The sequence below is a fragment of the Mus musculus genome, chromosome 16, assembly GCF_000001635.26.
Source record: "Mus musculus strain C57BL/6J chromosome 16, GRCm38.p6 C57BL/6J".
NCBI classification, from domain to species: domain Eukaryota; kingdom Metazoa; phylum Chordata; class Mammalia; order Rodentia; family Muridae; genus Mus; species Mus musculus.
Genome location: NC_000082.6, coordinates 21,814,703 through 22,056,610, shown reverse-complemented (window position 1 = coordinate 22,056,610; position 241,908 = coordinate 21,814,703). Strand labels below are relative to the sequence as shown.

The 241,908-nt window shown below is 44.3% G+C and overlaps 4 protein-coding genes, 1 long non-coding RNA gene and 3 pseudogenes across 23 annotated transcripts; 4 read left to right on the top strand and 4 right to left on the bottom strand.

Annotated features, from left to right (window-relative positions):
• Positions 1 to 2,257: 2,257 nt before the first annotated feature.
• On the bottom strand, positions 2,258 to 2,924 carry Ndufa11b (NADH:ubiquinone oxidoreductase subunit A11B; annotated as a pseudogene). The gene is made up of 2 exons (NR_163734.1): positions 2,682 to 2,924; positions 2,258 to 2,278 (listed from the first exon to the last, which is right to left on the bottom strand). The product of NR_163734.1 is annotated as an NADH:ubiquinone oxidoreductase subunit A11B (transcript).
• Positions 2,925 to 7,341: 4,417 nt separating this feature from the next.
• On the bottom strand, positions 7,342 to 47,179 carry Senp2 (SUMO/sentrin specific peptidase 2). Of its 8 annotated transcripts, none has more exons than NR_027488.1 (17): positions 46,869 to 47,127; positions 44,992 to 45,117; positions 42,354 to 42,487; positions 40,346 to 40,412; positions 38,184 to 38,274; positions 32,803 to 32,971; positions 29,872 to 29,972; positions 28,548 to 28,642; positions 28,019 to 28,070; positions 24,447 to 24,507; positions 19,965 to 20,141; positions 17,943 to 18,074; positions 15,968 to 16,171; positions 15,210 to 15,289; positions 13,557 to 13,641; positions 12,303 to 12,398; positions 7,342 to 9,978 (listed from the first exon to the last, which is right to left on the bottom strand). NR_027488.1 is itself a non-coding variant. In NM_029457.3 (17 exons), the coding sequence occupies exons 1-17, from the start codon at positions 46,967 to 46,969 to the stop codon at positions 9,916 to 9,918; spliced, it is 1,767 nt and encodes a 588-aa protein (NP_083733.1). In that variant the 5' UTR covers positions 46,970 to 47,127; the 3' UTR covers positions 7,342 to 9,915. The 8 variants fall into 8 exon arrangements, 6 of the variants coding, with proteins under 6 accessions (NP_083733.1, NP_001344353.1, XP_006522751.1 ...); NM_029457.3 differs by having other exon boundaries at positions 45,059 to 45,117; XM_006522688.3 differs by having other exon boundaries at positions 7,368 to 9,978; positions 17,943 to 18,089; positions 45,059 to 45,117; positions 46,869 to 47,179.
• A 13,773-nt stretch (positions 47,180 to 60,952) lies between these two features.
• Positions 60,953 to 102,794, top strand: Liph (lipase, member H). Of its 5 annotated transcripts, none has more exons than NM_001289582.1 (10): positions 61,069 to 61,290; positions 72,343 to 72,710; positions 75,167 to 75,275; positions 80,277 to 80,378; positions 82,470 to 82,553; positions 88,459 to 88,626; positions 90,562 to 90,657; positions 94,355 to 94,466; positions 97,657 to 97,830; positions 100,434 to 102,794. In NM_001289582.1, exons 1-10 carry the CDS (start codon positions 61,242 to 61,244, stop codon positions 100,519 to 100,521), a joined length of 1,350 nt encoding a protein of 449 aa, NP_001276511.1. In that variant the 5' UTR covers positions 61,069 to 61,241; the 3' UTR covers positions 100,522 to 102,794. The 5 variants fall into 5 exon arrangements, with proteins under 5 accessions (XP_017172471.1, NP_001276511.1, NP_001077363.1 ...); NM_001083894.1 differs by having other exon boundaries at positions 82,464 to 82,553; NM_001289581.1 differs by having other exon boundaries at positions 72,343 to 72,769; positions 82,464 to 82,553.
• A 6,264-nt stretch (positions 102,795 to 109,058) lies between these two features.
• Tmem41a (transmembrane protein 41a) lies at positions 109,059 to 122,284 on the top strand. Of its 2 annotated transcripts, NM_025693.4 has the most exons (5): positions 109,059 to 109,243; positions 110,457 to 110,610; positions 118,517 to 118,678; positions 119,492 to 119,630; positions 121,566 to 122,284. In NM_025693.4, the coding sequence occupies exons 1-5, from the start codon at positions 109,125 to 109,127 to the stop codon at positions 121,784 to 121,786; spliced, it is 795 nt and encodes a 264-aa protein (NP_079969.1). In that variant the 5' UTR covers positions 109,059 to 109,124; the 3' UTR covers positions 121,787 to 122,284. The 2 variants fall into 2 exon arrangements, 1 of the variants encoding a protein (NP_079969.1); NR_037773.1 differs by lacking the exon at positions 110,457 to 110,610.
• Positions 122,285 to 123,171: 887 nt separating this feature from the next.
• Map3k13 (mitogen-activated protein kinase kinase kinase 13) lies at positions 123,172 to 232,555 on the bottom strand. 6 transcript variants are annotated; one of them, XM_006522584.3, is made up of 15 exons: positions 179,422 to 183,431; positions 177,041 to 177,242; positions 164,171 to 164,727; positions 157,939 to 158,122; positions 152,674 to 152,865; positions 151,335 to 151,493; positions 150,692 to 150,850; positions 150,058 to 150,166; positions 147,837 to 147,946; positions 145,489 to 145,605; positions 142,322 to 142,459; positions 134,275 to 135,046; positions 131,126 to 131,193; positions 130,141 to 130,438; positions 123,172 to 128,664 (listed from the first exon to the last, which is right to left on the bottom strand). In XM_006522584.3, exons 3-15 carry the CDS (start codon positions 164,640 to 164,642, stop codon positions 128,563 to 128,565), a joined length of 2,880 nt encoding a protein of 959 aa, XP_006522647.1. In that variant the 5' UTR covers positions 164,643 to 164,727; positions 177,041 to 177,242; positions 179,422 to 183,431; the 3' UTR covers positions 123,172 to 128,562. The 6 variants fall into 6 exon arrangements, with proteins under 6 accessions (XP_006522647.1, XP_006522646.1, XP_006522645.1 ...); XM_006522583.4 differs by lacking the exons at positions 177,041 to 177,242; positions 179,422 to 183,431 and adding an exon at positions 230,539 to 232,555; XM_006522582.4 differs by lacking the exons at positions 177,041 to 177,242; positions 179,422 to 183,431 and adding an exon at positions 210,391 to 210,756.
• Gm6467 (predicted gene 6467) lies at positions 159,436 to 160,159 on the bottom strand (annotated as a pseudogene).
• On the top strand, positions 210,746 to 214,500 carry Gm26744. The gene is made up of 2 exons (XR_875951.3): positions 210,746 to 210,987; positions 211,583 to 214,500. It is a non-coding gene; the product is annotated as a predicted gene, 26744 (long non-coding RNA).
• Gm5962 lies at positions 215,034 to 215,590 on the top strand (annotated as a pseudogene).
• Positions 232,556 to 241,908: the final 9,353 nt, after the last annotated feature.

The window sequence follows — 241,908 nt, the reverse complement described above, 5'->3', positions numbered from 1 at the left end:
CTGAGCCATCTCTCCAGCCCCTGGGGCCTGATTTCTGAAGTGCATAGTGTCTTCAGCAATAGGTACTTACCTTCTAGTCCTGGGGAGTAACCAAGGGCAACCACGTTAGGCTGTGTTTGTTTTAGGAGTCTCTTAGCCCTGGACAACCACTTAAATGAGGGCTTCTGCACTTGATCTCTTGGAGGGAATACAATTGGTGGAGAAAGGTTCATTAAAATGTATATGTATGTTTACATTTCTCATATTATGGGGGTTTTTGTTTGTTTGTTTTGAGACAAGGTTCTTCGTGTAGTCCTGGCTGTCCTGGAACTCACTTTGTAGACCAGGCTAGCCTCGAACTCAGAAATCCGCCTGCCTCTGCCTCCCAAGTGCTGGGATTAAAGGCGTGCGCCACCACCACCTGGCTATGTTTTTAAAAAAATAGTTAATAGTGCAATTCCTTGTAGCTTTATTTAGATGTCCTTACTGTTTTTTGTCTATTTGTCTTGAGGGGGGTGTTTTTTGTTGTTTCAAGACAGGATTTCTTTCTATCACTCTGCCTGTCCTGCAAACTTGCTCTATAAACCAGCCTGGCCTCAAACTCAGAGATCCATGTGCCTCTGCCTCCTGAATCCTGAGTTAAGGATGTGCACTGTCATCGCCAACCCCACCCCCTAGCTAGATGACCTTACCTACCTACCCCTCCTTCCCCACCTACCCCTCCTTCTGTATTTACCCCCTCATCAGTCTCTAAAGAACCTGACTTTTCCATTCCCCCATCAGAGCATTTGTATCCTGCTATCCCCTTTCCCCTCCTCCCATCTGCATTATCTCCCTCCCCCTCCCAAAGGAGGTCCCTTTTCTTGCCTGCATCACGTCACTCCCCGGTTCCCAGCTTCCATCTGTTTTTATCCCCTTCCCAATCCCTAAGAAACCACACACACACACACTTCCCTGATCAAATTACTGGTATTAATTCCCTCCCTGTCTTGGCAATGACTCTGCTCTGCTTTCCTATAGAAGCTGTCCTTACATCTGAAGATTTGGGGCTGGGAGCCTCCAACAAGAGGGAGCACATGGTGTTTGTCTTTCTGGGTTTTACTTCCATCCAGGTGCCTGCAAAGTTCATGATGTCGCTTGTCTTTACAGCTGATCAGTATTCCTAGTGCATATGTACTGCATTTCCATAATCTCTTCATCAGTTGGAGGACTGTTTCCAAACAAAAAGCGGAAGGAAGGAAGGAAGGAAGGAAGGAAGGAAGGAAGGAAGGAAGGAAGGAAGGAAGGATATAATTACATCATTCCTCCTCCTCCTCCCTACAAACATTTGCATGTACTCCCCTTGCTGTTTTTTAAATTCATGGTTTCTTTTTAATAGTTTTGGTGGTGGTGGTGGTGGTGTGTGGTTTTAGTTTCATGAAGTCCCCCTTTGTCAATTATTGGCCTTAATTCTTGGACAAATAGAATCCTATTCAGGAAGTCCTTGCATCTGTATCCTGTAGAATACTGCTTGGGTTTTCTTCTAGTATTTCAAATGTGTTTGATTCATTTGAAGTTAGTTTTTCTGCAGGGTGATGATATGGGTCTATGTTGTGATAGCCCTAGGCTATTTGTAATTTGATGATAATTCCATTCTCCTGGGAGGGGCTGCAGTGAACTAGGAATGAATGAGTCTGCACTCCAGTGATTTACTGTAATCCTTCTTTCAACCTTAATTTGAAAAATAAAGGCTAGAACCCGGATTGGGCAGATAAAGGGAAACTGGAAGTTGAGTGAAGGAAAAGTGGGAGGGGGGGGTGCACTGTGGAGGTGGTGGAAGGAAAGCGAAGCAGAAGCTTGAGGCCTGGAGAAACCGCAAGTTACAAGGGGTCTCATAAATGGGGAAGATGGTAGTGTAGTGGTAGATCTGCCCAATCTAGGCGCACAGCTCATACTCAAATTGAGTAGTGTTTTCATTGCCAAGGCATATTTGGGTTGGAGAATTACCACAACAGGTCTAATTTCATTCTTCTGCATGTGGCCATCCAGTTCCCCAGGACCATTTGTTGAAGGTGCTGTCTTTCCTCCAGGTTGTTGTCTGAGTCTTAGTCAAATATCAAGTGGCTGAAGTTACATATGCTTATGTCTGAGTCTTCATGTCATGGTTGTGCCAACACCATATTGGTTTTGTTACTCTGTCTCTGTAATGTTTCTTATGATCTGGAATTGTAATCCGTCCAGCATCGTTCTCTTTGCTCAGGATTGTTCTGTCTGTCTGGGGTCTTTTGTGGATCCATACGAGGACAACTTTTTTCTATTTCTGTGAAGAATGGGATGGGGATTTTGACTGGGTTTGCATTGAGTTTGTAAATGGCTTTTGGTAAAATGGTCATTTTCACAATGTTAACTCTACTAATCCATGAACATGGGGTATCTTTCCATTTTCTAGTGTCTCCATATCTTTCTTCAGAGGCTTGGAGCTTTTATGTAGCCATCTTTCCCTTCCCTTAGTTAGGGTTTCCATTGGTGTGAAGAGACACCATGACCAGGACAACTCTTTTAAGGACAACATTTCCTTGGGGCTGGCTTACAGTCCGTTATCTCATGGTGGGAAGCGCCACAGCATGCTGGCAGATGTGGTGCTGGGGTAGCTAAGAGTTCTACAACCACCCCCCCCCCCAGGGACATACAGTGTTAATTTGCCACAGGGGTTTGGTTCACACCTTGGGGGTAGGGAACAACTCCCAGCCTTCCAGCTTGCCGATCTTGAACAGGGCAGCTGCAGTGCCCATGTAGACACAGCCCATGGCTGCGGTCCCATAGCTGTGAGTGCGCACTCCCAATGTCAGGCCTCCTGCGCCGTTGCCAATGAAGTAGTTCAGGGGGTCATCTGGCTTCTCTCGGACCTGGGCACTGACACAGGTGGTAAGGCCAAACATCGCTCTGATAGCAGCTGCAGTGAGTGTGTACCGGCCGACTCTGGCCACTGCTTCCAGGGTGGAGTCTGTGGGGTTGAGTGTGACGCTGTAAGCGGAGCCGATTATGCCGCAAATGCCGCCTAAGGCAGTGGTGATGTAGGTCTTGCGATGACACTGGGTACCATCGGGGACCTCATTGTAGGATTCAAAGAACCGCTTCGCCATCGCCATGCCTAGCTGGGCTCGCTCGGCCGACCCTAGAGCATCTGAGCGAGCTCAAGGGTCAGTTCTACATCTTGAGCCGAAGGCAGCAAGTAGATTATATCACTTGGAGTGGCTGGAGCATCAAAGCCCACTCCCGCAATGACACATTTCCTCTAACAAGGCCACATCTACTCCAGCATAGCCATTCGTTCTTCCTAACTCTGTCATTACTATGGACCATATCTATTCAAACCACCACACTTGGTTAGATTTATTCCTAGATACTATATTTTCTTTTATGCTATTGTGGATGCTTCTGTATGCTTGATGTTGATACAGAAAATACCAATAAAAAAGCTATTGATTTGTGCAAGTTGGTTCTGCATGATTCTGTATCCTGTCACAGAGCTGCGTTTGTTTATTGTTCCCAGAAGTTTTCTGATAGGATTTTTGGAATGTATTGTCTGCAAATAGGGATAGTTTTACTTCTTTCCCTGTTTTTATTCCTTTAATTTCCTTTTCTTGACTTACTGCTCCAGCTAGTGTTTCCAGCAGTGTTGAAAAGGAGTGGGGACAGTAGCTGTCCCATCTCACTCCTGACTGTGGTGGGACTGCTTCAAGGTTTTCTCCATTTAGGATGGTGGCTGTGGATTACTTGTCTATGGCTTTGATTATATTGAAGTGTTCTCTCTAGCCTTATATTCTCTAGTATTTTATCATCAATGTTGGATTTCATCAAAGGCTTTCTCTGCATCTATTGTTAAGTCCATTTATGTGATTTATTGCACTCAGTGACTTAAATATGCCGAGCCATTGCTGCTTTTAGGGATACTTCCAACTTGGTAGATAATCTTTTTGATAAGAGTCTGTATTATGCTTGAAAGAATTATTTTTGAGTCCGTATCCATAGGGACATTGGCCTACAGTTTTATTTTTGCTGTCTTTACCTGGTTTAGGAGCACTCTCCTCCCCCACCCCATCCCCTTTGAATGGTTTAAGACGGATCTGCTTTGAATGTCTAGAATTCTGCTGTCAAATCTATCTGGTTCTGGCTTCTGTTCCTCCTCCTCATCATCTTTTTAATTTAAAAGATTTATTTAGTATATGTAAGTACACTGTTGCTGTGGGAGTCAGATCTCATTATGGATGGTTGTGAGCCACCATGTGGTTGCTGGGAATTGAACTCAGGACCTTTTGGAAGAGCAGTCAGTGCTCTTAACCTCTGAGCCATCTCTCCAGCTCTTCCTCCTCATCTTTTAAAAATAGCTGTTAGGCCTTTTATTACTATTTCAACCTCATTTCTTATGAGTTTGCCAACAGGTTTGTGTATTTGAGATTTAAATGCTATCAATTTTAAGTTTTATGTGGTCAAACAGTATACAAGGAGTTATGTCAATCTTTTTGAATTTGTGTCTTAGGATGTGGCCTATTTTCAGAAAAGCTTCCACATACTTTTGAGTAAAATGAGTGTTCTTTGGTGTTTGGATAGAACATTCTGTACTATCTGTTAAGTCCACTTGATGTAGGATGCCAATTAACTAGTATGTTTATTTTACTTTTTTTGTTGTTGTTCAGATGACCTGTCTACTGGCGAAAGTGGGCCTTTGAAATCATCTAGAATGAATGGGTTGATGTGGAAAGTTGGGGTATAGCGTGGGGTGGTACAGGCAGTGAGAAGGGTCTTGTGGATGGATGTGAATAGTGCAGGTCTTGGTGGAACTCTAGAGGCTGACTTCAGAAGTGAAGAGGTAGGACCTTGACTAGATCTGGCAGGTTGCAAAACAAACATAATAAAAATAAAATATTTGGGCTGCTAGGATGTACTCAGGTGAGACCCTGAAAGATGTGGGAGCGCTGGGTGTGGAGAGGGTGGTGGAGGTCTGGGTGTGGAGAAGGTGGTAGAGGTTGACAGAATATCTTATCTTCTATCAACATTTTATTTTCCTAAGTACTTATTATTGGTATTATTAAAGGAAATTATAAAAGGCATCAGGTACTTGAATCACACTTTATGAGTGCCATGTGTTTGACATGTGACATGTACATACTGTTTGGGGTGGCAGAGCTTTTCTTTATTTTCTTGAAGCACATGCTCCTAAAAATTCTATGTTGCTGTGGCAGTTTCCTGTAAAACAGTTCCACAGGAGTTTGAGATGCAGACTCAGTATCTACACTTAAGCCACGCCTGTAATCCGAGCACGAAGGAAGCTGAGGCAGGACAACTGTTGTAGACTTGAGGACAGTATCAACTTTACAGTGAGTTAGTTCCAGGCTAGCCTGGATTATAGAGACCTTTCTCAATACAAAATAAAAACAAAAGACACAATTTATTAACATAAAACCTTCATGTTCACGAGCCTACAAGGGATGGTGGAATGTGGTGCCCAGCTGCCAGAAAGCACAGATTGGAACCAAGCTATTTATATGTTGTAAAGTTATAATAAAGTGTTTCTTACTGTTTGTAAAACAACAAAAAAAAACAACCTTCATGTTGGCTATGCCTCTCCAGGCAGAAAAGACACACTCCACATATTCACTGAGCCAGATTCTGTTTTCTAAATTGGATGTGTGTGTTGGTATGCATACAGAGGTCAGAGAACAACTTTTAGAAGTTGGTGCTCTCTGTCCCCCTTCAAGTTCTGGTTTCCCATTGGGCCATCCTGTCAATCTCAGATTTCCTGTCTTATCACCTATGTAGACAAGTAACTGGACTTCTACTGGACACATTTAGGAAAGGCCAATGTATAAACCAGAGTGATTAATCCACAGATTTCCATCAAGTATCTGGAAGCTCTGGCCTATTTGCCTAGGTTTAGAAGGATCATCTTCAAACTGTTTGTGCCTCTTTCTCCCTCCTTCCCTGTCTTTAAACCCCCTGTCTTTCATTTTACTTTCAGGTCATTAAGACCAGTGTTTTCAACTATGGCTGAGGGTTTAGTTCAGTGATGGAATACTTGCCCAAAATACCAAAGTCCCTGGATTGGAACCTCTGCACTGAGAAATGAAACAGATGATTTAGAGCTGGACAGACCTCTATTGACTCAAGGCCAGTCTCACCTTTTTATTTTTAATTACATATGTACATGGTTTTGTACATGAGAGTGCAGGTGCCCAAGAAGGCCAGAAGAGAGAGCTGGCACTAGAAGTGCTCTTAACCACTGAGTCACCTCTCCAGCTGACCCACTCTTGTGTATTTGTCCTGAGTGTCTATATATCATGTGGGTGTGTCCAGAGTCCAAAAGACAGCATCGCATTGGGTTCCCTGTGAACTGCAGTGTGGATGCTGGGATTCAAACTTATGGACCTCAATAAAAACAGAAAGTGCTTTTAACTGCTGAGCCATCTCTCCAGCCTGAAAAAGCAAACGTTTATTTCACAAAATAATGATATATATCCATGTTGTGTATTGGGCATAGGATAAAATATATTAATGAGTTCCAATTTAAAAATCTAAAAACTACTTAAGAGGTTAATTTATTGGTAAGTAGATAAAATTAGTATTCCAACACACCCCAAATAATTTGTGTATATTAAAACAGTTAAGAGCTAGAGAAATTACCCAAGGAGCTAAAGGGAACTGCAACCCTATAGGTGGAAAAACAATATGAACTAACCAGTACCCGGGAGCTCTTGTCTTTAGCTGCATATGTATCAAAAGATGGCCTAGTCGGCCATCACTGCAAAAAGAGGCCCAATGGACTTGCAAACTTTATATGCCCCAGTACAGGGGAACGACAGGGCCAAAAAGGGGGAGTGGGTGGGTAGGGGGTTGGGGGGGTGGGTAGGGGGTTGGGGGGGTGGGTATGGGGGACCTTTGGGATAGCATTGAAAATGTAAACGAGGAAAATACCTAATTAAAAAAAAAAACAGTTAAGTCAGCAAGCCAGATGTATCTCCAACTTACAAATAAGTTCTAAAAACTTACTTGACAGAGATTTTCTCAAAATTAGTTCACAAGGCCATTTAAATAATGTGGGTTGACTATGGCACTTTAAATTGTGTATTTGGGGTTTACTGTATCCCGGGAAGACTCCCTATACCCACACAAGATCCGAGCATCACGTACATCCCCTTGGTGAAGGTGAATACCCAGCATCCCCCGGCAGCCCCCAGGTGTTCAGGACTTCAAAGAGAGGGAGCAGGGGTTCTAACAGCCTTCATCGGCCTGGACAGACCATGTAATCTTCAGGGATGGCCATCAGATGGCTTTCTCCCGACCCAGCTCCAACACAAGGCAAAGCACAAGCATAAAGCACTCGGCTGCAGAAAGAGATGTCACCAGCAGTGTGTATTTCTTAAACTTTTACTCATTTTTAGAGACTATGGGCTAAACAGAACAATGCAACATTTCTTTCAGGTTCCAAAATTGAAATTTCACAAAAACATTACCGGCTTTAATTTTGCCGACTCACTAGTTACACCAAGTGCTGTTTCTCACTTATCTGTATTCTTCTCATAAGCTCAATGTAACAGTTCTGTTACCCGTGCGCACACAGGTGACAGAGAGCTGGGGCTTCTGGTACCTTAGCTTGGATTCAGACACTCAGGTAAAGCAGTGCCACCATAGCTTAACATTCTGTACTTTTGCATTTTCCATCTTCTATAAGAACTTACTGTGTGTGCACAGGAATGTGGTGGATGCGCTTATGAGCAGACATGGGAGAGGGAAGTTGTTCTCCATCACTCTTCCTGCTCCTCCCAGGAAGGATCTACCGACCCTGCCTCTCCCCACTGGGAACTGGGATTACAGATGTGAGCAGGGATCCAGCTTGTTACAGACACACCTGGCTGAGACTAAAAGTCAATCCTGGCCTCACCACCCAACCATCTGTCTCTCCAGGTTCCTGTTCTAAGCACACCCGGGTGGCGAGCTTGAGGACACCTTCAAATGCCACATTAGCTATAGCATCACTCACCTGGGGAGAGAAAGTCGCCATCCAAGCAGGACTGAGCCAACAGAAACAAACCTATCCAAGGCCCTTAAAATTCCTTTAATTTTTTTTTACTTATTACTAATTTGGTCCATCTGTTGGTTTGTGCAAGTATGGAGGTCTGAGGACAATTTTGGGGAGTCAGTTTTCGCCCTCCAGTGTGGGCACTGGGGATCAAACTCTGGTCAGGTAGCTATTTTGTTTGATAGGCCGGGATCATAAATTCTCAGGTAGAATTCTAGCACCCAGGTTTTAGTAGTGTAGACAGGATCAACTTCTGGGCTCTTTTGGTTAGACCAGCTGCCTGATCCCGGCATCACTGGCACAGTGCTTGGGGGGGGGGGGGGTCTAGGCTAAATAAAGGAAGGGGTCCCTGTGTAGTCTGCCTTGAGGAGGTTACAACACCGTTTACCCCTGAATTGTTAGACCACATGCTCGCTTTCAGGTTTAGGCCACCTGGTCTCGGGTTGGCTCAGCCATTTCAGTCCCCATCACAGGCCCAGCTTCCATAACGAAGGTCATTTCAAGTCTCAGAGCAAACAGGTTTCAACAGCTACAACCTCTGATCAGCTGCCCAGGCGTCCCAAGAGCAGACGTGTACGTTTGTATCTAACATGTGTGCAGCTTTTCTAATTTTATCTCTCTCTTTCTCTCTCTTTTTGTACCAGAACAACTTTGGAAGGTTGAGGCAGAGAAAAGAGGAAAAATTATCAGAATATACTCTAGGTTCTGCCAGTCTTTTATTACGTCATAAAAGCAACACTAGGCACTAGATCTTGCAAAATGTGCTCTGACCAACTTTCTGAAATTGACAATGCATAACCACACCTGTAAGATTTTTAATGAACAAAAAAGTTAAATACAAACTTTCATATGCAAAATAGATGCCTGTAAACCTGGCAACCTCAGAGCCAAGTACTAATCTCTCTCCAAAGGCTCAGTGGGGCTGGAGTGGGGCATGCTGATGAGCCAAGAACTTAATTTCAGCTTTATATATATATATATTAAAAAAAAAAAAAACTCTGAGGAAAAATAGGCTTCCATTGAGGAGCATCTTCAGAGCAGACAGCTCAGGCCAGCCCTTCCCTGGTGAGGCTCACACACTCACTCACCAGACCTACGACTTAACATGGATGCTCACAGTTACTTTGAATCCAGTTTCAAGAGGAAGCCAAGCTACTTCGGTTCTAGAAAAGAAAGTCTCTAAGATGCGCACGCCCCGTTCTGAGGATGCACAGATCGAGTTCCTTGGCCACATTTCCACGAACTGTGCCCGTGTCATAGCATCAGACTCTCTAAAAGGCAGCCAGATCCTACAACAGAGCATCGTCATTTCTTCTGGCATTTTCAAGCCTTAAAAGAGAGAACCTTAACTGTATGTCGGCAGTTCGCACTCCAGCATTAGAGAAGCTAGCGAACACCTCCTTCCTCCCCCTGCTGATATCTCTCTGCAGCAGGAAGTGGCAGTTTGATTAACATTCTTTTCAGAAATAAATAGTCCAAATTATTTATAGCTAATTATAAAAGAGCAGTGGGAAAAGGGCACTGCCCAATGAGAGAGTGAATTCGTGTGAACACACAGAACAATTCATATAACAGATCCTGCATTTCCCACATTCATATGGAAATAACGCTTTAAAACAAAACACATTAATTAGCATTTGTTCTTGTATGGGGTGAATAGTCCAGGGCTCTGAGCAGGCACAGCCTTAGAAACAGGGTTTCAAGCAGCCCCTCCACACCTCTAGTCAGGGCCATTGTGGAGAGGCCTTCATGCACTCTTGAGAGCTCAGTACCTGTGAGAGAAGAGAAATGATCGGGGACTTTTTAACCCACAATGCATGAGGTATATGGAAACATCCATCAAAGAACCACCAGCAGCTAGAAGACCAGGCGGGGCATTGTCACAGCAACTGCTGGTGAAGGATCTCCCACACCATCTTCTTCCGGAAGAGAGGCATCTGGTGCTGAAAGGAACGACAGTGTTATACACTCTTGTGTGCAGCACGACAGCCTTTAGGTGTCATAAATACAACAATGCACATGTCCTCTACATAAGCTTCACCGTTTTACATCATGCACATGATTCTTTTTTTTTTTTTTTTTAAGATTTATTATTATATCTAAGTACACTGTAGCTGTCTTCAGATGCACCAGAAGAGGGCATCAGATCTCATTACAGATGGTTGTGAGCCACCATGTAGTTGCTGGGATTTGAATTCAGGACCTTTGGAAGAGCAGTCAGTGCTCTTAACCACTGAGCCATCTCTCCAGCCCCCATGCACATGATTCTAAAGCACAGTGGGATTTATTTCTAGTCAAGGCGGCCTTCTTGAATTCCTATCTTCTTGACTACATACATCTCTGGGGCTGGGATTAAAGGCATGTGTCTCTGTGTTTGACAAAGGTTTTTTGTATATTTTGTTTGTTTGAGAAGGAAGGATATTGCAAAACAGCTTAAGCTGACTGTGGCCACAAGCTTCTAGTTCCCCATCCTCCGCAGTTCTGGGATGACAAGTGTCACACACCTAGTCTATATGCGTATATAAGGACATTAATTACTCTACAGGTGCATATGCCCTTACATGCTAAGGAAAACCAAAGCTGGAGACAGAGTCACATACTATAGAACAAGAGCATACAACATGCACCAAAACAGAAATGTCCACACAGTGGCACAACAGGAAACTTCTCTAAATTCTAAATTAACATCATTTAAAAAACAATTTGTTTTTATATTAAAAAGTGACCTTAAAGCAGGAAACTATGGCTCAGTAGTAGAGGTCTTTCTTGCCTAGTATTTATGAGGCCCTGTTTTCAATTTAAGTGACTTTTAAAGGTGAAAACCAAACAAATCTACAATCTTATTTCCGTTCTACCACTATTTTGTTCCAAAAGCTGCTTATTCCCATGAAATCTCATCAATTCCTTGCTATTTATATTAGCTGGCCATGGCGGTATACACCTATAATCCCAACACTTTAGAAAGCAGCTAAGATATGAAGATCGTGAGTCTGAGGCTAGTCTGGCTCCACAGTATCCCCGCATCAGAAAAAATAGAACAGAAACAAAATAAAACCAGAGTCTAGGGTAGGAAAGCGAGAGAGACTCAGTGCTTTCACGGAGAATCACTGGCATGTTTTCAGAGCAACAAAACGCAAAGCACCCAAAAGTATTTGTAACTCAGACACCCATCCCCACGTTTGATAAAATTGAAGTTCCAGCTGGGAGGTGGGGGTCTGCACCTTTAATTCCAGTACTGGGAAGGCAGAGGCAGGCAGATCTCTGAGTATGAGGACAGCCTTGGCTACCCAGAGAAATCTTGTCTCACACACACAAAAAAATTCAAAATTGAGGTTCGCATATTTGCCCTATTCATGGTACATTGCTATAAATAAGTGGCTCTATATAATAAATTACTGAGTTTTTGGAGGATATATATGGCAAAAATCTTTAAAAAAAAACACATTAATTTTTTTTTTTTGAGACAGTCTCACTATGTAGTACTAGTTGGCCCGGCACTCACTACGCAAACCAGGCTGGCCTGAAGCTCACAGACCCTCCTCCAGTCTCTGCCTCTCTAGTGTTGGGATTAGAGATATGCACCACCATGCCCAGTAAAACACAACATTTATTCCTAGTGAAAGAGCGGAGACTCCTCAGTAGTGAGTTCTTTGAGACTGGGAAGATATGAACTCGGCAGGGAGTCCAACTGACTTCATGTTCCTCCAAAGCATTTAGTTCTACTGTTCAACAAGCAGCTTGTCTGACAATCAGGAACTATCAAATGAAGGTCTATGATTGAGGAATAATTTTAATTGGGGTCAACTGTGGCTGGACAAAGAGCGAGCCCACCATCAAACAGCAATGTAAACATTTCTTCTGATGTGCCTGTGTCTCCTCTCAAGTACACCACCTTGCAGAAAGGAAAGCCCATTCCTTCCCGCTTCCATCTTATACTCGGGTGAGTCCTGTGAGGACAGGCCCAGCTTCCTTCCCCCTGCTGTCATCTATCCTCACACGCCTCTCTCTAGCTAAAAGTAACAGTAACACACAGGAACCAGTTACAAATGAAGTTGAAGGACAAGCAAGTTATCCCCCTGGTCTTTCAAGAGCAGGGCAGTCCTGAGAATACACGCTGCAACAGAGCACGCAGGACACTGCTTCTGACAACTGGGGGCCTTACCCACGGTTCTCAGCAACAGTACTGTTCATTTGAAGAGCCTGAAATGTGCCAGGCACTGCCAAAGCATAGTACCAACTAAGTGCACAAGCAGCAGCCTGGACTCACCTGAGTGAATGTGATAGGTTTGTCCCTAGAAATATAATCTGCATATTTACAAGTAAACATTCCACAGTCACTCCCATTCAACTGCTGAGGAATCTCCTAAAACCAAACAAACAGAAAAGAGGTAAAATATCATTACACAGACATCATTAATCTCTTTCTAAACAGACTGTGAAAGCAGCATGATAAAGGTCGATAAGTCTGCTGTTGCACAAACACAGACACACATACAAGCACAATCCCTCTTATTCTCTGTGGTAGAAAACCCTAACCACGGGTACAGTGCATGAGACTCCACAGAAACATTCATAGAAGAAAGAAGAAGTGAGAACTCTACTAAAAGGCAAAACAAAGCCCAGCACACACGGCGAGAGCTGAGATAAGAGGACCCACATTTGGTTTATTACAAGAACACTAGTGACTCTTCATGATGGACTCCTACAGTGGGAGCAGGGCTGTCTCTGACTCTGGTAGCTTTTGGGACCCTTCCCCATTACTGGGCTATTTTGTCTAGCCTCAGTAGGAAGAGATGCTCTTACTGCAACTTGGTGTGCCAAGGCTGGCTGATACCCAGGGGCGGAGCCCCGTTCTAAAGAGAAAGGGAGGACAGGTGGGTAGAGTGGGTCAGGGGAAGGGAAGGTTGGAAGGAAGGACTGGAGGAGAGAAGGGAGGGGAAACTGAAGTTTGGATGTAAAATAAACTAATTAAAAAAAAATACTGTTGACATTTCAAAAGTACTATCGACTTTCAAAGGGGATGAAGAGAGGGTCAATCAGATCAATGTGGAACACAGGAATCTACTTCAATCCTGCAGAGCTCACATACTCTTAACAACCAGGACAAGTGCCCGCTGCTGAGGGTCCCTACGGTTTCAAGTGAGAAGAGAAAACCATCTCAGAGGTTGTAATCAACTAAGACCGTGCCATGAGGGTTAGTCCTGTCTGAGGCAGAACCACAGCTGGGAACATTAGAAAATAAACCTGTATGGACTAAGCTGTGTGCCCAGCCTGCATCGCCCCAGGCAGACATAAGGGATACATGAGAAGGAGAATAGCGGAAGGCTTACTCCACTGCTGAATCTCACACTGGATGGCAACAGAGTCCCTTCGATTCCCAAATGCAGTTACAACTGGGGAAGGATAGGTAGCATGCCCACCACACACATGTATACACTGGGGTCTCACACACCACACAGCACACTTTAGGAAAGGAAGGAAGGAAGAAAGAGAAAGGTGTCCAGGCCTGAGCCTCACTTACATGTGGCTTCATGCTGTAGTGGGTCCACTCTAAGAGGTTGAGATCTGTATTTCTTTTGGTCTTGCTTTCATCCTGTAAATACTGACTAAAGAAAACAAGAACAAAGAATGAATGTATCAATGAAGTCCCAAGAGAACACTCACTGTGATTAAAAAGAACTTTGTGATATTTAGCAGGGATGTCATTCTCAAATCTGGATCTATTTGTTTTTTTAGAAATGTAACTTTTATTTTTTAGGTTTCCCTCTCATGCTAGTAAAAAATTTACATGTTCAAAGATATCATACTTACTTTAAAAGAAAATAAAAAGCGAATCCTTTACAACAGACACTGGAAGTTTCTAGTTCTCTATACCTACAATTAAAGAGTTCACCACTAATACCAGGCTTTTCAAGCTACTCTAGAAGAAGAAAGAAAAGGAAGAAACACTTCCAAGTCAAAGGCCGATAAAGACATGGGGTGGGGATGAGGGAGATTAACTAACTTCCCTGATAAATTTAAACACAGACAAAATACTTGCAAACTGAAGTCAAGGGCTGGTGAGGTGGCTCAGCAGGTATGAGCACTGACTGCTCTTCCGAAGGTCCTGAGTTCAAATCCCAGCAACCACATGGTGGCTCACAACCACCCGTAATGAGATCTGACGCCCTCTTCTGGTGCGTCCGAAGACAGCTATGGTGTACTTACGTAGAATAATAAGTAAATTTAAAAAAATATTTAAAAAAAAACAACAACAAAAAACCTGAAGTCAAGAACACATCAAAAAGAGCATGCACAGTGACTAAGCTGTCGGTGCAACTTGACCAGAGATGCAAGAAAGGTTCAATATGTGTAACTCAATGAATGTTCTAAATGATCTAAATGGACTCAAGGACAGAAACCCCATGGACATCTTTACAGATGTAGAAAAAACAATGATAAAACACATTACTTCATGTTAAAGGTTCTAAAGAAGCTTGGGTTAGGGGGAAAATCATTATTTGCTTGTTTTTCAAGAAAAATTTAATTCTCCATTATAAGAACAAGTAAACTCTTAGTAAAGAATTTAGTTATCTTCTGACTATTAATTTTTTTTTTTTCTGTTTTTTCAAGACAGGGTTTCTCTGTGTAGCCCTGGCTGTCCTGGAACTCACTCTGTAGACCAGGCTGGCCTCGAACTCAGAAATCTGCCTGCCTCTGCCTCCCAAGTGCTGGGATATTGGGATTAAAGGCGTGCGCCACCACCGCTCAGCTCACCTTCATGCTTTGGATAAAGCAGTCCACACAGGTTGGTGCTATAATGCCTGTGGTTGTAGACACTAACCTAGATATATACTTCACAACAGTGAGGACTACTATATTTGGAATATTTGCCTGAACAAACCACACACTTTAATGTCCCTGAGTTCTATGAAATGAGTCCCACTATTAGAAAACGTGGGCATGAGTTGGCATCAGGATTACGGGCCAAGACTCCTTGGCTAATAATTTTTCAGGATACCCAGAATACCAATTCCAAAGAAATCTAATTTCAACCACAATTCTAGAGGCTGTGCCTTATCCTGAAAGACCTGAGGACTTGCTTTCCATGATCCATAAACACAATTCCATAAATACAAGAGATTATCCAATTGAGGAATAACAGAACACAGTGAGATTTTCAGACTTTACTTACAGAAGAATCTCACAGATCCTGTGGCCTTTTTGTCCCATAGAATCCAGATATTTAAGACACTTTTTTCTTAGGTCCATCACCTATAATGGGAAAAGGCGAAATCCTTAGACAGACATCTGTTTTTGCTGTTTGATTTTACTGAGACAAGGTCTATGTAGCCTAGCCTGGCCTTGAATTCCAGCTCTTCCTCTCTGCCTCCTGAGAACTCTGATCAGAGGCATTCACTACCATACTATGCCAGAAACGCTGTGAGCAGCAAGATTTTTATTTCTAAAAGTAAAAGCATCTCTAAATGTTTAATACATGTAGCAATACATAAAACAGACTTAGAGTGATGTGAGATTAATAGAACATGCTCTAACTTCTATACAAAGGTCTAGAAATTTGTCAACAAATATTAGCAATCCTTCTAGTATTGAATCCACCTCCTCCTGCACTTTTCCAGACAAAGATGAAAGCTCTTCCTCAAAGTGTGCCTTGTAGCTTTTGAAGCTGAGCACAGCAACACTTCGAGAAAGGACTGTGGAGCTGCCTGCCACTCACTGAAAGTGAGAGCAGCCTTCATTGTGAGGGAAACCATCTACATTAGGGTACAATTAGCAGTAGAATCCCTACTTAATATATATAAGGTTAGGGATTGATCCCCAAGATAAGCAAAGAGCTAAGGACAGAGGAAAAGGGGAAGAGAAGAGGGAAGGAGAAAGGAAGAAAAGGAGGAGTCTACACCCAAACTCCAACGATGAATCCTCTCAACTCACCACCAGGCTCCAATGTACCTTCCGATGAATAGGTACCAGAACAAGTTCTTGTTCGAAGAGATTTACCCCTTTGGTCCATCTTTTCACTGCTTGGTAACCTCCAGACTTTAGCTTAGGATAGAAGAATGTACTGAATGCATGAAGTGCTGGATAACCTTGCTTTTTACTCCTTTCCACTAAAAGATTCATATAAAAATTAATGACCTGTAAAATATCAAAAGATTATAATGTGGAGCATGACAAATACATTACAAAATTAAATTCCTATGAGAGTCAGAGTGAGATGCTTAGGCAAGGAGCAGTGCACGCAAGAAGTTAGCAACAACTGCTCAGTACAAAAGAGCAAGGCACAGAAGGATGAAGGGCCATGGCCTGAGCCCCTCAGCAGCCTGCTTGTCTAGTACATGTGAGGCCCTGGACTCAATCACCTCCCTAAAAAAAAAACCCAGCAAGTCATGTGACTGAAAGTTTGAGGCACATAAATAGCATTTCTATGTAATAATGAAAGGGCATATGCAAGTGTTATGCATAAAAATGAATTCTTAACTATAGGACTACATCCAAAATACACCTCAATTTGGACATACTTCCCAGGAGGAGAAATGTCAAAATACTTATGGAACTTTTGAGCAATAATTTCTTCAAAAATTTTCAAATATAAAGTGTTTTTCAAAAGCTTTATAATAAGCATATTTATATTTACAAATGATAGTATTTCCATGTAATTAGGCTTGTGACATAGGGAGATGGAGCAAATGGGAGAAAATTCAAGGACAGAACAGTTGGTTGAAGAGCCAAATGAAAAAGTAGTAGTAACTAAGCCAGCTTTTGCAGAATATGTATGATTCAGATAACAAATGGAGCGACTGTTTATAGTTATCACTTGCTATGCCTTAAACACACACATCAATCAAGAACTCTAAGATTTCTTTTTAATTACATGTATCTATTGGGTATATGCACATGAGTACAGGTTTGAGTGGAGGCATTAGATCCTCTGGAGATGAAGTCCCAAGCTGGGAAGCAAGCAAGGATCCTGTGAAGAGCAAGCACTCTTACTGCAGCGGCATCTTTTGTCCTTGCTCTAAGATCCTTCTAAAGGATCTACTACTCAGCATGACAGCAGTAGGCAATGACTCTCATGAGCACCTTAACCCCCACGGACGAGGCTAGCACTAAGAGAAGCAGAAGGACAGAGTTACACGGTCCCCTTTCCTTCCCATGTGAAGGCTCAGCACCACTTCTCAGCACCACTGTACCAACAGGAGACAGGGAAGCTACAGGCACTGATATCGGGCTCTGTAGTCATCACAACTGCAGGTAATGCATTTTGGGGGTCGGTGTGTGTGTGTGGTGTGTGTGTCTCACTACGTAGCCCTGGCTGGCCTGAATTCAGTATGTACTATGAACAGAGATCTGCCTGCCTTTGCTTCCTGAGTTCGCCTGGTATTTTTAAAGCATGTGCCACTACAGCCACCACATTGCACTTTTAATGATATGCTTTTGCTTTAGAAATTACTAGTAGGGGATGAACAATTCACAGGGACAGTGCTTGCACAAGGTCTTCAGGTCAATTTCTGGTATGGAAGAATAACAAAACAAACGAACACCACCTGGGCTGGTGGGAAAGCCTATGACCTGTTGTTACTCAGGAGGATAAGGTGAGTGAGGCAGGACGATCACAACAGAGGTCAGGGCCCGCCTGAGCTACGTAAGATAGGCCAGCCTGGACAAGTTAGTGGAAACTTTTCTCAAAATAAAAAGCTAGAAGAAAAAAAGAAAAAAAGAGGGTGAGGATACAGCTCAGAGCAGAGAGAGCACCTGCTTGTTGAACGTGGGAGACCCTTGGTCCAATCCCCAGCACTAAAAGAAAGGGCAACAAAACAGAAATTGAAGCTGCTTCCCCCCCAGGCTGAGCTCACTGACCACAGACACTAAGCAGACCGACAGGCAGAGCAGGAGAGGAAGGACTGACCTCATCGTTGAGCCAATGATAGTTCTTTAAGGTCTGGATGTCTCCGCGGGTGATTCGCAACTTGAAAGCGCTGCTCAAAATCTCATCTGGTGGGCCGTGGCCCAGGGCATTACTGATTTCCTTTTCCATGTCCTGAATTAGACGATGCTACATTAGCATAGAACCACCATCAGGCATGAAAGACTCAGACTGCAAAAAAACCTTTCATCTCAGCAACACCTGATAATCTTTGAGAAAAACCACTATTCAAACTGCAGTGAAAAACGTTCACATTTACAACTGTAAAACAGTTTTAATAAGTTGATGATGGTAGCTCGTGCCTCTAATCCCAGCACTCGGGAACCAGAGGCAGACGGATCTCTTGAGTTCAAGGCCAGCCTGGTCTACAAAGCGAGTTCCAGAATAACCAGAGCTACACAAGAAACTCTGTCTCAAAAAAGTAAAATGAGAACAAAACCAAAACCAAAACCAGTCTTTCTGTTTTTTGGGTTTTTTGTTTTCTTTTCTTTATTTCTTTCTTTCTTTCTTTTCTTTTTTTTTTTTTTTTTTTTGAGACAGGGTTTCTCTGTGTAGCCCTGGCTGTCCTGGAACTCACTCTGTAGATCAGGCTGGCCTAGAAATCCACCTGCCTCCGCCTCCCAAGTGCTGGGATTAAAGGCATGCGCCACCACCGCCCAGCCAAACCAGTCTTAAATAATGGCTATCTCCTTGAATTATTTTAATGATTTATGCAGCTAAATGCATATTTAGCTTATGAACCAAATCAAAATTATTTCCATTATTGTTTTTCTCCTTTACACAAAATTTTGTTATCTTATGGCTTCATCTCTCTACCTGACATGGTTAGCTTTTATGTTCATCTTGACAGGACCTAGAATCAATCACAAGAGAAAAGAATTACAACTAGGGATTATCTGCATCTGCTTGCCCTGTGGGTATGCCTGTGGAGTCTGTCTTAATGAAGCTAACTGCGGCAAACTGCTGTGGGGGGACCCAGCATAGCCTGAGTATGAGCAAGTAAGTGGCTATGCATCCATGCATGGATGTGACATGCCCAGCTGGAACATACAAACTCACACCTGGAAATGGGACCTGCAGTAAGCTCTTTCCCCTAAGACACTTTGTGACAGGTTATATTATCATGGCAGTAAAAAATGAAGCTACAAGAACTTCATGTGCAGTGACTGTAAGCATTAGAGACATCCATGCTAAGTGAGACCCCTCCACACACACCAGGATAACAGGGTTCTTGATTCAGTATGAAAAGTCCCTTTTAAACTAGGAATTTTAACTACGATGAGGCTCATGGCAAGAGGATTGTCATGAATGCCAGACCATCCTGGGCTAAGTAACCACCTAGACCCAGTTTCAGAAACAGAAACAGAAAAGGGAAAAAAGAAATCAAAATTAACCAACCAACCAACCACCAAAAACCCCACCCACACCAATTCTAGTTGATCCACCCCCACATGAGTGATCAATATAGATAAATGAGCAGACCTGGAGGCTTTGTTTTGTGTGTGTGTGTGGTTTTTGGGGGGGGGGGTGCTGGCGGGTTGGTTTTTTCAAGACAGGGTTTCTCTGTATAGCCCTGGCTGTCCTGTAACTCTCTTTGTAGACCAGGCTGGCCTCGAACCCAGAAATCCGCCTGCCTCTGCCTCCCGAGTGCTGGGATTAAAGGCGTGCACCACCACTGCCCGGCTTGTTTTGTGTTTTTTTTTTTTTTAAAGATTTATTTATTATTTTATGTAAGTACACTGTAGCTGTCTTCAGACACACCAGAAGAGGGAGTCAGATCTTGTTACGGATGGTTGTGAGCCACCATGTGGTTGCTGGGATTTGAACTCTGGACCTTCGGAAGAGCAGTCGGGTGCTCTTACCCACTGAGCCATCTCACCAGCCCCTGTTTTGTGTTTTTTAAACTTCATATATTCCTTATCTGGAGAAATTTCTCAAAGCAAAGCTGCACTTCAGTTTAGAGTCTGAATGCCATCTAACTCTGACCCACACACAGAACTATACCTCTGTAAATTCAAAGAGGTCTTCCGTTCTTCTGTCCTTCTCTTTGCTCGGGAAGTTCTTTTCCTTTATCTCAAGCACTGATATTTTCCTTCTGAGTAAGCCATTGCTTCCACTTCCTAGACGAAGTCGGGCAGACACTTCTTCTGACAGATCAGGCTCCATTTGGTGTCCTCTTGTCTGACCAAAAAAGTTCCAACATTGACAATGCTTGATTTTGTACACATAATGCAACAGTGCATACAGAAGAGAAAACACTGTACAAGTTATGGAAGAAACTATTTTCTAGTTTTAACTCCACTATGGAACTCCACATTGGGTAGTGAATACGTGCATAAAGATATACTGGATAGTGACAGGTAAGACCCCACGTGATGCCCCACGGCTTCCATCCCAAGGAGCTCCTCTACTGCACAGCCCACTGACATGCAGATTTAGGGTCTAGTCAGCTTTGGTGTGTGATGTTTTTTAACAAGGTTTATGAAATTTTTTAAAAAATGTAAAAGTCTATCATTGCCGTGAAGAGAGACAATGACTATGAGATTTAGCAGCTGTCCTGATGGTGAAACAGACCTGCCCGCCCGCCCTGGTAAAGGTGAACATAAGCTTCAGAGTCAAACATAGACCCACAGGGCAGATCAGTTACAAACAGAAACACCATTCCTCTGGAACTAGGAAGGGAAACATTTTCAGTTCCTATCCTGTGGGAAGCCGCCCTCACATTTGCCATTATAAGATGGCGCTGACAGCTGTGTTCTAAGTAGTAAACATAATCTGCACACGTGCAGGGGCAGTTTTCCCGCCACGTGTTCTGCCTTTCCCGTGATGACAACTGGGCCGATGGGCTGCAGCCAATCAGGGAGTAATACGTCCTAGGCGGAGGATAATTCTCCTTAAAAGGGACGGGGTTTTGCCATTCTTTCTCTTGCTTTCTTGTTCTTTTTCTCTCTCTTGCTCTCTCTCTCTCTTGCACTCTTGCACTCTTGCTCTCTTGCTCTCTTACTCCTGAAGATGTAAGCAATAAAGTTTTGCCGCAGAAGATTCTGGTTTGCTGTGTTCTTCCTGGCCGGTCGTGAATGCGTGTAAGAGTTGGTGCTGAGACCCGGGACGAGAAGACCTGGGACGAGAAAACCCGGGACGAGAAGACCCAGGATGAGAAGACCTGGGACGAGAAAACCTGGGACGGTTACCATCACCGGCGCAAGGAAGATCCCTCATTCCGGAACCAGAACTGCGGGTCATGGTAATGAAGTGTTCCCGCAAAACAGACTGTTGAGAAGGATTCAACTGCGTGAATTCAGAACTCTTCAGCTGGGGAACAGGGTACCCGTAAGTATAGCTTTACAAGGTACGTCTGGTCTTGAACTTTCTAACGAAATTCAAGACAGTCTATCAGAAGTAAAGTGGGAAATAGCTTTACAAGGTACGTCTGGCCTTGAACTTTCTAACGAAATTCAAGACAGTCTATCAGAAGTAAAGTGGGAAATAGCTTTACAAGGTATGTTTGGCCTTGAACTTTCTCTAGTGTTAGGAGCCTTTTTGTTCCTTTTCACATGTTATCAAGCGGTTAAGGCAGGGCTGAAAATTCTGGATGAAATTCAGGGCAATCTATCAGAAGTAAAGCGGGGAGAGAGAGTAGGAGCAAAGAGGAAATATGGTACACAAAATAAGTATACAGGCCTTTCCACGGGTCTTGAACCCGAGGAAAAGTTTAGGTCAGGTAAGAATACCTGGGGAGAGATTAGAAGGAAGGAAAAGAAAAAAGATCAATTAGCGGAGGTCTCTAGGAGAAGGAGCCTATACTCATCACTAGATGAGCTCAAGGAGCCAGTTCTTAGTAGTTCTGAATCAGATGAAAAGGCTATTAGGGCCTGGAAGGCGCTCTCCCAAGCAGGTGAAGCCACTGGACAACTAACAAAGATCGTCCAGGGACCTCAGGAGTCCTTCTCAGATTTTGTGGCCAGAATGACAGAGGCAGCAGAGCATATTTTTGGAGATTCAGAGCAAGCCGCACCTCTGGTAGAATAGCTTATTTATGAGCAAGCCACGCAGGAATGCAGAGCGGCCATAGCCCCAAGAAAGAACAAAGGTTTACAAGACTGGCTCAGGATTTGTCGGGAGCTTGGGGGACCCCTCATTGTGCGTTACTTCCATTCAGAATGAGAAATTTACTAGGGCAGCTAATTTGTCAAAAAGTCTTTCTCAGTATATGTTACAGAATTGGACGGCTGAATTTGAACAGACCCTTCGGGAATTGAGACTTGCCATCATTCAGGTCAACTCCACGCGCTTGGACCTGTCCCTGACCAAAGGATTACCCAATTGGATCTCCTCAGCATTTTCCTTCTTTAAAGAATGGGTGGGATTGATATTATTTGGAGATACACTTTGCTGTGGATTAGTGTTGCTTCTCTGGTTGGTCTGTAAGCTTAAGGCCCAAACTAGGAGAGACAAGGTGGTTATTGCCCAGGCACTTGCAGCTCTAGAACATGGTGCTTCCCCTGATATATCTATGCTTAAGCAATAGGTCGCTGGCCATTCAGCTCTTGCACCCCACGAGGCTAGTCTCATTGCACGGGATAGAGTGAGTGTGCTTCAGCAGCCCGAGAGAGTTGCACGGCTAAGCACTGCAGTAGAAGGGCTCTGCGGCATATATGAGCCTATTCTAGGGAGACATGTCATTTTTCAAGAAGGTTCAGTGTCCTAGTTCCCTTCCCCCAGGAAAAACGACACGGGAGCAGGTCAGGGTTGCTCTGGGTAAAAGCCTGTGAGCCTAAGAGCTAATCCTGTACATGGCTCCTTTACCTGCACACTGGGGATTTGACCTCTATCTCCACTCTCATTAATATGGGTGGCCTATTGCTCTTATTAAAAGAAAAGGGGGATCTGTGGGAAGCCGCCCTCACATTTGCCATTATAAGATGGCGCTGACAGCTGTGTTCTAAGTAGTAAACATAATCTGCACACGTGCAGGGGCAGTTTTCCCGCCACGTGTTCTGCCTTTCCCGTGATGACAACTGGGCCGATGGGCTGCAGCCAATCAGGGAGTAATACGTCCTAGGCGGAGGATAATTCTCCTTAAAAGGGACGGGGTTTTGCCATTCTTTCTCTTGCTTTCTTGTTCTTTTTCTCTCTCTTGCTCTCTCTCTTGCACTCTTGCACTCTTGCACTCTTGCTCTCTTACTCCTGAAGATGTAAGCAATAAAGTTTTGCCGCAGAAGATTCTGGTTTGCTGTGTTCTTCCTGGCCGGTCGTGAATGCGTGTAAGACTATCCCATTCTAAAATGTAGATAAAACATGTTTGTAAAGTTCAGAAAGGTACAAGGTATGGGCTACAGAGCATCACACAGAGGAATCTACTTCTTATTCAAAGTCATCCTGTGGTAGTTAAAGCTGCTTTTATTTATTTATTCCTTTTCTGTGTAAGGGTTGGAGTCTAAGACCTTTACCATGCTAGACAAACACTCTACCACTGACCTACAGTCTACTCCTCTAGTTCATGTTTATACCATAGAAAACAAAGTACTGTAGGAAATGCACTAAACAGGAAGTTGTCACCAATGGCCACTGATTAAGTAGTGAAAGCCTCTACAAGGACTGGAGATTAGGACCAGGAATGGAGCACTTGCCCACAGATACAAAGTTGACACCTTATAAGTTTGTTAGGAAATGTATTTAGAAACAGAACTTTTAGAGTAGAGCTAGAGAGTCTCAAGACACCAGTGAGCTTTCTTCATTCTTTCTGACTGCCTGGTAGTTCCCATTCACTCCTTCATTTTACAGAAAGACTAGCTCACACTTTGCTGTCTAGACTGGCTTAACTGTCTAGATTTGGTCCTCCCTGAGTGCTAAGATTATAAGCATTCTGTTTTGACTAATGGCTGATAAATGATAGTTAAACAAAAAAGAGTGCATCTGGAATCACAGGAAACAGAGAACATTAGATAAGGGGATGTTTTAGGACCACTTCTGTAACTCTATGCAAATAAAATGTAAGTAACACAAAGCTTCAGTTGCATTTATTAAGAAATACATTTCTGTGTGGGTGTGGTGGTGCATCCCTGTAATCCCAGCAGAGGGTTCATTAATCAGGAGGCAGGTGGATCTCTACAAGTTTGAGGCCAGTCTGGTCTATATAGCAAGGCTGCAGAGTAAGACCACATGGGGTGGGGACTGAGATAGATTGACATTGATTTCTGCCAGATAGTAAATGTTTAACAAAATAACTTTGTTATTAAAAACCTGAACATGCCTACAGAGATACTGAAACACTGATTCTAATACTTACATTAAAAGTAGACTGGGTAGTGGTGGAATACACCTTTAGTCTCAGTACTTGGGAGGTAGATGTCTACGAATTCAAGGCCAGCCTGGTCTACAGAGCTAGTTCTAGGACAGCCAGGGCTACTTCCTTGTTTCTGGTGGCATCAAAATGTCAGTCCAGTGACAAGGCAGATCTAACATTTACCAAGGGATTCTACTTACACCTTCCTTTTCAAATCGGAGTCCCACCACCTTCTCTGTATCAGCTTTCCCTTTTGAATACCTGGAGAGGAAACCATTACAGATTTACAGAGTTCTGCTGTTTAAATGACACATGTTAGTTCCACAAGTAACATTGAAACTGGTGATAATAGTGCACATCTGTAATCCCAGAACCAGGGAAGTGGAGGCAGGAAGACCAGTAGCTCAAGGCAACATAATGAGTTTGAGGCTAGCTAAATGAGACTGTCTCAAACCTTTTTTTTTTTTTTTTTTTAATTTAAAATTAGGATTTATTAGTGTCTAAACAAAACCAGTGCTGGCACTGCCCTGTCTCTGCTTCCTGGTCTGCCATAAACAGACCGTGTCATTCTAATGCTTTCCTCAGCACTACATACAGACTGACTTCTCTAAAACCCTTCCTCCCTTAGGTCATTTGTGTCAGGCATTTTAGCAGCAATGGAAGAAAACTAACATGAAAAATAAATGCTAGAAAAGTGGGGTTGCTGTTGTGACCAACCTCTCTGTGGCTCTTACAATGTTGGAACTAATCTGAAGAAGAATATGGGAAAAAATGCAGATCTAGGTTAAAGAGAGACATTCTAGAATGCTGTAATGGGGTCTTCTGACAGAAGACCAGAATGTGAGGGAGAAATACAGACACTAGACAGGACTTGGTAGGTTCAGAAAGGGCAATGATACTACTAGGTAAAAGTGGCTCCATTTTCTCTGCATCCACGACCCTTTCCTGAGGGTAATTTAAGAGGCTGGCACTCAGGAAGAGGTAGTCTATGCCTGTAAACTCTGCATTCAGTGGGCAGAGGATCATGAGTTGCAGTCAGCCTTACATAGTAAGACCCTGTCTTAATCAGGGTTTGACTGCTGTGAACAGACACCATGACCAAGGCAAGTCTTATAAAGGACAACATTTAATTGGGGCTGGCTTACAGGTTCAGTCCAGTATCATTAAGGCAAGAGCACTGCATCATCCAGGCAGGCATGGTGCAGGCAAAGCTGAGAGCTCTATATCTTCATCTGAAGGCTGCTAGTGGAAGACTGACTTCCAGGCAGCTAGGGTGAGGGTCTTAAGTCCATGCCTACAGTGACACACCTACTCCAACCAGGTCACACTTTCTAATAGTGCCACTCTCTGGGCCAAGCATATACAAGCCATCACAGATCCTGCCTCAAAAGACCGGAAAAAGGGAGCTGAGGAGGTATATGAGTTGGCAAAATACTGAGTTTGGTTCAGTATCCATGTAAAATCTGTGTGCAAGGGCTCATGTGTACAATGTGGGCTGAGGCTTGCTAGGCAGCCAGTTTAGCCAAATCCATTAAAATCAATTCCAGTTCAATGAGAGACTGTGCCTCTCTACTGTCTCTACCTTTGACTTCTACATGCATGTATACATATACACTGCCTGCCCATTCCTTTAAAAATAAAAAGAGGTGGGCAAGCAGTAACAAACTAAGGAATTTGAAAGGTAGTTTAGCTAAGTGTACAGAAAAACTTGGAAGGAAAATGTAGAGCAAAGGGATTTGAAACCAACACACTGGGTTGGTGAGGTGGCTCAGCAAGTAAGAGTACTGACTGTTCTTCTGAAGGTCCTGAGTTCAAATCCTAGCAACCACATGATGGCTCACAACCACCCATAATGAGATCTGACTTCTGGCGAGTCTGAAGACAACTACAGTGTACTTACATATAATAATAAATAAATCTTTGAGCCGAAGTGAATGGGGCTGACCGGAGTGAGCAGAGGCTCTAAAATTCAATTCCCAACAACCACATGAAGGCTCACAACCATGTGTACAGTTAAAATGTACTCATATACATAAAAATAAATAAATCAAGAAGAAAGAAAGAAAGAAAGGAAGGAAGGAAGGAAGGAAGGAAGGAAGGAAGGAAGGAAGGAAGGAAGAAAAACTGACACACTGACAAGGTGATGCAATTATTAAAAACAACTAGCACTGCTAGGGCTCACCCCAGCACCCCTGACCGGAAGAAACCCTTAGATATTCTTCCTAGAGTAAGGAACTGGCCATGGGCTTTAGAGCATAAAACTCCCAACTCATTACTACCCTATTGTTTCCTGCAATCTTACACTTATCTATCTGAGGGGCAGCAAATGACCTGTGACACACATGTATCCATCAGAGGGCAGCCTAAAGAAGCTGGTGTTCTCCACTATGTGATCTTTGGGAATCACACTTGGGACTTCAGATTTGGTGGCAAGCATTGGAGCCATCTTGCCAGCCCCGGATGTTCATTTTAAAGACAGCCTTGAGAACAAAGGCACCCTCCTCACAGAGAGCCGCCTATGGGTCAGCCACCTAAACACTCAAGAGGACACAGCTGCTTTCGTCAAGCTGGTCAGAGACCTCAGTTTTGTCCACGTGGTACTGTTTTTGCAAGCATACAGTATGTAGGAGTTATAGGATCATTGAGGAGTTTACCTGATTTCCAAGAGCCTGGAGACTAGGCAATGTGTAACAGGATTAGCCTCCCTGTGGGGAGGTTTGGGAGGGCAACAGTAAAGCCTCAGTGTCAATGCAGACTCTGGTGTGTTGGAGGAAAGCCATGCGTAACACACACAACTCATGACTGTCCACAGAACCGCAAATGCAAGGCCCAGGGTAACCAAGCTCATAACCTGCCACCTCCTATCCTAAGACTTTACACATGTTGTCCCTGCTGAGCTGTGATCTTGCTTTGGTCTCACTACTCCTTTCTCATTGCCCCATTAGTTACTTTGAGGATGTACTATTTACCCTGTGCCACAGTATAAACAGAAGTACATCATTTGCATTTATATGGGCTCTCAGCTAATTGTTGCCTGAAGTCTTACACGAGCCTTTTTGAAGAATACTTGCTACTCTGCAAAGTTCCCACATCCACACGGTGGCTCCCAACCTTTTGTAGCTCTAGTTCCAATTCTAGGGCATCTGGAGCCTCTCTGGACTCTGCTGCCATCAAGCACACAAGCGCTAGTAGCTTCATTCACAACCTCTTCACCCATGTGGTTTCCTTAACAAAGGCAGAACCGGGCGGTGGTGGCGCACGCCTTTAATCCCAGCACTTGGGAGGCAGAGACAGGCGGATTTCTGAGTTTGAGGCCAGCCTGGTCTACAGAGTGAGGCCCTCAGCTGCTGTGGCCTCTGAGGACAGCCAGGGCTATACAGAGAAACCCTGTCTCAAACAAAACAAAACAAACACAGTCAGATGGACCATATCTGGACTCTTGGCCACAGCTGGCAAGTCTGCTATAAAGTAATAACCACCCAGAACCCCAAGGACAGCAGGACAGCCTTCATTCATCATTCCTATGCTCAAGACAGTGGCCACTGGAGACCCATGCTCTTAAGAAGCACCTACTTGCCCACAAGCCCTTATAACTGAGGGATGAGAGACATCTGGGAAGGGCCCAACTTAAGAACTATTCGCTTATTCCTGAGTGCTGACTAGCTACCATACCGAGGAGACTCACAGTTCCTCATGGTTATTTGTAAATGTAATTTGCAAAGTGAGAAAACTTAATTCTAAATGAAATCTTAGAATTAAATGAGCCATGTACCTCTTTTCACTTCTCATTGAACAGAGAGGTCCTCTTGTTTCAACAACTCTATCTGTGGGGATGGAAAGAAAAGATCCTTTACTAACCAATCACAGGCTGGCATTTCAATCCACAGATTGCAAGGACCAGCACATTTGTCTGCATCGATGCTAATGTGAGTTAAAAAGCACTGGGGGCCTCACAAAGAAGCACCTAAAGTACATGTAACTTTTTCTTCCTTAAATCCTGAGCACAACTGATACCAGTTCATTCCATAAGCTAAAGTCATTCAGTGAACAGTTATTGGAGAAATATAAGGAAGTAAATCAATTTTAATCTCACAAAATACAATACTATACAGGCATTTCAACAATCAACTTAATCTCAAAACAGTTTTCTTTTTTAAAATAAAACTTCAGGTACTAGATAAGTGCTAGCCAATGTCTTGAAGCCTGACAATATTTTATGGCCTGGTATACCATATTTCAGTAGCGTGCTCTCACATAAACTATGGGCAGTGTCTTAAGAAAGAGCTAAATGTGGAACTCACACTGTTTTGGAACAAAATGGGTTGTTCTGACGCCATGATTCTGCTCCTCCACCCAGCCTTTGGTCTTTAATGTGTCCATCTGAATTCTCTGAGAACTTAGAAAGACAACAGTGAGGAAGATAAGATCACATACAAGGGGAGACAGACCTTAGAGTACAAGTATTCCCATCCCAACCCATAGCAGGAGAACAACAAAACCTACGATACGTAACGGCTAAAGTTAAAATTCCCAGATAACAATTCATTCTTTCTGCATTCAATAAGCTAGACAATGCTGTGACTCAACTTGCTAGTTCCATACTTATGAGACTCTGCGTCTTTGCAATCACGTGCTAAGTTACAAGATGAGCTGACACTCTGGACCTGCACATTCCTGCCCACCTCTCCAGATCAGACATCACTTCCTCTCCACCCTCACTTATCTGCAATGTCAGAAGCAAAGTCCTTATGACTAGTTGACTTTAATCTTGTTTCTAAGCAGAAGATGCTAAAGTGCAATCACCAGATGCCTCAGAGATTGTGTGTGTGTGTGTGTGTGTGTGTGTGTGTGTGTGTGTGTGTGTGTGTGTGTGTGTAAGGCAAGGAAAATGAAATACAAAGACTGTGACAGGGTAAAGAAGGAAGCAAAAAAGGGAAGGAAAAGCTGGGCAGCAGGAAGGAACCAGGACAAAGGCAGGCAGGCAGACAGACAGACAGACGTTGTGGGAAGTATTTGTGTTGACAAGTCTGGGAGGGGATTTCCTTTTGCTACATGAGTAAGAGTTCATGTGAGTTAGATGTGGTATCAAATGAATATAATCCCAGCAAGTGGGAAGTGGAGGTAGAGAACTATAAATTCCAAGCTAGCCTATGCTAGATAGTGAGATCTTGTCTTGAAAAACAACAAAACAAAACAAAACAAAAAATCAAAACAAACAAATAAACAAACCCAGCCAGGCAGTGGTGGTGTACACCTTCAATCCCAGCAGAATTCAGGAAGCAGACGCAGGCAGATCACTGTGAGTTTGAGGCCAGCCTGGTCTACAGAGTGAGTTCCAGGACAGTCAAGACTACACACAGAGAAACTCTTTCTCAAAATACAAAAAACAAACAAACAAAAAAAAAAAAAAAAAGAAAGAAAGAAAAAAGAATTCATGTGGGCAAAGGACTGTAAAACTAACAGAAAATCCCATTCTGTAGCCACTGTGTAATATCAGACGTTGTCTAAGCACTGTGTACAGTGTCAGACAAACTACACCGCAGTTCTCTTCACACCATCACCGCTCTAAAACCAAAAAAATGGATCTGTACTAAGGAAAAAGTCTCACAAAGCAATTTCTCTTACCTGTGGTGTGAAACCGTGGGAGGGAACGTGCTTCCATGAGCACCTTCTTTAAGTCGCTCCAATAACTTTCGATACTTTTCTCTTTCATCCTTTTGGACACCCTGAATATAAAGTACGCGAGGTGAGTAGTAGCACAGAAACTTAGCCTCAGATCTAAGTAGACACTAGCCGGGGAGAGGTAGCCACAGACAGACTTCACTTGGAGCACATTGCTCTTAGAGTTGCTTTAGTCAAATTCTAGTTTTATACTTCTTTAAAAATCCCAGGGCTGGGGAGATGGCTCAGTGGTTAAGAGCACTGACTGCTCTTCCAGAGGCCCTGAGTTCAAATCCCAGCAACCACATGGTGGCTCACAACCATCTGTAATGGGATCTGATGCCCTCTTCTGGTGTGTCTGAAGACAGCTACAGTGTGTTCATATAAATAAATAAATAAATAAATAAATAAATAAATAAATAATAATAATAATATAAATAATAATAAAAAAAATCCCAAATCCTGCCAGGCGTGGTAGCACACGCCTTTAATCCCAGCACTCGGGAGGCAGAGGCAGGCGGATTTCTGAGTTCGAGGCCAGCCTAGTCTACAAAATGAGTTCCAAGACAGCTAGGGGCTACATAGAGAAACCCTGTCTCAAAAAACAAAAGAGAAAAAGAAAAAAAACCAAATCCTGAGCTCTTTAGAGAACAACTACATGGAGCCCTCCCCTTTAGGCCGGCCACTTGCTTTCCACTCTGCTTCACTATTTACACTATCTGTTAGACCCAAAGTCCTCAATCTGTGGGTCGAGAACCCCTTTGGGAGTTGAATGACCCTTTCACAGGGGTCGCCCTAAGACCACTAGAGAACACAGATATTTACAATTCATTTCAGAAGCAAAATTACAGTTATGAAGTAGCAACAATGAAAATAATTTTATAGTTGGGGTCACCAGAGCATGAGAAACAGTATTAAAGAGTTGCAGCATTGGGAACGGTGAGAACCACTGTGTTAGATCGTGGAGGTATTTGCATCTTTGACAGAACTATGCTGAAGAAAACTGAGTTGAACAGAAAACATCAGCAGAAATAATCCACTTTATAGCAAGAAATTTGCGGCTCCTGACTTTCTAGTTGGAGTGGTCTCCCCGTGTGTATCCCCAGTGGCCTTGTAGCCACATTACTCTGCATGGGTTCAGTCCTGTGCTGTATGGTCACCCTTTAGCATCTCATCCAGCTCACCTCGCCTGGTCCTTCCTGACCAAGAAACTCTTGTGATTGCTCTCCTCCTCCTCCTCCTCAGTCTGCACTGCAGACTACTTTCTTCTGCCTGCCATAAATGCCCAGAGCTCCTCTCACACTACAGTCTTCCCTGAATCATCTTTTCAGCTCACTTGAATTAAATGACATCAAAATGTAGAGAATCCAGAAATGTGTGTCTCTAACACTGCCTTCTTCTCAAAATTCCCATCGCATATATCCAGAGATTACAGGAGAGGTCTTCTGGCACGTTTCATGGGCACTTTAAACAAAATCCAAAACTGACGTCAGCATCTCCCCCCTAAACACAAAGGGCATTTTGGTCAGTGACGTATTTATCCAGAGCTGCAATTTGGGCCTCAGGTTCTCCCTAAATGCTCTGTGATATTCTCAATTGGCAAACACATTTATAAGACTGACTACCCATTGTTCTACAATCTGCCTACACAGTCATTGAAGATCTCTTAAAGCACTAAAGTTTCTCTTCTTAAAACTCTCAGCCTCTGGCCCACTATTCCCTTGGCCTTTCTGCTGAATTATAAGTTATTTATGTAAAACTCATGAAGGCAGGGGCCAAATGTATTCGGGATTCAGATACTAAATTACTTAAAACTAGTGCAGTATCTGGGACAAATAGCTCACAAAACCAACTGTCAAATTAAAATAGCTGATGGTACTGGGGAATGCTAGAGACAGAAATGAATGAAGATCTCAAGAGAGAATGAAGCCCTGTCTCCTCGCCGCACTAAGCGCTCGGGAAGGTGAAGGGAAGCGTGGAGCAGCACTTACCACCTTTACTCAGTCACACTTATGAAGGTTTACACAAATCAGCCAGGCAAGGCGTGTGGTGCTCTGTGTAATCCTAGCACTCAGGAGGCAGAGGCGGGCACATTTCTGTGTGTTCAAGGCCAGCCTGGTCTACATACTAAGTTCTAGGACAGCCAGGGTTATGTAAAGAGAGCCTGTCTTCAAAACATATAATTAAAAAGTAATCTCTTCCTCCAGGATTCCTTCCTTCTTTGTCAGTGGACCTGGCATCTGACACTCAGCGTCTAGAGTAGCACGGTCTGCACAGCAACCGTAGGTACGGTGAGTCAAAGCAGGTGAGGAGGCCAGGCAGGGAAGGGATGCTGGGACACTTTTAATTGCTGTACCCTTTTGGTACATTTTGAATTTTATGTCATAGAACACAAATTATTACTTAAAAAATCATTAAAAACATTTCTTTAAGATTTCAGGCTAACAGGGTTCCCCAATAAAGGAGCTAGAGAAAGTACCAAGGAGCTGAAGGGGTTTGCAGCCCCATAGAAGGAACAACAATATGAACTAACCAGTACCACTGGAGTTCCCTGGGACTAAACCACCAATCAAAGAAAACACATGGTGGGACTTATGGCTCCAGCTGCATATGCAGCAGAGGATGGCCTAGTCTGTCATCAATGTGAAGAGAGGCCCTAGGTCCTATGAAGGTTCTATGCCCCAATATAGGGGAATGCCTGGGCCAGGAAGCAGGAGTGGGTGGGCTGCAGAGCAGGGGGAGGACGGGAGGGGATAGGGGCTTTTCGGAGGGGAAACTAGGAAAGGGAATATAAATGAAGAAAATATTTAATAAATAATAAAAAATATTTAATAAGAGAATAAAAAGAAAAATTAAAAATAAAGATAAAAAAGATACCAGGCTAAAAGGGCTTACCTCCTCCACGGTGCAGTGGGGACGCCTCACACCCTTGCCACCCTCTTCAGAAATCATCTCTGTCACACCTTGCTCCTGAGGCTTCCATGTTAAGGAACTCTCTGGATTGCTTTTGCTATGGCGACGACCACTTGGCCTTCTATTATAGCCTTCCGATTTCAGCGTAAAACTGGAGAATAAAAGAAAATGAAAGACTGGATCATGGACTTGAGATCCAAGCTGCTAGTCACCCAACTATTCTGCTGATCTGGTTTAAGACCACTCATTTCTAAACAGTCACCATTTGCAATGTTAGACATACAAGCATTTCACTATGGAATGTCTGTTCTGACTACTAGAGCTGTCATATGAAAGGTGTCCTCATAGCCAGGGTTCCGGCCCCAGCCCCAGATTAAGCCCCCACAGCATATTCCTCTCTCTTGAATTATATACTTGTCCTTTACTCGCTGGGCACCATGGAAATACCAGCTACATGCTAGCAATTCCTATGCTGGGACAGTGCAGTATGCCTACAGTCCTAGCTACTCAGATTTCACACTGAATTTTGTTGCATCTTTAACTTAAAAATAGAGTACAGGCCTGTGGTTTTGTAGAATGCATTTTCATTTCATAAACTACTTTCACAGGTAAGTTTAGATATAAGAGTGAGTGATGATGTCCACCTCAGTGCAATATGCTTGGAGGCTGCTCTCCTGTGCCACTGCCGGCACCAATTATCTATTTAGGTAGTCTCAAGTATCAGGTTGATTTCTCTGTAACAAGTCACTTTTCTCTCCTTTATAATTAAAAGCAATTTAGGGGGGGAAATTGTAATGCTAATATAAGTATTCTAGGCCTTATCAAATCCCCACTTTAGCTCAACCAAGGCTCACCCATGCACTCATTACTGTGACAGTCACTGTCTCGCATGCCTTCTGCACTCTTTTCTCAGCATTTCCTATGGAGATCTGCCTTTACACAGTATACACCCATGCCCCGATATTGGTGTTACAAGCTTTATTCATTTTGATGTTTAAATTGTCTCCTATTTGGCCACTAAATACCAATCAAGCTTTCCCCCAAGTTGGGCTGGAGTTTCACGAATCTTTCAGTTCTCCTTCATGCTCTGATACAAGATACTCTTGTGTCAATTACTACTTTCCCTCCTACCTCTACAATTTATCTTTCACCCAAATTCAGAGCACCCCAGTTTTAATTAGGCAGTCAGCCTCTCCCCTTCCCCCAAACTCCCCTTTTCTTTTTGAGACAGGGTCTCCCTATATAACGTTAGCTGGACTCCAACTGGCTATATACAGACCAGGTTGTCCTTGAACTTGACATTACCAACCTATGCCTCCCAAGTTCTGGAATTAAAGGTGTATACTACCACAGCAGACTTTCATTTTAAAATGTTTTAAATATGTATTTTATTATTTTATGTATAAGTGCTTTTGTCTATATGTACATCTGTGCAAGGTGTGCATGCAGTACCCATAGAGGCCAGAAGAGGGCATCAGAACTGTAGAACTCAAGTTACATCTGAGTGCTGGGAACTGAACAAGGCGGGGTTCTCTACAAGAGCAACAAGTGCTCTCAATCCCAGATCAACCCTAAGGCCACGCAGATTTCCATTTTAATCATAAGTAGTTAGCCAAGGATTGCTAGATTTACATTTGCATGTGTTCATGTTTGCATGTGTGTACTTGTGCATATAAAAGCAAGAGGCTAACACACATGCCTATCTACCATATGTCTGCTGCTGCTCTTCTCCTGATATTTGAGGCAGGGTCTCCCAGAGCCTGGGAGCTCATCAATTCAGCTAGACTGGCTGGCCAATGAGCTCAGACGTTTGCCTGTTTCTCCCACTGCCAGCACTGTGGGTTTCGGAAGTGTACGGCTGTGCTATAGCTTTTACCTGCGAGCTAGGAACCCAAACTTAGCCTGTACAGCAGCACTTTATTTATTTAACTATTTTTCCAGGCCCAGATGTTTTAATAAAGACACTAACTTAAAGGATAAGACTAAAATAAAGCAAGGCAGTAGACAGACTGAGAGAAAGCCCTGGGGGCTGGGGAACAGAAAAAGGAAGGTCAAAAAAATGTAAAAATAATAAACAGCTTTGAAGATATGAAAAGGCACTGAACATTTATAATTGGAACAAGATACTTATAGAATAAATTCATGCAGATTGGAGAGGATTCTTACAATTTAAAAACCATGAGAGAGCTTTAGAAAAAAAATATCAGGAGGTGAAAACAGAAAAATTGAGAGTTCAAAGCCAACTTGGAATACATAGTGAGTTCAGGACAATCTGATTTACATAATAAATTTCAGTCTGGTGTGAACTATGTGGTTGAGACCATAGGCTAATCTAAACAACATAACAAAAAAACCAAACAAAACCACAAACAATAACAACAAAAACAAATAAAACATAGCTTTTTGGGAGGGTGTTTTTGTTTTTCGAGTCAGGGTCTCTTTCTATAGCCCTGGTTGTCTTGGAACTCAGTATGTAGACCAGGCTGGCCTTGAACTCAGATCTGCCTACCTCTGCCTCCCAGTGCTGGGATTAAAGATCTCCACCACATGGTTTTTTTTTTTTTTTTTTTTTTTTTTTTTTTTTGAGACAGGGTTTCTCTGTGTAGCCCCGGCTGTCCTGGAACTCACTTTGTAGACCAGGCTGGCCTCAAACTCAGAAATCCACCTGCCTCTGCCTCCCGAGTGCTGGGACTAAAGGCGTGCACCACCACACCCAGCTTCTACCACAGGGTTTTAAGAGGAACAAGGCAATAGAAGAGACAAAAGACTATTGAGTTAGATGCCACGCAATAGGAACCCTAGAATGTAACACCACACAGAGGACAGCCGACAAGGGAGCTCAAAGGGCACAAGAGATCGATCCCATGCCTCATGACCTGGATTTGATCCCTGGACCCCGCATGATGCAGAGAACTGCCTCTCACAAACTGTCTGGAACTTTTACACATATATTTACTAAATGCATATAAAATTTAAGAGGAAAGAAAATTACTGAAAAATAATATTTAATAGAACTAACAGTTCGGTGTATAAGATTTATCAGGCTATATTTAAGATTTATGTACTTTTCTGCATTCATATGCACACACAGTTTGAAAGAAATGAGTGTTGATTCTTTTAAAAAATAGTTCTCGCCTGGCAGTGGTGGTGCATGCCTTTAATCCCAACACTTGGGAAGCAGAGGCAGGCGGATTTCTGAGTTCAAGGCCAGCCTGGTCTACAGAATGAGTTCCAGAACAGCCAGGGCTACACAGAGAAACCTTTTGTCAAAAAAACACAAAAACCAAAAAAAAAAAAAAAGGGGGGGGGGATAAATAAATAAATAAAAATAGTTTTCAAGGAGGCTGGAGAGATTGCTCAATTTAACACACTTGCTATTCTTTCTAAGTACCAGGATTCAGTTCCTAGCACCCACAAAGTGTTTAATAACTATCTGTGTAATTCCAGGGGTTCTAATACCCGCTTCTGGCCTCTGTGGGCAAAACACTCATACACAGAAATACAGATGAGCTTTTTACCTCATTCTAGGATGGTCATTATCTCACTTTTGACTTCTCCCTTTATCCAACTGTCATTTAATAGTGTGTTGTTTAGTTTCCATGTGTCTGGACACTTCCTGCTGTTTTTACTGTTGTTGATGACTAGTTTTATTCTTTTGTGGTCACATAGGATGCAGGATGTTATTTTAATCTTCCTACATTTGTATTGAGACTGGCTTTGTGTTCAAAAATGTGGTTAATTTTGGAGAAAATTATAAAAGCTGCTGAGAAGAAAGTGTATTCCCTAATTGGACGACTCATATTACCAAAGAAAATAGCCAGTACCAGGAATGGGCTACCTCTCTTTTGAGTTGGTGGCTAATGGAATCCTATAGACCAACCCCCTAAACATTACAGGCTATTGCCAATGCTTTTGGTTACCCTCCAGAACTTGACAGTAATCCCTATTCCTGAAAACCACCAAATACTTGAGTCACAGAACATAGAGAAATCTAAATGGTACTCAACAGAAAGCTTAGACCACATTGGCTGGCTTACATGCTGGAAGATGCTATGTATGCCACCAGAAGAAAAACACTCACCAAACTCCCCAGCCATGAGCCCAGCAAGCTGTAACGATGGTGCAACAATGGCACACATTTTATGGGAGCAACCAGCCAATTCTAATTAGATTTAAGGCCTGCTCCATGAGATGAAACCCACATGGACATTGTCAATAAGGCCAAGAACCTTATTAAGGCAAGATAAGTCACTGGGTTGGGAGGAGGGAATTCAATAGTACTATTCTGCTAAATGGACATAGCAATAAAATGACTCTTAATCATGGGTATAACCATAGACCAGTGCATCTCTCAATTCTCATTAGACAAGCTTCTCACGGTGGTGGTTATTAACACAGAAACCCACAATGGGCCAATGTACAGAGAATAAGTGACTTTGGAATACTCAGCCCTAAATGGGTTGTCTATATCACACTTTTCCCTTCAAGGTTCAGGGATCTACATAAGGGAGTGCAGAAAGACAGCAAGAACTGGAGGTGATAAGAGTGGTAAGAAAACACTCTTTTCCATATACAACAGGCAGATGTACCTATGAAATCACAATGAGACTGTGACAGCGTGCACGAAGGCTGTGTAAGCTAAAGCAAAACAAAAGCCTAGCATGGCAGTAGGGACAAAGTCCAGTCCCTAGCTGAGGAGTTATTGGTATCTGACCGCTTGTAGAAAAGAGAAAGTCAGTTTTCTTAAGTGGAGTGACACCAGGTATATCTATTATATCTATCAAGGCAGGTTCCATACAGGAGTAGCTAGCAACACAAACCAGACTCGATGAGGGACGAGAAGGAGAGACATGAAGAGGGTGAGAGAGACAGAGGGAAAAGGAGAGGAAGAGGAATGGAGGGAGAGAGGGGACAAGAAGTTCAGTGGGCAGGGAGGTGGGGGAGGACCTAGGAGAAGTTGGAGATGAACATGATCAAAGTACATTGTGTGAAATTCTCAAAGATAAATAAAAAACATAAGACAGGGGGTTGCAGAAATAGCTCAGTGATTAAAAGTACTGGCTGCTTTTCCAGAGGACCAGGGTTGGAGGTTCTTGTGGCCTCCTCAGGCACCAGCTACAAAAGTACTACACTGGTATCTAGGCAAAATACTCATATACATACAATTATTAAAAATAAAATATATTAAAATGATTTTCAAAACCAAGTCATACTGTGGACATGTAATATAACTGGAAAAGAAACCAGCTCAAGTCTAACTCGTCACATGCTACCAGCTAGTACCCTCAGATTATGTAACAGAACGCAGTGAAATCACCTAACAACAGTGAGTTTCACTTACAGAAGAGGACCATCTAACTTACCCAAAGGAGGGCAGGACTCTCCGTGGCTGATCGCGGGTCACTGTCACTCTGATCTTTGGATAGTCGCTTATTCCATTAGGAGATTTATTACCTTTAACAACATATGTATAATGAGGAGAAAAGATACCAGTCAGCAGCCTGAATGGGCCAGAAAGCTTACTTACATGTAGAACTAAAGCTCTATTTTTTAAAAGCATAGTAACCCAGCATGAATGTTATAAACAAATTAAAGGACAGTAATGGTGGGGCTAGTAGGGTAGTTCTGGGGTACAGTAATGGTGGGCTATAGGGTAGTTCTGGGGTACAGTAATGGTGGGGCTATAGGGTAGTTCTGGGGTACAGTAATGGTGGGGCTATAGGGTAGCTCTGGGGTACAGTAATGGTGGGGTTATAGGGTAGCTCTGGGGTACAGTAATGGTGGGGCTATAGGGTAGCTCTGGGGTACAGTAATGGTGGGGCTATAGGGTAGTTCTGGGGTACAGTACTGCCTAACATGCATGAGATCCCAAGTTCAATTTCACTACTACAAAACCACAATAGTAATCAAGTAACTGATATTAAAACAATATGTATAAGCCAAAATCTATTTACATAAACCTTAAAAAGACTTTTAAAAAAAGCCTATCACCATGTTTCTAGTCCTTTGGAATTATTTTAATTGCAGAGTGTAACGGTCTAAACTGATGTGTCTGGGCATCACGTGGGGATGGCATGGCTTTTGATGGCCAATCTTCAGTGCCAACTTGACTGAAGAGACTGCTGAGCTAAGTCTGGTATCCGGGAGGTTTCCACAGCAGACTAAATGAGGGATAAAGACCACCCTGACTGTGGACTGCAGCTTTGCACTACATAAGAGGAGGAGGGAAGGAGACAATATTTTCTCTTCTCTTGGCTTGCAAGTCTGTAATGAGGTAAACCTGTCTCTCCTCTGGCACAAGATTCCACTGCTCTGATTCCACTGTTCTGCTATTCTTCCCAAGAAACCACAGCCCAAGCCCTGGAAAACCATACGCTAAAGCAAACCTTTCTCCCAATCTGTCACCTCCGTTGTTTGTCACAACGGCAAAGAACTAATACACATGGTACACGTTCACTCGACTTTGCACTTCTGGGCTATACATGAGGAGCCTTAGCTAACAAGTTTGAGGAGTATGTCGATGAGCATCATTTCTTAGCTCCTTCTACTTCAGATCTCTGAACCTCGGCTGCTCTAACACTGACTTTCACTCCCTTCCTCCTCTCAAACTGCAAGTCAATCGCACGGCAGTCACTAAAACAGTTTCTCAGAACTCTGGCCTCTGCTGAGCTTTCCTCACAATAACATTTTATGCGGTACACACAATTACAAGTCCACTTTAGTGTCTAATATTGAAGTCTATACAGCCGTAGGAATCAGAAACTTAAGATTGCTCAACAAATACACGATGGACTCTGAAAGCACGAATAAGGTTTTCTGTTACTCATGACCATTAGTGTGCAGTGCTGGGCACACAGTAAGCTCTCAGGAATATATTTTTTAAGATTTATCTTTATTATTTTAAAATTATATGTGTATGCATATATGAGCCTGTGTGTGGATATGTGCATGTGTATACAGTACGCATAAAGTCCAGAAGAGGGCATCACATCCCCTGGAGCAGGAGTTAGAGGCAGTTGTGAACTGCCTCATGTGGGTGCTGGAATCCAAACAGGTCTCTGCAAGAGCAATAGACACTCTTAAACACCTAGCCATATGCCAGCCCTTTCTTGTTTTTTAATCAATAAGCCTTGATCTGAAGTCACGTTAAGAATCATGCTTATAAACAGGAAACACAGCAGTCAACTCAGACAAAAATTTTAAAGAAGAGCTCTGGGTTAAACATCCTTCCTGTAAAAACCTGATACTGATGCCGATGTTTCCAGCTTTGGATTTCAGAGTTTACCTCAGGGATGTTCAACTGCTGGGCTCCATACAGACATCCCCAAAAATCTGAAAAACTCTAAAGCCAAAGACATTTGCTGTCCTAGAAATTTAAGATAAAACTTGTATTTGTTTTTATGGATGGTAAAGAGATTATGCCCTTATTTAATCCTAATCCAAACTGGTGTTTTCCTTTCATATTCATAACACTTAGGGGACACAGCTCCAAGCACAGGCAAGCAAGAATCTCCTGACCACTCACCCAGTTTCAGCATGCTGCTGCAGGATCCAGAACTCATCAGCTCACAAGATGAAGAGTTCGAAAAGACCTAAAATAAAGCAGTCATTTCTAAAGTTGCAATTTAAAGACATTTCTAATACAAAAGCTTACTCGATTCATGATTATTTCAGCTAGCACACAGAAATAACGCCATCAAGATTTAAGAAGGGGCTGGGCGTGGTGGCGCACTTCTTTAATCCCAGCACTCGGGAGGCAGAGGCAGGTGGATTTCTGAGTTCGAGGCCAGTCTGGTCTACAAAGTGAGTTCCAGGACAGCCAGGGCTATACAGAGAAACCCTGTCTCCAAAAATCAAAAACAAACAAACAAAAAAAAAAGATTTAAGGAGGGGACAAAACAATGCTAAAGGTAATTACACATTTCCCATGAATACTTAGATAAGGGAAGTAAGAAACAAGTTTCCCTTTTCACTGGGGAAGCTGTGCAGAGCAGGCTGACCACACCCTCACTTCACTGTAGAGGATTGGTCTTGCCATCTATTGTAATGCTAAGTGTGGCCCCCAAGACCTGGAGTCTCTAAGTAGACCTGTGACTCAAGTTATTTCCGATTGATAAAGATGCCAACAGCCAATAGCTGGCCAGAAGAGACATAGGTGTGGTTAGGTTTCTTGGAGAAGCTGGAGGAGGGAGAGAAGCCACCATAGATAGGTTAGGTGAGCTATACAAAAGTGGCACTGAGGGCTGGCCAATTAAAGTAGGGGAGCCCAGATGAAACATAGTAATAACTCGGGGTTATCTATAGGAAAGTAGATTCTAACAGGATAGAGGGTAGATATCTACCCAGCTCTTGTGCTGTTTAAGGCTTATTATAAATATAAAGATTATGTGTGTCTTTTATCTGGGAACTAAATGGTCAAAGGCAGAGTAGAAACCCTGGGTCAGGATTAAATAATTTCTACAACATTCCACTCTGTTCTTCTGTTTTTAAGACAGTATTTGACTGTAGCCCAGGCTGGCCTGGAACTCACTATGTAGTCAGGCTAGTCTCAGTTTCATAATGGTTCTTCTCTACCGGCTAAGGATTACAGGCATTAGCCACTGCACCTGGCTTTGCTTTTCCTTCTTTTTAAGTGAAGGTGTCACTAGGCTGTCACAATGGTCTTGAATTTCTAAGGTCATCTATCTTAGCTCTCCTGCAGCTGCCTTCTGAACACTAGAATAATCACAAGAGCATACTACCAAGCTGAGTGAGCTAACACTGTTTAAACAACTACTGCACCCCCCCCCCCCAATATGCGTGTGTTGGTGCACGTCTGGAGATCGGAGGCCATCCAGCATCTTTCTACAGTGTGGGCCCTGGGGACTGAACTCAGTTCATCAGCCATAGCAGCAAGGTTCTTTACTCACTGAGCCATCTGGCTGGCTCTCAAATATGCTTTATAAATGTTTTTGAAGTATTTAAATTATTAACCTTTAATTTCTTGACCTTCATATCAAAGTTAATAAATGCATGATCATTTCTGGAAATAAATCAATCTATATGTTAATTTCCCAAAAGACTATGAGAATTTGTTAAGATTTTATTTTACTAACGTTTAGTTTTTTTAAAAACTAAGAACAAACATCACAGTGTGTAGGGCTGGAGCTATAACTCAGTAATAGACTCATTCTTAAGACACAGAAGACTCACACCAAGCACACCTTTAATCTCAGCACTCAGAAGGCAGAGGCAGGTGTATCTCTGTGAGTTCAAGGCCAGCCTGGTCTACAAAGTGAGCTCCAGGCCAGGCAGGACTATGTAAAGAGACCATGTCTCAAAAAAATGAACAAACAAACAAACAAGAACAATAACCCAAGCCACCAAAGCCACACAAAAAATCAGATATATAAGGCACGAGGTGCCGCCTCCATAATTAATAAATAAATAAATAAATAAATAAATAGAATTAAACAACAACAAAACCACAAATGAATGAAAAACCCCAAAAGGGCAAGAAAAAAGATCAGTACCCAAGTCCCAGCCCAACTGACCTCTCCAGAAGGGGCCACATTCCGTGTTCCATTACAAGCAGAAGACACCATGGGTTTTGTGGTCAGCTGGAACGGGAATCCAAATAAACTGGCAGCATTGTAGAGACTGTTCTTCACTTGGTGAATAAAGCAATCTAGAAAGTACCAACCAACTATAAACACCGAGCACTAAACTTTCAGAAAAAAAACCTATTTTGAAAAGAATCTTAGTTGTTTATAAAGTCTTATTTCCAAACACCAAGATTAAAATGTACTTATAAAAATGTTTTTGGGCCATCAAGATGTTAGTGCATGACAGTCTTGCTACTCAAGCCTGGCCACACTTCATATGGATCTTCAGGCCCATGTGAAGATGGAGAGAACGGACTCCACAGACAAGTCACAGTACAACTCCACTCACACATGTGCACCATACACACACTAATAATAAATTTTTTTTTTTTTTTGCTGATAAAAGTTATTCTGGTGTGTGAACTTGTGTTAGCCAAACTACCTGAGCTGCTAAAAAAGCATTCAACTACTATTGTGGTAAACCACAAATTGGTTCCCCAAGAAGCAATATGACTAGCAGCTTTTGAGGAGTGAGTTTTGTATAGAGTCCATACAGTGAGCCTTCCTTCACAGAGGCACCACCGGCATCAGTGAGCACTCACATTCACTCACTAGTTTGCCCATCAGTCCCAGGCAGGTAACAATGATTGCCTTAAACCACCATCCACAAAGCGCCAGATAAATCTTGACTGACTGAAGGGTAAAACACACAGCTCTTGAGCATCTGTGACAAGAAGACACCATCCCTCTACTGTCCCAGAGCACTGGACCATCTCAAACTCACTGCCTCCTCGTACCAGAGACTACAAAACAGAGAAATAAACAAATGTGTGGTGGGGGGATGGGGGTGGGGGTGGGGCAATGCCTCAGTGTTCCTCCTCTTCCTCACTCCCTGCACAGCTAGGTTACCTACAGTTTCTTTTGTATCCACTGATGAAGCTATTATTAAGACCTAGTGCCTGTGGCTTTAAGCAACAAGAGTTCCAATATAGATAAGGTAAATAAATACTCTCTAGAAAGGGGAGTGGCTCAAAACAGTGAGAAAATGTGTTGTTTACTCCATAGACCCAAGAAGACAAGAGGTGGTAACAGCAGCTACTAAAGTATTGGAATGTTTTATTTTTCCTACAAAGCTTGTTTAAAAAAAAAACAAACAGGATGTGTCCTAACACTGTGTTAAATTATCTCATGTACTCTTTTTCAGGGGGAGGTAATCCTGCTTCATCTAAGAGGCTAACACCTTGTATCCCTGAGACTCTGGCTGTCACCTATCGTGTCATGGGTCTGCTACGAGGAGGCCTCTTTCCTTCCCTTTATCTCTGCTTTTCCTTCTCCCCCTAAGCTGCCTGGAGTTTATCTACTGTAGAAGGCAGCAGTCAGGTGTACTTCCCTACAGATCTCCTTAAATTAGTGAAAAGTCAAGTTCAGCTCTTTACTGGGGTGTGATGGCTCCCACCTGTACTCTGAGAACTTGGGAGGCTGAGGAAAAAGGATTGAGGCCAATCTGGATTGCCTAGCCTCACACACAAATACATTACATTTAAAAGGCTTGAATTCTCTAAGTGAAACTAGCTACATTTCCGGTACTCAACTGACATCACTACAGGAGGATCAGCACTCTATAGATATTACTACAGTATTCTCTCTTATACCCAGCTTCATCTCCAATTTAGATTCCTTTATGCTATCTGCACTAAGGAAATCTAACTCTGTATTCAACAGAAATGACAGACTGGCGGTGATCCTTAGGACAGAAGATTTCCATACACAACCAGCTCAGGATCCTTCTCTATCTAATATCACCAAAGTTTTGTTCTGGGGCTGGGAAGCAAACTTTGAGTGTTCAGTGTATTAGACAATCATTAAGCTATAGTTCCATCCTCTTTTTACTTTACTTTGCAACAGGGTCTCATTAAATTGTTTAAACAGGCTTTGAACTTGTAACTCACCTGCATCAAAATCCTCAGTAGTTAAGCCACAGGCTGTTAGCCAGGCCCTGGGTATCACCAGCTGGTTTTGTCATGTCGTTTTATGTATCTTACTACATTCACATACAAACCATTATTTATTCATATTTATTTTTTAAAAATAGCTTGTTTTTTCCTTAGATAATTAAAAGATACTTGTAGAAAGGCCTAGTATTTTTTATTTTCTGTAATTGTGTAAAATCAAGACATAGTCAATAAGTATTTATTGGATTTAAATGAAATATCAACAAGTTTCCATAGTTAACCATCACATCTGGTATAGACCCAAATCCATGACTGCTGTTGAAATAAGGGACATACTATAGTATTCTACTATTCCTTGCTCTTTAATCTACTTTTATTCTTGTCTACCAGTCACATACAAGAAAGTAGATTTGTGATGACAAAGCATATGGGTTCACTCAGCCAGATGAATCAGATCAATCAGTTTGAACTGGCTTCCTCCTCAGGGGAAAAAAAAAATTACCTTTACTACAGAAGACCTTAGAACTATAAACACACATTCAACACACATATCTGAAAATAGTCACCTCTAGGAAAGACAATGGCATAGAGAAAGGGCAGGAAAGAGGAAACTTCTCATTGTCTGGACTTTTTACCTTTTGAGTTTTGTTCCATGCATGTATTTTTCCTACTAAAACAAATTAATTTTCAAAGATGTAGTACCTAATCTTGGCCTTTTGGCTGGGATCTCATCAGTGTCCACTGCAGTAGAAAACAGAGTGCTGCAAAGAAAGGAGAAGATGGATGTATATAGGCCATACGTGCATTTCTATAAATAAACTTACTCAGCTCTGGAGGTGTGACTCAGTTGTAGGGCATGTGTTTAGCATATAAAAGACCGTGGTCTCTTTACCTAACACCAAAACAAAAGCTCCGTACCACACAACCTTCCTTCTCTTGTGCCCCATGTAGTCGTAAAATGAGATGCAAGGTGCAAAGCAGAGTCCTATTTCTAGACCGTAGGAAAGACTCAACACTCCCTACTACATTATGATGTATAATCTGGCCAAATTAAACCAACACATCATTTGGTTTTGGGACACTGGCCCTAAAGACAGACTTTTTTTTTTTTTTTAATTTCAAGCAACAATATAAGCAGCCTTAAGAGATAAGGTAGTAGTTGGGAGTTGGCAATGGTGTTGCTTAAATGTCTCCCGACCCCTATACCCTGGGCTGGGGATTGAAGACAGGACAGGCACGACAGACAAGCACACCGCCCCTAAGGCACAGCTCTAGTTCCTAGAAAAAAGTATCTTTTAAGACACCAGCCCCCGAGCCGGGCATGGTGGCACACACCTTTAATCCCAGCACTCGGGAGGCAGAGGCAGGCCGATTTCTGAGTTCGAGGCCAGCCTGGTCTACAGAGTGAGTTCCAGGACAGCCAGGGCTGCACAGAGAAACCCTGTCTCAAAAAACAAAAGAACAAAACAAAACAAAATAACCCACGAGCCCCCGAATGTAGTAAAGAACAGAAAGCAGCTAGAAGTCAAGGCTGGCCAGGACACATCCACACTCAGGTTTGGGTCGGCATACTGCTGACTCCGAGGGACTATGAATGAAAATGTGAGGCGATCACCAGTCCCTGTTCGATAAATATGCAGTTTCATTGTGCACCAGATCCAGTTGGGGGAGAATAAACTATTCTTACATAAGCATCAGTTTGAGAACTTTATAACATCTTAACCGATTCTTATCTGAACCCCATGGAACTGTAGAAGCCATGGGACTACATGCTACAGTTTAGCGAACAACCAGTTTCACCAATGACCTACATTCCTGGAGTCATCTATGAATCATTTTGATCTACTTCCCCTAATCCAATCTTTTGTCCACTTCTCTTGACCTGGAAACAAAAATAATCACCATCATCATAATAATAAGTGAAGTAGACATAGCAGAGGAAGGAAAGGGAGGGAGAATGTAAGAGTGGGAGACAGGGGGGAGTATAGAAGTTGTAGAATATTTTGTTTTCTAGATAAACCCTTAAAAGGGAAGACACTGTAAAGTAAATAAAGGAGTAGATGCTAAGTACTAATATTTGTCATTTCCTTCTAATTTTAACCGAATCTTACAAGAGTGCGGTACGTAAATACTTTCTGCCTCTTACAAGGATGTTAAAGAACAGGACCATTCCCTTCCCCTGCAGCCCAACACACACACCCCGACAGTTGCTGTCGAACAAGACAACTGCTGTTCCTCGGTGCGAAGACAACAGCACTCGCAGTCAAACGACTACGGGCAAACTCCTAACCTAGTGACTCGCTCCTGCGCTGTCCGCCCGCGACGACACCGGGCGACAGGAGCCGTATCCGGCGAGCAGCACATCGCCGGCCTCCCGTTCCCCTTCCGCTCGCAGCTAGAGGGACGGACTCTCCCCAGGCCTCCGCGGTCCCGTAGTCGCCGGTTCCCACAGGCCCGCGGCGCCCAACGCCAGCGCGGGGGAGGGGACCCGACCGGCGCGCGGCCACCTTACCTGCTGGAGCGCCGCCTCTTGAGTAGGGCGCGGGCCCCGGGCGCGGGCCGCTCACACAAGCGAAGAATGGTGCCGAGAACCTTAGCCAGCCATCTGTACATTCCAGGCCTGAGCAGCAGCGGCGGCCGACACACCCCGAGACGCGAACCCCAGAGCTGTCGCCGCCGCCGCCGCCGCCGCCGCCGCCGTCGCCGCTGCCGCTGCCGCTGCCGCTGCCGCCTTCGCCGCTTCAGCCGTAGCCAGGATCAGGCGCGGACTTGTGACGCCATCAGAGGGCCCACAGATTTAACGTTCCCCGGGCTAGGGGAGGACTCTCTAGAAGCCGTTGACGTCACCTTCTTCCGCCCAACGGGAAAGCGGCCTCCGGAGTCTGAGCATGCGCAGTCTGGGCCTGCTCCTTGTAAGCCTAGCAACAGGAAGCGGGACGGGGAGAGCGGGCTCTTGCGCGGGTCTGACTGGCAGACCGAAGGGCGGGGCTTTCTCTTTGGCAGAGCCAGTCAGGAGTCGATCTCGGGACAAGGCCCACAGACCCAAACCACGTGTATCGATGCTGGGCCGGGAGAGCTACCCAAGCAACCCGACAGTGGAGGGTTCTGTAAAAGAATGCGCAGGGTGGAAAATAGGTCAGGTTAGTTAATGAGTATGTAAGGGTTTGCGCTTTATTTTGTATATACATTGGTCTAATACTTTACCCGGATTGCCGTCATGTTTACAGCAACCGGACACAGTGGGGAATTTTAGGAATGTCATAAAAACCAAAGGTATATAGCAATTAAACCATGTGCCTAAGAAAATGGAGCTAACCACTAGCATTTGAGCCAGTCTAACTATTAGGGCTCATTCCGCACGCATACGTGCAAGTTTACTGGGAGAGACATTTTCATAGATACTTATAAATTAGAATACAAGGTCACCTGCTTATGTGATAAATGATTGTAATGCGCAATGGAACTAGAGAAAGTTAAACCAGATGCTGGGGAGTGAGTAGGGCAGACGGACACGACTTCTTAGGAAAAGCTTCCGAGAAACAGGGACTGAATGATTCCTGTGGCCTTTTCTAATCAGCTTGTCTCTTCCCCTCAGCTGTCAGGTAGCAATCAATTCTCATTATCCTCTCTGGGAATGTATACACTTTTCTTTTCTTCTCTTCTCTTCTCTTCTCTTCTCTTCTCTTCTCTTCTCTTCTCTTCTTTCTTTCTTCCTTTTTGTTGTTTTGTTGTTGTTGTTGTTGTTGTTTTTTGAGACAGAGTTTCTCTGTATAGCCCTGACTGTCCTGGAACTCACTTTGTAGACCAGGCTGGCCTCGAACTCAGAAATCTGCCTGCCTCTGCCTCCCGAGTGCTGGGATTAAAGGAAAACCATTAGAAATAAATGTCTAAATAATATCTCCTATGGACTTAAGCATAATGTCTGGGAGTGCAGTCCCTTGAAGTATTAAAAACAGTCTCAAAGCCGGGCGGTGGTGGCACATGACTTTAATCCCAGCACTTGGGAGGCAGAGGCAGGCAGATTTCTGAGTTCAAGGGCCAGCCTGGTCTACAGACTGAGTTCCAGGACAGTCAGGGCTACACAGAGAAACCCTGTCTCAAAAAACAAAAACCCAAAAAACAAAAACAAAAACAGTCACTGCTGGGCATAGTGGCACATGCCTTTAATGCCGGCACTTGGGAGGTAGAGATAGGTGGATCTCTGTGAATTAGAGGCCAGCCTGGTCTACGCAATTAGTTCCAGAATAACCAGAACTAAGTAGAAAGACCTTCTCATAAACAAACAAAACAACAACAACAAAAACCAGGCTCTATCTTTCCTATTGGGTGTATAAGGCCATATGCTAATGAAAATTACCTGCCTAATGCACACACCGGGGCATTGAGGATCTACCTGGTCCTCAGATGTGAGCTCTCAACTACTGGTCCAGCACTATGCCTTCCTGCTGACATGCTCCCTGCTATGATGGTCATGAGAATTAGACAAGGAGAGGCAAGTGGTTAGAGCAGGTGAAGCAGAGGCAGCTGAATGGGTGGTAGTTGAACTGGTCAGCGCGCTGGCTCTCCCTTTTCACACCACAGGGTGAGGTCCCTCTCTAGCATTGCTCCAGCTAGCCCACCCAATGTTGTTATCTGCAGGAGGCAGGCTCATTTCTCCTCCTCTCCCCCAGGACAGCTCACCCAGACCCAAACCTCCAATGTGCCCAGCCAAGATTCGGAGTCTGCTCTCCAAGGTGCTGTAGCCTGTGAGGACCTGGCCAGCTCTCCCACTCATGTAGGGTGCCTTTGCCAATAGGGCCAGCTCCTTTGTGCTGCCCAGGCAAGCAAGATACAGGGCCCATTTGCCAAGGTGCTATAGTAGGGAGGGACAGGGCCACCCTCTCTCATGACCTCAGGGCCAGTTCTCTAGACTGCCACGGGTTTAGGGGGTGAGGGAGGGGAGGGCACCACTTTCATACCTAGGAATCTATAGTAAAGTTCTCTCCAAACTCACCTTTTGTGGTACGTGAACTTCACACTTGGAATTTATGAGATGGGAACCTGAAAGTCACTGGCCCATAGTGGTTGTGGTGATGATCATGTTTTAGGACCCAACCTCCCCAAGAAAGATCATGTTGTTTCCCAAGACACCCCAGTATCACTGTGCTAATCCCACAATAGCTAGGAAATAGAAACAACCTAGGTGTCCGTCACCTGAAAGTAGATAAGGGAAATGGGATACATATTCACAATGGAACATTGCTCATCTGTAAAGACAAACAAAATGAGGAAATTTTCAGGTAAATGGGGAGAGCTGGAAAAAATTATACTGAGTGAGGTCACGGAGGCACATAAGACAAATGCCAAATTTTTCTCATGTGGATCCAAGTTTCTAATCCTGTTTTGTATGTTTAACTTGAGTATGGTGGAAGACAGAAAACTAGAATGAGCTACTGGGGAGTGAAGAATTACGGAGAGAGAATAGTCAAGCATAGGTAAAAGATATATTTTAAAAATGTAGGTAAAAGAGGGGGGTGCTGCGGAGGGGGAGGGCAGAGATTCAAGCATGGAGGGGGTGGGAGCTGGATAAATGAAAGGTGGGCAGAAGGCTTCACTAAAGTGCAACCTAGGGTCTTCCAGCTCTAGAAAAACATTTCAACGAGGGACAACACAGGTGACATGAAAGGAAAGAGGAAATGCACCAGGGTTAAAGGCGGGGGGGGGGGGGTAGTTAGCCCAAACTCAGTGTACAGGAAAAACCCTATGAAAATCTATTAGTTTAAAAGCTATTTAAGTATAATTTTAGAAAGGAAGTTTGAACAGGGTTTTTTTTTTATTCACTTTACATTATGATCACTGTCCTCCCTCCCAATATCCCTCTACAGTCCCCCACCCCCTGAGAGGGTGGAGATCCCCCTGGATGTCCCCTGCAACCCTGGCACATCAAGTCTTTGCAGAACTAGGGGCTTCTCCTACTGGGGCCAGACAAGACAGCTGACTTAGGAGAATGGATTCCACAGACAGGTAACAGCTTTAGAGACGGCCCTCACTCCAGTTGTTCAAGACCCACATGAAGACCAAACTGCCCATCCCCTTCATATATGCGGGTTTAGTTTCAGCCAGTGTATGCTCTTTGGTTGGTGGTTCGGTCTCTGAGAGCCCCTAAGATTCAGGTTAGTTGACTCTGTTGGTCTTCTGGTGGAGTTCCTATCCCCTCTGGGGACCTCAATCCTTCCCCCAACTCTTCCATAAGAGTCTCCAAGCTCCATCCATTGTTTGGCTGTGGGTCTCTACAGCTGTCTGAGTCAGCTGCTGGGTGGAGCCTCTCAGAATACAGCCATGTTCCACTTGTATCTACAAGCATAACAGAGTATCATTAATAGTGTCAGGGATTGGTGCTTGCCCATTGTCTTAGTCAGGGTTTCTATTCCTGCACAAACATCATGACCAAGAAACAAGTTGGGGAGGAAAGGGTTTATTCGGCTTACACTTCCATACTGCTGTTCATCACTGAAGGAAGTCAGGACTAGAATTCAAGCAGGTCAAGAAGCAGGAGCTGATGTAGAGGCCATGGAGGGATGTTCTTTACTGGCTTGCTTCCCCTGGCTTGCTCAGCCTGCTCTCTTACAGAACCAAGATTACCAGCCCAGAGATGGTCCCACCCACAAGGGGCCTTTCCCCCTTGATCACTAATTGAGAAAATGCCTTATAGTTGGATCTCATGGAGGCATTTCCTCAACTGAAGCTCCTTTTTCTGTGATAACTCCACCTGTGTCAAGTTGACACAAAACTAGCCAGTACACACATGAAGTTGATCTCTAATTGGGCTGGTTATGGCTTGGCCATTCCCTTAGTCCCTGCTCCATCCCCTGCCCCTGAATTTCTTGGGAATCTTCCCTATCCCAGGTCTCTGACATCCTGGCGATGGAAACCACCTCCCCACACATCCCTGTCAGCTGCAGATTTCCATTTATTCTCATGGCCGTCTGTCCATCTCTCCTGTCCCTCCCCAAACTTGATCCTGAAACTTCCTCTTCCCCTCTGCCTCCCCCCCACCCCAGTACCCTTCCTCTGTCTGCCGCCTATGGCTGTTTTATTCCCCCTTCTAAGAGAGATTCAAGCTTCCTCACTTGGGCCTTCTTTCATGTTTAGCTTCTTTGAGTCTGTGGAATGTAGCATAGATATCTGTATGTTATGGCTAATATCCACTTATAAGTGATTATATACTTACTATACACGCCCTCTTGGGTTTGGGTTACCTGACTGAAGATGGTATTCTCAAATTCCATCCATTTGTCTGCAAAATTCATGATGTCTTTGTTTTTAATAGCTGATTAGTATTCGATTGTGTAGATGAACCACATTTTCTTTATCCATTCTTCAGTTGAGGGACATCTAGGTTGTTTTTAGTTTCTGGTTATTACAAATAAAGCTGCTATGAACATAGTGGAGCAAGTGTCCCTGTGGTATAGTGGGGCATCCTTTTGGGAATACACCCTGGAGTGGTATAGCTGGATCTTCTGGTAGAACCATTCCCAGTTGTCTAAGAAACTGCCAAATTGGTTTCCAAAGTGGTTGCACTCCCTCCAGCAATGGAGGAGTGTTCCCCTTGCTCCACACCCTTAACAGCATGGGCTTTCATTTGAATTTTTGATTTTACCTATTCTGGCCAGTGTAAGATGGGATCACAGAGTTGTTTTGATTTGCATTTCCCTGATGACTAAGGATGTTGAACATTTCTTTAAGTGCTTCTTGGCCATTTAAGATTCCTCTGTTGAGAATTCTCTGTTTAGCTCTGTCCCAGTTTTTTATTGGGTTATTTGGGTTGTTGGTATTTAACTTCTTGAGTTCTTTATAAATCTTTATAAATCTGTCAGATGTAGGGTTGGTGAAGATCCTTTCCCAATCTCTAGGCTGCTGATTGTAGCATTGGCATTGTCCTTTGCCTTACAGAAACTTTGCAGTTACATGAGGACCCATTTATTAATTGTTAATCTTAGTGCCTGATCCATTGGTGAACATTCAGGAACTTGTCTCCTGTACTAATGAGCTTAAGGGCTATTCACCACTTTCCCTTCTATTAGATTTAGTGTGTGTCCAGTTTTATCTTGATCTACTTGGGCTTGAGTTTTGTGCAGGGTGATAAATATGGATATATTTGCATTCTTCTACATGCAGACATCCAGTTAGACCAGCACCATTTGTTGAAGGTGCTTTCTTTTTTTCAATGTATGGTTTTTGGCTTCTTTGTCAAAAATCAAGCGTCCATAGGTGTATGGGTTTATTTCAGGGTCTTCAATTCAATTCCATTGATCGATCTGACAGTTCCTATACCAATACAATGCAGTTTTTATTACTATTGTTCTGTAGTACAGCTTAAGGTCAGGGATCGATCGTGATACCTCCAGAAGTTCTTTTATTGTTCAGGAATATTTTAGTTATTGTGGGGTTTTTTGTTTGTTTGTTTTTCCATATGAAGTTGAGAGTTGCTCTGTCAAGGTCTGTAAAGACTTTTGTTGGAATTTTGATGGGAATTGCATTGAATCTGTAAATTACTTTTGATAAGATGACCATTTCCACTATGTAATTCCTACCGATCCATGAGCATGGGGGATGTTTCTGTCTTCTGATATCTAGCTCAGTTTCTTTTTTTCAGCAACTTGAAGTTCTTGACATAGAGGTCTTTCACTTGCTTAGTTAGTCCCAGCTCTGTTATGATCTTGTATGCTGTGTGGCTTCAGAAGGACTACACCAGGCCAAACAGTTTCACATGATGTTTATTGGGAGAGAGGGGCAAGGTGGTGGCAGAAAGAGAAGTGGGAGAAAGAGAGAGAGAGAGAGAGAGAGAGAGAGAGAGAGAGAGAGAGAGAGAGAGAGATCAGAGGGCCCTTTTTTATATATGGGTGATGACGAAGCACAGGTAAAGGTAGGAGGTGAGCCAAGTGGATTCTGGGAATATGGTGGCTGTTGCCGCAGACCTATGTAATGTCACAGGTTTCAGAGGTCCCGATACCAATAAGCTCCAAGGACCAGAAAATATTTTCAAAAAAAAAAAAAATCATAGGAGAAAACCTTCCTAACCTAAAAAAAGAGATGCTTGTAGAAATACAAGAAGCTTATAGACCAGCAAAGGGTTTCTTCACCTTCTTCTGTTCCTGGTGCTCATAGGTTAGGTCTTTTCATGGTATCCCTGATTTTCTGGATGTTTTGTGTCAGGAAATTTTTATTTTATTTTATTTTGGTTTTTCAAGACAGGGTTTCTCTGTGTAGCCCTGGCTGTCCTGGAATTCACTCTGTAGACCAGACTGGCCTCAAACAAAGAAATCTGCCTGCTTCTGCCTCCCAAGTGCAGGGATTAAAGGTGTGCGCCACCACTGCCTGGCAGGAAATTTTTAGATTTAATGTTTTCTTTGACTGATGCATTAATTTATTCTATTGTCTCTTCTATGCTCGAGTCTCCCTTTTTATTATTATTATTATTATTATTATTATTATTATTATTATTTTGTTTTTTTGAGACAAGGTTTCTCTCTGTAGCCCTAGCTGTCCTGGAACTCTATAGACCAGGCTGGCCTCGAACTCAGAAATCCACCTGCCTCTGCCTCCCAAGTGCTGGAACTAGAGGCATGCACCACCCCGAGTCTCTCTTCCATCTCCTGTTTTCTGTTGGTGATGCATCTGCTGCTCCTGTTCTCTTTCCTAGGTTTCCCATCCCCAGAATTCCCCCAGTTTGTGTTTTCTTTATCACTTCTATTTCCACTTTCAGGTCTTGCATAGTTTTATTTATTTCCTTCACCTGTTTGTTTGTATTTTCCTTTATGTCTTTAAGGAATTTATTTGTTCCTCTTTAAAAGCCTGTTTGATTGTATTTTCCTGTATTTACTTAAGGGATTTATTCATTTCCTCTTTAAAAGCCTCGATCATCTTTATAAGATTGGATTTAAGGTCATTTTCTTGTGCTTTGCTTGTGTTAGGATATCCAAGGTTTGCTGTACTGGGGTAGCTGTGCCCTTCCCCCAGCCTTGAGCAGAGTAAATAGACCTTACGTGTTTGCCACAGTTGGTCTTCTGCTGACATAGGTGGAGTCTTCCACCTTGTTGCATCTGCAATCTCCTACAGGAGCAGACTGCCCACTGAGCTTGCTTTGCAGCATAATCCAGCTGAAACAAAGGGTGGGTCTGTGGGTTTTCCCTATATAAACGCAGAGCTGAATATTAAACTTTGAGCCTTGATCAGAAACCTTTGTCTTGGCTTCATCCTTCTCTTGCCCGCCCACCCTTTTTCATTTCTAGCCTCCCTTTCAGGTACACAGTTCATCCATGGCTGCTGGACAGCTACGGGGAGCTGTGCTTTGGAGGTGTCATGTTGCCCGAGCTTTTGTTGATTGTGTTCTTTTGAGGGCCTTTAACCTTCTGGATGGCTTTAGTTCCTGAATGTTACTGTTGTAGTAGGTACTGGGAGCGGGGCCAGGTGTGGCAGGCCTCTGATGGGGATTTATGGTTCTGACTCAGCAGGTCTGATGAAAGTGGGCTGAGAGGTAGCAGAATGGGGGTTTAGCCAGGATAGCAGGCTGCTCAGGGCAGCTGGGGGTGGGAGTTTGTTTGCACATATGTCTGTACATTCTGTGCATACAGTGCCTGCAGCACCCAGAGGAGGGCATTGGGTTCTCTGGATCTGGAGTCATAGATGGTTGTGAGCACTTTCAGCTTATGTGAACACCACATAAGCACTGGTAACCAAACCTGGGGCCTCTGAAAGAGCAGTCAGTGCTTCTAACCAGTGAGCCATCTCTTCAGCCCCCATATTTTTAAGGTTTATTTTACTTCTGAGATTATATGCATTTCTCTATGTCTGCTTGTGTGTTGTGTTTGTGCATGTGCATGTAGGTGCCAGCAGAGGCCAAGAGAGGGCGTCAGATTCCATGGAACTGCAGTTATAGATTGAAAGCCACCTGATGGCTACTGGGGCTTGAACCTCTCTCCTCTGGAAAGGCAAAACGTGCCCGTATCCTCTGAACCATCTCTCCAGCCTGCAGGCATGAGACACCATCCAGGCAGGGAATGTCTCTGGGACCTGGCGTGTTTGGGTGCTCATGTTCTAAATCATCACCTTAATATAGGACCTCACCCAGGCTCAGCACATGGTAATCACACAAAACAAATGCCAGAGGTCACACAGAGACCCAGATCATAATTCTGCACGTAGAATATGTTCTGGAATCATTGCTAAAACAGTGTCTGTTATCATTATGAAATTGGCATAAGCTCATGTACACCACAATAACAAAATATAAAAAAAAAGTTATTAAGTGGTTGGCTTTTCCATGAAATTTAGATGTTCTCAGAGTGGTTTGATTTAAAATATAGATCTGAAGGTAGATATGGCAGTGCACGCTTGGGATTCCAGATCTCAGAACCCTAAGACAAAATACTCGGTTCCCAAGTCAGTCTGGGCTACATAGCAACTCTATATCAAGAGTGTACACACACACACATACACACACACAGAGAGAGAGAGAGAGAGAGAGAGAGAGAAACACAAAGAGAAACAAAGACAGGGACACAGGGACAGAGACAGGGACAGAGACAGGGACAGAGAGAGATATACACACATACTCACACAGGAGAGAGACAGAGAGAGACACGCACACATACAGATACATGTACACACTTTGGTGGCTAGACAACATTGAAACCAAGGACACTGAAGAGAAGCTTTCTCTCAGAGAATATCCTGTGGACCAAGGCTGCGTGAGCCCAGATGGCTCCTAACCATTCCAAATGATGACCTAGTTGTTGGTCACAGACAGGGCTGACCTTCCACACTGTGGAGCTCTTCCACAGTGCTGCTTCTTACATTGACAGCACTGCACCCGCCTCAGGTATCCTTGGAGATTGTTGAATGACAATTCTAGATGCTACAAAACTAAAATAAATCTGGCTCTAATAAAAACATTTGTTAGGTCTAAAGGAAACTCCATTCCTCCAATTTCTGAAAGGCAGTCCTGGACTATAGTCGTATTTCTGGATTAAAAACCAGCCTTCCTCAGAAACTTGTGAAACTGGTTCTCAGTAGCTTAAAGGAGTCATTCCCCTATCTCCAGCAGAAGGGACATAAGACTCCACCATTCCTAACACATGCCTGTGGTGCCTCTCAGCATACCAATCTCCATGCTGGCCTCCAGGCTCTTTCAGCCCCAGGTTACCCACAGTAACCTGTATACACTTCAAAGCCTCCACACCCCAGCTAACATGTTCCCATTTTTCTTATAACCCTGGAGATTTTGCCCCTCTTGCTTCTCTCTGTTTTCCTGAGAAGATAGCTGTGGCAGTTTGGAATAAACTTTCCCCTTTTCCATACACAGAGCAGCCATTTTGGTTTCTTTACTCCTTGCATTCAATTTTGACATAACAATTCAAGATCCAAATGAGTCTAAAGTCCATGGTACCAAAAGAGAATTCATCAGATGCTGGCTGTTCCTCAGACCTTATTAAATTGTGTTTGTTTTAGAACTTTTAACAGGACAAAGCAGTTTGCTATTGCCTTGTTTGATTTTACATCCCTAGGTTTCTGTGTAACATTCCATGACTATTCAAGTCCAGGGTATGCCCTGCTTCCTTGTATTTGTTTTGTTTTTGAGGCTGTGTCTCTCTGTATAGCCTTGGCTAACTTCAAACTCCGGATCCTCATGCCTCAGGGGTTAAAGGTATGCACCATGACACTCAGCCAATTTTAATTACTACACTCTCATGCTTTCCTGTTTGTTTGTTTGTTTGTTTGTTTGGTTGGTTTGGTGTGGTTTTGTTTTTGTTGTTGTTGTTATTGTTGTTTTGTTTTGTTTTGTTTTGTTTTGTTTTGTTTTGTTTTGTTTGAGACAGGGGTTTTTAAGTGTAGCCCTGGTTGTCCTGGAACTCACTATGTAGATCAGGCTAGCCCCAAACTCAGAGATCTGCTTGCCTCTGCCTCTCAAGTTCTGGAAATAAAGATGTGTGCCACCACTGCCTGGCTGGAATCCATGCTTTCTAAACATATAATTTGATGCCATGAGAAAAACCATTAGTCCCCCAACCTCCAACGAAGTAAGATTCTTCACTCCCTGTGTTGTCTGGGCTGGGAATTCAGAGTGGTCCTGACCTCAAATTGTCCTCCTGTTGTAACCATCATGTCTAGAAACAATGTTTAGCTTTCTTTGTGGTTGATATTATGAGGCCTGCGGTGTGTGTGTGTGTGTGTGTGTGTGTGTGTGTGTGTGCGTGTGTAATTGTGTGATTGTGTTGTATGTGGGCACAAGTGTCCTCTGGGTCAGAGGAGGACATGCTCCTTGCCTTATTCCTTCAAGACAAAGTATCTCATGAAGTCTGCTACTTTTCTTCCTATTCATCCTATTCATCTACCTTTTCTTCCTATTTGCTCAGAAGTCTGCTCTCTTTTCTTCCTATTCATTTGTCTCTGTCCACAACTTTGGTTTTACAGGTGTGTGACTCTATGCACATCTGACTTTTAACATGGGGACTGGAGACTTGAACTCAGGCCCTCGTGTCTGCAGAACAAGTGCTCTTACCCACTAAGCCCAGAAAAATACTTTTAAAGCATTTTATTATTACTTTATTATTGTCATTGTTATTGCTATTATTATTATTATTTGCACCCATGCATGTGGAGGTCAAAGGACAACTTTTAGGAGTTCTCTTCTTCCACTGTGAGTTTCAGTCAGTTCATCTGCTTGTTAAGAAATGTGGGGAAGAGGAGGAGAAAAAAGAAGAAAGGAAGGGAGGGAGGGCAAGAGGGAAGAAAGGCATAGTTTGGGGAGTATAAATCTAACCTCTCTGTTGGATGAGTCGAGGAAACTGACTCATCTTTCTGAACTTGTATTCCAAGTGAGAGACAGCAGGTTGGCAAGAGCGTGTTACAGTGAGTCATACGGCTACTTGGCCGGGACACAGGTCACCTCTCCTGGCTGTCAAATAGAGAATAATCAAACTACCTTTCCCCAGTACCTTCACACCCGCATACCTGCCCTCCCAGTCCATGCACTAGAAGCTGGACTGCCCCTTTCCACCCTGCTGTCTGTGGTGAGTGGGGAGAAGAGGAAGCAGAACAAGTAAGCACACAGCACACTGTAGGCTGGAGAGGCAGCTGTGGTGATTCACACATAGAGAGAGTTCCAGCAATTGGGAGCCTGAGGCAGGAGTACAGGAAGTTCATTGCCTGCAAGTTCGACACCAGGTGAGGCTCTGAATGAAAAAACTACACTAAATAAAGATGGTGATGCTAAAAGGCTGGGCTGAGGACAATAGTGACATTTGTGAATTATCCCTTAATAGGGCCATAGGAATTGAGAGCTTCTTGATCAGCTGGTGGAGAAAAAGATGGGGGCTTCCTCAGAATTCCTTTAAATTAATGCTCTTTCAGTGACTGTAAGAGTTGACCCATTTTTGTAAGTTTTAAAAACACATTTTACTTTGAAATAATTATTGGTTGGCAAGACATTTCAAAAGCAGTAGAAGGTCCTTGTGTGTACACACCCAGTTTCCCATCAGCGCAACATCTTATGAAAGTAGTAACATTCTACCAAAACCAGAAAATAGTAGACATTGGTACAACCCAGAGACTCTGTCAGCACCACATGTGCACGTGTGTGTCTCTGTGTGTGTTTCTCTGTAATCTCACTGCATGGATTTGTATGGATACCACCCAATTAAAGTACAGAAGTATTCCTCCATTGAAGGATCCCTTGCAGGGCTGGGGAGGCAGGCAGCCTGGTGGTAGAGCACCTGCTTAGCCCAAGGTCCTGGATCCCATCTCCACCCACTAAACAGATAAGAGTCCTGTGCTGACTCACATCTACACTCCTCTTCTCCCCCACCTTTGGAGGGTTTTGTTTTCCTATTGCACAGTTGGTACTTGTTATTACACTGTCAATATTTCTTACTCCTCTAAAGGAGAAAGAATGGATTCCTCCATTGCTTCTCTGCTGCATTTAATGCTGGAATGAAAACTGAGCACCCAGCCATGAGGTTAGGGGAACTTCTGTGCTCTAACCATTAATAACATCTAGAAGACCACCCTGCAGAGTGACCCTTATTCCTGTAACTGAGGATCGGATAGTTTCGCCCCTAAAGTACATTGGCTAGGTCCAGATAAGCACTTTAGACTGATGGGAACTCAACAAATACTTATCAGGTGGGTACACTGACCCAGCAGGGAGCGGCACATTCCAGGGCAGGTTCATTAAAGAGACAGAACAACTCTCTGTCCTCCAGAGCCCTTGTTTTCAAAGGAGCAAGGCTTAGAGCAAGTGCAAAGCAGAAAAGCGGGTTGAGTTGGGTTTCCTGTTTACAGTTCCTTAATTCATTTCCCGACAGGACAGAAAAGCAAAGCCCACTACAGTTCTCAAAAGGTCTAGGAGGCCCTCATTCCTCAAGTTCCTCCTGAAGCCCCCTTCTCAGGTTTTCTTTGTTTTGTTTTGGTTTGGTTTTTCAAGACACCGGGTTTCTCTCTATAGCCCTGGCTGTCCTGGAACTCACTTTGTAGACCAGGCTGGCCTCCCACCACTGCCCGGCTCCCCTTCTCTGTTCTATAGCAAGTCTTCAGAGGGGTGGGGACAGTGTCAGCTGTGTGACCTGGAAGATAGTACCTGGAGTTAGCAAGAGGCAGGAGCAATTACTTTGGCAGCAGGCATAGTGTTGAAGACTTGAGCTCACATACCTCATTTAGTCTGCATAACCCCGTGAGTCAAGAGATCTTATCTTCATTTCATGATTGAGAAAGTTGAGACACACAGAACATAAATGTTTTATTTATTGAGGCCACATACCTCTGTCAAGAAGCACTTGACACAGGCACCTCGACAATGCTAAATGACTAATGGCTTATGCCTGATGTTTGAGTGAAAATGTGGGGTTTTTTTGTTGTTAGGTTTTGTCCTTACTATTTTTAAGGTTTTCAAATACCCAGAAACTTATGATTAGGGGAATTTTCACTACAAAGAGGGTTACATCACTTTGCAGTGTATCCTGTCATTAGTGACCTGCCTTTCCATCTAGGCTAGGTACACTCTTTACTGCCAAAGTACCCTCACCCACAATAACCTCACAGAGCAGAAGGATTGGTTACTTCTAGTGTAGGCCTTAGAAAGGTTGGAAAGATGTAGATGTGTTCTTCCCCTTTAAGACGACAACTGGATGGGTGAGATTGCACAGCGGGTAAAGGTGCTTGTCCCCAGGCCTGACCCCAAGACTATGCAACGGAAGGACAGGGACTGCAACCCACACTCACCTGCCACACTCAGTAAATAAAATGCAAAAATAAAAACTCAGTTATGAGGGAGACCAGGACTCTGGATGAGAAGTAAGCAAGCTAAGTACAACTCTGAAGCATAGAGAGATTCGTAAATTAGGCTGTATAGCTGAACTCAATGAAATGTTTTTAATAAAAGTCTAAAGACAGCTCTGTGGAGACCTTGGAGTTAACATGAACGTGGCTTTGTATACATAGTGGCGATAGGAGAATACTGACCCGGATTTGTCATCCGGGATTCATTCATAAAGGAAAAGGATTCCAAATGAGGTTGATTTCAACACACCAAGCCAAACAGCTAGGAAACCGCCCACGAAGAAGGAAACCTTTTACTCGGCATCCTTCAAATGCAAATGACACATTAACATATGCACCAATTGTGCAAGCAGAAAGTCCCAGACCTTTTATTGCAAAGAGGAGGAGCCAAAGATCCTGACAGGACTAACAGGGCCACAGAGCCTCCCTCGGGGACTTCCTGTTGTCACGGACTCACTCGCTTCGAGAAAGCCAGACTTCAGGGTGGGACGCGGGAACGCGGGAACGCCAGGCTCTGTGCGGAGTGCGACACGTCCTCGTGTTTGGGGCACATGATCTCTTGAGGTTCCCTATGCTGAGGCTATGTTTTTTCATCAGTTTCATGTGCTTGGTGAAATCAGGTAGGTCATTTAGCCAATGTCTTTAAGAAGTATTAGTGGACGTCAAAGTTCTATGTGAGCATATTTGAGGCCAGGAGCTATGGGTAAAATGAGCTTCCTTATGGTGATTTTTTTTTTTCCCTCTCAACCATAGATCAAACCCTTATCTCTTGAGTTAACTTGAAAAGGCTAAGGGTAGTATTAATTTTTTCTTAGTTAAATTGTGTCTTCTGACCTACATAAAATTAAATAACTTATTTTTTGAAACTGTAAAAATTTATTTTGTGATGTTTACGTAGAGAAGTCTCTCTCTCTCTCTCTCTCTCTCTCTCTCTCTCTCTTTCTCTCTCTCCCTCTTTTTTTGTTTTTTCGAGACAGGGTTTCTCTGTGTAGCCTTGGCTGTCCTGGAACTCACTCTGTAGACCAGGCTGGCCTCGAACTCATTTTCTCTTTTTTTGTTTTATATTTTTTTGCAATGGTAAATTTGTATACTTTCGTGTATTTATTTAGGTGTATTTAAACCACTGTTACAAAAATAATAATTTCATATAAATAAATTCCTTATAATAGTATGTGATATATTTATATCTTAAAAATTATTAATTGCCAGGCCATGGATGTAGTTCAGTCATAGAATATATGCCTAGTATGTATAACATTCTGGGTTCAATTTCTAATACAAGGAAAGATAATAAAATCAAAATGAAAATATGAATCTCCGTGTTGAGATAGCAAACCTGAAGGGAAATGTACTTCTCAGTCCTTCCTGGAACCCACTTCCGTCTCACACAAAGCTTGTGACTGTGAATTCTGACATAAGTTGTATTTGTTTAAGACAGGGTTTCTCTGTGTAGCCCTGGCTGCCCAGAACTTACAGTGTAAACCAGGCCAGTCTTGAACTCACTGGGGTAAAGGTGTTCACCACTACACCCAGCCTTGAAATAACTGTTTAAAGGGCAGGGGGCAGATATCAGACCTGCAGACCACTCATGCTCCACAGCTTCTAAAAATGGCACACGCTGTTTGCTCTACGGAAGTAACCTTAGGTGGAGGCAGCGCAGATGGTGCTAGGTCCTTTTAAACCTATGGCCTTAACACACTACTGAGTTATGTTCCCAACTGCAAGAATAACGCAAACAAACAAACAAACAAACAAACTGGAAACCTTAAATGCAGACTAGATATGGTAGAAATGTCTCTACTCCAGGACTGGGTAAGGTTTCAGATATCAAACTGTTTTCCATTACATTTGTTAACTTATTTCATATGTTTGGGCACACAAGCCACAGGGCACATGTGGAGGTCAGAGTGCAGCATGTAGGAGCTGGTTTTCTACTCCCACTGTGTGGTACTGGCTCCAACTCAGGCTGTCGGGCTGTCAGTTGCCTTGACCCACCGAGCCGTCTTGCTGGTTCCAGTATTAAACTGGTTGTTAAAGAAAGTGATCTTTGGTGCTGAGAAGATGGCTTAGGGGAAAAAGCGCTTGCCGGACAAGTATGAACCCACATAAATGCCTAAGGGGTATGAAGTCCCACACAGGAACTCTGCGGGCAGGGACAGAGGATCCCTAAGCCAGTGGACCAGTGGAATCAGAGAGCTCTAGGCTCCAATGAGAGACCCTGCCTCAGTTCATAAGCTGGGAGGTGATTGAAGAAGACACCTGCCAAACGCTGAGAGCCTCTGCATACATAAGCACAGTCGTACGTGTACACACACACACACACACACACACACACATATGTGAACATGCGTACACACAAACACACACACCACACACACATAGGAGTGCCAGGACGAGGGAAAGGAAAATAACTGTTCAAATAATTCTGAGGCCTTTTCAGAAATGCTCCAACATGTTTTAGAATTAATTCAAAAGGGGCTAGGGAGATGGCGAGTGGGTAAAAGAGATGGCAAGTGGGTAAAAGCGCCAATTGTATAAGCTTGGTGAACTGAGTTGGATCCTCCAAACCTCCGGAGAGGTGAAGGGAAACACTAGCTCCTCACGTATGAGCTGTGACATGCAAGGGCATGTGTGCACTCACACACAATGCTAAAGAAAATGTAAAAAATTTAAAAATAAAATAATGCAAAGGATAAGACGGTAGAAGTCAATTTTGTAAACTGATGTAAGTATGCTAATAGGTGAAGCTTAGACTCTAACTAGAAAATGTATAATAATTATATTAGGATTTACTTCCAGCCCACCTTGAATGCACTGTTTCAAGTCTTTGTATAATCCTATGGGTAAATAGTATTTTCCCAGCCCATCATTGAATCAACAGTTGCTAACTTTTTTTAAAAAGATTTATTTATTATATATAAGTACACTGTTGCTGTCTTTCAGACACCCCAGAAGAGAGTGTCAGATTTCATTACGGATGGTTGTGAGCCACCATGTGGTTGCTGGGATTTGAACTCAGGACCTCTGGAAGAGCAGTCAGTGCTCTCAACCACTGAGTCATCTTTCCAGCCCCCAGTTGCTAACTTTTTGACATCTGTGTGCCAAGGCTCTGGAAACCTCATAGGCATCACTTATAATTCTTAGAGCAATCCTGACAGTCTGGGCCTTAGGGTAAAGTGGGTGAGAATAACGTTCCCCAGAAAAACATCCGCTGGGCGGTGGTGTCGCACACCTTTAATCCCAGCACTTGGGAGGTAGAGGCAGGAGGATTTCTGAGTTCAAGGCCAACCTGGTCTACAAAGTGAGTTCCAGGACAGCCAGGGCTACCCATCCAAGGAGCAGAGGGACCAAAACTCAGATATCAAGATAAGTGATTTTTTAAAATTTTCTTTGAGATTTCATTTTAAGTGTTTTCCTGAATGTAGTATGTGTACCATGTGCATGCAGTGTTCATAGAGATCAGAAGAGGGCTTCTGATCTGAGACTGGATTAATGGTTACTTGTGAGCCACCATGTGGGTGCTGGGAGTCAAACCCAAGTCCTCAGGAAGAGTGGACAGTGACTTTAACCACTGAGCCATTCACCCACTGAGCCCTCTACCCTTCCAATAAGCAATATTTAAAAGTGTTGCAGGGGGCTGGTGAGATGGCTCAGTGGGTAAGAGCACCCGACTGCTCTTCCGAAGGTCCAGAGTTCAAATCCCAGCAACCACATGGTGGCTCACAACCATCTGTAACAAGATCTGATGCCTTCTTCTGGTGTGTCTGAAGACAGCTACAGTGTACTTACATGTAATAAATAAATCTTAAAAAAAAAAAAAAGTGTTGCAGGTAAATGCACAGTGAAGAAAACACCAACATTTTTCTTAAAAAAAGGGTACTTTTTTTTTTTTTTTCTATCACCTATACTGTGTGGTGAAAGCCATTTATCAGCAACCTGTTCCCTGGTGGCCCAGGCTGGCTCCACTTCCTTGTGTAGCAGTTTATGAGGGTTGGTGATGCTGTATAAACAGACTGAGTCACACAGAGCTTTATTCCGAGAGCCCTTCCCCTTCTTTTTCTTTATGGTGGAGTGTTGATGAACTGTTGTCAGTTGATTCAAAATACAAAAGTTGTGTGTGTGTGTGTGTGACACTTCTACCGTCTTATCCTTTGCATTATTTTATTTTTAATTTTTTTTTTACATTTTCTTTAGCATTGTGTGTGCGCACGCACATGTGCTGAATATTGAGCATATTGAATTAATTTCCTTATTGCTGTGTCAGAATACCAGCAGAAGCAACTGAAATGAGGAGGGCTTCTTTGGCAGGAGGTGTAAGAGGATGCAGTCCATCACATGAGAAAGCAGGGTGGCTTGGGGCTCTGATAGTGATGGAGCTGATGGTGTGACTGCTACACCCTAGCAGTCAGGAAACAGGACAGGGGCTGTGTCTTAGTCAGGGTTTCTATTCCTGCACAAACATCATGACCAAGAAACAAGTTGGGGAGGAAAGGGTTTATTCAGCTTACATTTCCACATTGCTGTTCATCACTGAAAGAAGTCAGGACTGGAACTCAAGCAGGTCAGGGAGCAGGAGCTGATGCAGAGGCCATGGAGGGATGTTCTTTACTGGCTTGCTCAGCCTGCTCTCTTATAGAACCAAGACTACCAGCCCAGAGATGGTCCCACCCACAAGAGGCCTTTCCCCCTTGATCACTAATTGAGAAAATGCCTTACAGTTGGATCTCATGGAGGCATTTCCTCAACTGAAACTCCTTTCTCTGTGATAACTCCAGCTGTGTCAAGTTGACACAAAACTAGCCAGTACAGGCTGGAAACATGTGCAGCCCAGAACACTTCAGACCTGGCCCTTAGAGACACTCCCTTTAGGTAGGACCCACTTCCCAAGTATTCTACAGCCTCTTAAAACAAGTGCCAACATTTGGGGACATATGTTCAAACACATGAACCTGTGGATGACATTTCAAATTCAAATAATGACATATGTGTAGGGACACATTTTTTGGCTTCAAATTGAACCTGTCTTTGTGTAGCACTGCCTAAGATTATCATTATCATTGTCCTTTCATAAATGCAAGATTGACAGTTAAGAGAGGTTAGAGAGTTGATTGTGCCAGCTTGGGTACCTAGGAAACAGAGCTAGTTCTCAAACCTAGATCGGACACTCAAACCCTTACTTTTCCCAAAACTATACTGTGTTTTTACTTAAGAATTTCTCTTTGAGCTGAAAGTCATGATGGTATAACTCTGTCAGGAGTGCATCCATGGTCAGTATGTAAGTAGACATGGCCAAGACTTTAAAAAAGTGTCTTGGTGAGTCTTGAGTTATGGCTCAGTTAAAAGTGCTTGCCAAGCATGCAAGAAACCTGGCCTTGATCTGCAGCACTGCAGAAACTTGATGTGGTATGCACACCTGCAATGCCAGCACATACAAAGTGGAGGCAGGAAGATCAGACGGTCAAGATCACCCTTGGCTACATAGTGAGTTCAAGGCCAGCCAGAGCTACATAGCCCTGATTTTCAACTTGAATCTGTTTCTTTTAATATAAGAAAGTCTTAATAAATAATTATGCCACCTTTGAATAAAATCCAGAGTCTTCCTCAAAGGGTGCTGCATGCAGAGCCCATTTCCTTATAATTTTCCAGGTGTCAGTAAGAAATGTTATTTCAGGGTAAGCAGTCTAAAGAGGACAGGCATAATTTCTCCTGTTTCAGTGAACTATGAGAGATGAGGTTAAACTTGAAAAACCAGTTTAATATACCTGTTGTCCTTTGAGTAACCTTGACTTCGTAAGAAATCACTTAAATAGTCCAAAAATTGTCTGCCTTTGGGAAGTATAAAATAGTTCATAACTTTAAATACACCAGCATAAAATAAAATATGGAAATTATGTGGGAAGCCATTGCCCACATTTATTTCTCACAATGTCTAGTGTTTGTATGTTCTCTAAAGTGCCGAGAATTTTGACACCAACAAAAAGCTCCAGTGCTAGGAACACATTTGATACAAGCACACAAACCTGACCTCAGTAGCTTAAGCTACTTTGTAACATGGTCCACACCCATCAGTAGCTTAAACTACTTTGTAACATGGTCCACACCCATCAGTAGCTTAAGCTACTTTGTAACATGGTCAAGACCCATTGTTGTCTTTTACAGATGTTTAGTTCTGGGAATCAAAGATGGAGCCCAGTGGTAGAGTGCTTGCCTGATATGCAAAGGGGCCTGAGCTGGGCCTTTTAAAAGTCAAAACTAATAAATGGGCTGGAGAGATGGCTCAGTGGTTAAAGAGCACTTGTTGTTCTTCCAGAGGTGTGAGATTTGGTTCCCATCACCCACATGGCAGCTCATTTTTATTTGTAACTCCAGTTCCAGGGAATCTGACACCCTCTTTGGGCCTCTATGAGTACTAAACCTGCACATGATACCCTCATAAAATGTTTTGCAAATAGGAAAAAAATTAATAAACAGTAAGTTTAGTTTTGAACTAGGCATGGTGTTACACTCCTCTAACTCCAGGACTAGAGGAGGCTGAGGCAGAAGTATCCTGAGTTTGAAGCCAGCCTGGATTGTATAATGCTACCTTGTCTCAAAAATCCAAACCAAGGGAACTAGTGAGATGGCTCAGTGGTTAAAAGCACTTGCTGCCAAGCCTGGTAACCAGAGTTCCACCATAGTGGGAGGAGAGAGCCAACTAATGTGCCTTCTTACCTCCACACAATGATACACATGTCCTGTGTGCCTCATTGGTGTAATTAAAAAATAATCAAACCAAACCAACCAACCAAACGAAGAAACCACAAACCCAAGAGCTCTATTGACAGGAGTACAGTTGATGGATCCAGGGAAGGAGGGAAGAGTGGGCAGGAAGACCTCCCAGCATGCTTTGGGGCTGGGCCCCGAGAGAGGAAGGGTTAGAAAGACTGGGTAGAGCAAACATCAGTCCCAACACAGTTCAGGGACTATTTCAGACAGATTGATGGTGAACCCCTAAGACCAAGTGACTTGTGAGTGGACAGCCTCCATGGGATAGAGGTGTGTCTTACTCACTGTTCTATTGCTGTGAAGACACCCCATGGCAAGGCAAGTCTTATAAAAGAAAGCATTGAAATGGGAGCTTGCTTACAGTTTCAGAGCTTAGTTCATTATCATGGCAAGAAGCATACAGGCAGTGTTGGAGCAATAGCTCAGAGCTTTATATCCTGATCCACAGGCAGCAGGCACAGAAAGGGGGGAAGGAGGGAGAGAAGGAGGGAGAGAGAGAGAGAAAGAGAGAGAGAGATTGGACCTGGCATGCATGAACTTTTGAAACCTTAAAACCCACCTCCAGTGACACATTTCCTCCAACAAGGTCACACTTCCTAAACCTTCCCAAATAGTTCACCAATTGGGGACTAAGCATGCAAATAGCCAGTTGGGACCATTTTCATTCTAATTCCACAGGATATGCTATTTCAGTGTAAATGAATTCCAAAATAATCCAGAAACGACAGGTATAATTTCTTCTGTTTCAGATAAGCTATGATAGATGGGGTTAAAGGGCAGGCAGCCTGCCAGGTGGCATGGTGACGTCCACTGAGCTTTCTACAGATTCCCCACCCCCACCCCCCTGTAGCAAGTTCTCATTATAGCCTTCAGCTCACTAGCTTCCTGTCCTCAAGGACCCAGGGGGAATATGTGGCTTCTAACCCATAGGTCTACAGTTCAGGGCTCCTAAGGTTAACAGACCTAGTAGTTAGGTAAAGAAACATCTGACTTCCCCAGGATGAGCTCATTCAGGGTTAATTCCAGCCACATTCCTCTCTTGCACACATCCGCAGCACGTGAAAAACAACACTACTTTCCAGGCCATCCGTGTAGGTCACACAGACTGGAACAAAAGGTAGCTTTAGCTGGGAGGTGGTGGTACACGCCTTTAATCCCAGCACTTGGGAGGCAGAGGCAGGCAGATTTCTGAGTTCAAGGCCAGCCTGGTCTACAGAGCGAGTTTCAGGACAGCCAGGACTACACAGAAAAACCCTGTGTTGAAAACAAACAAACAAACAAACAAACAAAACAAACAAAAACAAACAACAGCAAAAAAACCCAACAACAACCCTCCTTAGTTTTACAGATGGATAAGACCCAGAGAGCTTGGGACCCCATTCCACACCTCTGGGACTATCAGATGACAAATTAGATCATGAGCTATTGCTCTGGGATGGGTTTTCTAAGCTGACTGACACATTTTCAGGAAGAAGAAGTGAAGGGTGACATGGAAGTGTTGACCTACTACAGGACCATGCCTGACTATACCAGCATCGATGCAGGGCCCAGAACATTGTGTATGACTTTACTATTATTGTGATTCATGCCATGACCAAAAGTACCCAGATGTCTCTAGATAGTTAGGTTCTTAAGTTTCCATTGAGAGAAGTCAGAATAGGTGTGTCCCAAGGTTCCCTGCCTTTGGGGGACCTGTCGGAAGTTAATGTCCTTCCCCTTCTGTTCCATCCCTGTCCCCTTAACTTCTCCCTAGCATTAACATCACCCTAGGGGATGCTCCCCAGCTTGGTGTTGGGGCTGCGCTTCACTTTCTACAGAGCTGTTCTCCCTAAGTGAAGCCAAGTGTGGGATGGTGGCATACAGAGTGGCTTTCAAATATTTCTATTTAAAATAATGCAATTCTTGGGCTGGTGACATGGCTCAGTGGGTAAGAGCACTCGACTGCTCTTCCGAAGGTCCTAAGTTCAAATCCCAGCAACCACATGGTGGCTCACAACCATCCGTAACGAGATCTGACTCCCTCCTCTGGTGTGTCTGAAGACAGCTACAGTGCACTTACATATAATAAATAAATAGATCTTTTTTAAAATATTGCAATTCTTGATCGTTATGTTGTGTCTGGAAACTAGAATTGTCACCCGTATTTGCCATTTTTGCCTTTTCTCTCTCGGTGGCTGGAGTTGGATGCAGGGCCCTGTGCATGTGTGTTCCATCTCTGAGGAGCTCCCTAAAGCCTCTGTAATATTGCAAAGGTCCAAAGGTCCAAAACCAAGGGCCTCAAAACTCTTCATTTAACTCTTGCATCTTAACATACATCCACATATATTTTCCTTTTCTTTAAATTTGATTTTATATTTTTGTTGTATTCCTCAGTGTATGTGTGTTCACCATATGCATGCAGTAGCCAATAGAGGTGAGGAGAGGGTTTCAAATCTCCTGGAGCTAGTCACAGGTGGTTAATATAACACATGTGGGTGCTGGGAACTGAGCCTGTGTCCTCTGTAACAGTCTGTGAGTGCTTTTAACCACGGAGCCATCTCTCTAGCCTCCACATTTTTTTTTTAAATGTGCATGAATGTTGCTGTGTGTATATATGTATGTGTACTGTGTGTGGGTCTCCTGCCTATGGCAGAACCTTTAGAACTGGAGTTCCAGGCAGTTGTGAGCTGCCACTTGGGTGCCCTTAACCACCAAGCCGTCACTCCAGCTCTCACTTCTATCATCTTGCAACTTGAGCTTTTGTTTGTCTCCAACTCTCCTCCATTGCCCTTTGAACCGAAGCCTTGAGCAAGCATCTGCCTCCTTTTGCTCCTTATTCCTGTCTTCCCTTCCCTCCCCCTGCTCCTCCCCCTCCTCTCCTCTCCCCTTCCCATTCATTTCTTCCTCGTTCTTCTTTTTTTTCTACAAGGGATTGAACTCAGGGTCATTCACACTAGCCATGCTTTACCACTAAGCTGCATCTCCTGCCAGTTTGCTTTCCTTGCTTTTGCTGCTGATGCGGTGGCCTCCTCCTTCTCCTCTTCTTCCTCCTCTTCGTCCTTTTTTTTTTTTTTTGGTGTTTTTGTTTATTTATTTATTATATATAAGTACACTGTAGCTGTCCTCAGATACTCCAGATTTTTTGTTACGGATGGTTGTGAGCCACCATGTGGTTGCTGGGATTTGAACTCAGGACCTTCAGAAGAGCAGTCGGTGCTCTTAACCACTGAGCCATCTCGCCAGGCCCCCCCCCTTTTTTTTTTGAGACAGGGTTTTACTATGCAGCCCAGGCTGACCTTGAACTCACAGAGATCCACCTGCCTCTGCTTCCTGAATGCTGGGGTTAAAGGCATGTGCCATCACAATCCACCCAATTTTGCTTTTTGAGGTCAGATTGACAGCCCATCTCCTCCTCTGTCTATTACTGGTGGGTCTCTGCCTTGTCCTTTCCTTTTAAGTTTACTTGGAAATAACTGAAAAAGCTACAAGACTAGGAGAGCACACAGAGCAGAAGCAAACCTCTGTGCAGATTTACCCATTGGTTCCTTGGCCTTGAGCCTGTGCTCAACCAGTGCACCCACTCTGCAGCCCTAGACTGATTTATTCTTAACATTTTTGGCACACAGATTTCATCGTCAGTTAGCTGTTTATATTTTCTGAATCATTTGTTTGGCCCTTTACCTTTAAATGTTTAGTTATATTTAGTTAGATTTTCTAAGAATTGGTATTTTCCCTTTTATGACTCTCTTAGTCATTGTTCTGTTGCTGTGAAGAGACACCAGGACAGCAACTCCTATACAGGAAAGTGTTCAATTGGGGCTGGCTTACAGTTTCAGAGGTTTGTCCATTATCATCATGACGCGGAGCATGAGGGCAGGCATAGCAGGCATGGTGTTGGAGAAGTTGAGAGCTACATCCTGATCTGTAGGCAGAGAGATTGGGGGAGAAGTGTGTGTGTGTGTGTGTGTGTGGGGGGGAGGATCAGGCCAAGTGTGGGCCTTTGAAACAAGAAGACCTTCTTTCTACATTTGTGCTGTCCCTTCCGTGAGTCCTCCTTTCTTCCAAGACTGTTCTGCAGGGTGAAGGCTCGAAAGGAGAGCTTGAGGAGCCTAGAAGAAAAGGGGCTCAGCACCAGCTGATATGGTCTGCGTTTTCAGATGCTCAGGGCAGGGCAGACCACCCTCTGACCATCCTCCCAGGAGAGGGCTCTACACAGAGACCATGGAGACTCCTTTGCCGACTCTCTGGCTGTGTTCTGTCTCTCCAAGGATACACAGCCTAGAAATTACCATTCAAGGAGAATGGGGTCTCACAGGGTAGACACACCCATACCCAGTACCCAGAATAGATCCCTGAAAGATGATTTCAGTGTGCTGTAAGTGAGGCACTCACAGATTCTGAGGGAGCGGGCTAATGAGGATGTACTTAAGGCTGGGAGGGTTGTAGAAGCTCCATTGAGCTAACTTCTGCTTTTGAGCTTGAAGGAGTCTGGGGAAAGATGTCCAGACAAACCAGGAATCACTACTTAGAAATACTGGATTGGGCTGGTGAGATGGCTCAGCGGTTAAGAGCAAAATCCCAGCAACCATATGGTGGCTCACAACCATCCATAACAAGATCTGACGCCCTCTTCTGGAGTGACTTAAGACAGCTACAGTGTACTCACATATGTTAAAATAAAATAAATAAATCTTCTTTAAAAAAAAAATACTGGATTAAGTATGACTTTTTCACCATCACTGAACTAGCTCCAGGCTCTGGGGAGGCGCTGTGGGGGAGGCGCTGTGGGGAGGCGCTGTGGGGGAGGCGCTGTGGGGAGGCGCTGTGGGGAGGCGGTGTAAAGAGGACTGTAAGAGCATCAAGGAGGGGATCACAGCACTGTCTTGCTTAGGAGGCACTGCATGATGCCGTCTAATTCTCATTTCCAGACACGGATGAAACATGCCCGTCCTTCACCAGACTGAGCTTCCACAGCGCGGTGGTTGGTACAGGACTCTCCGTGAGACTGATGCTCTACACACAGAGAGACCAGACCTGTGCACAGATCATCAACTCCACAGCTCTGGGGAGCTTAAATGTGACCAAGAAAACCACTTTTATAATCCACGGTTTCCGGCCAACAGGCTCCCCTCCGGTTTGGATAGAGGAGCTGGTACAGAGTTTGATCAGTGTACAAGAGATGAATGTAGTGGTTGTTGATTGGAATCGAGGAGCGACAACTGTGATATACCCCCATGCGTCTAGCAAGACCAGACAAGTAGCTTCTATTTTGAAGGAATTTATTGACCAGATGTTGGTAAGAAAGACTTGTCTGAGATGACCTTGGTGGCTGGTTTGGAAGCTTAAAACCAAGAGGTATCACTTGGTTGGATGGGAGTGGGGAGGGGGTGGGGGGTGGCTACTTTTTAACATTTTGTAACCTTGTGCGAATCCGAATAAACCCAGGGAAGAGGGTGTGGCCCTGCAGGTTGTCCATCCCCACAGCAAAGGGGTATGGAGCAATGTTCTCGTTTTAAATGTTTTAGATCTTAAGTCCTGCATAATCTTCTGTAGCTAGTGACAAAAAGCCTTGTGAAAGGAGCATCATTTTGTTACTACCATGAGGGTGGGTGTCTTTGAGTAGGAGGGGCTCTGCTTAGAGTTGTTAGCTTAAACGCCTGGACCTCCTTCAACGTCTGTAGCTTGTTCAGCTAAAAGACCAAGCTATTAATGTCCAGATTATTGCCAACCACAGTGAAACGGGACAGTCAATGTTTTTAGAAAGCCTCCCAAGGCAGGACCTTAGCTTTTATTTAGAGACTGTTCTCAAGAGCTGTGCCCCACCGACTTTAACATAACAAAGATGTGACATGAGCCAGGGTGTGGTGGCACAAGTTTTTAATCACAGGGCTCAGGAGGCAGAAGCAGGCAGAAGCAGGCAGATCTCTGAGTTCAATACCAGTCTGGTCTACAGAGTGAAAGAACCTAGTGGGGAAACCCACACTCAATTCCCGAATTCTCGATTCAGCGCGCACCCAAGAATCACGAACAGATGACCATCTTGATGTAAAAGCATGAGGTAGTTTAATGACGGAGCTCCGGGCCAACATGTATCTCCCGCAGGAGACAGAGGTGTCGACCACATGGTGGAGCCAAAATGGCGGAGCTCCGGTTCGAAACGTATCTCACACAGGAGACAGTGGTTTCGACCCCGAGGCTTGGAAGCTAGGGACTTTTATAGAAAAGGGGTGGGGCTGGGGGAGGAATTGGCGCGGTTTTACATGATTGGTCCATTTAAACATCAACAGACTGTCAGAAGGGCGGGAGATAGGGAGGCACTAGGCCAGTCAGGACATGTAACGACAGGCCTGCCCAGGCATGTCCTGGCCTGTTCTGCTATGTTCTTAGCCCCAGGTTTCAAAGCTCACAAACAACTCTTTGGGCTATTTGACATAAATTACATGAATAACATGTCTCAAGTTTTATTTCCTTTCAAGAGCAAGTTCTAGAATAGCCAGGTCTACAACGAGAGGCTGTGTCTTAACCAAACCAAACCAATATCACATGAAGTAAGAGCAATTTCAAAGAGATCCCCATGTGGTGACCACTGTAGCTGGTGGTGACATGAGTTTTTTTGTGAGCTCCCCAGCAAGCAGGCTGACATTTGGTGGCTCAGAGAGAGCTGCCTGCAGCCTGTGGTCAGTGAGGTCTACCTTCCCTCACCTTTTCTTCCCTGGGACAGTGACTCCATTAGGAGCTCATCAAAGTGTTTTACCATCTCTTCCCCTATCTGGAAGCCGTAAACATGTCTCTGTTTGGCTTCCAGCAGGAAGTGTCAGGAGTGGAGACACTAAAAGACACAAATTTGGGGCTAGCAGGTTGGTTTGAATCCTGCTCTGTACCCTCCCCACTGGGTCAGATGACCTCAACTCTGGGCTTCAATGTCCTTATTTGTATATTAAAGGAGTTGTATTGACATTGCCGGAGGCTGCAACTTCCCCTCATTTTCTTCCATGGTGGGATTGATCCTAAGGCTTATAATATAGGAGGCAAGCTACCTCTCCAGCCCTCTTTCGACATTCAAATGAGACAGTAGGGGCTTAGGAGTTGACTCAGTTGATAAACACTTGGTGTACAAGCAAAAAGACCTGATTTCAACCCCCAGAACCTAATGAAAACTCTGGGCACAGCAGTAAACAGTGCATTCCTGTAATCCCTGACCCAGGAAAGCAGAGACAGTGGACTCCCTAGCGCTTGTTGGCTAGTCTAACCAAATCAGCTAACTCCAGGCTTGGTGAGAGACCCTGCCTCAAAAAAAATGAGGTGGAGAGGAATTGAGGGAGACATCTAACTTAAAAAGAAAGGTTTCTTTCTTCTTTTTTTAATGTATACGAGTATTTTGCCTGCATGTATATGTGTGCACCACGCATGTGTTGGTGCCTACAAAAGTTAGAAGGTGTCATTGGAGCCCCTGGAACTGAATTACATACAGTTGTGAGCTGCTAAGTGGTTGTGGAGAATCGGACCTGGCTCCTCTGCAAGAGCAACAAGTGTTCCTAGCCACTGAGCTATCCCTCCAGCCTGACACCTGACTCTTTGACCTCTGACCTCTACTAATAAATGTATAGATGTGCATGCATATCCACCCACACACAAGATAGCCCAAGTGAGAACAGATATAAAGCACTTGGGAAAATCCCTCCAAGTAAGCAGGAAATCTCAGCAAGTGTGGTCAATTTCTTGAACTCTTACAATTTATTAATGAACTTCTAGGTCAAAGGAGCTTCTCTGGACAACATTTACATGATTGGAGTAAGTCTAGGAGCCCACATAGCTGGATTTGTTGGCGAGTCGTATGAGGGGAAGCTGGGGAGAGTCACAGGTAAGGTTCCTGTCGGATATCAGGGGTCTCTCCTGGGCAGGTGCTCTCTGGAGAGCGCCACCACACAGGCAATATTGACCTCAGCCCACGTAGAACATTTTGCAAACTGTGTATGTCACAGAAAAGCTTGGTGGTGACCTTATTTTTCTTATGGTAACCCCCTTCCAATATCTCATGGGGATCTATCTGTGCCCAGAGCGCAACTCACCAGGCATGACTGTAAACTCATGGACGGAAAAGGAGACGGGAAATTCGTGGCTAAATATCAGCTTTCTAGCAAACATGATTGAAAAGACCGGATTTGAACGAGGCCAAACCCTAAAGAACAAAGACTCGTTCTGGATCTCTTGTCTAGAGCTGAGGAATTTTCCACAGCTCTTCCCAGGCCTGAGGGTGGGCTCCAGCTTTCAGGAGGTTATCATTCACCTTTCCCGGGATTCGTCTTCATGCACAGGCTTTTAAGTTTAGGGAGACTGTAAGACAGAAGTGTGTAGGAGGGGAGGAAATGTAAACGACTCCGAACCCATATGGGGGGGTGTGGTAACCTCTCACCCCAAATCCCTTTCCCTGCACCCAACTTGCTGGCATGGCTTCCCCGGGTTTGTCTTGGATTCTTTTTTCTTACTTTTCCCCAAAGCCAAGGCTACCTTAATTATCTAATTTCTCTACCTTTCTAGGAAACCAAAGTAGTTTTAAAAGTTCAGAATGTATTATTATCACTATATATTTTAAAAGCAGTGTCTATACGAGAGAGAGAGAGAGAGAGAGAGAGAGAGAGAGACAGACAGACAGACAGACAGACAGACACTCTCACTTAGAAGGACAGAGGCTTGGGTTTGCCCCACCCTGGAAATCCCTTTCTGATAGAGGGAACGGTATCTTTCTCATGCTGTGTGTATAAGTGACTGCTTATACAATTGCTGGTTTCTATGCTGATTTCCTTGGTAGTAACTAATGATGTCATTGCCAATTGGAGGTCACTGATCACAGAGCTAGGAAGAAATGGACCAGATGTACCCTTAAACCAAGAGTTTCATTCTACCCAAATGCTACGTTCTCCCCTGTGCCCTCCTGACCACGTGAACTGCAGCGTTCCTAGACTCTAATTACAGAAATTTCCCAAACCAGGCTTTCTGCTACTCTATCCCATGTGACCTACCCCCAGACCTGGACTCAACTTCCTGACCACAAATCAATTGTCTACCTCCGTGGATGCCCCCAGTTCTCTCCTCACCATCTCCGAGTCTCAAATTTAGTCCCAGCTGCGTTGGGAGAATTCTGAGTCTCAGTGTTCTTGCTTGGGTGTGCTCACTGGGTCACGGGGTGGAATGTGATCTGTCACATTCACTATTCTTTCTTTTTTTTCTTCCTTCTGAACCTTCCTTTTCAAAAGCCAATGCTTATTTTGCACCTACAGCCCATCTCAGTTCACACCGGCTTCATTTCAAGTGTCCAGTGGCTACAGGGACCTAACAGTTACTGTATTGTTTGTGATTGGACACAAGTCATTGTTATTTCCTGAGACCAGGGTAGGTCAGCTCAGCACCTGTTTGACCTTCACCCTGCTGTCTCTTTGTCAGTTTCCTCTCTTCTGCTTCTCTTCTCCAGGTATAGCTTTTGGTTTGACTTTTCATTAGCTTCCTCCCTCCCTCCCTCCCTCCCTCCCTCCCTCCCTCCCTCCCTCATTCCCTCCCTCCCTCCTTCCCTCCCTCCCTCCTTCCCTTCCTCCTTTCCTCCCTCCATTCCTTCATATGTTTGGTGCTGGGATGAATCCATAATCTTATGGATGCCAGGCCCAGACTCTGCCATGAGTTGCTTCCAAGATAAGGAGCCTAAATTTTCAACCGGAAGATGCAGGTAGTCTGACCATAGATAGCCCTTTGAGAAACAATGCAGTAGCTGTTAGGTCCCTGTAGCCACTGGACACTTGAAGCCAGTGCAGACTGAGATAGGCTGTTAGGTGCAACATAAGCACTGGCTTTTGAAGACGAAGGTTCAGAAAGAGGAAAAAAGAAAGAGAATCAAATCTCACATTTATTAGTGAATGTATTGGCACAACAATTTTTAGATATGCTGGTTAAACAAGATGAATTATTTTGTTTGTTTGTTTTGTTGTGTTGAAGCAGGGTTTTACTCTGTAGCCCAGGCTGACCTAGAAACTCACTAAACTCAGACTGGCCTTAAGTTTATGCCAATCCTCCTGCCTCAGACTCCTAAGTGCTGGGGCTACAAGTGTGATCTACCATACCTGGCTGGTTTTGTTTTGTTTATTTTTAATTTTTGAGTACTATTTTATCTTTTTATAATTAGACATTAAATAATTTTAATTAAAATATAGAATATTTTTATTTTTTAAATTTTTGTTCTATATGTTTTGTATGTGTATATATGTGTGGGGTGTGGCACACTAAGCATATGAAAGTTAGAGGACAATTTACAGGAGTCGGGTCTCTCCTTACACCCTGTAGGTCCTGGGATTGAACGCAGGGTGTCAGGCTTGGTGTCAGGAGCCTTTACCTACTAAGCCATCAATGATCCAGTTTTGTCTTGTTTTATCTTCTTGAGACAAGATGTAGCTCTGAAGCCCAGATTAGTTTTGAATTCACTTGTACCCTAAGCTGGCCTTGAATCTGAGATGTAGCCTCTTAAGTTCTCCCATGTCTGGTTTAAGCATATCATTTTTAAAACTAAATTATTTTTTTCTTTTTTTGGTTTCTTTGTGTAGCAGCCCTGGCTGTCCTAGAACACATTTTGTAAACCAGGCTGGCCTCAAACTCACAGAGATTCACCTTTCTCTGTTTTCCAAGTGCTGGGATTAAAGATATGCACCACCATACCTGGCTAAAATTTAAATTTTTTAATTTAATATTTTTTTCGTGGGAAACTGAACCCAGGACATCACTGCATGCAAGATAAGCACTCTGTGATCTGAGCTATATCTCCAGCCTTATATTAAAAAAAAAAAAAAAGATTTGTGTGTGTGTGTGTGTGTGTGTGTGTGTGTGCCACGTATGTGCAGGTGCCTGCCGAGGCCAGAAGACAGCAGTAGATCTTCAGGTTGTGTCCTGGCAATTAAACCCAGGTCCTCTGAAAGGACAGCATCTTGCTGAGGTATCTCTCCAGCCCCATAGTCTTCGTTCTTAAATCAATTCCCATTTGTTTTAAAAACATTTTAGGCTGGAAAATGTCTCAGCAGATAAAAGCACTTGTCATGCAAGTGTGAGGACCAGAGTTTGTCACCAGTGTGACTCAGCTGTGATCCCAGCATTGGGGTGGGAGAGAGAGAGAGAGGATTGTTAGAGCAAGCTGACACCCAGAGTCGACCTCTGGACTCCATATGCACACACATATGTGCCCATACATTTGCTAAGATGCATATGCACATCCATGCAACACACACACACACACACACACACACACACGTTAGGTGACTGCCAGAAACTTTTAACTGCAAATATGGATTCAGGTTCTGGACCACACTTTTCCCTCCATTTTATATGTGCTAGTATGTGGATATCTTCCACCACTCTCAGTGCTCTCCCTGGTCTAAATGTTTTATCTAGATCTACAGAAGGCTCTAAGCCAGAGCACCTACTATTTATATTTTTTGGCCCGAAAGTAGTTGGTGTTGTCTGATGAGAAGAGGGGGAAGGTTTCTGGGTAAATTCTTTCCAAGGCTGTGGAGTTTTTTCCTACTGTGTTGGGGCCTGTTGTATTGAGGCCACCTGTTGGTCTTGAGTGACTAGAAGTTACCTCACGCCCTCCCACACCAGTTTCAGTTGGAGAGGACAGAAGAAGAAAGCTGGGGGTGGAGGGACCAGGAAAAGAGAGATGTTTCAAGGAATCACAAGGACTCCGGGAGAGAAGAAAATAGGAAACAGAACCTCAGATGCTGTCTCTGGATTGTGCATGGAACACGGGAAGGGGAGCCGTCCTCAGAAAAGCATCCAGAGGGATTAGGGGAACAGCTGTGTGGGAGCACATGGTTTGCATGCACGAGGTCGGGGGTTTAACCTCCAGCACCTAAAGCAAGAAAAAAAAAAGAATTTAAACATATGATGATGTTCATAGGTTACTCCCAAAGAGGATACCCTTAACACACTCTTTGTACAGGGCTCTGGTAAGCGGGGACTTTGTCAGAGTTCATGTTGTGGTGTTTCACGACTGTGGAAATGAAGCCCCGTTCACCCTGACTAAGACCAAGAATCAGTTCAGGCATTATGGGATGCATTTGATTTGCCGATGATAGTGTGATATAGTGCTTTTCCAAACCTAGTCTCTCCAGAGAATCTCACAGCTTCCTGGTGAATTGAGAGACTGAGAGACCAGAGCAAATGGAGGGCTAGACTCTGGCCAGGATGGTTGAGACCCCCCTGGGCCTCAGGGGAAGTCACCTGTAGGATGGAATCTTACTGGCCAACATGACTTTGTGATCTTGTTCAAAGTTAGTAAGTGAATGAAAGCTGAGCCGAGTGGGGCTTCTGAAGTCCCTAGAATGGGGAAGATCAGAGAAGTGATGAATGCTGTTCATTAATCCTGACACACAGGAGACTGAAGCAGATGAAAATCCAATTAGAGGCTAGCCTGGGCTACATAGCTAATTCAGGCTGGTTTGAGTGATACTATGGAACTTTGTCAAGGACTGGGGATGTAGCTGGGTGTAGCTTCATGCAGAAGATAAGTTCCTGGGTTTAATTCCCAGCCCTACCGTTCTTTTCCTCTCTCTGAGGGCTTTGCCAGAGGAGCGTTTTCTAAGCTGACTCCCTGCTGCGGGGCTCTTTCCCCAACCGGGCCTCCTCCTGGAGCTGTTCTCAGGGTAACAGCCTCTGTCAGAGTAACACTGGTGGGAAAAAGCTACAGGCTGTGGACAGGAGTCCTGACTGCATGATGGGATGATGCTAGCGATTACTCACCCAAGCATGCCCTGCAGCCTCCCCGGAGGGATGCAAAGAGCAGTGACTCACGGCGTGGGACCGCCAAGCTACTCTGCTTTTCTTTTAGGTCTTGACCCTGCAGGCCCTTTATTCAACGGGAGACCTCCTGAGGAGAGATTAGACCCCAGCGACGCACTGTTCGTGGACGTCATCCACTCTGACACTGACGGTAATACTCCTGTCTTTGCGCGTTAGTGGCCCCAAGACATTCAGTCGCTGCCCCCACCTCACCCCCACACTGCCGCCGCTGCGGATCTGCTTTGTGACACTTAGTTTCCAGGGTAGTCGTCTCTTTCCTTGTTTCTCTGGGATGTGATTCAAAGCACCCCTGGCCTCCTCCTGGCTTTTGGTGGATCTCCCAGGCTCGCCTTTCGACGTGCTGGGTTCCTATCTGTCATTTGGTACATGTGGGGGTTTGGGGTGATGTTCATGGTCGGGTGTCAAGGCTGCATAGCAAGACTATGGCTGAGAAAATAAAAAGGATAAATGTCTGCTGTATCCAAATGTCTCAGGAGGAGCCAACTGGGAACTTGGGGAGGAGGGATGTGGCATCAGAGTGCTCATTTAACGGTGCTTCCTCTTTATAGAACAACTAGCTAACAAACTGAGGATCCAGGATGGAGGATGTAGCTCAATGGTAGTGTTTGTGTGGCATGCCCCAGTACCAGGAAACAAAGACCAACAAGTCAGCCTGAGGTCTGTGAGGTGGCTCAACCAGGAAGGGTGCTGGCTGCCACTGAACCTGACCACCTGAGTTTGGTCACTGGAATCCATCTGATGCAAGGAGGTTGTCCTCAGACCACCAAGTTCATGCTGGTACCTGTGTACAAAAACACACACGGACACTACACACATATTTTTAAAAATCACCTCTGACCCTGTATCATGGGCACACCTCTGTGACAAGTAGTGACTGTTTATCTCTGGGGGAAATGGCTTTTTGTGGACAGCTGCATCATTTCCGTGACATTTGAAAAATAGTTCCTTGCTTAAGAGCTGTTTTAAGGTGGACAGAATAAAACAACTTTTTTTTTTTTTTATTCTTGAGAAATGAATTTTGAAGGGAAGAATACAAGTGGCACAGTGAGGCAGATCCTCAGTTTTGTTCTGTCTAGTGATGCTGAGCCAAACCTGAAGTCTACCAGCCCCTGCCCTCCTCTAAGTTACTTCCACTAACTTCCCCATGGCTGTGTGGCAGACCTTATGAAAATGGAAGAGCGTGTAAGACACCCAGCTGACACACAGCATCTCAAAATAGGAAAACTATTATTATGATTGCTACAATATACTGCACATAACATATACATATATATGTAAACATTTACTTTTATTTTTCTGAGACTCTTGCTATGTATCCCAGCTGATTATAAGCTGTCTGTCAACCTTCTGGTCTTAGACCACAGCTGGTTCTATGGTAACCTTTTAATAGAGCATTTTCTAATTATTTGAGGGTTTATATGGCTAGAGAAAATACAGTGTTTGCATTTCTAGGTGCCCACTTTAAAAAAATATTTCCTTTTTAAATCTTACCACCCTAGATGCCACTCTGTTTGAGACAAGGTCTCTTTAGCCCAAGCTGGCTTCAAGCTCATTTGTGGCAGTCACCCTGCCTAAACCTCCTAAGTGCAGATAGTTTAGGTGTGAGCCACCACATCTGTCTTAGGTTCAAAATTTTTATTCTTTTATTTTTATGAATATGGGTGTTTTGCCTGCATGTATGTCTGTGTACCACGTGTGTGCCTGGTGGCCTGAGACTGGGGTTACAGGTGGTTGTGAGCCACCATGTGGGTGCTGGGAACCTAGCCGAGCTCTCAGCAAGAGTAGATAGTACTCTTAATCACGGAGCCATTTCTCCAGATGAGATCCAAACATTTTAAGATTTTACCAACTAAGTAAAAATTAATCATTTCATAGTTCACTGTGTGAAGATTTATCCAATGCAAGAAGAGCCTCCTGGCTTTTAGAGAGCTCTGACTAAATGTAAAGAAGAAACTGGTTGCCTTGTCAGCTCTGTAGTGGCCCCATGCCCAGAGCCACTTATCTCTGGACACAGGGGGATTCAGACTGTCACCATTTTTGTGCTCAGTCAGCCCTGGTGTACATGTGACTACAATTTTTGACAGCTTTGGGCAAGACATTTAAATAGAGTAGGGGCCATGATAACAACCACACCCCAACCCCTGCCTAACCCTGCAGGCAGGTGACATCAGGATGTGCACAGTCCCAAGCTCCAAGCGAGTGTGTTCTCTTTTAGCACTAGGCTACAAGGAAGCCCTAGGACACATAGACTTCTACCCGAATGGAGGACTAGATCAACCCGGTTGCCCCAAGACAATATTTGGAGGTAGGTGTCATCTCTTATCATTTGTAAGACAGTAGTTTGGAAAGGAATATTAAAATATCTGATAGCAGGATTTGGGGTGGTGGTGGAGGCAGGAGGATCAGGAGTTCAATCCCAGCCAAGAGGCTCTGTCACAAAAACAAAACAAAATAAAACAAAACAACAAACAAACAAGCAAAAAACAACCAATAAATTACCTGTTGTCAATGGGGCACTTTAAATAGAAAACAGTTTGAAAAAGTATACAATATTTTATAATATAATAGAGATATATGATATATTATATGTTTATAGCAAATTTTTATAAATTTGTATTATATTGTATAAATTTATTTATATTTAAAATATATTATAATTATATTATTATTAGATTATATATTATTAATATAAATTTAATTATATTTAAAGAACTTTTGTATAAAATATATTTGTATTTTATATATTTATATATAATGTATAATAAAATATAAATAAATAATTTTATGATTTTATATTTTAAAATATATTTTAAATGTTTTAAAATACATTTCAAATTAATATTTTAATATTTTAAAATAATATTTTGTAGAGCTGGAGAGATGCCTCTGAGGTTAAGAGCACTGACTGCTTTTCCAGAGGTCTTGAGTTCAATTCCTTTTTTTTTTGTTTTTTTTCGAGACAGGGTTTTTCTCTGTGTAGCCCTGACTGTTCTGGAACACACTCTTTAGACCAGGCTGGCCTAGAACTCAGAAATCTGCCTGCTTCAAGTGCTGGGATTAAAGGCATGTGCCACCACTGCCTGGCTTGAGTTCAATTCCTAGTAATCACATGGTGGCTCACAACCATCTATAATGAGATCTGATACCCTCTTCTGGTATGCAGGTGTACATGCAGACAGAACACTGTATATGTAATAGATAAATAAATAAATCTTTAAAAATTAGTATTTTATAATATAAAATAATATTTTATAACATAATAGGAATATAGATCACAAATAGGGAGTTGGAGGGCAACATAAAGGTGAGCCAGGAGACAGAATTATAATCCCACTCTCCCTAACTGCTCTAATTTATACCTCACTGCTGCTAGGAAAGGAAAATCATCTTGAAAAGCTCTAGAACAAGGGCGGTCCGTCTCAGGGCTTGAGAACAGCACAAGGACCTGAGCTCAGATGTCACCCACCTGAACAAGGTGTGCAGGGCAGAGACAGGAGCACCTGAACTCCCCGCGGCTGCCAGCCTAGGGCCATATTCAGTGAGAGACCCTGTCTCCTCAGTGGAATAGGTGAAGAATGGTAGAGCAGGACACCCATTGTCCTCTGACCTCCAGGAGCCTGTACACTTGAGTATGTGAACACTTCAAGGTGCACATACACTAACAGACTAACACATGCTTGTTATTGAGGTAATGTGCTGCACCCGGCATCCTAGGCTAGCTGGCTTGTGAGTTTCTTGGCAATCCCCCTGTCTCTGACCCTCAGCCTGCTGTAGGCTGCCTCACTGCCTCAGGCTTGTGAGGCAGGCTCTTTTCTTCCGCAAACCTCCTCACCAGATCTACCCCTTGATTTGGAGATAAGTCTCTCACCACTCTGGGGCTCTCTGCTTAGGTAGGCTGGCCAGTGAGTCCTGGAAATCTGCCTGGCTCTGCCTTTCAAGTGCCAGGATTATAAGTGCATGCCACCAAGCCTATTTTTAGGATGTTTTAATGGTATTTTAAATTATTATGATATTTAAATGTTTTCATTTTTTAAAAATTTTTTATCGTATGTGCATTGGTATTTCTGCCTGTGTACATTTCTGTGTGAGGATGTCAGATCCCTGGAACAAGCAGGTGTGACCTGCCCCTGTGGGTGCTGGGGATTGAATCCTGGCCCTTTGGAAGAGCAGCTAGTGCTCTTAATCACGGAGCCATCTCTCTAGCCCCCAAGCCTGGCTCTTTTTAAAAGTGGGCTCTGGGATCTCTGTCAGGTCCTCTTGCTTGCAGACAAGCACTTTGCCATCTGGGTTGTCCCCCGTCCCCTTTTCTCTCTCTCCAGTGAATGGATCACCCTTCCCCACAAAGACACATGCCCCATGGGGCATCTTTTCTGCTTCTACCTCCTCGAGCTTCACACTAATCCGCATCTCAGTCTCTGCACCCATGGTTTTGCTGGTGGGGAGGTTGAGTTCGAGAACTTTCTCTCAGCTCCGTCTTCCTCAAGGCTAGGCTACACTAAGCCTGGTTTCTGTGAAATTCTTCCCCTCTGTATTCTGAGACTCCAGCTGAGATGCTAACCTTTCAATGGCCACTAATCCCTGAGGATTCTCTGAGTGTAACTCTCCCCAGGCTGAGCCACAAGCATCCAGTTTTCTCCTCCTTTTAATATTTAATCTGCTTTTCTGGCTTCAGATTTCACTTTGGAAATGGGAAGAATTGCTGGAACCCAGCACATCTACCCTTGTCGCCACCTGCCGGGCCACATGTTTCTGAGGTCTCCAGTCTTAGCATACCTTTCTTCTCGCAGCTGCTGCCTGTTCATGCCCGCTTCAAGCCAATTCCAGAGAGGCCTCACAGGACTTAAAACCCAGACTCAGCCCTTTTCTTTTAAAAAAAAAAATCCCACAATAATCATCTTTATGTGTATGAGTGTGAGTCTGTGTGTCTGCAGGAGCAGGTGCCTGAGGAGACCAGAGGGGTCGCATCCCCTGGAGCTGCATCACAGGCAGTCCTCAGCTGCCTGTGTGGGTGCTGGGAACTGAACCTGGGTCTTCTGGAAGAGCAAGAGGTTGTTTTGTTTTGTTTTGTTTTGTTTTTGTTTTTGTTTTTTGTCACTGAGCCAGCTCTTCAGTCTTTTCCATCCACCTCGTTTCCTCGTTTCCACCCTTCTTTTGTTTCTCTCTTAGCCAAGGACTTGGTTCTGAGGCCTTGCTGCCCTGGTAACCCTGGTATTTATGGTATACCCCAGGCTGGTCTGAACTCATGTTGGGGTTAAAGGTATGTGCCACCACTGCCTGGCCAGCTTGACACTGTTTCAGAGAGCCCTTCATCTTGTGTCCACACTTGTCTGAGTTCCTGACAACCCTTCTCTCTTTGAAACTTTTCCTGTGTCTTTTGTCCTCTTGCAGCTCAGGTTGGGCTCCAACTCACTATGTAGCTGACCTTGACCTCCTGATCCTCCTGCCTCCACCTCCCGAGTGTTAGGATTACAGGTGTGTGCCACCATGCCCAAGCCTGGGGTCTGTTTTTCTTATCCTCTGTTTCCTTCTTCAGTGAACCACACAGAGGCTGCTCTAGTCTGTTGTCTTACCCAGAAGTCCCTTTTTACCATTGACAATGCATGAGCACTGCGGCCATGAGAAGAACCACTCTTTGGCCCTTGACCTTTGGAGTTGCTGGCATTATCAGTGCTGCCAGTGACAGATTTCAGAAGTTCCTCGCATAACTTCCATTTTAACCCTGAGTAGGAACAGGTTCTAGCACTCGGCAGAGTAGTGTAAATTGTGCTTTCTCACCGTCTACCAGATCCTAGTAGACGCACACTCCTGGTAGCCTTCTAGAATCTACAACAGTGAACAAAATAGGCCCAGTCCTCATTTACAAAGGAACTACAGTTATTCTAGAAAGAAGAGAAAAATAGATTTTTTTAATTTTTTAAAAATTTTATTTTATTTTTTTAAACTGCATGTATTGCTTAAAGATTTATTTATTTATTTATTTTATGTATATGAGTACACTGTAGCTGTCTTCAGACACACCCGAAGAGGGCATCAGATCCCATTACAGATGGTTGTGAGCCACTATGTGGTTGCTGGGAATTGAACTCAGGACCTCTGGAAGAGCAGTCAGTGCTCTTAACCGCTGAGCCATCTCTCCAGCCCTTAAGATTTTATTTGTGTGTGTGTGTGTGTGTGTGTGTGTTCCTCAGAGGGGGTCAGATCCCCCCCCCAGCTGGAGGTGCAGGCAGTTGTGAGTTGCCTGCCATGGGTGCCCCCCCCCGCCGCCCCCACAGCTGAAGGTGCAGGCAGTTGTGAGTTGCCTTGCCTGCCATGGGTGCCCCCCCTGCCGCCCCCCCCAGCTGGAGGTGCAGGCAGTTGTGAGTTGCCTTGCCTGCCATGGGTGCCCCCCCCCCCGCTGCCCCCCCCCCCCAGCTGGAGGTGCAGGCAGTTGTGAGTTGCCTGCCATGGGTGTTAGGAACTAAACTCAGGTCCTTGGCAAGGACAGCAAGAACAGTGAAGTGCTGTTAGCCATTGAGACGACTCTCCAGCCCTAGAAAGTAGCTCTTGATGAGAACTAATGTTGATATTTAATGGGGAATGGTCAGTTTTTTGGGGAGCTCACAAGCTGGCCAGATGTGTTAGTATACTCCTGGGATTCTTGCACTCAAGAGGCAGAGGCAGGAGGACTATGGGGTTGGGGCTAGTTTGGATAACACATTGAGATCCTGTCTTGAACAACCCAGGACTATGTATAGGGGTCGGGGGTTAGGTAACAGAATAGGTTTATCAGAGTGGATATGTTAATAATGGCTCTTTACATTGGCCTTTCAAATTTTGTTTCTGTTAACAATTTCCCAAATAATAAGGCAAATCCATGACCAAGGCCAATTTTGTTTCACTCTCCCTCTAAATAATAGATAAGGAAAAAAAGTAATAATGACTAATTTAGATTTCTATTACATTTTTTTTAAAAAAATGTATGTGTATGGTCATGTGTGCCCAGATGTTAGAAAATAGCCTGTAGAGCACAATTATCTTTTTCCACCATGTGGGACCCAGTGTTGGAATTCAAGCCATCAGCCTTGATGACAAGTGTCTTTGCCTGTTCAGTCATCTTGCCAGCCCTGAGTTGTTCTTTGGATAATGATTTTGATGGAAAATCACCTTTTGGTGACCTTTTGACTAGCACTGCCCATGAATTCAGTGGTCAACCTGAGTAGCGGACACAGTAGTTACTTAGTTTGTGAAGCAACCTTACCAATTAGACCAGGGCTTTGAAGTTCTTCAGATTCACAGGTGTGTTGAGAGCAAGGTGTGGTCCCAACTCCTGAGCCTCCTCTAAGTCAGCAATATTTGGGGTTGGTCCTGAATGTTGCTCAAACATTGGATGGTACTATAGGAATCTATGTGCATGGGTGGGAGTGACTTCCCCACGCATCCATGTGCCCATGTGTGTATGTGTAGAGGCCAGCGGATGGTTTCTTTGGTCATTTCCCCATGGTTTTTTGAGGTAGAGTCTCTTGTTGAACACAGAGCTCCCTGTCTAAGCTAGCCTGGCTGTCCAGCAAACCCCCGGGAGCCACTTGTCTCTGCATCTCCAGGCCAGGGTCACAGACCCATGGTGCTGGCTTTTACATGTGCGGTGATGATCCAAACCCGGGTGTTCACGCTTGTATGGAGCCATCTCTGCAGCCTTCCCTTTTAGTGATGCTGGAGACTGAATTTAGAGTCTTGTGCATACTAAGCAAGCACTGTCAGCCCTCCACACCTCCTTTTTAAAGTAAACGTGCTTGTGTGAGCATTTGTGCATGAGTGTCTGTGGAGGCTAAAATAGGACATTGGATCCCCTGGAGCTAGAGTTACAGGCAGTTGTGAGCTGCCAGCGTATGTGCTGAAACTGAACTGGGGTTATGGAAGAGCAGCAAGCACCCTGAAGCATCCTCTCCAGCCCCGCACCCCCAGCTTTGCCTTTGTTCTTACAGCCACCATTATATGATTTACTCTGCACCGTGCACGGGCCATAGTGAATCCGTCTGTGGTTCTTAGAGGATTAAGTGGAGCTGAGTACATGGAAGCTTGCAGGGAATTCTGTGCAGGGAATTCTGTGCAGGGAATTCTGTGCAGTGCGTGGCATTCAGGAGGTGTGGTCAAACGTGGTGGTGTTTGTATAAAATGTGAAATGTGCTTTTCTGGTAAACGCTGCAACTGCTCTTGGTTCCTTTATAATCAAGGTATAAAGTACTTCAAGTGTGACCACCAGATGTCCGTCTACCTGTACCTTGCATCCCTGCAAAATAACTGCTCCATCACGGCCTATCCCTGCGACTCCTATCGGGATTATAGGAATGGCAAGTGTGTCAGCTGTGGCGCTGGACAAATTGTGCCATGTCCCCGTGTAGGTAAGCCCACAAAGTTCCCATCTCTAATGTACACTTAATTTGTCTTCAGTTCCCAGAGTCATGTTTTGCTCTCTGAAAACTTGTCTCAAGTTGCCTTTACTAAAGTTTTACATAGCCAGGTTTATTTAGTTATTATTTGACATAAGGTCTTGCTCTTTAGCTTAGGTTGAGTTTACGTTGTAGCCCAGGTCAGCCATGACCTTGAACACAATCTCCAGAGTAGCAGGTATTATAAGTGTGTACTACATGCTAAACATCATAACCAACTTTTCCTTAGCCAATTTGTTCTCTGAAACCACTGTAGTCATGAATTACAGAGTGTATTAGGATAGGGCATTACAGCTTAGCAGGGATGATTGAGTCTGTGGCTAGCCTGGACCAAAGAGAGAAACCTTCTTTTTCAAAAACGTTAAAATACCAGGCACACACAAGCAAGTGCATACACACACACATACAAACACACATACACAAACACACCAAAGCCAAAACAAACTACAGTTACCATCCACCTAGTGTTAGAACAATCTACATGGGATTCCACTTGAAGGAGGAGGAGGAAAAGAAGAAGAAGAGGAAGAAGAGGAAGAGGAGGAAGAGGAAGAAAAAGGAAGGAGAAGGAGAAAGAAGGAGAAGGAGAAGGAAACACCTAATCTAGAGGGTCTGCAAGCCTACGTAGGCTTTGTAGCACCTGTTGCTGTTGGGACAGGAGCACCCACTCTGTGCACACACCTCTCTGCAAGGGGAAGTCCCCAGTGAGCCAGAGACCAGGCCCAGGGCTGAGCCTTGCACACTGATCCCTTTCATCAGGTTGTGTCTATGAATGTCTCCCCTCTACACTCCAGCTCCTGCATCCACACACAGGGCACTGTAGACACCACTGAGGTGTTTGCCATAGAAGTAGAGGAGATATTATAGGTGGTCAGGACTTCAGGATTGGTGGGCGATGAAGAGACATTTTCCTGACATACAGAAAGAGGCTTCACTGGGCAGCGTTCAGTCTTGTCTCCTTCAGGCATTGGTCTGGTGGAAGACATTCATCTGCTCAGAGACACGATTGCACATCCAGCCTGGGTCCCGTGCACTTAAATAGCTCCATTTTAATTCTTCAAGGAAACCCTGGGGCCAGTTAGACCCTGACAGGCCTATAACCCAGGCGTTTGCAGAGCAAGGCTGAGGCAGGTCCTGTCTCCAAAACTATATTAAAAAACAAAAAAACTCCACAATGGGTTCAAGGCCAGCCTGAGGAACTTAGCAAGACTTTGCATCAAAATAAAACATAAAACAGAAGGACTTTGGATATAGCTTAATAGTAGATTGCCTGCCTTGCATGCTTCAGACTCTGACATGATTTCCAGTAGGAAGAAGGGAGAGAGGAAGGGAGGAGAGGGAGAGGGAGAGGGAGAGGGAGGAGAGGGGAGAGAGAGAGAGAGAGAGAGAGAGAGAGAGAGAGAGAGAGAGAGAGAGAGAGAGAGAGAGCGCCATGTGCATTGTGTGAGGTGAAGAGTGCACGCATAAGACTCTGGGTCCTATTTTCTAAATAAGACTAACAAGACCCCATTGCTCTGCAGTAGCGATGCTGTTTTAAGTATGGGTCCCAATCTGGCTTAATGTTGAAAATGAAGGAAGGCATTGCTGGAATCTATCCACATGACCAGTGTGTGCTGCTCTGGTTCCCCGCCTAGCTACAAAGAATACAGTAAGGGGAGAAGTTATGGTAGGGTCATCCTGCACCCCAGTTCTTAGGATGGGGACAGCCAGCAAGAGGGACGAGCACAGACAGGATGTTCTCCATGGCCCTTCTTAGCCTCTAGGCACTGTGGTGGGGACTGGGATGGAGTCAGGGGGAGCTGTTGCAAACATAAGAAACTGTTTTTGCTTCCTCTGTGGCTTTCATGTCTGTAAAATGCAGGTTGGTATTTCTGGCTTGTTTTGTAGGCTACTATGCTGACAGCTGGAAAGAGTACTTATGGGACAGAGATCCTCCGATGACGAAGGCGTTCTTCGACACAGCTGAGACAAAGCCATACTGCAGTGAGTGGTAACTGTGTTGGGTGTGCTGTCTGACCCTGGCATTCTAGAGAGGACAGAGTCTCAGCTTTCTGGGTGCTTCCTGGAAAATGAGGATTGTGTAAGATAGAGCTATGGAGCTAAAAAGGCCCGAGAGCCACACAGCTTCTGTCTGTAACAGTTGTGTGACCTTGGTCAAGTTTCTTCTCCCTTCTGAGTGTCACAGCCCAGCTTGGTAAACGGAGCCAACCAATCACACCCACCGTCTAGGTTATTAGGACTGAAGTAAGGCTAAGCCAGAGTGCCAGCATCCCAGGACAGTCACTGTCATCACTGCCCTCCTCCAGGAAATTGTCTCTAAAGAGACATGAAGTTGGAGTCAGGGACAAACCAGTGCATTCTGTACATGAATCAGTTCTGACCTACGCTGGCTTTCTTGAGCCTGCTGTTCACAGGCCATTGCCTGTGAGCATTGCTCCCTCCCTCTTTCCCTTTCTCCTTCCCTCCTTTCTCTCTCTCTCCTTCCTTCTTTCTTTTCTTCCTCTCTTCCTTTCTTCTTCTTTCTTCCTTTTTTGACAATATGTTTAATTTATTTTAGCTGTCTTTCCTTGTATTCCCTCCTTCATCCCTCTCTCCCCTCCCCTTCTCCACTTGATTTTCCCGTTCCAGCCCTCTCCATCCATACCTATCTACTTTATTTCCCTTTCCTAATGAGATCTATCTGTTGCTTTGGTCTTTTTTTCTGTACCTATCCTCTGTGGCTCTATGGACTGAAGCTTGGTTATCATCACTTAACAACCAATATCCACGTATAAGTGAATACATGCCACAGTTGTTTTTCTGGATCTGGAATTTTGTTACTCAGCATGATTTCTTTCTAGTTCCATTTGCTTGCAAATTCCATGATGTTATTTTGCTTTATCAGACAAGTAATACTTCATTGTACAAAATGTACCACATTTTCTTTACCCATTCTTGTATTGAGAAACATGTAGGTTGTTTCAAATTTCTGACTATTATGTATAGAGGAGCAGTGTACACAGTTGAACAAGTGTCCTTGAGGTAGGGTGAAGTGTCCTTTGGGTATATGCCTTAGAGTGGTGTAGCTGGATCTTGGGGTAAACTGACTTCCGCCATGACTCAAATCATCGACCCCAGGGATGTGTTCTGGGTTCCCGAATGGAAGATACACACACACACACACACACACACACACACACACACACACACACAGCCTTTATATTTTAATATGCCTTAAACAGGGCCACTTCCAAATCTCCACGTGGGTAACACTCTCCCCTCCAATATTCCTGAATTATTATTTACAAAAACCTATATTCCATCTTGGCTGTCCTGGGCCCAGACCTGCAGCTCTCTCAGGCTGAGTTCCCCAGCACCTACATGACAGCTATATTCTCTGTCCTGCACACCTTAACGTGGTTTCTACTCCTTTCCCAGCACGGCAAGTATCTCTCTTCCTGTTCCTTCCTCCAGTAATCTTAAAGTCCTGCCTCTGTCTCCCTGCTCAGCCATTGGCCACTGGTAACTTTATTTACCAATCAAAACCAACTGGGGGCAGGGTTCCTCAGCATCTTACATAGGGACTAGGGACATCAGGATTCTCCTGCAATTTTGGGGACCAATTAACATAATACAAGCAGCATTAGACCTAATCCACAACATGTGTCAGTGAGTGCAGGCTGTTCTCCACTTTATCTTATATCAGGTTCAGTGTTTTATGTTGAGGTTTTTGATCCATTTGGAGTTAATTTTATGCAGGTTAGTACATATGGATTTATTTGCATTCTTCTACATGCAGAGATCGAGTTTGACCAGCACCATTTGTTGAAGATACTGTCTTTTTTCTCCAGTGTGTATTTCTGGCCTCTTTGTCAAATCCAGGTCTCCATAGGTGTATGTACTTACGTCCTGGTCTTCACTTCGATTCCTTTGACTGATGTGTGTCTGTATATGGTTTGTGCCGACACCATGCTGTTTTGTTATTATAGCTCTGTAGTAAAGCCTGAAATTAGGGATGGTGATACCTCCAGCAGTTCTTTTATTAATCAGATATTTGGATTTTAGGTATTCTGCTTTTTGTGCGTAGCCCTGGCTGTCCTGGAACTCAGTCTCTAGACCAGGCTGGCCTTGAACTCAGAGATCTGCCTGCCTCTGCCTCCCAAGTACTAGGAGTAAAGGTGTGTGCCACCATGTCTAGCTTTCATCCTCATCATGGGTGTGTGTGTGTGTGTGTGTGTGTTTCCATAGGAAGCTAAAAATTGTCCTATCAAGAACTTCAAAGAATTGAGTTGTAATTTTGATGAAGATTGCACTAAATCTGTAGATCCCAAGCATGGGAGATCTTCCAAGATCTTCTGATGTCTTCAATTTCCTTCCTCAGTGACTTGGCATTTTTAATCATACAGTTTTTCACTTGCTTGGTCAGCAGTTTCTGCTGAAGAGCTGGGGATGAGACGGGGTGGCAGGGAGTGGACTTGTAGGGATGGAGGGAGAGGCGAAGATCTGCAGTTAGTCCCCCTGCTTCCCTGGCTGTCCTGGCCTGAGGGATCCTGGGACATGCCTGCTGGAGCTGAGGGGAGGGAGGTCAGGAGGGGAAGATCTGTGTAGTCCCCTGGAGATGGGGGCAGGAGGGGAAGGGGAGCCCTCAGCAGCAGGTGTAGAGCTAGGGATGAGACTGCACGATTGGATTTGGAGCAGCTGAGGGCAAGGTGAAGAGCTGATGTTAGTCTACCTGTTTTTCTAACCAGAGTGGCCTGTGGGCTCCCAGGGAGTCAGCCTGTGAATATTTCAAACACCCCTAGATGTACAGTTATATAAAACTAATATAGAAATAAAATATTTACTAAAAATAAATCATAAAGAAAGTTGATTTAATATAATTATTTGGTATATATGTATAATTTTAGCATTTATTACGGACAAAAGCACATTTGTATTCTGATGAAATAGACGTGCCTTCTTATTCTATATAAGGAGCTAATGTTTGGCTAAACACCTGCTTGATACAGGGCATCACTGGTGTTTTGCAGAGCTGACCATCATTCTGATTTTATAATAATTAGTGAGTATGTTGCTTTGCATGAAAAAGCAGAGAAAACTGGCGGAAAGTGTATCAGAAATGTTTGGAAATTATGTTTTTATCCCAGGTTAGGACTCCTTTAATGGTTCCTTAAAAACTATTTTATTTTCTGGGCGGTGGTGGTGCACTCCTTTAATCCCAGCACTCAGGAGGCAGAGGCAGGTGGATTTCTATGAATTCAAGGTCAGCCTGGTCTACCCAGCAAGTTCGAGGACAGCCAGGGCTACACAGAGAAACTCTATCAAAATAAATAAATAAACAAGAAATGATTTATCTATTTTATGTGGATGGGTATTTTGCTTCTATGTGTGTCTGTGTGCCCTGTGCTCAGTGCCCACAGATACCAAAAGACGGTTCTAGATCCCTTCAGCGAGTGAGAGACAGCTCTGAGTCTCATGTAGATGCTAGGAATTGAACACTGGTCATTCTTGCCTACATAGTGAGTTTGAAGGACCTGGGCTGAGAAACAATGTTAAAAACAGAAGGGAATTCTTCCTTAGGTCTTTGCAGAGAAACTCTAGAGGGAAAGAAAGGCTTTCCCTTTCTTTGTTGGCTTTTTATAGCCACCTCCTGGGGAGCACCGGGATGCCTCTCTTATGGGGTTCTCTCCATATTTTACAGTGTATCATTATTTTGTGGACATTGTATCTTGGAACAAGAGCGTAAGAAGAGGGTTTATTACAATCAAACTGAGAGGCGAAGATGGCAATATCACAGAATCCAAAATCGATCAGTAAGTTGGGCTCTGAGCTTGCGTTTTCTGGCTCAGACACTTTTCTCCTTAGCAACTGATACCAGGAATTGGTACCAGGGCTCTCTCCCCATCTTCCCACCACCCTTTCTTTTCTCTTCTGTGTGTCCTCCCTCTGTGTCCCTCTTGCTTTTTGTCACTTTTCTTCCTTCTCGTTTCACTTCTAGCAATTAAACAGTTAATAATAAAACCATCCACACCTTCTCTAAGTTCAAGCCATAAAGGGCTGCTGGTTTAGCTGCGCTGGCGGACTGCACTGTAATCACATCACTCGGGAGACAGGGACAGGAGTCTTGTGGCATGTGTGAGGCTAGCCTGGTCTATACAGGGAGTCTACGTCCAGCTGGACTTATATAGTAAGCCCTATCTCAAAATCCAAAAGGGGCTGGAGAGATGCTCAGTAGCTAAAGGCACTGGCTGCTCTTCCAGAGGACCCAGGCTCAGTTCTCAGCACCCAAGGGGTGGCTCAGAACCGTCCATAGCTACAGGTCCAGAGCATCCAATGCCCTCTCTGTCCTCCGAGGGCATCAGGCACATGCAAGTGGTACACAGACAGACGTGCAGACAAACACCTAATACATACAAACACCTACAAGAGTGTGCAGACATAAGCATTTCATAGTGTCATGGATCTGCACCCCAGCCTGAAGGTGCTTGTGCTGGTTCGTTTTTGTCAACCTGACACAGGTCAGGGTCATTTGGGGTGAGGGAACCTCAATTGAGAAAGTACCTCCATCAGATTACATATAGGCACGTCTGTGCAGCCATTTCTTCAGTAATGATTAACATGAGAGAGCCCAGCCCAGTCTGGAGGACACCACCCCTGGCAAGTGGTCCTGAGTTACATAAGAAAGTGGGTTGAGCAAACTGGGAAGAGCAAGCCGGTAAGCAGTGTCCTTCCAAGGCCTCTGCCTCAGTTCCTGCTACACTTGGGTTCTTCAGTTCCCTCAGTGGTGGACTGTGATCAGATGTGTAAGCTAAATAAATCCTCTCCCTCCCAAGTTGCTTTTGGTTATTTCTACCACAGCAAGAGGAAGCAAACTATGACAGTATCTTTAAAAATGCATCTTGGATTTATAATAGTAGTTTTTGGTTATCGAATTGAGTGGGTGGCATACATTGCCTAAAGAATTTCTAGCCAACTGTGAGATACTAATATCACAAACTCTACATATGAAGAAACTGAGGCTAGAGAGCCAAGTGGTTTAGCCAGAGTCACATACCTAGTTGTTGTCAGTGTGGCCAGAGTGGCAGCTCTGTCCACCAAGCACTGGTATCACTGTATAGCTCGGTCCACTCCTCCCACTAAGCTCTCCCACACCCCACCCCACCCCCTGCACCTGAAGTTTGTTAGCAGTGGTGTTTTTTAGGGTTCCCCATGGATTTGTTTCTGATCTGATATCCCTATGTCCGGAGTGAGCTAGTGTTTTCTGGAAGGGCAGCAGTAGGGAGGACATCTTGAGGAAGCAGCCTCAGGTGGTACATGGGCTTTGGGCTGAGGTGAGGGGACCAGAATGGAGAGTGACCTGAAATCCAGCTTTTTAGAACACACAGCACCCAAGGAATCTCAGGAACACTGTGCAGTCACACACAGTCACACACAGTCACACACAGTCACACACAGTCTCACACAGTCACACACAGCCACACACAGCCACACACAGCCACACACAGCCACACACAGCCACACACAGTCACACACAGCCACACACAGCCACACACAGTCACACACAGTCACACACAGCCACACACAGCCACACACAGTCACACACAGCCACACACAGTCACACACAGCCACACACAGCCACACACAGTCACACACAGGAAGGGCAGGACAGGGCTCTGACCAGAGTCAGGTTTCATGTCTCCTTTATGTACATCTGAGAGCTTTTATTTTTTACTAAGTGAATGTCAGCCAACTGTAAATCCTTAAATGGGAATTTTGAAATAGCTTCTTGTTTGTTTTGAGGCAGGGCCTCATATAGTCCAGGCTGATCGTGAGCTCACTAGCTTTATCTTCTTTCCTTCACAATTTGATCAGGAGTAAGGCCTTGGTTCAGTGAGCAGCACCACTGGCTGCTCAGGCTGATGGCCTGTCATGGTGGAAAGAGAGAACCTATTTCCAGAAGTTGTCCTCTGACCTACATTGTGCCATGCTGTGCACACACCTGGACACACAGGAGGTGGGGTGGGAGAGAAAGAGAAATAATAAATGTAATTTAAAATAGTTGTCTATTAAGAGCTAAACTTTAAGAAAGAGAAAAAGCAAGTTCAAGATGGAGACCTTAGGCAGGGCATGGTAGGAACAATGGTTCGATCTCCATGGTTCCACTCATGCGAGCCCTCTGCTGTTGATCTAGGAGATGTCCCAGTTTGATCCAGTACCGGGAAATGGGGGCAAGTTGGAGCCTTGACATCTTCAATACACATTCTTTGGCATTTCTTTTCTTTTCTTTTTTTTAATGGTGAAAACATGTATTTTGAATTTGCAGCTGGTCTTAATTTAGATGATCCCAATTTTGTTGGCAACATACAGTGCACCATAACCTGGAACCCCAGCGATGCCCAGGTGTCTCTCTCTGGGGAATCTCTGCACTGCTTTTATTTCTCTGCCAAACTGGGAAAGGAAGCCACAGATAACCAGCAAGCACCTGGGCAGTGGGTTGGCTCCAGACATAGACCTCAGATTGGGACTGGGGGGTTCCACGGGTGTTTGCTCCCCACTGGAACCTCATCTAAGACTTCATGGGGTGTGGCAGGGCCCTAAAAACTCTGAGCTGGTTTCATCTCTGAACTGCTGCATATAAACCCTACCACATGGAGAGCTGGGACCCCATAGCAACCATGGCTGTGCCCAGAGACACAGATACCATCCTGAATGCAGTCGACAGCGCAGTAGCACATGTCCCCAGGGCCACTTTGGAGGCCAGTAGCTTCATTTAGGCAGTCCCTAAAGTCAGGGGCTAAGGAAAGTCAGCCTGGGTATGCAAATGGACCAGACTTGGAGGCTGGAAGCTGCTTTCTCTCATTAGTGATTTATATTGTATTAATTTAAATGACTATATATATATATGTGTATATATATATATATATATATATATATATATATGTCATATGTATATATGACTTCTATTCTGTATATTCGTCTTAAAATGCCATTTCTTCTTTCCAGTGAGCCATCTGCATTTGAGAAATACCATCAAGTGAGTCTCCTCGCAAGATTTAATCGAGATCTGGATAAGGTGGCAGAGATTTCCTTGTTGTTCTCCACAGGGTCTGTAGTGGGCCCAAAGTACAAGCTCAGGGTCCTGCAGATGAAGCTGAGGTCTCTGGCCCATCCAGACAGGTGAGCCACAAGCCACACGCAGGTCTGACAAGCTCCTGCTGTCTCCCTCCCTTCCTTCTCTAGCTTCCTTTTGCTCTTTCTGAGACAGTCTTATAATGTAGTCCAGGCTGGTCTCAAACCTGTGACAATTCTCCTGCCTCAGCCTTCAAAGTGATGAATTTCTTTTACTTAAAAATTTAGGAGGGCTGGCGCGAGATGGCTCAGGGGGTATGAGCACTGACTGCTCTTCCAAAGGTCCTGAGTTTAAATCCCAGCAACCACATGGTGGATCACAACCACCCGTAATTAGATTTGACGCTCTCTTCTGGTGTGTCAGCTACAGTGTACTTATGTATAATAATAAATAAATCTTTAGGCTGGAGCGACCAGAGACTGAGCGAGCAGAGTTGACCAGAGTAAGTGGAGGTCCTAAAAATTCAATTCCCAACAGCCACATGAAGACTCACAACCATCTGTACAGCTACAGTATACTCACATACATAAAATAATAAATAAATAAATCTTTAAAAAAATTTAAGGTACTGCAAAAATATTTAGTAATACAAGAATCTTTAAGAAGGTATTCATTTAGGTTATAATATAAAGAGGTAGTAGTGACTGTCAGCTTGAAACCTGACTATGGGGTCACTACCTCCGTGAAGCGCTGTCCTGACCATGGAGTAGAAATGATGAGCACTGTGTGGGCTGTGTGGCCAGCACCTTCCTCCTGCTGGAGGAACCTGAGCTGCTTGTACTTCAGCATCCTAGAACCTTTCCCCGTGTAGTGTTCCCTTGTTATCCTCCTTCTGTTCTGTTCTGTTCTGTTCTGTTCTGTTCTGTTCTGTTCTGTTCTGTTCTGTTCTGTTCTGTTCTGAGACAGGTCTCATGAAGCCCAGGCCTTAGAGTTCTGATCCTCCTGCCTTCATATCCCTGATGCTGGGATTACAGATGTGTGTCATCATGCCTGGTTTATGCTGTGCTGGGGATGGAACCCAGGGCTTCATGAATGCTAGGCAAACACTCTACCACATGATCCGTATTTCCATCCTTCTTGGGATCATCTCTTAATATCTATAGTTTATTCCTGATATTGATAATTTGTGTTTATCCTGTCTCCTTCCCCTCCCTCTCCCTTTTAGTCCATTCCTTGAACTTTAAAGTATGCTTGGCTAGCTTATCTGTTTTATTAATCTTAAAGACAAACCAACCCTTCCCCCTCCCCCATATAGTCAACATTTATTTTAAGGTCTAAAAACATTAAGACTAATTAAAGCAAAATGACTGTTATTGCTTTAAAAGACAAATAAATAAATAAACCAATTTTTCTCCTTTAAAAAAAAAAGAAGGTATTCATGGTATCTTAAAACAGGTCCTTGTTTTAATTAATTGATTGATTATTTATTTATTGTTGGTCCTAGTACCGACCTGTATTTCTAGCTGGTCTGGAGGCTGAGAGGGAGGATCAAAAGTTTAAGAACTCAAGAGGATACATGAGTTCAAGACAAACATAAGTTCATGGAAACTTATCCAGACCCCATTTCAAAAACAAAACAAGGAAGAACCAGAGTGTAGTGACTTACAACCTCAGCACTTGCAAAGCACAGGCGGAGGATCAAATGGAGCAGAGAACCTGGGTTAGATTCCTAGCACCCACATGGTGCCTTACACCCATCTAGAAACCCCAGATGGAGAGGAACCTGATGCTCTGATGTGACCTGCACAGGTGCCAGGCATACAGGTGGTCCACATACACACAGCAGGCACAACACTCCTACACATAATATAAGATAAATCTTTCACAAAGGAGTGGAGTAGAGTTGAGTGGAGTTTCACACCCTACTTTCCTGCGTATGACTGCCTTCCCTAGCTGTGGTGGTTTGAATATGCTTGGCCCACAGGAAGTGCCTCTATTTGAGTTGTGAGGAAGTGTGTCACTGTGGGGGATGGGCTTTGAAGTCCTATGCTTAAGTTCCACCGAGTGCAGAAGAGAGCCTCCTCCTAACTACCCGAGGAAGACAGAGTCTCCTCTTGGCTACCTTAAGATCAAGATGTAGAACTCTCAGCTCCTCCAGCACCATGTCTACCTGAATGCTACCATGCTTCCTGTCATGATTATAATGGACCGAACCTCTGAACCTTTGAAACTGTAATTAAATGTTGTCCTTTATAAGAGTTGCCTTAGTTATGGTGTCTCTTCACAGCAATGAAACCCTAACTAAGACAGAAGTTGGTACCAGGGACTGAGGTATTGCTGTGATAGGCCTGACCATGCTTTTGTTTGTAGGAATGTGGATTTGGAACTTTGGATTTGGGAAATAGTGGAATGCTTTAACTGGAGCTTAATGGGCCATCCCAGTAGGACTATGGAAGACTACTCTGGTGCTGAGAGTGATTTGAACTGGGTGGAACTTGAGCATAGGCTCTCAAAGCCTGCCTACACAACAAGGCCACACCTTCTAATAGTGCTGTTCCCTTTGGGCTGAGCTTATTCAAATCACCACACTAGCCTGTTGCACTAGAAACCGCTGCTCTACAAGTCCACACTGTAAGGAGGTGATGAGGCTTGCCTGACTAGACTGGGAGATTTGTGTTAGCTCACTGACGAGGGTCTTTGGTTTCCCCAGGCCTCACTTGTGTCGATATGATCTCGTCCTTATGGAGAATGTTGAGACATCCTTCCAACCTATCCTGTGCTCTCAGCAGCAGATGTAGCTGCTGTTAAGACCTGTGGGCAGTGATGACATCAAGATCTCTACAGCTATAGGCTTTCAGTGCCTCACCCTATAGCGTCCTGAAGGCTTCCAAAGCATGGGGAAGAAAACCAAGGTTATTTTCGGCTGTGTTCCAAGGATGTCGCGTCACAAAAATGTCAAAGGACCTGCGATTATGAAACACCACTGGGAGGGGGGGGGCGCCCTAACTAGGGCAAGACAGAAATAGCCCAGCTCCCTACAGCAAAGCACTTTGTCTGGCTGCGTCCCGAGGCCCCACTTGTTCCCCACTGTCGAATCTGCTGCCTGTCATACCACACCCTCAGGGCCGTGGGGCAAGCATCTAAATGGTCCCTGTGCCCAATCCTCTGCCATCTCGGCGGGAACCGAATGGAGAATGAACCAGACTACCTCACAGGGACTGTGGGTGGGGAGGGCCAGGCTGTGAAGGGTTTGGAAATCCCTTGGGTCCCTTGGGTGGACTACTGTGAACATGCTTTTCTTTTGATAGGGTTTGGCTCTTACGTAAAGACACACAATCTCTCTTTTTCAACACCAGCTTTCCTCCTGGACTGTTTGCCTCGGGGCGACAAGAAGGCTCTGGCTTAGTCCAGACTCTTCTGAAGTGATGCTGATGGCCAGAGGTATTGGGCTGGGCTCATAGCCCTGAGGCCTGTGCAGCTAAGTGGAAGAAAGAGAAAAAACAAAAAAAAAACAAAAACAAACAGGGCTAGCATTGCAGCATGTGGACTGGGCAGAGAAAAGGCTGGAAGGAAACTGGCCTGCTTTCACTCAAGTTGCGAAAGTGTTAATTACAAGGTTGTTTTTCTGCTCTGGGATTGAGTATGCTAAGTGCACTGAGCCCTGCTCTCAGCTTCAGACATTTTTTAAAAGTAGTCCTTAAGACTGTTTTCTTAAAAAACAAAAACAAAAGCTGGGCAGTGGTGGAGCACAACTTTAACCCCAGCACTTGAGAGGAGAGGCAGGCAGATCTCTGTGAGTTTGAGGACAGCCTGGTCTATAGAGCAAGTTCCGGGACAACCAGGGCTACACGGAGAAACCCTGTCTTCAAAACAAAAACAAACAAATGAAAGTTTTCTTTCCTTCCTATTGGTGCAATCCATACTTATTCCAGGAAATTCCTTAAGATGTATAGATGTAAAATACAAAACTGTGCACAGTCCTGCCTGTTAGAGGAATTAATGTTAATATTTAGACTTGTTTCTCAAACTTGTGGGGCTCAGATTCAGAGCATGGCCGGCTCTTGGGGCATGGAAACTCTGAGAAGTCTTCCCAGGCCTCCCTGGAGGCAGATGTGACTTCAAACATTTCTGAATAACAGTGGCAAACAGATTAAGGGGTCACAGGGGGCCAGGGACAGAGGGCAAAATGAAAGTAGAACAGGTAGAGGGTCCAGACGCCTGGTGTGGAGGTGAGTGCCCCCCACCCCTCATCTGTGACCACTGGGGGAAGGTGTCACAGGCCCAGGGCCCTTCTCTTCATTGAATTGCCCCAGCTATTGTAAAGAAATGGATACTGTGAGCAAATGTGTTGAAATCCACACTGTCTTAGTTTCTTTTCCCGTTGCTATGATAAAATGCTCTGATGAAAACAACGTGAAGGAGAAAGGGTTTATTTTAGCTCGCAGTTCAGGGTATACAGTCCACTGTGACAGGGAGTCGGGGTAGCAGCATCGTAAAAGCAGCTGGTCCTATCGCTGCCACAGTCAGGAAGCAGGGCGATGAACACATGCTTGCGAGTATTTAGCTCAGTTTCCTGACACATTTAAAAATTGTTAAACTTTGTTAATTTATAGCGTGTGTTTGTATTTGTACACACATGTACACATGTCACACACAGTGCACATGTGGAGTTCAGAAGGAAATTTGTGGGAGTCAGTTCTCTCCTTCCAATGTGTGGGTCCCAGGTATCTGGGCATTAGGCTTAGAGGCAAGTATGTTTACCACCTGAGCCATCTCACTGGACTAGTTTCCCAGCTCTTACACAATTCAGATTCCCTGACTAGGGAATGGTGCCACCTACAATGGGCAGGTGTCCATAAATATAATCAAGATCATTTCTCGGGCTGTACAGAAGGCTCAGTGGTTAAGAGCACTGACTGTTCTTCCAGAGGTCCTGAGTTCAATATCCAACAACTACCTGGTGGCTCACAACCATCTGTAATAGGATCTGATGCTCTCTTCTGGTGTGTGTGAAGACAGCTACAGTGGACTCATAAATATAAAAATAAATAAATAAGTCTTTAAAAAGAAAGGTAATTCTCCATAGACATGAGGCCCATTACTCAGGTGACTCTAACTTCTGTCAAGCTGAATGATGATTAATACTATAATCATCATGGTAGTTTATTAGTTATATATATATATATATATATATATATATATATATATATATATATATATATATGCATAAATGAGATTTATTAGAATAGCATACAGGCCGTGGTTCTGCTATTCCAATGATGGCTGTCTACCAGCAGAGAGTCCAGTAGACTGTAACACCAGTGAAGGTATGTGCTTTTTGCCCAGAGCAAGCATGGAAAGAGAGCAAGCTGCCTTCTTCCATGTCTTTTATATAGGCTGGGCAAGAAGGTGTGGCCCAGTTTAAAGGTGAATCTTCCCACTTCAAAGATCCAGATTCAAAGTGGGAACACGTCAAATTATTTAATTGAGAAAAAAATTTCTCACAAGTGTGCCCAGCCATTTGGGTTCTAGTTAACTCCAGATATAGTCAAGTTGACACCCAAGGCCAGGTATCCTGGTAGTACACTTCTTCCTGGCTTTCTTCCATAGTGAGAGTCCCTCTGGGTGGAGGAAGGCTCTGTGCCACACCTTCTCACAAGGAGCACCCTGCCATATTCCTCCGCTTTCTTCGAGCCCTTCAGTGAATGTGGTGAGGAACTTTGATTTTTATTGGTCCTATATTAGCATAGCCATTTTTTTGTCCTCTTTCCCTTGTCCCCAGAGGGTAAAAATAACAGCGTGCAAATGTCAAGAGTGGGAAGTTTTGTCAAATCACAAACTCCTTGGGCCCCTGGGTTTTCAGCACAGTACTTTTATAGCACAGTACTTTAGCTTTTGTAGGCCCTGGGTAGCTGCTATGGAATGAATGGGAGCATGAATGAATAAGAATGCAAGTCTGTTGTGCAGTAGGAACGCGTTTCAGTGACTTCCAGGTAATGGTGATTGGCAGGTGAAGCCAGTCAGAGGGGTGGCAACTCTCTTCTCCAAACCTTTCCCTTCCTTGAAAACATTTGTTTTCCTGAATCAGGGTTTTGCTATGAAGCTCCGGCTAGGTTTGAACTCAGGATCTTCTTACCTCAGCCTCCCTGGTCCTGGGACTATACAGGTGTGGTGTGGGGCAGTGGACAGTGAGAGGTAACCTGGTCCTCAGTTGACCTGAAGGCTTTGAAGCCCCAGAGACACTAAAGGGATGATAAGAGCACCAGGCCCCTGTCACGTAGCTACAGTCCCCCATAGATTTGTGGCCATCAGTCCCGTAATGCCAATGTCTCAAGCTCTTTCACATGTACACAAGGTGTCCCTATCATCTCAGACCAAGACAATAGGAAAAGAGACATGAGCTGTGATCACATAGGCTCAAGACAGAGATCTCCATGCTGAGTTACCTAGAGGTCCGGAAGGCGTGGCCAATAAGATTCCCTTCCTAGACATTCTTGTCCGCAAAAGGTATATATAATCTCAGGCTCTCCCTGAGAAGTGGGATATGGTTTTACACATCCACTTTCCACCATGACAATAAATGCCTTAAAATAATGGACTGCCTCTTTTCATCTAGAGGAGATCTGCTGGGGGAGCCACGGAGAAGTCCTTTGCCTACAGAGAGTTTGTCTAGTCTCCCATAGAAGGCCTCTCTGTGCTCCCAGCCACAATCACCATCAAGCCTGCTGCACATCAAACCAAGGACTCCCCCCATGGAACTAGCTGGAGCTCCTTTGCCCCACCCCACCACCAGCTACAGGCTAGATTCAGCTCATGGGCCCCCACTCCATTCTCAGCTCTTCTGGGACTCCCAGCTGTGCTTGGGTGTCCATCCAAGAGTCTGGGGACTCCACGGCCCCAGCCTCTTCACAGTCCGGCAGAGCCCAGTCAGCCTGGCCTTCCCATGCCTCAGACTGCGCTTTCCCACCCTAAGCTGTGTCCTGGGGCTTCCTTATGGCCCAACAATCTCGTGGGATAAGCGGAGTCAAACTCCCCTGGGTCTGTCTCCCCAGGCAGTGGAGCCCAGTGGCAGAGAGCAAACGCAGGTCCACAACCTTACCGCACGGACCACCATGCCTGGCATCTGGGAACTTTGGGAGCCATTGCTGTCTTTGCCTCTCCTCCTTTGCCTTTGTATTTCTGAGTTCCAAGTCTATGACACAGCTAAAATTGATCGTACCCTTAGCTCCTTCAGTTCTCTGCTCCCCACCATTCAGATCTTTGTGCTTACATCCCTTCTGCATAAGTCTGCTCAGACCTCATTTCCAGTCACAGCACATCTTTCTCCTTCATGTTCTTTGAATGCTTCCTTCTTCCACTGATGCTCAGGTACTCTTGGGAGGTAGCAGAACCTTCAGGAAGTGGGGACTACAGAGAGGTCCTCAGGTCATCGCGGGACTCACCTGTAGAAGGAGCTTCCTGTCTTATCTACATGGCTCATGACATAAGCAGTCACACTCCACGTGTGCTCCATCATCAATGGCTACTCAGCTAGAGGTCCAAGACAGTGGGGCCTATCTGACACTGGAATGGGCTCCTCCCTAGAACTGTGAGCACGAAACAGGACTACTTACTTCTTATCTCCTTAAACTGTTATTTTCTTTTAATGTACATTATTAGGTTATATCCTAAGACCTCTCTCTCAGCAGATCTCTAGATGAAAAGAGGCAGTCCATTGTTTTAAAGCATTTATTGTCATGGCAGAAAGTAGATGTGTAAAACCTTACCCCACCTCTCAGGGTGGGCCTGAGATTATAAACCTTTTGCACGTATGTACATACGTGTGTGTAGGTGTTTGTGGATGGATGCATGTGTACCTGTGGTGCATACGTGTGCATGTGGAGACTAGCAGGAACTTCGGTGACATTCTTCCTCCTGATATGTCTGCCTTGTGGTTTTTTTTAACAATGCTGTTTTTCTTGACTTTTAAATACGTGTGTGGTGTCACATCTTCTGTAGTTGGAGCACTCAGGTTTGAGCAGTCTGACCTAGGTGCTAAGAACTGAACTCAGGTCCTCTGCAAAAGCAACACGTGTTCTTTCCTGACCAACAATCTCTCCAGCCTTCGCTCTCACTGACACGTGAGGCTCACCCACTAGGCAGGCTGGCCAGTGGGCTCTAAAAATGCACGTCTGTGATGGTTTGGTGTGTGTGTGCGCGCACATGTGTGTATGTGTGTGTACATGCACACACTGAAGCAAGTGTTCTAGGAGGTACTCCTTTCAAGTGCTCTATGGAGATCGGAATAAATCAGGAAAGGCGTGTGTTAATGACAAGGAATGAGGTTAATGCCTGGCTGGGTTGCAACTCTTGGAACACCTTGCACTTTTTCTCTTCCCATTCTCTACCTGTCTTACAGTTCAGTGCAAGTCCTGGTCAGCTCTGCAACGCTGTGTGAGCATGTGCTGTAAGTGGGGAGCCGCAAGGGAGGCTGATGTAGATAGATAGCCTGTGATTGATGTGCTGCCAGCCTGGGATGGCTCAGGAGGTGAGGGTTAAGGGACTGAAGGGCTGGAGAGACAGACATCTGGAAGAGGTGAGGATCGTAGAGGTGTGTGTGTGTGTGTGTGTGTGTGTGTGTGTGTGTACACTGTAGCAGGGTGAACGATGCAATGAAGGGGAGAGACATTCCTCCACTTTCTTAGTAGAAATATATACAAATATATACAGAAACAGCGAAAAGGATGTAAAATTCACCTCTATGTGCTCACTACCCAACTTCACCAATAGTGTGTAATCTTGCGGTGAAAACCCCATCTTGTTATTTTCATACAAAGACATCGAATAATTTATTTCCCCCATTGTCTTCTAGCCCTATTTTCTCTCCAGTATCTCATCTATCCCAGGCTGGTCTCAAACTCAATATGTAACCAAGGGTGACCTTGGACTTCTGACCTTTCTGCCTCAACCTTCTAAGTAAGCAGGTGGGTGTTTGCAACTATGCCCTGGGACAGAAACCAGGGCTTTTACCAGCTAAGCTACGTTCTTGGCTCAGTGTAAATACTTGGTTTTATTTTTGTTTTGAGACAGGGGTTTATAATAGCTTGACTAGGAATGGCCCCCCATAGTCTGATATATTTGAATATTTGGTACGCAGTAGGTGAAACTGATTAGGAAGTATTCAGAGGTGTAGCCTTGGAAGAGGTGTGTTGTTGGGTGTGGGCTTGGATGTTTCAAAAGCCTATGCCAGGTCCAGTCTCTCTTCTCTGCCTCCGACTTCTGGATAGATGTGCGTTCTCAGCTATTGCTCCCTTACCAAGCCTGTCTGTCTGCTACCACACTTCCCACTGTGATGACCATGACCTAACCCTCTGAAAATGTAAGCAAGCTCCCAGTTAAATGATTTTTATAGTTGCCTTGGTCATGGTATCTTGTGACAGCAATAGACCAGTAACTAAGACAGGGTCTCAATGTGTTTTGTCCCAGGCTGGCCTTGAATTTGTGAACCACCTGCCTAGGCTCTCAAGTTGCCACTATGCCTTGCCTGCCTTTACTTCAGTATTGTAAAAAGGTAAAACATGCCCCCTTATCCTTCTCATAACAACTCATAGTACATTCTGCTTGTTCAGTTCAGTTCTGTTCTGTTTTGTTTTGTTTTTTTGAGACAGGATTTCTCTTGTGGCCCTGACTGTCCTGGAACTCACTCTGTAGATTAGTCTGGCATTGAAATCAGAGATCTGCCTGCCTCTGCCTCCTGAGTGTTGAGATTGAAGGCGTGCACTATCCGCCACCCCACCCCTTCTTCCCGGCTCTCACAGTACATTCTTAATTTTGAAACTTGTTTGACTCTTAGTCTCCCTGCTCTCCGTGCCATAACTGAATCTTAGTTCCTATCTATGGGGGCCCTTCTACTCAAACCACGACACGATACCAGCTCAGAATATGTAAAACTGCCCCTTAACCTCCGAGTCCTGAGATGATCGACATTTGGGTTGCTCCCAGTCCCTTGATATCAAAACAAGGCCAAGCATATTTGTGGGTTCAGTTCTTGGATGTCAACTTGCTAGGTCTTTGATGCATGCTCCCTGTTTGAACCAAAGAAGTGCTCTGAAGTGCTTCATGCCTTTTGACTCTGAAGAACTCACCCAATGGGTCGGTCCTATGTGCTGTCACTTCTCATCCCCACTGTGCAGCCTGTCCCTTTTGCCCTGTTCCCACTGCCGTGGTCCTTTCCGTCCCTCCCTCCCCGCAACCTGAGGTATTTACTGTTAACTTGGAGCCTACTCTAACCACTTGCTCTGACATTCTCAAAGGAGAACGGACACTGTCCCTCCTTTTCTCCTCCTCCCTGTTTTTTGAAGACAGTTTGTCACTGTAACCCCAGGCTGTCTTCAGTCTCCATTCTGCCTCAGGGTTCCATGTGCTGGGACTGCAAACACACAACACGATGTCTGCCTAGCAGAATGGTTCTTACTGAATGCTGCCAGGCTCATCTCCCCACAGTTTCCTGGGGTCCCTTGCCCAAACTATCTTCTAGCACTCTCCAAGTGGACAATAGCCATTCATTTCTCCCAAACCTTCGGCTTCCCTGAAGGTTGCCTTACTTAGGGCCATCTCACTTGCCCCTCTGCTTGCTCATCCAGAGAGTAAACGCAGTGCTCACCTCTTTCAGACTCCACACAGTGCAAGGACCACACTAGTTTTGGAGTTTTGAATCTGGGTTTTCTTTTTGAGAGATGTCATTCTCACTACCCGGCTACCCTGCCCCTTTCTGAATTTTTGCTTAGTATTTAAAGATGACTGAACCCTGGGCCTTCCTTCTCTTCAAGTGCTGGGGTCAGTCACATGAACACCATGTCTAGCACCACAGACTCTTTCTAAGACTCAGATGTGTGTTACAGCTAGTGTGTGCACGCTAGCTCCTACACAAGAGTTATGGCAGTAAGCGTTTTCATCCGTTGAGGCACACTGAAATGTGTTTATGAGTACTGGGGATAATGAGCACACTTCAGGTACTGAATAGAAGGCATGTCTGTTTATTTCTGTGGTGGTCATTACCTTCTTTCCACAACCATCGGTGTCAGTCTCACATTTGTTGGCTTCATTTGCTTTGTGGGACAGACTGTGGACAAGACTGACCGCCATGCTGCAAGCTAGGTTGTGGCAGGCTCACAACTCAGCCCCAGATCTCCCAGCTCTGTCACAGGGAAGGCGTTGGAGGTGTTCAGTGTAGAGCCAGCAGGAGCACTTTAGACTAGAGCGATCAGTCCCTGGCGGGGGCGGGGCCTGCGGCGGGCCGAGGGCGGAGCTTTGCGAGGGCCACGCCCTGCCCGTCCAAGAACGCGCTCCGCCCGCCCAGTCGGCGCACGGGGAGGGCTCTGCGTTGCCACGGGGGGAGCGCGCTCTCCGGCCAGGCCGCGGCATGCGCGCGCTGCTCGGCTTGCTCCTCGTATTCGGAGGCTGCACCTTCGCATTATACCTGCTCTCCACGCGGCTGCCCTTGGGGCCGAGGCTGGCGGCGGCCGGGGAGCCCGAAGGCCGGTGAGAGGGAGGACACCGGGCGGTGGCCTGGGAGGAGGTCGGAGGGTTGGCAGTGATGCCTCGGGGGCCCTTGCACTTCTCTGCACACGCGGTCGCCTTCCAGCCCCAGCCATCTCGGCTACCGTGGCTCTCCTTCCTCAACCCAATTACCACAGCAGCCAGTCTTCAGAGGTGCAGCCCGGACTTGGAGTGACGAGGCTATGATCCAGTTTGCCCTCTTCCTGCCTGTCTCTGCTTCCCATGACAGCTGGGCGAGGCAGAAGGCTTGTCGGTCGGGTTTCCGACTGCTGCTTATTACTTTGAAAGTGCATAGAGTGTGTCTGGCACGTTGCCGCATTACCAAGAGGCGTTAACTGCATTCGAGTTGTTTTCAGTTACCATTGTCTTTTTGTGGAGCTGAAAAAACTCTCTTGTGGATGTCAGAGGTACTCATGAGAACTAGGAGGGGCTTGCTCATAGTTTATCTCTGCTGGAGCAAAGAACTGTTGAGATGGCAGAGGCAGGGTAGTCTTTGTTCTGTGACCTTTGGACGGGATCCACGGTGTACCAGGCCTAGCGCAGGGTGAAGAGGGAGGCTCTCGGAAAGGGTTGGCCTCCAGCCATGTTATCAAGAAAGCTGTATTTATTATGATGGGAGGTATGTGTCCACGGGGATTCTTTTAAAGTGATGAAATTGTTGTTTTTTGCCTAGTACATCTGGGTAACATGCTGTCTAAATAGTTGTGTGTTTGCTTGGGAGAGGGTCTCCTAGAAAGGACGGCAATTCATGATGATATGCAGTTGCCTGGAGATGAATATACTTGTGTCTTCGGACAAGATAAAAAGAGACCGAGGATGCAAGTCAGTGCTGGAGCCGATGCTCTCAGCATGGTGGAGGCTGTGGGGTTCCATCTTAAAACCCCTAAATAAGTGAAGAGGGTGTGTAGTGGTTATCCAGCACCAGACCCTTTTTAGGCAAGGAAAACAAGACCCGTGGTCACTCCAAGGTCACACAACAGGAACACTGTAGAGTGAGGGTGCCAGCCCAGGGCACTTGTTCCCACTCCAGGGCTCTCCTGTCTGCCTCTGTTGTTTTATCTTGGGTCAGCTGTCATCTTGAGTTCTTTCAATGTCTGGTGGCCAGATGACCTGTTTACAAACTTAACTCTGCAAGGAAGACACACTTCGAACTTTCTCTGGAACCCACGCCTCCACCTGATTTCCCAAACTCTAGGTCGCTGTGGTTCCCCTCCGATCTGGCAGAGCTGCGGGAGCTCTCTGAAGTTCTTCGAGAGTACCGGAAAGAGCACCAGGCCTATGTGTTCCTGCTCTTTTGCAGTGCCTACCTCTACAAGCAGGGCTTTGCCATCCCTGGCTCCAGCTTCCTGGTCAGTGTCCTGCCCTCTCTCCAACTGGGTTTCCTTCTCTGCAAACTGTGACTGCTCCCCCAGAAACCCCTTTAGCCGAGTGGCAGGATGAAGAAACCGTGGGTGTGAAGAGGCGGGCACGAGTGGGCACTGGGTACTTACTGATATTGCAAGCTTCCTACTGTCCTGCCTCTCTCTCCTCCCCAGTATCTAATTCTACCCCAGATTCTGCTTAGACCTATCCGAGCACAGCGTCCTTAGGGCTGACTCTGGGTTGACTTCCCCCTCCAGCTGATCCTGCCTCAGGGTAAAGAGCCAGCTGCTACTTGGTGCCATATAGTCTCGGTTGGTGAGGGCTTGCATGCCCAGAATTGGGGTGCATCTTAGTGCGAGCTTGGTTGTGAGGCTGTCTCTCACAGGTAGGATGGGGGAGAGATAGCACAATACCCAGGGTATGACAAGGACTGCTGAGGTCTCATGGTTAGTGTGTGCCAAAGCCCCAGCCTCACAGTGAGACCCCCTCTTTCATTGGCTTACCTGTGCTCATTCATTCATTCATTCACTTGCTCATGCCTTTTAAAAGACTTGCTTTTCTTTATGTGCACGTCTGGGTACATACATATGTATGGATGCCCGTGGAGTCAGAAGATGGCACCAGATCCCACTGGAACTGGAGTTACAGGCAGTTGTCAGCCACCCAGTGTGGGTGCTGGGAACAAAACACTGGTCCTCCACAACAGCAGAAAGCAACCTTAGCCCCATCTATCCAGTTTATGTTTTTTTTTTTTTTTTAATTAATTAATTAATTTATTTTATGTAAGTACACAGTAGCTGTCTTCAGACACCCCAGAAGAGGGCATGAGACTTCTTTATGGATGGTTGTGAGCCACCATGTGGTTGCTGGAATTTGAACTCAGGACTTCTAGAAGAGCAGTCAGTGCTTTTTTTTTTTTTTTTTTTTCCATTTTTTATTAGGTATTTAGCTCATTTACATTTCCAATGCTATACCAAAAGTCCCCCTTACCCACCCACCCCCACTCCCCTACCCACCCACTTCCCCCCTTTGGCCCTGGCATTCCCCTGTACCGGGGCACACAAAGTCTGCGTGTCCAATGGGCCTCTCTTTCCAGTGATGGCCGACTAGGCCATCTTTTGATACATATGCAGCTAGAGTCAAGAGCTCAGGGGTACTGGTTAGTTCATAATGTTGTTCCACCTATAGGGTTGAAGATCCCTTTAGCTCCTTGGGTACTTTCTCTAGCTCCTCCATTGGGAGCCCTGTGATCCATCCATTAGCTGACTGTGAGCATCCACTTCTGTGTTTGCTAGGCCCCGGCATAGTCTCACAAGAGACAGCTACATCTGGGTCCTTTCAGTAAAATCTTGCTAGTGTATGCAATGGTGTCAGCATTTGGAAGCTGATTATGGGGTGGATCCCTGGATATGGCAGTCTCTACATGGTCCATCCTTTCATCTCAGCTCCATACTTTGTTTCTGTAACTCCTTCCATGGGTGTTTTGTTCCCACTTCTAAGGAGGGGCATAGTGTCCACACTTCAGTCTTCATTTTTCTTGAGTTTCATGTGTTTAGGAAATTGTATCTTATATCGTGGGTATCCTAGGTTTTGGGCTAGTATCCACTTATCAGTGAGTACATATTGTGTGAGTTCCTTTGTGATTGTGTTACCTCACTCAGGATGATGCTCTCCAGGTCCATCCATTTGGCTAGGAATTTCATAAATTCATTCTTTTTAATAGCTGAGTAGTACTCCATTGTGTAGATGTACCACATTTTCTGTATCCATTCCTCTGTTGAGGGGCATCTGGGTTCTTTCCAGTTTCTGGCTATTATAAATAAGGCTGCTATGAACATAGTGGAGCATGTGTCCTTCTTACCAGTTGGGGCTTCTTCTGGATATATGCCCAGGAGAGGTATTGCTGGATCCTCCGGTAGTACTATGTCCAATTTTCTGAGGAACCGCCAGACTGATTTCCAGAGTGGTTGTACAAGCCTGCAATCCAACCAACAATGGAGGAGTGTTCCTCTTTCTCCACATCCTCGCCAGCATCTGCTGTCACCTGAATTTTTGATCTTAGCCATTCTCACTGGTGTGAGGTGGAATCTCAGGGTTGTTTTGATTTGTATTTCCCTGATGATTAAGGATGTTGAACATTTTTTCAGGTGCTTCTCTGCCATTCGGTATTCCTCAGGTGAGAATTCTTTGTTCAGTTCTGAGCCCCATTTTTTAAGGGGGTTATTTGATTTTCTGAGGTCCACCTTCTTGAGTTCTTTATATATGTTGGATATTAGTCCCCTATCTGATTTAGGATAGGTAAAGATCCTTTCCCAGTCTGTTGGTGGTCTTTTTGTCTTATAGACAGTGTCTTTTGCCTTGCAGAAACTTTGGAGTTTCATTAGGTCCCATTTGTCAATTCTCGATCTTACAGCACAAGCCATTGCTGTTCTGTTCAGGAATTTTTCCCCTGTGCCCATATCTTCAAGGCTTTTCCCCACTTTCTCCTCTATAAGTTTCAGTGTCTCTGGTTTTATGTGAAGTTCCTTGATCCACTTAGATTTGACCTTAGTACAAGGAGATAAGTATGGATCGATTCGCATTCTTCTACATGATAACAACCAGTTGTGCCAGCACCAATTGTTGAAAATGCTGTCTTTCTTCCACTGGATGGTTTTGGCTCCCTTGTCGAAGATCAAGTGACCATAGGTGTGTGGGTTCATTTCTGGGTCTTCAATTCTATTCCATTGGTCCACTTGTCTGTCTCTATACCAGTACCATGCAGTTTTTATCACAATTGCTCTGTAGTAAAGCTTTAGGTCAGGCATGGTGATTCCACCAGAGGTTCTTTTATCCTTGAGAAGAGTTTTTGCTATCCTCGGTTTTTTGTTATTCCAGATGAATTTGCAAATTGCTCCTTCTAATTCGTTGAAGAATTGAGTTGGAATTTTAATGGGGATTGCATTGAATCTGTAGATTGCTTTTGGCAAGATAGCCATTTTTACAATGTTGGTCCTGCCAATCCATGAGCATGGGAGATCTTTCCATCTTCTGAGATCTTCTTTAATTTCTTTCTTCAGGGACTTGAAGTTTTTATCATACAGATCTTTCACTTCCTTCGTTAGAGTCACGCCGAGATATTTTATATTATTTGTGGCTATTGAGAAGGGTGTTGTTTCCCTAATTTCTTTCTCAGCCTGTTTATTCTTTGTGTAGAGAAAGGCCATTGACTTGTTTGAGTTAATTTTATATCCAGCTACTTCACCGAAGCTGTTTATCAGGTTTAGGAGTTCTCTGTTGGAATTTTTAGGGTCACTTATATATACTATCATATCATCTGCAAAAAGTGATATTTTGACTTCCTCTTTTCCAATTTGTATCCCCTTGATCTCCTTTTGTTGTCGAATTGCTCTGGCTAATACTTCAAGTACTATGTTGAAAAGGTAGGGAGAAAGTGGGCAGCCTTGTCTAGTCCCTGATTTTAGTGGGATTGCTTCCAGCTTCTCTCCATTTACTTTGATGTTGGCTACTGGTTTTCTGTAGATTGCTTTTATCATGTTTAGGTATTGGCCTTGAATTCCTGATCTTCCCAGAACTTTTATCATGAATGGGTGTTGGATCTTGTCAAATGCTTTTTCTGCATCTAACGAGATGATCATGTGGTTTTTGTCTTTGAGTTTGTTTATATAATGGATTACATTGATGGATTTTCGTATATTAAACCATCCCTGCATCCCTGGAATAAAACCTACTTGGTCAGGATGGATGATTGCTTTAATGTGTTCTTGGATTCGGTTAGCGAGAATTTTATTAAGAATTTTTGCATCGATGTTCATAAGAGAAATTGGTCTGAAGTTCTCTATCTTTGTTGGATCTTTCTGTGGTTTAGGTATCAGAGTAATAGTGGCTTCATAAAATGAGTTGGGTAGAATACCTTCTACTTCTATCTTGTGAAAAAGTTTGTGCAGAACTGGAGTTAGATCTTCTTTGAAGGTCTGATAGAACTCTGCACTAAACCCGTCTGGTCCTGGGCTTTTTTGGCTGGGAGACTATTAATAACTGCTTCTATTTCTTTAGGGGATATGGGACTGTTTAGAAGGTCAACTTGATCCTGATTCAACTTTGGTACCTGGTATCTGTCCAGAAATTTGTCCATTTCGTCCAGGTTTTCCAGTTTTGTTGAGTATAGCCTTTTGTAGAAGGATCTGATGGTGTTTTGGATTTCTTCAGGATCTGTTGTTATGTCTCCCTTTTCATTTCTGATTTTGTTAATTAGGATTTTGTCCCTGTGCTCTTTAGTGAGTCTAGCTAAGGGTTTATCTATCTTGTTGATTTTCTCAAAGAACCAACTCCTCGTTTGGTTAATTCTTTGAATAGTTCTTCTTGTTTCCACTTGGTTGATTTCACCCCTGAGTTTGATTATTTCCTGCCGTCTACTCCTCTTGGGTGAATTTGCTTCCTTTTTTTCTAGAGCTTTTAGATGTGTTGTCAAGCTGCTAGTATGTGCTCTCTCCCGTTTTTTCTTGAAGGCACTCATAGCTATGAGTTTCCCTCTTAGAAATGCTTTCATTGTGTCCCAAAGGTTTGGGTACGTTGTGGCTTCATTTTCATTAAACTCTAAAAAGTCTTTAATTTCTTTCTTTATTCCTTCCTTGACCAAGGTATCATTGAGAAGAGTGTTGTTCAGTTTCCATGTGAATGTTGGCTTTCTGTTATTTATTTTGTTATTGAAGATCAGCCTTAGTGCATGGTGATCTGATAGGATACATGGGACAATTTCAATATTTTTGAATCTGTTGAGGCGTGATTTGTGACCTATTATGTGGTCAATTTTGGAGAAGGTACCATGAGGTGCTGAGAAGAAGGTATATCCTTTTGTTTTAGGATAAAATGTTCTGTAGATATCTGTCAGATCCATTTGTTTCATCACTTCTGTTAGTTTCAGTGTGTCCCTGTTTAGTTTCTGTTTCCATGATCTGTCCATTGGTGAAAGTGGTGTGTTGAAGTCTCCCACTATTATTGTGTGAGGCGCAATGTGTGCTTTGAGCTTTACTAAAGTTTCTTTAGTGAATGTGGCTGCTCTTGTATTTGGAGCATAGATATTCAGAATTGAGAGTTCCTCTTGGAGGATTTTACCTTTGATGAGAATGAAGTGTCCCTCCTTGTCTTTTTTGATGACTTTGGGTTGGAAGTCAATCTTATCAGATATTAGGATGGCTACTCCTGCTTGTTTCTTCATACCATTTGCTTGGAAAATTGTTTTCCAGCCTTTCATTCTGAGGTAGTGTCTATCTTTTTCTCTGAGATGAGTTTCCTGTAAGCAGCAAAATGTTGGGTCTTGTTTGTGTAGCCAGTTTGTTAGTCTATGTCTTTTTATTGGCGAGTTGAGACCATTGATGTTAAGAGATATTAAGGAAAAGTAATTGTTGCTTCCTGTTATTTTAGTTGTTAAAGGTGGCATTCTGTTCTTGTGGCTGTCTTCTTTTAGGTTTGTTGAGGGATTACCTTCTTGTTTTTTCTAGGGCGTTGTTCCCGTTCTTGTATTGGTTTTTTTCTGTTATTATCCTTTGAAGGGCTGGATTCGTGGAGAGATAATGCGTGAATTTGGTTTTGTCGTGGAATACTTTGGTTTCTCCCTCTATGATAATTGAGAGTTTGGCTGGGTATAGTAGCCTGGGCTGCAGTTTGTGTTCTCTTAGTGTCTGTATAACATCTGTCCAGGCTCTTCTGGCTTTCATAGTCTCTGGTGAAAAATCTGGTGTAATTCTGATAGGCTTGCCTTTATATGTTACTTGACCTTTTTCCCTTACTGCTTTTAGTATTCTATCTTTATTTAGTGCATTTGATGTTCTGATTATTATGTGTCGGGAGGAATTTCTTTTCTGGTCCAGTCTATTTGGAGTTCTGTAGGCTTCTTGTATGTTCATATGCATCTCATTCTTTAGATTTGGGAAGTTTTCTTCAATAATTTTGTTGAAGATGTTTGCTGGACCTTTGAGTTGAAAATCTTCATTCTCATCCACTCCTATTATCCGTACGTTTGGTCTTCTTATTGTGTCCTGGATTTCCTGGATATTTTGAGTTAGGATCTTTTTGCATTTTCCATTTTCTTTGATTGTTGTGCCGATGTTCTCTATGGAATCTTCTGCACCTGAGATTCTCTCTTCCATCTCTTGTATTCTGTTGCTGATGCTCAAATCTATGGTTCCAGATTTCTTTCCTAGGGTTTCTATCTCTAGTGTTGCCTCGCTTTGAGTTTTCTTTATTGTGTCTACTTCCCTTTTTAGGTCTAGTATGGTTTTGTTCATTTCCATCACCTGTTTGTATGTTTTTTCCTCTTTTTCTGTAAGGACTTCTACCTGTTTGATTGTGTTTTCCTGTTTTTCTTTAAGGACTTGTAACTCTTTAGCAGTGTTCTCCTGTATTTCTTTAAGTGATTTATTAAAGTCCTTCTTGATGTCCTCTACCATCATCATGAGATATGCTTTTAAATCTAGGTCTAGGTTCTCAGGTGTGTTGGGGTTCCCTGGACTGGGCGAAGTGGGTGTGCTGGGTTCTGGTGATGGTGAGTGGTCTTGGTTCCTGTTAGTAAGATTCCTCTGTTTACCTTTCGCCATCTGGTAATCTCTGGAGTTAGTAGTTATAGTTGACTCTGTTTAGAGATTGTTCTTCTGGTGATTCTGTTACCGTCTATCAGCAGACCTGGGAGACAGATTCTCTCCTCTGAGTTTCAGTGCTCAGAGCACTCTCTGCTGGCAAGCTCTCTTACAGGGAAGGTGCGCAGATATCTTGTATTTGGACCTCCTCCTGGCCGAAGAAGAAGGCCCAAAACAGGACCTTTCTCAGACACTGTGTTGCTTTGGCAGTTCCCAGGTGGTACAGACTCTCACCTAAGCAGACTAAATTCCTAAGTTCCTTGGAGTCCCGGGACCAAGATGGCGACCGCTGCTGCTGTGGCTTAGGCCGCCTCCCCAGCCGGGTGGGCACCTGTCCTCCGGTCCGGAAGGTGGCCGGCTGTCCCCGGCCCACACAGGGTGCTGCCTCAGCGCCTCTGTGCTTCTGCCTGTTCCAGAAGCTGTCAGGTTCTCTGGCGCACCCTCTCACCTGTTCAGACTAATTTCCTAAGTTCGGCGGGTCCCGGACCAAGATGGCGACCGCTGCTCCCAGTTTATGTTTTGAGACGAGGTCTCACTCTGTAGCACAGACTGGCCTGGAACTCATTGTCTAGCCCGGGCTGGTCTTGTATTCAAAGCAATCCTCCTGCCTCAGCCTCCCACTTGCTGAGGTTAGAGGTGTGTGCCAGCACACTTGGCTTTTCCATGTGCTTTCTCCGGGATCCTGTGCTTTGAGGCAGGATGATAATTACTGGCCAAACTGCATATGTGAAGTATTAATTAACTTCTTCACCTTTGTGAAATTAAGGTCAGATAGGACTGTGGCCAAAATGAAAGCTCAGAGTGCTCTTATTAACCAGATGACAAAGGAAGCATTTCCCATGGATTGCTGAAGATATATTCGTGGTCTATACAGCAATATTAGCTTGTGAGCTTCATTTCTTTTCATTTGGTGCCCCCAGGGACTGAAGGGTGCCTCTAGCCCTCGCCACAGTCAGATAATGTCTGCACACTGTCTCCTTTGTAGCCTGCTGATGCCCAATGAGCTCTAGGCCCTGACCTTGTAAAGCTGAGGAGCCCCAGGTGAAGCTTACACACACACACACACACACACACACACACACACACACACACACACACACACACACACACCCGCTTCCATTCACCTCTTTAGAGTGGGCCTTGGGTTTGGGGCTGTGAAAGTCACTGAAAGGGAAGGAGCAGGTGCACAGGCCCCACCCAGGACAAGCCCCCCTGGAAGCTGCTAGATGTCCCGTGGCTGAGGCTGCTTTCTTTGCAGAATGTTTTGGCTGGTGCCTTGTTCGGGCCATGGCTGGGACTTTTGCTGTGCTGCGTGTTGACATCCGTGGGTGCCACAGGCTGCTACCTGCTTTCCAGTCTTTTCGGCAAACAGCTGGTCATCTCCTACTTTCCTGATAAAGTGGCCCTGCTGCAGAAGAAGGTAAGGTGGGGGGGGGGGGGCACACCTGGAGCACTGGGTCCCGGAGCATCAGCTCATGGGCGGAGAGCAGTGTGGACCTGAAGTTTCCCACAGTGCTCCTTCTTCCCACCTGGGAGCTGGGAAGGACTGGTTCTTATGATGTCTTTAGGAAGCACAGACCTGTGACCAAGCCTCAGTTCTGGTCATTACCTGCTCTGTGGCTCTGTGACTTTGAGTTAAAATTCTGACTGCTTCGGTTCCCGGGAACAATGTTTTTATTTATTACTTTACTTAATTTTATGCGTGTGCTTGTGTGTGTGTGTCTGTGCTTGTGTGTGTGTAGGCTTGTGTATGTGTGAGCACGTGTGGAAGCCAGAGGTTTACTCCTGATATCTTCCTCAATCACTGCCTACTTTGTGTTTGAAGAGTCTTTTACTGAGCCTAGAGCACACTGAGTCGGCTAGAGTAGCTGGGCTCCTGGATCCTTCTGTCTCCCAGTACTGGGGTTCCAGGCTTGTGCCTCTGCCGCAGGCTGTTTGTTTGTTTGGTGAGCTGGGTATTGGTGAGCACATGCAGGCCCTTAGGCTGGCAGGGCAAGTGCCTTACTTCTGAGATGTGTCCCCAGCCCAGTTGTATTTTGTCCTCAAACTCATGTAAGTCCTCCTGCTTGAGTCTCCCTGAATTCCTGAGTGCCGGGTGGTGTGAGCCACCATGTCTCAGGGCTCGGCAGGAGGTACCTGTGCAGCACAAGAGGAGCTGGGAAGGAGCTGTCCAGCTTCAGGCCTTGCTGGAGAGCCGGCTCTGTTCCTGACGCCGGGCTTTCTCTCTCTGCAGGTGGAGGAGAACCGAAACAGCCTGTTCTTTTTCCTGCTGTTCCTCAGACTCTTCCCCATGACACCAAACTGGTTCTTGAACCTCTCGGCCCCGATTCTGAACATCCCCATTGTGCAGTTTTTCTTCTCAGTGCTCATCGGTAAGCTGGGGTGTGGGGGCAGGGTTGTCATGATGGCACTGTCCTTGTCACCTGCCAGTGCTCTGTGTGCTTGCCTTTGAACAGCATTTTCAAGCCTGAACTAGACGCGGTTTGCCTCTCTGATTTCAAACCTCCTCTGGCTTCATTAGGAAACCCATACAAATACTTTTGGAACAATTAAGGGTTGTTTATCCCATGCCCATAGTGTTTCTTGTGTGCCCGGCATGTGTTGGGCACTGGGGTTGGATGGGATCATCTCTGTAAAGCACATGGCTTGACTCTAAGAAGTGCTAGCAGGCTGAAAGGCTGGCTCAGAGCAAGGGAGTTCCTTTCCGGCACTAGGCCCTTTGCTAAGGGAGGCCCATCATCAGGGAGGCTCCTGTCTACCTTATGAGAACTGCACAGCCATTACCAAGCCACTTTCCCTCAGGAAACCACGTAACCGGATTAGAGCCAGGGTTAGGAGCAGTGTTTCTTGACTCTTCTCTTTTACAGCAAGATAAAGTGATAACATCCCATCACGGGTGTTAATGTCCCACTGCAGTAAATTACCACCCTCCTTAAACCACTGGCAGAGGTGCCCAGACTTTTTTTTTAAGAGTGTGGAGGGAATGACACTCAGGGTTTAATGTCCAAGTTAACAAATGTGCAGCAGGGCAGGGCTTATTAATAGGGATGTGTGAGAGAAGCGGAAGGAGGCTGACCACAGACAGCTCTGATGGAAGCAGCTTCCTGAGTACCTCAGCACCTCAGCTAATGGGGCTTAACAGCTTGCTGTCAAAGACTCCGGAGACAGAATTCCTTCCTGAGGACCAAGCTGTGTGACCTTGAGTGCTCTGACCATTATTTCCCATACACCTCTTCGCTACAGTAGAGGAACGGGTTAGCAGGCTTCCAGCCAACCAGAAGCTCAGGGGTGGGGCAGGGAAGATGCCTCTGATACACTGAGGAAGCAAGGAGCCAGGTCTCGGAGCCGAGGCCTAAGAATGTATTTTGACTTTTTTTTTTTTTGGTCTACAATATTGCGTAGTAGTCTGGCCTTCGGCTTTCAGTCTTTTTGCCTCAGCCTTCTAGGTGACAGGACCATAGGTACCCACCACTTTAGATTTAGATTTCTCTTTGAGACAGGGTCTCACTGTGGAGCTCACTGGCACTCAACTCACTCTGTAGACCAGGGTACCTTGGAACTCACAGAGATCTACCTGCCTCCACCTCCCGAATGCTGTGCTAAAGGCATGCTCTTTCTTGCCTGACACACATCTTTTTGTTTCTTAAATATTCACAGGGTTCTTGGTTGTTGTTTTTATTTTTTGAGCATGTTGTCCAGGCTGGCCTTGAATCTGTTGCTGTTCTCCTGCCTCAGCAACCTTTTACTGAAATTGTAAGCCTGTGTCACCAAGCCTGACTCTAAGGAACTGTTATACCATATGCTGTTTGGCTACCAGCCTTTGGAGTCCAGTGCTGCACTGAATTCTCAGAGTGCTGAACGTACAAAGTTGTACTTGGAAGAAACTTGTTTTGTTTGCTGGGTATTGGAACATTTCAATGCACGCTGAAAATTTCATGTTGTCAGGATCCTTTCTCCTGTTTGGCTCGTGGGTCTCACCTTAAGCAGGTATGCAGACTTCAGCAGTTTGTGTATGTAAAAGCGAAGAACTTTATGTGAGACATGACCTTGCCGTCTTCTCTAAACCACCTATGGGAAAGGGCAGCTCACTGAGTCTTTTTCCTCTCTGTGATAGTACATTTTCTTTATTGTGATGTATGTATAGTTGTGTGGCCTATCTGAATGCCTTTTGTAGGGCAAGGCAGTGTGCACAGGAAGTGTGGGGAGAAAAGGGAGGGGCTAAGAGTTGGACAGACAGCTAGGTTCCCTGTTCTGAGTCCCTGGCCACCCTGCCCCCTTAATGACCATCTCCATTTTCCATTTTCCAGGTTTGATCCCTTACAATTTCATCTGCGTGCAGACGGGCTCCATCCTCTCCACCCTCACCTCTCTGGATGCCCTCTTCTCTTGGGAGACTGTCTTGAAGCTCTTGGCCATCGCCCTGGTCGCTTTGGTTCCGGGAACGCTCATCAAAAAATTTAGCCAGAAGCGCCTGGCGCTGAGTGAAACAAGCGACATCGGCCACCCAGACCGCAGGAAGGACGCATGATGTGGGTTCTGTGTTTACAGGGCCCGGACTGTGCTGCTGGTCCCTTTAATGTCCTCATTGTGTTTTAATTACCCTCAAAGGATGAGATGGACAGTGCTCTAGTGTGTGCAGAGGTCTGTTAGAAGGGCGTTTTGTCCTGTTCAGCAGGTTCTATGAAATGGACCACTTTCTAGAAATCCTATCCAGTTATCTGTCGGGCTTGCCTCTTGCTGGACCCTGAGATGTCTTGGAAGATGATGCTGGTGGCCTTTTTGGACAAGCTGTGTGTCCTCTGTGACTCTGTTGAAGAGTGTCCTCTCTACCTTTCTGCTGCTGATCTACCTCTCCATAAGCCAAGGGAAACATGACGGGCTGCGTAGGTCTTACACGCAGCATTTAAGTGCAGGGATTCCTGCATTTCCCCTGTTCACAGATACTTCTATCCATGTTGAAGCTCCTTGTAGTTATATGTCTTGATAGTTAGGCTGATTCAAACATGATTAAAGATGAACGGAAGCCAGCCTTGCAGGTTCTGAATGTGTTCGGAGGAAATTCTACCCATCTGAAGGTCCTGCTCTGTCTCATCGGAATCAAATGGCCTGCAAATCCCCTCTACTTCCTCTTGCTGGGCGAATGGGGTCACTAAATGAGGCTGTCAGCCAGTGTGCTGAGAATAGCTGAGGAATAGTTGTACTTTTCAATTCAGAGAGAAAGCAGTGTGGTTGCCTAGTGATTGCCTATCTGAGAGCTGTGATTGTGTCTTCCAGCTAGGGCACTGGGCTGTGGGGCTAGCACCTGAGCTGATCGCTCTGTGGCCTCGGACCTTGTGAGGACAACTCATGACAAGGACTTAGCAGAACTCCCTCTAAGACATCCATCACTTGTGAGCTGCTGTGTTTGTCTCAAGACTGGGCTCAGTTGAGAACCTTGTCAGGTGTGGGCTCCCAGGAGATGAGATTTCCCAAATCCATAGACATAAATGTTCTGCATTGAAGACAGATTCCATAAGAGCATGTCTGTACATCTGCACACTCACAACTGCCCTTATCAGAGGGAGCAGAACTGGCTGAAAAAAAAAATCCAAAAGGCTAGCTTAGCTTTTCACTCTCAGCAGGCTTCTGACAGAATTATGCCAGCTTCCCACTTCTCCTCCCTGGCTTCTTTAAGAGTGATGTCATTGGTATCAGGATAGCTGTGGGAAGGACAGCAGGATTGCTCAGGAAGTAGCAGAGAGCCTGCCTAGGCCTTTATGGGAACACTCAAGACAAAGTGGAAACCACCCCTTGAGTGGTTGTCACTGAAATGTAGGATCCTGCTGTAGAACCCAGCTTGCCTTTCCCTGACATCCTGTCAGGACAGTGTGTAGGGCAAACATCCCCTTTAGGAAAAGAAAGGACCAGAAAACAGAAGGTATACTCTTTGTTTAATTTCATGCATTGGTTTGTTTTCATAATCATTCTTGTTCCCATTGCTGTTCCGTACAAAGCCAGAGCCAGTATCTGAAAATGACGTGGAGTGGGGGGCCTGGGAGCTGAGACCATGGGAGAGAGACGCAAGTATTAGAAAGAGATTCGTTTGCTCTAAATCAATAGAAACTCACATTACTGAGAGAGACAGAGACAGACAGAGAGAGACAAACAGACAGACAGACAGATACACACACACACACACACACACACACACACACACAGAGAGAGAGAGAGAGAGAGAGAGAGAGAGAGAGAGAGAAGACTCAAAGGGTTTCCACATCCTCGGGAAGTGGAACTCTAGATGTGGACAGCCACTGGGGTGGGGTGATCATGATACACCCGAAACCCCTCACATGTGGCTGGGCCCTCTAGCTTGTAGCCATGGAAGGACCATGATCACCAGACAGCAGCCTAGCTGATCCACCCCCAGAGCTGTACAGTGGCCCTTGGAAGTAGGGCTTTGATTCTGCTGGAAGCTTCCTTACAGTGGCCTTGCCATCTGCGGGTGTGGCACTGGTTGAAATCCTTCCATCACACTGTTACCACGTGATGCTGCCCAAAGCCTCACCCAGTTTCTTCATTTCTGAGAGCTACTCTCTTGAGTCACCCGTCCCTGAGAAATGTTCTAGGTGCCACCTCACCCTCCACTCCAGCTCATTCTTGTTTAAACAGCTTTTGCAGTATCAATTGATCGGAGCAGATAAGCAAATGTATGGATCCAGTGGGCCAGTCTAGAGGGAGGCGAGCAGATTGGGACGTTTGTTCTATGGCATCAGCAAAGAAAAAACTTGCTGACTGGAAAGGCACAGAATCCACACTGACAGTTGAAGAAAAGTCTTGATAAAAAATATCACATCATTTTTCACATCATCTCGGGAGGAAACAGGTAATAGACCGCACACCTGAACCTTCTGTGCAGATGGGGAAGTGTGTGCTCATTCGCGGTACAGCTCAGTGAGGGTAAAGAAACGCGATTGGTGGTTAGTTAATTGGATTGCAGTCCGAAGGGACAGAGTAAAGGCAAGTGGCCCTTTGCCTGTCATGGTATACCCCTGCTAGCCTTGGGGATCCATAAGGAGACCCCTAGCATGGCCCTGTACTTGCCCATCAGGGAACTCAAGATCTTAAATGGTCAATGCGTACTTTGCACACCAGTTCCAGTCAGTCGTGAACGCTGCTCTGCTCTGAGGCATATGGTGCTCAGATGGAGGCCATGATGTTTAGGGTAGAGGTGGAGCATGGTGGAATATGGTTTCTTGGTTTCGAGAAATAAACATGGTACACGTGGGGGAGGGCAGGAATCTCTTAGATATCATCATCATCATCATCGAGAAAGGGTCTCACCAAGTCACTCTGCCTGGCTTGTATGTAGGCCAGGCTAGCCTTGAAGTCACAGAGTTTGCCTGTCCCTGTCTCTCCCAGAGCTAGGATTAAAGGTATGTGCCACCACACCCAGATAGAAATGTTTTCTAAAAAGAGAATTTGACGTGGGAAGGAGATCTCTCGGCCCTATTCTTACTGAGGAGTTACTGGCAGTTGACAGCTATGGAGGGAGGAGAATCACGCTTTTGTAGAAACGATCCGCTGTTTGTGTCCCTTGCTCCAGTGGATGGCCATACGCATACCTGGGTGGCACTAACTGGGTTTAGTGGATTACCAAAACAACAACCCAAAAGCCTGGGCTTGGGAGGAGGGTGGTTTAGGTGGGATATAGAGGGGCATGGACTGAATATAATCATAGCTCGTCATTTACGGGTATGCAATTCTCATATAATTGCAAACATCTGAGACGTAAGGGCATAAGAAAAAGAAAACCAGTAAACCACTGGATCAACAGGAACACATGCTCACAGAGACGATGATGTCAGGGCTACCTCATGGGGAGCAAGGGGACGATGTCGGGGCTACCTTGTGGGAGCACTGACAAGCCTGCGTTAGTAACAGGGACTCCAGCGCCATTGTCTCCATCACTCAGAGCAGCTTGGGGGAATAATTTAGCACAATGGCCCTGAATAATCACTAGACAGTACTGACTCAAAATGACTTTAATTCCAGGATTAACTTGGTGGAACTAAAGACTTAAAATACTCAATCTTCAACCAGACCACCCAAGTCATCTTCCCTGTCATGGGCAGAATCTCCCCCAGTCCTGCAGCTAGCTCTCAACTTAGTGGTGGTGGGGTATGTTTTAAAGTGCACACAGGCTTCTCCATTACTGTGCTAGGCTATTATTTTAAGAGGGATTTTTACTTAGGGACATAATCTAGAAAAAAGAAAAATCTAGTGCTTGATTGCAGTAGAAAATGAGACTCATCAGTCAAAAAAAAAAAAAAAAGCTGGACAAAGAATGTAGCCATTCATCTCGCAGTATGTCCTGAAGCTTGAAATTGGTCTGGCAAGGATCTTCAAAGCACCAAAGCATGGTGGCATCTAACAGCACTGAAGAATTGAACTCTCATGTTCCCCGATCTCTCCACTTGAGGCCCTTCTGATGACTATAATGTTTTCAAGGAAACACAGTCAGTTGAGTTTCCTGAATCCTACAAGGCAGGTGGAGTAGGGAACGTTCTTCCCTTTTAACCTTGCTTAGGACCTTTTTTTTTTTCCTTTCCTGAAACCTCGTTAATTCTACTACAGAAATGTGGACTTCACTCCCATCTTGATGCTATAGCAAATGACTGGAATCAACAGCACATCCCTGGCATAGCGTGGCATCCCATAACGGTGAATCCAGTTAAGGTGGCCTTGGGGTGTCACACAGGCAGGGTGGGAATGCAGAATGCTGATGAAGGCTGAGGTACTGGGTGGGTTTTCTGGGAGGTGCGGGCAGAAGCTGCTCTTCAGAGCTCACTGTTGTCACTAATGGTGTGCACGGGACAGACAGCTGCTCCCGCTTTGTGTGGGACAGGAACGAGGGACCTGAGGCAGTCACAGAAGCACATCCTGCTGGTGTTGTACATGTCTCTGTTAGTCTCTCTGCTTCTCCCAATCCGTGGGACTCAGCAAGAAGGAGATGATGACCCGGTTTGCTGTCCACTCTTGAAACTACCTCATGAGTCCTCACAGAAACACTCTGTCTTGCCGTCTGGACCGTTCAATCTCTTTTTGCCTCTCTTACAGTCCCATGATTTTATTCTAACACTTTAGAAAGTTTATAACTTTTGAAGCCTTTAAACTACTTGGTCACCTGCATATTCAGGAGCTTTTACAATCAAGTAAAAAAGAATCACAGTGTACCCGTTGGGTGTCAGAGCAGAGCACACCTCCTCAGACCATTGCTACAGTAGTCAGGAGACCAGGGAAAACACTGAGGAATGCTGGGAGTGACAAAAGGCAGCTCCATCCCCAGCCTTCACTTAGGACCACAGAAGTCCATAATAATTCACGGTTAGCAATAAACAGCCGTTGTGCTACATCGTCAGCCACACCTTCTGGTCAACAGAAAATTATGACAATATAAAATAAAAACAAGAATAATAATGCCATAACTTAAGCTCTTCTGTGTAGTCCTGCTACAGTTCATAGAAAATGGAATAATTTAACAAAACAATACTGCTTTCTTAGTACAAGTTCCTTCATCTTTCCTATAAGCTAAAAATTAGAGACTGAATTTTAAAATCAATGTCTCAACATAAAGTGTAAACAAAGGAGGGATCAAACGTTAAGACTGCTCTGAGTCCCTCCTGCACTTCATTTTGGCTGACGCAGTCAGTGAGTGACACCCAGCCCATGGACACTATTTCCACTGGGGTTGGAATGTCTTAATACCTAACATCCTCACAGGATGCAACATCAGAATACAGCCAGTGCAGGTCAATGCTTGGCAGAAGCCTGCACCAGAGACAGGAATCGGGCCAACGTGCGTATACATAAAGTCTAGATGAAACATCTTTAAGCCAGGCATGGTGGTGCCCACCTGTGACCCAGCCCTCAGGGGACTGTGAGACATTTCCTGCTTCGAACCAAGGCTCTACAAAGCACCTCAGGGTACCTTTCACAGCCCAGAACTCTAGACACAGGAAGAGTCGCATGCTTTGGGGAAACTAAAGTAATTCTAATTCCTGCTTAGCATCAGCTGTTCCTTCTACACGTTTCCTGACCCAACTAGACAAAACTGCAGTGACTCAGAATGAAAACAAAAAACAGAAAACAAAGAAACAAACAAACAAAAAAACCTACCGTATTTTACAGATAGCATTTAGCAAAAATGTGGTGGTGGTGGGGTCACCTTTTACGAGCTGCTAACTTAGCCTTTTATGCTACAGTGATTGACAGACAGCCACCAAAGCTTCCGAGCTAGAATGAGATCATGAACAAAATAAAGATGGTTTGGGATGGACACTGGGTGCGCACATCCTAGCTGCCTTCTGTGTGAATCAGTGTGGTTCCAGGAGGTAGACAACCTGGTCAGAGAGGGTCACACCGTCTTGCTTAGATAGCTGAACAGAGCCACCTTGAGAAGGAAGTTTTACAGGCTTGTGTCACAGATGCTCTTTCCATCTTCCCCCTTTGTCTCCTTCCGGACCCTTTCTCCTTCCTAGAAGCAGTGGCCAACAGGCGGAAAGAAAGGAAGCTACTTGGAAGAAATGGCACTGCGTCTAGAAGAGCACGCTGGTCAGGGGTGGGGAAATGGCGGCACTGAATGGGAAGCATGTGCTGAGGGCGGGACCTGATGCTGCTAAAGCTCTGACCACCAGGTTCTGCTTAACGTTCACGAAACGAAATGGCTTCCAGATGTGCAGTGACAGCTCTGTGTGGCTCTTCCTCCTAGAGGAAGCACATGCCCTTCCAAGGCATTGGTGCTATGAGATCACTCAACTTCCAGGTCGTCTCCATCCTTCACATGGACGAGCCAGTCGACCTTAATGTGGCTGCGCTTCCTTTGGCTTGTGTTTTCAATGTTCAACATGTCTCCTTACAAACTCTTCAAGCATGGACGAAAGATCCAGTCCTGTGTTCAAGTGACAGTGACACCTGGCCCCACAAATTCCAAATGTTGTTCCTAAAGAGCAACATTTCCTTAAATTTTTTTGTAAAGAAATTATTGTGTCTGCATCATATATAGTTCACTCTTTACAATATAAAGTGTTAAAATGTCCAACAAAAATAAATAAAATCAATGTTACAGTAGCCGGAGTATTCAGTACAATAGATCCCTGCCATTCTTGATTGAAATGCTCAGTGAGACGTAGTTTCATTTGGGTATTTCCCAGAGATTTGACAAGTCTCATGTTCCTGTCACTGTGGCTTGTTTCTGGGACAGGGCCACTCCTCCCAGACAGATGAAGGTGGGAGGAGTCTATTGCTGGAGAGGAGTCAGAGCCCTTGTCACCAGGTGGCAGAGCTGTAGTTCTTGCTGGTCCTAACTGTGGCATCGGAACACTCTCCCTCTGAAGAGTCACAGTCCGAGTCTCCAAACTGCACAGGGTTCTGCAAAGTTCAGACAAGAGCTCTTAATTCTCTTCCACAACCCTCAGTGGCAGCATGCTGAACACTTTGCATGTGACAGCCTCACCCCTCAATGGCCCTCACTGAAGGTGAGCTCAACACTGCCCATGCTATAGGAGCTCACAAAGATAAATGAGGCTGGGCCCTGTTCTTGGGGTTGCTTATGGAGAACAGAGCTATATAAAGTTGGTAATGTTGGCGGTGGGGGTGACACCTGTACCAGGTCCCCACATTCTCATTTCCATAGCATTCCAGTGACCCAGGTTCCACTTACTCTAAGACCTTTACCTCTGTCAATCCAATTCACTCACCTGCTGAAAGAGATCATTTCTCACAGATTTGATAGAGATCACACATCTTACAGGCAAGGAGACTGACCTTCTGAGAGGGTAAGCAACTTGCTCAAGGTCACACAGTAGGTAGTGGGACTGGGGCTTGCATGTAGGTGGCCTGAGTCCGGGTTTTGCAATTATGAGCACCAAGCTCTCCTGATTCTCCAAAGGCTGTACTAGTCTAGGGAAGAGACAGTGTCTTCTGTTCTGTGACAGTGTCTTCCAGAGGACAGCAAGGGTGTGGGTGGGAGAATACTCAGTCCCTTAATGGGAATGGAAGATGGGGTGAGGAGGTGAGGATTCTGGAACACTCCATGTCTCTGCCTCACTGGTGAGACATGAGCCCCGGTGACTATACGCTTTCATGTGCGCTGTGGAGGCAGAATATGTTTTATCTACTGAATAAAAACCCTGAGACATGAACATCCTCGTGTTGGGTAGGTTCCCCCCTCACCCCCACTTGACACAAGCTAGAGTCATTTGAGAAGAGAAGACCTGAATTGAGAAAATGCTTTCATCAGACTGGCCTGTAGGCAAGTCTGTGAAGTGTTTTCTTGATTGACAATTATTGTCCAGTCTACTGTGGGTGGTACCACTCCCCTGGGTAGGTGGGCTTGGCTGTACTAAAAAAAAGAAGGAGGAGGAGGAAGAGGAGGAGGAGGAGGAGAAAGAAAGAGAAGGAGGAGGAGGAAGAAGAAGGAGGAGGAGGAGGAGAAAGAAGAAGAAGGAGGAGGAGGAGGAGGAGGAAGAGGTGGAGGAGGAGGAGGAGGAGGAGGAGGAGGAAGAAGAAGAAGAAGAAGAAGAAGAAGAAGAAGAAGAAGAAGAAGAAGAAGAAGAAGAAGAAGAAGAAGAAGAAGAAGAAGAAGAAGAAGAAAAAGCAAGTTGAGCAGTCATTTCCTATGGCCGCTGCTTAGGTCCTGCCTCCAGGTTCCTGCTCTGCTTCAGTTCCTGCCTTGGCTTCTCTCAGTGATGGACTGTGAGCTGTAAGTAAAATAAACCCTTTCTTCCCTAAGTTGCTTTTGGTCATAGTGTGTGTATCACAGCAACAGAGAGCAAACTAGGAAAATACTCTAAGCGCAGAAGAACCAGAAAGGGTGGAGTGGAGTGAGGAGCGAGCGGTGCCCACCTCGTAGCCGCGCTCCTCGGCACACAGCTTGCCTAGGGACATCTGTGTCTTCACGCGCCGAACAGCACACTCCTTGTCAGACAGCCCATCTGAGTGGGAGGAGATCTCGATGGGGGCCTCGGGTGTCTGAGACAGCAGGTCGTCCAGCGTCTCTGCCAGGCGGTCCTGCCGTCTGTTGGCGGATTCATCGGGACTGTTCGAGTGGTCACTAGTGTTGCCCTCCTCTCCATCAGACACAGAGAAGTTCTCGGAGCTAAAGGTTGAGTATGACTGGTAACTGCTAATGCAGCGGTGAGGCCTGCAAACAGGGGAAGCAAGTAGATGTAACCAGAGCACGAGCCTCTCCCTGCCTTGTCTGTCACCCAGAGGGACCGGAATACTGGACCTCCTGCCCCAGAGGAAGATCAAAAGTCAAGCTTGGTAGGAAACATTTACAGAAGTAGAGGAGCGGACTGAATTGTGCCCTCCCAAATTCTGTTGTTTATCCATCTTTCCCATGTGTGGACACAGGATGAAAGTGGCTATCTGCAAGCTAGGAAGCAAGCTGTGCCTAGTGGGATGGAACCCCCTGCCATTGTGTGCTCTGACTTTCTGGCTTCCACAACTGGGAGAAATAAATGATCCATAAACACTCCTGTGTGTGACATTTGGCTCTCGCAGCATGAACAGCCTATCTCGAGGAGGCCCACTAGAAATCATCAGTCGCCACAAACAAGTACCACCCCTCCTGAAGCAGACTTTGTGCTCTTCAGTGTGACAGTGGGTCTGTACTCTGCTCCATTTCTCTGGAAATGAATCTGATGACCTGTGACCTGCTGTGCAGAGGCAACTTTCAGACATGGTGACAGAAAGACATCAGCACTTGGTTCAGTTTCCATGTACGGTGGCTGCAGAAGGGCCTCTGGCTGAGCCAGGAGGTGTAGCACATGCAGGGACAGGCTTTCCCGTTATACCGAACACAGTCACAGGCTCGTGCAGGCCTTACCTCTGTCGTCGAGGAAATTCTACTTCACTGTCCACTTCCCCTTCCTCTTCTGAGGAGTCATCGCCACTCTGAGGAGGACAAGGAGAAAAGGCCTTTATTGGTTTCCCTCTTCCCTATCTCTCCTTGCCTCTCACAGGTTCAATCTTCATCCAGAGGGGTTTAGTGATACCCTGTTCATGGCCTCTTTAAGCATGTCCATCCACATCTGGGCAGGGCAGTTCACAACTGGAATCCTACCATCCCGCTGAGGCAGGTTGATGAGGACAGCTCGGCACAGTGAGTGTCTGGCCTACTAATTAGTCAAACACTGTCTCAAAAACAAACAACAAAAAACGCAAAGCAGCTTCCAGATAAAACGAACGACTCCCCAATACCGAAACAGAGCAGCCCAAACCAACACATCCATATACACCTCCCATTCAGCAGCAGTATGCCCTGTTTCCATGACAACAGGTCCTTTGCCAGGTGCTAGAAGACACAGGACTTCCCCTTTGCCTTCAGGAGGTAGAGGTCCCAGAGAGGAAGTTGGTGAAGTCATGGATTTGGGACACTGTCCTGTAACTGTTGCCATAAGTGGCTCTAGGGTCTTTCATAGAAGTTCCACCTAGGCACTTTCAGCTCTGCAAAGCCCAGCAAATGCTTTCCCATTTCCATAGCAACTGTTTCATCACTAATACTCCAGCTACATCAAGACATATGGAGTTTCAACCTCAGATTGTACCTTGTTCATATTCAACTCCACTGAAGGTGCAATCACACAAATGTGTGTCATTACTTTACAACTTAACAAAAAAAATGGTCTCTAGGCATTTTTACTGAATCCACAAGTTGTCGGGGACAAGGGTGCTCCGTCTGAGACCACTGAGAGGATTGCAGGGTTCCGTGGCTGATGTGAAGAGCTGTCTAAGTGCTTGGCTGACAGCTGATCTTCCTCAAGGGGAAGATCTCATCTAGCAGCAGGAAATCAGCCACAGGTAAGATCAACTGCCCTTACCCCAGCACTACAATACCCTGGACTACAGAGTCTCCTGGGAGCTTAGATGGTCCCACCCCTGAGCCAGAGGGAATGACCTAAAGCCCATTCTAAAATATCACAATCATATTCATTGTATTTTGACATGTCTGGGTTCTTTTTCTTAATAGAAAAGACAGGGATGGAGTCATCCTAGTTGCCAGATAGGCAGTTATATTAGGAGCCCCCACTGAAGTGCATCTTGGGAAGCTGAGTGGCTGTGGGGTGTGTGCAGTTTCAACATAGCTGAACGTGTTGTGTGTTCTCAGACCTGCAGAGCCATAGGTGGCATTGAACTGCCAGTAAGATCATTCAAAGGAACGTGTGGTGTGGAATGACTAAGAAAAGATACGGGTTTCTTTTGAGGTTGATGAAAATGTTTTAAAATTGGTTGTTGAGATGGCTACAGAATAATGAAGATAAAAAGCGTTGAACTAGGTCAAGGCTGGCAAGATGGCTAGAGGCAAAAAGCATCTGCCATCAAATAAACCAAGATGGGTATGGTGATATATTATAGTGACAGCTCAAAAATACTGTAAGAATGTGCTTTTGTTTTTAATCTTAGGTATAGGGATATGTGGCTGCTTTGGACTGTCTGCGCCAGCTGACTATGATGTGCCTCGTGCTCTAGCAGAAGCATGGTTTTGCCAGCTAGAGATAATTTCTGCAATTGTGTGACATTTGGAATTCTGGGAACTTTTCAGAGGGCATATAAATGCTAGAGCCCCAATAGATGGGGTTGGTGGTTGTTGGTCATTCAGTGAGGGGGTTGGTGTGGTTTGTTAGTAGTTGTGCTCAAAGAAGAAACAAGAGGAAAGGAATTAGATTCAGGGATTTTTCTAATTTCTTTTTCCCTCTGTCCTTGTTTCTTCCTAAATAGTGTTGGGGGGTGGGGGTGAAACCAGAGCAGGGACAGACAAAGGGTGGGAAAAAGAACCCACAAAGTAGCAAAGACCAGCTGCAGTGTCTGTTATAATCCTAGCACACAGGAGGCTGAGACAGGAGAAGTCTGAGACTAGCTTGAGCTATATTCAGCAAGACTCTGTCTCTCCCCGTCCCAAACCCAACCAAACCAGACCAAATCAATCAACTAGCCAACCAGCCAGCCTGTAAAGTTTAAATGGAAGGACTCTATGTAACTGGCCACAGGAGCTGGGGGGCTGCGGAATGAATTAGCTCATATCAAGTGTACCACCTGACAGCACACATGAACCTCCGCTTAGGCAGCGGCAGCAGCCCGTGTGGACAGAAACACAGATCTGAGACGGTGCGTAGTCCTCAGCCTCAGCTCCTCTCCCATGACGTATCTAGCTCACCAAACACACTCAGCTCTCCTTCCCTTTTCTCAACAGTGACAATGTTTAGAATTACATGTTTACCATGTTCCACATACTTTTCCCAATAATCTGTGTTAGAAACCTTAGCAAGACAATATAACTTTTAAAGAGGGCTGTATTCCAGATGCCTTTCTAGACACTACTTACTAATTCGTGTAGTCTTCAAATCATGAAGCCTGGCTGAGTCCACTATTGGCACTTTGTCTAGACAGTGGCGGATTCACAGAGGTGGTAGGTGGACAAGCCTCACTCTGAACTGTCTGACCCCCAAGCTTAGGATCTCTGGCACCACAGAGGACTGCTAGGTAACTAGCTGGGCCAAGATGGTTGTTAATGTTTTCTCAAGAGTATTGTAAAAAGCATTAGTGCCAAGGGGGATTAGAAGCACATGTTTTAAAGGGCTGGGTAGTCAAATGGATGCAGGAGATGCTGGGTGACAGAGTTTACTGTGTGACGTCTCCAAGGTCATGTTTGCTATGGCACACCAGGAACCTCCATTTCCTAACCTTCCTGTGATACCGAGCAAGACTGGAGTTCTAGGACAACAGTTTCCAAACCTGTTGACTGTGTATCTCTAAAATATGGTTTTCCCTGTCTCCCAGGCCAGTAATCCGCCAAATGAACTCCCTGGCCCACCACTGAAGTGCTGTGGAGGGAAAGTCTTTTTCCCAATGCACACTCTTTTCCCAAACGCACACCTTTAAATGTCCAATTTCATAATGTGCACCACATGACTGTCTCTGACACCAAAGGATATCACCCTTTGATGTCAGAGACAGTCTACACTTGTTAAACCTTACCTTCTGAAGGGGCCGTGTCTTCTGAGGTAGCATTGGGGGTGTGAATTGATGAGAAATACCAGACTGACAGCCACTGAATCCATTTGCCCCTGTTCTCTCAGAGCCTTGGGCATTTCCTGAAAGAGGATTGTGTGCTGGTGAACTGGAAAGGTCTGGGCTCCTCCCCACTGGCTCAGTAGTGGGAACATCTAAAGACCCAGAATGTTCTGGCCTGCACTGGAAACAGGGATCATAGGGTTCAGCCTGACAACAGCCCCAGGGTCCAACTTGGTCTTGATCAAGTTCAGAATTTCTCCAATCTGCAGCCATGGCTGTGGAGATGAGGTCGGGGCTTGAGCCAGGCATCTGTCTTTGTGCATGGTTGCTGAGTGGACTCCGCAGGGCCGCTGCGGGGCCAAAGTACCTCAGGTTATTGGCGCAGGTTGCAATGTCCTGCCCATGCGCATTGAGTCTGGGATGCCGGCTCTGAGGCTGGGCAGGAGGAATTTGCTGGTATTGCTGCTGGAGAGGGTTATGTTGATGGACTGAAGCGCACTGAGCCTGAGTGTGGTGCATGTAGGTGGGGTGGGGTGAATTTTCCTGGGCGGGCTGGGTTTTCAAGATTGCTGCGAAGTCGCTATGGCTGCCTCTACTGTTCCCTCGGCGGTGACGTGGTTTGCTTCGGTACCGGCTTCTGCTGCTTGCGGTGGACATTTTGGGACTTCCAGACAGGGGGGATGCAGTGGGAACCGCTTCTGTACTAGGAATGCCTTCGGATCGCAACAGGTCTGGCCTGGGGAGGAGAACAGATTTGTTTCAAACGCATCAAAACATGTTTAACACTGGGGTGAAATATGCCAAGCTTTACAATACTTTCTTGGATTATAAACTTGCAATGCTGGGGATCAAATCCAGGGTCTTGTGCCTGCTAGGCAAGCGCCCTACTGCTCAGCTGCACCCTAGCCCTGCAATCTTTGTTGTTATCGTTCATATGTTTGTTTGAGATAATGTCTTACTCCATAACCCTGGTTAGTCTCAAATTTGTGGCAATCTTCCTGCTTCAGCCTCCCGAATCCTGGAGCTATCAGGCTTCCTGGCTTCATATACTCTTTCAGTCAGCACTCAGAGACACCGGGATTTTATCCGTTGGAGGCAACAAATAGACACAAGAGAGCTGTTTAATGTTGGATGCTTAAAACTGCAAAAAACTGGGAGACAATCTAAATATCCACTTAGAGTGATTTTTTAATTTTTAATTTAATTAAACTATTTAATTTAAATAGATTTAATTATGATTGTGGAGAGTATATGTGGTTGGGGTGTGTGTGAGTGTGTGTGTGTGTGTGTGTGTGTGTGTGTGTGTGTGTGTATGTGTGTGTGTGAGAGAGAGAGAGAGAGAGAGAGAGAGAGAGAGAGAGTATGTGTGTCCCATAGTGCATGTATGAAGGTCAGACAACAACATTGGGGAAGTTGGCTCTCTCCTCCCATCATGGAATCTGGGAATTGAACTCGGGGCATCAGGTTTGTGCTCTTTTACTGGTTAAGCTGTCTCACTGGCAGCTGTTACTTTTCTGGATTCTGAGTCACTAAATTATGCATTCATTTCTTAGAATTCTGTCCCACAAGGTCCTTAACGTCTTCCTGGTGATCCTGACCATCAGCTTGGTACTGGCATGGCAAGGTACAGGCCCAGGAGTATGCTCACATCAGACATCAGTCTAATGATGCACCTGGGCATGCTGTCCATCCCTAAGGAAAGGTATGCTACCACAGAACAAACCTCAGGCTCAATATGCAAGGTTTAAAATGTTCAAGAATTTGGCCTGGATATGGTCATGGGAGGATAAGACTATGTTTTACCCATCCTTGTGTATGACTGGTTCTAGCAGGGAGTCTTGTTAAAGGGGGGGGGGGAGCAGAGAGGAGGGAAAGGGAGGCCAGGAAGTTAGGCAGAAGCAGCAGAAGAGGGCTGCTGAGAGCGACTGTGGATTTCTGCTTCTTTCTCCCTTCTGAGACTGGGTCCCCAGCCGAGCTGGCCTGGAACTTTTCGAGGATGACCTTGAGCGAATCATCCTGCTTCTACCTCTTGAATGCTGAAATTGCAGGCATGTGTCACTGTGCCCTGTTTATACCATGCTGGGATCAGAATCCGGGACTCTGTGAATGTTCTAAGAGCACTCAACCAACTGGGCCTTGTCTCCAACCTAACATTCTACTCTTATCCTAATAGGAAGAAGCCTTGCTCAGTGTGTTCCATGCCTATAGGACTAGCCATGAAGGTCACAAGTAGGGCATAGAAGTAGATCCGAGCCCACAGGTAAACAGCACTTCCTGAGCACTGCTCCATGTTTTGGACCAGATGAGACAGAGCAAGAGGAACCCTTAGCTGGAACGTCCACACGTTTCTTTTTTTTTAATTAATTAATTAATTTATTATATATAAGCTCAGTGTAGCTGTCTTCAGACACTCCAGAATAGAGCACCAGATCCTATCACAGATGGCTGTGAGCCACCATGTGGTCGTTGGGACCAGAACTCAGGACCTCTGGAAGAGCAGTCAGTGCTTTCAACCACTGAGCTATCTCTCCAGCCCCACACATCCCTTTTATAAACAGCAGAAATACTCTCTCAGCTAATTATGAGGCACCAGATGTGGTGGCTCTTATTGGAAGAGGGCAGGCAGCAGCCCTTCTGCATGCTGCCCTAGTTCTTCCTAGTTCAGTCGAGGCACCTGAGACACCACTAAGCTAGCCCAGGAGCACACTGGACAGTGTGGCTGGTCAGCTTGTGCTGTAGAGAGGACTTGAGTGAAAGAGGTTCAAGGACTTCTACTGAGACAAGGGAGCCCTCCAGGGCTGGGTTAGCATGTTACCATGGTTAGCATGGTAACAGGCTGTGAGGTCATCCAAAGGAAAGATGAGGAGAAAGTATCCCAAGTTAGGAGACGTGCAAACCCCACAGAGGGGGAGCCTACAAAAGTCCTCACACATGTAAAGTACCTGGCTCACAGGACTATATCTATTACATCAGGAATTCAGATTGCCATTGGGTACCACAGTGGTGTGGCTTGTCATCATCAAGCAGAGCCGATTCTTTACCTGGAGTCTTTGACTCCAGGGCACAGTTCTTTCCCACCTCAGGCTTCCTTTTTAGACAAACTTTTATACACTTACTGAAGTCTATGGGGAATAGGCTAGAAGGACCCTACTGTACTGGCTGGTTTTTTGTGTGTCAACTTGACACAGTCTGGAGTTATCACAGAGAAAGGAGCTTCAGTTGGAGAAGTGCCTTCACAAGATCCAGCTGTGGGGCATTTTCTCAATTAGTGATCAAGGCGGGAGGGCCCATTGTGGGTGGGACCATCTCTGGGCTGGTAGTCTTGGGTTCTATAAGAGAGCAGGCTGAGCAAGCCAGGGGAAGCAAGCCAGTAAGTAACATCCTTCCATGGCCTCTGCATCATCTCCTGCTTCCTGACCTGCTTGAGTCCTGACTTCCTTTGGTAATGAACAGCAATGTGGAAGTGTAAGCTGAATAAATCCATTCCTCTCCAACTTGTTTCTTGGTCATGATGTTTTGTCCAGGAATAGAAACCCTGACTAAGTCAAATTGGTACCAGAAGTGGGGTATTCCCGTGACAACCTGACCATGTTTTGGGAAGGACTTTGGAACTTTGGGCTAGAAGATCTATTCAGTGTTAAGAGCTCTGTGGGATGTTGTGTAGGAGCTTGGAAGATAATGTTGAGAACAGTGCAGAAGATGGAGGCCTGGCTTGTGAAATTTCAGAGGAAGATTAAAGACTCTTACTAGGGCCGTTGCTGTTTTGATTGTGAAGATTCTGTGGTTTTGTCTAGCTGAAGTTGAAGAATCAGCTGTGATTAACAAAATACCAGAACTACTAAATTGAAACCTTTGCATTACTGGGACTATTGATGCGGTTAGCTGGAGCTAAGAAATTAACAGTGATTAAGAAGAGACCAGCATCATTGCGGTGAAAACTTCTGGGAAGTGTTTTCTGAGAGCACAGAGGCTGTGTTCCAGAGATAACCAAGGTTGTACCTCATGCTGCAGTAGGACTTGTGTAATGTGTAAGAGTCACCCAGGTGATACTTGTTTTGAAGGCATGAAGGGGGTCATGAAGAGCAGTTGAGGCTGGGTACTGTGAGAGGGCATGGAACGTCATTGGTGAAGGTGCAGCCTCAGTTGCAATTGATGGCTCAGGACTTGAAGGGGTCATGCAAAGGAGTTGAGGCTTGGCATCATGAAGAGAGCCTATGAGAGGCTATTGGTAAAGCCTAGTTGCAGTGGAAGATAGCAGTGTTTTGGAGATACCAATACCATGAGATGACCACCAAGAACAGCAGCAACAGTGGAGTATAGGCAGCTGGGGCCTAGAAGACAAGGTGTGTGCTACGGAGGGCAGAGCTGGAGAAGTGACCCAAGTCCTTGGAGGAACCCAGAAGATCATGAGTTGGATCCCAGACATTGCACGGTTGGAGTTTGATTTTGATTTTGATTGTGACTGTGTCCTGATATTTTTCCCTCTTGAAGAAAGTATTCTAGTGGAGCCCACAGTTAAGGGACTTTTAGTTGTAAAAAGACTTTGAATTTTAAAAGAGACTGTGTATTTTAAAGGGATTGAAATGTTAATATGTAAGAGTTTGCAAAGACTGTAGGACTTTTAATGTTATTTAGATCTTGGGGATGAATAAGGAAATAAGGGTTGAGGCCTAATAGTGATGTGTTTGTGTGTCAAGTTGACAAGGGGTCCATTGTACCTATCATGAAACTATGGAGGGCAATCTTGGCTATCAGTTTGACACATCGTCCCAAAAGGGACTCTTAAGTGAAGAAGTACCTTCGTTAGATTTACCCGAGTGTATAAAACTGTGTGGTTTTCTTAACTGTTAATGTAGAAGAGCCCAGCCTACTGTGGGACAGGCATTCCTGGACAAGTGAGTGGCCTGGGCTGTGTAAGCATGGTAGCTGACTGTGAGCCCGGGAACAAGCCAGTGAGCAGTGTTCCTCCAGGGTCTCTGCTTGAGTTCCTGACTCTAGGTTCCTCTCAAGTTCCTGCTGTGGCTTCCCTGGGCTGTAATCTGTAAATTGACCCCTGCCTCCCCAAGTTGGTTTTGGTCAATGTTTTATCACAGCAACAAAAAGCAGATGGAACTCAACACCCGTCTAGTTCTAGACTAAATGGCAAGCTGGACTTTAGACTTCAGATGGTGACTGATGGGAAACAGCCTAGGAGGACCTGTTCTTTTCTCTCCTTTCTTTTCTCTCCGACCTCTCTCCCAAAGTCTCTGAATCTCCAACTTGGAAATGACTGAACTGTCTAAATAATCTAACACCTCCACCTCTGAAGGTGACTCACAGCAGTGACTTGCAGGCTGCCTGCCCCGGTTTTGGCTCTTGGACTCACTTGCTGGATAGGCTGTCCCTAATTAGTACCACAAAAGGCTAAAGCGAGGTTTGTGCCAGCTGCCCCTGAAATCAGCCTCTAGGCCAGTGAGCAGAAGATGGTCAGCTCGGTAAGCGAATAGACCTGGATGGAGCTCATGGTGTGCCCGTTAGAAGTTAGCACTGCAGGGTTCTAGGCTAGAATGTCCGTTTTCCCACAGCCTTCTTAGCACTCAGGAAATAAAGCAACAGCTGACAAGTGGGACCTCATGAGATGAAGGTAACGGAGTGAAGCCTTCGGAATGGGGTAAGGTAGATTTGACAGGGGTCGGTGTGGAAAAAAACAAAGAGCTCCCAAACAAACAGGAAGTGACCAAATTAAAACAACTAGGCTAAGGGGATGAACAGAATTATCTCCAAAGGAAGACTTACAAATGGCCAGGGCTGGGGAAATGGCTCTGTCAGCACAGTGCTTGCCACATAAGCCTGGGAAATGAGTGTGATCCCCAGCTCCCTTGTTCAAAAAAAAAAAAAAAAGGAACCTCAGCTTGGAGTTGGGTTTGAGGGGGCTTAGGGGGAATGAGGAGTCTGAGACAGGAGGATTCAGCCTAGCCTATTTAGTGAGCTCTAGGCCTGTGAGACCCTGTTTCAAAACAAACAAACAAACACCAAAAACCTTAAAAGCCAATGTAGATGTCATGAGGAACAATAAATAGTCGAGTGAGCTCTCCTCTCTGTATGTGCATACATGTGCAGCTGAACACATGTGCACATCTGTACACACACACACACACACACACACACACACACACACATTAAAACTACTGTGAGTTCCTTCTCACCTCAGTCAGTAACTCTCATCAAGAAAAACAAATGACAGCCAGTGCTGGCCAGGATGTGAGGAGGAACTTATTTACCACTGGCGGGAGTGTAAACTGGTCCTGCCGCTGTGGAGATCAAGAGCTCGAGTCCCCACATGACCAGTTTTACCACTCCTGTGGAAATACCTGACGGACTGCGTGCCCTACCACAGAGAATCATGTGTACACATGTTTACTGCAGCCTCGTTACCCATCCACAGAACAGAGGGTAATGGGAACGAGGTACATGCGTACTGCAGAATTTTATTCAGCTGTAAAGAAAACCGAAATGATGGATAATTCAGGAAAATAGATGGATCTGAAAACTATTAAGGTAACCCAGGCTCAGACACAAACACTCCATGTTCTCTGTCATATGTGAATCCCAGCTTCTGATGTAGACACATGTCTTTATGTGCCAGTGAGCATGTGTAGAGGTCAGGAAATGAGGAAGAGGCCCTGGAGAGTCAGGGCAGGGCTTCTGAGGAAGAAGGGGAGGAGGCTGGGGTTCAAGCAGGGATGAGGAGCAGGAATATGGGAGGTGGAGAAGAAGAGAGAGAAGAGAGTGGTGGCCTCAATGAGATCTGAGAGTGTTTGGAAATGCCATAAAACCCCCTGCTACTTTCTTATTTGTACTTAAAAGTAAAAAACACATTCTTGGCCTGCGTTTTCTCCTTCCTGGGTTTTTTTGTTTTTGTTTGTTTTTGTTTTTGTTTTAACTGCACTTGGTTCAACTCTTACAAGCTCAGGCTTGGGACATTCTCTCCTTCTGTTAACCTGTCTGGGATGGAGCCAGTTCTTCGGCATGTGAGAATTCTAAGGCTCAATAGCATCTGGTAATTCCAAAAGGAATGAAAGGTATCTTAAGATATTTTCAAAGGTGCGAGGCATCGAACTTGGGCTTCGAGCATCCTAAGCGTACTCTCTACAGAGATGTATCTCCATTCTTTAATTCTGAGTTTAAACCAATATAAAGCAAATGTTATAAAAGAGGAAAGAAATCAGGCAGTGATGGTGCACACCTTTAATCCCAGCACTTGAAGCAGAGGCAGGAGGATTTCTGAGTTTGAGGCCAGCCTGGTCTACAGAGTGAGTTTCAGGACAGTCAGGGCTATACAGAGAAACTCTATCTCAATAAAACCAACCAACTAACTAACAGCCGGGCCAACCAACTAATGAGCAAGCAAATGGGGGAAAGAGTAATTTCTTAAAAGTTAAACCCTGATTTTGAACGCCAGTACCCTAAAGGTGATTTCATGTTATTCAAACTACACATCTGGGTGTGATCGAACACACTTGTTATTACCCCAGCTACTTAAGAGTTTGAGGCAGAAGGACATTGAGTTTGAGGCCAGTCTGGGCAACAGCAGAAGAAGATGGAGGAGGTGGAGGAGGAAGAGGAGAAAGAGGAGGAAGAAGAGGATGAAGAAGATGATGAAAAACAAACAACAACAACAAAGTAAACATACTGATAAAAATGCACAGATCACTGTGTCAAAATCAAGACCTGATTACTCAGGTCTGATTTACTCAAGAGGATACTTACTGGTGTTGAAAGAGGCAGAGCAACATGGATGGATAGCAACCCAAATCTGCCTGTCCTTCCTGTATGCTTCTCTAACTTGTATGTGGTGCTCAGATAAAGTGCCTCAGGTAGTAAATGTGAGACGCCTGGGGTCTTCCTGTGTGGTTTCATCTACAGCCCAGTACGCAGCTGGTGAGCTACAAAACAGTCCCCCTGTCCCCCTCCACACACACTCTGAGACCACCTTTCCCAGGTTCCTGATGGTTGGACACAGGGGGCTCACCGCTTAGTCTGCACCCCAGCCTTGTGAGGCACACCCTTCCTTTTCATGAGTTTCTCCATGGCATTCGGGTGGATGATTGGACGGACAGGGTGTCGTTTGTAGGTTCCAGGGTACTTCTTTTCCACTGCTTGCTCTCGCCTGTGGGACAAAGGAAAAAAGACACTCATTGGTTTTGGTAGAATAAAGGCTTGACAGAGATTGATGGAAGACGGAGGCTGTGGAACTAGACAACACCCTCCTAATCCTCACCTACAGAAGAGGAAGAGTCAGAATCTAATAAGGGGTTGCTAACCAGAGCACTACATTAAGTAAGCATCCCCCAAATCACAGGCGGGCACTGGGAATATGGCCCAGAGGTTAAGGGCAGTAGCTGCTCTTCCAGAGGACCTGAGTTCAATTCCTAGCATCCAAGTCAGGCTCAGGTAGTTCACTACTATCTGTAACTCCAGATCCAATGGGCCATAGCACTAAATAGAGTTCTCAAATTGCTGAGAAACATTTAAGGAATGTTCAACACTCTTAGACATCAGGAAAATGCAAATAAAAATCACTTTGAAATTTCATCTTACCCTAACTAGAACAGTTAAGATTATACTCCCCACCCCCAACAAATAATGGCAAATGCTGGCGTCGATATGGGGAAAGGGGGACACTTATTCACTTCTAGGTGAATGTACACTGGTACAATCACCATGGAAACCACTGTGCCACTTCCTCAAAAAGCCAGAAATAGATCTATCATGTGACTCAGCTATGCTACTCTTGGTCATATATACAAGCAATCCATGTCCTGCTACAGAGAGACCCACTCATCTGTGCACATCGCTGCATCAGTCGTAACAGTCAGGAGATGGGAACAGCCTAGACACCCGCACACCGGTGAATGCATAATGAAAAGGTGATACATTTACACAGTGGAATAAATGGGGCTGAGCAGTTAAGAGTGGTGGCTGCTCTAGAGAAAGGGGTTTGATTCTCAAAGTCCACAGGCAGTCCACAGCCCTCTGTAACTCCAGTCCAGTGGATCTGATGTCCTCTTCTGTCCTCTGTGGGCACTGCATACACATGGTACACAGACACAGATGCAGGCAAGATAACCATAATATACAAACAAGTTTTAAAAGAGAAGATAGAAAAATTTCAAAATTGTCAGATAGATATGTTTATTATTTCCAGACCATGGAGGTCGGGAGAACACTGAGGGGTGCAGCCCAGTGGGGGGGGGGCTTTAAAGAGAAAGGAGATATAAACGCAGTGGTATAAAAGCTTGAGGAGGATGAAAGGAACAGGAAGGGTTAAATTGGCATGGGGGATGGGAAAGCTGGGTAGAGGGGGGGATATGGAGAGAGATAAAAAAATCTCTAGAAGCTTCTCGAAACAATTAAATGGAAAACTACCACACACACACACACACACACACACACACACACACAGAGAGAGAGAGAGAGAGAAATATAGTTACCCTATAAAGGTTTGCCAGTGCCCTTACTAGATGCCATGGGCTGGCAAATAAGAAGATGACTTCTGTAGTCTGGAGCCACTGCTCTTGGCTTCCTTCCAGAATGTGACAATAAGACCCCATTGCTGAAGGTCTTGTGTTTGAGTTACATAGCACAGAAACATGAAGCTGACACTGCCCTGGAGGCCCCATCATTATTGGCTAGCTTCCATAGTGCTGGATGGTTCTACATGTGCTACTGGTGGAGGAAGGGAGTTATGGATCTAACCTGCTGTGAACTCTGAAACCTACGATCATGACGGGCCAGCCTGGCGAGGCACGCCCACTGGTGCAGCAGTGGCACAGAGCGCGCAGGGGCAATAGCTGCTTTCTCATTTGGCTTTAGACAAAGCCCACAGCTGGTATCACCTTCAGGCTGAGCATCTCTGGCTAAACTAGAACAGGTCCTAAAGGAGAACCTCCTACTATTCTATTCATTGGACACAGTGTCAAATCGACTCCTAATGACTTCTCTGTACACCTTTAGATTTATGTATCTCTCTACCTCACCTGAGAAGTAGGTAATGATTCATACAGAGACCTGCAGCTGGCCAACATGGAGCGCATAAGAGGCTGTTGTGAGATGTTTCCTACAGGGAACATAAAACATGGTGCCCTCTCCTCCCAAAGGCTCAGAGCTCATGGCAGAAGAAGGAGCAGAAAGACTGTAGAAGCCAGAGGTGCTGAGCAAGCACAAGATAACAGCATCCTCTGGAGACAGCAGGACAGTGAGTGACACACTTGAATCTAAAGTGGATCTGTCAGCATGCACCAGTCCCGTGCAAGCTCAAACCGAATCCTAGCAAGGAGAGAGGAGTCTGACATGGTGACATGCCCCTAAGCCGAGGAGCTGCTGCCTGACAGCTACCCAGGGAGGGAGAGCTGGTTTTCTTTAATGTTGGCCATAGTGGGCATAAAGTTGGATGGGTAGGGAAGTGGGGGGGGGGAAGACCTAGGAGAAGATGGGTAGGACTGAATACCGTCAAAACTCAGCTCATTTTATGAAAACTCTCAAATAACTAATTTGAAAAATGCTTCAAGTAGAAAAGAGGTCCCATTCATATTAATACATATAAAATTGTGAATAAAATGTGTAGTAAATTATCTTTGAAACAGATAAGGGTGTGGCCAGTGCAGAGTATCTTCATTTGCCCACAGGTTCTGGCTACACCTAACAGATACCAGCTCGTTGTACAACCAGGCTGCTACTCAAGTTTAGGCAAACAAACTGAAGGTACTGAATTTAAATTAACTCAACTTTATTCTGTCCTTAGCTCAAACTCCTGCATTAATCTTTCTCTTCCCCAATGTGATAAAGGACTGAAGCTTTGCTTATTTGGGGTCAAGACCCCCTGGTTATTTTGATAGTATCAGGGATCCCTTAAACAGTTTCCAGCAGAACTTTACTCTCAATGGCCAGCAAGTCTCTGCTTATCCACACTAAGTTCTTCCAAACATGAAGCCCCTCTCTGAACTCTGGCAACTGAAGTACACATGCTAGCCCAGGGAGTATGCCCGTACCAGACCTTGCTTGTATGCCTCAGCCAAGTCCTTAAGGAAATGTGACTAATATCTGCATGTGCACTGTAGCGGCCCCACGCAGGAGTGACATGTCCCGTTGACTGACAGACTCCAAGCAGTGAAGATGGACCCCGGGCTGAGTACTCACTTAAGGAGCTCCTTCTCGCGCATCTCCAGCTGCAGCATGATGGCGCTCAGCTCCATGTACAGATTGTTAGCCCGTTCGAGCTTTCTCTCGTAGTGCTCCCGAATATCCAGAGCATGCCTGTCAATGAAAACACAGCATGAGCAAGACCCTAATGACATGTGCAGTGGTTTGCTTCAAGGCACTAGGTCCAGGGAAATCTGAACTGTGCAGTTTATCCCAAGGGCCCCTCCAGCCATAGCATAGAGCCAGGTCGGCCACAGATAAAGAATATATCAGGGTGCACAATTTTTTTTTTGAGACAGGGTTTATCTGTGTAGCCCTAGCTGTCCTGGAACTCATTCTGTAGAGCAGAAATCCGCCTGCCTCTGCCTCCCAAGTGCTGGGAATTGCTGAGTTTCCTGAAGCTTTGAGGTTAAACTGCTCCACCTTCAGAACCACGAGCAGTACATTTCTTCTGTTTATAAATTGCTAAATCTATGGCTTTTTTTTTTTATAGAGACCTAACTGCCTATTACAGTGGAGGCCAGGAGCTAGAGCTTATAAACTCCTGGCCTCCCACGGCACTGAGAACAGTGGAAGTGCTCTAAGACTCTCTGTGGTAAAGGACCCTACAGGTGGGAAACAGTTGAGAGGCGGTAAAGAGTTACACATGAAGGAAGCTATGTGTGTGGGTGTACATGGACCATGGTGTCCATGTGGAGGTCCAAGGTCAACCTCAGCTGTCGATCCTCACCTAGTGCTGAGCAGGGGTCCCTGCTTGCCTCTGCACTGCACACCCCAGGCTGGCTGACTCAGAAGCTTCTGGGAGCCTCCTGTCACTGCCTCCCATCTTGCCCCAGGAGCTCTTGGGTCACAGCTGCCATGGCCTGCTTTGAATGGGATCTGGGAATTCGAATTCAGTTCCTCATACTCCTGTGGCAAGACCTTGTCACTGAACCATTGCTAACTACAGGGTAAGCTTCTGTTGTTCATATGTTAATCTTTTTATTTTTTTCTTTTGTTTTTTTGTTTTTTGTTTTTTGTTTTTTTGAGACAGGGTTTCTCTGTATAGCCCTGGCTGTCCTGGAACTCACTTTGTAGACCAGGCTGGCCTCGAACTCAGAAATCCGCCTGCCTCTGCCTCCCGAGCGCTGGGATTAAAGGAGTGCGCCACCATGCCCGGCTTTTGTTAATCGTTTTTGTTGTTGTTGTTGTTGTTAATCATTTTTTTTTAACTCACACGAAAGTTGTATGTATTTACAAGGTACCAAGTGATATTCTGATATATGTATTTGTTGTACAGTGTTCCAATCAGGGACTGGAGAGATGGTTCAGCAGATAAATGCATGTACTGGATAAATGCTCTTCCAGAGGACCGGAGTTCAGATCCCAGCACCCCATCAGGTGGCTTACAACCACCTGTGCTCCAGGACATGTGATACGCCTGGCCTCTGTGGGCGTCCACACTCATGTGGTCATACACAGACTCAAATATAATTTAAAATAATAAAAGTGGGAAAAAATCAGGGTAACCATGGTAGTCTCCTCCAACAATGATCATTTCTTTATGCTGGAAATATTCCAAATCCGTTCTTCTAAGCTTCTTTAATTCAAAATTAAAAAAGAAGAAGAAAAAAAGAAATCCCAAAGTTTAAGTGTGGTGGCTCGGGCCTACAATCCTCGTATCCAGGAGGCAGAGGAAGGCAGGCTCCAGTGATTTCTAGCAGCATAATCTACATACTAAGACCCAAGCTAGCAAGGACCACACAGAGAGACCTTGCCTCAAATAAGCAAACAAACGACTCCGAGTGAGGGAGGAAGCGAGGTGAGCTATTAAGCTATTATCTTTACCTGTCGTGACGAGAATTGAAGAACTTTCTTCTAATTATAACAGCATCCATTAGTCAGCTTCTCCCCCCTCCCCCGCCCATCCCTCTGCACAACCTCCCAGTCTACAGCAAGCACCATCCTAGTCTCTGCTTCTTTGAGATCAGCCTTTTCAGACTCCCCGGGAAGGCCAAATCTGAGCAACTGAGAAAGCTAGGGGAAAGATGAGGGAGAAGGAAGTGGCGATTCACCAGTGTTCCTGCTCATGTCTGAACCTTAGGGTGAGAAGAGGGGCGGGGTCAGCTGACCTGAGCACTGGGGTGAGAAGAGGGGCGGGGTCAGCTGACCTGAGCACTGGGGTGAGAAGAGGGGCGGGGTCAGCTGACCTGAGCACTGGGGTGAGAAGAGGGGCGGGGTCAGCTGACCTGAGCACTGGGGTGAGAAGAGGGGCGGGGTCAGCTGACCTGAGCACTGGGGTGAGAAGAGGGGCGGGGTCAGCTGACCAGAGCACTGGGGTGAGAAGAGGGGCGGGGTCAGCTGACCTGAGCTCCTCCCTGCGCCGGCGAATCAGTTCTTCATCTAATCGGTGTATACAGGTCCCTTCACTTTTGATTTTCTCAAAATGTTTCTTCACTTCTTCTCTCCATTCAGCCTGAGTGAGGAAAGTTTAATTTTGTGAATGTTGTAGTTTCCTTCCCTGACGGGTCCATAGGACCGTGTGCAAGGCATTTCCTTCTGTGCCTCTGCATGCTTTCCCCAAACTTCCTACAAGAGCTCCGGCAGGGGAGTGCCAGAAGTGCCAAATCAAACCCCAAACATCCCCACCCCACCCTCTGTCCTGACACAGTGCTGTCTCTTTTCCAGTTTCTCCACAGCAGTGGCCATCAGAACAGCACAGGGTACAGTGATCTGGACAAAAGTGATCAGCTGACGGCAAGGGAGTATGGAGGCAGAAAGAAAGTCCTGCTGACGGAGGTTCACAGGTCTGGGAGGTTCTGAGTCATCTTCACGTCCGCTGTCACACTGGCTTTGCTTAGGACAAAAACCCAAGAGAAGCTCAGAAGCCCAGCATCCCAGAGAGACACAGCCCCTGCTTGCACTGTTAGGAGTCCCATGAGAATGTCAAGTACACAACCATGACACATACGGACAGGTCAGACCTACATAGGCCCCTGGGAGGCCCTGTGAGCTCTGCTTAGTTGATTCTGTGGGCCACGTTCTCGTGGTTTCTTCAACCTCCCTGGCTCCTACAATTCCTCCTCCCTTTCTCACTAGGATTCCCTAAGCTCCGTCTAATGTTTGGCTGTGGGTCTCTGCATCTGCCCCTACCCTAACATTTATTTTTGCATTTAATTTTTAGTCAATAAATATATGTAATAAACTGTCTCTTCTGACAATAAATCTTTGAAATAATATTGGGAGCCACTGCAGAGATGGAATTCGAGTCAGAAAAATTCATTTTAGAAACTTAATAACATTAAGTGAGAAAAAGCCATATGTCTACTATGAAAGTTAGTACTAATGGTTCAGTTCTAAGCTGGGCCCGTGGTGCCGGCCTACAAGCCCAGCTATTTAGATAATGAGGCAGGAAGAATCCCATGTTCAAGATCTGTCTGTGCTATAGAGGGAGTTCAAGGCCAGCCTGGGCAACTTAGCAAGACCTTGTATAAAAACAAAACAAAATAAAACAAAACACCAACAATAAAGTCTAAGGTAGAGCTGGTGGGAGAGTGATTGCCCAGCACCTGAGAGGCCCTAGGTTCCACTGCTAGTGCTGCCACGATGATGATGATGATGATGATCTTGTACACACAGAGGGATTAATTACCACTATGCCTTGTGATCATGCCCGTGTCTGGCTAGGGATAGGAAACATTTCCTCGTCTCTGCTCGCTCCTTGCTCATAGTGACAGTGGGCAGAGCACCATCCTTACTGCATTTTCACCCAACAGCCATACTCCTCCCCTTCTCTGGCTCCGTGCCTGTCTAGCCTGCTCTGTCCTCAGTCTGGAGAGTCTAGTCTGGTGGCCCGTGACCTGCTTCAGCCAGTGTGGCACTATGGCAAGCACGATGCCATGCAGCATGAACATCACCTGTACTGGCCTTGCTTTCCTGATCCATTTGCCACTGTGAAAGCAAACAGGAGTGAGGAAGCCTGAGCTAGCCTGAGGCGGGCCTAGCCTGAGGTGGGGCTAGCTTAAGGCGGGCCTAGCCTGAGGCCCAGCTAGCGGCCAGGCAGGACAGAGGAGCTCTAGCTCCTAGCCAGACGCCAACACACCTGTTAAGGGACCACCTGGGACCAGCCACCTTCCTGCTCACCTGGGATCTGACTACAGACATCCAGGTAATTCCAAAGCATCACAGAAACTGTGTGGCTTAAACTGCCTACAGAATGGTAGGCTAAATAAATACTTTTTTTTTAACATGTAAGTTGTGGGAAATTTTAGTACAGTGACGGCTAACAGATGCTGTAATTCTGTCGTGGCTGTGTCTGGTCCTCAAGTTCCTGCCCTAGTTTTCAGCTTTTGTGCATCAAAGTGAGCAAGGCCTTCATGAGGAGCAGCAGTGACATTGACTCCAGTATAGCCTCGATGCGGCCCTCACACCCTCTCCCCTCTTAACGACGCCACCAGGATTCACAGTCGCACCTCCAACTATCACAGTTACTGTCTCACAACGAATAGGGTCATGTGACTGTTACGTGGTTAACAGTACTTCTTAGCTGTCCCTTCAGTCCCACGAGGCAGGGATGTGCTGGCTTACCTGAGACTTGAAGTAAGTTTCTTGAGGGGTGGCGAGCACATCTGCAGACGCGATATCCAGATGCATGAGCGTCTGCCTGAAAGAAGGTCGGTTGCGAGGCTTACTCTGCCTAAGAGGAAAGATATCATGCTCATCTCAGAGGCTGTGTCTGGGGGTAGAGGGCAGGGGCTGAGGCTTTATTCTGCTTATGACATACACATTTTATTCCAAGAACTGCTATATCCCACACAGCTTAGATGTGCTGGAGTACAACGGGAAAGGCAGGTAGGATAAGCATCTAGAGAGGGCCTGGAGAGTTAGGTCTGCGACCTCCTGGGGACAGTGAGGTGATTCCAGCCATCAGCCTTTAGGCAGGGAACTGTCTCAAGACATCACACTGAACCCCTCGCTCATAATTTGATCAGTCATACGCAACTCCACGAGTAGGAGCTGGATCTGCCCTATTTCACAGGTAACAAAAAGTCAGAGGCAGCGTTTGAGTGCAAGGTTCTAAAATTCTGCAGCTTTCGTCATTCCACCACAATGTGGTTCCTTCCAAGCACCCTGTAGAGGTGCCTCTGCTCTTTTAGAGAAACTTTAATAGCTCTTTAGGCAGAAAAGTAAGAGAGAACAGCAGAAGAAATGCCATTCTTACCATGTCTGTTTCATAAGGATTTTGAATCCATCCGGGCAAGTGGAAGGAACTGGGAGATGCAAGCTGTTGCTGCCGACACCCCAAATGATGGCGGAAGAGTCCACATCCTTGTAGGGAATCTCCCCTGTCAGCAGCTCCCAAAGTACCACACCAAATGACCTGCAGCAGGCAGGGACACAGAAGGCGGTTCAGGGGGTGGAGTCACACTTCAGCTCTTTAATTAATTAAAGACCTGGTCGATGGGCTATGCTTGCAATCTCAGCGCTCAGAGGCTGAGCTGGGAGGCTCATGAGTTCAAGGAGAGCCTGGGTGCATGGCAGGTTTCAGGCCATGCTGAGCTGTGTGGTGGGACCCACATTTATCAAGACCAAGTCAATTTCGTTTCATATATTTTACTCAAAAAAAGTGAGCGTCATGCTATGCATTTTATAAGGCCTTCGACACTAAATGTTGTTCAAAATTAAATTCTAGTTTCCCAGGAAGTTCAGTGTATTCATGGAGATGCCTCAGAACCGATCCTGGGTCAAACCTTAGATAATGTGAAACCAGAATCAACCGGAAGTGAGATGCAAAGAAGTGAGAAGCAGGAAGGGCAGAAATCAGGCGGAAGTGGGCGGGGCTTCGGCCAGGGAGCTCTACCCACCATATGTCCACCTTCTCCGAGACAGGCTCATTCCGGATCACCTCTGGTGCCATCCACGCGACGGTGCCAGCGAAGGACATCTTGGTGCTTTTATCACTGAGTTCCTTAGATGTGCCAAAGTCTGAAATTTTCACTGCATCTGTGTGAGTCACTAAAACACTTTAAAAAGAAACAAAGAAAACAAACAGATCATTAGCGCTAGTGAGAACTATGAGTGTAAGCAGTGAGTGACACGCTGCCCACCGGCTTCCACGCTGCAGAGTTCAGTTTACAGCTCCCATTGCTCTTGGGCACCACATAGAAGCCTGTGCCCGGCAGGCACTCATCCTTCTCCACTTGCTGACAGTGACTTCTGCCAAGCCACTGAGTCTTCTAACCTATTTTCTCTCTATAACCCACGAATGGGATGATGGCTTCATATTCAAGAGATGTGCCTGAGCTAAGAAGAGCGCCGAGTCTTCCCCGTGCGGGGGATGGGCACTGATAGCCAAAGTTCAAGCAGGTTCCTACAAGGCTTGCTTTGCTTTTTACAAGAGCCATTTACAATGAGTCCTGGAACGAACTGCGATTGCTAGTTTTAAAGGTGTATACAAATGAGAATATTGATACTCTCCAACCCCCTACACACACACACATACACACACGCGCACACGCACACACTGACTTCACCTGAAGAAACTCTTTCAACTTGTTAGAACGTTAATGATTTGGTTGCTGGGCCCTAAACACTACAGGGACCTAATTCTTACAGCCATTATGAATCTTGTATCTGCTTGTTTCTTCCTGTGTTACACTCTCAGAAGCTCAGAGCCAAGTCTGAAGTGTGCCTCAGATAACTGTACTGATCCTGTGGTCTGACTCTTGTGACTGCGTCTCCCACTCTCTGTGCTGGAGACTGAATCAAGCATCCCACCGCCGAGCTGTGTTTCCAACCTGTCTCTGTCTCTTATTCAACCATTTTTAAATTTTGTTGTGCTATAAACATTTCTGAAAGTCAATTAAATAGTTTTTAAAGTAGAGGAACCCACAATCCAAGGTTTCAAGTAGAAAACGGCAGCATTAACTATTTGATGTGATGAAAGATGAATGCTCTGGATCATAGTGAAGTTGCTGCATAGCTGTACATTTCAAGCCACAGAAGGGAAAGCCTGAGTTAAGGACCTGGACATGTCTCCACGGTAAGTGATGAGCTCAACTTCTGTGCTAAGATGTGCAAACTGTTATCCACCGTGCAACGGAAATCGAATTACAAGTCTGAGACCCTCGGCCACACTTGATAAAGACGTCTTACTTCAAAATCAGAAAACAAAACAGGTGAGCACAGAGCTCTAGAACTCACTTGGGCGACTTGAGGTCACGGTGTATAATCTTGTGGAGATGGAGATAATTCATTCCACTGGCGATTCCCGTGGACCAGTCCACAAGCAGCCGGGGCGTGATCTTCCGGCCAGCTCTCAGGACCTCGTACAGCTGTCCGTGGGCACAGTACTCCATGATGATGCAGTAGCACGGGGCCTGAGTGCAAACACCCCTTTGAAGAAAACATATTCGAGTCCATGAACATAGACAATATACCTGCATACACATCTGCATCTTGGGAATGTTTAACAAGGCCCACTCCTTACCCAAATGATACCAAAATAATACAGATAACAGTTCTTGGTTCTTAAATAAGAATTGTATCTTTCTGGTCTGCTGATTTCTCTGGTAAGTATATAGGTGATTTCTGCTTTTTTCTTAAGTCTAGACAGCAACAGGCTGTGCTAATCTGGTAGTTTTGTGTGACACCATTCACTCTGAGACAAAAAGTATTCTTTTCTGGTGCTTGGATAGACTGGATGCGCTGAGTTTTTTATTTAAATCATTAAAGTAATTTAAAATATTTTCCTTTTAAACATAAACAGATTTAATGGCATATACAGAGAATTAAAGTATTTATATTTTTATAACTGCTTATTAAATTTTAAATTACTTAAATTTAAAATAATTAGACTGAGGAAATTAATTAATAAATAAATAGAAAAGTTAAAAAAAATGGATCAACTTTTTATCTTCCATATAGTTCTGTCAAACTCATTTAGAATAAAGCTAACATTATATCATATTATACATCTACACAGGTGATAGTTCCATTGATTCCTGTATCTTCCATCAAACTTGTCTTGGTCATTTAAGTCCAAAGGGATCTTTTTTCTCTCAGTAGCCATGAGTTTTCTCTGTTCATACAGACTGCAGACTCTGAAGGTGGTGGTGGTCTTCAGGGTCTCTTTTCTGTGAGGCCTGAGATGTCTAACTTCACTCTAGCCCTCACAGCTGATAGCCCTCATAATTAAATTGGGAGAGACATGGGTGTCTATCATCACAGGATAGACCTAAGCTCTTCCATGTTTACAGGGAAGGCTCAGGGTGAAAGTGAGTTATTTTACCATACTGGATCCATTCAGTCAGTCAGTGACAAGCGAGTCTAGCTTCAAAGCCCAGGTCCTGGCCCTCACTATATTATACTCCGTGTGTTTTAAATTTCTGCATAAAGAGTCATATTGGGGATTCCTATGTTAATGCCGTTAGCTCACTAACTAGAAATAATGTGAACTGTACATCATAGTTCTGTTTTCAAGATGGATCCATTTGGTAAGTATGCTCAGACACCCTCAGACTCTCCGGGGAAGTTACCAGAGCATGAGGGCCGAGACAGAAACAGTCTTCAGCTGGCCGCCCATTCCCATCTCCCAGGCTGAGGCGGGAAGCAGTGGAGGGATTATGGTGCAGCATAAGGCACTGACATGTACCCGCATGTCAGCCTTCACTTCGCCTGCCTTCTGGAGCTGTGGGACTCCACACTGCGCCCTCGACTTCACTCCAGAGTGGATTTGGAGGCACCCATGAGCACCCAGCCTGAACAAGCCCCAGAAAGCAGGACTTTTGTTGCAGAATGGCACAGTACCACACATTTCATTTCACCTCTGAGTAACAGCCCATCACAGAGTTAGAACTAGAAGAACAACGAGCTTCATATCCTCTCTCCCAATTACGGCAGCCATCACCTGCATCCAGTCCCTGTCACCATTATATGCTTTCTTGTTCTGCCTACATACGATTCGGGACCCACACGTACATCTGTTTACATCAGTGGATATGTTAAAATGTCTGTATAATGAGGGAGAACAATCAGTTTTTTTTTTTTTAATCAAATGCCACAAAGACATCAACTACTCTTTTATCATTTTCTAGGATGCCTAGAATTCTTGACTTTTAATGGAAAATTTTGGGGGAAATTCAGTGAAGCATATGTGAACAACTACAAATAGGTAATTGATCACTGCATAGGAACCACTCAGGGAATAATGTAATACACACAAGAAAGCAAGGACAATTATGCTTGCGTGGACTCAGCATCTACCCAGCCGGCACACGGATGGAAATGGTCTAACAGAGACGCATCTTGTGAGCTTTTCTTCTAACTCTGACAGGTGAGGAGTCATCATTCCACCTGTCCCCTACTGTGACAAGGCTTCCAGGCAGCTAGAAATAACAGCTTTGTCATCAGTTTTAATTACTACCTTCTCTTGGGATTGAATTCTATTAGAAACAGTCAAGTTAGTTTTTCTTAAAATAAGGAAAAATGACTGTTGTCTTCCCATCTTGTACTTTCTTTTTGTGTGTGGCTCTTACTAACTTCAAATGAGTCTGTAAGCACAGAAAGACGTGCTAAACTCACCCATGCCTTCCAGAGAAACTTGACTGTGACTCACTGACCAAAGCAAGAAATGGCACGTGACTGTAAACGTGACTCAGTCTGAGGGGTCCTAGGCTCACCATGCAGAGGGAGAGATGATTTGAATGTGTTCAGTGTAGGGAGTCAGGCCCCAGCACAGCCTGGGAGTCTCTCCTTCCAGTGACACACAGCTTCCTGCCTTCCAGAAAGCCCAAAGGCACACGGTAGTCAGTCTTAGCGATCTAGGTTTCAAAGCTTGCTCTTAGTGCCCTCTTCCATGAAGGAAAGCACAATCATTTCAGTGAAGGAAAATGGAAGAGAAAAAATGGTTCTATTTGTCTGTCTGTCTGCCTGCCTGTCTGTCTGTCTGTCTGCTGAATACTATCCTTCTGTTAACTTGAAATTTATTGGCTCTGGAAAAATTACATTTAGCCTCTAAAGCCGAACATTTTCACCAGGGCACTCGATGACAGGATTATGACAGTGGCTGTTCTCTGCACAGGTCGCCGCCTCAGCCTCTGTATTCCAGCGGATGCAGGTCCTCTTCCCACACCTTTTGCTTGCTGTAAGGGCTCTCACAAGGGAATCCAAACTGCATCCCATAAAACTACCCAAGAATTAACTCTAGGTGCTCTCTCTGGGGATATGAGACACATGGCATCTTTACTTCATGAAAGTAGTTTTCCAGAGGAGGAGCCCTTGGGGCTGCTGGGGAAAGTTGCTCCTGAGTTAAGGAAGGACAATTTGTCATTTTTTTCCACGCTTGCTAAAGCCTCATTGGTTTTACCATACTACCTCCCAAAAGTTTAAAATAGGTCTGACATGCCAAAGATCCTTTTCCATCTTCTGTCTCACTTAGGCCACAGCCCCTGTTCTCCATTCTTCCTCTTCTATTACTTGTCCAGGGTTGTGAACGGACAGCACAAAGACAGACAAGGCGGGAAGCTCAAGGGAGAGGCTCAGGCAGAAGGAAGTGCAGCTGAGCCTGGCACTTGCAGCTAGTGCTGCAGCGCATTGGTGGCACTCTTAGCATACCAACTCCAGTGCTTCCTACCAATTTACCTGAGACTGGCCTCTTCAGTTAGAACCCTTCTTAAACCATGGGTTGGAACCCCACATGGGGCCACAGTGGAAGGGTCAGAAAATGCCTGGCAATGGTAACATGTTTCAGAATGTACAATGAATAAAATTAATTCAAAAATCAAACACACAGTGAATCCAAGTGCGCCTTGACCTCATGGTGGCCCTGGTCCGTATAGACTTTGCTTGCTGTCAGCTACAGACACCATCAAACACTGTAATACCTCAGCTCACACTAGAGACTGAATATTATGGATTTTTATTTTTACTGTATCTTTTTCTGTTTTTTCAGAAAGATAATTTAATTATGGAAAACAAACACTTTAGCGTTTTCTTATCATTCTTTAGCAGGTTAAGTGCAAATAAATCTTGCAAATCAGCAAACCTTTGGATTGTTGTGTTAGAATACTACATTTCACGTGCGTGCGTGTGTGTGTGTGTGTTCACGTGTATGGCTGTGCATGTGTGCACAAGTGTGTTTGCAGGAATGCTGGCCTATGGGGCATAGAAGGAGGCCAAAAGTTGACATTAGGGAATCCTTCTTAACGACTTCACCTCATTTCTTGAGACAGTGTCTCCCACTGAACTTGACCTTGCTGTTTTGTTCAGACTGGCTAGTCTGTGACCACCAGAGCACCAGGAATGAGTCGCTGCTCACTCAGCACTGGAGTTTTGGGCAAACACCCTCACATCCAGGATTTAGGGAGCTGGGATCTGAACTCTGGTCTTCACACTGGATAACAAGCACTTTATTTACAGACCATCTCCCCAGCCCTAAAATGCTTGATTCTAAAATTACTATTTGAGATGCATAAAAGGTCATTGAATTAGTTTTACCTTGGGATTAGGACAGAATTTCCAATGATTTCAGAGACAGCCCTGAACATGCACACTTCTGCCATTTTATACTATGTATTTGTGTATGTGGTGTTCTCAGCACAAACAGCTATGAAATCAAAGTTATCAGGCAACTCCGAAAAACACTGGAGATAGTGTGCATCCTGCAGAATTAAATATTCAGCCAAGACTTAATTCTTTATGAAATTCTTTATGAATTTATGACTCAATATTAGGAAGTGCAAGTGCAATTACACGGGCAAGAAAGGGCTGTGAATAGAAAGAGCTTAAGAAACAGTGGATTTACACACATACTTGAACACGACTGCTTTGTGAAATGAATGCATCTCCAATGACTCTACAATTGGATTTAGAAAGCCATGTTTGGTGTTTCTAGGAGAGGAATGAAGTAAAACCTGATCCTGCTGTACAGAGACACCTGTCTTCATGAGTTACTATTTAAGAAAGATGTTAACAGACACAAATATACGTTGTCACTGAGGGAGGACTGGTTGTGTCACTTGAGATGCCAGAGTTGTTGTAACTGAATTTCAGGCTGTTGTTGGGTATTCTGTGAAGTGACCTTCACTGCTTTACTGATATGGCTGATCTACAGTGGCAGGGCTCTCCTCCCTCCCTCCTGTGCATTTGGTACATGTCCTTGCAAGATGAACTCCTAGACTAAAAGGTTTGATAATATGACTCAGGCTTCACAGTCCTTTAGCACACACTAGCACTGTGCTAAGCCTATCAAGGGATTTTGAAATATCTTCCAAAGCAGAAACCCAAGTGTATACAATGGAGGAATAAAGTAGCCCTATTTCTCTAAAACCAGTCCGTAAACAAAGCTGTCCAACTAACCAACCAACCAAGTCCCCACCACCCACCCACTCACCCAGCTAGCTAACTAACTAACTAACTAACTAACTAACTAACTAGGCAAACAGCCCAGCTGAGCAAGTGCCGACCTACTTGAAGGCGATGATGTTAGGGTGCTTCAGCTTCCTCAGATGCTTGATGTCCGTCTCATTTTGTTCTCTCACCTTCTTGATGGCCACCTCCTCTGCTCGGAATTTGCCCAGGAAGACAGCTCCTTGGGCTCCACTACCCAGCCATTGCAGCTCTGAGATTTCCTCAAATGGCACTTCCCAAGTATCTAGGCACATGATCAAGAAACAAGCTCAGAATTTGCTGAGACCATTCTACAGGCCATTCTGAAGGTACCAACGTTACCCTATCGGGAACAACCCTACTCTCTGATTCCCACCAAAAGACATGACCTTCCTTTGAACCTTGGCACTACAGGTCACATACTGGCAAATATTCATTTTTAACTGCTTAACTCAAGCAGGCCTGAGATCTCGGGAGACTTCCTCCAGAAATCCATACCCTGACACGCGGCAACCTCTCCCCTGTTAAGCAGGGATAACCAGCGGCCCTTCTGTCTCCACACTGCCATCCTTCCTCCACCACCCACCATAGGTGCGTTTTCATTCTTCTGGACCGCTCATGCAGATGCTCAATGGATCCTCCCTGGATCCATCTCAAAGACATCCTCCTAACAGCCAGACTTTGCGGAACACTTTTCTCAGTGTTTGCCTTTACTGAGTGCTTACCACATACCAGAAGCTAGCAGAGTGATTGAATTTTAGCAGAGTCATGTTTAATTTTACCACCTTTATGTCTCTGGCCTTATTTTTTTAAATCCACATATTCTTTTTGGTGTGTGTGTGTGTTATATGAATATATACATGCAAACATCACATAGAAGGCAGAGGACAACTTTTCGGAGTCAGTTTTCTTCCATCCCAGAACCTGCGGATCAATCTCCGGTCCTTAGGTGTGGTAGTTTGAGTAGGAATGTTCCCATGTCCTCATGTTTGAATAGGAATGTCCCCATGTCCTCATGTTTGAATGTTTGGCCATAGGGAGTAGCACTATCAGGAGGCATTGCCTTGTTGGAGGAAGTGTGGAGGTGGACTTTGAGATCTCTATGCTTAATCTCCTGGCTGTCTTCAGATCCAGATGTAGAACTCTCAGCTCCTCCAGCACCGTGTCTGCCCGCATGCTGCCATGCTTCCCATCATGATGATACTGGACTGAACCTCTGAAATTGTAAGGCAGCCCCAATGAAATGTTGTCCTTTGTAGGAGTTGCCTTGGTCGTTGTCACCTCACAGCGATGGAACCCTGACTAGGACATCAGGCTTGCACAGCAAGTGCATTTAACCCACTGGACGCATCATAGTTAAAGAGGACAGAACTAACGCACAGCGTTGAGTGACTACGCAAGGTCACATGGCTGGTAAAGCAGGGCCAGCCATTCTAGAAATAGCACTTTCTCTACTGTCCTGCATTGCCTGCCGTGCATGAAGGAGCTGGGGAGGCCGTGGCTATTGCGCACAAACTGTCCACCCAAACTGCACTGCTCTCAACTTTTGCCTTCTTTTAAAGAATACTTTTTTTTTTTGAAAGAAAGGCTATTTTATTAAAAAGAAAAACAAAAGGGAGATGGGACCAGAGCACAGGTTAGTCCATCTGGGCCTTCAGCGTCCTGGTGGTGATCTTGTCTTTCTCAATGACGTGGACGATGACGCCCATGCCTGACACTGCATCCCGGTCCACCACGTTCAGCATGGCCTGAGAAATGGTTTCAAACAGGTGTTCTGGATCCATGTTGGGCTCCCAGAGAGACTCACACATCCCATACATTTATTCGGAGCAGGTACCACAAAGTCATCAGTCACCATGGGGCAGCCAATGAGGTCCAGAGAGCAAATGAAGGGCTTGAAGGTCTTCGGGTCCAGGCCAGCAATGACAGGCTCTGTGTAGTAGGGACCGAACCGCTTCTCATACAGGAGGTTGGCCACCATGCTCATGAGGGTGTAAGGCTTGATCTGTCGACCTTCTTTCAGCTCATACAGGTTCAGTCGGAACTTGAGACGCTGGGCAACTGTCTGGACGTCAGTGGCCAGGCCGGCCAGGCCTATGTAGAGCCTGTCACCCATGGGAAAGATCTTCTGGAAGTCCGTGGTCACCATCTGGGCCTGGATCCCGAAATGCCTGTCTGCAGCGATGGCCACACAGTTCTTTCCCTTCATGGCCATGACGGCCCCTCCATTATAGGACATAATAGACATGATTGCGCTGGAGTGGAAGCCCGATCCCCAAAGCGTTGCCTGCAAACCGGCTCTGCCTTTCTCAGGGTCCTTAAAGAATACTTTTAAAAACTTTATTCTAAGTAACCATTGGTAATTTATATTAATGCTTATCTTTTTCTGTGTTGGTTTTTAAGATAAAAGCATATATCATTTTTATAATGAATAAAATGGTCTTTTATTCTGAGACAGGGTCTTGCGTAGCTTAGATTGTATGCCTGAGGATGACCTTGGTCCTCCTGCCTCGACTTCCTGTGCCTGAGCTAACAGGCATGTTCCACCACTCAAAGCTTAAGATGTCACAAGTAAACAATATATATAAATAATATACACATATATAAAATAAGTACAAACATGTAGATAAAACACTAGAAATCCACTAACATGCACTTTTAGCTTACAAAACCTAACAAGGAACGCATCCATTGGTCCTCTTCAATGTCCCCTCCCCCTTCTGAAGAGACCATTACCTCAAGAAGCAAACACAGTGGTGTGGGGAGGACAAGAACGTCAGTTTAGAGGTCACAAGAGATTCCAGACTCACCCACAAATGGTCTGTGGAACACTAATCGAAGTAGCTCTGAGTTCTTGGTTGTGAATCTGTTCTAGTCTTAAAAAAACCAATGAAATCTCTGCCCACTGTGTCCATCAGAGAGTAGGGACAGTTACTCAGCATCCAGGAGAGAGAACCTCTCACAGTTCACGTCATAATAAAGCGTGGTTTCTCATAACGGTACTAAAGCTTGACCACAACATAAGTGGAAGACCACACAGCGCTGTTCACCACCGGGCCATCTCTGCAGGCCTCATACTATAACTGCAAATAAAACATGCCCTTTCTTCATCTATTTCTTCAGAGTGAACCCTTGGTTGGAGTACAGACAGTCTCACAGCCTCGGGGATAAGGCATTCCGAGCAGGTACACAGAAGGATTTCCGTGCTTGATGCTGAGAGTACTGACACCAGAAATGCTGGTTTCATCACACTATGGCAGTAATGAGCATATAATTGTTGTTTCATTTTAATTCCCAACTTCCGTACATGTGTCTTCTAAGTGTGAGTGGGTTTGTCAGTGATAAACGTTTTGTTTAGCATCTGCTCATCAGAAGTGGAGAGGCTTCGGAAGCTATCTGCTCAGGCCGTACATTCGCCTGTTTATCACTTCCCTTTGTATTCTTTTCCAGTCCCCTGCACGGTCTGTAGTCTGGATTCTGTGCTTCTCTATCATTGATTTTTAAAGATGGCGCCATGGTAATGGCATTTGCCATCAAGTCTACAGACTTAAGTTTGGCCCCTGGGTCCCTGAAGAAGAGAACCACAAGTTGTCCTCTGACCTACACACACACATGCTGTAGTATGCATATTACAAACACACATGTGTACACACACACAAAGTAAATAAAAAATTGTCTCTTTATAGTCAAGTGGAGTTTATTTTGGTATATGGTATGAAGGCTGATGTAATTCTATTTTTACCTATATAAATATCTAGTGATTTGTTAAATAGTTCTCTCTTTCAGACTGCTTTATGATGCTCATACTATAATTATTATATATTTCAGAAGCAATGTCTATTAATTAGCAGTTTTATAAAGTGGGAAGTGAATTATTAAACTGCAAATGACATGCATTTTGGCATTGAACTCCCAACTGTTGACAGTATCATAATAATGCAATTCTCCACTAGTGACAGCTCCTGCTGCAGACATTCTCTGCAGCCAGTGAAGCCTCGGCATCCCCAGAGATGAAGGCTCTGCACGGGCAACTGGAGAGGGCACAGAGAGCACGAGACAGGCACTCAAGCCAGGCTCCCAACAACTGATTGCCAGGACCAAAATGCAGTGATGCCAACTTCGTCCTCTTTGTTTAACTTCACAGGTTAACTATCAGTAATTAGGAAAGGACCTGACTAAATACTGATAATTAACCTGTAAGGAGAGGCTAAAGGAGAGGCCAAGACAGGACAAAGCAGAAGTAAGAGAGTCTTAAAGACACATAGAACTGAGCCCCTAGAGAGCCGCACAGATCACTAATGCGACTGGCCCGCTGTTTTTATACCTGTACACTGGCACTTCCCCAGAGCTCTCTGTCTTGTTTAAGCACCATGACTACTATTTCTTATGTGATATCACCCTGATCCACAGACTGAGGAAGTCCCTCATGCCTGGATGCTTTAAGGCTTTGTCTGTGCACTCGGATCTGGCCATGGCAGTATTGGGTGATACTGCAAACTACTTGGCAATAAACGGTTTCAATGTACTACTTTGGCATCACGACTACAACTTAACAGTATACTAAAAGGAAGATGCAGACATGATACTTCAAAAGCCTAGTGATACTTGTGATCCACACCAAACACAGGGGCGCATCTCTCATCCTTTGGTGGCCTGCGATGCAGGATTAGAGATTAGCTTCCTGATCCGGACAGGAAAAGCACAACATTCGATTCTGGCTGGCAAGTCACTTTTTGGGGCCACAGCAGCACCAGCCTTCAGTAGGATATACTATAGGCCTGATAGACTGGGCTTGTGTCTTAATTATTTCCAAAATGAGCCTTTCTGAAAGTCACATGATCAACTGGAAGATGAGTTAAATATAAATTTGTAGGACAATAAAAGTCAAACAACTAAAGGGCTTCTTTTAGCAAGCATGGATAATAATTTGTCTGAGTCTGAAGCTCAGTGGTACACTCGGATACAGAGGTCTCCAGGTTAGGATGCAAATAAGCACAGAACAGGCAGAGGCCCTGAGAACCAAATGGAGCTTATTGAGGAAGTAGATATCGTTTGGTTCTGTGAGAAACAGAACAAAGCTCTTCTAAAGCAAACCAAGGCTAGGCATGGTGATACACACCTGCAATCCCAGCACACTAGAGGCTGAGAGAGTTAGAGGCCAACCTGGGCTACATAGTGAGTCCCTGGATAGCCATGGCTACAAAGCAAGACCTAGTCTCCAAAACAACACAAAAATTACAAATGAATAACTAAGCAGAGGGCTGGGGTGTGGTTCAGAGGTACAGCTGTGTACGTGTGGTACACACACCCCTCCCCAATACTGTCCTCTGACCTCCACATGCCCAGCCCCCAGCTACATACACACATACACTCACACAAAACAAACAATAAAAAGAAATGATATGCTCTGTAAAGCAGAGTCTGCTGTATTCTGAGCCTGCTGCACCTGTACTGCAAGACAAGACTTCTTTTTTATTACAACGTAAGGCAGGCCTGGACTCTGATGGGCTGGGGCGGTGTCAGTTTGGTTTTGAACTAGTCAAGTGGCCATTGGGCTTGTTTAGACCTGTGTTTTTGTTTTTTAAGTGACAGTTTCATTATGTTGCTTAGGAATGGCCTAACTTAGCTCAGGTAACCCTCCTGCCTCAGCCTCTGAATAGTTAAAAAGTATAAGCCCATGCTACTGTGCCTGACTTTGGCCATCAGACTCTTTTTATTTGTTTGTTTGTTTGTTTGTTTTTTCAAGACAGTGTAGCCCTGACTGTCCTGGAACTCACTTTGTAGACCAGGCTGGCCTCAAACTCAGAAATCCACCTGCCTCTGCCTCCCAAGTGCTGGGATTAAAGGCATGTGCCACCACTGCCCGGTAGACTTTTTTTTTCTTTTTTCTTTTGGTTTTTGAAACAGGTAGACTTTTTGACCCTATAAATGATCAGTAAGAAAACAAACGAACCCATGATGCCAATCATTCATAAGTTACATATCGATACAATTATATTAAACTATTAGATATCTTCAAAGACATGTGATAACAGACATCTTAAATGAGACAAATGGGCCCTCCAAGGCTTCTCTTTATGACCTTAAATGTGCTCTCTACTCCACACACCATTAGGCCGCTGGACCACAAAGTCTATTTGGCTCTAAATAAGAAGGAACCCCTAAGCATGAACTTGCTCCATTCGGAGTCTGTAGGAAAGTGAAACGGGTGGTCATCTGGCCTCCCTGTTGACCCACTCCTTAAAGATTACCCAGTTACTGGTGGAGTGTGCTACAAGAAGTGCCTTCCCAGGACACACGTGCTCTGGCTTACCTTGCTGCTGCAGCTTGTAATCAGTGGAATATGCCTTCCCAATGATATTCCACACGGGCCTGAGACATCCAAACAGTCCTTCGAGAAACCCGCCGCTGCCGCTGCCTGACCTGCTGAACTGAATCTTGATGTCTTCTGGTCCGTTCGTGTTCTCTCCATCCACAGTGTTGCTGTTCCCCAGAGACAGGGTCATCTCTGACTCATCCTGTTCCCTTAGCTGAAGAACACTGTTCTCAAACTGGCCCCTAGAATCCTCGCTTACACTGGTCAACACTGTTGTGGAGATCGGGCTGCCTGTGATCTCCATCAGCTCTGACTGTATAGCCCCCCTCTCCTGAGGGTCCTCAGGGAGCTTGGGTGAAGGGTGGTTCCCCATAGCTGCAAGCTCATTTCGTCCACCAGAGGTTTTGTTCTCAGTCAAGGGCAAGTGTGGCAAAGAGGAGCAGCTCAGGTGCTCCTGAGGGTTGGCCATTGTGCCATGAGGGTGACCCAGGTCCTGAGATGACAGTCAGAAGATTGCAGCAACAGAGGTTTGATGCAAGAGAGGACTCCAAAACCTGGAAAAAAAGGGAGACCATGAGGCCACTCTTTCCTTAGTACCTACACTCTTCCACTTCTGATTACACAACCAAAACACTGAAACAGGGCTGGAGAGATGCTCAGTGATTAGAGCTGACAGCTATTCTGGGGACCTGGGTTTGGTTCCCAGCACCCACATAGCAGCTCACAACTCCTGTAACTCCAGTTCCAGGGGATCTAATACTTAGTTCTGACTTCAGAGGGCTCCAGAATGTACATGGTTCACACACACACACACACACACACACACACACACACACACACACACACAGGGAAACACATATATACATAAATTTAAGTAAGTATTGTTTTAAAAAACCGCTGAAACCAAGAGGAGGTTGGGTACAACGGAATACAGGGCAGCAGTGAAAAATAACGCACTTACTATCATGAGAGACTGTTCATGACAAGTCACTATAAGGAACAGCTAGGATAATATATGTGACACATGCTTGAGAAAGTATTAGAAGGATATAAACGCACATATTCCAGAAAAGAGACTGGAAGGACTCATACAAAAAATGAACAATAATTCATTTCAGGGGGTCAAACTTCAAAGCTAAGCAGTTTCGATTTCCATGGTGTCCCAGCATGCTCTATTAACAGCCGTTTTGTTTTGAGACAGATTGCCACATGGTCCTCTCTCTTCCTTCTCCCTCTATAACCATTTTAATCAGAAAAAAATTCTCCTTACAACAAGGGAAACCCAGGTTGTTCCGATACATACATGCATATGATGTATAGACTACTGTATGCCTCAGCCCCTCTTCCTCTCTTTGTTCTGGTGTCTTAGGCTGGAGTAACTTCTACAGCTCTCAGTTCATACAGACAAAAACCACAGGTGCACAGCAGGGTAAATTCCTGAGCTATAACGGGTTTTGTCAATCTAGGGCAACACACCTAAGCCCCGGGTTTTTAATTATTCTTCTCTTCTGATCTACCCACCAGAAACACTGGGGAAGGTCTGAACCTCTGAAAACAAGATTTGCCGTAGATTATCAGATGGCAAAAATCAATCTCAAATTTTCTGAAAGCAGGATAAGACTCTTATCCCAGAAACAAATGAAAAGCTGGTAAATGAGGTGACGTTAGACTAGAATGCTTTCCCACAGCAAAGGAGACAACCTAATGTCTTGAAGAGTCAACTCATAGGATGGGAGGAAATATTCATGAACTACACATCTACTAAGATCTAGACTGTATAAAAACCTCAATTCAATAGCATTGAAAACGGGCAGTAAGCTTAAGCAGGCAGAGTCAGCACGTAGTCAAAATCCCTCTAAGAAATGCTCAGCATCAACTCACCAGGCTTGTGTAAAACCAGAACCACAGGGAGACAGCAAGCAAGGGCAAGGGCCGACTACCATCAGTCAGCTGTGAATTAGTATAGCCACTGTGGAAAACAGCATGGTAGTTTTGCAGAGCTACCATGTGACCCAGCAATGTGCTCCTGTCTAAAGGACATGAAATCAGTCTGTCAGAGAGACATCTGGAGTCTCACATTTACTGTAGCATTAGTCACAACAAGTGCAGACCTAGGGGTCCATCAATGGAGGGACAGAAAGAGAAACAAAAGTTTTATATCATCCAATGCAACATTACTCAGCCTTAAAAGGGTGCTATCCCATCATTTGTGACAATTTGTATGGAACCAAAAGACACCGTGAGAAAAATTAACCAGTCACATTGCAGCAAGAAAGACAGACCCGAGCTTCCATAGAAAGGGGCGGTGAGAGCCCATGGTGAATCATAAGTTAGTCAGTCCATGTAGCCCAAGAACAAGAGAGAGATGATTCAATCAGTACCCTACAAAATCAGTAAAACGAGAGAGAGGCAGGGGCAAAGAGAAGAGAGAGAGGCACCAAGGTGTCCCTGATTGGAGGAGTAACACAAGACTCCTGTTGGTCTGCTCAACAAGTTGGCCCTTAGCAAGCAAAGGCTCCTGTCTCCAAGACTGGCAGATGACCTGAGTTTCATCTTAGGAGCTACATGACAGAAGGAGGAAACCGACTTCCCCAAGTTTTCCTCTGATCTCCACACACATACTGTGGTGCATGAGCCCATGTGTGAACACACACACACACACACACACACACACATGCATACACATAGAGATACACATACACACATACACACACAGACATTTAAATACATCAACTCAATAAAAAAAAAAGGATGACTGATTTCAATAAAGATTGCCTCAGTCTCTGTTCAGTTACTGACATAAGTCCCATACATGCCACTAATCTAGGTGGGAGTGTGTGAGTCCCTCTCTCTTTAGAAGGCAACTTGGGAGTTCATCTCACTTTCTTTTTTCCCCTTTATTGAAAATAGATTTTTTTCATACAACATATTCTGATTACAGTTTTCTCTCCCCCTGCTCCTCCCAGACTCCCCATCTCCCCTCCCTTGCAGATCCACACCCTTTCTGTCTTTCATTAGAAACAAACAGGCATTTATGAAAATGAAAAACAATACAATAAGATTAAAAACACAAACAAACAATGATATCAGTTTCCTTAATCAATCTTCTTTCATTTCCCTCAAGTCTTTCCTTCAAGTCTTTATTCCTCATCAGCCCGGGACACTGTGAACCTGAAAAGCTCTCACCAGGAAGCCCACTGACAGGGCAAGGACACATTCTAACCCTGTGCAAACCTAGTGGCTTCTAGTTTCACCTTTATAATTACACCCAGGGCATTCTGGGGCCGCTTCGCTTCTTCCACTTAACAAAGGAGAAAAGAGAAAGGTTTCTTAGCAACCTTCTGAGATGTAACTTGAGAGCACCTAAAATGTTATATCAGGTTAATATTAAGACAATTAATTATTTCTCTACTCTCCCTTGGGAAACACATCCCACATCTGGATGCAGCTCCCTTTTCTCTGTGTGGTTCTTTCACTGCACTTAAACATACACTACAAAAAAGCCTCCACCAGGTCTTCAACCCTGCTTTGCTTCATTGGCTACCCTTAAAACTCTTCTCCATGCCAAAGCTATCAGTCCTTAGGCTGGATCCCCGGGCTGCTAAGGGTGATCAGGTGGAACTATGTCTCTGTTCTCTTACTGTTGACATGGTGACTGCTAGCCATCCTGTACCCTAGAAGTCTAAATCTAGGCTATGAGGGCCAAAAAAAAAAAAAAAAAAAAAGGCTCTATTGCCCTTAAAGACACAACAGCAACTAGTACCGGATGGTCTCAGGCACATGCAGAATCAAAAATAGAAAACTGCTTAAGAATCAAGAGTAGGGGGCTGGTGAGATGGCTTAGTTAGTAAGAGTACCCGACTGTTCTTCCAAAGGTCCGGAGTTCAAATCCCAGCAACCACATGGTGGCTCACAACCATCCGTAACGAGATCTGACACCCTCTTCTGGAGTGTCTGAAGACAGCTACAGTGTACTTACATATAATAAATAAATAAATCTTTAAAAAAAAAAAAGAATCAAGAGTAGGGAGCGTGCAACCAGACAGACAGATCAAGGATATTCTGAAGGACAGTGTCCCTCACTTTGGCTATCAGACTGCTGAAATGACAGACCCCAAGAAATGGGAGGAGAAAACAACTGAAGTTCAGGGCCCAACAGAGGAGAAACTTGTTTCCCAGAGGGAGATCTGAACTTGTGGATGGGTCTTTCAGGAGAAACTAGAGCTGAGACAATGATGGCTGCTCAGTGGATAGGACCATACACCGTGGCTGTGCGTGACTCTGGCTCTTTATTTAAGCCTACACACCACACCAAGACCTTGAAGACAGATTCAGGGTAGGAGTGGGAGTCAGCCTTTTCTCAATATGGCCACACATTGACCCCACCCCCACCCCATTTATCTCTGTATTTGGCTTCTGAGGACAGTTAGCTGTGCCTCACCTGTTAGATATGCTAGACCTTAATAACTCTGCTCTCACACTGGAGAATGTGGGGGAAGGAGAGATGGAGACAGGTCACAGTGGTGTGTGCCTGTAATTCCAGCCCTTGAAGCTAGAAGCAGATGGATTAGAAGTTCAAGATCAGCCTGGGCTAAGAGAGACCATGTCTCAAAAAAGAAAGCAGAAGAAAGAGTATTCTGAGGGGGAGGGGGGATGGCTCAGCAGGCAAAGTGCTTGTCTAGGAAGTCTGGTGATGAGATCAGCCCATGGCCTGCACTTCATCACTCCACACCGTGGAAGCCATAGTTCTTCAGGCCATGCCCTGTCCTCCACACTCCATAGCGGCCTTTGACTGCATTTTAAGGGTGGAGAATGACTGTACACCTGGGTGGACATGCAAACCACACCATCTGTCCTGCAGCACCACAGGCTGATGAACACGTTATCTCTGGGAGTAGGAAGTGTGCTGGGGGTTGAAGCCAACTCTAATGCTAGTGTGGCAAGCAGTTTAATTCTGATTGTCCTTGACTGGGTTGCTGACACCTGGTACAGTAATGACACACACGTTGGGGCTTGTCTGTGTGGGTGCTTCCAGAGAGGACCAGCTAGGAGAGAGTCTATTCTTGAGTACGGGTATTGTCATTTCATGGGTTGAATTTCTGGGCTGGATAAAAAGGTAGAACGGAGAGAGCAGGTGAATAGCGTCATCCCTGTTCTCCACTTCCTGACGTGCCTACAAGAGTCATCTTAAAGGACAGCAAATTCCATAATAGCCCCCCAATCAGATGTGCACCAGGCTAGAAACCCCCTCGCTTGCCATTTCTTATAAAACCTTGTCCTGATGAGAGCGCGGGGATTCACCCCCCTGCTCTGCTGTGCGAGAGACAGCAGTGTGACCCTAGCTCCAGCTTGAAATAAAGAGATCCCAGTGTGATTGCATCGGAGTCGACTCCTTGGTGGTCTTTTGGGGGAGTGTACTCTTGTCAGGTTTTTGGATGCAATGACGGAAAAGTTACTAATAAGACAGGGCAGAGGTAAGAGGCAGAATTGGAATTAGACCTTACATGCGGAAAAAAATGTGGGGGAAACATTACAAATGCATGAAAGGGACACATAGGAACTTTGAATTGTAGGCATAGATGAATGAGAAGAATCTCAAGTGGACTAGCCAAGGACCGGAGATTCAAATGTCGTGGACGAATATTCCCCATATCAAGAAAAGCCATGGGAGAGATGGTTCAGCTGTTAAGAGAACTTGCTGCTCTTGCAGGGGACCTGAGTTCTGTTCACAGCACCTACAAGACAGCTGACAACCATCTGTAACTCACGTAAAATATATAAATCTTGGGAAAATTAAGTAAAAAATAAAAGTACATGTACTTTTAATCAGAATACATTGTATGAGAAAAGAACCTATTTTTAATAAAGGGGGAAAAAAGAAAAGGTATACAGATATAGAATGCACACAAAATACCAAATACATAAGACCAGGGAAGAAAATCCCCCATGGCATATCATAGTTAAAACACCAAATATTCAATTCAGAACAAAGACAGGGTGCTGAAAGCTGCAAGAGAAAAAACACCGAGTCACAGATAAAGGATAATCCATCCTAACAACAGCTCTTTGTCAATGGGATGTTTAAAGCCAGAAGTGTCTGGAGCAATGTGCTCCCTGTTTTAAAAGACCACAGAGGCTCACAGAGGCTCCTGTACCTACCAAAGCTGTCTACTCCAGTGAAGGGGGAAAAAAACTTTCTGTGATATAGACAGCCTCAAAGAGTTCATGTCCACCAAGCCAGTCCTACAGAGACTACTGGAAGCCATACTTCAGACTGAAGAGAGACATAAACATAGCCGAGAATCTATAGAAAGCAAACAAATGAAACTGAACCACTAAATCAGGCCAAGGACACAAACAGAAAAAAGACAATAATCACATACATCTTCCAAAAATAAATTACTTCTTTAATTTCAGTTTTCAAATTAATTTTTTTGGAAAAAATATTTTGGGCTCAACCTCTCAAAGGACATCAGAATTAAATGACATCATACATCACATGAACCTAAAATATCTACAGAATATTCCATCCAAACACAAAAGAACATGAGTTCTACTCAGCAGCTCAAGGGGGAAAAAAAAAGACACATACACAGAGATAAACCAAATTAATAGAATCAGAAATGAATAAGGAAAAAATTCTAACAGGCACCAAAGAAATTCAGAATGTTATAAAATAAAACTTTAAATACCTGTACTTCATTATGTTAGAAAATCTAAAAGAAACAAACAAATTCCTACACTCATCCAAATCACCAAAGTTAAACCAAGAAGGGATGAATACCCTAAACAGATGCATATTCAAACTGTAATAAAAAGCCTCCTGACAGAACAACAAACAAACAACAACACACCACACACACACACACACACACACACACACACACACACAGACACACACACACAAACCCAGGTCTGAATGGATTCTCAGAAGAATTTGAAGAGGTGTTCAAAGAAGAGCTATATGAATACTTCTTAAATTATTTTTAAAATTAAAAAAGGAAAGGAACAGAAAAGTACTTCCAAACTCCTTTTATGAAACCAGCATAGATTTAAAAAATGCTCAAGGAAATACTTGCAAACCTAACACAGGCAAGTGTCATGAAGGTCATCTTACCCTTATCAAATTGCATTTACCCCAGAGATACAGGGGTGGTTCTACATACACAAGTCAATAAAGCGTATGCATGGGTTTAAAGAAAAATATCGCATGATCATCTCCATAGATGCAGAGAAGTCCTGCAACAAAACTTACCATGTCTTCATGATAAAAGTCCTAGAGATAGTGGGGCTGGAGATTGTACTTCAAAGCAGTGAAGTATATGGTATAACTTGGTATATGCCAACACAATGAAGTATATCGTATAACTTGGTATATGACAACACATTGAAGTATATGGTATAACTTGATATATGACAACACATTGAAGTATATGGTATAACTTGGTATATGTGAACACAATGAAGTACATGGTATAACTTGGTATATGACAAATCCATAGCCACCATTATCCTAAATGGAGGAAAACTCAAAGCATCCCCCTCAGAGCTGGGAACAAGACAGACTGTCCACTATCCAGCTCCTTTCAGTGTTGGGCCTGAGGCATTAGCCAGAGAAAGAAGACGAGAGGAGGAAATAAAAGGAATACAATCATGAAAAGAGGAAGCCAAGTCACCCCCACTTGCAGATGACAGGAGGCTTTACATAAGAGGTTCCAGAAATTCCACCAGAAAACTTCTTGAAAGGATCCATATTTTCAGCACAGTAGCAGGACACAAAATCAGCTTACAAAAGTCAGCATCCTTTCCTCACACTGGTCACAGACACACTGAGGAAGAGATCATGCAAACCCATTCACAATGCAGCCAAAAATACACCTAGGGATAAACCTGACCAAGGATGTGATAATCTCTACAATGAAAACCTTTAAAGACACTGAGGAAGACTAGAGTCTGGAAAGATCTCCCGTGGGGGTAAGCATTGATAAATTAGTATTGTGAACATGACCATCATACACGAAGAAATGTAGAGATTAATTACAATCCCAATAAAATCCCCACCTCATTCTTCATAGAAATAGAAAAAGAATAAAGAAATAGAAAAATCCTAAAATTTATAAAGAATCACAGAAGATCCTGGGTAGCCAAAGCAATCTGAGAAAAAAACCCAGTGTTGGAGGGATTGCCATACCAGATTAGATTTCTGGCTATATTACAGAGCTATAGCACTAAAAGCAGCACGCTGCTGAGACATAAACAGACATGTAGACCAATGGAACAACATAGAAGACGTAAGTCCATGTAATTGCTGCCAGGTTATAGTTGACAAAGATGCTAAAAATACATATTAGAGAAAAGACAGCACTTTCAACAAGCGGTTCAGGGAAACTGGTTATCTACACACAGAATGAAATTGTACCCATAGCTATTACCTGCTACACAAATTTATTCCAAATGGATCAAAGAGCTCAATGAGAGACATGGAAGACAAAGGCAGTACCGTATAACACATAGAAAAGGTCTCTCTGAATAGGGCTCCATTTACTCGGGAGTCAAGGCCAACAATTAAAAATGGGACCTCATAAAACCAAAGCATTCTGCACAGCAAAAAACAAAGCAACTGAGCGAAGAGGAAGCCGACAGAGTGAGAGACGATCTTTACCATCAGTGCACTTACACAGGATTAATATCTCAACCAGACAAAGAGCTCAAAGACAAACAAAAAATGAAGGGACAAGAAAACGGACAGCCGGTTAAAAAATGGGCTGTGGCTAGAACTCAAAACAAGAAGCAAGCATACCTTCTGTGGTGCTGTATGAATTTTAGGATTTTTTTCTATTTCTATGAAGAATGAGAGGGGGATTTTTATTGGGATTGCAATTAATCTCTACATTTCTTCATGTATGATGGTCATTTTCACAATATTAATTTATCAATGCTTGCCCCATTGGAAGTCTTTCTAGTTTCTAGTCTTCCTCAATGTTTTTAAAGATGTAAAGTTTCCATTGTATCTTTTAAAGTGTTCTGTAACCTTGGCAATTAAGGAAATGCAAATTAAAGCTACTTTGAAATTCCATCTCACCCCAGTATGAATGGCTAAAGCTAGGAAATAATGAACAGAAATGCTGGTGAGAGTATGGGGGAGGGACCCTCATTCCATGTTGGTGGTAAGAATATGGGGGAAGGGGACCCTCACTCCCTGTTGGTGGGATTGCAAACTAGTGCAGCCACCGTGAAGTCACCATGGAGAATGCTCAAAGTAGACTGACCATGCAAGCCAGCTAGGCCACTCCTTGGCATGTGCCACAGGACTTGACATCCTACTCTACAGATACTGTCTAAACCCTGTTCACTGATGCTCTAGCCACAATAGCTCTGTGTGTGTGTGTGTGTGTGTGTGTGTGTGTGTGTGTGTGTGTGTGTGTGTGTTAGAAACAACCTACATGGCTTTGAGCTGATGAGTGGATGTGGTTCATACACAGTGGAATTCTACCTGACTTAAAGAATGGGATCAGGAGTTTTGTTGGTTAATGGACGGAACTAGAGTATATTATAAGGTTTGACGTGGCCCAGACCCCAAAGACAAACAGGGCAAGCGCTCTCTCTTATTTGTGAATTCTCACTGCAAATCCCTTGATACCTGAAGTTACCAGGAAAGTGACAAAAGGACCGTGGCAGGGAAGGGCTCTGAAGAGAGCTGTGCTGACAATCTATGAGAAGGAAGAAGAGAAGTTAATACTGACAGGGAAGGGGTGGGATAAATAACACTGAGGAAAATTGAAAATGCTACAGGAAAACACTATTTTATATTTTCTTAAAGATGTGTATACTACATATAAGTGTATGTGTATACATATATAAATGATTTAAATGAAGTTACACTGTTGAAGTGAAATGATTGCCTAAGACTAGTAAAACCCTCCAGGTTCAGCCATGAAAACCCTCCCTTTGGTTGTTGGTCAGGGGAGCCCAAGAGACCCCCCAAATGATGTAGGCTATAGCCACTGTCATTGCCTTTGATTGCCTCCCAGAACTTGAATGTTAGACCCTTCTCCTGCATACTCCACACAGTTTGGACATGGGACTTAGAGGACTGTAGCTGGAGATTCGAGGGTTAAAGTTCACCCCAACTGTTTTCAATGCGAATCAAGTCCCAGAGAGGATGCAGGCTGCTGACCAGTGGCAAGCCTGGGATGAGTCCTCCTCTTTCCTGGGCTCCTTCTGTTAGCCTGCTTGTTTGTCCATGCAGAGAAACAAGTAGCCACAGTATCACCAGAACAGATGCCAAGAGAGATAGCAGCTCCAAATGCTACTCAAGTTGGACCCGAGGTGTTTGAGGAGGCACAGACCCACTGAAGAGGTGAGCTTGCACCTCTCAGCAGCAGCACAGGCTACCCAGTGATCATCTCTCTCTGACCACGGGCAGGCATGAGACCAGCCTCCCTGTGTGCACAAGGCTTCCCCTGTGCCTCCCCCAGAATATCAGCATCCGCGCAAAGCCACAAAGGCAGGGCAACCAAGAGAGCTTGAACAAAAAGGGGGGAAAAAAAAAACCATCTCCATGACTATATTCAAATGTGCCCAGAGCTGTATTTCAGAAGGGTGTAGGAAGATAAAAATATCTAGATTTTACCTGTTTGTGTACACCCACCCACTGCCACTGCAGGGAAGAGCTGAGAAGCAGAAGCTGAAGGGAATAGCAAGTGACTCTCCCAGTGCCATCTGCTCCTTTGTTCCCGTCCCCTCTCCCTGTCCACGTTTGGTTCAGGTACCCTTCCTGGGGACTGACTACTTGGTTCTTTTTATTCATGAAAAATCGACACTATTATTTATTTGAAGGAAGGGTGTTAGAACATTGACAGGCAAGTGGGAAAGATGTGGAATATCAGAGGGGTAAAGGGTGAGAGGCCCGCCAGCAGGCTACCTGGCCACCTCGGAGCTGCAGCTGCAGCGAGATGCTGCCACAGCCTTTGGCCTCTGGCAGCAGGAGCACGTGACAGTGCTCCTTGCCAGCCTCGGGACACACTTCTGCCCTCTGAAATTTGTGTCCTCAAAAAGAAGAAGTGGTTGGTACAAAACGAGTAGGCAAGGGTTAGACAGCAGCTGCACACTTGGCAGGGAATTGCCAATTTCTGGAATTACCTTGGCTTTATGCCAGCATCCCAGGATGCAGGATAGAGAGAGAGAAGAAAGAAGATGTGGTTGAATGGATCAGTCTTGGATTAAACAATTTTATTTCATGTTGCTAATAGAAGATAATGTTATTTATTATTAATTTCAGATTTTACTTTCATAAAGCAAGTAGGAACAAATCAGTTTTTAAAAATTTAGCTATAAATAAATAAATAAAGACTATAAATAAAGTCTTCAAAATTGAACAAAAATTTAAATTAAACATTATTTCTGAGTTGTTGATTAGTGGTGAGCTCTTTTCAGCCACCCTCTGGTATTGTCTTATTTATTTATTATTTTCTCTCTCTTTCTTCTTTAGACAAGGTCCTACTATGTAGCTCTGGCTGCCCTGGAAGTTTAGACAGGCCTTGTTATGTAGCTCAGGCTGGCCCTGAGTTAACAACCCTCCTACCCTAGCCACTGGGATGCTGGAATTTGAAAAACTACCACACCTGGCTAACCAAATCTAAAATAAGAAGATATATGCTCAAATCATATGAAATCAAGAGGAATAAAGGAAGAACTAGTGGGGGGGCAAATAAAATTTTCTTTTAAAAATGAAAAAAATAAAAAGAAGAAAAGCTAAGATCACACTTGCCAGAGAGGGGTAGCAAGGTGGCTTCTGAAATGCCAAGGGTAACAGACCCAGCAGCTCAGGGGCCAAAGTAGACACAGGAGAGAGAAAGCACAGACAGATTCAATTTCCTTGTCTCTAACTAGAGCAGCTATTTCTACACTCCAGGTTTTAATAAATCACAGAATGCAAGCAAGCTCAAAGCAGCTATAATATTTGAGAGAATATTAATACCCAATTATTCTGGTATTAAAAGGAGAAATAAATTCCCAGAGTTTTATTATTGATATGTTTTAAATTAGGAGATTATTTTATTAATTTAAGAAACTGTCTCTAGGAAAACACTGCTTATGGAAAATGACAATTAGATAAATTTAGCATTGCTGTAAAACACATGAGCTCTGCACTCAAGCTTTCTGGGCCACTCATGCATCTTGGTTCCTGTGCTTCTTTCTTTGTATGTAACAAGGGTTGAATAAGGCAACACAGCATGAGGTCCAGAGCCAGGCCCCAATGAAGGTTTGTTATTTACACTTTAATTCATAAGCACTGGATTCTAAAATAAGGAAGCGCATGCTGTGTGTGTGTGCATGTGTATGTGTGTGCGCGCGCGTGCATGCATGTGTGTGTGTGTGTGTAAATGACTTCAAACTTAGAATGTTCTGTCTCTACCTCTGCACACCGGGATTACAGCCACCAAGCCAAGTAAGAATTATTATTATCTGTGTAATTAAAAGTGAGCTCAAATGACTGTGGCTTTCTTAAAATCCCATTTCATTCTGTGGTGTGTCTGTTCCCATACCCACGGCCACAGTGACTATGTGGCGGTCAGAGGACAGTGTGCTGGAGTGAAATACTTTCTCCCACCATTCGAGTGCACCATGGGGATTGCCCTTAAGGTTGCAGGCTCGGCAGCAGGCGCCTTTACATGCTGAGCCATCTTGTTAGCCTAGGAACATGAATTTGAAAACAAATTTGTCTTTACTTCATTGGAAAAAAGAACCTTAATGTGGTCACAAAGAATGGATGTTCCTGTTTTATTGTGAAAAAGCCATTTGTTTTCAAGCCATCCAGAAGATCAGCCTGCCCAGAAATAAGTGATGTCCCACTAAGAAACTCACCATCACTATTCATGGGTCCTGGACCTGGGACTGCAGCTCAGCATTGCTATTCATGGATCCTGGACCTGGGACCGTGCTGACCAACCCCAGAGTCTCTATACCTTATTTGGTTTTAAAAAGGATATGCTTTGAAGAATTGTAAGTGTTGAAAGATGAATGACTCCCTCAGTGAGGTAGAGTAGGGGTACCACAGGGATGTCATCTGATGGTGAGAATAAAAACAGTTAATGGTTGCTTCTAGTAAACACCATGTTGTGAACACATCATGTCACATGGTTATTCTTTGCAGATTAGATATGTTCTAAAGGAAACATCTGTTTCTAATTAGACTGGTCTATATTCCAAATGTACTAGTGGTTATAGTGAAGGTAACCTGGGACTGTATATAATCATTTCTCTGAATTCAGATTTCCAATGTCTGGGTGACCACTGTCTACAGGGTGAATGACCAGCATTGCCATTTATGTTTCTGTGGGCTTCCAAGAGTCTAGGTCCTGTTAGGAAACAGATGGCATTGTCCAACGGGGCAAATGAAAGTTCAATAAAATGAATCATTTACAAAGGGGTGGACAGAAAAAGCACAGGGATGGTCTGTGCCCCAGCCAGAGTTAACGGAGCCACTGAGCTATTTCCTAGACAAGGGAAAGAATGTTTGCTAGTCTTGGAGATCATAATTACTGGTCACCAGTAAGAATGTTGGTCCTCGATAGAGCAAAGTGTGGTGATGTGAGTGTGGGCCAGAGAAATGGATACTGAGTCACAACCTGCACACTCCCGCTCTCCGAGATCCCAGGGGCGCCACACTGACTGAACCCAATAGCACCTAAGAAGCAAGCTATCTATCTCCATGCGTCAACCTCTGTAGACGCAGAACAGGGTGTTGTGTCCAGCCAGAAGCACTGTTGTGCCTGAGCATTATAGCAGTGGGGAGCCCTGCGAAGGCAGAGACATACTGGGCAAAGCTGGGAACGACAGCTACAGAGCTGAGTCCATGCTGCCAAGGGGCTTCTTGCTGCGAACACTGAAACTACTGTCGGTCACTGGCTCTTTAGATGTGGGGAACCATTAGAAAATGCCCTTTTCTGCCTGAGCAAATGTGTGGGAACTCTTTTTTCTTCTAAAGATGGAAAGTGCCATTATTATATTTTGGGTCATCCATGGAGTATGCTGAACACCATTTTTATTACTGAAACCATATGAGATCCTTATTATGATTAAATACTAATTGTGGAGGCCCCTTTCAACACGGGTTATGAAAAATTATAAGAAAAGGCTTCAGCATAGGATTTATGTTAATACTAAATAAATGACATAAAAGTGACTTGTAAAGCTATGAAGTGGGCTGGAGAGATGATTCAGTGGTTGAGAGCACAGGCTGCTCTTAAAGACACCCTGAGTTCAATTCCCAGCACCCACATGGCGGTTACTGTAACCCCAGTAACAGAGGATCTTCCACACTCACACAAACATGTAGGCAGAACACCAATGTACATAAAAATAAATAAACCTTAAAAAAAAAAGAGAGAGCTTATGAAGCAATAACCCAATGCTGGTCACGGCTATTAAGTCTGATGGTGGCTCTAGGGAGGGGACAGATGATGTGTTGCTTAGCAACGGTCTGGACATCCTTTCCAGGCTCTAACTGGGTGAGTATATTCCTCACCTCTCACCAAGGAAACATCTCTGTGCAACAGACAGAGTCCACTGCAAAAAACCACAACCGATCAAAATTTAGAGTTGTGGAACCCAGTTCCACCTGATACCTCTCTAACACACCTCCTGCACCTAGGACTTGAGGATCATTGTGGAGGTAGGGAATTTGCTGTGAGACTGTGTCTCCTAGGATAGGAGCTACACCCATAAAGTCTCAACAACATGGCTGCCTAAACATGAGTGGAACAAGGATGATGCCAAAGACAAGCTAATATGGAAGGAGGGAAGCTCCTGAGGCTCCTGAGGAATGAATAGAGATGGAGATGGAGATGGAGATGGAGATGGAGATGGAGATGGAGATGGAGATGGAGATAGAGATAGAGATATACTACAGGCATCTAATCAATGATGAGTGGGAGAAACAGCCCTCCCCAGGGAGGAGCACAATAGTCAGCCTATTGGTGTGTGTGTGTGTGTGTGCGCGCGCGCATGCGCGTGCATGCATGCATGTATGTGTAAGTGGGCATGTGTGTAACAACAAGAAAGGAAAAAGAGGCCATGAATTTTAAAGAGAGTAAGTGGGCAGGATACATGGCAGAGTTTGACAGGAGGAAAGGAGAGAGGAAAATGATATCATTATAATCTCAAAAAACATATTTAAAAAGCACTGCTGGCATTGCCATTAAGAACAGCATGACCCTGGACAAGTGGAAAAAGAAGGAAATTACATCATGAGATTCTCTCATCCAATCACGGCCAGGCGTTCTGATTGCTCTGTTGGGCAGTGAAGTCTAACTGAAGTAGAGGTGAATGCAGCCCACGCAGTGCCACGCCAGCGCCAGGGTGTACATGATGTACAGAGCTCTGTGATCCCGCACGGACATGGGAGGCAGGAGGCTGGTAAGGGTCTCCCGCCACCTTTGCTCAGTTGCTGGCCCTTTGTTGCTTGGAAACGCTGGAATTTTAAACTGTTGAAAGAGACAGGAGTACTATGGCTTCTGTTTCTCAGGAGAAACCATTAATTCTGATAAATGTGTGAACTCACTATGCGAAAATTCAGGTCTTATTTACCTCAGTACCCTGTGTGCCCTGCCCCTCCCTGCTAGTTGGCTCAGCACTAAATACAGGCCCAGGTGTAATGGGATGTTTCACTTCATGGAGCGAACTTTACGCACACACGGGATCATAAGTAGTTCCTTATCTGTGCACAGCATGTTCACAATAATAGTAACTGGTTTGGGGCTCTAACTCAGTAATGTAGTTCTTGCCCAGCATGTCCAAGGCTCTGGGCATGCTCTATGCCTCAAAAAAAGAGAAAGAAAGAAAGAGAGAGAGAGAGAGAGAGAGAGAGAAAGAAAGAACGACAACAACAGAAGCTAATGCTAGCAGAAGTCTGTGTCTATCACAGCCCTAAACTGGTTTTCCTGTTTACTCCTCGTGTTATCCCTAACAATGCTTAATAAACAAGCTGGAGTGCACACTGTTTCAACCACCCACTGTCAGCTAAGTGTTAAACACAGGAGCTGAGCACAGGCCACCCCACTTCTGCAGCCAGAAACCAAGACCACAACTGTATCCTAACACGTTATGACCTTGTTATGTAGCCCATGCTGGCCTGGAACAATCAACCCGCTGCCTTTTAAGTCTTTTAAGCACTGGCTCAGTACACACAGTGCTTTGGAAAACAGGATAGAACATTTTGAACTTTACCAAGAATCTAAATTTGAAATTGGCAACAATCAATAATTTTTCATTTTAGAATATGGATTAGACTTGGTGCTAGGGAGTCAACCATATCTACAATTTAATTTAATTATTTAGTCCATACCTATGATTTATTCATTGGGGGAGTTTCCATTTCTATTCCCAACATAGCCAAGACTGTACACTATTAAAGAGTCCTTCATGAGCTCCACCCACTCAAAGGATGGCAACAGGGAGGCTGTCAGGAATTCCTATTTGCTCTTGATGTGTCCTGCAGACAAGTGCACGTGGTGGCTCTGATGAAAAGAACAGATGCAGAACAACAGACTATCTGTGAGTGGAAATAGGATGTAGCCTTTCAACACAAAGATTAGTTTTATTAAGGGTAGAATTTAGAGACACCATCAGCACTTTCCTCTGGAATTATAACTTGAACCCACTGTAAGAGCAATGTTTAATAAGTGAACATAAGCACTCCTGTGTATATGTTTATGTGTATATGTGTTTACATGCAAGTGGAGGGCAGAAGTCAACTCTAGTATAATCCATAGTCGCCCTCCACCTTATTTGTCACTGGGATGACAGGTATGTGCTGCCACACGCCCAGTGCTTTACGTGGAAGTGGAGTCCAAAATCAGAAACATAAGCTTGTGTGGCAAGTACTTTAGTGACTAAGCTGTCTCTCTAGCACCCATATGAACATTAAAAGAGATTTATTTTATTTTCATTTATGTGTATGTATATGTCGGCACATGCCATGTGTGTTTGGGTACCCTTGGTGGCCAGTTGTAGGTGGTTGTGAGCTGCCTGACATGGGTGCTGGAAACTGAACTGGGGTTCACTGGAAGATCAGCAAACACTGCTAAACACTGTGCCATCTCTACAGGCCCTAGAGGATATTTTTCAAAAGTTCAACAACTCTATCACCCACAGTAACTACATGACACATTGCTTCTAAATCTATCTGCAAAGTAAAGAATTGTTCCACAATAATAACAATTGCTCTATTGTACTTGTTTGGCCAACTTGATTTTCCTCTGTCTGGGTGTCTGATATTGCTCAATCACTGGCCATCAGACCCAACAGTGCTTAGAAAAGCCATTTGTCTTTACGTCACTTATGCCATCTCAGCCTCAAGGCCCAAGCTCACCTGCAAATACTCTCTGATGCCCCAACCTGCCCGAACCCTATCAGACACATAACTAACAAAAGAAGACCATGTGCCTTGAAATTACTCATCGAAGAAATACATACATCATGAGCAATCAAGGCAGTATCTCCTCTCACCCCCAAACACACCATTCCTCTAGAGATGTTTGCCAAGGAGAAACACCTAGATGAACCTTGGGACAGAGAACTTAAAAAAATTATAAAGTTTATCAAAGGATTCAATGGTTTGAGAATGACACAACAGAACAGCTTAATGACCTGAGAGAGGACAATATCTGAATGATGCTCAAGGACACACAGACACAAGCTCATGGAAATAACGACAATCTAGAACCAAGGATGGAACTCAGCGACAAGACAGGAGCACTGAAGAAGACACAGCGGAAATGAAGAGAGCCCTGAAAGCCCAATAAGCCAACTAGAAAACTCAAGGAAATCCTTACAAGAAAAATAAATCATGCAGAATACAGGCTATCAGAATTCAAAGACTAAGTAGGAAATCTAGACAAAATAAGCCAAGGATACGAAAATGTTTTTTAAACACGGGAAAGGAACACACAGAAAATCTGGGACGCTGTGAAAAGACCAAACTTTCCAATTACGGGCATAGAGGAGAGAGAGGCATCACAAGTCAATGGCATAGTCCAGGTCTGCAACAAAATCACGAGGAAAACTTTCCAAATCTAAGGAAAGGCATGGCCACACAGATATAAGAAACACACAGAACACCAAATTCACCAGACCAAAAGGATTCCCATGGCATGCCATAGTTAAAATATTAATATACAGAACAAAGAAAGGGCATTGAAAACTCATCAGAACAACAGGTGATTCCCAATGGGAACTTTGAAAGCCAGAAGAAACTGAAGTAGCCATGACTCCCAACCTAGACTACTTCCCCAGCAAAACTATTTACTTCAGTGAGTAAAAAAAGAAAAATCACCAGGACTAAACAGCCAAATCTTTTTATATACCGCAAACCAACATTGAACAAAATGTAGGAAACCTATTTCAGGCTCAAGAGAAGAATAAGCATAGCCATGAGACAGGAGAGAAATATAAAGCAATAACTACTAAAATGCAGAGTAAAATCAACAGCATAATAACTGTGACTAACACACAACTTTCAATAATAACTTTAGTTATCAGTGGCCTCAATTCTCTAACCAAAAGCCATAGTCTGACTGAATAGACCAAGAAAACACCACCTATTTGTCACCTGCAAGAAATACTTATTAGCTTATAGTAAAAGGATGGGCAAAAATACTTCCATATAATGGAACCAGAACCTAGGTATCTTTATTCTAGGATCCAACAAAATAGACCTCAAACTAAAACTAATCAGAGGAGATGAAGAGACAGTTAACCAACAAGGGGACAGTTAACCAACAAGGGGACAGTTAACCAACAAGGAATTACTATCCTAAACTTATATGTACCAAACCCAGTGAGTCCCACTTGATAAAAAAATGCACTACTGAATTTAAAGACAGTAACATCAACCCATTAATGATTTCAACTTCCTGCTTTCTATAGAAAGGTCATCTGGGCAAAACCACAAAAACCTTAAGTAACTCATTGTTGAATGATGAATAGGTCAAAGAAGAAATCAAGAAAGAAATAAAAATTGAAAATGAAAACACAACACAACAGAACCTCTGGGGCATGTTAAGAGTCCTGCTTCAAAGAACAGTCATAGCTCTAAGTGTCCACAGAAGGAAGGAATGAAGGAAGGAAGGAAGGAAGGAAGGGAGGGAGGGAGGGAGGGAGGGAGGAAGGGTGGGCACATGCAAATGTAAATACATCACTGCATGATACAACCTAAAACAGACCTATAACAGATGAGGAGATTTAAATAGCAATAAAAGCCTTCTACTAAAAACAACAACAACAACAAAAAAAAAAAAAAAAAAAAACAAACTCCACAGCAGAATGCTATCAGACTTTTAAAGAAGATCTACAGCCAATCTCTTTGTTGCTGTTGTTTGTTTCTCCAGACAGAGTTTCACTGTGTCTTGGCTATCCTGGAACTCACTCGAGACCAGGCTGGTGTTGAACTCAGAGATCTATCTGCTCTGCTTTCAAAGTGCTTGGATTAAAGGCTTGGGCCATCACCACTTGACTACGAAATCCTTAAACTACTCAAACAAAACACACCAACCAACCAACCAACCAAACAAAAAGAAACAGAGGGAGCACTCCTAAACTCCTATATGAAGCCAGTATCACTTTAGTACCAAAAACCAGATAAAGACATGGCAATAAAAAAAAACCTACAAGTCAATATACTTGATGGACAATAAAATATTTGCAAACAGAATGCAGACATACTTCAAAAATGGTTATCCACCATGACAAAGTTGGCTTTTATCTCTGAGATACAGGGATGGTTCAATAAACTCAAGTCAATAAATGTAATATACCCTCTACCATACAAATTGACTTAAAGGAAAAAGTCATATGATCCTCTCAATAGATGTAGAAAAGCCCTTTGACAACATCCAACATGTCTTCATGATAAAAGTCCTAGAGAATGTAGGACTAGAAAGAACACACCTCAACATAATAAAGGATAAATACGAAAACCCACAGCTACGCCATCCTAATTGGAGAAAAGCCTGAAGCAGGGCCCTTAACTGAGGAACAAAACTATGCTGCCCACTGCCCTACTACTCCTTTCCAATGCTGTGCTCACAGGGATCCCGGAGCAGTAAGACAAGAGAAGGAAATGACAAGGTTCCAATAGGGAAAGAAAAAAGAATTCACACTATCTCTATTTGCAGATGTCATGGTACTAGACATGAGATCCCAACAATTCTACCAGAGAACAAATGCAGCAGTCTGGAAGAATCAGCTTGCCCAAATCGATGGCTTTCTATACACCATCATCACCACCACCACCAATACAGAGAAGGAGCTTGTGAATACAGTCTCATTCCCAATAACCTAAAAGAAAATACCATATCTAGGCATAAACATAATCAAGGAAGGGAAGGAAGGACCTCTCCATGAAAACTTCCAGCCTCTGAAGAAAGAGATAGGAAAGACACTAGAAAGTGGGAAAAAAAACCCATGTTCATGGATCAGTGGAATTAATACTGCATAAATGACAATTTTACCAAAAGCCGTTTATGGATTTGATGCAATCTCAATCAAAATCCCCATCCCATCTTGACAAAAATAGAAAAAAAAGCTGTCCTCACGTGGATCCACAAAAGTCCCCAGACAGACAGAACAATCCTGAGCAAAGAGAACGATGCTGGAGGGATTACAATTCCAGATCATAAGAAACATTACTGAGACAGAGTAACAAAAACAATATGGTGTTGGCACAACCATGACATGAAGACTCAGACATAAGCACATGTAACTTCAGCCATTCATATTTGACTAAGACTCAGACAACAACCTGGAGGAAAGAGCATCATCAACAAATGGTCCTGGGGAACTGGATGGCCACATGCAGAAGAATGAAATCAGACCTGTATCATCCATCACCTTGAGAAAAAACTACCTTCAAATGGATCAAAGACCTAACTGTGAAACACAGAAGTCGCTAGAAGAAAACCCAAGCAGTATTCTACAGGATACAGATGCAAGGTCTTCCTGAACAGGACTCCATTGGTCCAAGAATTAAGGCCAACAATTGACAAGGGGCACTTCATGAAACTAAAACCACACACCACCACCACCAAAACTATTAAAAAAAAAAAAAAGAAACCATGAATTTGAAAAACAGCAAGGGGAGTTCATGAGGAGGTCTGTAGGAGGGAGAAGGAAGGAGGAATGATGTAATTATATTATAATTTCTTCTTTCCTTCATTCCTTTCTTTTTTTGATACGGAATTTCTCTGTGTAGCCCTGGCTGTCCTTGGAACTTTCTCTGTAGACCAGGCTATCCTCAAAGTCAGAGATCTACCTGCTTCAGCTGGCCTTCAAGGTGTGTGCCACTAATGCTGGCTTCAATGATCAGATACAATGACTTCAACGCTTGTCAACAGACTACAAAAAACTGTGCATGGCTTTGGAAAAAGCTTAAAAACAATTCTTTAGTTACAATGTCTGTGTTATCTGTGGCATGCTGGTCTTTTTTAGGTAAGTCATCGGGGAAAGACACCGGGCCTCTTTGTTTTCCAGCTTCACTGGGTTAGCAAAAGTTATACTTCTGACAAAAATAATCTTGCAGACAGAAGGCGTATAATGTGATGCCTTGTTATTTATGTACACTACAAAATGACCATAATTAATATTCCCATTTCCCTGCCACGCCTTTTAAAATGACAGCAGCATAGTATATGTGTCCCTAGTTGTCAATGAAACCCCTAAAACATTTACTGCAGCTATAATTTCTATTCGGCCAATTGATAGGTCAGACTTTTGTTATTGTATGACATGCCATACTAAAAGGGTGCGTGGTTTCATAATTCTTAACGTACCATCTCTACCAAAGGACCTCATCAATCAGGAAGATGGACATAAGACTTGATTCAGAGTGGGATTTATTCACTAGTCTTTAGAATTTCAGGGGAGCAGCAGACCGGCAGATAGTCTCAACAGATTTGAACTACATTCCTTTGATTAATTACTATCTGTTTTAGCTAGACAGGAATTATTTCCATCTACCAACTCTTCCCAAAGCCCCATGTATATACATAAAATTTGCCCGCGGCTTTTTTTTTTTAAATTTCCATTTTGCCATTCAATCTTTGATCTGAGAAGACTATGTACCATAGGTTCCTCATTCTTTTTGCATGCATGATCTATATCTGGTACCTCAGGGTGTGCTGTCTCTGGGGACACAGCTTAACAGCATTAGTAAATGCAGTTCAATCAGAGGGGAGCAGAGAGGCAGCTGAGCCAGTCTCATAATTCACACTGGGAAAGCCCTTGGAGTGCAGAGGCATACTGCCCAGCTGGAGAGACACATCTAATCCCTGCTAATGATCTCTCTCCCTCTCCTTCCTATGGGGACCCTGCTTTTTTACACATGTGCACTTAATTACATATGCTCACGGAGAGTCCAGTGTAGCCAAACAACACAGCACCCAGGATTAAATTACACAGCAAGACGTCCAGACATCACCTGGCCCCGACATCCGGTGTAATTAATGCTGTCTGTATTTCACAATGTGCAGCTTAAGAGTTCAAAAAGATTTACAACTAGATACTAATACTCAACAGTGATGATTTTTTTTATTGTAAGACAGAATAAAATAAGCTTGGCTTCTGAAAGGATTTAAATTAAAAATAACATTAAGAGAAGACACCTAGACTTGGCCTTCAATAATATTTGAAGCTGCTAACAAAAATAGGCACAGCATAATAAAGAAGTTAAGAAAAATATAACTAAAAGCTCAAAACAATGAAGTAAAAATTAGTGGGCAAAAAAAATTAAAAATACTGTCTAGCAACATGTAAAAATAATTCCCAGAATTGGACCGGTGCTTTCTTCGGATCAACATAAAGACTTTCAAGTAAGATCAAGGAAGAGCCGTTCCTGTTTCTTCCAAGAGAGCCTCCTTTCAGAGATGTGCCCCAAGTGAGAAGGATGGCAGAGCAGAGGGGTATCTCAAATACAGTGCACGTTTCCCAAGTACCTCTCCTGATCAGGTGACACATTCCTAAGTTCCAGAAAGGTGGCACACGGCAAGAGATTCTGAGACAGCAGCTCTGTGAAGCCCTGGTTTAATCCATGAGGGCTCAAGCCACAGTCGGGGGAGACAAATCTCCGACTGCTTCATTTGTTTGTAGTTTTTATCCTTGAGCTCTGGGTGATCCTCAGAGGCTAAGGGTGTAACTCAGTGGTGGCAGAAACACCCCAAGTCCCCCCAGCACTGACCACACCCACCCAAGAAGAGCTGACACTCCCCCATCAAAATTCAAGAACCTGACTTGAATATTTGCCTTAATATTTCATTTCCACAGTGAAAATCCCACTAGAAAGTTTGCCTATTTGTTTCTACAATGCATAATATTCTTCATGTTCTGATGAAACGTCATTTTAAAGTGTATTTTGATAAATAGGAACGGTTGTGTATAGTCATTTGCAAATAGTACAGATTATTTTTAAAAAGGCAGAGGTAAATGTCTGCTGAAGATAAGTAGGGGGTGATGAGGTGGAAGTCGCCATCTGTGGCTATAAATTACAGTCGTGCTGCATGGTAACAGACAGAGGGCTGGTCCATAAGGCTCCCTGGGGAGATTCCATCTATCAATGCAGCCATCCATAGAAGGCTCCGAGGGAAGGGCAGTTCTGAGTCCAGAAAGGACCTCTGCTACAGCAGGGAGATACAGCATCGTCTGGCTTTCCAAAGTGACATGGACAACACACACACACACACACCCCTCATATGTGAAGTCCTTGATTTGTTAAGTATAAAGAGAAGTGTATGGCACACTAGAGGGAGTTTAGGACTCAGAGAGCACTAGACAAGCAAACTCAAGAGAAGGAAGGACAGCTTTAAGGATACTTCGTAGACCTCTGGTCAACTTGCAACTATCTCTGGACAAGAGAATGACAATATTATTTACAGTATCATGAGAAGTAGCCAGGAGATATTAAGCTCACGGAAGCAGCATCGTTTGTGTGTGGACACTTCCGTAACCATCCACTACCCCACTGTTGGCTATGTTCTTCTGCCCCTCACTGCAAGCTAAAAGCTTAGTTGCCTTAGATAATTTTTTAAAATATAATACTTTTAAAGATGGGATAGGTGAGGAAAAAGACAGAAGAAAATAAGAAGATAATAAAATGGAAAATTAAATTATAGGTTACAAAACCCAAACCAAGCCAAAACCCAAACAAATATAGCCTTAATGAGGCCCGAGTTCACTCTTGGGAGAAAAATACAATCAGAAATGCTAAAACAACCACCTCTGGCATGTTTGTTCATCTTGGCATGCTGCTTGAATACTTACAGCTCAGACCTGCCGTGTCTTCTGAAAAACTCAAGACCTCCACATGAGTTCTCACCGCTGCCCTCTGAGAAAGCTATCCCTCAGATTTGTCACCCAAGGAACAAAACTAGAGCAAAAGCACCCTTTCTCTGTGAGTGAGATCCCCACAACACATTCCTACCTGCTCATTCACCAACTTAACAGATACTTTGTTAATCATTGATGGTGTGGCTTGATATTAGGTAAAAAGTTCAACATACAGATGAACAAAACAGTGTATCCTGCCCTGGACCCATTAGAGGAGAACACACAAACATTACTAGGTACTGTGAGAGCATCTAAAGCAATGGTCCTCAAACTGTGGGCTGTGACCCCCTTGGGGGTCGAATGACCCTTTTACAGGAGTCACCTAAGATGATCAGAAACTCAGATATTTACATTATGATTCATAACTAGCAAAATTACAGTTACGAAGTAGCTGTAAAATGTTTTTATAGTTGGGGATCACCACGACATGAGGAACTGCATTAAAAGGTCATAGCATTAGGAAGGGAGGTTGAGAACCACTGCTTTAAAGCATTGAAGTTTCAAAGCTCAAAAGTAAGATTGCTATTCAGCATGAACAGCGGAAAGAGCATCAGTCAGGACAGGCGCATTCACGCAGACACACGAGGAATCGTGAGACGAGAGCGAGAAGCAGCAGGGTGGGGGAGGTAGAGTAAGGATGTCTGCCCTCCCGACAGAGAAAGGAGATGGTTAGATCTGAAAGATGGCTCTATTTAAGACTAGTAGACAAGAGGGAGAGTAGCATGTGGAAACCAAGCTAGTATAGAGGGAATGGGAAGACTACGCACGATGCTAAGAATACAGGACTGATGGTGCACTGGCTGGCTGGAGTCAGGGGTAGGCCAGCTGCTGCAGTCAGTGCAGAAGAACCACAGGAGGTACCAGTTAGTCCTGCATTGTCACTAAGCAGGGATCACACTTTCAGAAGAGGCAGCTGAAACAGAGGGAGGAAGTAGCTAAATTGAAATGGAGTCAGGGACATTAGAAAGACAAATATAAGGGAAGATGTTCACAGAATTACGACGATGTCCTTGGGAGTTCTACATGGGCTCACTTAAATCTTTAATTTGGTGGTCAGTTCGATTATTCCTCTTTCAAGGGTAATTTCCAGTTTCTTTTCTTGTCTTTCTCACTGACACACATTAACAATCTTCCACATGCCTCCCCCAACCTAACAGCGCCCCTTTCTTCAAAGCCGTCTTCTATAAGCCACTGTTTGGACTCAACAGAGAACAACAGATGCAGAAGTGACTGTAGATGACAAACTTTCCTGACTGAATACACAAAATCTGTATTCTCATTAGCAATACGGCCGTCCTCCAGGATCTACAGGGGTCGGCTTGAGGACTCCCTGAGAAGTTCCTCACACAAAGAGAAGACATATTGGCCTAGAAAGTATGCAACCCTCTGTGTACTTTAAATACTCTCCGAATTAAATGCCTCATTATAATGAGAGAGCAACGTAAATCATCATCATGGCTCACCGTGTGGAGATAAATGATAAGAGCACAGGCTCAGGCCAGATGTGGCCATCACACTTTTATGAATGGTGGAACTCATACGTAAGGAAAGCTGACTTTATTGCTTGCTGCATTTTAAAAAGGAGATAGGGTCCTGCCATGTTGCCTAAGGCTGTCCTCAAACTAGTAAGCTCATGCCTCGTGAGTGCTGGGAGCACAAGGGCACCTGGGCATGCCTGTCCTCCGTTGCTTTGTTTAAACATTTATTAGAGTTCTGCATTTAGGAGGAAGACCTGGCACCACTGCCTCCCAGTGACTATCAGCAAGTAAGGCTGTCTACTGTGAACGATGCTGTTCAGGGACACATTGAGAACAGCCCTAACTTCTATCAATATCAGTTTATCTGCACTGACTCTGACACAAGAGGCCCCAGAGATTACAATTCTACACGGTCTGTAAAGGACGAGAAAACATCAACGTTCAGTGAGCCTGTCCTGGGCACTGGCTGTGCCCGGCATGCTGTGCTCTTCAACAGTCACGTGCACGTGCAAAGCTGGCTCCGTGTTGCTTTTTATCTTCCTGAACTGTTATAATTTCAAAAGCAACCAAACAAGAAATTGTATCTGTCCTTCAGAATTCAAGTCTAGCCAGGGAAATAAAAAGGCAGGATCCAGCCAGGAAACGAGGACCAACACTTTAGTCTGGATTGAAGGCAGATTAAGCGCAGCCATGATAGCAAAGGGAGGGAGGTATAACAAGGGCAGGGAACATAATCTCTGCCTCTAGGGAATGGTGGGCCGGCCATCTGTCTTTACGGGAAAGTGCTATCAGGTTTGAAGTCTGGGTGGGAGGATGCCTTTCTCACTGTTGGGGTTGAGAACTGTAAATGGCTAATCTGCTGGTGTACACATTCAAAGATGCTTTTTCTTTGTTAGGCATGTTGGTAATTCCTTGAACCAACACTGCTTGCCAGTTCTTTATATCACACCATTTCTAGTGCTTCTCTAACAACCAAGCCCATACAAACGCCTCAAAGCCCTCTCCCAGCTTGCTTTATCAGCATCTCTCATCACAGTCAATTAGTGCTCTGCCCTTGCCATTAACCCTCGCCCACACCCGATGCCCCAGAGCAAAGGGTACACATAAGGTTTCCAGTGATTAATGGCACAGGACCAAAGGTCACAAATTTCCTTCAGATACAAAGTCCTTCCAGGAGGTAGGGAGGCCAGGCAACCTTTCAAAGTCTCTGGCACATGGCAAGGCTCTGCTCTACCCTCTGCCACACTGCCACAGCCTTCTGGTCAGGCAGAGAACTGGGCCTACCCCCACCCCCAGTCACATGACTCCTTAGATATTTATACACAGCAGGCCAGATTGATGCCTTCTTTCGCCTTCATTCTCCTGAACAGGAAAGGAGAGAGGGCACGAGCTGTTGGAAGAAGTTTCTTAGAAAACTCTTAAGTGCCTTTGAATATATGTAAGAAGGTTTAGATTCTTTCCAGTCAAAATCAAGATAAGTTCATCTATAGTTAACATAGATATGTGCTATGCTCAGGCTTTTGTAGGCTATGTATATTTTGTAGGCTATGTATATTAATACCCCTGGATGTTTATGACCATTTCAACTGCAGTTTAATGATTCAGAAAGAAGTGCCAACAGACGGCAGCCAGCCGGGTCACAAGGGACTTGGCCCTGTGCAAGTTACTTAACAACTCTGTGCCTCAGTTTCCTTATCAGCAAGTGAGATGAGTTAAACTAGAATGATCTCCGAGGTCTTTTTAGTCTGTGAATACAAATACAGGCATGCGAACAATCTCTAGAAAGCCTCCCTGGGACCACGTCCATCTGAGAAATTATACAAAAAACAAAAAAAATCTTGGTGAAGGGAACTGAACCAAATTATCTCTATAATGTCTTTCAGGTGTGAGATACTCTAAACTTACTGGTTAGTTCTAGAGAACATAAAACAACTAATGAAAGAAATGAATTTAATGGTGAGACTGGAGAGGGACCACCATCCTTTGGCTCAGCAAATGTTCAACCCAGTGGGCTAAAGAGGCTTCTTGTCTCAGACACAGTGAGCTGTGACAAAGGGGCTGCTTGTCCCAGGCCAGTTGTATGGCATAACTTTGTGAATGCATCACCTAGCAATGACAAGGACCTTCCCTCTGCAGTTGCTCAGGCTCCAGACTGAATACACGGGGCTTCACTACATAGTCCCTTCTGACTTTCAGTCAGTACATTTGAGAGGAAAAAGGTGACAGTCATCTCTTACTTATTTGGGGTAACCTATTCCCTACCTGGGTGTGCCTTTAGAGATATTTCTTAAAGAGCTTCAAGTGAAAATGGCCATTATTTTAAGTCTCTATACTACTGTGTTTCCAAAGTCATTTCATAGATTTTTAATTTCATTTGAGTTTCAGAATAGCCGTGTGAGGTGTGCATGGCAGGTAGTATTGATGTTTCTTGGAAGAAAATTGAGATTTAGTGAGGTTTAGTAACATACTCCTTAAATCCTTTATACGACTTGAATTTGGAATTACATGTACGTATGTATGTATGTATGTATGTATGTATTGTGTATGTACACGCACATGTCCTGTTTAGAGGTCAGGACAACTTGCAGGCATCAGTTTCCTCCTTCCACGAAGTAGGTCTTGGGTTCCCATCTCAGGTTGTCAGCCTTGGCATCAAGCACCCTTAGCCACTGAGCCATCTAGGGAGACCTGTGGTCTTGTCAGACAAATCTGGAAGAGTGTATCTGCTTATAATTTCAATGCATTCGTTTTTATCTTCTACAAGTGGGAGAAGAAGAAAATACTGATATGGAATTTCAGGAAATATATTTTTTAAAAGAACCCAATAACAGTATTGAATTATAATATTTTAAAAGCTGAATATTTAAAAGGAAAGGCTAGACTACCAGGAAGAGAAAAGTCAAATACTGTAAAGAACATGAAATAGCCTAAATGTATCAAGAAATAAGGAGCTGGGGCTCCACCTATGTGGCTATGGGAAATTCACTGCCCACGCTGGTGAAGACTTTCCAGTTCGACTGCTTTGGGGTCACATTGCTGTGAGTAATACCTTGACCATGCCCTCTAAGCCCCCAACCCCCCTGGTTCCTCGGAAAGGGTGTGGCAATGGGACCTTTGGTTTGTCTTTGGAACCTTAGAGGATGAGTGAAGGCTGTTTATCTTCCATAGATTAAGTTCTCACAACAGATGGTAATTTATTTGTTAATGTTACAGTGATTCATGTTATTAAGAAAAAAACAGTACTGCCGGGCATGGTGGTGCACGCCTTTAATCCCAGCACTTGGGAGGCAGAGGCAGGCGGATTTCTGAGTTCGAGGCCAGCCTGGTCTACAAAGTGAGTTCCAGGACAGCCAGGGCTACACATAGAAACCCTGTCTCAAAAAAACCAAAAAAAAAAAAAAAAAAAAAGAAAAGAAAAGAAAAAAACAGTACTAAAAAATGTCAAGATGAGGAAAACCCAAAAATAGTTTTAATAAATAAGACTTTGCATCTGAGGGTGAAGATAGATGTATGCTTCCAGAATGACAATGAAAGATAGAGAGACTGTATGAGTTACAAAGGTTTAAGTTCCTAAAAATGGCTACGGTCAAAGTTCAATCAAACTTCTACTTAAATTGTTAGAGTTATTGATCTGCCTTTGGTAACGAAGACTGACTTAAGAAATAAAAATGTACATCTCATCAAAGACTATTTAAAAGTGTTCGGTTTTGCCAAGCTTTGTCTAAGGATTATGTGGTAGCTAAAAGAAACAGACTAATGAACGGACCTAAGTGTCTCATAACTATATGTGAAGGCCTAATGTTAAATTAGTCAAGAGGGATCGATAGTCTTTTGCCCCTTGCCCTCAGTGGTAGTCTGAATAGAAACGGACCCCATAGGCTCATCTATTTGAATGCTGAGTCATCAGGGAGTGGCACTACTTGAGAAGGATTAGGAGATGTGTTTTTGTTAGGGGAGATGTGGCCTTGTTTGAGGAAGTGAGTCACTGGGCTTTGAGGTTTCAAGGGCCCAGGCCAGGTCCAATGTCTTTCTCTCTCAGCTCCTTTTTCAGCACCATGTCAGCTTGTATACTACCATTCTCCCTAACAATAATGGACTAAACCTCTGAACCTGTAAGCAAGCCCCAATTAAATACTTTCTGTTATAAGAGTTGCAGTGGTCATGGTGTCTCTTCACAGCAACAAAATATTGACTAAGACACCCTCCATGGTCAAGAAGGCCCCAGGAAATTGTGGTACACATCTCCAAATATCTCGTGGGGACATTATTGGTTCTCTTGTGTAGGGAGGCCATGGAGACCTGGGTGGACTCTAACCTGTGTCTTCAGTACTTCCAAGAAAATCCACAGTCAAAGAAGACCTCTGACTTACCTTACACAGACAGAACAACTGACAAAAGGAAGCCCAGAGGAGCCAGAGGTCTGACCCCCACACCTACCCCAAGTAACTCCTGGCAAACAGATTCTCAACCATCTTTGACAATAAAACAGGAAAACTATTAATTTTGGTTAAATACATGGTCTTAAATACCCAGCAAGAAAACATAACCAAAGATTATTGTTATGTTTCTGTAACAGTCCCAGGGCTCGAGTTCCCTACATAACAAACTTAACCCCAAATTCAATATTATTTAGAGCATTATATCTCTCTAATGATTTTCTTCTTGATAAAGATGCTGTCCAGATACGAGACTTTAGACCATGGCTTAATCCACCATTCCAGTGTTTGCCCATAGACAAGAGAAACAGACTATTGTTTTAACTGAAGAATCAATGATGGTTAAATATCTTCTCTCTGCCTTTCTAGAGGAACCTCACATTGTGATTTTTAGACACTCCAACCGCTATCAAAGTTCATGAAAGAACCTCTTGGGTTTATCACTCTCAAGTCAAGCTTAGAGGGCAAAGAGAAAATGAGGTAGACTAATAGACCGATGCTTGTGACATTATCAAGAGACCTCGTGGACTTTGATGTGGAACCTCTTAAGAGCCTCTGTCTGTTTTCTCCTGGTTCCCTGCTCACTTTTGCCTCCACTCCTCCCTCACCTTTCTCTGGGCACCAGTCAAGGATTTCCATTTTCCCCCACACCTGAAAGTTATATGAAGAAAACCACTGATAGGGTCTTTTCTATACCTCCACTGCAGGGGGACCATGACTACCTCTCCTGACATCCCCATACATTTGGCAAAAGTCAAATTGGTCATTGCCCAAGTTTTATAAAAGCAGTCAGGGATACCTCTTCAGAGGATAAATGGTGAGAAGAAGAAGTACAAATTGGCTAGGAAGTTTAAGTTGAAAATACTCCAAAGAAAAATAAATGGTTCCTTTTTTGGCTAAAAGCCAGGAATGTCCTCAGACATCTTACTTTACTGTGATAAAATACCTGAGGCTAGGTGCCACACAACTAAGAGGTTTATGTAGCTCATAATTCTGGAGATTTGAGAATCTCTGTAAAGCTCTGCTGTAAAGCTCACGTTAGATCAGTGGTTCCTAAGCAATCCCTCTGGGGATCACATATCAGATATCCTGCATATCAGATGTTTACATTGTGATTCATAACAGTATCAACATTACAGTTATGAAGTAGCAATAAAATAATTTTATGCAAGAGAGCACATGGTAGGGTAGGAAGCACAGGGCCAGGTCTGCTGTGTCTCTAACAACCAGTTCTCAAGAGAAATAAGCCAATTCCTCCTAAGGGCAGTACCCTCCCACAAGGCCCCACCTCTCAAGGGCGCCACTACCCAAACACCACCATACTGGAGATGGAGCTTCCAACACATGAACCTATAACCGGCACACTCAAAATAGCAGTGTCAAAGATTCTGGTTGCCATATCCATTAATGGAGAAAAGAGTAAGAAATTGTTTTTAGTGGGGGTGTGTATAGTTAGAGGACATATTGTAGGAGTCCTAGGATTTGAACTTGGGTATTCAGGCTCAACATGGAAGTGCCCTCACCTTATTCATTCCATACCAGCTCAATATTGTGAGTTTTAGAAAAATCTTTGAAATCAGAAACTTTGTAATAAGGTGTGAGGCAGTGTATAATGATAAGCCAATTCTCCTTTTTAAAATCCTATAGTTCACATTCACTTTTAGTTCACTGCTATTTCTTTGGGTGCTCTGCTTATAAATTTTATTTATTTATTTTAGACAGAGGCTCCCCATAGCTTAGGCTGGTTTTGAACTCACTATGAGGCCCAGGCTGTTCTCAAACTCCTGGCAGCCCTCTGTCTGAGCCTCCTAAATGCTGAGATTATGGTCATGATGTGCCATGCCCAGATAAACTATATCCTTAACAAACAAAATTCTATCCTTATTATTAGGCTTAAAAGGGGGAAATTGTAGAACACTGCGTGGGTAAACTTTGGATGTATTATGTTAAATGAAGGAAGCCAGGTACAAAAGGATAAATCACACATGCCTATCTGTGAGGTACTTAAGGGAAGAATTTCTTTTGCCTTGATGCTGCAGAACCTAGTTTCTACTGACAGGAACTTTGGACCGGTTAGGGTGTGCAGAACTGTGCTGCTGGCACAGGTAACAGAAAGGGAAAAAAACCCCTCCAAATCTAAAGTGCCATAGAAGACACTCATTCTGTAAAGCTAAGGATGAAGGCTGAGAGATGGCATGGCCATATGTAAGCTATGTTTTCAGAGGACAAGGATGAAGGCTGAGAGATGGTGAGGCCATACGTAAGCTATGCTGTCCTTGCAGGGGACCTGAGGTTGGAGTTTGGTTCCCACCACCCACAGCTGGTGACCCACAGTTACTTGCAGCTTCAGCTGCAGGGGATCTGATACCCTCTTCTGCTCTGGGGACATGGGATCCCAGACCTGGCAGGGGTCTGTGGGGGGGGGGGCTGTTTTCATAATGCCCAAGCATTCTTCCCCCCACCTCTTTTCTCATTCTAAGTAGTGACTGTCCCAGAAGCCACTACAGGCCAGCTTCTGTTACAACAGATTAAGGCAGTGGCTAACCATCATGTATTAAGTCAGACCCTGAGGAGACAGGAAAACCTCTTCACCATGCTTACCACCTTTTGAAAGAAGGCTTGAAGGGTGGGAAAACAGTTGTTGTTGTTTTTAAAAAAGATAATCTTTGTGTTAGTAAGAAGTGTATTACTTATTGTTATTAACTAATTAACATTTTAAGGTTCTTTTTTTTTTCAATTTAAAATCCTAATCTAATAAATACAGATACACAACTCAGACAAATGAACTATTTTGGGGCCCTCACTTTTCTAGTCTAAAGACCAACTGTCAGAGAGTCAGTATTATATTATACTCTATTACACTACAGTGTATGTGACTGTCTCCCAGCAAGCTGTGAATCTTTGGGACATAATCCTTTTTGCCTCTTCCTTTCCTGTTTCTATCTATCCTCCTTTTCTTTCTATTCCTTTTTCTTAAAATGCGCCCTGTAACAGCTGGCAGTCTCCTACACAGCACACAATACAATAGACAAAGGAAAAGGAGCAGCTGCTGTCCACTCGGGCTCAGTGTGCGCTCTGCACTGTGCGTGGTCTCCATCTGACCGAACCCTCGCTTGCCTCCACGATCATGCCTACTATATCCATATGCATCAGAGAAATTTAGAGTTGTTCAACAATTTACACGAGACACATAGCAAATAGCAAAAGCATCAGGACCCACCTCTCATCTGTCTGACTCCAGAGACCAGATTGTCAACCATGTTGACAAGTGGGGAGATTTAGAAGAAGTCAAAGCTCTTGGGCAAAACCACTCCCTCACAAAGCACAGCCCAGGATAGCTACCTAACGCCTCGAGCGCTAGATGCCTCTGGGATTGTCACATCATCGCTTGGAGCAACTTTTACTTGGTTGAATGAGAGGATGTGCTCTTCTGTTACTGAGCACAAGGTCCTCCTGCAGAGCTCGCGGCCTCTGCAGCCCAGGACGTGAGAAGAGGCGCCTCACAATACATCTACAGCAATGAGGAGGTAACACACGTTCAAAGAACAACAACACTGAAAAGCAAATAACCTCTCAGATTCTGGGTGTACTTCTTCCGATTTTCCCTACGTGAAAAATTAAATCTAATAGCAGTGCTATACTTGAAAACCCCTCCTGTGTCTCGTGACTCCAACAACACTTTTCATACAGCCGCAGGCATGCCCTGTCATTTCTAAATGCAGCATGGGTTGTACAGTTGGCAACCCATTCTTCTCCTCTGACGTGGCTACACTATACGAGGCCTCTTTGAAGACTGGATTAGTGAACTCTGAACCTTTGCTCCTGGACAGACAAAGGGTGAGGCTTCTATGAGCCTCTGGTCACATGTTCAGGTTTCCTATTCATGGCTCCAAACCTTGTTTTACCTATATTTCTGCTTATACACCATAAAATTAAAATTAAACATGTACATTTATATTGTTAATCAATTAACATTAAATCCATGGTTCAATGACTCATAGTGCTTACTTATCATTTTATAGTTTCCTGAAAATAGATATTTTATGAGGCACTATAGTTTTGGTCTGCGCAGTGGGAAAATTAGTAAAGCCATTGTGTCTGACATGGACACCAGAGTGTTTCAATTTCTTTTAGGCCCGCCTAAGCTCCAAGGAAATGTTTTGTATCTGATCGGTGATTGTTTTCTGAGACTTATGGAACTGTATTTCAGAAGGGGCTCTATGGCCTTCATGTAACTTCAGTTACAGGACATCCTGGCAAACCTGGAATTCTTGCACAATTGAGCACTACACAATACTGCACACATGTTGCACCATGATGACAGAAGTGTGGGGGCCATGTGTTTTTTAACATAGCACAAACATCAGATCAGTGGCTCTGGTATGAGAAACTTGATTTATTCTAAAAATAACATTTGCGTAACGATCAATAAATACCCTTCTGCAAAGCTGCTCAGGGTTCATTCCATCTGAGACTGTTCCCCCGCTGACGTAAAAGCCTCCTGACAACCTCAAGTGTCTCTCTTTCTTTGGTCGTCCCTTGCAACTCTGTTTACCAACAGGTCTGGGGTGCTACCCTATAAAGCCCTGATGTTGAGATGTTGGCTATCTGAGAGGTTTAGGTCATTAGCATTGTACACTGGGAGGAGGTGAGCAGCTTGCTCCCCCCACACACCCCAGCCTTGGTGGCCTGCCACCACATGGGCCTGAGAGCTGACAAACTCAGGCTGGAATGTGATTAACCAAGTATGGTATTGTAAGGTGAGGCCTTTAGGGATGATTGACACATCTCGTGTGACACTGGGTCATTCTCACAGAAGGGTATGTGTTCTGATTCATAAGTAATTGTACCAGGAAGGCATGTGCCCACAGCAGGGAGCCTAAATAAGAATGCAGAGCTTCCCTCTGTCCCGCATTGGCTCAGAGTGTGTCACACACTCAGACGTTTGCTATGATGTGCTTATCTGTGAACACAATCATAAGAGTACCAGGAGAATTGATTTGGCCTAAGAATAAACTGTACTTGACAAGTAAATTTATAAACAGAGTATTTGTGAAGGGGGAGTCACTGTATTTTCCAATTATTGGGCAATTAAGCTGTTTTGTTTTTCTTTCTTTTTTAGAATGGTGTCGTGATCAATGTTTATAAAAGTCCTTCTGGGAGCTGCATTCCCCTTGGGAGCAAGTGGGAGACAAGCTTTAATGACGCCTACTTAACTGTGCTAGTTCTTGGAGCAGCCCATAATAGTTCTTCCAGATCCATATGTATTTTTCGGATTTCTGTAACTGTAACACATGTTTGAGATAATGAATTTATAAAGAGACAAGGTTCATTCTGGCTCAAAGGTTCAGTCCATGATCAATTAGCCATTGCTTTGGGGCCTGTGGTGAGTGAGACCACCACAGCTGGAGTGTGTGGTAAAACAAGCACCTCAGCTCGCCTCATGAGAAAGGACCAGACTGCCTCTATAATCCCAAGGAAATGCTTTCAAATGTCCTAAACCTGTCACCTAGCCCCACATTTTACAAGCGCCACCTCCTCCAATAGCACCAAGCCTTTTTAACACATGGGTCTTTGAGAGGAGTGGCATCCCAAATCCAGACTTCAGTGTTTTGCTACTGATTGGCAGCATCAGCATCAGCATCACTTGGGGGCCACTTAGGCAGCTGCCAAACCAAGTATCCAGAATCTGGCTTTAAACAAAATCCCCATCAATTCCTATGCACATTAAAAATCTGAGCTTTGCTGTAAACCAAGGATTCTGACTTCAGCATGCACCAGTCTCCACTAGCCAACTTGTTAAACACAGATTCCGGGACCTGCTGCCAGCATTTCTGATGGCAGAAGTGGAGTAGGCCTGGAATTTGCATTTCTGACAAGCTCCTCAGTGACGCTGAGGATATTAGACTCTGGGAGACACTTGTGAAGCACTGCTTTGGCTGGTTCATGGTAAGACTCCGGCAGAACCAATGCCGTAAAGGGGCTAACGCACACTTGTGGGAGAAAGAGCAGGGCAAGTGGCTTATAACTGTCAAAGAAATCGTCTCACTGTGGAGCTAGGCCAAGCTGACTGGATTGAGTAGATCTGTCTCCAGCAGGCACAGGTAAATATGGAGGGGTCAACTGAGAAACAGAAGAGAACAAAGTGTGTTTATTTCTTCTTACCTGGGCATATGCTGGGAGAGAAACTATCACATAGTAACTGAAAAGCTTACTACTATTTGTTTCATCAATGGTATTTTACAATTATATACAGGAAGATAATCTGAGGGATTTTCTAGGAAAAGTACTTTCTTTTCTTTAGCCTTTTCAATGTTTTCCTGGTCTCTGACAAATCCCTGGCTAATGCTACTCGAGGAAAAAAACCAGAAACTTCTTAGAAGCTCACACAGAATCCAGCCCAGAACACGGTTTACTCAAATGCGTGACCCCTCGGCATAGTAGAATTTCTGGGGATAGGCTATTTTAGGGTAACTCACCATTATAAATCCATATTACTTAACATTATAAATCCATATTACTCATGAGCCTGAGAAGGCTTTGATGCAAAGTAGCCTCCCGCAAAGATGCTGCTTTGGAGTGGTCTCAGGTCTCTCCTGTGACCTGCTTAGCTCTGCAGTGACACCGAGGTTCTCCTGTCATCTCCCTCACTTCCTTTCCTGTTTTTATTTTGTGTGGATGGTGTGCGTGCGTGCGTGCGTGCGTGCGTGTATACATGTTGGCATGCAGATGGATACACATATGCGTGGAAGTGGAAACCAGAAGATGACCATAGGTACCCTCCTCAGTCAGCTCATCCCACCTTAGATATTAAATCAGGTAGTTCCTTGGCTGGCCAGGAACTCACAAGAGATCTGCTTACCTCTACTTCCCAAGTGCTGGAATTAAGGGTGTTGTCAGTGCACTTGGCTGAGGCAGGATCTTAATATTCAATCCAGAGCCCATAGCTTCAGGTAGTCTAGCTAGTCAGCTTGCCAGGGATCTCCTGTCTCCACGTCCCAAACACTGGGATTAGAGGTGTCTTGTGGGTGCTGTGGATTTGAACTTTGGTCCTTATGTCTGTGTGGCACTGAATCTTATCACTAGCCTAACTAGACTACAGCTTATCTCCCCACTGAGTAACTTATCTGAATATGCATTGCATTCCCAGAAAAAGAAAAAGAGCCCCTAGGCTTTTCTGTCCTGCTTCTTTATGGTCTGTCATGCCAGCTGCAGCTGTTGGTACAATGGGCTCCAAACAGACTAGAAGGGAGCTGGTTACTCTGCCATTGTTAGCATATGGAGCCTAAGCTGACCACTCCATGCTTGCTTGGCTCACTTGCCTTTAAAGCTTGCACAGTTCCCAGCTCCCTGATCATCAGCAGTTCTAAGTATATCAACAGAATAAGAACCCGATGGTGACTTCCGGAGAGGCCCAGCGAGCAGCTGGCACTGGCCCCTTCTTTTCAGCACTGTTGGCGTTCTTGATAGCACCAGCTGGTCCAGAGCATTTAGAACCTCAGTGGATGCTCTTTGCTTTGCTTTCAAAATCATCCCATGGACTTTGAAATAGTTAGCAGGAACGAAACATACTGAAACCTTTTATCAATGGTGTAAGATTCAGTGGAAAGAAATCTTACATAGGCTGGGGATGTGGTTCAGTGACAAGAATTTGTCTAGCACACACAAGGCCTTTGGTTTAATACTAAGCAACACACACACACACACACACACACACACACACACACACACACACCCCTTATTGCCCCGGACCCAAGAACTCATCTTCTTGCCTCTACCTCTCCAGTGCTGGGATTATATGCCACCACACTAGTTTACAGGGCTGGAACCTGGGCTTCACGCAAGCTGGGCAAGCACTCTGCTGACTGAGCAATATCCCCAGCACCCATCCTTGTTTCTGAGCTGGGGCAGTACATCTCCTTATGTCCCCCAGGATGGCTTCTCACTCAAGTGATACCCACCTCCACCTTCCTGAGTAACTCTTGTGCTCAAAGAATAGCAGGAAATGGTGATTGAAAAAAAAAAAATCCTGAATGACCAAAATCATGGCAGAAGCCAGAAAAGCCACATGATTGTATTTCTTTCTCCAAGAAACCTAATCTGATTTTGAGGTCTCTGAGAGTACTTAAAGGCATAGCTTCAAAAATCAGCTCAAGCAATATAAAGCAAATGTTCAGTTATTTTTTTTCCCATAAATGAACAGATGGAAGGGATTCTACTCAAAATGGCAAGATAAAGGAAGGAGGGGGTAGGAGAATACAGCAAAATGGTGAAATCTGTCTTCCTATTGGCTCTGGGGCCTCACCAGCTGCACTGTCATGTGGGCATTTCCCAGAAGCTGCTCTGTCCAACAAAATGAAAGGGAGCCCATAGCTGAGGTCTGGAAGTCATGATGGGACGAGCCATAGGTATGGTGCAGATGTCTCTCTTCAGTATGCATTTGCACGTAAGCTTGTTGTGATCTGGCGAATGGTTGCTGTGTGATTAGTGAAATGCTTACTCTTGCTTCAGATCAGAGGTTATTTTCTCTGGAAAAAGCAACCCCGGCTTGTGTTCTGCTCCCTGGCACTTTATCTCACTAGACTCAATTACCCTCGGCTATCCACGCCTGCAGATAGTCTAATGTATCCCATTAATGGCAGGGCTGCCAGCAGCTAACAATGCAGGCACCGTGCCTGGGGGTAATAAGAAGCCTCAGTGGACTTATTTTGCAAATCGATCCCTCTTTAGTAATAGCAACTGTGACAGTCCCCTTTAGGACTCTAAAATAGAATCTTTCTTAGTCTGGATCCAGAGCGACTTCCCTAGTTTCAGGTGAGAACTGCTCTCCTAGCTGCCACCTCCTCCTTGACTCAGCCAACCCTCTCCTTGGCCTCTGTTCTCCATGTCTCCTTCGTCCTCAGCCATTTCCTCGGTCCTTCACCACAACCAACTCTGCCTTTTGCTTCTTTATCCTTTCTGAAGCCATAGTTTCACCAAATTGCCTTTAGAATTGCCAGTTCCATCGCTGCCCAGTCCAGGAAGTCGCTGGAGACAACCAGTGTGTGTCTGCAGAGAGCCCTACATTGTTTTCCCTTAGCATTTTTAAACAATTAAAATTGGCTCTTGGGCATTCTCTGGGGGTTGCCCTGCAACACACAATTGGGTTTTGAAAGAAGACAGCTTTTTATCACGCTGTCACACAGAAAAGTACTGGTATTAAAAGGAGTCAACACACAAAATCCTTCCAGCTGTTAAGACTAGGTAGTACAGCCTGGCGTGGAACAGGCGCTGGCAGTCCCAGCACCTGGGTGATGGAGGAGCAGCAGTTTAAGGTCATCACATCTCCACTGAGATTCGGAAACCACCGTGAGCTAAATGAGCATTAGGTAGGTTGATCCACTGGCTTAGAAGGAAGTCCTGGGCAGGTCTGAGATTAACTGACCCTCTTTGCCTTGCTCCACCTGAGACGCTCAACACTGCCTACCAGCAGCCACCTCCTGTGGAAGTGCTACTCAAGTCATGTGAAAGGTCTAGAGTGAAGTGGAATTTTAAGCAGAATGCCTTAAAATGGCCATTTGCCTGTTTGATGATGGCCATCACAGCCAGGTTCCTACACTGTCAGAATTAGAGCACCATCTGACTCGGTAAACGCTCTGCCCATTTATCTCACGGATTAAGATGAACAGAGGAAAAAGCCACCAGGGCAGCGAATGCATCACTGAGAATGGTCAGACTCCATGTAGGCCTTTTACACGCTCAATTCTTCCTACATCGTGACTTTGTGTCTTACCACAGATAAGGCAAAAAGGCAAGCTTATTTTTAAAAGTCCACATTATAAAGGACACATGAGTTGTGAGAGGGGATGGAAAGCTAATAGTAGTTTTAACTCTGTTATGGGATTTTTCTTTTCTCTCTCTTTCTTTTTTGGGTAGATAAGGACATAAAAATGTAATTGGTAGCGAAAGTGTAATATCTAAAGCAACATTCTACAGCTTCAGAATGGCTACTCTAGCTGCACAGAAATTCACGGAACGTCCAGACTCGGGGTCAGGACAAGTACTTGCTTAACTTAACTTAGCTGCATCCTGTTTTTATATGCAAGTTCTTTACGATAAACTGATTTTTCTTATTTTTTAAAAAGTACTTTAATATAAGTAGCTATTGAGATAAAAGGCAGGTGAATGTCTCAAGGTAGTATTCATGTGAAACTCAGACTAATGTGTAGAAACCAAAAGAAGCTTAAGTGTGGGTCCAACTGCCTCTACCTCTGTCCCTCTGCCTGATCCATCTGGGATCACCCACCCTCATTAACCATGGCCTGCTGCACGGATCCACAGGGGTGATGCTATGAGAACTAACTCTCTCTCTCTTCTCTCTCTCTCTCTCTCTCTCTCTCTCTCTCTCTCTCTCTCTCTCTCTCTCTCTCTCCCCCTGCTGAGGAAGCACCAACACCTCCCCCAATGAAAAGCAGACTTTGCAATATACAGTGTTTATGGGATGCTGGACACTGGGTACAAAATGATGAACGGAGGGTTCCAGCTCAGGGCAGCCAGCCTCCTCTCCTTCCACCTCCCCTTTCTCTCTTTCCCTTCTGACTTAGCCAATGTTTATTGGTTCTTTAAAGTTTTTGAGGAGTTAATATCTGAAAAAAAAGAAAAGAAACCAATTCACCTAGAAAGGACACTTCTTTTCCTTTCCCTCAGCCCACCGCTCTTTCCTTCTTGGAAACATGTATCACAGTGAGTTACTTGTTTGCTGCTTGTTTCCTTCTATTGAGATAAAGTGAGCCCCAAAAGAGCAAGCCTTTTTGTCTCCTCTATGTTCTGCCTCATATTAGTGCCCAAGATACATACTAGATGGTCAGTCATTAAATATGTGTTGATTAAAGAAAGAAAGAAAGAAAGAAAGAAAGAAAGAAAGAGAAAGAAAGAAAGAAAGAAAGAAAGAAAGAAAGAAAGAAAGAAAGAAAGAAAGAAAGAAAGGCAGCATTGCTATGCCTGCCAATCCTACTTGGCCCATTCTTTTCTATTGTGGTTTGTCTACACCCACTTCATCGTCCTCTCCAGCCCAGCATGTGAGCCCTGGCTCCTCGTCGGGCTTGTCTTACATCTAGCCCAGCAGCCTGGGCTCCAGGGTCATCTACAGCATGATGACCCTCTTTAGCTCCACCCTCTTACCTCCCACCGCACCTGCTGTGCCAACTCCTCAACCGTATATTTCCACAATTGCTTATTTTACTCTTTGTCCAGCCTAAAGCAATAGTAGGAAAGGCCTGTAACTCATGCTAGATTAGATCAATAAAAATTCACAGTACTACCCAATTCAAAATCCGCAGCACACAAAAGAAAGATTAGGCATGAAAACTGAATTTGAAAATTGAGCCTTACATATATTCTCTGGTATCTTTGGTTGAGTCAGCAGCCTTTTGTCTCAGCTGCAAAGTGAGAATAGTATGTACTTTGTATTATGAGGATCATATTTAAATGAAATAATATACACAAAAGCTCTGAAGCGGTTTATAAGCACGTACAAAGTGCTAAATAAAGGCTCACACGCCCCTGTGACAATGTCTCCCCTTTACGGTGGGTAAGAGCCCCTGCTTTCTGGTGTGAGGAACCTTAAGTGAGTTCTTTCCTCCTTTGCATGTCAGAATTCTGTTTTCATTCATCTTCTCTCTGTCCTTTCCCAAGACTGACCCCCAAATGACCACCCAGATAGTTTCCAACCCTGCCCACACGTGACAGTACAGGAGCCTTCAAAGCACAGGTGACTAGACTGTGACTAGCCAGTTACATCTGAGTGTCCACAGTGGGAACATTACATCAGGGCTTCCCATTGTGATGTTTATGAGACAGGCTCTCATGCAGCTATGGCTGACCTCAAACTCACTCTGTGGTTAAGGGTGGCCTTGAACACCTCACTTCCCTGCCTCTACCTCCCCAGTAGGATTACAAGGGTAGGCCATCACATGCAGCAAGTGTTTTGTTTCTGAAAGTTCCATGACAGAATGCCAAAAGAGAAAGAGTATCCGTTTTAAAACAACAGTCCCGGAACAACTGGATACCCATATTCTAAAGTGACATTGAATCCCTTTTTCATGGCATATTGAAAACTTAATTAAACTTTGAGCTAAAAATATAAACTGTTTAGATGCAAACATAGGGATGGACCTTAATGACCTTGTCAGGAAACACTGCCCTTGATATAACATCAAAAGCACAAATAAGGAAAGAGAAACTGAACTTCATAAAAACTTGGTCTTTCATACTTGACACCAAGAAAGAGACCATCCGTGGCTTATGAGAAAATAGTTGCAAGTCACTGAGATCTGCACAGCGTGTATCCAGAGAACAGAAAGGTCTCTCATAAATCAATAATAAAAACATAAGTGGTTAATTTTTAATATATGCAAAGGGTCTGAACAAACATTTCTCTAAAGAAGATATACATATGATCAGTAGACACATCAAACATGCTCGATACCGTCATCCCCTACGGAGATGTCAACAAAGGCACAAGGAGGTGCAATTTCAGATGATTAGGGGATGGTCAGGACATGACAGGTAACGGCTGCCGCTTCCCAGGACTTGGGGAGGTTTGAACTCTTGTGTGTTGCTGATGGGAATGTGCTGCCAACTTAGAAAGCAGTTCAGCATCTCCTCAAATGTTACTGTACAGTTACCATATGACCCACCATTTCTATTCCAAGAAAAGTGGAAAGATAAGCAAAAACGTGTATGTGGATATAAAGAGCAGGAGGATTCCTAGTACCTAAAAGTAGAATTAGCCCATGTCCACGGATGAGTAAAGAGTGGTGATTTAACTATGTACGCTTACATACTATTTATAAAGAGATGAAGTACTGGTATATGTTATGTAAATCAAGGATGAGCTTAGGAAAAAGTGAGGAAAGCTAATTACAAAGGATCATATGTCATGTGACCTCATCTATAAGAAATACCCAGAATAAGCAAAAAGATGTAAGAAGGGAGGTCGATTGGTGTTCGCCTAGTGCTAAGGGCATTGAGAAGTGAGCAAGGCCTGCTAATGAGTGTGGGGTTGCTTTTTTTGTGTGTGATAGTGAAAATATTCTAAAGTTGACCCTGGTCGTGGTGAGCATACTAGAAAATTACCCAATAGTGAAAAAGAAAAGAGGAAGAATGGAAAAGAGAAGGGGAGGGAGAGAGGAAAATTGTGTAGTGAATTATACTGTTAGAGTCAATGTCTAATTTACCTTCTAGACTTCTTGGGAGTGAAAATTGCATTTTCTAAAACCTTAGCTCGTCCCATTTTTTCCCTGAATAATAATTGACATAGCAGGAGTATGGAGTGTGATGTCCTTGGAATAACTTTTTTCCTCTTCAATCAGCAGTGTTCCTAGGCAATGCTCTTTAATTTGAACAAAGAATACAAGTATCAGGCTGCACACTGGGGAGAGTTGATCATCTTGGCTCTCTTGGGTCACATGTGCTCCTCATGTGGCTAGTGAGCGGTGGCACACAGGGGAAGGCAAGTAGACAGGGCAAACCAAGCTGCAGGTTCTGCCACCCACTGCTGGCTGCTGTGAACACATCTGTGGATGTGGCCTCTTGCCCTTGGGGACTACTCCGACACCAGCAACCCAGGACACGGCTTTGGTCTGATTAACTTTGTTTCCTAAATAAATTAATTCCTACTCCTGGAGTAGTTTCAATTTTTAGACAGAAAGGCATCTGTTGATAATCGCTGATACACAGTATTTTATTGTTTGATATTAAACAATTAAAAGCTATTGTTTTATCCCACAAGTACAATATACATGAAAATAAATATAATCTGGAATACCGGCACCAGCGGGGACAGTGGGTTCTAGATCCACTCGGTGCCACAGGGGGACAGTTTTACTTCACTCAATTTATGTGCAAGCTAAATTTCTTTCCTGGAAATAAAGCTCTGATTTAATAAACTATGCATAAAGGTGGGATCTAATGAACATTTCTCAAAATGCCTTTGAATACATAAACTTAAATTTTTAAAAGGTTAAAAAGTTGGTCTTCTGGTAGACTTCAGCAATTTAATGTATCTTTGGAAATACTTTCAACACAGACTTGGAAGGACACAAAATAGAAAAATGCACTATATTGAGATATTGTATCTAAAATAATATTGAATGTGTTCAACTAAGCAAATAAAACAACAAAACATAAAACTACCATTGTCGGGCTGGTGAGATGGCTCAGTGAGTAAGAGCACTGACTGCTCTTCCAAAGGTCCTGAGTTCAAATCCCAAAAACCACATGGTGGCTCACAACCATCTGTAATGAGATCTGGCGCCTTCTTCTGGAGTGTCTGAAGACAGCTACAGTGTACTTATATATAATAATAAATAAATCTTTGGACAGGAGCAAGTGGGGTCCTAAATTTAATTTCCAACAACCTCATGAAGGCTCATAACCATCTGTACAGCTACAGTATACTCATATATACATAAAATAAAAAAATAAATCTTAAAAAAAAAAACTACCATTGTCTGGGCAGTAGGCAGAGGGTTCCCCTTCTGCAGCTCTAGGACATGAGAATACACAGAAAAAAAAAAAAAAAAACCAGAATGACAGCATCCAAGGTTAATTTGAGGAAGAAAATAAAATATTTCAGCTTTGGGTGTAATAATTTTTTACAAAATGGATGTTCATTGGGACGATTAAGAATAACCCTTCCTCCAAAATAATCCACCAAGGAATGATCTGAAAATGGGGACCACAACTTAGAACCTCTGCTTAGGAGAAAAACTCAAAACAAAGCATTGATTATACAAAGTGACTAAGACATGGTTGAGTGACAAGAAATAATGGTGCATGTTCTCTCTCTCTCCCTCTCCCCCACCCCCTCCAAAAAAAAAAAAAAAAAAAAGAAAAATCAAACGCATGTCTCAGAGCAGGACATCAGTTGCTCAAAGTTGGGAAGTGCAGTTAGGTCACCTGTGTCCAGGAACCACCCTGGACAGAACAGGACAGTGCTCTATCTGTTCTCTTGAATGTCACAACTTTCTTCAAAATAAACCTAAGCATTGAAAAACAACCCCAGATACTTCTGGTTAAAACTATGAACAAATTATCACGCCAATTTTACATGTGCAAGACATCAGAACTTCTCTCTATTTCCAAAACACAGTGGCGTAAACTCTTCAACTGGAAGTTCACCTTAGAAAACTACTCAGTTACATTTCTTTACAATACAGTTTTGGAACATGGGAAGAAATAACTTCTTTAGCAATCTTTAAAAATATATCCTTACAATTTAAGGATAATTCCTGTTTAGTCTTCACTACAGATATTCTAGTATAAAAATAATATGTAAAAAATGGCAGCAAATATATATATACAAATATATCCCAAGTGCTCTCATCATAAAGGTTTTTGAAAAATGGTCACACAAGATGTATTTATGGGAACATATTGCAAACACGAGATATTGATGGTTCCACGACTAGGAAACAAAGGCAAGGTGAAGGGTGAGACATGGCAGAGAGGACAGCAGCACAGGAGACAAGTGCCGGGCAAGAGCCTGCTCCTCGCCTCGGTCTCGCCAGCCCCACTTTCTGCAGCTCCTTCCTGGTATTCTCCCAGGCTCCCCCACAACACATCCACATCCCCTGGAAGGGAACTGAATCTCCCTTTAAGACAAACCAAGCAAGCATCCAAAGGTAACGTGCAGAACCGTAATCAAAAAATGTCCACGTCTAGCAGGCAGACAAGCTTAGAAATAACCAGCTGTCAGTAGCTGAGCTGTGCCGGGATTGTGGGGTGGGGGTTGTTCAGGTTTCCTACGAGCTTTTGCTGTCTCTTTCACCTTGGGTCTCCCTCAGTAATATCCGTTTTCTAATAAGCTTAAAGCACAAATAAATTCCCCATCTGTCCTTGTGAGATACATGCTGACGAAACAGGAAAAGAGTGTAATACTCACAACAATGAAGAATTCCTACACATGCTGTTCCATTTTCTTGCTTTAAAAAGATGGAAGGTTAATCTAAAGAGCCTTGCAGAATTGGAAAAATAAGGGGGAGGGGATTCTACCCACACAATCCTCTGGCCCACCGCAAAGGAGCTCAAAGCTTGCTGACGTCACACATTCATGAATGGATGTAAATTGGGCTGGTTTAGGATTCCGCACAGACTTAGTGGCTGTGTGTGCTGTGAAGGAAAAGGTTGGGGGGAGGGAGAGGGAGGGCCCAGAGAATGCCCAGCCAATAGGCTTCAGGCAGGTATGGCCAGCCCTCTTTTAGAAAGAATCTGGTCACAGAATAAACAGAGCCCGCCAATCAGACATCTATCACAGACCAGCAGAGCCACACAGCGCAGAGAGAGAGAGAGAGAGAGAGAGAGAGAGAGAGAGAGAGAGAGAGAGAGAGAGAGAAGAGAAGAGAAGAGAAGAGAAGAGAAGAGAGAGAGAAGAGAGAGAGAGAGAGAGAGAGAACTCAAGTGTGACAACCATAAACACATTGTTCTTGCTATTGAATGAAGGAGTCAAAGTGGAAGTTTAGAAGGATCAATGCTCCCAAAGGTAAAATATTTTTTATTCACTAGAGCTATTAGAGCGATTTCCTTTAACCCTGTCTTGATGTTTAGTAACATGCCTAATGCAATAAAAAGAAATCAAAGTCAGAGAATTCGTTCTTAAGATTGGTGTCAGATCAGCAAGCACACACCCCACAACACAATTTGAAACAACAAAATAACAGAACATGGGTGTATACAGTTTTCTAAGATGGAATTACATAAGCTGTATTGCTTTTATCCCAACATGTTCCTAACCTTTGTTATGTAGCAAAAGTGGGAGGAGAAGGGTAATTTACAGTTAGATTTAAATAAGGGACAGCATTCCCTCATTGATTTTATTCAATGTCTGATATTCAATTAAGACAAGGCTCTAAAAGGACTCCTAGTGAATCTTGAAGCAAAAGATACACTTCAGTATAAACTCTTAGCAGTAAAAACAGCTGTGTTCAGTCACCAAATGGGCTCGTGGCAATTCTTTACTCTTTAAGTTTGTAAATGTTATACCGAAGTAGAAGCTAACGCAACTATCTTCTCCCTAACATGTTGCTTTACAATCACCAACACTTCCCAAGCATTGACCATCATTTGTGTATTTGTAGGATGGTCTCAAATCCTTGAACTGAAGTAAGAACAGAAGTGTTTACTGCAAGGTCGCTGTTGTGAAACGTCTTGTGGCTGGGAGCCTTCACAGGGGGTCTTCTCATGGAGATGCCGTGTAAGGCAGAGAAAGGGGACAGCGTTGTTCCGAGACTTTCCACTACTGTTTCATGCGAGGGATAGACTACTGATGGCACAGAGAATCAACAGATCACTATAAAGAAGGTTGCAGACTATTACTGTGGGAAAAATGGACCAAAGAAGCTTGCTTATCTATGTAAGTTAGGATTGTTCATGGCTAATATTGTATAGAAATGGTGCTAGCAGACCCTGTGTGTACCCCAAAGGCTATGCCAAATATCCATGACACCACGCTTACTTCAGAATCATTGAATGGGAAGAAGACGAAGAATATCCATACTCATTCTCTGGACTTACTGTGTTCTCTGTCAATAAGGTTGGTGAACCAGCACACCAGGCTAGATGCCATATCCTAGCTAGACAAACCTTAATGGCATAATGGAGAGTCAATGCATCCTCCCTGCCAAAAGCACGCTTATTAGTGAAATAGGTAGGAATTCCAACTGATAATGCCAACTCATTGGAGCAAGTGGTTTCTCAATTGATCAAATATTTAGCAACCTCAAAATACGTCATCCATAATATAAATTATGGTGATGTGCCATAACCAAGCTTTTAGAGGTCTAAAAATACTGCGTAGAACTTAGTGGAAATGCTTTACACACTAAAAGAGCAGAATGAAACGGTTTCCATCTGCACGGCACTGCCCAGCTCACCTGTCTTCTAGACACAGGGTGAGGACTGGGGACAGCTACAGAGAACGGGACAGTTACTGCCTGAAGACCAGTGTGAAGAATAGAACTAAACTCAATTCTGCTTAGCCACTCGGGTGTGGTCATGCGTGTCTCTAGCTCCAGCTTTTGGAAAGTGGAAGCAGGAGGATCGTAAGTCCAAGGCGAGAGGAATCTAGGCACAAGGTGACAGTCGCACTCAGGCTCAAGGAGGATGAGAACAAGAGGTAGCAGACACCCACCTTTTCCATTTAGGTTTGCCCTCTTCCTGTCCCCATTTTGAAGGAACTGTCTCTCCTCCTATTTTCAACCTATGTGATTCAGATGAACACCACTTAGGGTTCAAAAGCAAGCAGAGGCACAAGTCTGGCTACCTCATGTCTTTGGTTATGGCTAGTGACAAAGGACAGACATGTGGCATAAGCCAGCCAACACAAACGATCATACTCAGCCTCAGAATCCTTGTAACACTATCGGGGACATTTTTTAAAAATTAGGAAACTAGCCCTAAGGACAACATGAGCAGAGACCTGAATTCTTTTACTAAGGACAAACAACTGCAAAGACAGATTCCCCCACAACAGGACAGAGCATCTAACAGACATGTCTGAAGCCTCTCTCCCCACGTCACAAGGCAACCTTCTAACTTCATCTTTTTAAAAAGCTTAAACCATGTGCTTTACCCAACTCTATAACTCCAGCTCCTCCCCTCAAATGCACCCAAAATATTAACCTTAAAAGAGTCATATACTTTGTATATTTATTTTGAAGAAAAAAGATGCACCCAAAATATTAATGTTAAAAGAGTCATATACTTTGTTTTGAAGAAATAACGTTATTATTGTTTGGAAAATGATAATCTTATTGGATTCACTTTCTCATACACACACACACCTCTCTCTCTCTCTCTCTCTCTCTCTCTCTCTCTCTCTCTCTCTCTCTCTCTCTCTCTCTCTCCCTCCTCCCCACTGATCCCATAGAGTTAAGACAGAGCTGCTTGTGATGGAGCAAGCAGTATGTGGAGGCCCAGCACGACACAATGAGTATCTGCTGGGTATTTTTGAGAGAACATCTTCAGTCACAAAACTGCTAAAACAGCCATATTTTCTCTGTGCATGTTTGTATGCCTGTGCGTATGTGCTTGTGGAACCCATAGATGTCTTCCTCAGTGGCTTGCCACCTTATTATTTGAGGCAGGGTCTCTCCCTGAATCTAGAGGCAGGGTCTCTCCCTGAATCTAGAGCGCAGAATCTGTTAGACTGGATGGCCAGAAAGTACCAGACAACTGCTTGTGTCTGCTGCATACCTACTCCCTCTCCCCCAACTCTACAGTGCTAGGGTTTCTGAGACCACCGTACCTAGAGATGCAACACACACACACACACACACACACACACACACACACACACACACACACACACTGTGTGGGCTAGAGTCATCCCCCATGTTTGGAGATGCACACACAGACTCACACCTGGGTACTGGGCATCCAGACTCTGTCTTCATGATTGAAAGGCAAATACTTCATTGACTCAGCCATCTCTCCAGCCTCTAGAATTTCTTAAAGTAATAAATACACACCTGCTGTGTAACAGGGATACTCCACTCCTAGTGGAGATATAAGGGTTCGAACACAGAATATCATTCAGAACTTTGATTTATTCTTGGACCTCACTCTGCTCCTGGACTGGGAAGTTCGTTTAAAGCACTGCTATTTAGTTGACCACCTCTACTGTTACACCATAACACATTACAGACCATTCAGGTCAAGCGTCTACTCCTGCTGTAGCTTTCAGCACCAGCTAATTGAGCTCAGGCTTGCCAGCGTTATTCCTAAAGAGATCACCTTTACACTCCTTGAGGAAGTGAAAGCAGTGTGTTTTGTTTTCAGTATTGTATGAAAACAGGAAACAAGAAAACAGGAATTTAGAACACATACACACACACACACACACACACAACCTTAGTACAAATAGAAATGCCCAACAAGAAATAACTGCCATGTTCAGTAACCATGAGAAATGTGCTAGTCACATATGCTGCAATTTGGATGTTTTACAACATACCTGAAAGAGTAAAAGAAGCAAAATAAAACAGCAAATTCTTTATATGACTGTTCTGTTGTTACGGTTCCGAGTCAGAATCCCATAGCCCAGACTGTCCTCCAAGCCACCATGTGGTAGAGGCTGAAATGAGTTACTGCTTCTACTTCCTAAGAGATGGGGTTACAGGCATGCACCAACACTCCTAGCGTCCTTTGTGATTCGTGTGCTATAAAGTCCTAGGAAGAGAGTGCTCATTTGAGAAGCCATTCAGTGGCTGTCAGCTAGGGAGAAGCATGGCAGAACGAAATGGCAGTGCTCCACAGAAGCCCTGTGCAATGTTTATGCCCATCACCTTCATGTTGGTGATGGTTTCACAGGTGGATGTTAAAAAACACATCTAAGACACTGACTGCTCTTCCAGAGGCCCTGAGTTCAATTCCCAGCAACCACACAGTGGCTCACAACCACATGTAATGGGATCCGATGCCCTCTTCTGGTGTGTCTGAAGACAGCTACAGTGTACTCATATAAATAAATAAAAATAAGTAAATAAATGGAAGTGTTGCTGTTATTAAAAAAAAAAAATTGGGTCCCGAATCTGGATTCATCTGACACCAGCCTCCTCCACCATGCCGCCCAAGTTCAACCCCAATGAGATCAAAGTCGTGTACTTGAGGTGCACCGGAGGCAAGGTCGCAGCCACATCTGCTTTGATCCCTAAGATCAGTTCTCTGGGTCTGTCTCCATAGAAAGTTGGCGATGACATTGCCAAGGCTACTGGTGACTGGAAAGGTCTCAGGGTTACAGTGAAACTGAGCATCCAGAACAGACAGGCCCAGACTGAGGTGGTGCCCTCTGCCTCTGCCCTGATCATCAAAGCCCTCAAGGCACCACCAAGAGACAGGAAGAAGCAGAAGAACATTAAACACAGTGGGAACATTACTTTTGATGAGATTGTCACCATTGCCCGGCAGATGAGACACCGGTCTTTGGCTAGAGAACTTTCGGGAACTACCAAGGAGATCCTGGGTACCGCACAGTCTGTGGGCTGCAATGTGAATGGCTGCCACCCTCATGACATCATCGATGATATCAACAGTGGTGCAGTGGAGTGCCCAGCTAGTTAAGAAGCAACAAGAAAATATTTCAATAACAGATTATCTGATAAAAAATAATAATTGGGAACAACTATGGTCCAAGACAATTTTTGTAAATAATATTACAATGTACTTTACAGTTCACAGAGTTCGTAGATAGGATGACATGAGTTCTATATTATATGTAAGAAAGGAAGGCCCTGATGAGGTCGGTTCATTAGCTGTGTCTGCATACTGTAGCATAGTGAAAACTGGACTTTTAATCTGTTCATAGCCTTTCCCACCGCCCTGCAGAGGAGTAAAAATTACAGAGGAACTTCTTTATTTTTGTGATACTGGTACTTAAGCTTTGTCCCCTAGCCTAGGCCTTGTTCATGCTGGGTAACCTTGTGCCACTGAGCAAGCTACACACCAGCCCTTAATGGTGAATTTTACAAAGTGGAAATCCAGCATTGAAAAGGCCAGTTTCTAGCATCGAGGAATTTTGATAAGGCAAGAAACTTCACTGCTAAGTTAGTGTGGCCAGAAGTATGTTGAGGTTGGAACATATTAGAAATTTGGGACAAGAAAAGTCTTCCCAGCATGAGATTTACAGAGCAAAGCACCTTGGTCCTTAGCGTCCCAGTAACCTCTCCTCGGTTACAGCTGAAAAAATTCCCATACCTCTGTCTCTTCAGTCACCTGGGGACTGAGAAGTCCCAGCTGAGACCAGGTTATCTTAGAGTGGTGCTCTTCGCTGTCCTTGGTTAGAGCAGATCCTTTGAAAACGATGCCTTGTGTGCCTTAGGGGAAAGCATCAGTCTAGTGAGAACCAAAAATGCTCGGATTGAGCCTCAGCAAGAGCTCTGAGAATGCGAGGGAAGGGGAAGGGAGGTGAGAGCCACTCTTCCTAGTCAAGACTACTCTCCGGATTTGCTTGTCTTTTGTAGTGGGAACAATGGCTGGTCCCTACATAAGCGCACCCTATCCTTAAGCAGCTGTGTGCTCTACCACTCCCAGTCTCACTGCCACCCTCTTAGCAAGGGCCTGGAACAACTCTTTCTTTTCTAATAGAATGATCATTCTGAGCAGGGTGGTTACAGTCAGTTATGATAGGAGGGTAGAGTGGAGCTGGTCTGTACAGGGGAAGGATTGGAGAAAATAGGCAGATGACAACAGGGACAGCTGTGCTGAGGTGCCCACACCAGGTACAACACTGCTGAGGCACATATTAGGACTTTCCATGTGTAAGGGCACAGTGCATTAGGTGTGGGGCTGCACACGTGCACACTTGGGAGGTGACACAGGAGGCTCAGAAGTTGATTGTCATCCTCGACTACAGAGTGAGTTTGAGGCTAGCTCAGGCTCCATGACACTCTGGCTCGAAAATATTTAAAAGCATCCTTCTGGTGAGATCATAGTGTACAAATACTTCAAAAAAAGAAAAGAAAGAAATAGAAGTCTTACAGATTATAAGACATAAACACTGAATCAAGGAAGTATGGACTCAGTTATAAAAATGTGTTTATACAACTCTCCACAAATAGGCTGTTACTGTGTAGAGTCACAATTAGTACTACTGCCCTCACTTTACAGTTAACAACAATAGCGGAGCAAAGAGGACAGTGTGCAAAAATCTCTCAAGAAAGATTATTTTAATATTCACTCCATAGTATAATTGATGCTATGTTCAGACAATATACTTACAACCAAGTAACAAGCCACAATGGAAAAGCTCTCGGTTTCCTGTCACATTCAGTCACTATGCCAAAATAAGGGAGACCTGTCTGTTTTAGTAACAGATAGAAACTGCTGGTGGCTAAAAACTACTTCTGCCCAAATGAATCCATAAGTTCTGACCTAATCTCAATATGGCTGAGGATTAAAGCTTGGCAGGTAACTTAAGTAAGAGATGGCAAAAACAGAGCAAAGTGTGCGAGAAGAGGACTCGGCAGTGTACAGATACCCTGGAAACCACACACAGAGGTTTCTGTAGCTGTCTTTTGCTACTTCATGGGTTCTTCTTTCTTCCACCCTTCTCCACCCTTTTTTCACCTTTTCAACCCCCAACACTAGCTAGGAGAAATAGAAAGGAAAGGGGGTGATGTTATCATTAGACGACGTCCTGCTGATTAACAATGTCGAGCTCCTTGGAACAAGTTTCATCTTTGCTGTCAGAATATCTAATTTATTCTTGCATAGGACTACTTAATAAACTGTGACCAACTGCAACCAACTGCAACCAACAACAACCAACAGCAACCAACCAACAACCCATAAACTTCTTGGTGCTCTAGCCTTTAAATACCTTCCTGAGAATTCTCCAGAATTCCAAATGTCACACAATCACAGAAACTATCTGTGGCTGGTAAAAATCACACACACACACACACACACACACACACACACACACACACACACACACACACACGTCTGCTGCTGGAGCACGAGGCAAATCATAGTCAGCTGCTGTGGGCAATCTGAAATCTACAAAGTAACAGAAGAGAAAGTCCTAGCAGAATTGATGCCTCTGTAGCAAAGGAGTGCAAACATGAAACAAAGAAGCACACCTTGCAAGTTTAGGTGGAAATCCAACACGTCTACCACGAAGGGAGCAGAGGGCAGCAGGTCAGCTCCTGGGGCCTGGGTACTTTAGAGACATAGAAACCACTGTGAGGTAAGTAGCGCTGGGTCTGGGAACACTTGCCACACCCTAGAGCCTCATTTTCAATTTTCCTTGATGCAAAATTCTTGGAATTTTCTTTGAAAATTATCTCCAAAGCCTCCATCCCAGGCACTCCCCTGTGCTGGCTAGCCTCCCTTGACTGTAACTGTCTCAGTCTGCCCATGCTCTTGCTGGAGAGGAAGAGCTAACTCACACTTCAGTGTGTGGCATAGCCCACTACAGGGCATATGAAGAAAGGAGCGATTTTAGAAAGATATTGAAAAGAATGTGGTTGGCACCGAGAAGAAGTAGATAATTTCACTTATTCACTCAGTAAAAAGCATGCTAGTCTGTGCTGGCAGCAAACTGAGATCCGTTAACAAACTAGTATGCAGCCCTGCCCTGAAAAAGCATGGTGTGTAGATCTGAGAACCTGGTTTCCTTAAGACATTTTTACACACAGAATTCAGGACAGGATGGAATTTTCCCTTGAACACTGAATTTTGGAGTTGTTCCCCTGCCATCTTCACTTTTTTTTTTTTTTTTTTTTTCTCATTCTGAGGCTGTTCTAAAAGGGAGAAGTGGAAGCCATTGCTCACACTTCTGTCACGGTCTCTGGTTGGTTGGTTGGTCCTGGCCTCTCTGACAGCGAATGAGCACTGGTCCATTGTACTGGCCTTCTCCTGCCTACACAAGTGTATCCCGGGACTGCCCGCTGTAGCGGTGGATTGGCTTGCTTCTATCCTGAGTGGACTTCAGCCAAAGGCTAACTTCATAGGGAACACCCCATTCTAGAAATAACAATGATAAATACTATGAGATGATATCAGACCTGAAATTTAAATCAGCAAGGCATGGTTCCACTGAAACCTACTCACAACGGAAGCACTGGCCTGGAAAAGACTCGATCTTAGCATAGTTTAGTCTATTAAATTACTCAGGGCTGTACTAAATACGTATCTTTGAAAAGTGTATCCTTTAGAGGACAGGCTGGTGTTTTAAAATGGCTCAGTATGTAAAGAGCCCTTCTGCTCAAGTGTGAGCGACAGAGCTCTGATTCCAGGACAACACAGCAGAGCCAGGAGTGGGTGTGTGGCTCTCTAGCCTTAGCCCTGTGGTGTAGGAGCAAGATGGTGGAGGGGCTCGCTGGTCACTAGTTCCGGGCTCAGTTAGAGGCCATGTCTCAAAGGAATAAGTTAGTAATAAAGGAAGTCACCCAAAGCTCTCCTCTGACCTCCACATGCACAACAAACATGTGTACCCGGATACAATGTCCCTTATACATGTATACACACACATGTACCCCCATACACATGTACACATACATGCATGCGCAGAATTCACACATTGCAAGACAAGCTGTGACTTAATAAAACCTTAAGTGTATTTTCCCAGAGGAGTGTAAACTGGTGCTCACTGCATAGCTGGGCTACGAAACAGTCACAGGTGATGGTGTGCATTTCTGAGACAGCACCACTACACGCTCCTACATGTAAGGCACATGCTTTTATTTCCCTGCACTTGCCTCATTGCATGCTGAGCCTAGTGAGATAATCCATTGCTGCCACCTACTGTAAACCAGAAAAATATTCTTGAAATACTTTCACATTTGAAAGGGAAAGTGCAATGTTGCTGGAATTGCTCAGGAATCATTTTGTCAGAGAAGCGAGTTAACCTCTAGCTAAAGTATCCCAGAATCCTGAAAGGCAATCAATAAGACAATAGGCAAAATAGTAAAGTAAGCCACACAGAAGAGCATCAAATGGCTTTGTTAAGGTATATTCTGTTAAGTTCACACAAGCTCTGCTTTACATCCATGCAGAAACATGAACCTGTTCTTCTGTACTGAGGAAGTCACTCCCAGCACGCACTCTTCCCTCTCTGACCCCGGCTGTGGCTCCATCGTGGACAGCGGCTTTCCCAGCAGATGGGCTGCACTTCAGATGGCCTGAAACTGAAGAAAAGGGGGAAGAAGAGACTCCTGCCTCCTCCTCCAGCCAGGGCTACATCTCAGAGTCAGCACCAGGTCTGAATGAAAGGGCTAAACAACTCAGTCCAGGGACAGTTTCCATGAAAACCACATGGTGATATTTTTAGAGAAGACAAAGAACTCCTTCATGACTTGAAAATGAGTGTGGGTAAGTATGTTACAATGGATATATATATCCAACGAACCAAAGAGGGAGTTTATTTGGAGGAATTTATAAAATTGACAAAATGTAAAAAGAAACAGCTTGTACAATTGTGAGTTCAATAATTATTAAGATAAAGAGATAAATTTGAGATGGTATGGAAGTGGGAAGGATCTGAGAAGAGTTAGGTTAGGGGAGAAGAAAACATAATGAAAATATGTTGTATGAAAAACCTGTTAATTAAAAAGAATCATTAATGTGGATAAATGTAGGAATGAGATGAACAAGGAAAAGGCCCACCTACCAGTTAAGTTACAGATGAAAAGATAGAAAGCTCATAAGAAAAATGTTCAATTTAAACATTAGTTAAAGAAATGGAAATAAAGCAAGATGCCACTTCCTGCTTGCAAAGGGTTTGAGATCCTTTTATTTTGTTGATATGGCAACAACCTCCGTTTGAAAGTCTGAGGAAACAGGTGTGCACACAGTGCCTCTGGCAGTAGGCATAACGTGACAATGTCCTTTAAGGAGCTTAAAGAAACAGTGTTATTGTTTTGAGATTTCGTCTCAAGTTTCCCAGGCGGGCCTCAAACTAGCTGCACAGCCTGGGACGACCTTGAACTCTGAAAGGAGAGACCGAGGAAGTAATTACTGAATGGCAGATCATGTTCCCAACTGGTAGATGGGACCTATCCCACGTCCCACTGTCATGTGAGACAGAGAGCTGGTCTGTCTGCCCCACTCACTGTCCTTTTCCACTTGCACACCAGCTGGTGGACATGAGGCAGAGCATCTTGCACACAGATCTTCTGCTGAGGTCAGACTGGCCGCATGCACACACATGCCCAGTTGTTTCTAGAGTCGCAGCACACTGCACTACTCACAGTGAGTGGATATGTTTACCCATCTGATTTTGATTGTCCCATTTCCATTCGTTAAAATATCCCAGTGGCAGCCATCCACCAACAGCAAACTAGAGGAAAAAGTAAGAGGACGCCGCAGTGGTGTTTGGGTAGAGAAGCTGCCTTGGGCAAGGCACCAGTGTCACCCCATGAGTAGACTCCCATGAGCATGTGCAGGACTCGCTTCTTCCTATCAACAGGGTAAGATCAACATGACTACGGATACATAACTATCACTGTCATCAAAACCATGTCACCTGTCTGCCACCTCTCTCTTTCTCGCACAGTAGCTACAAGGAAGCATGTGGCCATGTTGAAGGGTTCCACATGGCAAGGATATGTGGGGTGATCTCTATGAGCTGAGGGTAGACTTCCTCACTTGGCAGGAAACAAGGAGGTGGGAGAACAGAAGTTCTTAGTCTGATAACCACAAGCCAGAGTCATAGGAACTGAATTCATTACTTGCCACAAATCCCTTAGACCTCCAGGGGAGAAGGAATTCAGCCCTGGCACCTGTCTTTACTAAGGCTGTCAGAACACTTCTGTAGAGGGTATAGCTATGCCACACCCCATAAGTGAGGTGATAAATGTATATTTTTAAGCCAGTAAGTTGTGATAATGGTGGTATATAGAATTTTTCATAGCATCCCACCTACAGACAACTTGGTTTACACCTACAGAAAGCATCTAAATCCCCCCTGAGGTATGTTTAACAAAGACTGAATAGCATAGTACATTGCCCCCTTTTAGTACAAAACCCAGAAATACATAACAACTGTCCTGCCTGGTTATGCAGGTCCACCTGGGCTAGAAACCTGGAATCAGGAGTAACCATCATACCCTGTACCTCACGGCAGAGAAGGAATTCAAAAGATGCCAGAGGCACAGTCTCTGACTTCCGATATGCTTCGTCTTGTCTGCCGTTGCTACTGAATTCAGGTTTATGCCCGGGTGCATCTGCTCAGCATGTTTGTTAGGAGTTTCTATTATCCCTATTAAAAGGATTAATGCACCATGCTATTACAATTTAGATGCCATCACAGGCAACACTGAAGCTCCGTCGACATCTCCTCTTGCTCACTTCAGCCTCCGGGTACCATCAGACGAACAGACTCCTCCAGTACACGCTCTTGCTCTGATACCCAGTGCACATGGTTGCAACCTCTAAGACCAGGAGCCAAAGCAGACCTTGCCGCTTACTGATTCACTGGGATACTTCGTTACAGTGAAACAAAGTTCACTAACAGAGCACAACCTTATTTGGAAACAGCACTATTTCAGCAATAGAGCATTATACTGGGTAAGTCCTGTCCCAGTGCAAGGTGAGAGGAGAGTACACGCTGAAGCTCTGAAGTCTGTAAGCGAATTTCTCACAATGCTTAGGGCACACATGTCTGGCCTTCCTCGTTTGTGCTGCCACTCCCTTAACATTCGCTCCGGGTCCTTTTTCTCCCTACCTACTACCCTACACAACCCTGCTGTTTCCTGAATTTGAAGAGTTGCCTCATACTTTATTAAATATAACAAGCCATTGATGACTATAAACTGCAGATTTTGTTCCAGACTTCTATTTTGTACTAAAACAAAACAAAACAAAACAAAAAAGCAAAAGACCCTTTTGTAAACACGTAATTTACATCCTTAGCCTGCTGTTGCACCTTCAGTAAGACAAGTGCTGACCCATGTAAGTACCAGCCACAACAATTCCAGTGACATCTCTATTGTCTGCAGTGCCCCCTGGTGCAGCTTCCTAATACAATAAAGTGCCTCCCTAGCCCTTACCAACATGGTTAGAATTTTTTAAATTAAGGGTCATAAAACATCCATAATTTTCACCAAATTAGTTTTTCTTTTGAGACAAGGGTTCACAATGCAGCCCAAGCTAGCCTTGAACCAAGCTTGTGATCCTCCTGCCTCTGTTTTCTGAGTGTTGGGATTACCATCACACATACTATCACACCTGCATCTCCATCGATTCTGAACAGTGCTCTGCATGGGTTCAGCCTGCCAGGTCATTTATATGATTCTAGAATACTTTGCAAAGAAAGGGCAGTCTATATTTGTTTTTTTTCCTAGTAGAATAACTTAATATATATGTATATGTGTATATGTATATATATTCATTTGTATACAATTGTGTATGTGAATATACGCCGTGTGTGTATGTGTGTGTGTGTTTGTGTGTTTGCACACCATGTATGTACATGGCCAGGGAGCATCCGGTGCTCTGGCGCTGAAATTAGAGGTGTGAACTGGAAACTATATTCAGGTAGGTCCCTTGGAGGAGCTGTGAGTGTTCTTATCAGCTGAGCTGTCTCCCCAGGAGCCCCCACACCCATTTCTATGTTTCTTAAGTACATTGTTTGAAATCTCGGTTCTTCAGCCTTTCCCAGAAGAAAATATCCTGGTAGATCTCTCTGCAGTTTCTTGAAGCGGCCATGAAGGCCTCTTGCGAATCACTTTACAGACAATAGAATGCAGGTAGCCTTTCCCTGGCATCTCCATAACTTATGTTTGCATGTATGTGTCTCTGTAGGTGTATGTGCATATGCTTAGAAGCCAGAAAAGGGTCCAGGGTGTCTGTCCGCCTCGGAGCTGGGTTTGCAGGCATTGCAAGGAGATCTGACTTGTTAAAAGTGGGTGCTGCGATCGAAATTCCAGATCAAGCACTGAGCTCTCTCTGCCAAACCTCAATTAGCATGTAGCTTGTTTGGAGGGGTTTGGTTTGGGTCCTGGGGACTGAGCCCAGGGACCTTGCACCCGCTAAGAATTCATATCATCATTGAGCCGTACACCCTCTGCATCCCGGTGACTGACTGCCTGTGGCCTTCCCTTGATGAGTGTGTTCCCTAGTTTGTGACTCCCTTGTGATTTGGAGACCTGAGAGAAAACATAAACATGCTGGACACTTGTCACCCCCTGGCCTCCACTCTCCCACCACCCCCATCATGTCATTAAATTCTGAATGCTGGAAAGACAGTGGGAAGTCAGCCTGGGATGGATTGGACTGTCTATGCTGATTATAAGAAATGCTTACAGCTGGGTGTGGTGGCCCAGGCCTTTAATCCCAGCACTTGGGAGGCACAGGCAGGGGAAGCTCTACAAGTTCAGGGCTAGCCTGGTCTACATATTGAGTTCTAATACAGCCAAGGTTATGCAAAGAGATTCTGTTTAAAACAAAACAAAAAACAAAACAAGAGGCAAGAACTGCTTGGGAGAGGAGAGGGTTTCCCAGTGTTGGGTTGTGAGAGACCTTTCCCTGCAGTGCCCAGCAGCCCCCACTGCCTGTGCTGGGTGCCCTGCTACCTAGCATCTGCTCTTAAGGCCAGCCACAAACTGGCTTTCAAGTTCTAAAGTGTACTCTGTGTGGCTATCCTGCCTCTGCCTGTCTGTCCAGGTGCTTTTCTGGCCCACTAGGAACGGTGTTTACTCTGCCTTGTGTGCACTGAGAGGTAGGGAAAGCGCTGACCTACGCCTCCCAGGTGCTCCATAATTGTCTTTGATGTTCGCAGACTATCTTGTGTAAACGGCTTCTGCTAAGTTTGTGTTGCCAGTGTGTTTTGAAATTAATTTTACCAGACTGATCACACCACTTTGCTATGGAAACCACTCTCACAACAGAGCACTCAAGATTTAATCTTTAAACAGTATGGCTGAAGTAGTATATTGCTGGGATACAGCCACATTGATTGTTTTATGAGGAAGGCAGAGTGAGAAATTATCATCTCATTTTCCAGAATAAAAAAGCCAGGGCAGAATCGGATGGTTAAGTGGAGTTTGATGTATGAGAGTGCACGTGCATACATACGTAAATAATTTGAGCATATGCATATGTTTGCATATACACATACTTTGGTAGCAAGGGGGGGCATTATGCTGTCTAGTAAGCTTTAGTCAGATGACATTTCCATATCTGGCTGTTAGTATTCTATATTCAGGAGAAGCTATTATCTATTATCGTGGGTTTTTTTTTTTTTTTTTTGAATCAGGGTCTTGTTATATAGCCCAGGCTAGCCTCATCCCTTAACCTTCCTGCTGCTGGAATCACAAACATGTTCTGTAATCTTCAACTAGCAATTTTAAGTTATTTAAAAATACAAAATTTTCAAAGTATGATTTTAAAAATACAAACCAGAGATCTGGGCATGGTGATTGACACTGTAATCCCAGCACTGGGGAAGATGGGACATGTAGATTGCCGTAGGGTCAGCCTGAGCTACATAGTCAGTCCCAAGGCTACCTGGGAACATCACAAAGAGGGAGAGAAAAGGGGAAAAAAATGTACGAGCCTGTGGGTAGGGAAGAGGGCTGAGAAATGCCCTCATGTGGATGCTCTCCGAGGAAGGGCGTGACCTGGCCACTGCAGTCATGACCTCACAGCTGCTGTGGCTCCTGCACGGAGCAGTCAGTCATGGGTCAGGGAGGGGCACACACATCCCTACCCACCCTGGGAAACCACTGACAAGTGGCGGATGCTGGGAAGGGTGTCACTGTCTTCAGGTACAGCCACATGTGACCCTAATGCACACCAATGGACAGCGCCACACTGCACATGCTCAAGCAGACAGTCCTGGCTACACTCAGGAGTTAGCCACAAAACAAAAGACATGAAGGTGAGAAAGGGACTCATAGGGAAGGAGTGGCTGGGGGCGGGGGCGGGGGGGATGGGGCAGGGTCAGGGGTGGAGGCTGAGGCGGAGTGGGGTAAGGTGGGGGTGGGGAGGGATAAGACTGAGAGAATCAGAACGCAATATATGCATGCATGAAACTGCCAGACTAAATCCAATATTATAGAAAAACAAATGACATTAAATGTACCTCAAGCTATTATAATGCCCTTATATATTATGTCTTCATATATTATAATGCCCTCAAATATTATAACCCACTCATATATTATAATGCCTTCATATATAATGCCCTCACATATTGTAATGCCCTCTTATGCTATAATGCCCTCATATATTATAATGCCCTCATATGTTATAATGCTCTCATACATTATAATGCCCTCATATGTTATAATGCCCTCACATGTTATAATGCCTTCATATGTTATAATGCCTTCATATATAATGCCCTCACATATTGTAATGCCCTCTTATACTATAATACACTCATATATTATAATGCCCTCATATATCATAATGCTCTCATACATTATAATGCCCTCATATGTTATAATGCCTTCACATATTATAATGCCCTCATATATTTCATGCCCTTTAACTTTATTCACTTCCTGTGTTCCTTCCGATGTACACACTATTTATTTGCTAAGATCTCATTCTGTGAAGTTGATAAGCTACGAGCCAGATGAGGTTCAGGTAAGTGTGTCTGGTTTTCCTTGTCTCCTTTCTGCCTACATATTATATAGAAAGAACAAGACAAATGGCAGTCTATCCTCCACAAGACTTCAATCGTGGTCAGCATGAGCAGGAAGAACACAGCGATTAAATCAGAGATGAGTCAGAGACCAGGTGCCAAGGAAACCAAGACTTACACAGCTGTGGTCTCAATGCTGGAGAGCAACTAGGAGCTAGAGCCATAGGACTCAGAGGCCAGAGGGAAGCAAAGGGTTAACAATCTGGGCAGGACAGGGTCAGTCAAACGAAGGCTCCAGATGGAAGAAATGATTCTGTGGTCGCTGGGAAATGCTATGCAAACCACTTATTAAAAACATTAACATATTAAAGCCTAGAGAGGCCATAAACATATACTCTCGCTTCTTTCTTGCTTCTTTTTTTTTTTTAAATCTGCCTCAAAGCAGACATGATTCTTTTTTTTTTTAAATTAGGTATTTTCCTCATTTACATTTTCAATGCTATCCCAAAGGTCCCCCATACCCACCCACCCCCAATCCCCTACCCACCCACTCCCCCTTTTTGGCCCTGGCGTTCCCCTGTACTGGGGCTTCTTTTTTTAAAGCTCATTTCTTTTTACTTAGCTCTTCTTGTGTCCTGCTCAAGACACCTTCCCCTCAAAACCACTTTCCTGCACTCTCTTTCCACAGCGTCGTGGCTCAGTTTATCTATGAACTGCATCTTTTTAGTGTATGGCATGCAAGAGGGTGAGTTCTCTGCTCTCCTCTTCCTCTCGCTCTGCACAGAGCAGGACGGTGCTCTTCTCAGCAAGCTGACAACCTAGGTTTGAGTTCCAGACCCACAGAGTGGAAGGAAAGAACTGACTCCTGTAAGCTGTCCTCTAATCTGTACATGCATCTTGGCACATTCATGAGTGTGACACACACAGACACACACACACACATACTTTTTAATGATTAGTGAATCTTAAAAAAAAGGAAGTTCTAGAGATCTGTCCCACAATGTGGACATACTATTTCTAAGCTGTACATTTAAAATTGGTATTAAGTTGGTAAATTTCATGACCTGTTTATTAGCAACTAAATTTTTTTTACTTCACAAAAAATTATTATAAACTCTAAAAACAACAAAAAGTATGCTGAAGTCATTTTTTAATCTATCAGACTGGCTAAAGCCTAATAATACACTTGGCAGGGCACTGGGGCTGATGTCTTTATTGCTAGGGCCCCACAAACTGGTATCGTCTTTCTGGAGGACAATCGGACGTCTGCAGCATCTTTTGATAATGATTTGAACCATAAGAACTTCATCATTGTTTGTAACAGGAAACAACCAAACGCCCAACTTTACGAGATTGCTTCTATTCAGTCCAACCATACAGTATAATAAAACACAACTATTTAAAAATGAAGGTGTTCTCTAAGTATTATTAGCAAGACATAGTCAACATATATGAAAAATTCAAAACAGAACGCAAGTGTCCTGTGGGGAAAGAAAGCACTTCTGTGTTTCCTTTCGCATGCAGTGAGGTCATGGAGCAGGGAGCACAGGACACAGCAGGTCATGGAGCACAGGACACAGCAGGTCATGGAGCACAGGACACAGCAGGTCATGGAGCACAGGACACAGCAGGTCATGGAGCACAGGACACAGCAGGTCATGGAGCACAGGACACAGCAGGTCATGGTGCACAGGACACAGCAGGTCATGGTGCACAGGACACAGCAGGTCATGGAGCACAGGACACAGCAGGTCATGGTGCACAGGACACAGCAGGTCATGGTGCACAGGACACAGCAGTGGTTTAGGGCTTTCACGAGACTCAAAGCATCCTGGATGGGACTGGATGAGTGAGAAGACTTCCGCATGGACCTTTTTATGTGCTGGTGGTGGTGGTCTTAGAATCATGTGACTCTATCAGTTATTTTAAAAAGAATGTTTAGAATCAATTTTAATGATACCAGGGGACATTAATCTCTTTGTAGAACTATTTCCCAAGTGTCTATTCCCACAGCCAGGCAATACGATGGGTATTGATGATGCAGCACTGAACAAGATAATGCTCTTGCCCTCTTAAAATTCACATTCTACGGGAGAAAGACCAAATATACAAGTGTGTACACATATACACATATATGCACACTTCTTTATCTGTATAAAACAATGTCCTACTGGACATTGAACAAAACAAAACAGCAAGTCCTGGCAAAGGGAGAGGAGTAGTTTGGAGGGCAGGAGTGGGGGCGGCGCCCTGCAGGGCACTCTTCCAGGCTGCTAGGAGGAAGTTTTGGCGGCTACAGAATGAGCCAACCTGGGAAAAGATCTCTCCAGGCAGCAAAGGCCCCAAGGTAGAAGCAAGCCTGCTATAACCAAGAAACAGCAGAACCTTGTGTGTAGCTGGAGTGAACTGAAGAGAGGGGTTATGGGGTTGGTATACACACACACACACACACACACACACACAAACACAACACACACACCCCGGAGCTAGACTGAGTCACCTTAGAGGGCGCTGCAATGGCATGAATGTTAGGTGACTCGGAGATATATAAGAAGCTGGCAGGGGTGTCTGAAAATTTCCAAAAGAGCTTGGCTTTTTGAAATTAGCAAAGAATTCTGGTTAAGATCCATACGCCGACACACACTTGTCTGGCTCCAGGTGGCTAAAAGACTGACCCAGCCAGGAAACAGCTGCTTCCCCATCAGTCTGGCTTCTTTCCAAAGACTTCTACTCCCTCCCCAGTCTCGCTTCATGAACCAACAACTAACCAAATAACTTCTCCCAAGAAACTTTATTGCCTTAAGGAAGTTAGCAGGCCAGGAGCCTAGAATCACTGGGATTCAGCAATCTAAAGGGTGAACAAAGTTTCACTTCAGTACAGTCCTAGACCCTACTTAGAACAACATGTCCTGAGCTCTCATCCCACCAGGACCACGTCTGGTTCCCACTCGGCACACAGCAGCAAGAAGCAGGCTTGGAAATAAACTGTCGCTAAGGTCTGAGATGAAGTCAGGGAAGCCCAGCAAGCGTCTACATAAAAAATTTCAACCTTTACCAATGGCTGGTGGGGTTACTGGCTAAGAGCTCTAGCTTCTAACTCATACATTAACCATGTCAAAGTATAAATCCTTATTCAAAAATCATACAAGTATCATGCATCAGTTTTTTAAAATATTTATTGTAGTAAGAAGAAAACAGAAAATCTCAACCCTTCCAACACCAAATGTAGCCCTAAAATCCTTGCATCTACACTCAAGAGGCCAGCATGTTTGTGTGCCAATGTGCGGTTCCCAAAATTCTAATCTGAAGACAAGGGCAATGGGAGCAGCACTAATTTATTACACACACACACACACACACACACAAACACACCATATGCTTCATATACTATAAGCATATCATATCAGACTGGGATTTCTGCCTGAAAAATCAGTACAGATGTCAAAGTCCTACAATCTCTCTGTCACATCACATTAAGTCTCAGGACCTGTGGCTTCCATCCACTTCACTCTGCTGCCGCATTCTAGGTTCCCAGCCTCTTTTGTGTTTTAAGCACCACTCTCTCTCGTTCCTTTCATTTTTTTTGAATATAAAAATTTCTACCTCAATCGGCTCAGAGAGATATCTACTAACACATGCCTTAAGCAACTGTAAGGAACATAGGGTGAATTCTAAGCACGATTTGGAAATGCTCAATCTCCAGGCACGGGGTATAAGTCCATTCCCATTTGTTTTCAGCTGTAAACACTTCCACTCAACATAAGACATTAAGATCTTTTTGTTCAATCAGGACCAGTTTGAGTAGAATATTCGCTTTGGATTTTTATGGCTTCTCTTTTCATTTTAAAGAACAAAGCCATTTGTGAAGTGCTGAAACTTCCTAAGCAGGTCTAGTATAGAAGACTCAAAACCATTCAGAACTTGATTTAATCTTATGGAAATTATTCTTGCAATTGTTATATATTAAAATGCCACAAAAGTTAAAAAACAGAAACTACTTACGGCATGCTGAAGTCTGGACAGACAACCTGAAACTACAGGCAGCCAACTATTCCCTCGGATTAAACTTTGTCCCCTGCCTGGCTGTTTCTGGATCAAGTTCACACAGAGACATGTTTGCAGTGGCCTTGGAGGCTACCGCCCTACAGGCCAGGTAGGAGGGGTTGTTCCTTTAACTCCTGCGACTCAGCAGCATCCCAAAGGTCAAGTTCAATGTGTGTAAAGACAAAAGTAGTAAGGACTAGGGGAAGCCCGAGAACTCTCATTACTCCTGGTGGCTGGGTTTGGGTTTCCATGCGTTCCAGGGTGGGAGGAGTACAGTCCTCAGAGCTCCAAGGATCTTGATTCTTATTTCAATGCAAGTGCCTCCTCCTCCTTGGAGTCGCTTGGTTGTGCAATCACAGCGGAAAGGCCTGAAGCTTGCTTCTGTGTTTGCACACCATCGGCTCCCTCTTCACACCTCGTTTTCTAGGGATATAATAATGCAGGATAGCTTGTAGATGTCATTGAGTTCTCTTAATTCAATGCTGTGTCCTTTGCCTGTAGGCTTTCCCTCCTGAATTGCTAGTCCTCACCAGGAGCCCCTCCAGGAATAGCCACCTATTATGGGCTACATGTGCTAACTACTCTAGGAACATTATATTTTCTCTCCCAGAAAAATACATGTTGGAATCTTTAGCTTTTCTTGACTCTCTCTCTGCATATAACTTGGCTTCCTCACATCCTGGTGAGTCTCTGCAATGAGCAGAATGTGATGTCCCCATTACTAGAACCTGTAAAAATTACTTTATACAAGGGACTTTGTACATGTGATTGAGTTTAAGAATGGTGAAATGACATTATCCACCAGTCCAATCTAGTCACAAGACTGTTATCAGCCGGGCAGTGGTGGTGCATGCCTTTAATTCCAGCACTTGGGAGGCAGAGGCAGGCAGATTTCTGAGTTCGAGGCCAGCCTGGTCTACAGAGTGAGTTCCAGGACAGCCCGGGCTACACAGAGAAATCCTGTCTCGAAAAGAGAGAGACAGAGAGAGACAGAGAGACAGAGACAGAGAGACAGAGAGAGAGAGTTAGTTATCAGTTCGAACTCTTCCCGGCTATGATTAGAAAGAGTCCCTGTGAGGACTCCACTAATCCCTGCTGGCTTTAAGGTGAAGAGGTACAATCTATGGGCTGCAGGTGGACTTAAGCAGCACAGAAACAGAGCCTCTAAGAAGGTCTGAAGCCCTGGAAATACTTGTTTTTAAGCCCAGTGAGACCTACCCTAATCTACAATCTTAATTTATTTCTTAAATCGTGTATGTGCATTCGTTTCTGTGGGAAGGCATGTGAACGTACATGCAGGTGCCATGGAAGCCAGAGGCATCAGGTGCCCTGGCATTGGAGTAAGAGGTGATCATGAGCTACCTGACACCTAAGCTAGCAAATGAACTAGGGTCCTCTGAAAGAGCAGCAGGTCCTTTTGCACTGAGCCATCTCTCCAGCTCCCTAATCTGTAGTCATTTAGACCATAAGTTTGTGATAATTTTTGTAGACTAGAAAAATAACATAGGTAACTTGATTTCAATATATTCAATATATTCTATTCAAGGCTGAATAGAATAGTCTAAGATGTCTGATAAAGGAAAAATATTAAAACTATAAAAAAGATATCCTTGGCTTAGAAGTAAACACTGTTTTTGCTTTTTAATGCATTATATTCAAATTAGTTGATCCCCAAGTCTTTGCCCACACAAACTGTTTAACATCAGTGTAGTGGTAGATTGAGTAGATTTGGCCCTCATAGATTCATGTGGTTGAATGCTTGGCCATAGTGGGTAACAGTATTAGGAAGTGTGGCCTTATTGGTAGAAATGTGTCACTGTCACCATCACTGTCATGTCACTGTCACCCTGAAGGCAGACTTTAAGGTCTCCTAAGCTCAGGCCCTGCCCAGTGCTGAAGACAATCTCCTCCTGGCTGCCTTCAGATCAAGATGTAGAACTCTCAGCTCTTACAGCACCATGTCTGCCCACATACTGCCATGCTTCCTACCATGATGATAATGGTCTGGACCTCTGAACCTGTAAGCCAGCCACAATTAAATGTTTCCTTTGTAAGAGTTGCTGTGGCTGTGGTGTCTCCTCACAGCAGCAGAACACTAACTGAGACATTCTGTGCCTCACTCTGCTCTCCTCTGTGAGCTCTGGTCTAGTCACAGCTAAGACAAGAAGAGGGATGGCTTTCGAACACACGCAAATACGATGGTGGTTTGAATGAAGAGTGACACATTGAAACGCTTGGTCCCCAGGGAGGGCACTACTGAAAGGATTTGGGGGGCAGCCTTGTTGGAGGAAGTGTGTTACTGGAGGTGGGCATTGAGGTTTTCAAAAGCCCAAGCCAGTCTTAGTGGCTCTCTCTTGCTGCCTGTGGATCTGAATACAGAACTCTCAGCTCCTTTTCCAACACTATATCTGCCTGCATGCCACCACACTTCTTGCCATGATCATAATGGACTAAATTTCTGAAAGTATAAGCCAGCCCCAACTGGATACTTTCTTTTATAAGAGTTGCTAAGGTCATGGTGCCTCTTCACACTCAATTTCATTCAGCACAGGAGAGATAGTAATTTTTTTTAAATGGTATCATCTTAATCAATATTTTAACTTTAATTTGGTAAAATTCAAAATATTATATAAGACAGTGCTGTGAAGTTATGGGGAAATAACGGAAGCTAAACTGGTAGAACCACTCTGGAAAACAAATGGACACATGATGAACACACTGACCCTTTCATCAAGCAATAACTAAAGCCACATTTTTCCATGTAAGCAAACACGTGTGTGTGTGTGTGAATATCCACAGCAGCATTATTTGCAAAAGTAAAGGATATGAGTCGTAGGGACCTAGTATATGCATTTATCATATCTGATGGTATATGGAATGAAAAACAAGGCAGTTGTAGGCTACTCATTGAGAATAAACAAATATAATCGAAACTATATATGTGTAGAGAAATTTGTTTAAATGCAATTGTGTGTATGCATTTTCGTGCACATGGGTGTGGCCGAGGCATGTGTATGGGTGTGCATGTGTATGTGCATGCCTGTATACACCTCTCAGGAAGGATATTGAAGAAAACAGAAACAGACTCTAGATTAGCAGAGGCTCCAAAGGTAGAAAGCACACATGATCCTTCCGGGCTTTGGGAACTTTTTACCAAAGCTGATATTATCAGTTTGAAAATACACTAAATGTAATATGACACCCTAGATTATATGTTGAGACAGAAAAATACAGTCCTTGAAAAACTTTGTAAAAGATAAATGAAGTGCAGATTTCAGCTAACAATCACACTCATTTCTCAATTTTGACAAATAAGTAACGTCCACAGAGGATTCTTATCTGAGAAGTTGGGTGAAGCTATACAGGGATTTTTGTACTATCTTTGTAACTTTTCTGTAACTCTAAAAAATTAATCTAAAGATAAAACATTTACTCAATAAAAAGCCTGTTTGGCTTAGTTTGAGCTGATTTGAGACAGGGTCGCTATGTAGTTCAGGTTGGCCTTGAATGAGGAGCAAGCTCCTGCCCCAGCTCCTGAGTATTGGGATTGCAGCTTGAGCAATTTCACACATCTTTAAATGGACATTTTGAACATTACCAGAGAGATGGCTCAGAGGTTAAGAGTCATCTGACTACTCTTCCAGAGGTCCTAAGTTCAATTCCCAGCATCGACATGTTGGCTCACAACCATCTGTAATGGGATCAGATGTCCTTTTCTGGAGTGTGTGAAGACAGAAACAGTATATCAAGTGTACTAAAGTAAATCTTAAAACAACAACAACAACAAACAAAAAAGCAATTATCAGGATGGGCTCGTATGCTGAGGGAGTGGGGAGGGGCTTGGAGAAAGGAGAGATGTCAATCAAAAAGGCAAGATGGAAAGCCATGGAGCATCTTGCCATGAGGTGATGAGTGAGGGCTTACCTTAAAACAAAGGTAAACTCAGTACTCATGGGAGTACCTAGTCAAGACATTTCAAAGAAAATCAATCAGGATGCTTGCAATAGCAGAGAAAAACCAAACATTCGTGACAAGAGAACCACCTCCCACAAGTTGTCAGGCAAACTCCACAAATGTACCATGGTACATGTGCACCCCACCACCACACACACACATACACACATGCATGCTTGCTTGAAGCTACTGTAACACCAGTTTTATTTGGGAGAAAATAAACTTAGGGAGAAGACTGCAAAATTTACGCGCAGTGTTAATACAAGCGTTGAGACTGAAACACAGCGGGTGGGGGAGGTTTTCCTAGCCCCTGGACAATAAGCTTACTTTCTAGTCCCATCATGGGGTACCTGGGCACAAACCTGAGACTTACCAGAGAAGCCATGTTGAAATATGTGACTGCTTTTAAAACTTGGGCTACCTAGAATTTTAAATATAACTCTGAATTGTGGCTTCTCTCGGCAAATTACAAGATATATTTCACTATCAAAGAAGAAAAACAACAAACGAAGTTTTATCCTGGCCACACCTGCCACTATGTCTCTACTTCTATAACCGCTCACTGTTTATCGTCTGTGGCTGAGGCTTAGTCACACACGGAAAGGAAGTCAGTGACAAATCAATACCTCTGACAATGGCACAGAGAGTTCTGGATCGAGTACGTATGTGAGAGCACATGATGTGCACATACCTGTGCCGTGGCCTGCCACATGTCATGGATATGTGTGTCACCAAATTCTAAATGATCTCAAATACAACTAAACCCATGACTGACATGATAAACAGGACACAGGTAAGGTGGAAGAGCAATTTTCGCCCCTAATTTTCAACCAATCGAAATGAAATACTACTTTACCGTTAAATATTCCTACGGAAAGGCAATCGTTGCCAAGCAAACACCCGGTCGCAGCCTTCACGGGAGAAGCTACTCGAGTAGTCAAAACATCAGTACAGGAGTTTCTAGAAGACACCATCAAAATCTATGCCAAAGTAATAGTTTCCTAAAACAGTGTCTGGCTGCTTACTGAGTGATCCAGTTATCATTGTTGATGGTAATGTCAGCCTGAAGGAGACCACTGCTGCCTACTCATCAGAAGGACAGTGTTGAGGATAGTCCAACCACAGCTTCCTAAGTATCTGTGCTTATAGACGAAAAATCAATCAGGCAAGTTATTTCCTTTTTGGTTGTTGTGGTTTTTGTTTTAAAACGAGTTCTCACCATGTAGCTCCGGCGGGCCTGAAACTCTTCAGGCAGACCAGGCTGGCCTTGAACTCAACAAAAATCCACCTGCCTTTGCCTGTAAGTACTGGATTAAGTTTATATGCACCATGCCAGCAGCTCTTGTTCGTTTTGTACACCATCTGGGACTACCTTTTGAGGCTAAGAAACAACAGGTGAAAATAACACCAAGCTTGAGGGACAGCGTGGGGCTTCCATAAGTCACTTGGCCCAGGGTGTGGCTCACAGTGAACAGCAACTCTGCTCAGACTCCTTGACAGTGCCTCCTGCCTACAGCTCTCTGATGTAATGGGTTGTTTTGTTTTAATGACATTATCATGCTTTTTGAGAGCAATCTGAATTGGTATGGCAGATTAATAAATTATTTTCATTTTTCAACTTTGATCTCCATAATCGTGAGAATGATAGAATTCTTAGTCATTCCTTTCTTATTTTAAATATATATTCAGAGAAAATACAAGGTTACAGCAACTAATAACTAATCCCACTAAGGAGTTTGGTGGCAGGATAGAAGCGTGAACCTCTATCTAAAGTTGAACTCACACACACAAGTCCCAGCAGTTGACCAACCAGTGTGATAAGATGCAGTATGCAATAATGTGCCCAGATGTGAAGCTCAGCTCTTCGTCGTGAAAGCTCCAAAGCAGGAACTCAGATTCCCTCGTTTAGCCTACTGCACTGCACAAACATTATCTATTACTCTGTGTGTGTGGTGACATGAAAAACAGTATCAGACATAGACAGACGAGGCAATGTTCTCACCTAGTAAAGACTCAGTTTAATCTTTGTTTATGTATGGTTGGAAATAGCTATGTATGTATATATCTACCTGCATATACCAGTAGACTCTGCTACTAAATTCTAGGTCACTTAATGCAACATCCAGCAATGGGAACTAATGAGCAAGCGGCAGTAACTGTAATATTGACTCGGCGATCCCAACTTACCATTTCTTAAAGTATGTTCTAGGAAAAAGTGCAGACAATTTGATTTCATTTTCATGAGGTTTAAAGGAAGCACTTGAAAGCTAGGCAGCATTTGGATTAGGATATACAGGCATGTGCAGATCCCCTGGAGAAGTGACAACAGTTATCACAGACCCCAGCTCTTGGCTTTCCTCTGTGGATCAGGGATGAGCGAGCGCACAGGAGGATTTAGTGGGAACGGGGCTCATCAAGACCCGTTGCAGGGATGCACATACTCATGCTGGAGCTATTTCATAAATATAAATATTTACTACTTTTTAAAAGCTTGTCTTTCGACAGCAAATGAACCCCCCCCCCCCCCACTGAAGCAGCAAGAGTCTGTAGAATGTCTGATCTGAGACCCTGTGCAGTCGAGACCCAGAGGTTGAGAAATGCTGCAAGCCATGATTTGCACCCAGCACCGTTTGTTTCCTAATGTCAGTTAAGGGCAGCTTTATAATGTTTCAAGAAGAATTGGTTCATTTAGACTGATAGATGTACTGAGAAAAACATACTGAAAATATTTTAAGAACTTCTGCTCAGTAGAGCTAGGAAGGATGAAGGTGCTGGCCACAAGCCTGCAGCCAGAGATCCAAGCTTCGGAACCCGTGAGCTGGATGAGGATCGACATGCATGCTAAGGATCTTTCCGCCGCATGCAAGCTAAGCCCCAAGCCCACCCCACCCCCCAACACACACACATGTGCACACACAGTGGTTAAAAACAACAACAACAACAACAACCCTCCCATAGCTAGCTGGGGAGAGCAGCTTTTTTTTTCTTCTAAGTTTAAAAGAAATAATAAATCATGGAAGAATATGCTTCCAAGTTCCTTAAACTTATTTTTAATCTAAGTATAAAGATATCGAGTTCCAGGTCTCCCTTTTATATTAAACCAAACAGGATAAAAGGAGCCACTTGAAACCAGAGGGGTTAATGTTTACACAGAGGCAGCTTTTCCCAATTGTGTTCGCCTTTAAGGTTTGAACGGTTGAATGACCTTGCTGGAATTCCCCTGTCAGCTGGGAGTACCTACTGAACTTCCAAATCGAAACTACGCTCACATGACACACTAGAACGGTATGCCAAGTGGTATCTGTCCCTGCACCTTGAACCTGGTAGTTACGACTACAGATGAATCAATATGTTTTATACAAAACGAAAAGCTCTTTCTCTCTTAGGTCACTAAACAAAGTATTAAAACAAAGTATTAAATTTCATTATATTTCACATTATGTACTTATAGTACATTCAAATGCACGGCTTCAACCTATCACTAACAGGCCTGTTTTCAAATACAGAATACACCATTCTGAAGTGAGAATTTGAATCCATATCTGAATTCTGTTACTTCAGTGTAATCACCTAAAAACCTAGATAATATGAAGCCTTCATTGTTTTTATTTGAGAACTCCTAAAACATCTATCTTTGTAGAAAAGGCACCGTGAGGTGAGGTGGTCCTGTTCTTTGCACTGTGAGCCAATCATGAGATGAAACTCAACACAAAAGGTGCAGACGACAACCCCCTCGCCACACCCACCGGCTAGCCACACCCACCGGCTAGCCACACCACCGGCTAGCCACACCCACCGGCTAGCCACACCCCCTCTCATTTTCAGAAGTTGAAAACACAGTAAACATTACACGGAACTGTAGCCCAGAAACTTTTCTTTCAAACACTGTTTTGGGGTGGGGGTGGGGGTGGGGGAGTAACATTTCACAGTCCGAGTTTCTACAGAACTTTTTATTAATGTTAGAAACTGAGATGAAAGCACACTCAGCAGACAGCGATACTGAGCTTAAGGATAACTTGTTCTAGAATATCTCAATAGTGGCTGACATCTTCTATTGCAGGGGACATAAGTTTTATAATAGTTTTTAAATTTTGTACATTTTAAAGGGAGGTAGAGAGATAGTTTAACTGCTAAAGAATATTTTTATTTAAATATAGTTATTTTTCAGATTTTACGAGTATTTTGCTTGCATGTATTATGATGGTCTGAATGAAATGGACCCCCACAGACTCATAGGGAGTGGCACCATTAGGTGTTGTGGCTTTGTTTAAGGAAGTGTGTCAGTGCAGTGGGCTTTGATATTTCAAATGCTCAAGCCAGGCCCAGTGTCAGTCTCTTCCTGCTTCCTTAGAATCCAGATGTAGAAATCTCAGCTACTGTCTCAGCGCCATGTCTATCTGCATACCATGGTGACATAGACTAAACCTCTGGACTATATAAGCCAGCCCCCCAATTAAATGCTTTCCTTTGTAAGAGTTGCTGTGTCAAGGTGTCCCCTCACAGCAACAGAAACCCTAAGATATGTATATATGTGCAAACCTGGTGCCTATGCAGCCAAAAACCAGGCATCAGATCCCCAGGAACTAGAGTTGCGAATGATTGTGAGTTCCATGTGGGTCCCGGGAACCAAACCTAGACCGTATGCAAGAGCAGCAAGTACTCTTAAACTATTCCACACCTCTCCAACCCTTTGTTTTGAGGCAGGGTCTCACATGGTCTAGCCTGGGCTTGAACTCCCTCTGTAGGTGGTAATGCCCTTCAGCTCCTAATCCTCTTGCCTCTGCCTCCTGAGAGCCAGGATGAATGACAGCTGTACTTCAGCCCCGAGTGCAGGAGGAGCCAGGAATATGGGTTCCAGGGTCTTATGCTTAGGCAGGTACTCTACCAGCTGAGTCATACCTCCTGTCTTACCATGCGTTTTTTGAAGTACTGGCATATTAAACAGAAATTACTGAATGCTGTTGTTTAGGGGCTAAGCTCCGCTATTGGGATCCAACATGCAAGGCTAAAAATTGAAATGGTGTCATCCATTTCAACCCAGCAAAGTTTGAAACGGAGCCATTTCTCTGACCTGAAGAATCAGGATTTGTGAGCCAAACTTCCCCAAGTAGGTCAGCTATAACCGTAGGATTACAGCTTCCTCTATCGGTCCCTGCGGCTCCCGGGAAGAGGGATCCTGATATAAACAGGAATGTTTCTGATCTTCCATCTCCTGTCCCTTCTTTCAAGGAAATGACCCACCTTCTTCCTTCAAGATTTATTTTATGAATGAGTATTCTATCTGCATGTACCCCTGCATGCCAGAAGAGGGCATCCGATCACGTTATAGATGGTTGTGAGCCACCATGTGAGTACTGGGAATTGAACTCTGGACCTCGGGAAAAGCAGATAATCCCCTTAACTGCTGAGCTATTTCTCTATCCCCTGCTACTTTCTTTTCTTTCCCTTGAGACAGGGTTTCTCTGTGCAGCCCTGGCTGTCTTGGAACTCTGCAGGCCAGGCTGGCCTTGAACTCAGAAATTTGCCTGCCTCTGCCTCCTAAGTGCTGGGATTAAATGTGTGCTCCACCACTGCCCGGCTAACTTGTCAATTCTTTCTTCCAGTCCTTTTCTGTCTCTAAAACTTGTGCTCAGATCCTCAGAATATGTGTTCTATGTCATGGAATGAAGTGTCCAGACTCTTAACTGTGACTGTGCTTTGTCAGGCATGACATCGCACTAACTGCTGGCTGTCTTGACGACCAGCTGTCTTTCTTGCTCAGGTTCTCAGTGGTCCTACTGCCTCCAGTTTACTGACGAACAATGGATGGGGTACTAACTCCACAAGCACAGGCAACTCTGATCTTTCAAATAAAGGTAAGATTAACAAAGGAATAATTGGGACAGAGAAGAAAAAAAATAGGTAATCAAATCATCTTCTCTCCAAGGTTTTTTATCTCTATGTCTACTCACCTATTCTCAGCTTCTTGGTTAAAAATAAAATAAAATTTGAAATTCAAAATGTGTAATTGTTTCCTAAAATCCTTGCAGTCTTCAGCGGTAGACATATTTTATGTCAGTGAGCTGGCCAATGGCTGGTAACCTTAGGAAACCCAATGGGAGCCCAGCACCACCAAGACTGAGGGGCAGCATCAGATGCTGGGTGGACACGGGGACCTAAGAGTTAAATAAAGCAACATGGCAGTTAATCAGCTGGGTAATGAAGCGCTCACAAAAGCCCAAAGGAGCATCTGGCAGCTCAGCCACGGCCATTCCTGGAGAGCAGAGCCCTCACCCATCTCACGTGCCCTGCTCTGTCCCTCTCCATCGTTTCCTGCTAATTCCCTTTACGGTCAGCCATCCATAGGTAAGTTCCTGGTTCTGTGTGAACCCTAGCAAACCTAATGGATCCGAGGAGGGATCTGTGGCAATGACAAGCTGCAGCTGCTCGGCTGAGCAATCTGGAGCTGGCAGCTGTATCTGAAATATATGATGCTGGTCTCTATGAGCTGAGACCGCAGACACTTTCACACGGATGTAAAAAGCATTTTATTTCCCCTGATACGTGTCCTTTTCCAGGGCCAGCCCAGCTATGCTCACCTGAGTCATACCCAATTTATAGTGTAACACACATCTGAAGGGCTCACTTTCTTGTAGGACTGCATATTTGGATGCCATAGAGCTCCACAGGCAGCCAGGCACCTGACATGTAGCTGAGTGTACACTTCCCAGCACGGCTGGAAATGTAAAATACATAGTTTCTTCCTTGTGGGGAGAAGGGAAAAGAAGAAAGTATGTCTAACTTCCCGTCTTTTCAGAAGCTTTAAGTGACTGTTTCTATCAAGCCTGACTTGGAAGTGCTGAGATAATGTGGGATTTTTGGATGCCTGGATAGTGCTGAGTATGCAGTACCAAGAATAGACACCAGAGGGAGGAAGAAGCCCTTACAAGTTCCTGGAAAAGTGTTCCAATTATGGAATTACATAAACCCACAGTCCAGAGACCACGCACCCATAAAAGACTTGAGAGGTTCAACTATCTCGGCTGATGGGTGAATATCCACTCTGTATGAATCTAGTCCGTAAATGACTGGGAGAAGAGGCTGCAGGTCTATTCTCTTGGTACGTCTAACAGGAAACAAATACGAGGAACTGTCACAGGAAGCACAGAAATGAAACCTACCCAGACATGGCAGCTCCCTTGTGTAAACTCAACAAGTGGGCAAGCTCAGGCAGGACTGCCATAAGCACGAAGCCAGCCTGGTCTACAGAGTAAGACTTTGTGCAAACCAAAACTAACAACGAAACAAACAATCCGGGTATACACCAAAGCTGAAGAATTCAGAGAAAGAACAGAAAGAAATTGTATTAAAGAAACTGAAGGCACTGTAAGACAC

What these genes read in the sequence shown, in the direction of transcription:
- Map3k13 (XM_006522583.4), bottom strand. Translation starts at nt 164,642, where the DNA reads ATGGCCAACCCTCAGGAGCACCTGAGCTGCTCCTCTTTGCCACACTTG. An exon ending in AAACTTACTTCAAGTCTCAG is followed by an intron (nt 147,947 to 150,057) that starts GTAAGCCAGCAC and finishes TTCCTCACTCAG; the next exon opens with GCTGAATGGAGAGAAGAAGT. An exon ending in CCGAGGAGCGCGGCTACGAG is followed by an intron (nt 128,665 to 130,140) that starts GTGGGCACCGCT and finishes TGAACTTTGCAG; the next exon opens with AACCCTGTGCAGTTTGGAGA.
- Tmem41a (NM_025693.4), top strand. Translation starts at nt 109,125, where the DNA reads ATGCGCGCGCTGCTCGGCTTGCTCCTCGTATTCGGAGGCTGCACCTTC. An exon ending in TGGCCCTGCTGCAGAAGAAG is followed by an intron (nt 118,679 to 119,491) that starts GTAAGGTGGGGG and finishes CTCTCTCTGCAG; the next exon opens with GTGGAGGAGAACCGAAACAG. An exon ending in TTTCTTCTCAGTGCTCATCG is followed by an intron (nt 119,631 to 121,565) that starts GTAAGCTGGGGT and finishes TCCATTTTCCAG; the next exon opens with GTTTGATCCCTTACAATTTC.
- Liph (NM_001083894.1), top strand. Translation starts at nt 61,242, where the DNA reads ATGCTGAGGCTATGTTTTTTCATCAGTTTCATGTGCTTGGTGAAATCA. An exon ending in GAAGCTGGGGAGAGTCACAG is followed by an intron (nt 75,276 to 80,276) that starts GTAAGGTTCCTG and finishes CTTTTCTTTTAG; the next exon opens with GTCTTGACCCTGCAGGCCCT. An exon ending in CATCCACTCTGACACTGACG is followed by an intron (nt 80,379 to 82,463) that starts GTAATACTCCTG and finishes GTTCTCTTTTAG; the next exon opens with CACTAGGCTACAAGGAAGCC.
- Senp2 (XM_006522688.3), bottom strand. Translation starts at nt 46,969, where the DNA reads ATGTACAGATGGCTGGCTAAGGTTCTCGGCACCATTCTTCGCTTGTGT. An exon ending in ATGTGGCCCCTTCTGGAGAG is followed by an intron (nt 40,413 to 42,353) that starts GTCAGTTGGGCT and finishes GCTTTATTTTAG; the next exon opens with GTCTTTTCGAACTCTTCATC. An exon ending in CCATTTTGTTCCAAAACAGT is followed by an intron (nt 28,071 to 28,547) that starts GTGAGTTCCACA and finishes CCATCCCCACAG; the next exon opens with ATAGAGTTGTTGAAACAAGA.